The following is a 236,931-nucleotide window of genomic DNA, read 5'->3' as shown; positions in this document are numbered from 1 at the left end:
GGGAGAGAGGTGGGGGGGGGAGAGAGGTGGGGGGGGGAGAGAGGTGGGGGGGGAGAGAGGTGGGGGGGGAGAGAGGTGGGGGGGGAGAGAGGTGGGGGGGGAGAGAGGTGGGGGGGGAGAGAGGTGGGGGGGGAGAGAGGTGGGGGGGGAGAGAGGTGGGGGGGGAGAGAGGTGGGGGGGGAGAGAGGTGGGGGGGGAGAGAGGTGGGGGGGGAGAGAGGTGGGGGGGGAGAGAGGTGGGGGGGGAGAGAGCTGGGGGGGGAGAGAGCTGGGGGGGGGAGAGAGGTGGGGGGGGAGAGAGGTGGGGGGGAGAGAGGTGGGGGGGGAGAGAGGTGGGGGGGAGAGAGAGGTGGGGGGGGAGAGAGGTGGGGGGGGGGGGAGAGAGGTGGGGGGGGGAGAGAGGTGGGGGGGGGGGGAGAGAGGTGGGGGGGGGGGGGAGAGAGGTGGGGGGGGGGGGGGAGAGAGGTGGGGGGGGGGGAGAGAGGTGGGGGGGGGGGGAGAGAGGCGGGGGGGGAGAGAGGCTGGGGGGGAGAGAGAGGTGGGGGGGGGAGAGAGAGGTGGGGGGGGAGAGAGAGGGGGGGAGAGAGAGGTGGGGCGGGGGGGAGAGAGAGGTGGGGCGGGGGAGAGAGAAGGGAGGGGAGAGAAGGGGGAGGGGAGAGAAGGGGGAGGGGAGAGAAGGGGGAGGGGAGAGAAGGGGGAGGGGAGAGAGAGGAGGGGGAGGGGAGAGAGAGGAGGGGGAGGGGAGAGAGAGGAGGGGGAGGGGAGAGAGAGGAGGGGGAGGGGAGAGAGAGGAGGGGGAGGGGAGAGAGAGGAGAGAGAGGAGGGGGAGGGGAGAGAGAGGAGGGGGAGGGGAGAGAGAGGAGGGGGAGGGGAGAGAGAGGAGGGGGAGGGGAGGGAGAGGAGGGGGGGAGGAGGGGAGAGGAGGGGGGGAGGGGAGGAGGGGGGGAGGGGAGGAGGGGAGGGGAGGGGGGGAGGGGAGGGGGGGAGGGGAGGGGGGGAGGGGAGGGGAGGGGGGGAGGGGAGAGGGGGAGGGGAGAGGGGGAGAGGAGGGGAGGGGAGAGGAGGGGAGGGGAGAGGAGGGGAGGGGGGGAGAGGAAGGGAGGGGAGAGGGGGAGAGGGGGGGAGAGGGGGAGAGGAGGGGAGGGGAGAGGGGGGGAGAGGAGGGGAGAGGGGGAGAGGAGGGGAGGAGGGGAGAGGGGGAGAGGAGGGGAGGAGGGGAGAGGGGGAGAGGAGGGGAGGAGGGGAGAGGGGGAGAGGAGGGGAGGGGAGAGGAGGGGAGGGGAGAGGGGGGGAGGGGAGAGGGGGGGAGGGGAGAGGGGGGGAGGGGAGAGGGGGGGAGGGGAGAGGGGGGGAGGGGAGAGGGGGAGAGGGGGAGAGGGGGAGAGGAGGGGAGGGGAGAGGAGGGGAGGGGAGAGGGGGAGAGGAGGGGAGGGGAGAGGGGGAGAGGAGGGGAGGGGAGAGGGGGAGAGGAGGGGAGGGGAGAGGGGGAGAGGAGGGGAGGGGAGAGGGGGAGAGGAGGGGAGGGGAGAGGGGGAGAGGAGGGGAGGGGAGAGGGGGAGAGGAGGGGAGGGGAGAGGGGGAGAGGAGGGGAGGGGAGAGGGGGAGAGGAGGGGAGGGGAGAGGGGGAGAGGAGGGGAGGGGAGAGGGGGAGAGGAGGGGAGGGGAGAGGGGGAGAGGAGGGGAGGGGAGAGGGGGAGAGGAGGGGAGGGGAGAGGGGGAGAGGAGAGGGGGAGAGGAGGGGAGGGGAGAGGGGGAGAGGAGGGGAGGGGGGGAGGGGAGAGGGGGAGGGGAGAGGGGGAGAGGAGGGGAGGGGAGAGGGGGAGAGGAGGGGAGGGGAGAGGGGGAGGGGGAGGGGAGGGGAGAGGGGGAGAGGAGAGGGGGAGAGGAGGGGAGGGGAGGGGAGAGGGGGAGAGGAGGGGAGGGGAGAGGGGGAGAGGAGGGGAGGGGGAGGGGAGGGGAGAGGGGGAGAGGAGGGGAGGGGGGGAGGGGCAGAGAGAGGGGGAGAGGAGGGGAGGGGAGAGGGGGGGAGAAAGGGAGGGGGAGCCAGCAGACCCTCTCCCCTCTGCCGGCGATGGCTCCGCTGAGCTCCGTGCCGCCCCACGCACTGACATGCCGAGCATAGCGCCCCGGTCAGCCCGAGCCCCGCCCTCCCGAGGCCGGGCCTGAGGCGGCTTGAGACGGCCGATTGCGGCTGGCCGGGCCCGGTTGCCTTGGTAACCCTCCTCCCCTCTCCGCCTCCCGATCTCCGGGACCGGGCCTCAGCAGCTTGAGACAGCCGATTGCGGCTGGCAAGCCCGGTTGCCGGGGTAACACTCTCCGCTCCCACCCCGAGCCCCGCCCGCCCCCCCCCCCGAATGAAGCGCGAGGAGCCTTGCAGTGAGCCCAGCCAGCCTTTACCAAGATGGCTGGCCGCTGGTTCGGAATCGGGCCCAACGGGGTGGGGGTGGGGGGGGGCGGGGTGGTGAGGAGCTTGCCACAAAACAATTGCCATGGGTCCAGCATGGCTGGCAACAGACGCCCAGCCTTCGAGGCCTACCTGCAAAAACGGGGAAAGGTAGGAAAATTAATGCGATTAGATAAAAGATTTAGAAAGTAATTAACTTTTTTAAAAACAATGTGTTTTAAAAGCAACTTTTTTTTTTTTTTTTAAAGACGCAGAAAGCGGGAAAAAGAAATGAAAAGTTTGGAATCAAGATGGCGGCGACTCACCTCGGTTCAGAACGATAAGGCCCGCCCACACACGCACTGATTGGTCGACCGTCAGGTCACCGAAGCGTAGGATTGGTCAATCGTCCCGTCACTCGACTCTAGGAGGGCCCGCCCGCGCCAGGAACCCGCCCCCACCACGCAGCGATTGGTCGACCGTCGGGTCGCTCGACCGTACAATTAGCATGGAGTGATGTCGAGGTCGACCAATGAGCAGATAATGAGCAGAATTTTGAATGTTTTTTGGATACCGCGGGCACAATTTTTGTCACACCGAAACGTAAATATGCTTACGATCGTTCTGGAATCGTAAGCTTTCTTTTGATGTAACACACGTGTAGGTACGCTCTATAACTTTTGATTGTATAGCCAGACAGAGAGACAGAAAAAGAGAGAGACATACTGTTTTTATATATATATATATATATATATAGATAGTGGGAGCGGGGGAGATGGTGGCAGGGTAAATAAAGGGAAGAGAAAAGCTAACTACTTTTAAAAATGGAAAGCACACACAAAGAAATTGGAAGTTTCTGCACTGCCCAATGCCAAATTTGTTTGCATTCTGGGCGCAACAAAATGGTATCCAATTATAATCTCACCTGCTCTCTTCTCCCCTCCCCCACAAAACAGATCATTTTCTCTCTTGTGCTGAACACACTGCTCCTGCTAGGATATGATTCCATATGAATTGCTAAGTGGCCATTTTCCCAATTGTGGGCTGTTTGACCGTCAATTGCAATCCTGCATTTACCTTATATCCATTCATAAGCAGGAGTCCAGATAATGATCAACGAAAGACTCAGGTCAATTGTAATGCTCTCACTACTGCCCTTACTGAGATCAGCTAACTTATCACGGAAAAAGTATTCACGTGCTTAGTATCACAGCAGGGAGTGCATTTTACCAATGAACCACTCTGGTGCCAGTTATAGTTTTGGAATGAAGTAGAATATTCTGATCACATTTGGGCCTTATTTTCCAGCAAACTGTTTCATTCTTTAAAGAGCATTGGGAACACTGTACTCTGGAGCTCACTGAGCTGAGTGATAAGAACAGGGGTTTGTGCCTATAATTCTCTCCATGCTGAGACCCCAATCTGAGGCCGGTTGCTGTGGGGAGGTGTGAAGCAAAAGCCAAGTATCTTCTGACAGGGAACCGAAGTAAATAAAAAGTTGTAGCCAGACATTAGGAGAGTCACAAGAACTCTTCCAATTTCCCCAGCCTCCTGATTACCCTTGATACCTTCCGCCACAGATCAGCATCTTAAACACTCTGACACCACGTACCAGTAAACTGTACTGCAAGACTGCACTACCTATAGCTCCATTTCTAAACGATACTAAAAAAAGGAAGATGACAGATACAGAAAATGCAGTGGGTGTGGTTTATATGGACTTTCAAAAAGTAGTTGATAAAGTACCACATCGGAGAGTTATGGTAAAGATAATGGCACTTGGAATTAAGAGGAATGTGGCTATATAGATAGAGATGGTTGGAGGGCAGAAGGCAGATTTCTGATACTGGAAAAACTTTGCAAGCGGTGTTCTACAGTGTCTGTTGAGGCTGATCTTATTTACACTATTTGTAAATGATCTGGAATTGAGGGAACAAAATCAAAATTTGCTGATGATACCGATTTAGGTGATGCAGCAAATTGAGGACTGCAGAGGACATAGATGGCTAGCAGGATGGGCAGAAAGGAGGCAGAAGCCAGTGAATGCACGAAATGTAAAAACACAAGAATTAGAAAGGAAATACATCTTAAATGATAAGATTTTAAATGGCGTAGAGAAGCCGAAAGATCCTGGTGATCAGATACACAAGTCATTAAAAGACCCTAGCCCACAGTTGGAGTATTGCTTACAGTTTTAGGAGCTACATTATAGGAAGGATATAAAAAACAGAAAAAGGTGCAACATTGATGAACTACAATACAGTATTAACAGAGATAAGTTATAGTTATGAAGAGAACCGAGATAAGTTAAGGTTGTCCCCCCATTAAGTAAGAGGTCTTTAGGATTAGTAAGGGTTATGATAAGTAGTGATGGATTGTTTCCATTGGTTGGTGATGTGATAACAAGGGGGCACAAATTAATATAAATCACAAAATAATGAAAAGATTTTTTTTTTTTTTTTTTTACACACAGTTGATTGGACTGTAGAATTCTCACAACAAACCAAATTTGAAGCAGCATCCATAAATTTGTTTAAAATGTAATTTGTTAGTTTCTCAAATATTCAAGTGATGGACAGGAAAGTGGAAAAACATTGGCACAGACTTGATGGACTAAGTGACTGTTCCTGTGCTTATAATATTCTATCAAAGTTAGACCAGACAAGAAATATGAGCGAGTTTTCTTGTACAATTCTTATAAACCCTCTATTAAAATACAATATTCAGATAGTCAAGTATAATCCTTAAACTGCATGGTCAGATTTTATGTACAAAACTGAAGACAAAAGTGATATGAATAGAAGAAAAACAATGTAATGTGGAGAATACAGTTTAAGGTTCCAGTGATTTTTGCAATATCAAATGTTAACTGTGATCACATTTTGTTAAATATGTCAGTGCTGTTGCCTGTTCCAGGTTTCTATTAACATATTAATCAGGTAGTACCGGTCATTTCACAGCAGGGGACCACAAAGTTTAAAGGTACAGATTTAGGAGGGTTTTTTCTTGAAAATAAGTTTAAGATAAAAATTTTCAAAAAGAGTCTATTCATTGCCAGAAAAAAAACATTTGAGTCACAGTCAGTCAGACTAACCATTCTCCAATGACTTTACCACTACAAATTATCTAAACAAAATGTTATTTTCCCACATCAGTATCACTATAAAGAGTGACGCAATACTACTTGTATCCATGGCCACTGGTTTATGGTGACTAAATAAGTCCATTTCAGTTTATCATCACATGCAATTCTGGAATTTTTAACCGGTGTTTTGGGGATCAGATTCCATGGCTTGGTCCATTTAAATCTCATAATAAAGAAATGTGTGCTCAGTAAGCACAGAAGTAAAGTGGCCACTTTGCTTTGAGAGATTGCAAGGGAAAACTTGGCTTACAGCAACGTATGGAATTTTCTTCATCTAATCCTCAACAAAGAAGCTGTAGTTTGTGTTTTGTTAAAAAGCAGATTTTGGACTAAATTATTGTAGCTTCAGGTGAAGGGCAGATATTGGACACCGGTCATGTGTGCACACACTTAAAAATAAACATGCTTGATCTTGTCAAACTTGTCTTCAATTTGATTTAAAACATCTTGTCAAAAAAAAACCACAATTACCAGTAAACCCCGTTAATTTAGGAACCCTGATCACACATTGCATAAGTCTATTTCTGCCACTAAGCTCAAGCATGATCCTTTCAACTAACTTATCTGACTACATATGTGTGATGTGTATTTAATCATTGATATTTCAAAGGGCACCATTATTCTGTACACTCACTGAGAGCCTATGAAATTACATAAAATTTCTCACTTTCATTCGCTTATTATAATGCCAGCAATTTCCTTAATATCAACTCTCGAAGTTAAAGAACACATTTTGGATGGTTATCTCCAATTGGTTAAGTGCCTTCAGATGCCAGCGTTTCGACTCTTCAACAAGTTTTGCACCTGCACATGAATGGAGTTTTCTGCTGACTGACACTGCATCATGCTTTGCTTGGATCGGAGGTATTCTTGGGTTCATATCCATAAAGAAACGTTGCAATTATCACCAGGATGGTCCCGAAGAAAAAGACACTAAAACAGAAAAACACAGATTTACAGATGAAGTTTTCCACCCCAAAAAAGCTTCGAATTAACATGCAACATATCTTACATAAGAACATAAGAAATAGGAGCAGGAGTAGGCCATTCAGCCCAGCGAGCCCAGTTGAGGTAGATTATGCCTGATCTTCGACCTCAACTCCACTTTCCTGCACTATCCCCATATCCCTTAATATCCAAAAATCTATCGATCTCTGTCTTGAATATACTCAATGACTGAGCCTCCACAGCCCTCTGGGGTAGAGAATTCCAAAGATTCACCACCCTTTGAGTGAAGAAATTTCTCCTCATCCCAGTCCTAAATGGCCGACTCCTTATTCTGAGACTGTGACCCCTGGTTCTAGCCTCCCCAGCCAGGGGAAACATCCTCCCTGCATCTACCCTGTCAAGCCCTGAAAGAATTTTGTATGTTTCAAGGAGATCACCCCTCATTTTTCTAAACTCTAGAGAATATAGGCCTGGTCTACTCAATCTCTCCTTATAGGACAATCCCCCCCATCCCAGGAACCAGTCTGATGAACCTTCATTGCACTCCCTCCAAGGCAAGTATATCCCTCTTTGGATAAAGAGACCAAAACTGTACACAATACTCCAGGTGTGTTCTCACCAGGGCCCTATATAATTGCTGTAAGACGTCTTTACTCCGATACTCAAATCCTCTTGTAATAAAGGCCAACATACCATTTGCTTTCCTAATTGCTTGCTGTACCTCCACGTTCACTTTCAGTGATTCATGCACAGGGACACCCAGGTCCCTCTGAACACCAACATTTCCCAATCTCTCACCATTTACTCTGCTTTTCTATTTTTCCTACCAAAGTGGATAACTTCACATTATATTCCATTTGCCATGTTCTTGCCCACTCACTTAGCCTGTCTATATCCCCTTGAAGCCTCTTTGCATCCTCCTCATAACTTAGATTCCCATCTAGCTTTGCATCAGCAGCAAACTTGGATATATTACATTTGGTCCCCTCATCCAAATCATTGATATAGATTGCAAATAGCTGAGGCCCACGCACTGATCCTTGCAGTACCCCACTACAGCCTGCCAACTCAAAAATGACTCGTTTATTCCTACTCCCTGTTTTCTGTCCGTTAACTAATCCTCAATCCATGCTAGTGTATTACCCCCAATCCCATGAGCCCTATCTTAATGCAGCTTTAATGAAGGAATGCAGCTTTAATGAAGGAAAGTTAATTGGACATCTTATTTACTAATATAGGCTTAAAGTTTCATTATGAGACTCTGGGGTGGGAGCAGCTTGTATTTGGCTAACTAGTACACTGAAGTATTTTCCTTGGTTCACCTTATTTAATAACATGCTCATTATATATTTAGGAACAAGAGAAGCCCATAAATTTTTGACTGATTTAAATCCCACCAAACCAATTGTCCACCATATCCTTCAATCCCCTTTCTCTTCAGAAACAGTTAGATGCCTCTTGAAATCAGTTTTTAATTTGAGAAACTAAAATGTAGGGCCAAAGCTCATTGTGCAGGACACCTCTAAGCTTGAAAAGGCAAAAAGGTGAGATTTAATTGAAAAGTAGTGATTAGATGACACAAGATTGGGTTTTAAAAGCCTGATGAAATATACAAGCACAGGAGGAAGCCATTTGGCCCATTATGTCTTTGCCAAATCTTTGCTCGAGCAAGCCAAAACTAATCCCACTACCCCATTCCCCACAGCATTGCATCTTACTCTGCTTCAAATATTTATTCAATTTTCTCTTAAAAGGCAATGGTCTCTGCATCAACATCCGTGGCAAAACATTCCAAGCTCCAACAACCCTGTGTAAAGAAATTTGTCCTAACCTCCTCTTACTCTCAAGTGATAATTTGGAATGGTGACCGTTTCTCACTGACTCCCCAATCACAAGAAATAGTCTTTCCCTGTTCACTAACAAAAATCTAAAAAAAAAACCCTGTTATTGTTCTCTGCTCCAGTGGAAATTGTCCCAGTATCTCAAGTCTCTCCTCATAACTAGATTCCCAACCTGGTGAACTTATGCAGAACAATTTCCTTTGCTTTAATGTCCTTTTTTATAATGGGGAGGGGCTAAAACTGCATACAATAATATAACTGTGGCCTTATAAATTACTTGTTTACTTTTATACTCTGCCCCATTTATAAAATCCAAAACAAAATTCTATTGGCTTTTTATGGCTAAACAACCGACACTTGCACTTACATGAAATTATGCATTTGAACCCCTAGGTGTCTCTGTTCATCCACACCCTTCATTATCTTTGCATTAAATATATTCCCGTGCCTTATTTATTTTTCTCTCAATGTATTACCTCACATTTATCTATATTAAATTGCATCTGCCACATGTCTACCCATTAGATGACCAGCACACATAACGATACAACCTTTATGATTTGTGCTCTGTCTCACTGGTAATGTAATTCAGTACCTTGGGGTCAAGTTTCCGTAAGTTATCTCAGTGAAATCCGGGCAGAATCAGCCGAATCATTGCAAAAGATTGGGGAATTTTTTCTAAACTTAAGTGAGTTATACCCAAAACCACTTATGTTTGCGTTTTTTGTGATCTTTTATGCAGGTAAAATTGCAAGATTCCACCGATTGAGCTAGTTTGGCAAGGCTCTTCAAATTGTGCTCATTTTCTTCGGCGTACAGGCACATTTTAAAAGTTTTTTCATATCAAAACATATTTAATTTATCAACTAGTGTACACCAATGAAAGCGTTAAATGGTTCAGTATAGTTTTTTTAAAAGTTATTTTCAGTGATTTTAAATTAGGTTAGTCAAGGTGGAGGACTGGACTCTGATTAAAAACTTATTTTTTGTGATAAACCCATTTCAGCTGTATTAATAAAACTGCACCAGGTTACTGTTCTTCAAAACATCAAGGAATTTTTTTTAATGGAAAGAGAAAAAAAAACAACCACGTTCTATTACGCAGCCCCATTGCGCTGGTTCATGGAAGATTTTAAGTTTGTGATTATATGCAAATAAATTTTAGCGGAAACTTGAAGCCTAACCTAACCAGCGCAATTTCAAACGCATTTTGGGCGCAATTTCCCAATTGCATCCAAAGCGGAAACTCTACCCCCTTTTTCTTTACTGCAGTTGGACACTGGGTTGACTGGTTCGTAGATCTGTCCACTATAACAACTAATTTTTTTTTGTCAGTCTACTGTAGGACTGTTTTATTTAGCATGTACATTCCTTTCTGTTTGTTCCTTGCTCCTATATTGATTATTATACATTGAACTGCATCTGCCAGCTATCCAAAATATCTAAATACCCTCGTGTGGCCGTATTGCAGCTTGTTATTTCAAACTTGTAGATTTTGCTTATGATAACTTTGTTGAAGTGTGCAATTATATTTTCAATTTCAAAAAAAATTGTCATGTATTTAATAATAAATGCCATGCTGTTCATTAGTCCAATTCCAGGTTTCAATACATCTCTGATCAAAATCATCTCCCCATAGCATCCCATTTTCTCCCTGAACAAAAGGCACTGCATTTACATACAAATTAGGAGCAGGAGTAGGCCACTCGGCCCTTCGAGCCTGCTCCGCCATTCAATAAGATCATGGCTGATCTGATTACTCCACATTCCCACCTACCCCCGATAACTTTTCACCCCCTTGCTTACCAAGAATCTATCTACCTCCGCCTTAAAAATATTCAAAGACTCTGCTTTCACCGCCCTCTGAGAAAGAGAGTTCCAAAGACTCTCGACCCTCTTGAGAAAAAATTTCTCCTCATCTCTGTCTTAAATGGGCGATCCCTTATTTTTAAACAGTGACCCCTAGTTCTAGATTCTCCCACAACAGGAAACATCCTCTCCACATCCACCCTGTCCAGACCCCTCAGGATCTTATATGTTTCAATCAAGTCACCTCTTATTCGTCTAAACTCCAGCGGATACAAACCTAGCCTGTCCAACCTTGCCTCATAAGACAACCCGCCCATTCCAGGTATTAGTCTAGTAAACCTTCTCTGAACTGCTTCCAACACATTTACATCCTTCCTTAAATAAGGAGACCAATACTGTACACAGTACTCCAGATGTGGTCTCACCAATGCCCTGCATAACTGAAGCATAACCTCCCTACTTTTGTATTCAATTCCCCTCACAATAAACGATAACATTCTATTAGCTTTCCGAATTACTTGCTGTACCTGCATAGTATCCTCATGCACTAGGACACCCAGATCCCTCTGCACCTCAGAGCTCTGCAATCTCTCTCCATTTAGATAATATGCTTCTTTTTTATTTTTCCTGCCAAAATGGACTTCACATTTTCCCACATTATACTCCATTTGCCAGATCTTTGCCCACTCACTTAACTTGTCTATATCCCTTTGTAGCCTCCTTATGTCCTCTTCACAATTTACTTTCCTACCTATCTTTGTCTCATCAGCAAATTTAGCAACCATACCTTCAGTCCCTTCATCCAAGTCATTTATATAAATTGTAAAAAGTTGAGGCCCTAGCACTGATCCCTGTGGCACACCACTCGTTACATCTTGCCAATCAGAAAATGACACATTTATGCCTACTCTCCGTTTCCTGTTAGCTAGCCAATCTTCTATCCATGCCAATATGTCACCCTCTACACCATGAGCTTTTATTTTCCACAATAACCTTTGATGTGGCACCTTATCAAATGCCTTCTGGAAATCTAAGTACAGTACATCCACCGGTTCCCCTTTATCCACAGCACATGTTACTTCCTCAAAGAACTCCAATAAATTGGTTAAACATGATTTCCCTTGCACAAAACCATGTTGACTCTGCCTGATTACTTTGAACTTTTCTAAGTACCCTGCTATAACATCTTAATGTTGGCCCAGAAATTCGGGTCTCCACAGGTGAGTACGCACGGGGTACTCACCCGTAGGCCGAATGGAAGTGCCGGTTTTCTGCATGCACTGCGCATACGCGGGAAACCGGCACTTCCGATCCTCTGAACGAAGGGGTTCAGAGGTCGAACGCACGCGCAGGGGAGTCTGCGCGCGCGCTTTGAACTTGGTGTTTTTTTTTAATTAAAAACAGATTTTCCCGGGAGGGTAAGCCTGCAGAATTTACACATTTAAAAAGCAGGCATAAGGCCTGCTTTTTGCAAGGTAAGTGGTCAATTAATTAAAATTAAAACATTTTTTCCACAGGTTTATTATTTTAAAATACTTTAAAAGGTAAGTTTATTTTTAGCCCCGTTAGAATATAAAATTATTTTTTTCAAAAATTTAAATTGTTTAAAATAGTTATTTAATGTAATTTATAGTTTATTTAAAAAGTGTGATTTTTAAAAAAATTATTTGAAGGTTTACTGCTATTTTGGGGCCCGTAGTATTTATAAGTTTTGACAGGTCTTCCTGTCAATCTTATGAATGGGCTTTTCCCTCCTCCAATTGGCTGCCCATGGCTCGTGATCCCAGGGCATGCATCGCACTAACTACGCCCCTGGGACACGCAAGCACAGCACGCCGGCAGCTGGGCCAGGCCCCGGAGCGCAATTCCACGGGGCCCTACAGCTCAACTGTCGGCACGCAAGGTAAGTGCAGGTCGGGGGCTTGCACCCGTGGGAAGCCCCCAACCCGAATTTCTGGGCCGTTAGCTTCTAACATCTTCCCTATGACAGATGTTAAGCTAATTGGCCTGTAGTTTCCTGCTTTCTGCCTCCCTCCCTTTTTGAATAAAGGAGTTACATTCGCTATTTTCCAATCTAATGGAACCTTCCCTGAATCTAGGGAATTTTGGAAAATTAAAACCAACGCATCAACTATCTCATTAGCCACTTCTTTTAAGACCCTAGGATGAAGTCCATCAGGACCCGGGGACTTGTCAGCCCGCAGCTCCAACAATTTGCTCAGTACCATTTCCCTGGTGATTATAATTTTCTTGAGTTCCTCCCTCCCTTCCATTTCCTGATTTACAGCTATTTCTGGGATGTTACTTGTATCCTCTATAGCGAAGACCGATGCAAAATACCTGTTCAATTCAACTGCCATCTCATTTTCCATTATTAATTCCCCAGACTCACTTTTTATAGGACCAACGCTCACTTTGTTAACTTTTCTTTTTAAAATATCTATAGAAACTCTTAGTATCTGTTTTTATATTTCTAGCTAGCTTTCTCTCGTACTCTAATTTTTCTCTCCTTATTAATCTTTGTCATTCTTTGCTGTTTTTTAAATTCTGTCCAATCTTCTGACCTGCCACCCATCTTTGTGCAATTATATGCTTTTTCTTTAAGTTTAATACTATCTTTAACTTTTTTAGTTAACCACAAATGGAATTTTTCTTTCTTTTACAATACACTCAATAATATAAACAAATATGATCAACAAAGAGGTCCCATAACCATTTTCTGGGAATTCCACTGGTCAGTCAACATATTTAAGTTTGGGCAAGTATATATTTTTTAAATCAGCCATTTAAATATAACATTATAGGACAATAGGTTCTGATCACTGTTCTAAGACCTCTGGAACCTGGTAAGTAAATGATGTTTGGAAAAAGTGTGAGATTAGGGGGCACCTGGTATCTGCTCGTCTCATACCAGCTGTATTAGATAAGAGCTCATAGGATAAAGCTGCTTTCGGAAGACATAAAATAAAAATTGGCCCTTAGTGTTATGGGGGATTAAAATACGTGGGGTTACGGAGTTAAGGGGTAGGGCTTGGGTGGGATGGCTGTCGGTGTAGGGACTGGGTGCTAGGGTTTGGATGATCAGCCATGATCTCGTTGAATGGCGGAGCAGGCTTGAAGGGCTGAATGGCCTACTCCTGCTCCTATCTTCTATGTTTCTAATAACTTTTACAGCAGAATTTGGTGACATAACCTAGGACACTTTCAGTAATATAACAATACAAGTGGGAAAAGGCTTTAATAAATAAAACATGATTGGGACAATGAAGGTAACTTCAAATACGTGTCTTTGCGATACCTTTTAGAAACAACATGCCAGACTTATCAAAGTAATTGTTAAAATTTACAAAAACAATGTTGTTAATACTGAATGGCCTTTTAAGACTCCACAAAATAAAGAATTTAAAACCTCTATTGCAGAACATTACTTTCAACTTTACACAGGTGTTTGACAGGTTATTTTGTTTAAAATGAAAATAGAACCAAGTAAAAGGACAAAAACAGCACAAGGAATCAAGAAAACAAATCCTTCCTTCTTCTCAGTACCTGGTGGGCACAAAGTCTTGTAACCAAAAATAAGAGATCAATGTTGAAAGAATAATCGATAAAGATGTGGCGAATCCTTTCAAGATGTTGTCTGCATATTTGATGACCGCTGCTATTACTAGACCGCCAAGAGCCTGGTCAAAAACAATAAAGCAGTATAAATACAAGGGTATTATCAATAAATAATTGTATATTTAGAGTTTTGGTAATCCTTTTTAACCAAATAACTTTATAAAAAAGATTACTACATCTCAATTACAGTCTGACATCACTACCAAAATCAACCAAAGAAATGCACTAAAGCACCTGGTTTTAGTAGCATTGACTTCATAAGTCAGGAATTCATTTTTCTTCCAATTTTAAAATTATATACAGTATTTTGGCAGAACTCATCTATGAATTGTGATCCAGAGCAGCCCTAACACAAGAACTGCTGGTTATGGGTACTGCAGCATTTTCCAGGGTTCCAAGGGGAGTCCAAAATGTTGCTGCCACTGAAGTGAATGGAGTTTATCCGAGTCACACATTGCCTTGCCCTGTAATTGATGCCACTATAGCAGCTTAGGAGAAAAGACCTAAAACAGTAGGTCTCTGAAGCAGCATATTTGATAATATTTTACAGCCGGTGACAACTACATTTACTAAATTCGCCCCCCCCCCCCCCAGACAGTGCTTGTGGGAAATACTTTGAGCACAAAGTATTTCCCATGGACTTTTCTTGTCCTTTAATGTATGAGGAAATGAATACAAAAGGGACAACCTGTGTGTGATTCCAGTCCTACACCAATGTGGTTGCCTTCTGAAGTAGCCTAGCAAGCCATTCAGTTGTATCAGGGCAATTGGGGATAGGCAATAAATGCTGGCTTTGCCAACGAGGCCCACATCCCGAGAACATTATGCTCAAGACCTTATTCTCTATTCACAGTTTAAGTTAAATACCCTGAGCAATGCTCCTGGTCAATCTTTTATTTTTAAAACTGACTTTATGATGGAGGGAAGGTAATTGATGAAACAGCTGAAGATAGTTGGGCCTAGGACATTCCCCTGAGGAACTTCTGCAACAATGATTGGCCTCCAACAACCACAACCATCTTCCTTTGTGCTAGGTATGACTCCAGCCACTGGAGAGTTTTGACCTTGATCCCCATTGACTTCAGTTTTACTAGGGCTCCTGGTGCCACACTCAGTCGAATGCTACTTTGAGATCAAGAGCAGCCACTCTCACCTCACCTCGGGAATTCACCACGTATCCATGAGGTCTGGAGCCGAGTGGTCCTGGCGGAACCCAAACTGAGGGTTAGTGGGCCGGATAGCGCTCTTGAAAACACTTTCCGCCACGTTATTCCCCTGGGCACCAATGGCGAGTTCCAAGGAGCCCTGAATATTGGGTCTTGGACCTCATCGACTTAACTTATTTAAAAAAATTTAGGGTTGATTTTCCCCGGAGGCAGGCGGCGTCTCAAGCGTGGGTAAAGGACACCTCGTTTGTCCTTACCCAATATGGTGGGCGGCGCACTTCCAATTGGAAGTGTGCACACGCTTCCTGCCTGCCATTTTGGGGCCTTAGGAGGCCACTTAGCACCTGAAAAACGGTTACTATGTGGCCCAATTTAACCCCCAAGGAGTTCTGATTAAAGAAATAGGGAAAAACTTTTTTCACTGGACAGCGAACTGGTAACTAAAGGGCATAAATTTAAGATCACAATCAAAAGAATGAGGGGAGAAATGAGGGGAGAAGTTAGGGAAGAAATTTTTTTTTTTTTTTTTATAAACACGAAGGGTTTTTGGGACAAGCAGAAACAATGGTAGAAACCGAATCCATAATAGCTTTAAAAGTGGGTTAATATTTGAAGGAAAATTTAACAAGGGTACAAGGAAAGAGCACGGAAATGGAACTAAATGGACAGCTCCTAGAGAGATCAGCTAAAGGATTGATGGGCCGAAAAGCCTCATTCTGTTCTGCAAAATTCTATGATTCTATGAATTGAAGGAGAGAACCTTATTAGCTGCATTACCACCTGTGGCAGGGGATGCAGTATCTTTCAGTATCACTAGAGGTCGTGTAATGAGTGACAAATAATGGCAATGTGATCAGATTACATTGTGGCGGAGCCACCAAAGGACTCAGATCGTTTGTATATAATTCCTTTAACAACATGTTAGCTACAGCCTGAGTCTGTATCTTTATTTATGCTGTTTAACTGTACAGAGCGTGGTTACTTTAACAGCACGGCTAAAACGTGATGACGTCACGCCGTTCATCACGTGATTCCCCACTGACGGGAAAACGTGATGACGTGAGCCACGAGACTGCCGGAGCAGTCCTCGTGGAGCCTCCGAAGAGAGCAGACCTACATTCGATGTTATCCTGCAGTTTCTTGTTAAAACCTGTTTGTTTCATTAAAGTTAGTTTTGTTTGATTGCCTGAGTAGAACTCAGTCTTTTCGTTAGGAACCCACGTTCCTACAACATTATATTAGAGAGAAGTTAATAAGGTAATACTTCAGGGCATTAAGCATCAAGAGCTGACAATCAGCTGCCAACCTCAACACATTTTTCAACAAAATGAAGACCAACAAAGTTATTTTAAATATAGAGAATAATTAATTTAAAATAGAGCATAGGAAAGGTTAGAAACTGATTAGATTCAGACAAAATTCCTCCTCATTAAGTTTTTACCACCTCTCTGTGCTATTTTCCCTCAACAGTCTCGTGACTCATCCCATTACCTATATTCAAATTAAAATAGTCTGTGTCCTGTACTATTTCACAGCTCATTTTTCAGGTCCCACAGGTTCCAGTCAGCAATTCATAACTAGTTCTTTAAAGAGACTATTCTATGCAAGTGCTAGAACACTGGACAGAAGCAAAAACATTCATATGACTTCCACTTCTGGCCGAATGGAACAAACTGAAAACCTACTCAAAAGGATAGCTACAAGATAAATTCAGATCAATACAAAGTTATTTCAACATTGTAAAATTAATCCGAAGCAACATTTAGAAGAAACCTCAACCTGGTGCTATACCTGGATATTTCTCTTCCTTCCTATCTACTGAGGAGCAAAGCCTACCTCAGACTGGGGTATATTCCTCTTCAGCATTGGACTGTAAACCCTTATTGCACAAGTGTCTTCATGGTTTTCCATCCATTCATTTTAATGGAGGAAAAACTGAGCAGCTTGTGCCCTGTTTTGCAATAAGGGTTTTTGCCTCACCAAGCTTTTACAGCGCTGTGCATGCAGAGGAAAAATCTACCCTTACATTTCAATGTTTACACCTGCATTAAGATTAAATTCATACCTGCAGAATAACAACAATCCAAGTGAATTTGTTGTAACCCTGGAAGACTCCATGTTCTTTTATTCGCTGCCCATCATATACATATACACCCATCATTCCAAAAATGCTTCCAAACAAACCTACAGGAGTCAAAAGAGCATAATATATTAATACAGCATGATATTCCTTTTAATTATTTCCAGCCTCGTGTCTTCATTGCATTACATAATATATATGAGCATAGATTCATCTTTCTTTTCTATTTTCCTGAATAATTTGAATCAATTCAGTGGCAATCATGATCATCCTTTTAGTTATGAATGGAACACTTGGAAGGTCAGGTACAGCTGAATTGATTAAAATTTTTAATTGTGACCAAAGACCAAACTAATATATAGGAGACCATCTGGCTTTTTAAAGCCTTTAAACCATTCTTAGCATGAGCTCATAACTTTCCTTCATGCACATCCCCAATTTAAGTACAGATTGCTTTCATCTATCGCTTCATGAAGTTTATGAAAGGTAAAACCAAACAAAGCCTTTGGTCTAAACATGAACAAACAAGTACAATAAAAACGCTTATGGCCTATTAGATTTAGATATATCATCATGACCAATGCCTTTCTTATTTATTCTATTACCTGTGTAGAAATCGCAGGACCTGGCAAGATGATCCCAGAGCAGGTTGGGTGCATCTACTTTTATTGAAGCAAAATCTTGAGGGTCTGGAGCAAATTTTTATTTTATTGTTCTATTTTAGAAGGCTCATGGCTCACTCCCATGACACATCCATCTTGAAAATAAGTATGACCAAAAACTGTTGTCATATTTTATATTCCAAACATGCACAAGAGGTTGAGAGAGAAGAGAAACAAATGAACGTTTCTTATTTTTTAGTGGGTCAAATTAAATTGCCTCAGGCTTACTCAAAAATATGAACGTTTAATGTATCATATTTTATGTTGAAGATTTTGAAATTAATTCAAATGTAAAAACTGATCTGAATTTTGGCTACTTTCATTTTGTTATGCAATGCCATACAGCCACTATTTTTATTCAAGTGGGAGTTTCAGTACTACTTGAGCTGCCATGATCATTTTTATTTCTTTAATCTGGCCCCGTTTCCCTTTCTCAGACAGATATTACAACTACATTGTTCCCAGCAACTTCAGACATATCTACACAGAAAGGTCTTCCTCATTATACTGCAAGGGAGTGCTATTATAATTGATTGATTAATTTAATTGTAATAACAGTTTTCTTTCTTATTCCTATTATTAAGTAAGTGAGGAATCCACTTTTTTATTAAGTTCCTAAGGCTAAAAGCCTGCAGAACTTTGCTAACAGTGGCAGTCTTCACAAACAGCCTGGTCAAGGCTAAGCAACACAGAGCATTTTGCCTGTTTGAATGAAAGTGAGCTGCAAGAATCACACTGAAATAATTCAGTTACTGCAAATTAATCCCATTGCAATGTAACATAGCAGACCACAATGCAAATATTAAAAACAACATTTTGGTCCATTACTGCTGTTATTTGAAGCCAAATCATTCTTAATATTAACCTATAAATTGCTGCTTACAAACAGTAGCTGAGAACTTTGGGAGGCAAGCAAAAGTACAGCATAGAGCAAAAATTGGAATGGGATATTTATCGTCACCTTTTTAGTTTATTTAAAAACTCGGATTCAAATGTTCAAATTTGCAAAAATAAAATGCAAGGATACCCATTGCTATCAGAAGAACTTGTTCTTTAAAGCAGGGAAGTTTGCTGGTTGGTTCCTTTAGTTTAATATCTAGGAGGGGGTCTATACCATAAAGCTACTTGGGAAAACTACCTACCATTTATTTTCTTGTATATCTTTACAAGATCAACTCAGTTGCCTATTTCAAAAGGCTGAAAAACTCAAGTTTCTCCAGTTTCACATCATAACCAGGTCCTCTGACACTAAAGAGCGTATCTCCTGAACATATCTTTTATGGTTTGAATACCAAAACTGGATACAGTACTCTGGGCGATTTGATACGAACACTGCATAGTTTTAATATAACTTCCTGTGACTTGTACTCTACTGTTTTGGCCAGGATTTTATTGGTTTGTTAATTGCTGCTCTGCAATGATTGGACATGAACAAAGAGTCCATTCATTTATGTTGAAGCTGATAATCTACTTGGATTATCACCAATTATGGAGGGTATGTTGCTCATGTCTGCACTAAAACATTTGGAGGAAGTAATCTTCTAGTATCTTATATAATTCTTATACTTTTGGCTCCATTGCCATCCATTTTCATCTCTTTTGACTGCTCTCTTACTGTTATTAGTACTGAGAGAATTTCTCACTTATGTTTCCTATCTGCAGCTAAAACTGGATAGGTTTTTTTGAATTAGATAGGTTAGGAAAGGGGTTAAATTACACAAGCATTGAACAAGGTTAGATGTCAGGAGGTTTTTCTTTTCACAGTGGGTCAACCACCTTTGGAGCCAGTTGCTGGTTTGTGCAGTTAGTGCACATTTGCTGTAAGCATTCAAAAGGGAGCTGGACGAGTTCCCAACTGTGGCTGACGTTTCAGTATACAAAATTAAGGTGGGGTATTGGGTGGTGTGTTTTCCTGAAACCTGTTTGATTGCCTTTGGGTTAGAGAGGAATGTCTCAGATTTTACCACTGAATTGGCCTAGCATGTTTTCCTCTCGGTTTGCCTCTCCTGTGAAATTATGTGGTTTCTGGTGGGTGGAGTGCAATGATGTTTAGTTGCATTGGGACAGGCTCAATAACCAGCTGGTTGTCTTCTGTCCATCATTTTTATATTTTTGCGTTCATTCTTAGGTTCCTCTTTGTTCCTCTGACTGCCCCATTAGCATGCCTCTGAATGTTCCTCCAAACATCTCAGTGCTCCCCTCACCTGCAGGAGTTGTAGAATTTCCTTTTTCCTCTGTTTCTCTTCTGATTGAAATACATTATCAAATCAGTCACATTTATTCTCTGCTTGCTAATCCTAAATAGGTATTTATCTGCATGCTCAGATTGTGCCTTATATCAGTACAGTTTTGCTGTACATTAGTAGTCATGTATTGTGTTTATCAACTTGGATTCTCAACCACTGAGCATTCCCAATTTTTTCATTTTGATGTTTGACATCGCCCACAAGCACAACATTCCAGTTTTCACATATCCTTCCTATCACTTCATAGACCTGGGGGTCACCATTGACCAGAAACTTAACTGGACCAGCCACATAAATACTGTGGCAACAAGAGGTCAGAGGCTAGGTATTCTGCGGCGAGTGTCTCACCCCCCGACTCCCCCAAAGCCTTTCCACCATCTACAAGGCGCAAGCAAGAAGTGTGATGGAATACTCTCCACTTGCCTGGTGGGTGCAGCTCCAACAACACTCAAGAAGCTAGACACCATCCAGGACAAAGCAGCCCGCTCGATTGGCACCCAATCCACCACCTTAAACATTCACTCCCTCCAGCACTGGCGCACTGTGGCTGCAGTGTGTACCATCTACAAGATGCACTGCAGCAACTCACCAAGGCTTCTTCGGCAGCACCTCCCAAACCCGCGACCTCTACCACCTAGAAGGTCAAGGGCAGCAGGCGCATGGGAACACCACCACCTCCAAGTTCCCCTCCAAGTCACTCACCATCCTGACTTGAAAATATATCGCCGATCCTTCATCGTCGCTGGGTCAAAATCCTGGCACTCCCTACTTAACAGTACTGTGGGAGTACCTTCACCACACGGACTGCAGAAGTTCAAGGCGGCGGCTCACCACCACCTTCTCAAGGGCAATTAGGGATGGGCAATAAATGCTGGCCTTGCCAGTGATGCCCACATCCCATAAATGAATTTAAAAAAAAGTAAAACAGTCGTCTTTCTTATTCCCATTATTAAGCAAGAGAGGAATCCATTTTTATTAAGCGCCAAAGGCTAAAAGCTTGCAGAATGCTGATGACAATGGCAGTCTTCACAAACAGTCTGATCGATGCTAAACAACACATTGAATGCATTTAGATCTGAACTTTCTCAAGTTATGCATGCTTAGGGACTAACTTACCTGTAGTATAGCCATAATAGGTACATTCTATGCTTTGCTTAACCTAAACACCAGCAGCTCCTGTTAGGCCCTTGGCGCATGGATGATATATGTTTTGAGAGCCTGTGGGCTCTTGGTAAAGACTGGTATGAGCTGGCGCAAAGTGCATAAATTTCATGGAATGTATATGAAGTAATGTAATTAGAAAAATATAAAAAGGGCAAGATTGAAATGCAAAGTTAGAAGCAGAAGAGGTTCAGAAAGTTGAGCTCAATGACGAATGTGTGATCTTCTACAGAAAAGCATTGCCGTGTGTTCTGGAGTGTTGTCTGCAAGTATGTTCCTTTAACCCTGAATAAACTTTTAAGTGTTTGACTCCTGCATCTAGAACTCTCATTTCCAGTACATAGACAAGGATTGCAGCCTTAGTCTAGCCCTACATTCCAACCCAGCAGTCTGCAGCATAACCCTAGTGTTAGCTTTGGCCTATGATGTCCAACCAGAGTTGATTATGTAACTTTCCACCTCAACTTCTTTAATCTCCCTGAAATATGAGGATACACCACCTCCAACCTGTCTATTCTATCTTTCCTGAGCTAACAGACAGGAGGAGTCATGTTTTAGATATTCTTATTATAGAATCATAGAATGATAGAACAAAGAATGAGGCCATTCTGCCCATCGTGAAGTCCCTCACCCCTGGTACCGTTCTAGTAAATCTCTTCTGCAAATCTAAGGCCTTGACATCTTTCCTAAAGTGTAGTGCCCAGAATTCGACACAATACTCCAGCTGGGGCCTAACCAGCGTTTTATAAAGGTTTAGCCTGACTTCTGTGCTTTTGTACTCTGCCTCTATTTAAAAAGCCAAGGATCCCATATGTATTTTTTAAACAGCCTTCTCAACTTGTCCTGCCACCTTCAAAGATTTGTGTACATACACATAGATAAGCATTTCCTACAAGTCACATTGTCCATCTTTTATGGTCTTATTTTTCGTAATTTTTCTCAGAGATCTACTTCTATTTGTTTGGTACCATACCATACCACTAGGACAGCAGCATTGCTCTCTGAAATTATACTTACTAGAGTACAAAGCACTATTAATAAAGCCTCAAAAATTCCTACTGCTCTTGCAGGTCATCTTGTCTTTCCATCTGTTTAACTGTGACAATGTCCTTAAACTGCTCATCTACCTCCATCCTTATTTGCATAAATCTAAACACAAGTGCCCAACAGGGCCAATTCAGTGATCCCGACGTAAGTGATCACAAGGCCTGGGATGCATGTCGGCATAGTGATGAATGGGCCTCACCAGATGTTGCAAATGTAGCTCATGAATCTCATGAGTGGGGCTTGTGAAGGACTGTGATGGGGTGGGGTGGGGTTGCGGGGGGGGGGGGGGGGGGGGGGGGGGGGGGCGGGGGAGAAATGCTTTTTAAATGCAAGTTATGTTGTTTGTATCTGAATTCTAACAGGAAGTTTCAAAATGTGAGATTTTATGATCTTGAATGCTAAAATGTACAGTTGCTTTCGCAAAACAGGTCTCTTTGCTGATTGTCAATTTGTGTCTTTTATCCTTTTAAAGCAGCAAAATGGCAGCCAACATGTACTGGGTCAGAGGTATATCCAGGGTCAGATGAGAGGTGCCACCGAGGAGCTACAGTAACACGCACTCAGGTTGAAGACTAGCTGGGAATAGGGGATTGGAAATAAGATGCACCTCTGCCCTGGGTCTGTTCTGTCATGCCAGATCCAAAGCTGCTGTCCTGACCAGTACTGGCATGTCTGGGAGTTGTTCTAAATATGCAGGTCATAAAAAAACAGCAGGGGCAGAAGTTGGCCTCAAGGGGTTCAAGTTAAGAGGGAACAAGGAGCTTGGGCAGCAATGGACAAGGAGCACAAGGATTGGTCCCTGGTAAACACATCACTGATGATACATTAAGTCAGTCAATCAGATGTAACACTAATAACACAACTTTCTAATACATAGATATTTATTTATATATACAGAATATGCCAAGTAATACTGTAATTGTACATTTAAGTTCAATTTTAGGACTACAACTATAGGTCAAAATAGAAATATCAAGATTGTCATATTTTACTCACCTAACTGAATGTTTCTAATCCAAACTGACTGTTTTGTCCCTTTTAAGATTTTCTCAAAGTAAACTCCTGCAAATCCACTGGAAAAACAAGCACTGAGCACTGCTATCAAACCTACAAACTGAGAACCTGCAGAGAGCTCCTGCTTCAATTCCTCCGAGGTGTCCGTTGGCCACTAAAACAGATTAGACAATTTTAGTTTAGCATGCGGAAACAACCCAAGAGTGCTGTGAATGTATCAAGAAACAATATTTTATTCTCATATATTACAGCAAACAAAGGATGAAAAAAGGTGTCAGCTTGGCTCTGTGGTAGCACTCTCACCTCAGTCAGAAGGTTGTGGGTTCAAGCCCTAATGCATGACCTGAGCGCACAATCTAGGCTGACACTTCAATATAATACTGAGAGAGGACTGCATTGCTGGAGGTGCCAACTTTTGGATGAAATGTTAAACAGAGGCCAACTCTTAGATGAGTGTAAAAGTTCTTAAAGAGCAGGGGAGTTCTCCAGGTGTCCTAGCCAACTTTTATCCCTCAACCAAACACCACCAAAAACAGATTGAGTGGTCATTTATCTCGTTGCTCTTTGTAGGATCTTGCGGTGTTCAAATTGGCGGTCACATTTATCTGCAAAATAGTGACTACATCTCAAAAATACTTAATTAGCTGTGAAGTGGTTTGGGAGATCCCGAGGATGTGAAAGGCATTATATAAATGCAAGTTCCTTCTTTAAGTATTAATCCACTTAAAAATTAGAGTTGGAATTGAGGATAAGAAAATGAGAGTTATTGTATAGTTACTCATATCTGCCTTCACTCGAAAAAAAAAGGAAAAATTGTTTGTCGTACATTGGAGTTCCACAAATGGCAGAGAAGGAACTAAATAGCATGCATATAATGAAGGAAAAAGATGCTTTTAAAATAAACTAAATACCTGATCCAAGTAACCTACACCCACAAGTCTTAAAGACGCTTGTGACAATTTTTGTAGATTCCCTAAATTTGGGAAGACATTTGTTTAGAAAGTGGCTGACATAACTTTTAAAAAAGGGTCAAAAGACATGCCCGAAATCTATAGACCAGTAAGATTATCAGTTGTATGGAAAGTATTTGAAACAATTTTGAGAGATCAGTTGGAAAAAAATTAACAGCCAGCATGGATTCAGGAGAGAGAATGCTTAACTAACCTGCTGGAGATTTTCAAAGATATTACTGATGGAAAAATGCATTTGATATTCTGTACTTGAATTTCCATAAAGATTCTGACAAGATTAGATATGTGATTCATAGCCAAGGTAAGGAGACACAGAATAGGAGATAAAGTATTATACTGAATAGATAATTAATGCAAAACAGGAAACAGGGTGGCTATAAAAAGGGAATTTTTGAAATGGGACAGAAGCTATCAGCAGGAAAACCCCGGGTTTGGCCTTGGGCCCATACTATTTTTAACATGCATTAACTCAGCCATCAAAGGAGAAAAGTTTGTGGATATGAAAATAGGAGGCAGTACCCATAATGAACAATGCAACTGGATTGAGATAAGGATCAATAGGTGGCAGATGCAGTTCATGTAAAATAATTAATATGGAAGGACCCTAAAGGGGCATATGTTAAGTGGAACAGTCATGCACTGCTCTGATCAAGATAGATATTTATTAACGATACATTGGATAAATCTATGAAACAATTAGCCCAGTGCTAATCTGCAGTAAAAAATGTTAAAATATTAAGTTGCATTATTAGATAAATAGAGAATAAGCCAAAAATATTGCTGTAGTGCAAGGGATTGATTAGACCCCATTTAACATACTATTTACAATTTAGGTCACATAATCATTGCAAGGATATTATTGTGGTTTAGAGAGTAAACAACAAAGATTATTCCAGGTACGAGTAGTTTGAGATTCAAAATCAGAGAAAAGCTTTAAAAAAAGTTGAGCTAATTTTCTTTATAGAGATTTTGAGGAGATCCAATTGAAGTTTAAGATTGTAAATGGAATCAACAAAATTAGTCCAGGAAAATTATTCACTAAGTTCAAATACAGGGGGAAATCAAAATGGCAATCAGGAAGTTAGGTCTAAGAAACGAAGCTGGCAGGGCTTGTTCAAATACAGTGTCATACGTTGTGACCATCATTCAACAGAGGAATGCCACCTGGCCACTTGGGAACCATTCCAGAATATATAAACCAGACACAGATGCAACATGGAAAAAGGAAACAGTTACAATAAATTGCTGTACTTAGTAAATGATTAATCTTGTTGTAGGCAAAGGTGGCCAGTCCTAAATGCTTAAAACTGTAGGTCAAGTTCACTTCAAGCGGTTTTATTTTATCAATAGCTTGAAATGAAATTGATCTACAGTTGTAAGCGCTAGGAATGACCACCACTGCCTATACCAAGTACAATAAAAGAACTCTTGAACCATGATAGAGTCTAAAAACTGTCTGAAACCAGGAGAGATGGGGAGAAAATCGGAGGAAAATAACCCTAGATACAGAAAGATAAATGATTATTTTCTTGAAAGCATTACAGATTAGGAGAAAATGGAAACAGAAAGAAAATCATTGTATCTTTGAGTTTAAAGTTGTTTTACCTTTAACTGGGCTTCATATAAGCCTATATTGGACAGCGAGGTGACAACAAAAGCATACATGTTTCTATATAAATGCCTTCATCATTGTAATAATAATTCTTATATTAATATATTACATTTGCATGCACTTCCTGTTAACATTTTCCATTATAAATTCCGATGCCCACATTTATAATGGAAACTGACTATGTAAATTTACCACACTATAATTGCACCCTCCCCGTGGAGGTACTGCAATGCCACCATTGGGTGTCAAATTTTTTGTCTTAAAATACTCCTGTGCAGTGCCTTGGGACGTTTTAATACATTAAAGGCGCTATATAAGTACAAGTTGTTGTTGTGTAATTACAGCATGGCAAGTTTACATCGGCAATTGCCACAGTAAATGTAGATGCAAGAATTTATAATGGGAATACAAAAATAAGGACAGAATGTATGACTTCAATGGGGAGACTTGATCACATACATGTGTTCTGGTCTATTTCTCTCCTGGCCTCTAGCCCAGATTCACCTGAAAAATACACTTGATCTTGATCTCCTGTGAATCAGTACAGAATGGGATTCAGTAGAAAACATAAGAAATTGAAAATTCGTTTAAGAAAAAAAAAGGATAAAAATAGTTCTGATGGAATACAGGAGAAAAGGGAAGCTCGTGTCTCTTTTCTACTGATCTGCAGGTTTTCTTGTATTCTGTGATAAGATGGAAGGCAGGAGAGATTGACTGACAAAAGGGATGATGGTGCAAGGCATAGTTCAGCACCTATGGACTAGAATTATACTGTATAAACAGTCTACCTTCATTATATGAGCATGCATTAGAAGAAATAAAAAGTGGTGGATATGTTGGATATCCTGGAGAGATTTATGTTGGACATCTTGGGAAGTTAAGGGTTAACAGCCGGACTTCTGTGCATCTTAAAGCAACAGTTTTGCTGGCTTTCCGATATATACAGGATGACATTGAAGTGTCATAAAAGGAATACATTGTCAGGCTTTCCAAGATATAAACAGATGACACTGAAGTGTCGTGAGAAGGCATTGCTTGCTTTATAAAATGAAAAGTGGTTGTGTAAAGGAATAAGTGTTAGTAATGACATCACCCATGAATGGTTAATGTTTAGTTTATGGGTGATAAACATGGGAAGTGGGTATCCATTAGATACAGATAACAATTAGTCAAAGATACTAGAGAATGTTAGAACATAAGAATTAGGAGCAGGAGTAGGCCATACGACCCCTCGAGCCTGCGCCACCATTCAATAAGATCATGGCTGATCTTCTAACTCAACTCCACTTTCCCGCCCTATCCTCATATCCCTTGATCCCCTTAGTGTCCAAAAATCTATCGATTTCAGGCTTGAATATACTTAAAGACTGAGCATCCACAGCCCTCTGGGGTAGAGAATTTCAAAGATTCACAACCCTTTGAGTGAAGTAATTCCTCCTCATCTCAGTCCTAAATGGCTGAACCCTTATCCTGAGACTATGGCTCCGAGTTCTAATCTCTCCAGCCAGAGGAAACAGCCTCTCAGTATCTACCCTGTCAAGCCCTCCAAGAATTTTATACATTTCAATGAGATCACCTCTCATTCTTCTAAACTCCAGAAAATATAGGCCCATTCTACTCGATCTCTCCTCATCCCATTTAAACGTTATTACATGGCTGCTGAAGATCCATGACATGCACCAATGAGGCCCATAAAGACGAAGAGCTCGGAAACTCCAGCTATACTGGTTTTTAAAATCATAATATATTTGCACCAATGAAAAATGGCTTTATCCTTTCAAAATATTCTTCAATTGAAACTGGTGTGTTGAATTTATTGAAATAATAAATTAAACTCAGCAGTAACGCCCATGTTAATATTAAACACAATCACTTCCATTCATAACAGTATTTTAAGGTCAGGAAGTCTTGTTAAGGGAATGGTTCTGATGTAAACAATTGCAAACTGTTTTCATAGTCCGTTTTCAGAGGATTTGGGAAATTGATACGTCATTTTGAAATTTTCCTTTGTTGTAGTCAAAATATATATATGGTATATAAAGGAGCATGGTTTTCAACAGTTTGTCAGAGTGTACTCGAAAGATAAACTGCTAAATTCACTCTTTACTGTATATCAATCAAGTCTGTTCCATATACTCCATTACGAAGTCTCATGCTTACTCGAAACTCGTGTTGTCGTGAACCAGGAGAAAGAAGTTGCTTAACGCCCCCTCCCCCATCTCACTCCCCCGCCCCCCGCATCTGACTCCCCCGCCCCCTCCCTCCTCCTCCTCCCCTCCCATTCGCTCCCGCCCCCGCCTCCCCCCCCATCTCGCTCCCGCCTCCCCCCATCTCGCTCCCGCCTCCCCCGCTCCCGTTCCCCCTCTCCCCCCATCTCGCTCCCGCCCCCCCTCTCCCGCTTCCCCCCCCCGCTGCCTTGCGCTCCCGTTCCCCCTCTACCCCCCCCCGCATCTCGCTCCCGTTCCCCCTCTCCCCCCCCGTCTCGCTCCCGTTCCCCCTCTCCCCCCCCAACTCGCTCCCGTTCCCCCTCTCCCCCCCGTCTCACTCCCGTTCCCCCTCTCCCCCCCCCAATCTCACTCCCGTTCCCCCTCTCCCCCCCGTCTCGCTCCCGTTCCCCCTCTCCCCCCCCCCCGTCTCGCTCCCGTTCCCCCTCTCCCCCCCCCCGTCTCGCTCCCGTTCCCCCTCTCCCCCCCGTCTCGCTCCCGTTCCCCCTCCCCCCCGTCTCGCTCCCGTTCCCCCTCTCCCCCCCCACAATCTCACTCCCGTTCCCCCTCTCCCCCCCCCAATCTCACTCCCGTTCCCCCTCTCCCCCCCCCAATCTCACTCCCGTTCCCCCTCTCCCCCCCCAATCTCACTCCCGTTCCCCCTCTCCCCCCACCCCCAATCTCACTCCCGTTCCCCCTCTCCCCCCCAATCTCACTCCCGTTCCCCCTCTCCCCCCCCAATCTCACTCCCGTTCCCCCTCTCCCCCCCCAATCTCACTCCCGTTCCCCCTCTCCCCCCCCCACAATCACACTCCAGTTCCCCCTCTCCCCCCACCCCAATCTCGTTCCCGTTCCCCTCTTCCCCCCCCCCCAATCTCGCTCCCGTTCCCCCTCTCCCCCCCAATCTCGCTCCCGTTCCCCCTCTCCCCCCATCTCACTCCCGTTCCCCCTCTCCCCCCCCCAATCTCGCTCCCGTTCCCCCTCTCCCCCCCCCCAATCTCACTCCCGTTCCCCCTCTCCCCCCCCCCCCGTCTCGCTCCCGTTCCCCCTCACCCCCCCATCTCGCTCCCGTTCCCCTCTCCCCCCCCGTCTCGCTCCCGTTCCCCCTCTCCCCCCCGTCTCGCTCCCGTTCCCCTCTCCCCCCCCGTCTCACTCCCGTTCCCCCTCTCCCCCCCCAATCTCGCTCCCGTTCCCCCTCTCCCCCCCCCAATCTCGCTCCCGTTCCCCCTCTCCCCCCCCAATCTCGCTCCCGTTCCCCCTCTCCCCCCCCAATCTCACTCCCGTTCCCTCTCCCCCCCCCAATCTCACTCCCGTTCCCTCTCCCCCCCCCAATCTTACTCCCGTTCCCTCTCCCCCCCCCAATCTCACTCCCGTTCCCCCTCCCCCCCCAATCTCACTCCCGTTCCCCCTCTCCCCCCCCCATCTCACTCCCGTTCCCCCTCTCCCCCCCCCATCTCACTCCCGTTCCCCCTCTCCCCCCCGTCTCGCTCCCGTTCCCCCTCTCCCCCCCCATCTCACTCCCGTTCCCCCTCTCCCCCCCCGTCTCGCTCCCGTTCCCCCTCTCCCCCCCATCTCGCTCCCGTTCCCCCTCTCCCCCCCGTTCCCCCTCTCCCCCCCCCCGTCTCGCTCCCGTTCCCCCTCTCCCCCCCGTCTCACTCCCGTTCCCCCTCTCCCCCCCAATCTCGCTCCCGTTCCCCCTCTTCCCTCCCCCAATCTCGCTCCCGTTCCCCCTCTCCCCCCCCCAATCTCGCTCCCGTTCCCCCTCTCCCCCCCAATCTCGCTCCCATTCCCCCTCTCCCCCGCCAATCTCACTTCCGTTCCCCTCTCCCCCCCAATCTCGCTCCCATTCCCCCTCTCCCCCAATCTCGCTCCCGTTCCCCCTCTCCCCCCAATCTCGCTCCCATTCCCCCTCTCCCCCCCCAAACCCCTCTCCCCCCATCTCTCCCGTTCCCCCTCTCCCCCCCAATCTCGCTCCCATTCCCCCTCCCCCCCCAATCTCGCTCCCATTCCCCCTCTCCCCCGCCAATCTCACTTCCGTTCCCCCTCTCCCCCCCCAATCTCGCTCCCATTCCCCCTCTCCCCCAATCTCGCTCCCGTTCCCCCTCTCCCCCCATCTCGCTCCCGTTCCCCCTCCCCCCCCAATCTCGCTCCCATTCCCCCTCTCCCCCCCAAACCCTCTCCCCCCATCTCTCCCGTTCCCCCTCTCCCCCCCCCAATCTCGCTCCCATTCCCCCTCCCCCCCCAATCTCGCTCCCATTCCCCCTCTCCCCCCCCAATCTCGCTCCCGTTCCCCCTCCCCCCCCACATCTCGCTCCCGTTCCCCCTCTCCCCCCCCACATCTCGCTCCCGTTCCCCCTCTCCCCCACCACATCTCGCTCCCGTTCCCTCTTCCCCCCCCACATCTCGCTCCCATTCCCCCTCTCCCCCCCATCTCGCTCCCGTTCCCCCTCCCCCCCCAATCTCGCTCCCGTTCCCCCTCTTCCCCCCCCCCAATCTCGCTCCCGTTCCCCCTCTCCCCCCATCTCGCTCCCGTTCCCCCTCTCCCCCCCCAATCTCGCTCCCGTTCCCCCTCTCCCCCCCAATCTCGCTCCCGTTCCCCCTCTCCCCCCATCAATCTCACTCCCGTTCCCCCTCTCCCCCCCTCTCCCCCCATCTCGCTCCCGTTCCCCCTCTCCCCCCATCTCGGTCCGTTCCCCCTCTCCCCCCATCTCGCTCCCATTCCCCCTCTCCCCCCCCAATCTCGCTCCCGTTCCCCCTCTCCCCCCCCCATCTCGCTCCCGTTACCCCTCCCCCCCCATCTCACTCCCGTTCCCCCTCTTCCCCCCCCCCAATCTCGCTCCCGTTCCCCCTCTCCCCCCATCTCGCTCCCGTTCCCCCTCTCCCCCCCCAATCTCGCTCCCGTTCCCCCTCTCCCCCCCATCTCGCTCCCGTTCCCCCTCTCCCCCCCCAATCTCGCTCCCGTTCCCCCTCCCCCCCCCAATCTCGCTCCCGTTCCCCCTCTCCCCCCCATCTCGCTCCCGTTCCCCCTCTCCCCCCCAATCTCGCTCCCGTTCCCCCTCTCCCCCCATCTCTCCCGTTCCCCCTCTCCCCCCATCTCGCTCCCATTCCCCCTCCCCCCCATCTCGCTCCCATTCCCCCTCCCCCCCATCTCGCTCCCGTTCCCCCTCTCCCTCTCCCCCCCCCCATCTCGCTCCCGTTACCCCTCCCCCCATCTCACTCCCGTTCCCCCTCTTCCCCCCCCCCAATCTCGCTCCCGTTCCCCCTCTCCCCCCATCTCGCTCCCGTTCCCCCTCTCCCCCCCCAATCTCGCTCCCGTTCCCCCTCTCCCCCCCATCTCGCTCCCGTTCCCCCTCTCCCCCCCCAATCTCGCTCCCGTTCCCCCTCTCCCCCCCCAATCTCGCTCCCGTTCCCCCTCCCCCCCCAATCTCGCTCCCGTTCCCCCTCTCCCCCCCCCATCTCGCTCCCGTTCCCCCTCTCCCCCCCAATCTCGCTCCCGTTCCCCCTCTCCCCCCATCTCTCCCGTTCCCCCTCTCCCCCCATCTCGCTCCCATTCCCCCTCCCCCCCATCTCGCTCCCATTCCCCCTCCCCCCCATCTCGCTCCCGTTCCCCCTCTCCCTCTCCCCCCCCCCATCTCGCTCCCGTTACCCCTCCCCCCATCTCACTCCCGTTCCCCCTCTTCCCCCCCCCCCAATCTCGCTCCCGTTCCCCCTCTCCCCCCATCTCGCTCCCGTTCCCCCTCTCCCCCCCCAATCTCGCTCCCGTTCCCCCTCTCCCCCCCATCTCGCTCCCGTTCCCCCTCTCCCCCCCCAATCTCGCTCCCGTTCCCCCTCTCCCCCCCCAATCTCGCTCCCGTTCCCCCTCCCCCCCCAATCTCGCTCCCGTTCCCCCTCTCCCCCCCCATCTCGCTCCCGTTCCCCCTCTCCCCCCCAATCTCGCTCCCGTTCCCCCTCTCCCCCCATCTCTCCCGTTCCCCCTCTCCCCCCATCTCGCTCCCATTCCCCCTCCCCCCCATCTCGCTCCCATTCCCCTCCCCCCCATCTCGCTCCCGTTCCCCCTCTCCCCCCCCATCTCACTCCCGATCCCCCTCTCCCCCATCGCTCCCGGTCCCCCTCCCCCCCATCTCGCTCCCGTTCCCCCTCTCCCCCCATCTCGCTCCCGTTCCCCCTCTCCCCCCATCTCGCTCCCGTTCCCCCCCCATCTCGCTCCCGTTCCCCCTCTCCCCCCATCTCGCTCCCGTTCCCCCTCTCCCCCCCATCTCGCTCCCGTTCCCCTCTCCCCCCCCATCTCGCTCCCGTTCCCCCTCTCCCCCCCCCCATCTCGCTCCCGTTCCCCCTCTCCCCCCCCATCTCGCTCCCGTTCCCCCTCTCCCCCCCATCGCTCCCGGTCCCCCTCCCCCCTCTCCCCCCCCCCCCCCCATCTCGCTCCCGTTCCCCCTCTCTCCCCCCATCTCGCTCCCGTTCCCCCTCTCCCCCCCCATCTCGCTCCCGTTCCCCCTCTCCCCCCCATCGCTCCCGGTCCCCCTCCCCCCTATCTCGCTCCCGTTCCCCCTCTCCCCCCATCTCGCTCCCGTTCCCCCCCATCTCGCTCCCGTTCCCCCTCTCCCCCCATCTCGCTCCCGTTCCCCCTCTCCCCCCCCCCATCTCGCTCCCGTTCCCCCTCTCCCCCATCTCGCTCCCGTTCCCCCTCTCCCCCATCTCACTCCCGTTCCCCCTCTCCCCCATCTCACTCCCGTTCCCCCTCTCCCCCCATCTCACTCCCGTTCCCCCTCTCCCATCTCGCTCCCGTTCCCCCTCTCCCCCCCCATCTCACTCCCGTTCCCCCTCTCCCCCCATCTCGCTCCCCCTCTCCCATCTCACTCCCGTTCCCCCCCTCTCCCCCCATCTCGCTCCCGTTCCCCCCACTCCCCCCATCTCGCTCCCGTTCCCCCTCTCTCCCCCCCATCTCGCTCCCGTTCCCCCTCTCTCCCCCCATCTCGCTCCCGTTCCCCCTCTCTCCCCCCATCTCGCTCCCGTTCCCCCTCTCCCCCCCCCCCCCCAATCTCGCTCCCGTTCCCCCTCTCCCCCATCTCACTCCCGTTCCCCCTCTCCCCATCTCACTCCCGTTCCCCCTCTCCCCCCATCTCGCTCCCGTTCCCCCTCTCTCCCCCCCATCTCACTCCCGTTCCCCCTCTCCCCCCCCATCTCGCTCCCGTTCCCCCTCACCCCCCATCTCGCTCCCGTTCCCCCTCTCCCCCCATCTCGCTCCCGTTCCCCCTCTCCCCCCCCCATCTCGCTCCCATTCCCCCTCTCCCCCCATATCGCTCCCGTTCCCCCTCTTTGCAATAACACTTTAAACCGGTGCCGGTCAGATTCGGTCCAGTTGAAAGGTCGCACAGCAGTTTTTTTTTGTTTTTTTTTTGTTTGTTTTTTGGAAGAGCAGTGAGTTGTCCCTTCCTAACACTGTTCAATCCCCAATTTTTATTTTCCCATCGTTGGTGGCCCCTTGGCCCCAAGCTCTGTAATTCCCTCCCTGAACCTCTCTGCCTCTCAACCACTTTCTCCTCCTTTAAGATGCCCTTTAAAACCTACCTCTTTGACCAAGCTTTTGGCCACCTATCTCCTTATGTGGCTCAGTATCAAGTTTTGTTTGATAACTCCGCTTAAGCACCTTGGGACGTTTTACATTAAAAGTGCTGTATAAATGCAAGTTAATGTTGGTTGTGAGACCTTGCTGTGTGTAACTTGGCAACTCAGTTTGCCTTCACAACAATGACTACACTTCAAAAGTAATCTCTTGATTGTGAAGTGCCTCGAGAGGTCCTGAGCAGATGAAGGGGGGCGGAAAAAAAAAAAAAATCGATTGCGCCCCCTTTGGGGCGCTACTTTTAGCGCCCTGATAAAGTTAGCACCCGCGCCATAAATTGTGATACATTTTCTGCTTTACCTAGGACTTGCTAATGCTTTACACAATGCACAACTGGATTAGTCAGAGGCCATTCGACCCATCGAGTCCGTGCCAGCTCCCTGTAGAGCAATCCAGTCAGTTCCATTCCCCCGCTCTATCCCCGTAGCCCTGCATGTTTATTTCCCTCACATGCCTATCCATTCTCCCCTTGAACACATTGAGTGTCTCCGCTTCCACCACTTCCATCGGCAGCGAATTCCAGGTCATCACCACTCGCTGCTTAAAAAAGTTTTTCCTCACGTCCCCCCTGTATCTCTTGCCCAAAACCTTAAATCTGTGTCCCCTGGTGCTTGTACCATCAACTAGAGGGAACAGCCTTTCCCCGTCTAGCCTATCCAAACCCGTCATAATCTTGTACACCTCTATAAAATCACCCCTCAACCTCCTTTGCTCTAATGAAAAACAAATCCAGCTTCTCCAACCTGTCCTTGTAGCTAAGATCCCCCATCCCCAGAACCATTCTGGTAAATCTCTTCTGCACCCTCTCAAGGGCCTTCACATCCTTCCTAAACTGTGGTGACCAGAACTGGGCGCAATACTCCAGTTGTGTCCTAACCAGTGCTTTATAAAGGTTCAACATAACTTCTCTACTTTTGTACTCAATACTTCTATTTATGAAGCCCAAGATCCCATATGCTTTGTTAACCACTCTCTCAATATGTCCCGCCACCTTCAAGGACCTATGCACGTTAACTCCCAGGTCCCTCTGTCCCTGCACACTCTTTAAAACTGTGCCATTAAGTGTATATTGCCTCTCCCTGTTCCTGTTCCTTCTGCCAAAATACATCACCTCACACTTCTCTGTATTAAATTCCATCTGCCACTTGTCTGCCCATTCTGCTAGTCTTTCTATGTCCTGTTGCAGTCGATTGATATCATCACTGTTTGCCACACCCCCAAGTTTCATCGGCAAATTTAGAAATTCTACTCTGTATTCCAATATCCAGGTCATTTATATATATCAAAAAAAGCAGTGGCCCCAGCACTGACCCTTGGGGAACACCACTGTCTACCATCCTCCAGCCTGAAAAACAGCCATTTACCACAACTCGCTGTTTTCTCTCCTTAAGCCAATTCCTTATCCAAGTTGCCACTGACCCATCTATTCCATGAGCCTCAATTTTGTTAACCAGCCTTCTATGTGGTACTTTGTCAAACGCCTTCCAAAAATCCATGTAGACAACATCCATTTCATTCCCTTAATCAATCCTGCCTGTTACTTCATCAAAACATTTAATTAGATTAGTCAAACACGATCTTCCTTTTACAAACCCGTGTTGGCTCTCTTTAATTAGCTTAAACTTCTCCAAATGCCCGTTAATAATCAAGGAAAAAAATTGTTTCTAAAATTTTACCCGCCACTGATGTTAAACTGACCGGCCTGTAGTTACTAGGATTGTCCTTGCACCGTTTCTTGAACAATGGTGTCACATTTGCCACTTTCCAATCCTCAGGCACCTGCCCCACATCTAGGGAAGATTGGAAAATTATGGCAAGCCCTCCGCTATCTCCTCCCCCAATTCCCTTGACAATGTGATGCAAGCCATCTGGACCAGGCGACTTGCCCATTCTAGTACATCCTGTCTATCAATTTTCACCCCTTCCATTGCTTCTACCTTTGCCACTTCTACCGATATTTTGTCAGCATCCACCTCCTTAGTAAACACCAATACAAAGTACTCCGTTGTCTTTTGAGCAAAGCTCATTTCAATTGCTCAGCCATTAGAAATTGTTAATTTGAATGTGGGTTTGCACTATTTGGCATCTGTCAGTAATTGAAATCATCTCCCTGTCTGTTTTGAATTTACAAACACAATAGACATTGTCCTCAATTGTGGGTTCACACCAGATAACCTGATTGTGGGCCTCCTGCTACCGATAACAATGAGCTTCTCCAAGAAATATCTCTGACCAAATTTTTTAAAATATAAAACAGCACTATAAATATAGACATTATTTGAGGTTTGATAGAAATCTGCTTCCATTATATTTTAAGACAGGGCTTTTAAAATAAACTTTGGTAGAGAAACAGGTCAGAATACAAGGTTAAAGCAAAGCAAACAGCCATTAGGTCCAACAAGCCCATCCCTTTTTCAAGAGATCAGTCCCACCCAATCTGCTGATATTTTTACTGCATCACTCAATCCATTCTCTCTCCAGAAACGTCTAATTATCTCTTGAATCAAATTATACTGTTATCAACACACATCACCAGAGCAAAGCCATAAAGCTTTGAGGCTCCACCCAGTTCCCATTCTCAGCCACTCAAAATTAGCTGGAATGCCTCCATGAGGGCACTCTTGTATTTATTCCAGCAGACAATGAAGTGCAGCAAGCAGCCTAGCCCATTCTCCCAGCTCTAAATAGGCAAGTGACCCAAGGGACCAGAGTGGGAGAAAGCTTGAAATTAAGTGTCTATGCTGTTCACTTGATCTTAGCATACCCTCGAAAGCCATGCTGTTACGACTAAATCAGTAATTTGTATATTGTGTTATGTCTTTTAAAATTAATATGTAAAATAAAATACAAAACATGAAGTGGTAATGTCACACAAATACATTGAAGCTTGAACTTTTGTTGTGTTGCCAAATGTTTATGTTTCCGAATTCAAATTTTGTAACCAGTTAGAAACTTACATCACAAAGAGGCCTTTTGATCTTATTAACTGAGGGATAAGTAATGCTCATTACACATACCTGAACAAGTGCTACTCCAGCCATTAACGTCAAGAGTGAGAGCCACTGATAAACACCCAGGTTTTTTCCAAGCATAGTCACAGAAAAGAAAGCCGTGGTAAGAACCTTTAGCTGATAAGTAACCTATATAAGGGAAACTACATTATAGCAATGAATTATTTATTTACTTCAACAGTGTATAGAAATCCTATTTACACTTGCATCTCTGTTATTCAAATCTGGCCAGTTGCTTGCCACAGATCATATTTCTGAAGTCCCTATATAGTACACTATAGTCGAAATTGTATACGGCATGAGGTATTCAATCATCTCTATCAATTAATCATCCCTAAAACCCTCAATCCCATCCCTAACTAGACAGGTATCAAACTTTTTAAAGAAAAAGTTAATTGAGACAGCATTAAACTTTTTTGCCGAGAGTCTGTTCAGATATCCAGTACGCTGAGGAAAAACAATCTCCACTACTCTTTCATCTAGTTTGAGATTTGTATTGTGTGCTCAAGTATTCTAGTTCTTCACTTTCATTACCTATGCCTCTCATTTTTCTAAAAACCTGGATTATGTCCCTCCTCAGTCTGTGGCTCTCTTCACAATTTAGAACTGCAAGTGCCAGGATTAACCTCATCAGTCCTCTGAACCGTTGCAATGCTAAATATTGCAGAAATACATTGGCTCCCCGACAACACCTCGATTTTAAAATTCTCATCCTTGTTTTCAAATCCCTCCATGACCCCCGCCCCACCCCATCTCTGTAACTAACTCCAGCCCAACAACGCTCCAAGATCTCTGCGCTCCTCCAATTCTGGCCTCTTGCGCATCCCCAATTTTATTCGCTCCACCACTGGCGGCTGTGCCTTCAGCTGTTGGGGCCTAAGCTCTGGATTTCCCTCCCTAAACATCTCCGACTCTCTATCCTCCTTGAAGACACTCCTTTAAACCTCTTCACCTGTCCTAATATCGTCTTCTGTGGCTCGGTGTCAAATTTTGATTGATAATGCCGTGAAGCGCCTTGGGACATTTTACTGTGCTAAAGGGCTATATAAATGCAAGTTGTTTTTGTTAAATACTCTCCTCCAAGTCATTCACAAATTGCGTAAACAGCACACCTCTAAAATTTCAATAGTTACTGCCCCAGCCAGAGATTTTTCATTTGTTTCCAATTACCAACCTAGTTTTCAATCCAGCTAGCTGGATTGCCATAAATTTTAACCTTCTAAAGACACATTACATATGGAATTTTATCAAATTCCTTCTGAAAATCAAAGCAAATTAATACTCTCATCCATTAAGACATGTCTTCAAATACTTCCAAGAGATTAATAATGCATGGCCTTCTAAAACCCACCCTTCCCAGTTAAAATACACAAAAAAAAGCACAATAGAGGAAAATGATTTAAAGAGGTCTGAAAAACAATACCAAAAGTTACTATTTTACCTGATAAGTTGCTGCATCTAAATTGGACAACGCTACATAAAGGAGGTTATTTTGAAGGGTGTAAATTCCAGAAGGAATGGCAAGTTTTAGTGTGTCCATTGGTTTGTTAATAATTTCATCTTGTAACACTCGATTTAGTGCTTTAAAACTATAACCTAATGAAAAAGGAGGAAAATAACATAAGTAAAAATAGCCTTTCAAAATGTTCAAGCCGAGACATATTTATTTACCTCAAGAATTCCAATTTTTTTCAAACAATTTACTGTTCAGTTTTAAACCTGCAATTTACGGATTATAAAAATGTACAAAACAATTAAATTCATACCAAGAAAATCTAGAAGCAGTATTAAATAAAGGAAAACTAGAAGAAAATTGACTGAAATTCAAATAGCAATTATGTACTTATACAGTAGGTCTCTTGTAGCACTGTTTCAGGGAATTATACAAAAAGCATGTTACAATAGTGTTTTCTATGCACTTTTTCAAATGTCACACACTGTATACTATTTGTAGACTGACTGAGGGGAGCAGAAATGTTTATCCTACAGGGTCCCAGCGATCATGTTATTTTACAGCACAAAAGGAGGCCATTCAGCTTACTGTGCCTGTGGCTGCTCTCAAAGAATTATCCACTTAATTCCATTCCCCTTGCCCTTTCCTCACACCCATTTACATTTATATTAATCAAATTATTTATCCACTTCCATTTTAAAAGCTGTAATGGATTCTGCTATGGTATTCCACATCTTAACAAATCTATATAAAATAAATTGTCCTAATTTTTCACTTTGTTTTTTTGGTGTTCGCAAATTTATGCTCTGTAGCTGACTCATTGACTAGTGAAAATAGTTTTTCCTCGATTTACTTAATCAAAACCTCTCATAAAAAATGTTGGATCAGGTGAAACAATGTTGCAAGTCTAGGGTGCAGCAAAGCAGGACTTTGCATGTACATACAAACAGGCTGGGTTAAAACTTTCAGAAGCTCAGCATTTGTGATTCATATGGAATAGAACCCAGTTTTTCTATTCATTCTGATCTGACCTCCAAATACCAGTATTTGGATAGGCGACAAGACAATTGAATGAAAATGCATACATTTCAACTAGTGGTATAGCAGCATTCACAAAATACATTCTGTTGTTTTATCTTACTTATAAAAGCGAATAAAAAATTACTGCAATTTTAAGCAAGAAAAAATACACCAAATACTAATAGTGTACATACTAGAATCCTTATAGACTAATAAAAGGCATGCTGCAATCTTCATCATCTCAGCAATGACCACAGCAGTTGACGCTAGGTAACGAGGTCCTTCGTCCTTGAATGTCCGTGAGTAACGCATAGTCAATACAAGGCTGGTTGTCTGAAATACTAAGATTCCCAGCGAAATGTATTTCAAATTGAACGACATGTTTCCACTCTCACTTTCCTGGAAAAGTTAAAGTTAAAGATAAACACTAATTCATATCAAAAGAGCATTTTTAGTTTCAGGCTTTATCGCAAATACATAAAGAAAAACCAGCGTTAGAAGTTACAAAATGTATGGAAGAGGAGGAGGAGGAGTTTCCCTAGTAGTAGTCTTAGTGATGTAAAGGAAGGGGATTTAGTCGATCATGCCTTATTACATCCTGTCCCTAAATCCTCAATTTTAGTGGCAGAGACAGCTAGATGTGTGGTTTGGCATTTGGCTATGAACCTCCCATTTTTTTCAATGTATACTTTTAGTCATATTTGAAGCAAGAGGGAATTCAGTGTTCCTTTATCCATGGGACTGCATTAAGATCGAAAATTTCTCCCCATCGACAGCTAAAGGCCAAATCCCACCATTCTGTAATACTTCTTTCACTGTAATTTTCAAACTGACAGTCTACTAAATATGTAATTTAGCCAGATTTGAGACTTATAAAATGATTACCAAGATTTTCAGAACAGTTGTGCAGCAATGCCTTGCCTTCAATGGTCAGTTTATTAGATGGAGAATATGGATGCAAAAACTTTAAGAATTTAAAATTATTTCCCAATTTGTTTGGTAAGAAATTAATTTGAAGCTTATTTAAAATTCATATTTTACTTGGCTATTTCTTTTTATTTTGGGGTTGAGGAATATGGTTTTCCCCTTTTTATTAATTTTTTTGTCTGCGTGGCCTAACACTTTTACAAGCAAGGCAGACAGGCACATGGCCTACCCACAGGCCACTGACACTTTTGCCTCCTATAACAGCAGGGGCCACCCAAGTGTGATTCTCCCATCCAATTTTTCCTCCCCCAAAGAGTAATGAATATTTAGAATAGGTTTCCATCAAAATGTTGTATTTAAGGGGCAATTAGATAAGCACAAGTGCAAAAGGAATAGAAGGATATGCTGATAGGGTGAGATGAAGAGGGGTGGGAGGAGGCTCGTGTGGAGCATAAACACCAGCATAGACTAGTTGAGCCAAATGGTCTGTTTCTGCGCTGTAGATTCTATGTAAAAGCAGTTGATGTGGTATTGATTAGCACCTTCAAAGAGAATCTGGATAAATGTTTGGTTGGAAATGGGTTTGAACATTAAAGGAGTAACAAGATTGAACAATGCACGAGACACAATGTCATCTGTGTTTCTGGTGCAGTATGCCAAGGTCGAATAGTGATAATGTGGGAATAGATTAATGTTCTGGAGTTTAGCTTGGCTACCTGTGGAGATCAGGTGGAACAGTAAATTAAACTTAAAATTAATCGTTTCATTATGTAACATGCTTGGAGATGTTTCAAGTTGAAAAGTGATATAGAAATGCAAGTATTAAAAATAATTTCACACTGTTTTTGCCATTTCTCTCCCTCTTTTTTAAAGACATCAACTTGCTGCTGGGTTCAGTTCCATGGGTACATTCCTCAAGTGGCCATTATTCATTTCTGAGCTATGACAATGAGTGCCAGGCTATTCAACTGCAGGAGGCACCATTGCCAAGCCTTACTAAATGACCACATGTGCAAACATCCAGCCAAGGTCAACCATGTCGAGGAACCCCAGCCAATTTTCTAAACCAAGAGATGAGGTACACGATTTAAATCCAATTTATACTTCCTGGTTTAGACTCTGCGTATCTCAGTGAGGATTCTTCAATCTGATTGATTGAAGAGACACGCTGTTGCTTGTCCTGCTCACAGATCTCCTGTCAAGAGCACAGCGCTGGATCAGACACCTGATGACAGTAAGTCTCCACTCAAAATCCCGCGCAAACTCTGTGGGCAGCTGTCAGCGTAGTGCACAGCAAGCGCCATTCCTTTGCCGCTGACTGTAAAATCCGGGCCACTATCTAGTGTTGGAAATGATTAGAAGGCAAAGACTATATAGATTAAAGTGATGCAAAATGTATCTGACATGCTGGTGTACATTCAGCCAGAAAAAAGTCATCTACTGGTTTACTGCAATATTACTGTTTAACTTCTCTTTAAAATTATATTTTGGAAGACAAACACTTTAACTCAGTTTTTGGGTCTGATTCCACTTCCTGTTTAATTAGTCTGACAAGATACACCCTCTACACTAAGACTTAATCAAACAAATTACCAACATAAAAATTCCAGTTCTGACAAAAGGTCATCGACCTGAAATGTTAACCCTGTTTCTCTCAGATGCTGCCTGACCTGTGTATTTCCAACGTTTTCTGCTTATATTTCAAATTACCAACATAGCTTTTGGATCTTTGCATTACACAGGGTAAACCAAGCTATCACCATTAAGAATCAGCTTCATCAAGAGAATACAATGTACAGTTCAACTAAGCCATATTTGACATCCTTCATAAATCAAGCTGCCATAGTACAAGTCTTTTAAATCACAGCCGATATAACAAAGGCTTAAATAACAATTTTAAAATCAAATTTCAAAAGGTTATATCTGAAACATAAAGATGATTTACATGAACCTGTGTATGTTTTTGTCACAACTAATTAGGAAAAGATCTCAGTAACCAGAGGTTTCGACTACTCACCTGGGAAGATGAGTTAACAAATTACTTTTACTGTGGAAACCATTTTCTTAAGGCAAACATTTATAAAACTTAACCACTATGCTGAAGAACTGTATTTCAAGAATGATTTCCAAAAGAGTTTGTTAATTAGATTTTATAGTGAATACTGCCACCCCCTATAATCTTCTATTAATCTGCACTCAACATATTATTTTGCTGACAAGTCAAGTTATCACTGACAGGAACTTGCCAGATATACTGAGCTCCAATTAGAAAAGAGAACTCCCTATTAATCAAATTAGATTACTGTTGCTACCACAAATGTAAGTGAATTCCAAACAATTTGCTAATGTAAGTCCTCGAACAATAAAAACCAGCAGCAAGGAGCAAAAACCTGCTTAGCCAGTTCAAGACAGTATTGGAAAATAAAATCCAGAAGCTGAATGAGCTCAGAACACGAAAATTGGTGGGGTGGTAAATTGCGAGGAGGAAAGCCTCCGGCTACAGGACGATATAAACGGGTTGGTCAGATGGGCGGAAAAGTGGCAAATGGAATTTAACCCTGAAAAGTGCGAGGTGATGCATTTTGGACGGACAAATAAGGCAAGGGAATACACAATGAGTGGTAGGACCCTAGGAAGTACAGAGGGTCAGAGGGACCTTGGTGTACATGTACATAGATCCCTGAAGGCAGCGGAGCAGGTAGATAAGGTGGTTAAAAAGGCATATGGGATACTTGCCTTCATTAGCCGAGGCATAGAATATAAGAGCAGGGAGGTTATGATGGAGCTGTACAAAACGCTGGTGAGGCCACAGCTGGAGTACTGTGTGCAGTTCTGGTCGCCTCACTATAGGAAGGATGTGATTGCTTTGGAGAGGGTGCAGAGAAGATTCACCAGGATGTTACCTGGGATGGAGCGCCTCAGCTATGAAGAGAGGCTGGACAGGCTGGAGTTGTTTTCCTTGGAGCAGAGAAGGCTGAGGGGGGACCTGATTGAGGTGTACAAAATAATGAGGGGCATAGATAGGGTAAAGAGGAACTTTTCCCCTTAGTGGGGGGGGTCAATAACAAGGGGGCATAGATTCAGGGTAAGGGGCAGGAGATTTAGAGGGGATTTGAGGAGGAACTTTTTCACCCAGAGGGTGGTTGGAATGTGGAACTCAATGCCTGAAAGGGTGGTGGAGGCAGGAACCCTCACAACATTCAAGAAGCATTTGGATGAGCACTTGAAATGCCATTGCATACAAGGCTATGGACCAAATGCTGGAAAATGGGATTAGACTGGACAGGGATGGATGGGCGGCGCAGACACGATGGGCCGAAGGGCCTCTTTCTGTGCTGTAAAACTCTATGACTCTGAGAACAATCGGAGACTGTATACAAACTGCAAATGAGCAAAGGTGAGTAAATAGAGTTGAAATACAGATCAGCTATGATCGCTCAAGGGGCTGAATGGCCTACTCCTGTTCCTATGTTCCTTCTGTTTGGGGATAGTGCGGGAAAGTAGAGTTGAGGTAGAAGATCAGCCATGATCTTATTGAATGGAGGAGCAGGCTCGAAGGACTGAATGGCTTACTCCTGCTCCTATTTCTTATGTTATGTTCCTTCCTGTGACTTGGAAAATGGAGGAATGAAAAGCTGGGGATGGTAGTGCACGGCAGTAGATGGAGCTCGATGTCCTAAATTACCCTACCAGTTCTCTCACTTTCTCTCCCAGACACAACACTCAGTTTCACAACTTCAAATCAGAGGATAAGATTAAACACAGAGTGTGCAACCAGCCTAGCCATCCATCGTCAGGTGTGGTTTGATCCTACAAGAAATATTGTTCCTTCCTCTCCGCAGCCAAATCCTCTTGCTACTCCAGTGTCATTCTGGAGCTCAAAGACAATCCCAAGCTCCTCTTTTCTATCACTAATTACCTCTTTAACTACCACATTGCACATTACATAATAGCATATAACTCTCCTGTCATAATAAAAGAGCACATTCCAACTGATCATGAGCAGAGCTGCAGAAGATTTGTACATATAATAAACTTGTATCGAGCACACATCTGATGGAAGTGCATGGGTGCGGATGCTGGGTAAAGTTGGCTTGGGATTGGTGCTGATGCCCTCCACAGTCAAATGGCCCATTGACACTTACTGCCTGGCCAGCACAAAGAATGGCCACTAGCACATTGCACAATGGAATGGTACCCTACTATGAGTAACTATACCAAGGAGAGGAGAATCAAGGAAAGTAGCAGTGGTGGCTATATCTCTGACACATCTCTCTGTCATACATAATTTGTCCATAACAACTGGAATCCCCATCACACAAAACCCATCTGAAATTTCCAACTCCATCCCCAGGCTACAGTGAGGAAAACTAATTGCAGACAATTTTGTGTGCATCCCAGGTGACTTTTTTCAGAATTGTATAACTTTGTTCCGTTACATCTAGCTATATAGAATTCTGAGTGAAGACGGGAGAAAGCTGCTGAAAACAGCAAGAAGAATTTTTTTTTTTGCGAGACTTGGTCAGTTCGAAGGTATGTGCTGCTTTATGAATGGTAGCTTTGAAAAAATATTTGAGAGATTTGATTGCTTGGTCTACGGTTATTCCTCTCACCATTTTGCTACTTTTGATTTGTCCACACTGGTCAATCGGATACTCGATTGGTAGTTTAACAGATAGCTGTTTATTTGCGTAACTGATTTTTTTTTGTCTTGCGCATGTATGACACTTTCTGGTGAAACACATTTAAAAGAATGAGACACAATACATGCTAAATGGTACAAATTTAAAGGGGGTGCAAAGAGAAACCTGGGGGTGTTTGTGCACAAATCTTTGAAGATGGCAGGACAGTTTAACAAAGCAGTTAATTAAGCATATGGGATCCTGGGCTTTATAAATAGTTACAGAGAGTTCAGAAGCCAGGAAGTTATGCTAAACCTTTATAAAACACTAGTTCGGCCCTAGCTGGAGTGTTGTGTTCAATTCTGGGCACCACACTTTAGGAAAGACATGAAGGCTTTGGAGAGGGTACAGAAGAGATTTACTAGAATGGTTCCACGGATGAGGGATTACAGTTATGGGGGTAGACCGGAGAAGCTGGGTTGTTCTCCTTAGAGCAGAGAAGGCCAAGAGGAGATTTGATAGAGGTGTTTAAAATCAGGAAGGGTTTAGATAGGGTAGGAGAGAAACTGTTTCCAATGGCCGAAGGGTCAATAACCAGAGGGCACAGATTTAACGCGATTGGCAAAAGACCCAGAGGTGACACGAGGAAAAACTTTTTTTATGCAATGAGTGGTTAGGATTTGGAATGCACTGCCTGATAGAGTGGGAATGCAGATTCAATAGCAGCCTTCAAAAAGGGATTTTTAAAAATTTTAATTATTCATTCATAGGATGTGGGCATCGCTGGCAAGACCAGCATTTATTGGCCATCCCTAATTGCCCTCGAGAAGTTGATGGTGAGCCGCCTTCTTGAACTGCTGCAGTGTTTGTGGCATACAGGAAACTTTGTGTTATCCGGAGGCTAAGTGTCCGGCAAGCTCGAGCCACCAGCAAAAATCAGGAGCCGTTTTTTTTTTTTTTTCTTCTCGTGGCTTTTTTTCCCCCCCAACAGTCAGGCTCTGGAAAGTCTCTCTGAAGCTGTTGCTAAGCTACAGAGATGCTTCCAAGGTACGGGCCGACTGTTTAGAAGCTGTTGCTAAGCAACAGTGTTTGTTGTCAGATACGGAGATGAAAAGCTCCGTATGCTTCAACATTAACGCTGGTGTGTCCGGCAGTTTTGAGGGAACGGCAACAGCTCGGTCCCGTCGGTGCCGGATAGCACAAAGTTTCCTGTAGTAGTATACTTCTTTGTATTGGTTTGGTACAACTGAGTGGCTTGCTAGGCCATTTCAGAGGGCAGTTAAGAGTTAACCACATTGCTGTGGGTCTGAAGTCGCATATAGGCCAGACCAGGTAAGGACAGCAGATTTCTTTACCTAAAGGATTTAAGTGAACCAGATGGGTTTTTAATGACAATCCTGTAGTTCTATGGTCACCATTACTGATTTTATTCCAGATTTATTTAATTGAATTTAAATTCCCCAGTTGCCGTGGTAGGATTTGAACTCATGTCTCTGGACCATTAGTCCAGGTCTCTGGATAACTAGTCCATGATGACTAGTCCAGTAACATAACCATAAGTGAATTGGATAAATACTTGAAGGAAAAAAAATTGCAGGGATATGGGGAAAGAACAGGGGAGTGGGACTAACTGGATTGCTCTTCGAAAGAGCTGCTGCAGACTCAATGGGCAGAATGGCGTCCTACTGTGCTGTATTATTTTATGATTCTAAAGAAAAGGTAAGGCTCTACAGATGTACACTAGACAGCAATAGAAATCAGCTGTGAGGCAAATCTATCCATTTGTGCTAAAACCAAGTTACATAATTAGTTTGGAAATTTGTAAAGCGAGTAAATTCACAATAAGCTTTCTTTATTGACTTGAAGTCATGACAATACAACAAGACAAGCAGAATACCCAGCTTACAACAAGTAAACCAACATAAACACAGAAAATGCTGGAAATACTCAGCAGGTCAGGCAGCATCTGTGGAGAGAGAAACAGAGTTAACGTTTCAGGTCGACGACCCTTCGTCTGAACGTAAGCCAACATGATGCACCACCACAGGATTTTTGAAGCAACAAACAAAGCCACGAAGACTATGTACAGATAAAAATGCTACACAGTCTGATAAAACAAGTAAAAACCCATCACAGGTCACATTTTTGACTGTTTGAGAAAGAGAAACATTTTAGATTCTTGCAGCTGGGCAGCAAAATATAACCCTTAACTAGTAATGCAACATACTGTGTGTGTTAGTTAAACCACTTCTGTATGTAGCTTGATTTGCTTTAAATTTATATTTACAATATTAAACGGATTACAATTTTAATCAAAAAATTGTTTCATAGTGCCGCAGTATTTAGACATACTCTTTTGCAAACATACTCGCATTCTGAGAGTCTCACATTACGATATGAACACATAATTTCAATAGCTTAATTAGATATTTAGGTACTACCACAGCAACACAATTGCCGTCATCTCAAGTAAATCCCCTGCAATTTTCTTTCAGGAACTTTGCATGAAGAAAGGCTTTCCAACCAATTACAGTGAAGGGAGCTCCGCATGCCCGTAATGCTTCAATTCTAGTTTATCCTGGATCAATAAGACTGCACATGTACAAGGCGACACAAAGTAAAGACATTTACTAGGTTTATAGTTTTGTTTCCCAAGAATGTTATCTGTCTTTACATTAGCAAGACTGATGTCAGAAAATGATTATAAATGCCATCTACTGCTGTTGTATCTAATTTTCACAGCATCGCGACTTGATTCAGAGCATTTAATATGCAGAAACATAACAGCAAGCATATGATCATTTAAGATTGTCTGGGCAAATATTCAAACAATGGCTGATCCAATACTTAATATAAAGTCCTTGCTCCACAAAGAAGTCAAAACTACCATTTATTCCCTAAGTAACCCCAAAAACCAACACACATTCCTTTTTAAACCCCATTATCTACTCTTGTTCTATAAGCAAGTAACAATCTGACTCTAGATCCAGTCTTCAATGGCTGGTTTCCCTCTGTGGTGCAGCCCTTTAGTGCTTTTTCCTCCGAGCCGCTGGCAGTTCCTAGAGTCGTGATACTGATGTTCACTATCCCACAAAATATTTGTGCTTCCTGTTCTTGGCCTAGCAATCTGTTTAAAATCTTAATTTATTTTAAGTTGCAGCCGACAGATGAAAGGTTAACTTAATTGTGACAGTACAGGCCAAAGGGGTGGCTGGTAAACACAGTGGGTTTTTACCTTTAAAGAAACGAATTCCAGCTGTTCTCCGAGCAGTCGAGTGGACTCACGCCTTTATTATATGATGAAATGTAAGAAACCATTAATTCTCTCATTCGGGATAGAAGCCAGTGCGCACGCGCGCTTCCGCCGCAATGTTCGATGGGGATTGTAGTTTATTCTGCCGATCTGAATTTAAATTTCTGGCCGCAAATCTCTCGGTATTTTACAGGTTGCATTGGTGAGAATGTCCGCACCAGTAGGGAAATCCCACGTTTCACTCTTGTCTCCGCTTACCTGAAAAATCCTTCAAGTGCAATGGCCGCTGATCCCCTGTAGCGAGATTTCCTGATTTATTCTCGCGAGAACATTCATTCATTCATATATAACACACACACACCCCAACCACACACAGAGGAATTGGTCTTAACTGCAGCACTGTGGCTCCAGGCAGTTAGCAAGTTACCTCTATTGCAGATTTTCATAAAGAAATTAATTTGAGATCTTGTCTGCCTGAACAACTTCAATTTATATAGCATAAAAAAATACAAGACTTACAACCTTTCATGACCTCAGGACGTCCCAAAGCGCAATGAAATACTTTAAAACTTGTAATGTAGGAAATGCGGGCAGCCAATTTGCACACAGCAAGGTCCCACAAACAGCAACGTGATAATGAACAGATAATCTGTTTTAATGCTGTTGGTTGAGGGATAAATATTGGCCAGGACACTGGGGAGAACGCCCCTGCTCTTCTTAATAGTGCCATTGGATCTTTTACGTCCACCTGAGAGGGTAGACGGGGCCTCGGTTTAACATCTCATTCGAAAGACTGGACATCCGACATTGCTGCACTCCCTCAGTACTGTATTGGAGTTTCAGCCAAGATTATGTGCTCAAATCTCGAGTGGGGCTTGAACCCCACAAGTCCGGTTCAGTTGCGAGTGTGTTACCACTGAACCATGGCTGACACCTGAATCATATTTGGATCATGCGGTTCTGGACTTTTTTTCTCCCTCGGATTTTGTAACTCCTGTTGGTAATGCCAACACAAGATGCTCTGTAATTATAGCTGTCAGCAGAATTTCAGATACACCAACCTGCCATATTTAATACAGACTTGACAGCATCATTCCCCCTCCCCCAGAATCACAGATGGATAGTAATCAGGAGATTGTCGACAGTCCCCATCCCATACACACGGTAGTGTTTCCAGTACCCTTCCCGCCATGACACAGACTCATTGGCCACTGAAGCCACAGCCTCAAACACACCCATTCACCCAAATCCCAGTCCTGTTGTTTCCTTCTACCTGAATCCCCCACCATCAACATCCTGGGGGTCACCATTGACCAGAAACTTAACTGGACCAGCCACATAAATACTGTGGCTCCCAGAGCAGGTCAGAGGCTGAGTATTCTACAGCGAGTGACTCCGCTCCTGACTCCTCCCTAAAACATTTCCACAAGGCACAAGTCAGGAGTGTGATGGAATACTCTCCACTTGCCTGGACAAGTGCAGCTCCAACAACGCTCAAGAAGCTCGACACCATCCAAGACAAAGCAGTCCCCTTCACTGGCACCCAATCCACCACCTTAAACATTCACTCCCTCCACCACCGGTGCACTGTGGCTGCTGTGTGTACCATCTACAAGATGCACTGCAGAAACTCACTAAGGCTTCTTCGACAGCACCTCCCAAACCCGCCACCACTACCACCTAGAAGGACAAGGGCAGCAGGCACATGGGAACACCGCCACCTGCAAATTCCCCTCCAAGTCACACACCGTCCTGACTTAGCGTTCCTTCATCATCGTTGAGTCAAAACCCTGGAACTCACTCCCTAATAGTACCGTGGGAGTTCCTTAACCACACGGACTGCAGTGGTTCAAGGTGGCGGCTCACCACCTTCTCAAGGGTAGTTAGGGATGGGCAATAAATGCTGGCCTTGCCAGCGACGCCCACATCCCATAATAATTTTTTTAAATTGCAAAATAAGAGGGGGAGGTAAAAACGGAAGGGTCAATAAGAGAAAAGAAAAAAAGTGAAGCTTTGTAAAAGGCAAATTAAAGAAATAGAGAGTGAATGAAACAAATGGAGGAAAAAATAAATGAGAAACAGAAGTGCAGGAGATAGTGCAAACAAGAAACAAGTCAAAGGGACTGACAGAGAAACAGAAGAGCAAGTAAAACAAAAATGGAGCATGGCAAGAGAGGGAAAAAAACAGAAATAGCAGAGGGGGACAAATGGAAATGGAGAGAGAAAAATGTTGGAGCAGAAGAAATGAAAAAGAGGATGGAAATAGTGTGGTTGAACAACACCAAAAGGCACTAAATAGATCGAGTTAGGTGAGATATTTAATCATGATTCTGCCAGATTCAAAACTGATTTAATCATATGTAGCCAATTTGCCAGTTGTGACACACAGATGCAGCCCATTGCTCCAAATGGTTGGATGCCCTGCCATAAAAAAATTGTATCCTTTCCAAATATATGATTGTCTAATTTAAAAACCAAATCCTTTGCTTTCTCTGGCTGTAAATCTTCTTTCCCATCTCTGCAATTGAGGAATGCCTCACCTGCAGGTACTTAAAATTAAAAGATCTTTAGTTGGATATAATATTCTTGTTGAAGGTGCTTGAAAGGTTGGAACATTGCAATAAAAGTATTTCATTATTAATATTCCACTCTCTGCCCCTACTTTAATATATGGGATTTGCTGGCTCTCTTTGATGTCTCCGTGAGTAAACACATCATATGAAATGACATTCAGCCAGACAGAATCAGTCTGATCTGTGCCGAGTTTGCTAATCTTAGCTGGGATCGTACTTGGGATGCGACAATGAGCCACAGCATCCTAGATTAGGAAAGGAAAAGTCATACTCCAGATTGCTGTCCAGTGATCCCTGCTAGAATGTGTTCAGCTATGGTTGTTGGGTATGGAGAGGATCAGGCTGTGATGCCTCTCCAGGATCAAAAATCTTGCTGCCACTCACCATCCAGGGTCATAACCAGAGGTCTGTTGTCATCTACGGAACCATATCACAATATAAATCCTCATCTGCAGGAGACACAAAACTGGTGTTTTAAAACTCAATCAGGCTTCAATCTTCACACTTGAACACAGTTATCAATAAATACTAAGTTTTCTGGTAATGTGCAACAAGTACAAGATATAGAAAATAATGGAAGATAGGAGTTGAATTACAAGTGTCGTAGTGCAATTTTAAGCATAGACGTGTAGAACAAAAGGGACTACACTAACTTAAGTTTGATCCCTCAACTGGTTATTAATATTTAGATTTCAGAGTCAGTTGGCACTCTGTCACTGTCTGTAGGAGTATTATGTAATCCAGAGTGGTACAGATGCTACACCACTGAATTCCAAGTCTAAGCCATGCTGAACCACAAAGTGAAAATAGGCCAGGAGGAAGAGAAGATCAGATGTTAAGTTGTCACTTGACCATTCTTGAAAAACACCTTGTGGCTGGAACAAAAGCAAAATCCTGAAGTGCAAAGCAGCAGGGGACAATCTTCCCCTTCCCCTTCCCAAATTGCTACAGCTGGTGCATGATGCAGCAAGAAAGAGTTTCCTTAAATTCGCTAAAACGGGAGAGTTAACTTAGAAAAAATCAAAACGGTTGCTTGCAGTGTTTTTTTTAAGTAGTATCTCTTGCTTCAGAACGAGTCTCACGTACATAAGGGAGATACCGGAGAGATGCACTGTAAACAAGGATGGCAATATAACAATTCAAGTTTATTACTAACATAGCTGTTTTTTGTTTGCTCAGGAGATAGCTTGGTGGATAAATGCCTCGAGTGGTATAGATCTAGAGGGTTCAAGGTTTGACTGCAGGTCTGGTTGAATTGGCGGATCTTTGGCACGGCAGTGGTGGGGTACTACTAGTGACCGCATTTCACCTTTGCTAAGGAGAGAGAGAAAAATTAGCCAGATTTATTCCTCATTTTTGGTATCTAGTGGGCATTGCTGGAAAGCGCGCATGTGTGTATTCTTGGTGAATGAAGGATCAGGCTTTGCTTTGATACTTCCAATGTTAAATAGCCTACTGAAATTATCAAAGCTCACACGAAGAATGACTGCTTAATCAAAGTAATCGGGACCTCAAGCACTGTACTCCAGCATCAATCACTACCTTCAGAGGAGGGGAGGAAAAAAGGATGTTTTCTCTTACTGGAATCTGGCAATTATTTTTTCTATTACTGCCTTATGTTCATTTGGAAGTATACTGCCTAGTGTGAAACTGAACAGTACAGACGAGGAAGGTCCTAACTTTGATCCTTCATCTCTGCTCAATTAGCTAATGTTGACCACAGTAGTAAGGGTGGTACTACGGATCTCAGTGCCCCTACACTAGGCAAGAAGGAAAAATAGTTCCTGCTCCTAATCACTACTAATGATTTCTGCTGGACAGAATGAGCGAGTGAGGTACTGGAGGACACCTGGTACATTTACTACTGTACCCCAGCATGAATCAGTGGCTTCAGGATAGGAAGGGTAAAAAAAAGTGGGAGAATTTATTTTTAAAATTTCACCATCTACAACATATTTTTTCTACGTCATCCTATAGAAATGTAATTCATAGTAATCCCTGAACATTGGATTGGATCTCTTTCAAAAACTACAGACAAAAACTTCTATTCATTAACCTTTTGGATTTTCTGGAAAACACATTTTAACTCTATTCATCAAAAATGTGTAAAGTCCAGTTTGTGACTAAAATTACCGTCATAAAATGCAAGGCTTTTCAGTCCAGAAATGAATCAATGGAAATCATTATTTAGTTCCTACATGACCAAGTTTACTTGTAATTGCAGCTGCAATTGGTGATCCAGTTCAGATTGCATCATTGAAACTCTGAACACAAATATAACTGTGTTGCTTATGGGAGCCCCTGAAAAAGGTGAGCCGTGTGTTTATGTTCAAAGATGTAGTGAGAGGTATCTGACAATCATCCTTTGAGTTCAATTTGTTTGCTAATCTGCAAAAGTTGTAACGTTAATCAGAGGATAAACTACAAGGAAGAACTCAACTGGCATACAACATTTTCACCCAACACCTCTGGCAGCCTTGTAGGTGGTGTGCACATTTTGTCTTGGATTTGTAATGTCAAGATAGATGAAAACGAATTAATCTTAATAAAATATTAAGTTAAATTGTTTTCTTCGCAATTTAAAAGTTTGTATTTCAAATTTTTAGGGTACTATAATGTTGCACATCTATGTCAACAGTGTTCGATGGATAAAATACTGTGCGTTTCATGCTAGCAATCAGCCAGCCAATAAAGGGTGCTTCGGATGTGGTTTGCAAAGTCTTACACAATATTAATCTAAAAATTAAGATACTTAAATAGGTAATGGAATTAAACGAGAATCCATTTGTAAACCCCCACAGGATAAAAAAAAAATGCTAATATCTTATATTCAAGACTATGTAACAAGAAATTGTCAAACTCTTGTATAAAAGTAAGAATCTAAAAGGAAATTAAGATTTATAATCACCCAAAATTACCTCAATTTATAAATGGAGCGTCATCAAAAAAATATATACTCCTCGTTTCCATTAATATAGCTAAAAAGGCCCAGATCAATATCAAGTGTTAGCAGCCAATTCAATTGTGGGAGATCTCACAGTCAAGGTTCATTCTATTCTCACCTTATATCAACAGATGCATACTTCCAGCAGAGGTTGCTGAAAAGCAATCAGGAACGGGAACCCATGCATGAAAATTCAAAATTGTTAAAAGACAGTCAGCATTGATTGAGGTAATGGAGGCTAAATTTAGGTAACCAGCTAGAGTTTTTCCAAAGACATTACTAAAATGGTAGACAGGAGAAATGCAGGTGATTTTACTTAATTTTCCAACAGAGTTCCACATCCCTGATTATGAGCTAAAATAAAGGAGTCATACAACAACAACTTGTACTTATGTAGCGATGTTAACGTAGTAAAATGGCCCAAGGCATTTCACAGGAGTGTTTTAAGACAAAAAATGACACCAAGCCACATGCGAAAAATTATGGCAGGTGACCAAACGCTTGGTCAAAGAGGTAGGTTTTCCGGAGCGTCTTAAAAGGAGGAAAGAGAGGTCGAGAGGCAGAGAAGTTTAGGCAATGAATTCCAGAGCTTAGGGCCTAGGCAACAGAAGGCACGGCCACTAAAGGTTGAGCGATTATAATCAGAGATTCTCAAGAGGACAGAATTAGAGGAGCACAGATATCTCGGGGGGGGGGGGGCGGCAGGGGGCTGAAGGAGATTATACAGGTAGGGAGGGGCGAGGCCATGGAGGGATTTGAAAATCAGGATGAGAATTCTGAAATCGAGGCGTTGCTTAACCGGGAGCCAATGTAGGTCAGCGAGCACGGGGTGATGGGTGTACGGGACTTGGTGCAAGTTAAGACACAGGCAGCCGAGTTTTGGATGACCTCAAGTTTACGTAGGATAGAATGGGGAGGCCAGCCAGGAGTGCATTGGAATAGTCAAGTCTAGAGGGAACAAAGGCATGGATGAGGGGGTTCAGCAGCAGATGAGCCGAGGCAAGGGCGGAGACGGGCGATGTTACGGAGGTGGAAATAGGCGGTCTTAGTTATGCTGCAGATATGTGATCGGAAGCTCATTTCAGGGTCAAATATGACACCAAGGTTGCGAACAGTGTGGTTCAGCCTCAGACAGATGTTAGGGAGGGCGCTGGAGTCAGTGGCTAGGGAACAGAGTTTGAGGTGGGGACCGAAAACAATGGCTTCGTTCTTCCCAATATTTAACTGGAGAAACTTTCTGCTCATGCAGAACTGGATGGTCGGACAAGCAGGTTGTCAATTTAGAGACCGTGGAGGGGTTGAGAGACGTGGTAGTGAGGTAGAGCTGGGTGTCGTCAGCGTACATGTGGAAACTGACACTGTGTTTTTGGATGATGTCGCCAAGGGGCAACATGTAGATGAGAAATAGGAGGGGGCAAAGGATAGATCCGAGGGGGACACCAGAGGTAACAATGCGGGAGCAGGAAGAGAAGCTGTTGCAGGTGATTCTCTGGCTACGATTAGATAGATAAGAATGGATCCAGGCGAGTGCAGTCCCACCAAGCTGTACAACGGTGGAGAGGCGTTGGAGAAGGATGGAGTGGTCAAATGTGTCAAAGGCTGCAGACAACTCAAGGACGATGAGGAGGATAGTTTACCTTTGTCACAATCACAAAGCATGTCATTTGTGACTTTGATGAGAGCCGTTTCGGTACTGTGGCAAGGGCGGAAACCTGATTGGAAGGATTCAAATATGGAGTTGCGGGAAAGATGGGCACGGATTTGGGAGGGGACAACATGTTCAAGGACTTGAGAGGAAAGGGAGGTTGGAGATGGGGTGGTAGTTTGCAAGGACGGAGAGGTCAAGGGTTGGTTTTTTGAGAGGGGAGAGGACGACAGATTTGAGGGAGAAGGGGACAGTACCGTTAACAAGGTCAGCTAACATGGGAGTCAGAAAAGGAAGTTGGGTGGTCAGCAGTTTGGTGGGAAGAAGGTCGAGGGAGCAGGAAATGGGTCTCATGGACAAGATTAGCGCAGAGAGGTCATGAGGGGAGATCAGAGAGAAACTGGAGAAAGATGCAAGTTCAGGGCTAGGGCAGGGGGGAACCTTAGAGGAAGTTTGGCCCGGTGGGCTAGGGGAAGGAAGGGAAGTGGCAGAAGCAGCTGAACGGATGGTCTCAATCACAGAGGCAAAAAAGTCTGAGTTCCTCACACTTTAAGGAGTCAGTTAGCAGTGGAGAATAGAAGCTGAGGTTTATCTTTGTATTCAAGAATGCTTCTAGAATAGTGAGCAATTTTGGCAGACAAGAGCAGGACCCGATAATGCTTTATGTGGTCCAGCCAGATCTGGTGATGAATGGCTAAACCAGATGTCTGCCATATCCGTTGAAGTCTGCGTCCCTTGGACTTAAGGGAGTGAAGATGAGGGCCACACCAGGGGGAACGGCCAGGGTGAGAGAGAGAGAGTAATTGCTTTAAACGGATTAGGGCATCAAAGGTGGTGGTGAGGGTATGGTTGAACAGATCGGTAGCTGCAGAAATATCGTGGTGAATGGAGGGCCAAAGGCTGGACAGTTGGGATTTCAAAAGTGCAGTTGTAAGAGAGTTGGAGAGTTTTTTCCAGGGGGCGGACACAAAAGGAAGTAGTGTTGGGTGGGTGGTGGAAAGGGGGTGTGGGTGGAGAGCGATACAAGGAAGTGGTCAGAGATGGCCTTTTCTGGGATTGACATGATGGAAGTAGCAAGGACCCAAGAGATGGCAAGGTCAAGGGGGTGGCCTTGAATATGGGTTGGGGAGTTTACATGGAGGGAGAGATTAAGGGAGGATAGGAGGCTAGTGAACTCAGAGGAGAGAGAGCATGATGAATTGAGTTGGAGGTTGAAATCACCGAGGAGGAGAAGACGTTCAGTGCAGAGGCTGAGGGAGGAAAGCAGTGAAGATATCTCGGTAATAACATTTTTATGGTACTTGGGTGGGCAGTAGAGAACAAGAATTTTAAATGAGAAGTGAGAGGGGTGGAATAAGGCGAGATGCTCAAAGGAGGAGAAAGTGCCAGAGGAGTAGGGGGACAGACAGTGTGATTTGGTGATGAGAGCCACACCGCCACCACAGCGGTCTGAGCAGGGCAAGTGGTGGAAGGTATAGCCAGGTGGGGAAGCTTCAATTAAGGATAAGGTGTCATCACCCTCAACCAAGTTTCCGTCAAGGCCATGATATCGATGCAATCATCCACAATAAGCTTATGGATGGCAAGGGCCTTGTTCACAAGTGAACGGACATTCTGGTGGGAAATACGGAGAGGGTCAGTTGTGGCTGCCCCACTACCAGCGTCCACAGGGTCAGCACTGGGGGGTTGAGTTGGATGGGGAGGAAATGGGCAAGATTTGCCCCCAGTGGGCACGCTGGGCGGGAAGGTCGGCGAGAGAGTAGGATGGGACAGTTGGGGTTGCTGCTCGTAAGGCGGCAGCGACGAGTGCCTCGATGGGCCCTTCGTAGGATGCCAAGAGAGGCACAGAGGGAATCTGTGGGCTTATCTAAGAGGGAGTCAAGCCTGGGACGGCGGCAGGAGAGTAGGAAGGTTGAAGAGTAATGAAGGATTGGGGTCGAGATTTGAGAGAGCAGAGTATCTGTGGTAAACCACTGTTATTGTATATTGTTACCTCTGGGTGGCGCTGTGTACCAAGGCATGCCTCAGCTGACTCCGCCCACATGACCAGGTATAATGGTGGGGGTTTCGCCGACTCACTTCCTTCTTGGAACCAGCCACCCACGAGAGGCATGCTCTGTTCTCTAGTTAATAAAAGCCTTTTCATCACCTTCCTGATTCATCGTCTTTTATGGAGTAATTGATAAGCGTATCAGTATCCAAGAGGGGAAGAGATGAAAGGAAGCATGACGACAAGAGAAAGCGGTCAGGGAGGGAATGGGGAGAAAAGGAAACAAGGGGGAAAAAGTGGAAAAGTATTGAATGGCTCGGGTCCGGAGCGGCAGCCAAAGTGCGCACGCGAATGGACACAGGGGAAAAGCTCAGGTTACATAGGCCTGGTTAAATGTAGTAATTAATGGGATACGTATTTCCTGGTAGCAGGGAATAGGTTGGAGACAATAGTAGGGAGACCAGGGTCAAAGTCAGAGATTCCATGGAAAGACAAAGCCGACGTAAGCAGGCTGGGGTCGGCACAGAGCATCGACGAACCGCTGTCCAAAGCAGGCAAGTGATGTCCAGAAGCTATTTGAAGGGTAGAGAGTTCGAGGATGGAGGTTGTTGCCGTAGGAATAAGAGTCGGTAGCGATGCAGAAAGATGATGACGAAACTGACACAAGTTGGAGGTCACTGTAGATCAAAGTGGCGAAGAAAAAGTAAAACCACAAGCCAGCAACCAGCAAAGCAGGGGGATGGGCACCAGCATATAGGAGTAGAAAAGAGGAATAAGGTGCATAAAAGAGTGAGTGTGTTGGATAGTACTAGAGGTGGTAATAGTACCATATTAGATAGGAGCAGACTAAGAAAGACTATGAAAAATTCAAAAATGGGTTTAGAATACATGTACATAAACACACAAAGTATGGTGAATAAGGTTGGTGAGCTACAAGCACAATTAGCTGTGTGGCAATATAATGCGGCAATAACGAAAACGTGACTTAAAAACGGTGAGGACTGGGCATTTAATATTCAAGGGTACGAGGTGTTCAGAAAAGATAGGGAAGGAAAAAGGGGAGGTGGGGTGGCAGTGTTGATTAAGGAAGACATTGTAGTGTTGGAAAGGGAGGATGTTCTTGAGGGGACAAGGACAGAATCCATTTGGTTAGAGTTGAAGAGCAAAAAGGGTACGATCACGCTATAGGGGATATTCTATAGGCCTCCAAATAGTGAGAGGGGTTAGAGGAGCAAATCTGCAGGGAAATCGCAGAGATATGCAAGAGCTATAGAGCGGTGATATTGGGGGACTTCAATTACCCAAATACCGATTGGGATAAAGCTAGAGTAAAGGGAAAGGAGGGGGAGGAATTTCTGAAATGTGTTCAGGAGAATTTCCTTGACCAATATGTTCTTGGCCCAACTAGGAAGGAGGCATTGCTGGATCTGGTGCTGGGGAATGAGGTGGGCCAGGTCGACCAAGTATCTGGGGGAGAACACTTGGGTACGAGTGATCATCGTATCATAAGATTTAGATTAGCAATGGAGAGGAGCATGGAACAATCTAGAGTGGAACTTCTAAACTGGAATAGGGCTAACTTCAACAGTATGCAAAAGGATCTAGCCAGGGTAAAATGGAACCAAAGGCTGACAGGATAATCTGTAACGGAACAATGGGTGATCTTTAAGGCGGAGATGTTGTAAATACAGGCTAGGTACATTCCAACAAGAAGGAAGGGTAAGGGAACCAAAGCAAGGACTCATTGGATGACGAGGGAAGTAGAGAAGATGATGAAACAAAAAGAGGGTGTATGATGCATGTCAGGTGAATTCTTTAAGGGAGAACCAGACCAAATACAATAAGTTGAAAGGGGATGTGAAGATGAAAATAAGATTGGCAAAGATAGAATATGAGAGTAGAAGGGAACCCAAAAATCATCTACCGGTATGTAAACAGTAAGCGAGTAGTAAGAGGCGGGGTGGGACCCATTAGAGACAAAGAAGGTGATATATGCTTAGAGGCACAGGGCAAGGCTAGAATACTCAATGAGTACTTTGTATCAGTGTTTACTAAGGAGGTGGATGCTGACAAAATATCGATAGAAGTGGAAAAGGTAGAAGCAATGGAAGGGGTGAAAATTGATAGACAGGATGTACTAGAAAGGCTGGGTATGCTTAGAGTGGACAAGTTGCCTGGTCCAGATGGCTTGCATCCCAGGTTGCTAAGGGAATTGGGGGAGGAGATAGCGGAAGGGCTCAATGTTTTCAAGGGGAGACTGGATAGGCATTTGAGGGAAATAAACTTGCAGGGCTACGGGGATAGAGCAGGGGAATGGGACTGACTGGATTGCTCTACAGAGAGCCAGCATGGACTCGATGGGCCGAATGGCCTCCTTCTATGCCGTTGATTCCAATTTGACAAAAGAATTTAGCAGCATAAGACTTGAAGCGACTGAAAAGCAGAGTAGAACCTCAGCCACTGTGTCAAACCGTGTAGTCAGCAGAGCAACGAAGTCCTGTTTGCGAAAAATCCAGTGATGGAAGTCAAGTTTCAGCAGAGTTCCGGCAGTTGAAAGAGCTCAGTGAGAACAAAGACACACCCGGGGATGGGCAGTGTACTCTGCAGGGGTAGCTTTAAACTTGTAGTTTGAATAAGAGATAAAGCATAGCACTGGATTTAAAGTTGATTTGGAAAGAAGGCAAATGTAAATGGGAAATTTTCAGTCGAGAAAGTGGTTATGAGTGGTACCTTATGATCAGTCTCAGGACCAGTCGTGTTTTGAGATTTTTGCCTTTTTGTTCTTGGAAGGATTTGGGGTTAATTAATATTGAGATGTTGCTATTAGATTAAATTTGGCCCACAAGGGTTAACTGCGAACAACACAACACAATCTGCAGTAAAATGGAGTTTGAAGCCATAGAGGCAGACAATGCTCCCTTCCTAAGATTAATGCCAGTCAGTTCAAATAAATACTGACTCATAAGTGAAGTTGGACCAATATCAATTTTTGTGCAAGGAGTGGTAGGACAGATATTGTAAATTCACTTACAATTGTATTATAATAATAATCAACTTTATTGTCATTGTTAGTGCACAAGTGCAGTACAAAGAAATGTAGGCTTGCGGCTCCCGAGAGTGTACATTTAGATTAAGACATTTAAACATTCAACATACATTTGGCTTGTAATATATTAACATAAACATAACCATAATAAAGTGCATTGGCAGATGTGCAGGCTTTAGAGTTTATTTGTGGAATTCAGTAGGATGACAGCCCTGGGAAAGAAGCTGTTCCTAAATCTGGTCGTACGGGTGCGAATGCATCTGTAGCGTCTCCCAGATGGCAGGAGGGCGAACAGACTGTGGCTGGGGTGGGTAGGGTCTTTGATGATGGACCGTGACCTCCGTAAACAGCGTTTCTGGTATATGTGCTCTATGGTCGGTAGCCGGGTGCCGGTAATGCGTTGGGCAGTTTTGACTACCCGCTGCAGGGCTTTCCGGTCATAGTAGCTACAGCTGCCATACCATACTGTGATATAGTTTGTCAGGATGCTCTCTATTGTGCAGCGGTAAAAGTTAGAGAGGATCAGGGGTGACAGGTTACATCCCTTCAGCCTCCTTAGGAAATATAGGCGCTGCTGGGCCTTCTTCACCAGAGAGGAGGTATTGAGGGACCAGGAGAGGTCTTCCGTGATGTGGACTCCGAGGAACTTAAAGCTGTCCACCCTTTCCACCACAGCCCCATTGATGTGGATGGGGGTGTGACTTCCGCCTTTAGACTTCCTGAAGTCCACAATGATTTCTTTGGTTTTCTTGATGTTAAAGGCCAGGTCGTTATCGGTGCACCACTTCACGAGATGCTGGACCTCCTCCCTGTAGGCTGACTCATCGTTGTTGGTGATCTGGCCTACTACCGTGGTATCATCCGCAAACTTGATGATGGTGTTGGAACCATGAACAGCCACACAGTCGTGGGTGAAGAGGGAGTAGAGGAGGGGGCTCAGCACACATCCTTGTGGGGCCCCCGCGTTCAGGGTCAGGGAGGGGGGCGCGGGGGAGGTGTGGTTACCTAATTTGACAGACTGGGGTCTGTTTGTTAGGAAGTCCAGGGTCCAGTTGCAGAGGGAAGTGTTCAGGCCAAGAGTGTGGAGTTTGGTGGCCAGCTTGTTGGGGACGAGTGTTGAATGCTGAGCTGTAGTCTATGAACAGCATTCTGATGTAGGTCTCTTTACCATCTAAGTGATTCAGTGCAGAGTGTAGAGCAGTTGTGATTGCATCCTCCGTTGATCTGTTTGCACGATAGGCAAACTGGTGTTGGTCAAGAGAAGCGGGAACACTGGCTTTGATGTGAGCCAGGACCAGTCTCTCGAAACACTTCATTATGATGGGTGAGAGTGCGACAGGTCGATAGTCGTTCAGGCATGTCACAGCCGTTTGTTTTGGCACAGGAATAATGGTAGCGGTCTTGAAGCATGTAGAGACTACTGCCTGGGCCAATGACAGATTGAAGATGGTGGTGAAGACATCAGCCAGCTGATCAGCACATTCCTTGAGTACCCGTCCAGGGATGCTATCCGGTCCAGCAGCCTTTCGTGTGTTCACTCCGCGTAGAACACCCCTTACGTCGGAGGTCGACAGAGTGAGCACCTGGTCTTCCGGGGGTGGCAAGGCTTTGGTAGCTGGCTCCCTGTTGTCCCTGTCGAAGCGAGCGTAGAAGCTGTTAAGCTCCTCCGGAAGGGAGGCATCGCTAACTGGGGGGCTGGTGTTTTTGCTCTTGTAGTCAGTGATGGACTGGATGCCTTGCCACATGCGCCGGGGGTCCGAGTTGTTGTGGAAATGATCCTCCATCCGCAGTGTGTTTCCTTTTGGCAGTCTGGATACCCTTTTTTAGGTTGGTCCTAGCTGCACTGTAAGCTGCCGCGTCGCCAGATTTAAATGCTGCGTCGCGTGCTTTCAACAGCGAGCGGACCTCTCCGTTCATCCAGGGTTTCTGGTTGGGGTATGTCCTGATATTTTTATGGGTCGTGACGACCTCGGCGCAACTGTTAACGTAGAATAGCACTGTGGATGCGTATTCCTCGATGTCATTATGGGCAAACATGCCCCAATCAGTGCGTTCGAAGCAATCCTGAAGCTCCGGAGACTGCCCCCTCTGGCCATACTTTCACTGATCTCACTGATGTTCTCACTCTTTTGATGAGCGGTTTGTATGCCAGGGCTAGAAACAGGGAGAGGTGGTCAGACTTCCCAAGGTGGGGGCAGGGAATGGCCTTATAAGCGTCTACAGTGCTCGTGTAGACTTGATCCAGTGTGTTCTCCCCTCTTGTGGGGCAGGAAACATTCTGGTGGAATTTCGGTAGTACAGTTTTTAGGTTTATGTGATTGAAATCCCCCGCGACGATAAAAGCTCCGTCTGGGTGCGCAGTTTGTTGTTCGCTGATGGCCCTGTAGAGGTCCTTCAGTGCTAGTTTGGCATTAGCGTGTGGTGGGATGTAGACCGCAGTGATGATAACAGCCGTGAATTCCCAAGGCAGGTAGAAGGGTCTGCACCTTACCATGAGGAATTCCAAATCAGCCGAACAGGATCTATCGATTATGTCCGTGTTAGTGCACCAGGCATTGTTAGTGTAAATGCACAAACCGCCTCCCTTGCTCTTACCGGAGTCTGCAGTTCTGTCGGCGCGGAAGACCGTGCGTCCTTCTAGTTGGATGGTGGTGTCAGGGATGCCGTTGTTCAACCAGGTCTCTGTGAAGATCATGGCGCAGCATTCCTTTGTCCTTTTCTGTGAGGAGAGATCAAGTTTGATCTCATCCATTTTATTTTCTAGTGACCTGACGTTGGCCAGGAAAATACTTGGGAGGGAGGGTTTGTGTGGGGCCCTCTTCAGCCTATTTTGGATTCCGGCCCTCTTACCCTGCTTCTGCTTGCGTTCCCTGCGCGGTCTGCGCCGACTTCCGGCTGGGGAAGGACGCCACGCTGGTCCCGGGGGTCAGGCCATGTCGGGAGGCAGATCGATGGCGCCGAGTGTGAGCCGCACGCAGTCGGCCCCGATGTCGAGGAGCGTCTGCCGGCTGTACAGTAGGTCTGCCCTCAATTCCCGTATCAGCAGAGTCCAGAAGAGACTCAGAAAGAGGGTGAAAACGCTCAGTCTCGGGAGAGACAAAGCTGCTGCATCCGTGCGCGCCGCCATTTAAAAAAAAAATTTTTTAAACATTGACCAGTTTGCTGGTTCATAATTGGCCTCATCTCACTTGAATACTTGTCCCTTCCAGGAGAAAGGAGAAATGCACATGCAAGGTTTTCGTATACAGTGCACACAACAAAGCGTCTTATTGTTACAACCCCTCACTCCCCACCCACCAGTCATGCTAGCATATAACTAGATATTAGGCAGTAAAAGTATACGCCTCATTGAAGGGGACACTTAGAGATGACCAGCGATGCTTAATATTTAAAAAATATTTTATGAAAACCAGAAATTTGTAACAAGATCCTTGTTACTTTTAATATTTTTATTGACTTGGACAAAATATATCAAACTTGCAAGATGAAATCAAAATGGAAGGCAGAGCAAATAACGAGTAACATAGCAATAAGAATAATTTAGAGCTTTCAGGCAAGTGATGCAATACGTGGCAAGTGTTGCAATACGTGGCAAGTGTAATTAAATGTGGATAAGTGCAAAATAGGAAGTGTGGAATCAAGGAAGCAGGAAAGAGATCCAGGGATTAGCATGGATAAATTTATGAAACTTGGTCAGTCCAGTGCTTAGATCCAATAAAAGGCCCATACATAAGGTACTTGGTTATATTAGCAGAACAGTAGAGTACACATTAAAAAGGGTAATATTCAGTTAGCAAGAGTTAATCATGCTATTGTGAACTATGTAGTTTTTTGAATTTATTTTGTTTAAATCCTTTGGCCACTAAAAATTGCAGTTACTAAGAAAAAATGGCAGATGAAAACCAATTCCATTAATCATTGAGTGATTTTCAGGAACCACATGGCCAGATTGTGCAATCACATAATGATCTAATTTCACTATAAAACAGCAGATATTTCATCTCACAGGATAACACCTTCAACATCTATCACAGCACCACTTACAGGAGTAACAGTTATTGCAGATACTTGAGTTGTCAATGGAACACACACCTCGTATACCAAATTTAATATATAGATAGTATTGATTGCTAAAAATGCTGCACCCAAGATTTTCTTAGCAGGTTAATTACTATTGAAAAAACAAACTATCAGCTGTACAACATAAGGGAGATGCAACCAACATTCCTAAATTTGTGGCATTTCTAATGTCCAAGATCACCACGCCCCACTCACAATAGAGAGCTTCAACAATGAAATATTCAATTCTGTGCATGCACACAGTAATCCATCCATCTACAGGTGCCATTACAATTTGTCTTTTAATAACTAATTTTCTCTCAATGATTTACTGGTGATTTTCCTTATGATTCAGAATCAACCATTTTGATAATCCACCTTTGGAGGGATCACAGTATAAAGCATGAATTTGCGAGAGGATACCTAACCCTGAACTAAGATCAGTTGCTTTCATAATTTTGAAAACTTCCATGGGGTCAGCTTGAAGTCATGCCCCATTTCTTTAACTTCTTAAAGTAACTGTTGAGACCCGATATTGTTATTGCCCCATGATGCACCCACTCAAGGGCAGTAATAATTTTCCTTAATTTGATCAGATCTATATCAGCACATCATATGAATCTGGTCAGAGGTTTAAAAAAAAGGAAAGGGGGGAAAAAAGAGAGAAGAAATATTTGGCAAGACAGAAGAGAGAGAAAAAAAAAAGAGAGCCCAAGAAAACCAGAAGACTTTTTCAAAAGAACAGGTAGAAAATCAGAACGAGAACTAGCAAATGAAAAAGTAAACTAGGAAAAGTTAAGAGAATGAGAAAGAGGGAAGAAAAAAAAAAGGAAATAATGAGATGACCAAATAATCCATCTTGGTGGTGTTGATTGATAGATAAATATTGGCCAGGGTAGTGGGAGAACTCGCTGGCTCTTCTTCAAATAGTGCCATGGGATCCTTATTTGGGGCAGATGCAGCCTCAGTTAACATCTCCTCCAAAAGACGGTGTTGGATCATCCTTAACCTTTATAATAACAGATTTTGTTTTTGTACCTTTGAATATCATTAGCCTGCATTTGTAGTTGATATTTTTGCCCAGAGTGGTGGATCGGTTAGCTGGTTCAACATCTGGAGAATGCAAAGCATGCACAATTTCCCAAGATTAACCAATAGCATTTAAGCTATTTAAATGATGGAATGACCCTCTTCAATCTCTAACAAAATCTATTTAGTTATCAACATTATTTGAAAAACTAGAGGACAAACTTCAAACGTTTTATTCAGATAAAGTTTATATTTTCCTTTTAAAAAAACAAGGATGTATACGAGAGTGTGCATGCAAGCGAGAGAAACATGACAGATTTTTTACTAAGTAGGTGTTTGAGTTATATTCTTAACTTCAGAAAGCACATACAACTTGAGAGTTGGAGTTCTTTAAAAACAGTTGAATTTTGAAAGCAATCAAAGCCTCTAATTGTCATTTTATCACTTATTTTGTTTATTGTTGGAAAATTAACCATCTGAGAGGAGAGATCTTCCCCTCATCCTAATGTGAATCATTTTGTTTAAAAATAACAAAGACTAAATATCCATGATTATCTGTATTTTTTGATAGAAAGTGTAAACATTCTACTTACTGACTATTATGAGTAAGAGAGAAAAAGAGAGAAGCAGAGACATATACATTTGCAAGTCCAATCAGAAACACCAATTTCAAAGTTTGTAGAGATCTGTTACTTACAAACCGGTGCTTTGTGGCCTTCAGAATAAGTCTAGAATCCTGTTGCACAGATCCATCACCCTCTGAGGCAAGTGAAACTTCCAAACATCCAACCTCATTCCCTACTTTCCACAAGTTCTACGCAATCTCGTCACTTTAAAAGTTCTATCTACATGTTGCCTTTAATAATTTTCAATACTTAGATCAGCTGTCCACTCACTCATGACAAACTACAAAAATCCACCTGGGAGCCAAACACCACACACCTCTCTCTTGTCAAACTTCAGGTTCCCCTCTACATTGATGCCAGAGCAAAGAATCCTTCAGTGCGTTCAAACACCTGCAACCCCACCACAGCTCCATCAATTCAATTCAATTACCTCCATCCCAGTTCTACCCCACACTTCGACGACGAAATGGCACGTCATAATCTTCAGAAACTGCAGCTCCCCATTTCTACACCTACAGCAACACTAACTCACACATGAAGGACATTCACTTAGTCGGACTTACAATAACTACAGGCGATCCACTAGTATATATAAAAAAAACTAAGGCCACTCATTCACAGAATAATGGACAGTGTTATGACAGTCACATATTTTTAGAGTAAGTCCGGAAAATGCTAGAAATATACAACAGATAAGTCACGGCAAGTGAAAGGAAAGATATATTTCGAATGCAGCAGGATTTTATTTCATATTCTGACGAACCTGCTGTGTTTCGCCTGAATTTCCCATTTCTTTCAGATTTCCAACAGTCGTCCGTTCTTTTTTTAAAGAAAAACATTCCAACCTTCTTTTTAGAACGAGAGAAGCGTGGTTGCAAAATCTACCCAAAAAAACCATTCGCTGAAAATCAAAACTGCAACCGTGGAGAAACCCTCGACCATCAGCTCTCAATACCAACCACTTCCGCACTGCTCTGCCTTCTGCTTGGCCACAACTCCCGGCAGTTACAACGACCCGGCTTAGCCGCAACCCGCACGTTGCCATCATGACGCATGCAACGATCTCCCCTATCGGCACCTTCCCGTCTTCGCTTCCCCTATTGGTCATTTCTCAACAAACCATTCCTTATCACGCTTTCGGTTGGCTGTTGGAACTGTCTGTCAACAAACGTCACCGTACTTCCGTTAACCGGAAAGCGGTGGTGGGCGCCATTTTGTGTTTTTTTTAAGTTGGCGAAGAGTACGTGTGTGAAATAGTTTCTTTTTTTTTAAAAATCAAAAAAAAACACATGTTTTAAAATTCTGCGAGTAACCCAGTCGGGCGGTAAGTTATGTGTATTTAAAAATTGTCAACGGTTTTGAAGGCTCGCAGTTCTTTCCCGCGAACAAGCGCGCATTGATGTTCAGAGCTTTTCTCCTGTGAGCGGGAGTGAGCAGCAGCAGCAGCAGCAGCAGCAGCGAGATGGCTAACAAAACGGCCACTGGAAACCACCAGCAACAACAGCAGCAAGCGGGGGGAAGCGCCAAGCCGACCTCCTCCATCAAACAGGGCAACGTGCTCCCGCTGTGGGGCAACGAGAAGACTATGAACCTGAACCCGCTTATCCTCACCAACATCCTTTCCTCGCCCTACTTTAAAGTGCAGCTGTATGAATTGAAAACCTACCACGAGGTCGTGGATGAAATCTACTTCAAGGTAAGAGGCTGGCTGGGAATTTCCAGGTCTCGGCCCCCCTCACTAACAGCCGTTTCGTTTGTGGTAGTAGATTCGGCTCCAGCAGCGGCGCCATGTTTGGTTTCTCCATACGGCCACGATGTGTTCGGCCTTGTGCAATGCCAGGGTGTCTGCAGAAAAAAATAGAAAACTGGCGTCCAGAATGGGCACTCTTAATTTTAAAGGATTGGTTTAAACGCTTCTATTATTCGAAAAGTCTCATTTTATAAGGACAGGTCAGCTGGAGAGTTGTAAGTTTCTCCTTCATTGGCCGTTCCTTGCTTCCAAAGCGGCTGAGATTCTGAAGGAGGTTTGGCAGTTGTGTGTCCCTACCAATCATATTCTATGAGAAGATAAATTTGGTGAAAATATACAGGCCATTCAGTATCTAATAGGGAATAATACATTAATGTTTTGGTTGGAATTATTGCACAGTCTGTCAACCTTGAAATGTATGTATAGAATAGTGTGTATATATAACAAAATAAGCGTATTACTCTTAATGGCTGTTGATAATTCCTGTCAACTTGAGGTTCAGAGAAATATTAATTTCATATACATTGGAGCATTTTTGGAAGCTTCAAAATTAGTTTGCTTGAGCCAACGTTCTTGTTTTGCTCATTGCTTCTATGTTTTGTACTGTTACCGTATTCCGGTGAGGGACTGCATTGGACCCAGTTCTAGTGGAGGGAAGCTTGGGATACCACAGCATGCATTCAGTATAGATTTCCTGTAGCTCTTCAGAAGGGAGCTGGAGGAGATCCTGGGAGAGGACGACATTTGCAGTTACAGAGAGTAAATTGCTGGGTAACTGGAAACAGGATTTGATTGATTGCAGTGGGTAAATAGTGTAGGTGGCTGCACCGTGTTTGGATCGGGCTTAATGGACTTTTTCACACTTTTCTCTTCATATAGAATCATAAAATGACATAGCACAGAAGGAGGCCATTCAGCCCATTGTGCTATGACGGCTCTTTGGAAGAGCTATCCAATTAGTCCCACTCCTTTGCCCTTTCCCCATAGACCTGCAACTTTTCCCCCTTCATGTATTTATCCAAATTTCTTTTGAAAGTTATTATTGAATCTGCTTCCACCAGGCAGTGCATTCCAGATCATAGCAATTCGCTAAAAAAAAAAAATTAATTAAAAATTCTCATCTTGTCTCTGGTTCTTTTGCCAATTACTTTAAATCTTTGTCCCCCTGTTACTGACCCTTCTGCCATTGGAAACATTTCCCCTTCATGATTTTGAACACATCCATTAAATCTTTCCTTAATCTTCTCTGCTCTAATAACAACAACCCCAGCTTCTCTAGTGTCTCCATGTGACTGAACTCCCGCATCTCTGGTGCCATTTAGTAAATCTCTTCTGCACCCTCTCTCAGGCCTTCCTAAAGTGTGGTGCCCAAAATGGACACAATACTCCAGCTGATTTATAAAGGTTTTGCATAACTTCCTTGCTTTTGTACTCCATGCTTCTGTTTATAAAGCCAAGGATCCTGTATGCTTTTTTTAATAGCCGTACCAACTTGTCCTGCCACCTTCAAAGATTTGAGTACGTACTCCCCCTAGATCTCTGTTTTTGCTGCCCCATTAAAATTGTACCCTTTAGTTTATATTGCCTCTTAATCTTCCTACCAAAATGCATCATTTCACACTTCTCTGCATTAAATTGCACCTGCTATATGTAGAATCTCTGTTCTAATTTAATTTCCTCCTTGTGTTTTGAATGTCCCAATGAAATTAATACTCAGTTCTGAGCAGTTTTAGATTTAGAGCCAGGTTAAGTCTGTTTGCAACATTGTTATCATATTTGACTTTAAGCTCATCTTCTGATCCCATATCTTCTCTCACACAGTCTGCTTATTTTCACCTTCATTATAACAATCGCCTCCGCCCATACCTCCGCTCATCTGTTGCCTCTACCCCGTGTTTAGATCCCTTCATGGTCTCACTGATTCCTATCTCCAACCTGCTCCAGTGCTACATTTCTATTCTTCTCTCCCCCCCCCCCCTCCGAGATTCTCAATCCCTCTGACTCTGGCCTCTGGCTTTTTGTGCATCTTCTCTCTGTTTGCTTCACTTATGGCGACCCTGCCTTTAACCATTCGTTCTGGAATTCCCCCTCTAAGCCCCATCTGCTTCTCCATCTCTCCCTCTTCCTTTTAAACCCTCCTCTTTGACCAGGTTTTTGATCACTTTTTAATTATACTTTGTGGTATAACTGAGTGGCTTGCTATGCCAATTCAGAGGGCAGTCAAGTCAACCACATTGCTGTGGGTCTGGAGTCATAGGCCAGACTGGGTAAAGATGGGTTTTTACACCAATCTGATAGTTACATGATCACCATTACTGATGCTAGATTTTTATCCCAGATATATTTAATTAACTGAATTTAAATTCCACAGCTGCCATGGTGGGATTTGAACTCATGTCTCTGGATAATTAGTCCAGGGCTCTGGATTACTAGTCCAGTAATATAACCACTGCTACCGTTCCCTGTTATCTCCATTTGGCTTGGTGTCCAATTTCTCTTTCCCCCCCCCCCCCCCAATGTTTGTGAAACATCTGGGGATGTTTTTCACTTTCAAGGACACTATATAAACAGAAGCTGTCGTTGGTGTAATCAAAACCACTTTCTTTTAGGCTTCAGTATCCAACTAAGGACATTTTCATTCATTAGTCTGATCTGATTTTGAACCCTGATCCCAGAAGTGGAGTTTCTTTTAACATTTTGATTTGTATGCTATGTAGCCTTTTAAAAGGAGTCAGCCATGGCTCAGTAGGCCATGGGTTCAGTCCCCATTCCAAAGACTTGAGCACATAATCTAGGCTGACGCTTCAGTGCAGTACTGAGGGATTGGTAGACTGTCGAGGCACCACCTTTCAGATGAGATGTTAAACCGAGACCCCTCTCAGGTGGACGTAAAAGATCCTATTACACAATTTGAAGAAGAGCAGTGAGTTCTCCTGATGTCCTGGACAACATTTAGCCATCAACCAAAACAGATTATCTAGTCATTTATCTCATTGCTGGTTGTGGGACCTTGCTGTGCATAAAGTGGCTGCCACGTTTCCTTACCACAGTGACTATACTTCAGAAGTATTTAATTGTGAGAAGTGCTTTGGGTAGTCCTGAGGTCATGAAAGGCGTATTAATGGTTTGTTCTTTATAATTGAAATGTGCTGGCCTGGAATACTTATGAAAACAGACTTTTTTGTAAATCCTATTGGTTGCTATGACAGTGTGGTAAACTTATGTCCCACTGCCTCATCGGCTGCCCGTTAAGAACAGTCTACAGCTACATTCTGCTTTAAAATAATTACCCTTTTCCTCCTGCCACCTGAAAGTGCTGACTCATGTTGGGTGCTGACTCTATGCCCACAGGCTTCTGATGCTTTGCTTAATGAACATTCTTCATGTATGAGCTGAGGCAGTAAGACCCTGTAGGCCATTCAATCTTGGATAAGTTACATCCTGGTTTTAAAGCCTGTAATATGGTGTCCCCTGAGGGTTTGATGTTGCTTTATGAGCCAGTATGGCTTTGTTGAGGGCAGGTCATATCTGACTAATCAATTGAATTTTTTTTGAAGGTCACTAAGGTAGACAATGGAGTGTGTATGGATTTTCTCTACATGGACTTCTATCTAGAAATAATTCGATAAAGTTCTATACGAGATTAAAATGAGACTGCATGGAATTGAACGTAGCCTTTTGGCTTTAGTTGGAAATTGGTTGGGAGATAGGAGACAGAGTGTGGATACTCTGATTGGCAGGATGTGACTAGTAGTGTTCCCCAGGTATCTGTTTTGGGCCCTTGACTTTTCACCATATTTATTAATGACTTGGATGGAGAGAGTTGTATATCCAAGTTTACAGATGACACTAAATTTGAAGGGACAGTAAGTAGTGGGAGCAGGAAGTTACAAAAGGACAAACAAATTAAGTGAGTGGGCAAAACTATTGCAGATGAAGTTCAGTGTGGCAAAGTGTGAGGTCAACTACTTTGGACCCAAGAGAGATAACTAAGGGTAGCAGAAATCTGGAATTCTCTCCCAAAAGACTGGATGAGGGGCGATTGAATAGATTGGGCCTATACTCTCTCGAGTTTAGAAGACTGAGAGGTGATCTCATTGAAACATGTACGATTCTGAGGGGGATTGACGGGATAAATGCTGAGAGATTATTTCTCCTGGCTGGAGAGTCTAGAACTAGTGGGGGCATAGTCTCAGGATAAGAGGCTGGCCTTATAAGACTGAGATGAGGAGGAACGTCTTCACTCAGGGTTGTGAATCTTTGGAATTCCCCACCCCAAAGTGGTGTGGATGTGGAGTTGTTGAATATATTCAAGGCTGAGAGAGATAGATTTTTGGACTCCAGAAGAATCGCGGGATAGGGCAGAAAAGTGGAGTGCAGGTCGAAGATCAGCCATGATCTTATTGAATGGCGGAGCAGGCTCGAGGGGCCGTATGGCCGACTCCTCCTAATTCTTGTTACGTTTTTATGAACGATTGGAGCTTTCAAGATTGAGTGATGGATTTCTTTTAGGTAAGAGAATCAATGGATATGGAGCAAAGGTGGGCAAATGGAGTTGAGGTGCAGATCAGCCATGATCTAATTGATTGGCAAAGCAGGCTCGAGGGGCTGAATAGCCTACTCCTTGTTCCTATGTTTCTATGCCAGAACAGAGAGAAGCTATTGGAAAAAATGCATGCCACTGAAAGCTGATTACAAACTTAGAATATAATTGAATTGTTCAGTTGATAACTCCTCAGCTTTACAGTGTGCTAGCTTATATCTTGAATCCCTCCTTTAGATTATAGTTTCAAAACGATCAGGTATTCATTATTGCATATGTTCAAAATATTACTGTCTCTACCCATTTTATTTAAAGATATCTAGATTGAATACTGTGGAAGTGAGGTTAATCTTATTACAGATGATTTTCCTTTCCCACCCTGACTAAGCAGTGGCATTTCAGAAGCAGCCTCAGAAAACCTACTTTTCTCTTTTAAATGTCATGTATTTACTGTTTATATGTTTGGTTATTTTTACTATTTGTAATTAGTAGTGCAATGCAACTTCTTATTTGAAATAGTGTTGGCTCTATTTTCAGAGATGCAGGTAGATGTGTATTGCCTGAGCTCCACAATCAATTCAGTTTTATGTAATGGAGCACTGATTACTGGCATTAGAGTGTCAGTGAAAATTGTAATAATTGAAATGAGCTGCTGATGGTATCAACTCGTGATCATTAATGCAAATGACCTCAGTAGCCACCCAGCCTAAAAAAGACCTTTGATCTTCACAGCAGTTGATCTGCATCCTTATTAATGCAATAGCATGTCTTCCTGGACAGAAGCCACATTTACCCATTTTTACATTGCTGGCCGGATCAGCTCCAATATGTTACTGTATACAAGTGTAGTAAAAGCAAAATAAATGTAAAAATTTTTTTTTAATGCTTTACATCAAATAACTTGAGCTTCAGGTTGGTCTTGAGAATGGATTTTAATTGTAAATATAATTGAGGAAAGAAAAAAGTGTTACAACTCTCCTATAGTCAATCTTGTGCTGCAGAAGCAGCTCTATTGAAAGAAATGGGGGCCATGACTATAGATGGTGTAAAAATGGGGGGCCATGACTATAGATGGTGTAGAAATGGGGGCCATGACTATAGATGGTGTAAAAATGGGGGCCATGACTATAGATGGTGTAGAAATGGGGGCCATGACTATAGATGGTGTAGAAATGGGGGGCCATGACTATAGATGGTGTAGAAATGGGGGCCATGACTATAGATGGTGTAGAAATGGGGGCCATGACTATAGATGGTGTAGAAATGGGGGCCATGACTATAGATGGTGTAGAAATGGGGGCCATGACTATAGATGGTGTAGAAATGGGGGCCATGACTATAGATGGTGTAGAAATGGGGGCCATGACTATAGATGGTGTAGAAATGGGGGCCATGACTATAGATGGTGTAGAAATGGGGGCCATGACTATAGATGGTGTAGAAATGGAGGCCATGACTATAGATGGTGTAGAAATGGGGGCCATGACTATAGATGGTGTAGAAATGGGGGCCATGACTATAGATGGTGTAGAAATGGGGGCCATGACTATAGATGGTGTAGAAATGGAGGCCATGACTATAGATGGTGTAGAAATGGGGGCCATGACTATAGATGGTGTAGAAATGGGGGCCATGACTATAGATGGTGTAGAAATGGGGGCCATGACTATAAATGGTGTAGAAATGGGGGCCATGCCTATAGATGGTGTAGAAATGGGGGCCATGACTATAGATGATGTATAATTAAATAATCAGAACTGCCAGTTTCAGGCAAAACATGCTAGTAGCTTTGTATTCATACTACTTGGGTCAGCTGACTCATAAACCTGTATATTTGAAATCCCCACTGATATTTTTAAAGAACTGTTCAGGTCCACAAGGATCCATTGGTTAGACTGGGGGAATAAAATACTCAGTTTGGTTTACTTGCCTGTAGAACAAGAACAAGTGTTGCAGCTAACTATTTTGTTTGTATCTCTGACCCTGCAGTCTCTCCTGCCTACTGGCTGTTTGTTCAATGGCAACTTGCATTTATTTCACCTTTAATTTATAAAAATAATTGCCAACGTGCTTAACAGAGGCGTAATCAAAAAATGGATGCCAAGTCAAAGAAAGAGATGCTGCTTTCTGCTGCTGGAAGTTCACTTTTTTTTTAAAGTTTTTTAAAATGTAGCCGTGAAAAACTTTGTCAGATCCATTCTGTGAAGAAGTGCTAAGATGACATTTTGATACCAATGAGCTAGAAATCACAACCTGTTTAAATTTTGTAGCCATGAAAAGATTTGACGGTACACGTAATGACCCCTTGGTGGTATATGAGTAAGAACAAAAATTTTATCTGAATCTACATTTTAAATTACAAGCCAGATTTGATCTAAATTGTGCAAACATTAAAAAAAACAACTTTCCAGTACTTCTGCAGCTCGGGGTGGGTGGGAGGGACCAATGTTCCCTTTAAGCTGCATGGCCACACAGCACTCTGAAGATCTCACGCAGCTGGTGAGCCGGCTTTTAAATAGAAACCACGCATGCACGGAATTTTGAATCGCATGCGCAGTTTCTTTATTTAAAGGGGGGGGGGAATTACATGGAACATTGGGTGTAAGGGGCTTTTTTTGGGGCATGGGGAACTGTTGAAATACTACTAGTGCTTGGAGAAATCAACTTATGAGAGAACCTTTAAGGGCCATGCAAAGAGGAAGCAAAATATATACCCAATGATTACATTTGTGACTTTGAACATTTAAGTTCTTGTGCGTGTCTCGAATGTACTCTTAAAATGAAACTTTCTAATGAGATTGACGTGATGAATTTAACATGGCAAATTTTACAGCACTTAGTCAGTGGAATTTGTCTTGAGAAATATTCCACTGATCCATTCCTACTGCTAGCTAATAAACACGAGCTAGAGTTGCTTACAGATATCTTAGAACATCCAAAATTATTTGCTCTGATGGTTGCAAAGTTAGGTTATCTTAAGTTATACTAAAGTTACAAAATCTTTTACTAATGATTTTTTTGAAATTACAGGTTACTCATATTGAACCATGGGAAAAAGGGAGCAGGAAGACTGCAGGCCAGACAGGCATGTGCGGTGGGGTAAGTAGAAGTACGTGCTTTATATTTTTTAAATCTCTCTCATAACTAAATGTTTATCTGTCGGAAATATTCAGCAGGTCAGGCAGCCTCTGTGGAGAGAAACAGTTAGCGTTTCAGGTCGATGACCTTTCATTCGAACTGGAAAAAGTTTGAGATGTAACAGGTTTTAAGCAAGTACAGAGGCAGGGCCTTTCCCTGCCCCTCTACTTGCTTAAAACCTGTAACATCTCAAACTTTTTCTAGTTCTGATGAAAGGTCATTGATCTGAAATGCTAAATCGGTTTCTCTCCCTCTCTTTCCACAGATGCTGCCTGACCTGCTAAGTATTTCCAGCATTTTCTGCTTTTATTTCAGATTTCCAGCATCTGCAGTATTTTGCTTTTATACTAAGGTTTATCTGTCTACTGACTTGGTTGCATACTGTTCTTTTCCCCCTCTTAACCAGAAAGCATCACCAACTTTGTTTGATAACGGCAATTGAGGCCTAACCTAGTCAATACCAGCTCTCAGTTTTTAAATATATGTCTAATGTCTTCGATGCTTCCTAGTGATGTTTTACAAAGCTTCACAGTTTGAGCTGGTTCACATTCAAGAAACCTGAAGTTTGATTTCATCCAGGAGCAGAGATCGTGTGACTGAGTCTCGGAATGCCTCTACTATTGCCCAGTGAGTCCCTTCCCATGCAGAGTCCTATTAAGTCACCAGCTTAGAGCTGTGATAGCAGGCTTCCCCTCCTCAGTCTCTTTTCACACCATCTCTACCGCCATCCCTCACCAGACATTGTCCATTGCCCAAGGGAAAAACTACTGAAGTCAGTGCTTTTTTTAATTCATGTACAGTAACATAAATAACTTTCTAGTGAGTCAAAAAATACAGAAATCTGATAAACCTTACCGAATCACTGAGGAAATGGATAATATAATATAGCATGTAATGTTACAGATTTCTGTAACATTTTTGTGTAACACACTTCTGACATTTGTCATTTGACAGGCAGATTTATTCTAACACACCTGATTTGGTCATTCCTCCTGTGTGATTGACTCCTGCCCTTGATTTTCACTTTCAAGAGTTGCAGCAGACCATGGAGAAGTTAAAACAAACTAAAAATAATTGAACAACTCCAATCTATCTACATATAAATGTAGGAAAGATTTACTTGTAAATGATTATGAAATTTAAGATAATTTACACTTTCTCCTTTCTGCCCTCTTTATTACGCAGAACAATTTTACAAGTGGTGTTTGTCAGCTCCCTCTTATCAGGAACAAAACTTTCACAATATCTAACTTCTTAATTGACCTGTCAATCAGACAGCCAGGGTTCTCCTCTAGTAACAGCAGGGTCATTACCTAAACAAGTGGATATCGTGCAGTTCAAACACAGCCAAAATGCAAGCACTTAATATTCACATGCAATTTGAAATAGGATTTAAAAACAATCCAATTTCTTTTTATTTGTTCATGGGATGTGGGCATCGCTGGCAAGGCCGGTATTTATTGTCCATCCCTAATTGCCCTCGAAGGTGGTGGTGAGCCACCTTCTTGAACAGCTGCAGTCCATGTGGTGAAAGTACTCCCACAGTGCTGTTAGAGAGGGAGTCCCAGGTAATAAACCAGCAACGAAATATTTCCAAGTCAGGATGGTGTGTGACTTGGAGCTGGTGGTGTTCCCATGCGCCTGCTGCCCTTGTCCCTTCTCGGCAGTACAGGGTGCGGGTTTGGGAGGTGCTCGTGAAGAAGCCATGGCGAGTTGCAGCAGTGCATCTTGTAGATGGTGCACACTGAAGCTACGGTGCGCCGGTGGTGGAGGGAGTGAATGTTTAAGGTGGTGGATGGGGTGCTAGTCAAGCCGGCTGCTTTGCCCTGGATGTTGTCGAGCTTCTTGAGTGTTGTTGGAGCTGCACTCTTCCAGGCAAGTGGAGAGTATTCCATCACACTCTTGACCTGTGCCTTGTAGAGAAAAAGTACTTGAGAAACTAATGGGACTAAAAGCCGACAAATCCCCTGGACATGGTGGCCTACATTCTAGTGTTCTAAAAGAGGTGGCTACAGAGATAGTGGATGCATTAGTTGTGATCTTCCAAAATTCTCCAGATTCTAGAATGGTCCCAGTGGATTGGAAGGTAGCAAGTGTAACCCCGCTATTCAAGAAAGGAGGGAGAGAGAAACCGGGAACTACAGGCCAGTCAGTCAGTCAGTCAGTCAGTCAATCAGGGAAAATGCTGGAATCCATTATTAAGCAAGTGGTAATGGCACTTAAATAATCATATGATTAGGCAGAGTCAACATGGTTTTATGAAAGGGAAATAGTGTTTGAAAAGTTTGTTAGCATTTTTTGAGGATGTAACTAGCAGGGTAGATAAAGGAACCAGTGGATGTAGTATATTTAGATCTCCAAAACGCAAGATAAGGGCTGGGGGTAATATTTTAGGATGGATAGAGGATTGGTTAACGGGCAGAAAACAGAGTAGGGATAAACGGGTCATTTTCCGGTTGGCAGGCTGCAACTAGTGGGGTGCTGCAAGGATCAGTGCTTGGGCCTCCATTATTTACAATCTATATTAATGACTTAGATGATGGGACCGAGTGTAATGTAATGAAAGTAAGCTGTGAGGAGGACACAAAGAGCCTGCAAAGGAATATGGACAGGTTAAATGAGTGAGCAATAAGGTGGCAGATGGAGTATAATGTGAGGTTATTCACTTTGGTCGGAAGAATAGGAAAACAGTATATTTTTTAAATGGTGAAAAACTATTAAATGTTGGTGTTTAGAGAGATTTAGGTGTCATTGTACAGGAAACCGAGTTAGCATGCAGGTACAGCAAGCAATTAGGAAGGCAAATGGCATGTTGGCCTTTATTGTAAGGGGGTTGAAGTACAAGAGTAAGAAAGTCTTACTACAATTGTACAGGGCTTTGGTGAGACCTGGAGTACTGTTGCACAGTTTTGGTCTCTATCAGAAAGGACATGCATGCCTTAGAGGCAGTACAACAAAGGTTCACTAGATTGATCCCTGGGATGAGAGGGTTGTCCTATGAGGAGCGATTGAGTAGATTAGGCCTATACTCTCTGGAGTTTAGAAGAATTGAGAGGTGATCTCATTAAAACATGTAAGATTCTGAGAGGGGTTGACAGGGTAGATGCCAAGAGGTTGTTTCCCCTGGCTGGAGAGTCTAGAACTAGGGGGCATAGTCTCAGGATAAGGGGTTGGCCATTTAAGACTGAGATGAGTAATTTCTTCACTCGGAGGGTTGTGAATCTGGAATTTTCTACCCCAAAGGGCTGTGGATGCTGAGTCATTGTGTATATTCAAGGCTGAGATAGATAGATTTTTGGACTCATGGGGAAATCAAGAGATATGGGGATTGGACGGGAAAGTGGAGTTGAGGTTGAAGATCAGCCATGGTCTTATTGAATGGCGGAGCAGGCTCGGAAGGGCTGCATGGCCTATTTCTCCTAATTCTTGTATTCTTTATGTAGATGGTGGAAAGGCTTTGGGGAGTCGTGAGGTGGTCACTCGCTGGAGAATAACCAGCCTCTGACCTGCTCTTGTAGCCACATTATTTATCTTGCTTGTCCAGTTAAGTTTCTGGTCAATGGTGACCCCCCCCCCCCCAGGATATTGATAGTGGGGGATTTGGCGATGGTAGTGCTGTTGAATGTCAAGAAGCAGTGGTTAGACTCTCTTGTTGGAGATGGTCAATGCCTGGCACTTGTGTGGTGTGTATGTTACTTGCCACTTATCAGCCCAATCCTGAATGTTGTGCAGGTCTTGCTGTATATGGGCACAGACTTCTTCATTACCTTAGGAGTTGTGAATGGAATTGAACACCGTGCAATCATCAGCGAACATCCCCACTTCTGACCTTTATGATGGAGGGAAGGTCATCGATAAAACAGCTGAAGATGGTTGGGCTTAGGACACTGCCCTGAGGAACTCCTGCAGCAAAGTCCTGGGGCTGAGATGATTGACCTCCAACAACCACAACCATCTTCCTTTGTGCTAGGTATGACTCCAGCCAGTGGAGAGTTTTCCCTTTATTCCCATTGACTTCAATTTTACTCGGGCTCCTTGATGCCACACTTGGTCAAATGCTGCCTTGATGTCAAGGGTAGTCACTCTCGCCTTGCCTCTGGAATTCAGCTCTCTTTTCCCATGTTTGGACCAAGGCTGTAATGAGGCCTGGAGCTGAGTGGTCCTGGCAGAACCTAAACTGAGCATCGGTGAGCGGTTTATTGGTGAGTAAGTGCCACTTGACAGCACGGTCGATAACGCCTTCCATCGCTTTGCTGATGATTGAGTAGGCTGATGGGGGCGATAATTAGCCGGATTGGATTTTCCTGCTTTTTGTGGACAGGACATACCTGGGCAGTTTTCCACATTGTCGGGTAGATGCCAGTGTTGTAGCTGTACTGGAACAGCTTGGCTAGAGGCGCGGCTAGTTCTGGAGCACAAGTCTTCAGCACGACCGTTGGAATGCCGCCTGGGCCAACAGCCTTTGCTGTATCCAGTGCGCTCAGCTGTTTCTTGATATCACGTGGAATGAATTGAATTGGCTGAAGACTGACTTCTGTGATGTTGGGGACCTTGGGAGGAAGCCTACATGGATCATCCACTCGGTACTTCTCGCTGAAGTTGTTAGCGAATGTGTCAGCCTTGTCTTTTGTACTCTCATCCAATATACCTTTTGGATTGTCTTCTCTTGAAAGCCACTGATTGTTTTTCCCCACACACTTGGGGGAGGGGAACAAAAGAAGTGAGGGGAATCTTCATCATTGAGCTATAATGGAGGATCGTAATAGCCTCATGATGGGTCAGACAAAATCCCCGTGTGAACCTTTGGTCATGTTGGCTTTTAATGCGTTTGCAGTTAATGCTTCCCTGGGAGATTCCACTTGTCCAGTTCTCTCTTTAAAGAAAGAATTTGCATTTATGTAGCACCTTTCAATGTTCCAAAGTGCTTTCAAGCCAATGAAGTACTTGTAAAGTGTAGTCACTTGCAATGTAGGGAAACATGGCAGCTAATTTGTGCAGAGTAAGATCCCACAGCAATGAGATAATGTCCAAGTCACCTGTTTTTAGTGATGTTGGTTGAAGGATAAATATTGGCCAGCACACTGGAGCGAACTCCCCATCTCTTATGGTGACATGGATTTTTTATGTCCACCTGAGGGCAGACAGGGCTTAATGTTTCATTCTAAAGACAGCACTTCCGACACTGCAGCACTACCTGACGTGTCAGCCTAGATTATGTGCTCAAAGTCTCTGGATTGGGGTTTAAAGTCACAAACTTCTGATTTCGAGGTGATGGTGCTACCATTGAGCCAAGGCTGACACCTAGGACTATAGGGCTCCAAACTTGTAGCAAGTTTCAGTAATTTGTTTGAGGTCAATGACTATGTGTAAAGAAAAACTTGCCAGAATTTAACCTAATTCTTTATTTACATACTTTACAATCCTGTCTCCTAGTTTTCCCAACTATATCCATCTCAAACTCAAATAACCTATTCACCTAAACGGAATATAAATTTCATCATTTTAAAAACTCAATCATACCTTCTCTTAAATCTATATTGTTCTCATGAAAATAGCCCCAAATCCAAAGATACCATATCCCCAGCCATATTTGGCAACCAAAACTACACACCATATTTTAAATGTGGCTGTACTTGGGGTCACTACTAAGGTCCCAGTCCAGTAAATTATTTCCCAAACATTGCTTGTATCAACAAACATTTCTGTCTTGCCTCCTTCTATCCTTTGTTTCCTTTTTATGAATCCTAACCACTCGTTGCATAAAAAGGGTTTTCCTCGTGTCGCCTCTGGTTCTTTACTGTACCCTCTGATTATTGACCCTTCAGCCATTGGAAACAGATACTCTTGATTTACTCTAGCCAAACCCTTCATGATTTTAAACACCTATCCAATCTCCTCTTGTCGTTTGCTCTAAGGTGACCAACCCCAGCTTATGCAGTCTATCCATGTAACTGTAATCCCTCATCCTTGGAACCATTCTAGTAAAACTATACCCTCTCCAAAGCCTTCACATCATTCTTGAAGTGTGGTGCCCAGAATTGGATACAGTACTTCAGCTGGGGTCGAACTAGTGTTTTATATAGGTTTAGCATACCTTCCTGGCTTTTGTACTCTATGCCTGCCTGCCTTTATTTATTTATTTATTTATTAATTTATTGATTGATTGATTGATTGATTGATTGATTAATTAATTAATTATAAAGCCCAGCATCCCATATGTTATTAACTGCTTTGTCCTGCCATCTTCAAATATATCTGCACAAACGTCCCCAGGTCTCTGTTCTTGCACCCCCTGTGCCCCTTCTAATTTACTCAAAGTTCATCTTGCTAAACCAGTTATCATTGGAGCCTGTGTGGGCCATTAAGGATCAACATTGGACCAAATTGTTATTGCTCCTCTTTGAATCCGCTGACTTAACTGAATTTCAGATAATTTATTTATATCCGCTGTTTTATTGATGAGCAAGCTGCCATGTTCCTTTCTTGCATGCACTTTTAGTTTGACTGTGTTGCTCCTTACATATTGGTGGATTAGAGCATTTGTTCTGCTGGCATTGGATTCGTGCCTATTTGTCCAGTCAAACTATTACATGCACGCTCCCCCACCCCAAATGGATTCACTTGTGTAAACCATCTTGTTTCCTTTTAATTTGATCTAAATTAGATCTTGCAAGTAGTTGTACTCTGGTCTCTTGTTTAACAAGAGTTGCACAGTTAACACATTTAATCCCAGTTCCAATTAGTTTAGATGCTTCCCAATTGTCTTTTCTCAGCCCAATCTGGTTTAAATACTGCTTATGCCTTCTGAAAAGCTTACCTTCTCCAGAAAGTGTCCTCTAGTTGTCTACAAATGAGATTCTCCTTTTTTGAAAATAAACTTTTTTTAAAAATTGGGTTCTCGTGAATGTAATTTTATTGTGTGTGTATATATTTAAATTTGTTGATTTTTTAGTTATTTTTCTTTAAAGTGGACAGACTAACAAATATAATTTGTACCCATATGTAAAGCCATCAGAGTCCCTTTCATTTGTTGTTCTTAAAGACATTCAACCTGCTATATAAATCAATTACCTTGCCTCCCAGAATACAGGAAACTTTGTGCTATCCGGGACCGAGCTGTTGCCATCCCATCAAAACTGCCGGACAAACCAGCGCTAATGTTGAAACATACGGAGATTTTGAGCTCCGTATCTGGCAACAAACCCTGTTGCTTAGCAACAGCTTCTAAACAGCCGGCCGTACCTTGCAAGCGTCTCTGTAGCTTAGCAACAGCTTCAGCGAGACCTTGCAGAGCCTGACTGGTGGGGGAAAAAAAAGGAAAAAACACCCTAACGAAACGGCTCCTGATTTTTGCTGGTAGCTCAAGCATTCCGGACAGTTAACCTCCGGATAAACCAAAGTTTCCTGTAGGTGTTTGATGTAACTGGTAAGCTGCTGCTTGGTTAAAAAGTACCCTCACTTGACTGGGCCCTCCCAATTCATTCAGTACAGAGAACTCATTAGGGGAAATAAATAGTGAGGAGAGTGAAATGTAACTAAGATGTATGTACAAGAAAAGTGACCGAGGGCATCATCCGAAAATACAGCGCCAGTTTCCACACATACGCTGATGACACCCAGCTCTACCTCACCACCACCCCTCTCGACTACTCCACTGTCACTAAATTGACATCCAGTACTGGAGGAGCAGAAATTTCCTCCCACAACTAAATATTGGGAAGACCGAAGCCATTGTCTTCGGTCCCCACCACAAACTCCGTTCCTTAGCCACCAACTCCATCTCTCTCCCTGACATCTGTCTGAGGCTGAACCAGACAGTTTGCAACCTTGGTGTCATATTTGATCCCAAAATGAGCTTCCGACCACATATCACTAAGACCACCTATTTCCACCTCCGGATTATCGCCCGACTCGACCCCTGCCTCAGCTCATCTGCTGCTGAAACCCTCATCCATGCTATTGTTACCGCTTGAGTAGACTATTCCAATGCACTCTTGGCCAGCCTCCCATGTTCCACCCTCCATAAACTTGAGGTCATCCAAAACTCTGCTGCCCGTGTCCTAACTCACACCAAGTCCCGTTCACCCATCCATCCCTGTGATCGCTGACCTACGTTGGCTCCTGATTAAGCAACAGCTCTTTTTTTAAAATTCTCATCCTTGGTTTTTAAATCCCTCCATGGCTTCGCCCCCCCCCCCCCCCCCCCCCGTGTGTCTCTAATTTCCTCCAGCCCCACAACCCTCCGAGATATCTGCACTCCTATAATTCTGGCCTCTTAAGCATCCCTGATTATAATCGCTAAACCATTGGTGGCTGTGCCTTCTGTTGCCTAGGCCCTAAAAAGGAATTACTTCCCTAAACCTCTCCGCCTCTCTAGCTCTTTTTCCTCTAAGATGCTCCTTAAAACCTACCTCCTTGACCAATATCTCCTTCTGTGGCTCGGTGTCAAATTTTGTTTTATAACGCTCCTGTGAAGAGCCTTGGGATGTTTTACAATGTTGGAGGCACTATATAAATACAAGTTGTTGTTGAAGGCCAGTAAATATTTTAAATCAGCCATCTGCATCCAAAGCTTGTAAATGCCTGTCCAAGGGAAATAACATTAACCCATTTGGAAGCAGTAAAAAATATTTTGGTGTCTTTCAACCCTTTTCCCAAAGTGACTTTGAAGCTAGACCAACCACACGTGCCACACTGAAGTTGTTCTATCTTTTTCTGTTGCTTTTGGCATGGCTGTGGTGTTTCCCTTTGTAGTGCTGTGAGGAGGGGTAAAAGAAATAAGGGAGAAAAACCAAGCCTCAAGAATAGCAGTGTAAATCCTCATACTAACTCCCATAGTCACAGCTCCTTCGGTAGAAAATAGATTCCCTGATTTGTCAAACTCTTGTTATTTATAGCAACAAAGGTGAGTTGGAGTGAATCAAAGAAATAAAGGGATAACTTGCATGAGGGAATATCTCAAATATGGAATCTAATTAAAATCAAGATTGGGAACGTAATAAAAACAGAAAATGCTGGAATTCCTCAGTAGGTCAGGCAGCACCTGTGTAGAGAGAAACAGAGTTAACGTTTCAGGTCGATGACCTTTCGTCAATGTAAATTGCACAGTAGTAGAGTGATCCCTGTATGCTGCTTTTAGAAAAAAAATGACTATAATATTCTGTGCAAGTACTTGTATAAAATTGTGTCTGGGTTTTTATTTCAGGTACGTGGTGTTGGAACGGGAGGCATTGTTTCCACTGCCTTTTGTCTGCTGTACAAGCTGTTTACCCTGAAGTTAACTCGAAAACAAGTGATGGGCCTAATAACACACACTGACTCTCCGTACATCCGGGGTTTAGGATTCATGTATATTCGGTATGTCTGTGCTTTTGTTATACCCAATCATTTAAAATCTAGATACTGTGAAACCTGCTTAAATTCACATTGCTTCACTTTAACCAATCTACCATTAATTCCAGGCATTTGAGACAGGTGATGATGATAGAGAATTAACCCAATAGAACCCAGCCTAGAATACTGATACTCTCTGCCCAAGTTGCAAGAAATTCACTAAGCAGAGATCCAACACGTTATTGCACTACAAGCATTTTTAACAGATGTTTGTCTTGAGATGTCAGTTAGTGGACTGTGCTAAATGTAATACAGTACTAACTGACTACTGTACTTGAAACAACACACTCTGCTGACTGGCACTCTAGACAAGTTTGTGTTTAAAATGCTTGTGGTGTAAGAATCGTTACTGTTGTGAGGGAGTTTCTTGTGACTTTACAAGTGAAGTAGCAGTTCACCAGAAGTGCAAAGGTGGGATCTAGATATTGCAGTCTGAAATTGATGAGTGTGTCAATTTGGGATAATTCAAACTGGTTCTTCTGATTCTTAGCTGAGCTGTCACTCGGGTTGGTCAATGTCTTGGATATAGTGACTAACTCAATTGGCTTTTAGTTTGGAACACTGGGCTGATTAAGGGAAACTTTGCACTTGATATCTTTGGCAATCAGAAGCTAAAAATCTGCACTTTGACAGTATATGCTTTAATTCAGTGTGCAGACTACTATAATGCCAAAACAAATGTGATTTTCAAGTGTGCTGTCAAAGATGCTTTTACACTGAAAAAGTATAGCTGACAATGTGTGCCCCTCTCCTGTTATTTGTTTTATTCATTCCTGGGATGTGGGTGCCCTTGAGAAGGTGGTGGGTGCTTTTATATTTCCTGCATAAGGAACTATGCTGCCTTACTCTGGTAACGGTGGATACTCTCAATTTGGCAATCTCCTGAATATACAAATGAATTTGCCAGCTCTGCTTGTGCCTGGCATCTGATATAGCATGGTTCCAGGTGAGACTGCAAATTGGGAGAGTTGTATCGGGAGATCAATGTAGCCCAGCTCTGCAGAAATCAAAATTGCAATGTAAAATAGTTTTAATATGCACATAAGTGATGTATATTTATGCTGTATATCTGCTGTATATTTATAACATCTTGAATATTTGTAATTTTATTTTGAAGGTACACACAGCCCCCAGCTGACTTATGGGATTGGTATGAACCTTTTTTAGATGATGAAGAGGTATGTTGGCAAGGATTGTGCTTTTCATTGTCTTTGGGCATGGTGGAGGAAGAATTATCATAGGAATTGGTGTTCAAATTAATTTTAGAAAGCCAAGTTTTTCTTTTATAGAATCACAACATATTGTAGGTGTAAGTATTTGTGTGAGGAACAATATTTTAAATTGATTTTCTTATTGCCATGATAATTATGCACAGAGTAATTGTATTTTGTTCACATCATATTGGGTGCTGTGACTTTTGATGAATTGACTAGTCCCATTTAGCATCAAATGTGAGTGGATCCCTAAACTCACTCATCTTCTATCCTGGATTTTGCAAACTTGAATTCGAGGTAATGTAAGGCTGAATGTCAGCTAATGTCTGTTAGAGGCCATCCTGCCCCAATCCAGTTTAAATTTTTACAGGAATAAGAATTGTAGGTTTTCTCTTTCTGCCCCACTTAAATGCAGAACTTTCCAATAATCTGTTTAACAAGTGAAGGAGATCTTGGGTGCTGTTATGTAGTTAATAGTGTAATTAGTTACAAAATATATATACTAAAACCATGTGGGTATAGTTTCCTCCCCTCGTCCCTCCCAGATGTGTACCTTTCACTGATACTTAACATACAAAAAGGGACAGGAAAAGACCACTAAGTCCATTGAACCTGTCCTGGCATGGTGTAACTTGCACACATTGTCACCCTTGGCTCTTTGCACTTCAGCAACCACTCAGACATGGGGAGGAACTGGGAAATTCCTTCAAAAATGAAGGTGATCACGCTAGCTCCAGGCAATCATGGTGACTGGTAACCCAGCTACAATTTGTATATAGAGATGTTTACCACTCTTGGGAATTCGGCCAGCTCCCTATTGAATGCTTACTGCAAATCTGCACTCGCTGCACAGGCCAGCAACTTATCCACGGGTTGACAACTGTACTTCCTCGTAACTAACCTTGACTTGGTGGTAGCACTCTCGCCACTTAGTCAAAAGGTCGTGGGGTTCAAGTCTCATTCCAGAACCATGAACACACAATCTAGGCTGACACTTCAGTGTAGTACTAAGGGAGTGCTGCACAGTTGGAGGTGCCGGCTTTAGAATGAGACGTAAAACTGAGCTCCTGTCTTCCTTCTCGAGTGGATGTAAAAGATCCTATGGCGCTATATGAAGAAGAGCAGAGGCGTTCTCCCCAGTGTCCTGGGCCATGTTCATCCCACAACCAACATCACCAGAACAGATTATCTGGTCATGTATCTCATTGATGTTAGTGGGCCTTTAATGTGCACAATGTGCAACGGTGACTACACTTCAAAAAGTACCCCATTAGATGTAATGCATTTTAAGACTTCCTGAGGTTGTGAAAGACATAATATAAATGCAAGTTCTTTCTTTAACCTAGTGAAAGTTATTTTCTTTAAAGATCACTGTTTTTGTAACTTTATATCCCCATGTCCTCTAACCCATCTAGTTCAAGTAGTTCATCCACGTGGGCAGAATCTAATCCCTTCATTATTTTAAAGACATTGATCGTATCTCCTTGAAATTTACACTTTGCTAATGTAAAAGGCACCAGCTCCCTGGGCCTGTCATAGCTAGTTTAATGGCTCTCAGTTTATTAGTTAAGGAGCCTTCCTGAACTTTTTCTAGGGACTTGATACCGCACCATATGAGGGGTCCGAAACTAGACACAGTACTCTGGATGCAGTCTGGTCACTGCCTTCTACACAGATAGGAATGCATGCTGCACTTGTCAACATTAAAAGACATCTGCCAGGCGCATTTGCTATTGTATCAAGATCCTTCTCTTATTTTCATCAAAGGCCCGTAACACCACATGCATCTTTGTGTCACCTGCAAATTTGTGGATAGTTCCCCCGATGCACTGATTCAGATTATTGATAAAGTTGAAGAGCAATGAGTGTAACTCATCTCTGCAAACTCCACCAGTGGTTGACCCCATGCAGAGCCACTGTCATTAGCAACTACTGGATTATTAACTTCTGGATTTCTCGCAATTTGTTCATAACTATTCAATCATATTTGTTTTGGCTTACGATATTTAGAAAGTACTGATCATAGACCAGATTCAAAGTCTGGTCTGGAGACTGAGTGCTTCATCATTCTAAGTTTTACTTTTTGCCAGAAAAAGCCTAAACGCGGTGAATTCAGATTATTTGCACTGTACGTTAAATTTAAAGTGCACACAGAGATTTGTACTGCCCTTTATATTTTATGTATGCTCATTGTGTTAACTTGATAGGCTACAAAAAATTGAGTGCAGATTACCCAATATGCCACCAAATAGTGGTAAGCATGTTTTCATATGCATGAGATATGTTGGCATATTATAATGCTCATAAATACATTTTTCAAAGAATGATTTCTCAATTTTGTTTCAAGTCCTGGAAAAAGTATGAGATTGTTGTTGGCATTTTTTAGAATTTTGGAGAGTGATTATCAGAGGTGAATGGTGGCACATAAGCAGCAATGATTTATTCAAATCATTTCCCATTCCGAACAATTAAAAACTATGTAAGAGAAACAAAATGGTATGCAAATGCTGCTATGTACAGGAACAAAAATGGAACATGCTATCTTGTTCTGGTGCAATCTCTCTTTTTCCATGAGCATTCTGGAAAAAAAGTTGGGCTTTCTTTGATTTTACTTGTCTCAAGTTTCTATATTTAACATGTGGAAAATGGATTAAGATCTGAACTAAAACGTTTCCTACTTCATGTGTTCAAAACCACTTGCGAGCAGCAGCTGTTCTTTGCTTCTACTTAAAGCTATGATTTTAAAGTCTGGATTTGATTCCTTTTGTAGTAATTTTATTTATAACTATATTAGGAAGCTAGTTTACATAGTTGCACATTAAACCCGTGCTGCTGATGTAACCAGTTAATTTATACGGTTGTATTCTTAAAAATTCAGGACATTTTTTTTGGGAAAGGGCAGAAAGAGATGGTACCGAAGAGACTGTTGATCAGTTTCTAGTAGTGAAGAAGTGCTGAGTACTGCCCATTTTTGTAATCTAAATGTTTCCATGTATATCTAGATAAACGCGCTGATAAGGATATTGAGTTCAGTTGACCTCTATATAATTTAGTGTCTTTGATCGACTTCCACTTTAATGTTGTTTATGTAATTTTCCCATCCCTGCCACAGACCTTTTCAACCATACCTATTCATTGCAACAAAGATATTTGTAATGCATTAAAAATAACAATTTTCATAGGATCATTTTTTTAAATTCTGATTTGATTTTTTTTCTCCAGTTCATCTGTACACAGTGAGTTGGTAGTACTGGACACGCTTTAAGTAGCGTACTTAAGTACACCGTTAGAACACGAAGCTGCCATTCTGCCTGTGATTACATCTGTCTCCATCAAAACTTTAGATTTGAGCCTGAGTTTAATAAAGCTCTGAGACTGCTGGCATTTAAGCTAATTGCCCTGTTTTCTTCTTTAGATCTTCATTGGGCAGCAGGTGAATTTGGAAATGTAGCTGAGCAACACTATTGATTAATGTGTGTGAGTGCAAGCGCTTATTTTATGTTTAGACTGTCTTTTTTGTTTTTCTAGCCTAATAAAATCTGATTTTCCTGTGTGCTTGCACTGTAGGTTGGAAACTGACAATAGCTGACTAACATGTCCTGAGCTGTGAGAGGGCATGGCAAGGAAGCAATCATGCGGTAATGACCCTTTTCCAAAGACAATGGTCATTGTGGACTATGCAGTTTCAAAATATATTATATTGAATGTTAATTGATAATACCTCACTGCTTCATGGCAGTTGGTTTGCTATTGCTTCAAAAAGTTGTCTTAATGTTAAATAGTGTGAGACTCACAACATACAAGAAGAAAATTGCACGGCTTGCCGACAGTTTTCAAATTTAGCTACAACCTTTGTAGCTATATAAGTGTGTTGGTCAATTTGCGTTGCTGGTATACCAAGTAATTTTGTGCTTTAAAAGTGTACTAGGATTTGAAGAGATTTGGCTGTGGGAGGTTTTTTCAAACAGGACAATTAAATGCAGCTTTAGATCAACTATTGAGGGGGTTGGATTATCTCAGTCCTAGGAGAAATGGTACCTATTATTTTACAGATACATGCAAAACATTTGCATAAGCTGTTAGTGGTATTACAAAAGTTTTAATAGGAACAGTCTAATTTTTTAACCATTTTATTACAGGCCTCAACATTAATTTTGGGATAGGCTTGAAAGTTTTGCAGGTAGAACTGCATGTGAAAATGATTAGGTTACATCAAAGGTAGTATTTTTTTAAAACAAAAAGCTGGGGTTCCTCGATTATTTCACATGCTAACACAAATGTGTGAAGGGTAAAAGATCAGTTTTACCAATGGTATGTTTTTATTGTGTTTTTCAGGAACTAGATGTAAAGGCTGGAGGAGGGTGTGTCATGACAATAGGAGAGATGATTCGTTCTTTCCTTACTAAACTGGAATGGTTCTCTACTTTATTTCCAAGAATCCCAGTTCCTGTTCAAAAGAATTTGGACCAATATCTCAAAACTCGACCAAGGAAAATTGCCAAAAAAGATGGGAAGGATAGTATGGAAGAAACAGAGCGTCTTTCAGAACGTAGACACTCGAGGTAATGTATTTGGATTAATTAAATGTCACAACATATATTTAAAATGCTATTTGTAAAGCATTTACAATTTTATAGCAATTTATTGACTTGTCTTTCAGGTCACCAAGAAGATCCCTTAGTCCACGCAAATCTCCTAGGCGATCCAGAAGCAGAAGTCGTCATAGAGAAGGCCATGGATCTTTTGGTTTTGACAAGGAATTAGAAAGAGAAAGAGAACGGCAGAAAAGGGAACGCGAGCAGGTTAAAGACAGAGAGCGAAGCGAGAAGGATAGACATAAATCTAGAAGCACAGACAGAGGCATAGACCGCAGGCGAAGCAGAAGCAGAGACCGACACAGAAGTCGAAGCAGAGATAAAAGGAGTGATAAAAAAGATAGAGATAAAGAGAGGGAGAAGGAAAATGAAAGAAGCAGAAGAAGAGACAAAGATTATGAGAAAGACAAAGAACGGGTAAGTGATAGAGACAAGGAAAGAAATGTTGAAAAAGAACCAGAGAGATCTAGAGACCGGGATAAAAGAAGCCGATCGAAGACAGAAGACAGAAAACGTAAGGAAGAAAGAAGAGAAAAAGATGAAAAGAGACATAAAGATGATAAAAAGGATTCAAAAAAAGATAGAAAGCATAGTAGAAGCAGGAGCAGAGAGAAAAGACATAGAAGCAGTAGTCCTGGCAGAGGTCGTGTCAGCAAACGTAGTAGAAGCAAAAGCAAAGAGAAATCTAAACACCGAAATGAACATAAAGAGAAATCAAACAAAAGAAGCATTAGCAGAGAAAGGACTGACGAGAATGACGGTGAACGGATAAAGAAACAGCGTAGTCATAGCAAAGAGAAAGTTCGCAAGCGCAGTCGAAGCAAAGAACGATCTCACAAACAAAGTCACGATGATGGTAAGGACCATTCAAGCAAACCAAGCCACAGAAGTCTCAGTACAGAACGAGAGAACAAAAGCAATGCAGAAGGGTGGTTGCAAGGCAATACCACTGACGATGACTGAAAAATTACTTAAATCTCTAATTGTACAGTGAATAAATTGTTTTGCTTTTGAACATTTTCTTTTTTTAAAAAAAAATTAATTATGCTATGGCTAGGATAAACACGTCTTCAAATTCCTGTAGCCTGCAGATGATATTTCCTGTTTGTAGGAAGTGCCTTTGGTAACCAGCTGTTCAACTTACCATTGTAATTCAAGACCAACTTTATTCTGTACAATGTAGTTGATACAAGATTTGTTTTTGTTTGAAATAATGTTTTTGCAAGTATACTATGTACATATGTTGAGAGTTTTAATCATTGGCACAACTGCCATGTTGGTTCATTTTGTATGATGGGCAATAAACTGCCAGTACTTAAAACTGTTGTTTTAATACACTGATAGCATTTATGTCTGACATATACATGCCCTGTAGTAGATATCCGTAAGTTCAACAGCATTGTACTGGTTTTTATTTTCTATTTATTTAATATGAGACCATGCAAATCTTTGAGGAAAAAGGTGGATGATGCCATCTTTATTTGGGGGAAATTACAGTACATTGGCAAATACCAAAATTGGTATTTCCATGGCATTCCTGCAAATATTTATGTCGAAGTAGCTAAATTTTAAAAAGAAATCCAGAAGCAGTATTGGTAATATACTAGATTTTAGTGTGTAGATTAGGAAGATACAATCAGCTACTTAACATTAAGGTGTTTTGCTTATGCAGTAAATCCCTTGCAAGGCATACTTTTAAGTCTTGCATTTTTGTCTTGTAGCTTGACTAATAATGACTCGTTCATTTTGTTTAAAAAAGGTTCAGAACATGTTGAGCTTCGTAAGATGACCTGATGTTAATTTTTTTTAGGTTTTAATGGATTAAAAATGGCATTTTCAAGTTTAAAATACATTTTTATAAAGCCAGTGTACATTTTGGTTACAGGAGGAATACATTGATACATTTTAGTGGTTTTTGGCATTATGCTGTGGAAAAATAGGGTTTTAATGGTTGAAGTAATTTGTTCTTGGCCCCTAGGATTCATTTGGGTCTGAGAAAGGTGGTGTTCTGCCTACTTCTGGTATGCCTAAAATTTACATTATGAAATTGGTAAAAGTTTGCTTGGTCTTGTAAAACAAAATTATGATTTTGGAGCTTACATTTTGAAAAATAGTAATTTAAGTTGACCCAATGTAATAACATCAATCAGTGACAACAGAATAAAATAAAGAGCAGGCTTTCAAATTATTCCTGCTCATAAGAGGCATTTGGCAGGATAGTAAAGAATTGCTGGCGTGTTCCTGTCCTGAGGTGATTTTAGTGGCAATACGTCTATAAATATAATGGTACCTAATTGTTTTGGGGACTATTATGTGAATGAGAAACCTCAAAGGCCAAAAATAATAAATGGTCCACATAATACTAATTCCCTAGCCTGTTATATACAGATGCTTTCCCTGATTGCAAAAGGGGAATATTGGTGAGGTGACTTCAAGGTGGGACTGCTATTAGCAATGACCAATGAATGTATAACATCCAAAAATACTACTTAATGTTGCTTGTTCTGATGTGTGATGTACAGTTTATGGAGGCCATTTCAGAAAATGTAAGGGCATAAAGTATATTTTATATGTAAAATTTATTATCCAAACATTGCAATTTGAGAGTATGGTTATAGAATTGGACATTCCAGGTAAATTTTGAGTCATTTCAGAACAGCAGAACTGAACAATAGTGTTGATGGCCAATTCTCATTGGGAACTTTGATTTCAGGTGCCAGTGCTGAAGAAATATATATTCTATACATGGTCTGTAAAGAAATAGCTAATGATTTTCTCCTAGTGAGGGGATGAATGCACAGGCAAGCTGATCTGTTGAAATCTTTACAAACTACTTTAGTCAACTGCTTCAGATGCTGTGTAAGTTTTTCATATTTGGCCAGTCACTGGATTATTGATTGGATTGTGTGTCAGCCATTGATTTTACTTAACAAGTTCATTATCAAAATTATACCATTCGGTAAACTGCTTAACTTGTTAGTGTTTAAGGGTTCAATTTTATTTTGCATTCTCTAACTTCCCAGACATCCACTAATTCACATTTCTCTTCAGATCCAGTATACAATTACATTGTGAGTATAATTATTTATAATCACATATCCATTAATAGGATGTGCCTTTTTTTTAAAACTGCAGCCAGTTTGTGTACATGCCTTCAGTGTTTCTTCCACTGGCTGCAGCAACCCAGTAGTTCATAGCATGAGAAGTACACCTTATAAAAGAAAGCAGTTTTCAGAATGTTAACATTAAGGAACAAATAATCTGTACCATTTGTGAAATGCAGAAAAGGAGAAAGAATCTAATGGCACTTCAAAAGGCTATTTGGAGTGTTTAGTGTATAGTGTCCCTAATGGGTGCTCCATGCATGCAGAAAGTGGCATTGGCCACAAGTAACTGTCCTTGGAGAAAAGTCAAATCAGTGATTTAATGCTACTCCAAAACAGGCCTCAGGTAGAGCTTAAAAAAATTAAATGTAATAGTTGTCTTTTAACTTAACCAAGTATATTGCTTAAACTCCCCAGGGAATCTCGAGAGCAGGGATGTAGCTGCTTCTGTAAATGTAGAAAAAGGAAACGAAGCCATTCATGTCCTGACCCCCACAATTTTCTAATCCCTTAAGCTATGCAGCTGGTCTCACGTGATTATTTTTTTTTCTCTAAATGTAAGATTAGGGCTCCCCGATGTCTGATCTCTAAATGTAAGATTAGGGCCCCTGATGTCTGAACGTAAGTGCTATGCAAGAAACTGCTGTAGATATTTAATAACTCTAAGGTGGTCCATTTTATTTAAGCTATACTTGAAGTTCAACGTTTAAGCAGACCCCACAAGCCAGTAAGGATCTTTAGTATTTCAGCACATGGTTCCAGGTTTAAATTAAATTAAAGCTTTTTTTTATTGCAGGAGCATCTTTTTCATGTGGTACAAGTTCCACCATTCCTTCAAATTCAGAAATGATTTTGCTGCTATAATGCAATTATATAGCTCAGCATTGTTACTTACAGGAGTAGAGGCCAGGTAATTGCTCTACAGGTAGAAAGAGTTCCCTCAAGCTGCTGCTGTGTGCCTCCTCTTGAGACAGGGATGTCAAACTGATTTTATATGGTGGGCTTTATCTGACATCCTGGCACTTGGTGGGGACCACTTTGAGCAGAAATTATTTGGACACAGTGGGGTAGAAATTGGCATGCACTTTGCCTGTTTCTTGGGCACAATGTACACCCATTTCTGGGTGCGAGGTCCTGCACCAAATCTGTGCCGGTGGTATGCCCACCGTCCTATTGGTTCTCATTGTTTTTGGGGGTTCCTAGAGGCTGCCTAATAACGGCATTGAATTAATTTAAATATATGCAAATAAGGGTCCCGTCTTCACAGTACTGCTGCTGGCTCCCACGTAGCCATCCTGCATTTTCCACGTCCAAGGACTTACCTGCAAAGCAGCCGGCCCAAATTTGATCCCCACTGTTTGGCGCGCTGCCTCTGTAGATGCAGCCGGTACCGGAGCTCCCCTCTTATTAACGTGAGGTCCTGGCTACTGTCACGCACTTGAATTTCCACCCCACTATTTCTGCAGGATTCTGCATGTAGTTTTTCAAAAATTCTCTCTGAAAATGGTTTTGATGCAGCTTTTTTTTGGGCAATTACATTGCGCGTCTTAGCAGCATCACTTACGTGGCAAGCATTAGCAAATGCCTCTGAGATCAGAATGTTGTGGATTCAAATCCCACTCGAGACTGCACGTTATTCCAGGTTTACACTTAAGTGCAGTACTGAGAAAGTTCTCCCCAGTGTCTTGGCCACTACTTATCCAGGAAAGTGGAGATGAGGTAGAAGATCAGGCATGATCTTATTGAATGGTGGAGCAGGCTCGAAGGGCCAAATAGTCTACTGCTCCTATTTCTTATGTTAATCTGTTTTTGTGATGCTGGTTATCTGGTCATTATCTCATAGCTATTTGTGGGACCTTGCGCAAATTGGTTGCCGCATTTCCTACAGTACAACTATGACCGACTACATTTCAAAGTACTTAATTGGGTGTAAAGTGCTTTGGGATGTCCTGAGGTTGTGAAAGGTGCTGTATAAATGCATATTATTTTACTCAATTAATTTAGCAAAATAATCCCTGCCATCAGGACAGCAGTCTCCCTCATTCCATTGTTCAGCTGCTGATTGAAAGATACCAAGCGAGAAGCCGACAGAGGAGACCGGCCCTGACCAGGGCAATAGCCCCAGGGTTGTTTGTGGAGATTGTTGCACTAAGTCGAGGGAGTGGGGCTACAGTATGCGGCTGTGCCGTGCGCTGCTCCCCTCCTCTCAGAGCCCAACATGAACGGTGACAGTTGGAGCTTGCAATGTAAAATAAGTGCAATTCCTCAAGCGCAGTGAGATTTCTCAGCCTCCGTCACCTTGTGGAAGCAGTCTTTTTCATTATTTACCCACAGTAAGGTCCCCATGCTTCACTCATCCCTTTATTGGCTGCACCCCTCTGCCACTCCCACTCACCATGTTGCTGCTGCTGCTCCCAGTTTTGCAGGAAATACTGGGCACCATTCCCCAGACCCCTCTTCACCCCAATCTCCCGACACATTCTCAAGTCTTCTCTCCTCCGAGCCCCTATTCCCCAATCTCCCTCAGGCAACTCTCCCCAACTCTCAGTACCCTGTTGCCCCCTCCCTCTATTTCCCCCCCACCCACCCTGTCCCAATCTCCTGACTCCTATTCTCCCCTGGGCAACTCCTTGACTTTCCCCCACCACCAACACCCCTGAGTCCCAATCCCGAGTATGCTATGCTTAAAATTCTTATATAAGGTTAATATTACACTAATTAATCTATTTGCATTTGAGTAGTTTAATGTATGCGTTTGTTTCAATGTCTCACTGAACTGGAAAAACGGCTAGGTTCGGAAGACTGATATTTCTCTGGATGTCCTGGCAGCTGTCGGGCTTTTTTGTTAGAACACTTAATGTAGAGTTTAGCAATATGTTGCTTTGTGATTACTTTCTTCCCTGTATAAATAAACATCTTGTTCACTGTTTTTACTACATTATACAATTTATCATATGTCTTCCCACTATGAGGTATAAAATAAAACATGCAAATGACTGGTGAGTGAGGATGCATGGTTATTGGAAAAGGTGGTAGAGCAACGCATCAATTTTAAGGCTGCAAATCCAGATGTGCTATGGAAGAGATGAATGCTGCTGTTCTGATTATAGTAGTACCATGAGTCCAAGAGCCAGCCTGATACTATTTTGTAGTTTCTGAAAAGGTAATCTTCAACAGCATCTTGAGTGCAGAACACTAAAATTTCTCAAAAGGGGAAAATATATATAAAATGGTTTCCCCACCTATGATTATACAGATGACGAGTGTCATAAACTTGTAATGTATTTGTTTGGGATCTGGAAGACCCATAAAAATGCATATATAACTAAAGCCAAAATAATACTGATCTATATAGTCAAAACAGTAAAATAGATCAGAGAAAACATGCTCATAGTAGTCAGACTGCTGTAAGTACTGTGTCTAGTTCTTCCTGCTGTCCTGGCCAATATATTTATCTCACCAACGCCACTAAAACAGATTATCTGGTCATTATCTCATTGCTGTTTGTGGGACCTTGCTGTACACAAATTGGCTGCTGCATTTCCTACACTAGGAAGGAAGAATGAGGAGAAGCAATATAAACTAAATGGTACAATTTTAAAGGGGGTACAGGAACAGAGAGACCCAGGGGTTTACATACAGAAATCTTTGACAGTGGCAGGACAAGTTGTTGAAAAAGCATTCGGTATCCTTGGCTTTATAAATAGAGTACAGAAGCAAGGAAGTTATGCTAAACCTTTATAAATCACTGGTTAGGCCTCCGCTGCAGTATCGTGTCCAATTCTAGATGCCACACTTTAGGAAGGAAGTCAAGGCCTTGGAGAGGGTGTAGAGGAGATTTACTAGAATGGTACCAGGGATGAAGGACTTTGGTTATGTGGAGAGACTAGAGAAGCTGAGATTGTTCTCCTTGGAGCAGAGAAGGTTAAGAGGCGATTTAACAGGTGTTCAAAATCATGAAGGATTTTGATAGAGTAAATAAGGGGAAACTGTTTCCAGTGGCAGAAAATTAGTAACCAAAGGACGCAGATTTAAGGTAATTGGCAAAAGAGCCAGACGCGAGATGAGAATTTGTTTTGATACATAAGTTATGATCTGAAATGCACTGCCTGAAAGGGTGGTGGAAGCAGATTCAATACTAACTTTCAAAAGGGAATTCGATAAATAGTTGAAGGGGAGAAAATTGCTGGGCTACAGGGACAGAGCAAGGGAGTGGGACTAATTGGATAGCTCTTTCAAAGAGCTGGCTTAGGCACGATGGGCGAATGGCCTCCTGCGCTGTAAGATTCTATGATTACAACAGATTATACTTCATTGGCTGTAAAGTGCTTTGGGATGCCCTGAGGTCATGAAAGGTGCTACATGAATACGAGTCTTTCTACTTAACATCAGGAGTAGGCCCTTCGAGCCTGCTTCGCCATTCAATGAGATCATGGCTGATCTTCTGCCGCTTTCTCTTCTAATTAACAAGGTACAACGACAACTTGTATTTATAAAGTGCCTTAAACATCTCAAGGCGCTTCACAGGAGTAATAAGACAAAAAAATTTGACATCGAGCCACATAAGGAGAAATTAGGGCAGATGACAAAGTTTAGCCAGAGGTAGGTTTTAAGGAGTGTCTTAAAGGAGGAAATAGAGGCTTAGGGGTGGGAATTCCAGAGCTTAGGGCGTAGGCAACAGAAGGCATAGCCACCAATGGTTGAGCGATTATAATCAGGGATGCGCGAGAGCAGAATTAGAAGAGTGCTGATATCTGGAGGGGTGGGGGGATGTTGTGGGGCTGGCGAGGCCTTGAGGGATTTGAAAACCAGGATGAGAATTTTGAAATCAAGGCATTGCTTAATCGGGTGCCAATGTAGGTCAGCGAGCGTGGGGGGGGGGGGGGGGAGAGGGTGTGATGGGTGAACAGCACTTAAAGCGAGTTAGGATATGGGCAGCAGAGTTTTGGATAAGCTGACGCTTAAGGGAGGAAGGCCGGCGAGGAGAGCATTGGAATAGTCAAATCTAGAGATAACAAAGGCCTAGATGAGTGTTTCAGCAGCAGATGAGCTGAGGCAAGGGCGGAGACAGGTGATGTTACGGAGGTGGAAATAGGCAGTCTTGGTTATGCCGCGAATATGTGGTCGGAAGCTCAATTTGTGGTCAAATATGACGCCAAGGTTGCGAACAATGGTTCAACCTCTCTGATGTTAGGGAGAGGGATGGAGTCGGTAGCTAGGGAACGGAGTTTGTGGCAGGCACCGAAAACAATGGCTTCAGCCTTCCAAATATTTAATACGAGACACGTGCAAGAATTCGTTCAAAGAGTCACGAGTCTGATCTCGAATGACATGTCTGAGTTATGAGAAGAATGGAGAAACCTGGGCTTTTCATCCTTAAAGGGAGTTGGCTGAGTGCTATATATTGGGAAAATCTTCATGCTAACGGTGATCAACACATGAAATGAACTTGCAGATAGAGTAGTGGAGGTCAAATCCTTGGAATCATTTAAGAAACAACTAAATGCTGAAAAGGGACTAGTATTTATGAATGGATGTATTAAGGTGCCCTGCCTCATCTGTAATTATCTCGTGATAGTTGACCATTTAGAAAAGGTAAATCTGGAAAATTATTTTAAACTTAATTGCAAGAGCAGGACAAGGAGACACCAGTTCAAACTAGTAAAAAGTAAATTTAGGACTGATATCGGGAAGTTTTTCTTCACAATTTTTGCAGGGCTCCTGGAAAGGGCAGGGGAGTGGGACTAGCTGAGTCTCGGCATAGGCTCGACTTGCCGAATGACCTACTTCCGTGCTATAACCATTCTATGATTCTATAGTGTAATCAATACATGGAACGGAGTAGAGTAGTGGGGACAAAAATCCTGGAATTATTTGAAACAATTGGTTGGTGGGGGTGGGAGGGGAGAGCTTTGAGGATCTTGCTGGATATATGACCTAAGATGAGCTGAATAGCTTTTCTCATCTGTGTTTTATATAATCAGGGATCCATAGCATTTATTAATGTAAATTTTAAATTGAAAGGTTAGTATTTTTCCTTAAATCCTGGAGTTTAAATCTAGACTCTTTAACCACCTAGGAGCTACAGTGTATATATCTTCATGTTGCATTTGAATATGGTGATTAGATTCAGTGGGAAAACTGTTCCTTGTTTGTAATCTTACTCCCTCCCCTCCTTGCCATGTACTTAATCATCCAATCCTTTCTCACTTAATAATTTGGATGCACCTCCTGCCTAGTACTCTTCAGCCTCATAGTTTTCTCCTTACTGGGGCCACATCCTTTGAATTACGCACCCCCCCCCCCCCCCACCCCAACCCCAACCCCAACCCCCGTTCACCTGGTATTATGAGGTCTGAGTTGCCTATCCATTGATTGGCTGAGCTTCATATTCTCTCCATCACCAAGACCGCATACTTTTCCCTGTGTAAAATCACCCGTCTCCACCCTTGCCTCAGCCCATCTGCTGCTGAAACCCTCATCCATGCTTTTGTTACCTCCAGACTCGACTATTCCAATGCTCTCCTAGCCGGCCTTCCATCCTTCATAAACTTAAGCTCATCCAAAACTCTGCCCATATCCTAACTTGCACCAAGTTCGATTCACCCAACACTCCAGTGCTCGTTGACCTACATTGCCCCCAGTCTGAATGCCTTGAATTAAAATTCTCATCCTTGCATTAAAATTCTCATCCTTGCTTTCAAATCCCTCCGTGGCCTCGCCCCTCCCCATCTCTGTAACCTACTCCAGCCCTATAGCCCTTCAAGATCTCTGCATCCTCTAATTCAGGCCTCTTGACATCCCCGATTTTTATTGCTCCACCATTGGTGGCCGTGCCTTCAGTTGCCAAAGCCCTAAACTCTGGAATTCCCTCCATAAACCTCTCTACCCCATCTCCTTTGAGATGCTCCTTAAAACCTATCTTTTTGACCAAGCTTTTGGTCACATGTCCTAATATCTCCAAGTGGCTCGGTGCTCCTGTGAAGTGCCTTAGGATGTTTTAAGGATGCTATATAAATGCAAGTTGTTGAATGCCATAACCGCTAAATGTGTGGGTGTATTAAATATGATTTTCAGCTTTGTCAAATTTCATACTGTTTTATTACTGAGGAAAGGAAAAATTAAATTCAGATTTTCAGTTTACTAAACTACAGTACTTTACTATCCTAGTAGCGGCTTGCTGAAAGGGCCACGTAATTTGAGATTGTTATGGAACTAAAGGTAATTCATCTGTTTAATGTTTACGAAAACCATTTACAAATGGTAAGTAAAATAGAGAGATGAGTTCCCCTATAATTCAGACAAAACTTCAACAGTACTTTTGAAAGGAATATTGTGTAAATTCAAAGATTCTGAAACAATGTTAAAAGTAGATGGAAAATCAACTCTCGTGATTCAATGAATTATAAGGCCACCTGTACCAGTAAGGATCATGTTACAACATGAATCACATGACATTTGTGACTACATTAAAACCAGAAATACTGATGCAATGGTTAAATAAAGTTGGCTGTTTGTATTTGCAGCAATTAAACTTTGTGTCTGAGGAAAGTGCGTTCCAAAACAATTTTTCAATCAACAAAATTGTTCAGAAGAAAAACAACCTGTATTGATATAGTGGCTTTCATGACCTTAGGATGTCTCAAAGTACTTTACAGCCAATGAAGTACTTTTGAAGTGTAATCACTGTTGTAATGTAGGAAACGCAGCAACCAATTTGCACACTGCAATCTCCCACAGTCAGCAATGTGATAATGACCTGGTAATTTGTTTTAAGTGTTCGTTTAGGTATAAATATTGGCCAGGGCACCTGGGAGCACTCCCCTGCGTGTTGAATAGAGCCATGAGATCCTTTACGTCCACCTGAGAGGGCAGACAAGGCCTCGGTTTAATGTCTAATCCGAAAGACGGCACCTCCGACAGTGCAGCACTCCCTCAGTACTGCACTGGAGTGTCTGATTAGCTTTTGTGCTCAAGTCCCTGGAGTAGAGTGGGACTTGACCCCACGACCTTCTGACTCCGACGAGAGTGCTGCCACTTCAAAATAGGACGTTGAGGTAAAGTCTGTAGAGAATTAATTTTTCAACACAACACTTCTTTATCAGGATAACATTCAGTTTGCATATTATAATCAACTTATCACTAAACAAATTTAAATTAGAATTGCTAATCCTTTAGTATGGGTCAGTCTGACCACACCAATGGCACCAACAGCTCTGTTAGCATCAACTATGACAATAACTGGCAAAAAAACATTAACCCATTGTTAAATAGATTCATCCCTCAAAACTCCTGTGTATTCTGTAGCTCTGAAATTGTAGATTGGCGAATTGAGCTTGGCGATCGTTGTGCCTAATTTGAAGTGCTTCCCAAATTCCAGTCATCGATTTTAATGGCTTGAGCACCAGGACTAACTACCCTGAATCAGATGCGTTGCCTTCCATGCCCCATTCTCCAATCTGCTTCTGTCAAGCAGGCCTTTGCCTGGGGAGAAAAGGTTTGTATTTTTCAGTGCTTGGATATATAATCTTGTGACTACAACATTATTTGAATATTGAGGTTGTAAACCACTAAGTTTCACTTTATTGAGTTCAAAGTGTCATTTGAATCTCTTGATCAGATTATTCCCTTTATTTGTTATTTTACACAATCAACCCTTGAATAGATTTATTCCTTATAAATCACTCCCCTTTAGATTACAGCTGTGCAATTAAATGTATAAGTGTGTGATATAGTCCTCTTCTGTATAACAAGTGATTGATCATTGTGTGGTCAATACGCTTTATTTACCAGGATTTCATCTATTTAGACAGTTAAACAGTGGAACCTCCCTTATCTGCCATCAGCGAATACGCGAGAGTTACCACATTTTGATCTTGCATGGACGTATAGCAATAAGCTGGGCACAAGAATGAAAAGTGCAGTACAAATTGAATGTAATCCTTAGGCTGTGAAGTTGATTTATCTAAGGAATATATTGGTAATAGTATTGTACAATGAGGTCACTTTTGCACAAGTCTTTGTCCTGCAAACGTTCTGGCTGATAATTGATAGGAAAACAGTATTGGCATAGATGCTAGAGATTCCACTGGAAGAGAGGGGTAAATTTTGCAATAAGTTATGGCGTGGATCTAGTTCAATCCACCCAGTATGCGGCGTTCCTGCTTGCTACGTCATTCTGTGCCCACATTGAACAACACTCCCCAGGAGGATTTCTACAGGCACTCCGAGAGCGTAAGTGAAAGGAAATATCGGAACTGACTCAATTGAAGGCACAAGCAGGACCTCCAGAACTTCTTCGATAGCAAAATACTGCGGATGCTGGAAATCCGAAATAACAACAAAATGCTGGGAAAACGCAGCAGGCCAGGCACCGTCCGTGGAGAGAGAAATAGTGTCAACGTTTCAGCTTGAAGCCCTTTGTCAGGACTGAGAAAACACAGGAAATGAAACATTAAAAGGCCAGTTTGGGGGCTGGGAAATGGGGATGAAAGAACAAAAGAGAAGTGAAGAGACATTAAGAGGTATTCAAAATGAGACGAGATGGTGATAGGACTAGTAAAGACAAAAGACGGCTCTAGATGAGGTGTGAAATGTGCTAGCAAAATTAGAGCTGCCATGTGGGAGAGGAAAAAAAGGGGGAAGGGCACAAAACAAATGTGGATAAAAAATATATATAAAAATGTAATGGGGGCCGAGGTTATGATCTGAAATTGTTGAACTCTATATTGAGTCCGGAAGGCTGTAAAGTGCTTAATCGGAAGATGGGGTGCTGTTCCTCAAGCTTACGCTGGGTTTCTGTGGAACAATGCAAGAGCCCAAGGACGGTGAGGTCTGAGTGGGAATGTGGCGGTGAATTAAAATGACAGGCGACCGGAAGCGCGGGATCACCCTTACGGACTGAACAAAGGTGTTCCACAAAGCGGTCACCTAATCTGCGTTTGGTCTCCCCAATGTAGAGACCACATCGTGAGCAGCGAATACAGTATACTAGATTGCAAGAAGTACAAGTAAATCGCTGTTTCACCTGGAAGGGGTGTTTGGGGCCCTGGACCATGGGAAGGGGGGGAGGTATAAGGGCTGGTGTTGCAACTACTGCGCTTGCACAGGAAGGTGCCAGGGGAAGGGGTGTTGGAGGTGATAGAGGAATGGACTAGGGCGTCTCGGAGGGAGTGGTCCCTACGGAATGCTGAAAGGGGAGGGGAAGATGCATTTGGTGGTGGGATCACATTGGAGGTGGCGGAGGATGATCCGTTGAATGTGGAGTCTGGTGGGGTGAAAGGTGAGGACAAGGGGAACCCTATCGTGGTTCTGGGAAGGAGGAGCAGGGGTGAGGGCAGAAGTGCGGGAGATAGAATGGACACGGTCGAGGGCCTTGTCAACCACGGTAGAGGGGAATCCTCGGTTGAGGAAAAAGGAAGACATGTCGGAAGCACGGGTGTGGAAAGTGGCATTGTCGGAGCAGATGCGGCGGAGATGGAGAAACTGAGAATGGAATAGAGTCCTTACAGGAGGCGGGGTGGGAGGAAGTGTAGTCCAGGTAGTTGTGGGAGTCAGTGGGCTTGTAGTGAATGTTGGTCAATAACCTATCCCCAGAGATAGAGATGGAGAAGTCGAGGAAGGGAAGGGAAGAGTTGGAGATGGACCAGGTGAAGGAAGGGTGGAAATTGGAGGAGAAGTGAATGAAATTGTCTAGTTCAGGGCGAGAGCAGGAAACGGCACTGATAGTCATCAATGTACCGGAAAAAGAGGTGAGGGAGGGAACCCGAGTAGGACTGGAACAAAGAGCGGAAGCTGAACGCTAAATCTCCGACACCTGCTCCTACCTCCACCTGGACCATGACCCCACTGCCGAACATTAAACCACCATTTCCAAGACACTCACTGACCTCATCTCCTCTGGAGATCTTCCCCCCACGCCCGCCCCCCCCCCCCCCAACCATGGCCACCAACCTCATAGTTCCCCAACCCCACACAGCCCGCTTCTACCTCCTTCCCAAGATCCACAAACAGGACTGCCCTGGTAGACCCATCGTTTCAGCCTGTTTTGCCCCACGGAACTTATCTCTTCCTACCTTGACTTTATCTTTTCTCCCCTTGTCCAGTCTCTTCCCACCTACATTTGCGACTCTTCTGACGCCCTCCGCCACTTTAACAGTTTCCAGTTTCCTGGCCCCAACCGCCTCCTTTTCACCATGGACGTACAATCCCTCGACATCTCCATCCCCCACCAGGATGGCCTGAGGGCGCTCCGCTTTTTCCTTGAACAGAGGCCCAACCAGTCCCCATCCACCACCACCCTCCTCCGCCTGGCTGAACTTGTTCTCATATTGAACAACTTCTCCTTTGACTCCACTCATTTTCTCCAAATTAAAGGTATTGCTATGGGTACCCGCATGGGTTCTAGCTATGCCTGCCTTTTCCTGGGATATGTGGAACACTCTTTGTTCCAGTCCTCCTCAGGTCCCCTCCCTCACCTCTTTTTCCGGTACATTCATGACTGTATTGGTGCTGTTTCCTGCTCTCGCCCTGAACTAGACAATTTAATTCACTTTGCCTTCAATTTCCACCCTTTCCTCACCTTCACATGGTCCATCTCCGACTCTTCCCTTCCCTTCCTCGACTTCTCTGTCTCCATCTCTGGGGATAGGTTATTGACTAACATTCACTACAAGCCCACTGACTCCCACAGCTACCTGGACTACACTTCCTCCCACCCCGCCTCCTGTAAGGGCTCCATTACATTCTCCCAGTTTCTCCGTCTCCGCCACATCTGCTCCGACAATGCCACCTTCCACACCAGTACTTCCGACATGTCTTCCTTTTTCCTCAACCGAGGATTCCCCTCTACCGTGGTTGACACGGCCCTCGACCATGTCCGTTCTATCTCCCGCACTTCTGCCCTCACCCTGCCCCTCCCTCCTGGAACCATAATAGGGTTCCCCTTGTCCTCACCTTTCACCCCACCAGCCTCCACATTCAACGGATCATCCTCCGCCATTTCTGCCACCTCCAACGTGATCCCACCACCAAACGCATCTTCCCCTCCCCTCCCCTTTCAGCATTCTGTAGGGACCGCTCCCTCCGAGACACCCCAGTCTACTCCTCTATCACCCCCAACACCCCTTCCCCTTCGCACGGCACCTTCCCGTGCAAGCGCATAGATGCAACAGCTGCCCTTATACCTCCCCCCTTCCCACTGTCCAGGGCCCCAAACACCCCTTCCAGGTGAAAGTGATTTACTTGTTGTACTTGCAATCTAGTATACTGTATTCGCTGCTCACGATGTAGTCTCCTCTACATTGGGGAGACCAAACACAAATTGGGTGACCGCTTTGTGGAACACCTCCGTTCAGTCCGTAAGGGTGACCCCGAGCTTCCGGTCGCCTGTCATTTTAATTCACCGCCCCATTCCCACTCAGACCTCACCGTCCTCGGGCTCTTGCATTGTTCCACGGAAACCCAGCGTAAACTTGAGGAACAGCACCTCGTCTTCCGATTAGACACTTTATAGCCTTCCGGACTCAGTGTCGAGTTCAACAATTTCAGATCATAACCTCGGCCCCTATTACATTTTTATATATATTTTTTATCCACGCCTTTGTTTTGTGCCCTTCCCCCTTTTTTCTCTCCCACATGGCAGCTGTCTCTCATTTTGCCAGCACATTTCACACCTCATCTAGAGCCGTCTTTTGTCTCTTTACTAGTCCTATCACCATCTCGTCTCGTTTTGAATATCTCTTAATGTCTCTTTTCTTTCATCCCCATTTCCCAGCCCCAAACTGGCCTTTTAATCTGTTTCATTTCCTGTGTTTTCTCAGTTCTGACGAAGGGTTTCGACCTGAAACGTTGACACTCTTTCTCTCTCCCCGGATGTTGCCCTGGCCTGCTGAGTTTTTGCAGCATTTTCTGTTGTTACTCCAGAATTTCTTGCCGGCTTGCGGAGCTGCTCACCATTACAGATTGCAAACTGCAGGTAACATGATGCGCGGCCTCTTGTCCCATGCCGCGTTGTCCGCTAGCTCCAAGATCTCAGCCGTTAGGTAAAGATAAAGTAGCCAGCAAAGGATACAACCAAAACTAGTGGTGTTCTGACAAGGGTTAAAAAGAACATTTTTGGTTACATCATATATAATAAAGACCACTTATTTAGTTTTCACAGAATAATGGATAATCGTGACATCCAATCCTGAAAGCACCACAAAAAACCAGCATACCATTTAATGCAAATATAATTTGACGTATTTAGTCACTAAATCAGTAGTCTTGCTACAAGGCATAAATGCCCCTACTATTATAAAATAGAAAATTGCTGACGTTCCTGTGGCACTGCTCACAGGGTGTTACAGGAGTGGGCCATTTAGCCCCTCAAGCCCCTTCTGCCATTCTTCAGGTTTTGCACATGCAAGTTTCTGTGTCACACAATCACATATCAAGAAAGCCGGTCATTTCTTGCTGGTTTCTTCTGCCCTCAAATTGACTTCAGGCGTCAATTGCCTAAGAGTAATTAGCTTCTAATTGAAATAAAAACAGGAAATGCTGGAAATGCTCAGCAGGTTCCAGCATTTTGTTTTTCTTTCAGATTTCTGGCATCTGCAGTATTTTGCTTTTTGTATTCGCTTCTAATTGAACTCCGGAAGACCACAGCAAGTAGGCCTAGTAGCCTTAAAGGAACACATTGTATCTTGCCTGCAAAATGATGCACTGTATATTACATGATGGAACACTCCTCTCCATATAGAAGATGGGAGCAGGAGTAGGCCATTCGGCCCCTCGAGCCCGCTCCCCCATTTAATGAGATCAGGGCTGATCATCCAAATTCAGTACCTGTCCCTGCTTTCTCCCCATATCCCTTGATCCCTTTACCCTTAAGAAATATATCCAACTCCTTCTTGAATATATTTAATGAATTGGCCTCAACTGCCCTGTGTGGCAGAGAATTCCACAGGTTCACCACTCTCTGGGTGAAGAAATTCCTCCTCATCTCAGTCCTAAATGGCTTACCCCTTATCCTTAGACTGTGACCCCTGGTTCTGGACTCCCCCACCATCGGGAACATCCTTCCTGCATCTAGTCAGTCTGTATTCCTGTTAGAATTTTATAAGTTTCAATGAGATCCCCCCCTCATTCTTCTAAACTCTTGCGAATATAAGCCTAATTGACCCAATCTCTCCTCATATATGTCATTCCTGCCATCCCTGGTATCAGTCTGGTGAATCTTCGCTACACTCTCTCCATGATGAGAACATCCTTCTTCAGATAAGGCGACCAAAACTGCACACAATACCAAGGCCCTGTACAACTGCAGCAAGACATCCTTGCTCCTGTACTCAAATCCTCTTGCTATGAATGCCAACATACCATTTGCCTTCTTAACCGCCTGCTGCACCTGCATGCTTACCTTCACTGACTGGTGCACAAGGACACCCAGGTCTCGTTGCACTTCCCCTTTTCCCAATCTATTGCCGTTCAGATAATCTGACTTCCTGTTTTTGCCACCGAAGTGGATAACCTCGTATTTATCCACATTGGGCAGATGCATAGCAAATGCAGTATAATCACCCAACCTGTCCAAATCGTACTGGAGTTTCTCTGCTATATATATATATATATATATATATATATATATTGTGAATAGCACCGATCCCTGCGGTACCCCACTAGTCACTGCCTGCCACTCGGAAAAAGACCCATTTATTCCAACTCTTTGCTTCCTGTCTGCCAACCAGTTCTCTATCCAAGACAGTACCTTGCCCCCAATCCCATGTGCTTTAACTTTACATGCATAATCTCTTATGCAGGACCTTATCGAAAGCCTTCTGAAAGTCCAAATACACCGCATCTACTGGTTCTCCCTTATCTATTCTACCAGTTACATCCTCAAAAAATTCCAGTAGATTAGTCAAGCATGATTTACCTTTTGTAAATCCATGTTGACTTTGTCCAATCCTGTCACTGTTTTCCAAGTGCTCTGCTATTACATCTTTTATAATGGACTTTAGCATTTTCCCCACTACCGATGTCAGGCTTACCGGTCTATAATTCCCCGTTTTCTCTCTACCACCCTTTTTAAATAGTGGGGTTACATTAGCTATCCTCCAATCCATGGGAACTGTTCCAGAGTCTAGAATTTTGGAAGATGACCAGCAATGCATCTACTATTGCTAGGGCCACTTCCTTAAGTACCCTAGGTTGTAGATTATCAGGCCCTGGGGATTTATCGGCCTTCAATCCCAACAATTTCCCTAAAACCATTGCCCTACAAATACTGATTTTATTCAGTTCCTCCCTCTCATTAGACCCTATGTTCCCCGACATCTCTGGGAGATTATTTGTGTCCTCCTTTGTGAAGACAGAACCAAACTATGTATTTAATTGGTCTGCCACTTCTTTGTTCCCCATTATAAATTCCCCTGATTCTGACTGCAAGGGACCTACGCTTGACTTCACCGATCTTTTTCTCTTCACATATCTATAGAAGCTTTTACAGTCAGTTTTTATGTTCCCTGAAAGCTTACTCCCATAATCTATTTTCCCCCTCTTAATTAATCCCTTTGCTGAATCCTAAACTGCTCCCAATCCTCAAGTTTGCTGCTTTTTCTGGCCAAATTATATGTCCTCTCCTTGGATCTTATGCTATCCCTAATTTCCCTTGTAAGCCACGGTTGAGTCACCTTTTTTGTTTTATTTTTATGCCAAACAGGGATGAGCAAGTTCTGTAGTTCATCCATGCGATCTTTAAATGTTTGCCATTGCCTATCCACCGTCAACCCTTTAAGTAACGTTCCCCAATCCATCCTAGCCAACTCGTGCCTCATACCATTGTAGTTTCCTTTATTTAAATTCAGGACCCTAGTCTCTGAGTCAACTACTTCACTCTCCATTTTAATGAAGAATTCGATCATATTATTATGATCGCTCCTCCCCAAGGGACCTTGCACAACAATATTGCTAATTAATCCTTTCTCATTACATAATACCCAGTCTAAGATGACCTGATCTCTAGTTGGTTCCTCGACATATTGGTCCAGGAAACCATCCCGTATACACTAGGAATTCCTCCTGCACAGTATTGTTACTAATTTGGTTAGCCCAATCTATATGTAGATTAAAGTCACCCATGATAACGGCTGCGCCCTTATTGCACGCGTCTCTAATTTCCTGTTTAATGCCATCCCCAACCTCTGCATTACTGTTTGCGGGTCTGTATATAACTCCCACTAATGTTTTCTGCCCTTTGGTATTTCTCAGCTCTGCCCATACAGATTCCATATCAGAGCTAATATCCTTCCTTACTATTGTGTTAATCTCCTCCTTAACCAGCAATATAAGACTGAGTATCATATGATTTACCATGAGTAATGCTGTGTGAGATACAAAATAATTCAGATGAAAATACATATCAGTCATATATTTAAGCCAGGTGTTACATTTGTTTCTATGTATAACATTCTATTCAAACATCACTTAGAAAAGTACCAGAAAAATATTTTGTGAACTAAACAAAAACAGTTACTAAAATGCTGAGATTTTTAATTTATATGCACCAAATACAGAACCAGTATTTTACAATGAAACCAGTAAAAATACAGTTTTCTTTACAGGCCATGAAGAGTTTGTCATTGAAATAATTGTATTTAGCATCTACAGTGAAATTGCGCACTCTCGTTGTATAGCACAAAGCCCAAATAAAATAATTCTATTTGCTTAATCTTACATTATATAGGTGTGCAGCAGTCAATAATCACGACAGAAACATCACAATAACAAATCATTATCTTAGAAACATGTGTATAGAAAATGTAAAAAAAAATGTCTATTGGATGCTTGCAAATTTCATTAGCACACCTTTTCCCAGGAGTCTTAAAAGCTATAATCATACCACCAGGAGAAAAAACAATCAAGAATGCAAGTTAAGATATTTTTATAATATTCTACATGACTAGTAGTTTACTAGACTTGGCCAGTAAACAGTTACTGTGGCAGATAGATACTTTACTGTAGCTAGCTAACCAAAATGGAATGTGATTTTCACCATGAAGGTGAGATCAGAACTTGGCATTTCCACTTATATTATAGTGTAAAAGTATTTATTACTTTTAGTGGAATTCTTTGCTGACACCATAGCAATATTTTGTGTTCCAACCGAAAGACCAGATATACTGACATTAATCTTTAACAAATTTTACAATGATTTGTTACACCCTCTTTCACTATGACTGTAAAGTACTCTGCATCCTCTTCAGGGAGCCATTTTGCTTGCAATAAGGGAGTATCAGTCCTAATAAATTACTTTTGGAGGTGAAGAAGAGCCTAGGAAAAAAACAGCAAACAATCATTGTTAAACATATTTGTTTATATATCTCTACCCTGAATAGAAATTTTCCCATTTATTTCTGTTAGAATCATAAAACAAAAGGAGAAGGAGGACATTAGGCCCAATGTGTCTCTGCTGGCTTTTTGATAGAGCAATCCAAAACTAATCCCCCTGGCATGATCTCTTCCCATTGCTTTGTATCTTCCTCTGCTTCAAAAATAACACTTTACCCTTAAAAGATGCAGTGGTCTCTGCCTTAACAATTCCCTGTGGCAAAGCATTCCATATTCCCAACAATGCTCTGTGTAAAGGAATATCTCTTAACTCCTCTCCTCACTCCCTTAGTGACAGTTTTAAATTGGTAACTGCTTAGCACAGACACAACTAGAGGAAAAGTATTTCTTTATTCACTCTATCAAAATTCTTTATCATTTTGGAAACCTAAAACTCTCTCTTTGGCCTTCTCTGCTCCAATCTAAATAGTCCCAGTATCTGAAGCCTCTCCTCATAACTATAGTTTCTCATTCTGGCATCACCCTCGTGATTCTATGCTGAATGTTCTCAATGGCTTTAATGCCCTTTTCTATAATATGGTGCCCAAAAACTGCACACGGTACTTTAACTGTGGCCTAAACCAATGTTTTGTAGAAATGTATCATTACTTCTTAATTCTTGTGCAATATGGCCCTAGTTATAAAGCCCAAGATGCTGTTGGCCTTTTATGTGCTTTATCTACCTGCACTTACATTTTCAGGAAATTATGTTTTTGAATCCAGCCCTGTCCATGTATTTCCACTCTGTGTACACTCATTCCTTGCTTTTCATCTCAAAATATATTGTGTCTCACATTATCTACATTAAAGTGCACCTGCCACCTTTCTGCCCATTCTGCTAATTTGTCTGCTTGAAGTCTTAGAATCCTCCTTAGAGGCTCTGTTATCTGCTCTCTAACCTCTTTCAACAGCCTACACTGCGAGCCATCCGGACCTGTTGACTTATCTACCTTGAGCTGTTGTAATTCTTTTAGAACTGATTTCTTTTCTATAATTGCTCCACATCATCCTTTAATACACCTACATTCTCACTTCCAACATCATTTGCAATGCAAAATATTTATTTAATATCTCTGCCATACCTTCATCCTCCACAATTAAACTTTGTTTCATCCCTGAGTAGTCCTACCCTCTCCTTAACTATTCTTTTACTTTTTATATACTTATAAAAGCTCTTCCTATTTTCTTATATATTATGTCAGCATTTTTATTCTTGGAAGTGCTTGTTTCTGACATTTAATGCCAAAAGTGTTCCATTCTCCAGAAGTGAAATTCTTTGTCTTGATGATCAGAAGAGTTCACCAAAAATAGTTTAAAAAGTGCTCTCAATAATTGTTAATGTGAAAACTAACTACCTTGTGCAGCTGCAGTGGGGAAAGGATCATTAGGGGAGTCTCTTTTTCTTCTTGCTGTGATATTGAAATAGAGTTAATAAAACAATTGCACAGAAATGACAGAACAGATCAAACCATTTATAGAGTGGGGCTAGCAAACATATAGGCCGTGGCATGCAAGTGGTTGATAACTATGCAGATTGTCTTTACATGCTGTATATACCTACCATGTAAATTTATCAAGCACATTAAGCAATATGCATTATAGTTTAGGAGACTGGTTCTCAGTAACAACCGACTGTCTACATTTGCACAAACTGACAGAAATGAAGATGATATTAGATGAAAATAATTTGGGATAGGCAGTACAACCTCAGCACATTGGCACATACATTGACCGCGCTTTCGCCGACTGAGGTGGGTCCGGGGCAGCCGGGATCGGTGTCGCGGTTCCAGCCTACTGCAGCCTGCACCCTCCAAGCGATTTTTTGTTGATTGGGCTTGTTAAGCCCGCCCGGCGAAGTTCCTGACCAATTAATAGGAAGCAGGTCTGATAACGTAATTTGATGACGTGTCATCAACTGGTTTCCTTAAAGGGGCCATGTCCAAATTGATCTTAGTTCTGCTGTCCGTATTCTACAGCATTTAGGTGCTGCAAACACTGACAATCACTGCATAAAGGTGCACAGCTGCACCCAGCCTCTCCCATGACTCCCTTCATATGCTTATGGAGGGAGTCACAGATGCAGGGAGGTTCTCTTCCCTTCCCATGGGCGAAAGAGACCTCCCCAGGACACCAACGCAGCCTGGTTGCACATTGCACAGGAGGGCAGAAGCAGGGATGTCGTCAGGACAACCAGGCTGCAGTGGCGCAAGCTTTTCAATGATCTGAGCAGATCATGAAACGTTACTGCAAAGCCACACTCAACCTCATCCTGCTGTGCCACTCATCACATCCCCATTACTCTGCCTTCCCCACCCTACTCCTGCACATCTTTACTCACACCAACTTACTTGCACCTCCACCCATCCCTCTTTATCTACATTATCACTTCCCCATCTCACTAGCCACCCCTCACACTCACCCTCAAACTACTGCAAGCATATGAACTAACAACACACAAGGGTAGGCACCTGGGTGGTTTAGCCAATGTTCATGTGAAGTTTCTGTTAATGTGTTGTCAAACATTGAAATCTATATTTTCAACACTTTATTGGACAGATCTGTGCTCATCTTTGGAAGTGTCTTAGTGGGTTCCAGTGAATGTTGAGACATAACTCGCCCCTCCCCAATTGTGATGAGTGTGAAAGGAATGGCTTGGACATTGTAGGGATGCTTTATGGTGCTGATGTGGGGTGGTGTCAACCTGGCACATCATGTGGCAGCCAGGGTGTACAGTGTCAAGTGAAGTAAATCTGGCCATGGTGATGCCACCGCTGGCCTCCCGGGCAGCAATGTTGTTGGGTGCTGATGTCCTGTGTCCTGTGCAGTATTGGTGGGTGAGGAGGAAGCTGGTGCTGCTGTTATGGCTGGTTGTGGTGCTGCCACGGCTGCTCTTCCTCCGAATCTAACGACCAGTATGAGAGGATGTAAATGGTTCCCATCCTGTTGCTACAGATTTCAGTTGAGGCAAGAATATTGCAAGCGCACACTCAAAGTGGCCTGAAAGTATTCCAATCAAGTAACACTGCAGAAGGGTGTCAGCTTGAACAGTCAGTAGATTTGCAAAATCTTATCCCAAACCTCCAACAACAAAGTTGTTGATTTTGAATGTCAGCCATGTTACAGGAGCGCTTTTAAAGTGCTGCACCAATGACTACAAATCATGTCCTCGAGAAACTCGTCTCCTTGCAGCTGATGTGTTTCTGACAAGATGGGAAACGAGCCAGAAGCACGAAAATGGGAAACCACTAAAAATAGGATTATCAAGGCAGTTAACAGGCTCTTAACTGCCTTAACTACCTGTCCGACCGGTTCCCGTCGGGTCAGTTTGGGAGCGGCTGACCCGACACTCACGAAAATCGCGTGGGGGTGGGATGGAGGCGAGTTGGCAGTCTGAAGCCATTTTTTCCGATTTTCGCTGCCGACCCACCTTCAAACCCGCCTCCTCTGGGCTGTTAAAATCAAACCCTCTGCCTCTGGGAAATCGCCTGACAGCCCGATAATGCATACAAATTGTTAATTCAGATAATTATATGTTGACAAACACTGGTGTATATATAGACTTCATTGAGATATGTAAAATTTGAAAATAGGGAATCACAATTGAGTTGACTTTTGATAATCCTGTAAATTTAGTGGATTTGGTTTCTATAATTCTTACAGATGGTATAAATGACAATTACAAACCATACAGATGAGCAGGAATACTATATTATTATAGTCCTCACTAAAAATAAATTATTATTGCTCTACATACTTTGGTAATAAAATGTAATTGTGTAGTAAGGTAGAGTTTGGGGTTCAAATGCAGCTTGAATACTCAGATCCAAATATTTGGGTTTCTGATGTGTAAAACTTCAAACTAAGTGAGAGAATCTGATGTTTGAATTCAAATTCAGTTTTAGGCCTTCTACATTGCAACCAAGGCCAAATTTTCAATGCTTATCCAAACTCTACAGTCATTATATATCGATTGCATATTAAAAGTCTTGTATATAGAACAGATTTCCTATAAGTTTCACACTTATTTCCTGTAACACTTCAGCCATCACGCTCAGATGTCACATTTTGTTGACTGGCTCAAAGTAGAACAGCAGCAAGTCAGAATTGAAGAGTTTGGGAACGTATGAATTGAAATCAAGGAAAGTAAATTGAGTAGATGAGAGCAAGAAGTTACAAAAGGACATAGACAGATTAAATGAGTGGACAGAACTATGGCAGATAGTGTTTAATATGGGAAGTGTGAGGTCATCCACTTTCAATCCAAGAAAGATAAATTGGAATATTTCATTAAAAGGATTTAAGTGTCCATGTACACAGATAACTATAAGCTAGTGGACAGGTACAAAAAGCAGACAAAAAGGTTACTGGAATGTTGGCCTTTATCTCCAGGGTGTTCGAATACAAAAATTAGGAAGTGATGCTTTAGTTGTAGAGAACCTTGGTCAGATCCCATTCAGTTTTCGGCACCTCACCCAGTAAAGATATATTGGTCTTGGAGAGGCTGCAGTCCAAATCCCCAGAATTATACCAGGGTTGAAAGGATTAAATTGTGAGGACAAGTTGCATGAACTTTGTATTTCCTGGAGTCAAGAAGATTGAGCGGTATTTAAAATGATAAATGGATTTGATAAGGTAGATACAGAGAAACAATGTCCTCTGTTGAAGGAATCGAGAGCAAGGGGGCATAATCTTAAAATTAGAGATAAGTCAGTTAGTAACACTTTTTCATACTTGGTGTTGTGGAAATCTAGAACTCCAGCACAGCGCGCTGCGGTACTGCAGGCCTTCCTCCCATTCTTAAGGGGGAGGGGCTTGCACCAGCACGATCGGAGATCGTGAGTGCCGGCAAAAGAGCCCAGCACCGAGGAGAAGTGCCGGGCTCTCGGAAACAGCCGGCAATGCCACGGGGGGCGATCAGGAGGCCGGGGACGGAGGTGCTGGCAGGCGGCCGCTGGAAAAAAACAGCCGCCCCGCACCTCCACCTTAATTTGCGCCACAGGAAGGCCCCATGAACCGGGCGCTATTTGCGAACGGCGCTACAGAGGCGGTCGCTGCCAAATATCTGGATCGGGGCGGTAGCGGGGCGCTGCGCACACCGATGATGTCATCGGAGGCGGCGCAGCGCAGTGCAACAGGTTAACGCTGCCATTAGTGCCCCAGCACAATATCACGGGAGGCGCGGCCAGTGGCGCTAAAGCCACTGAGTGCCCTCTTTGGTGGCGCAGCCCACTGAATTTCTAGGCCCTTTACTCTCATACTCAAATCCTCTTGTAATAAAGGCCAACATACCATTTGCTTTCTTAATTGCTTGCTGTACCTGCATGTTAACTTTCAGTGATTCATGTACAAGGACACCCAGGTCCCTCTGAACACCAACATTTCCAAATCTCTCACCATTTAAAAAATACTCTGCTTTTCTATTTTTCCTACCAAAGTGGATAACTTCACATTTCTCCACATTATATTCCATTTGCATGTTCTTGCCCACTCACTTAGCCTGTCTATATCCCCTTGCAGCCTCTTTGCATCCTCCTCACAACTTACATTATCACCCAGCTTTTTATCATCAGCAAACTTGGATATATTACATTTGGCCCCCAGTATATTACCCACAATCCCATCAGCTCTAATTTTGTTTAATAACCTCTTGTGTGGCACCTTATCGAATGCCTTCTGAAAATCCAAATACACCACATCCACTGGATCCCCCTTATCTATTATGCTAGTTACAACCTCAAAAAACTCTTAACAGATTCGTCAAACATGATTTCCCTTTCATAAATCCGTGTTGACTCTGCCCAATCCTATTATTATTTTCTAAGTGCCCTGTTACCACGTCCTTAATAATAGATTCTGAAATTTCTAATGTATAAAATAAGGTTTATAATATTTTTAAAAGTCCCTCGAAAGCCTGGGCTTGGATTTAATTATTCTTTCCAGAATTATGACTCTGTTAGTTGAAGGCAGATCCTGCAGTCAAAGCATCTGCACTGTGCACAATTGTCCAGGATAGGTCCATGGCCCAGAAATTCGGGTCGGAGGCTTCCCGCGGGTGCAAGGCTCCGACCTGCACTTACCTAGCGCGCCGGCCGTTGAGCTGTGGGCCTGCGTGGGATTCCGATCCTGGGCCTCCTCCAACTGCCGGCGCGCAGTGCTTGCGTATCCCAGGGGCGCAGTTAGTTCGATGCATCCCCTGGGATCACGTGGGCCATGGAGAGCCAATGGTAGCAGGGAATGCTTCATTCATAAGTTTGACAGGAAGAGCTGTCAAACCTATAAATACTATAAGCCCCAAAACATCACTAAAACTTCAAATAATTTTTTTTTAAATCACATTTTTAAAATAACTATAAATTACATGAAATAACTATTAAACAATAATTTACATTTTTGAAAAATGTAATTACATTTTCTAACGGGGCTAAAAATAAACTTACCTTTCTTCAAAGTATTTAAAAATAATAAACCTGTGGAAAAAATGTTTTAATTTTAATTAATTCACCACTTACCTTGTTAAAAGCAGGCCTTGCACCTGCTTTTTAAAAGTGTAACTGCTGGAGACTTACCCTCCCAGAGAAATCTGCAAAAAAAACGTAAGTTCGATGCACACGCGCTGCCTCTCCGGCGCACGCATTCCACCTGTCAACCCCTTCTTTCAGGGGAACGGAAGTGCCGGTTTCCCATGCATGCGCAGTGCATGCACAAAACCGGCACTTTCATTAGGCCTACGTGTGAGTACCCCATGCGTACTCACGTGTTGGGACCCGAATTTCTGGGCCATTAATGTGTTTGCCAGTCCAATTGTAACATTTTTTCTCTTCAATCTCGAACAGTATATGTTTGATTATTTTAAAATTATTTGAAGAAAAGCTAGGGGACAAATTTCATTAGTTTGATTCAGGTAAAATTCTTTCGCATTTCTTTAAATAAACAAGAATCTGTCTTTGTGTGTGAGGGAGAGAGTGAAAAAGAGAGAAAAACAGAAACCGGTAGAGATCCACTTCAAACATGACAGAAACTATGGCCGGAATTTTTACCTTTGAGTCGGGTCGGGTGCATGCGGGCCGCGTAGTGGGTCAGGAACGCGATGTTCTGAGCAGCGCATTGCTCAGAGTGACTTTAACTGTGATAAATCCATGAAGTGGAACAAGGACTCGAAGAGGCGAGGTAGTAGAATTAACACGAGTACTTTATTAACAACTGGGAAACACATACAGACAGGCCTGCATCCAACATCCTGGCATTCCACCTTTGCTGACCTAACAGGAAGCAAACCCCTAACCTTAACAGGAAGCAAACCCCTGACCTTAGCAGCTGCATTGGCTACAGCACCACCTGGTGGATAACCTTAATCATAACATCCCAGATTACTATATCCCTCCCCCCTTAAGATTTCAGTATGAATTTCTTAACAAACAACCATTCCTAAGGGTCACATAAGAAGTCTCCATTCACCATGTTCCATACTTGACGAATCTAACAGGTCAGTATCAATCTCTCTGGTGGCTTGCGAGTCCTTTGTGAACGTCTGATAGTAAAGTCCCTGCTTGTTTGTGGTGAAGCCACCAGTTGCTCTTGAGCAGTGCTCAGAGTATCTGACTCTGCAACGATGGTTTCCTCTTGACGAATGGGTTCCTGCGGAATTGTCTCTGTCCCTGGTGGTGGCACCACAGATGCACTTGGATAATTGGGGGCAAACCTGTCCTCAGCCATTGCATCTGGAACCTTCATTTCAATTTCCCCTTGTCTGGTAAGTATCTGATCTACATGTCTGCGTATTACCCTACCATCACCCAACATGACCTTGTATGATACGGGACCGGTCACTGAGTCTATGAAGCCAGGAATCCACTTGGGTCCGTAACTGAAATTCCTGGTAAGGACCTCATCTCCTCCTCCAAAACTTCGGCTCTTTGTTCTTTTGTCATGGTTCTCTTTTTGTTTATTTTGTCTGTTTTCCATTTTCCTTTTTAGGTCTGGGTGGATAAGGTCAAGAGTGGAGCGTAGTCTATGACCTAATAACATCTCAGCAGGAGAGAGTCCGGTGGAGGATTCAGGTGTTATTCTGTAGCTGAACAGAACCCGTGACACTTTGGCTGCTAAACTCCCTTCTGCACTTTTTTTCATCATCTCTTTAAATGTTTGTACGGCTCTCTCCGCCAGTCCATTTTGTTATGTTCATTAATAACTAGTCGTTTTCATTATGAACAGCTAGCTTGAGCTAGTCACTTTATTCATGCCATGTGGACTTGGTACAGTATCCATCTTGACTACTGCCTTCTGGGTAGCCTAGTGCATCATGGGTAGTCCACTCTTATATACATACAGCTAAACATACAGCAACATACAGCTCCACCTAGTGTACCATTCTAGAATGACAGGTTACTGATCATTACATCCCCCTTTCTTTGAGGTTAAACAAAATCAATATCAATCAACTTTCCAGAAAAACGATAAAGATGATATCAGTAACACTTGTTAGTGCTCTATAAACATAAACATTTTCACAACAGTCAACACATTTTCAAAGCTTTACTTTATACTCAAAGATTAAGTCTATCAGGCTTTTTTACTTCACGTGTGGATCTTCTCAGCACAGGTAAGTCTGATGTGTTTTCATGAGAGCCTGTATGTGTGTTTGTGTTAGATTGTTCTGGTGGTGATTGACGAGATGCAGTTGTGGCAATGTCATCAATTTGCTCTTGGATAGTTTCTTGTGTTTTTAGGAGGGAACGGCGGTTCCTCCTGAGAATCTGTCCTTCCTCAGTTCTAACAGTGTATGACCTTGGTCCTACTTCCTCAAGAACTGTAGCTTTCCTGTTCCATGCATCTGGATCCTCAATCCTGACAACATCATCCCTTGTCAATGGTTTGAGTTTTGGATGACTTGTCATAGTATGATTTCTGTTTCAGCTTTAACAGTTGAAGTCTCTGTCTCAGTTCCTTACTCTGCTTTTCTTTTGCACAGCAGGGTAGTGTGGTAGACAACTTGTGACCCATTAGGAGTTCAGCAGGTGAAGAACCAGAGTCTAAAGGTGAGGCTCGGTAGCTCAGCAGGGCGAGATAAGGATCAGACTTGCTTTCTGTTGCTTTCTTCAATAGCTGTTTGAGAACTTGAACACCTTTCTCTGCCTTACCATTCGACTGAGCATACAAAGGACTGGATGTGAAATGCTGAAAGTCATACTGTGCTGCAAACTGTTGCCACTCCTTACAGTTGAAGCACGGACCATTGTCGCTAACGGCAATCCTGGGAATTCCATGTCTGGCGAAGATGGATTTAGCATGCATTATGACACTGCTTGCTGTGGTGCTTGAGAGCAGCGCCATCTCAGGATCTCAGGATAGTTAGAATAGTAGTCAATCACGATTAGATATTCTTTACCATTCAAATGAAAAAGGTCCATACCAACCTTTCGCCATGGTGCTGTTGGTAAGTCAGCTACTATCATTGGTTCCTTTGTTTGTTTGTTTTGGTGTTTCTGACATGTCTCACATTCGCCTATCATGTTCTCAATGTCCTTATTTATGCCAGGCCAATAAACAGTGTCTCTTGCTCTCCTTTTGCATTTTTCAATTCCGAGGTGTCCCTCATGAATCCTTTTGAGCATGTCTTGACGTAGAGCCTGTGGAATGACTATTCTGTTCTGTTTTAGTAATAGTCCACTTGTGACACTCAACTCTGACCTGATGTGATAGTACTTTGGACAGGAACCTTTTGGCCAACCATTGTGAATGTTCTCTATTACTGTTTGCAACACTGTATCTTTTACTGTTTCTTCTGCTATTTGCTTTGATTTTGTGTCTGACACGGGCAGCACAGCAGTGACCATACTCACATGAACATCCACGTCTTCCTCAGTAGAGCTCACATGACTCATTGTGGGTGCTCGGGATAGTGCATCTGCTAACACTATGTGTTTGCCTGGTGTGTAGATCAGTTCAAAGTCATATCTTTGCAGCCTCATCATGAGTCGTTGAATCCTTGGAGACATCTCATTCAGATTTTTTTTAATGATGGCAACCAGTGGGCAATGGTCTGTCTCGACTGTAAAGGTGGGAAGTCCATATATGTAGCCATGAAACTTTTCTAGTCCAACTACCAAGCCTAGACATTCCTTTTCAATCTGGGCGTATCGACACTGAGAATCAGTCATAGACCTGGAGGCATAGGCAACAGGCTTCCAATCTTTACCCTCTGCTTGTAGCAAGACCGCGCCTAGGCCATCTTTTGATGCATCCGTTGACACTTTGATTCTCTTTGTTGGGTCAAAGAAGGTGAGTACAGGTGTGGTTGTCAGCACTGTTTTGAGATTCATCCACTCTTGTTCATGTCTTTCTGTCCATGCGAACTCATTTGTTTTATGTAGCAGGTCTCGCAGACAGGCTGTCTTGGCTGACAAGTTAGGAATAAACTTTCCAATGAAGTTTATCATCCCCATGATGCGTAGCACTCCTTTTTTGTCAGTGGGTCGGGGCATGTTGAGTATGGCGTTTACTTTTTCCATATCTGGCTCTATTCCTTTACCGGATAGATTATCTCCTAGGAAAGTGACTTCCTGGATGCCAAACTGACACTTGGCTTTGTTGAGCTTTAGTCCATTCCGGCGTATGCTCTGTAGCACTTTAGTCAGTCTCTCATTGTGTTCTTTCAGTGTGGAGCCCCAGATGATGATGTCATCAACATAGACCCGAACTCCTTCCAGACCTTCAATTATGTGTTCCATCGCTCTATGAAAGATTTCAGATGCAGATATTATTCCGAAAGGCATTCTGAGGAAACAATACCTGCCAAATGTTGTGTTAAAGGTACAGTATTTGGTGCTTTCTTCATCCAGTTTTAGCTGCCAAAATCATTGTGAGGCATCTGGCACCTGACATTTCACTGGTGATTTCTTCTCGCTTGGGAATCTGGTAGTGTTCACGTTTTATGTTTGCATTTAAGTCCTTTGGATCCATGCAGATTCTTGGATCATTGTTCTTTTTCTTTACACATACCATGGAGTTAACCCAGTCTGTTGGCTCTTCGACTTTCCTGATGACTCCTAGTGTGGTCATTCTGTCCAGTTCTTTCTTGAGCCGGTCACGCAGGGGTGCTGGAACTCTCCGTGGAGCATGTACCACTGGCTGAGCATCCTCCTTTAGCTGGATCTTATAAGTGAATGGTAGAACTCAAAATCCTTTGAACACATCCTGGAAATTACTCACTACAGAATCCACTGAGTCATCTGGTCTGCTTATGGCACAGTTTATATGGTAGACTCTCTTGACCAGTTCTAAGTCCTCACAAGCTTTGTCACCTAGTAGTGAATCAAGTCCTTCAGCCACAACAGGAAACATGAGATGATGCACTTTGTCTTTGACTGTCACTTTAAGTCTGCATACACCTAAGCTATCTATTTTCTGTCCATTATAGTTCTTCAGTAGTACTGACTTTTTCTGTATTTTGGGCTTTTCTTTCATATTTTTAATGTCACTCATACTGATTAAGTTTGCTTTTGCCCCAGTGTCTAGTTTCAATGTAACTAATGCTCCATTTACCTGCAGTGGCATCATCCATTTGTCCTCTTTTACTGCATTAACTTTATGTTCAGCATTGTCCATTCCTGAGGGCTGCACATTTTCTGTATCCTTTTTGATATTGTCACATGACACCATTCCTACAGAAAATGTCTCACTTAAATCAGTGTCCTCAATCACATTGACTTGGACTTGTTGCCCTTTCTTTGTTTTTACTTTTGAAAAGCATTGTTTGGCAAAGTGATTATTTCCATTACATTTTGTGCACATTTTTCCAAACGCTGGGCATTGTCGTGACTGGTGTTTGTAACCACAGCGTTTACAATTAAAAATTCCATCCTCCGATTGCTTTGCATTCCTGTTCTGCCCATGTTTCTTCCCCTTGTAGGACACAGCACCGACAGCAGCACAGTCACTCATTACAGTCGCATCATTATTAATTTCACTGAAAGTCTTCGTGTGCTTTTGAGCTAGCTCACTGGCTTGGCATATTTTCACAGCATTTTCCAATGTTAGTTCGGTTTCTCTCAACAGACGTTCCCTGACCTTTTTATCATGAATACCAAACACAATCTGGTCACGAATCATGGATGATTTCAGATCAGAGGAATTACATGTCTGTGCTTTCAGTTTCAGATCGGTCACAAAGCTATCAAAAATCTCATTTTGCTGCTGTGTCCGTGAACGGAACACGTATCTCTCATAGATCTCATTCTTTTTGGGAGAACAATGTGTATCAAATTTCTTTAGCACATCGTCCAGTTTTTCCTCTGTCCTCCTCTTGATTATTAAATACAAATGTATTAAATACCTCTATCACCTGCGGGCCTGCAACCGTGAGCAGTAACGCTATTTTCCTTGCGTCTGGCTTCGTACCGAACCCGATGGCAGCAATGTAGAGTTCGAATTGTTGTTTGAAAGTCCGCCAATTGCAGTCGACATTCCCCGTGAGTTTCAAACCCTCCGGTGGCTTCAAATACTCCATGTCACGTTTCACAATATTCAGCAGATTTTACTAATCCTGGTGCCATTTTATGTTCATTAATAACTAGTCGTTTTCATTATGAACAGCTAGCTTGAGCTAGTCACTTTATTCATGCCATGTGGACTTGGTACAGTATCCATCTTGACTACTGCCTTTTGGGTAGCCTAGTGCATCATGGGTAGTCCACTCTTATATACATACAGCTAAACATACAGCAACATACAGCTCCACCTAGTGTACCATTCTAGAATGACAGGTTACTGATCATTACACATTTGAGGACGGATGATATGGAGCCGAGGTCACCTGCACTATGCCATTTTTCTCGAACTCTTTTGTCTCTGTACTCACAAAACAAGTGGCATTGTCACTTACCATGATCTCCGGTAGCCCTTGATTACTGAAGCTCTGACGCAGGCAGTCTATAGTAGTAGTGGCGGAAGCAGAATTTACAGGGTAAACATCCATCCATTTGGAATGTGCATCAATGATTATGAGGAACATCTTCCCCATGAATGGACCCGCATAATCTAAGTGCAATCTTCTCCATGGTTTATCCGGCCACTCCCAGGGGTGGAGAGGAGCCGCTGCTGGTGCCTTCCGGTGTTCCTGACAAGTGCTGCATGTCTTGACTAGATTTTCTATCTCCTCATCTAGCTTTGGCCACCACAAGTAACTCCTAGCCAAGGCTTTCATACGCGAGACCCCAGGATGACACTGATGTAGTTGCTCTAGGATAGACTGTCGTGCTGGCTGTGGAATAATCACTCGTGCTCCCCACAACACGCAACCATCCTGCACACTCGGCTCTGTTTTCCTGACACTGTAGGGTGTGAAGTCAACCCCTTCCGGATGCTGTGGTCATCCCCTCACCACATATTCTCGAACCCTAGACAGTACTGGATCTTTACCTGTCCATGTTCTTACTTGCTCTGCAGTCACAAGTGCCATGTCAGTGTCCTCCAACATCAACACTCTGTCCTCTGGAGCTGCACGGATAGGTGTGCCTGGCAGTGGAAGACGGCTCAAGGCATCTGCGTTCCCATGGTACTTGCCCGCCTTGTAGACGATGACATACTCATATGCCCTCAACGTCACGGCCCACCTCTGGATGTGGGGTGACACCATCTGTGGAACTGCTTTCATTTCATTGAAAAGAGAGAGGAGGTTTATGATCGGTACATATGGTGAACTTCCTGCCATATATGTACTTGTGGCACCTCTGTAACCCAAACATTACTGCTAACCCCTCTTTGTCTAACTGGGAATAGTTTTTTTCCGCTGGTGTTAGAGTTCGGGACATAAACCCTATTGGTCTTTCAGTTCCATCTTCCATGCAGTGTGAAAGAACTGCTCCCACCCCGTAAGGTGAAGTGTCACAAGAGAGAATGATGTCTTTCTCTGCATTGTAGTGAACCAGCACATCCGACGACAGCATCAGTTTCTTGGACTGTTCAAATGAAACCCACTGCCACTGTGTCTCCTTGCGCAGTAGTTTGTGAAGAGGTGCTAACACAGTTGACAAGTTTGGTAAAAACCTGTTATAATAGTTCAGCAGTCCCAGGTAAGCTTTTAACTCAGCCACATTTGTAGGAGCAGGGGCGTCCTGCAGGGCTTGTACCTTCTCCTTGAGTGGATGGAGCCCGGTGGCATCCACTCTGTGTCCCAGGAACACTGCCTCATTCCCCAGGAAAGTGCACTTACTCCTCTTGAGCCAGAACCCTGCCCTCTCTAATCTCTGTAGTACCTCTCTGAGTGCTCAGATGCTCCTGGTTGGTTCTTCCCATCACCAGAATGTCATCCAGATAGATGGAAACATGTGGAATCCCTTGCAGTACACCTGCGATTGTCCTCTGGAAGATAGATGGACTAGATGAGACACCAAACTGTAAGCGGTTATATGTAAACAAGCCCTTGTGTGTATTTATGGTGACATACTACTTTGATTCGTCATCCAGTGTAATCTGCAAGTAGGCATGGCTCATATCCAACTTTGTGAATTTCTTTCCTCCAGCCAGGTTTGCAAAGAGATCCTCTGTTTTGGGAGTAGGATACTGCTCTAGTTTGGACACCCGATTGACTGTCAATTTATAGTCTTCACAGAGTCTTACCGAATTGTCCGGTTTCAAAACAGGTACTATGGGAGCTGCCCATTCCGAACATTTCACTGGCTCCAGTATGTTCTCTCTCAATAGACGGTCAAGCTCAGCCTCTACCTTTGGCTTCATGGCATAAGGCACAGGTCGTTGTTTAAAAAACCTTGGCGGTGCCTCCTTGTCTACATAAATCTTAGCTGGGGGGGCCATTAAATGTGACAAGTTCCTCCTTGAACACATTCTCATGTTCACTCAACACTTCTTGCAAAGTCAACTGTTTGCCCGCATCTATTTGATGTACTGCTCCCCAGTCTAATTTAAGTTCTTTTATCCAGCCCCGACCTAACAGGTTTAGTCTGGTACCCGATACTATAACTACAGGTAGCTGTTCCACTGTGTCCCTGTGTTGCACAGTTACATTAGCTGCACCTAATGTCGCTACTCGTTCACCTGTATATGTTTTAAGATGCAGGGAGCAAGGCTTTAACTCTGGAACTTTTGCACGATTCCACAATTTTGAGTACTCTGCCTTGTTCATCATTATGGTCACACCGCACCCTGTATCCACTTCAAAGTTCACCTTAGAGTCATTTACTGTCGGTTGCAATGTGATAGGAGCCACTTTTGGAATGTTCTCTAACGTGCTATACATTAGGAACATGTCCCCTTCTTCCTCAGCTTCCCTGCTGATGTGGTGTGATCCATGTTTTTTCACTTCTCTCCCTTGGTTTTGCTTTCCTCCCCCTTTTGGTTTGGCTTCCTCCACAGATGATTTTGCCCTGCATGCCCGTTTTATGTGTCCTTGTTTCCCACACTTGTGGCACTTTTTCTCCAGAAACCGGCATTCACTCGCCAGGTGATCGCCCTTGCATCTATATCATGCCTTCACATGCTCTTGTTGTGGTTTCTGACGCATGTTTAACTTGTACACAACAACCTGACCTGCAACTTGCTTAGCATTAGCCCTGTCTGAACCCTGTATTTCTTTTACATTTCGGTTCGCTGTCGCTATGGCTTGAGCAAGTTCCAATGCTTTTTCATAAGTAAGCCCAGTCTCGGATAATAATCCACGCTGCATTCAGTCGTCCATTATTCTGCAAACTAGCCTATCTCGCAGCATTTCCTTCAGGTTGGTCCCGTAATTGCAATCTTGTGCTAATTTACGCAACACCGCTACATAGTCCATTACGCTCTCTTCCTCTTTTCTGTTCCTTGAATTAAACTTGAACCGCTGTACAATCTCACTAGGCTTAGGATTGAAATGTTCTTTTAGCAAGGCCACTAATTCAACAATTGATTTGTCTCCAGGCTTTTCAGGACTGAGCAGATTCTTCATCAAACTGTAGGTTTGGCTTCCCACTGAACTAAGCAGAATGGCTTTCCTTTTTCCGGCATCATTTATTTCATTTGCTTCGAAAAAATAACCCAACACTTCACAGTATTCCTCCCAGGTTTGTGCTTGAATATCAAAAGCGGAAACCGTTCCTACCGTGGCAGTCATGCTCTCTTCCAACTGGTAGCTAACTTTAGCTCGTGATTTTGTTGTTTAAACGTCCTGGCAGACTTCTCTTCTTAATTCAAGGTCCCTTTTACCTCGTCGCCAAATGTGATAAATCCATGAAGTGGAACAAGGACTCGAAGAGGCGAGGTAGTAGAATTAACACGAGTACTTTATTAACAACTGGGAAACACATACAGACAGGCCTGCATCCAGCATCCTGGCATTCCACCTTTGCTGACCTAACAGAAAGCAAACCCCTGACCTTGGCAACAGCATTGGCTACAGCACCACCTGGCGGATAACCTTAATCATAACGTCCCAGATTACTATATTAACTTAATGGCACCAATTGAGCTATCTATAGTAAAAATACTTAATTGGAGGAAAGTCAATTTCAGTGGGTTGAGAATGGATCTGGCCTGGGTAAATTGGAATTAAAGATTGGCAGGCAAAACTGTAATTGAACAATGGGCTGCCTTTTAAAGAGATGTTTCGGGTACAGCCGAGGTACATTCCCATGAGCAGAAAAGGTAGGGCAACTAAAGTCAGAGCTTCCTGGATGACGAAAGAGATAGAGAGTAAGATGAAGCAGAAAAAGGGGGCGTATGACAGATGTCAGGTTGAGAATACAAGCGAGAAATAGGCTGAATATAAAAAGTTCCGAGGGGAAGTGAAAAAGGAAATAAAAGGGGGAAAGAGAGAGTATGAGAATAGATTGGCAGCTAACATAAAAGGGAATCCAAAAGTCTTCTATAGGCATATAAATAGTAAATGGGTAGTAAGAGGAGGAATGGGGCCGATTAGGGATCAAAATGGAGACCTACGTATGGAAGCAGCGGGCATGGCTGAGGTACTAAATGAGTACTTTGCATCTGTCTTTACCAAGGAAGAAGATGCTGCCAAAGTCATAGTGAAAGAGGAGGTAATTGAGATACTGGATGGGATAAAAATTGATAAGGAGGAGATACTAGAAAGGCTGGCTGTACTTAAAGTAGATAAGTCACCAGGACCAGATGGGATGCATCCTAGGGTGCTGAGGGAAGTAAAGGTGGAAAAAGCAGAGGTACTGGCCATAATCTTCCAATCCTCCTTAGAAATGGGGGTGGTGCCAGAGGACTGGGGAATTGTAAATGTTGCACCCTTGTTCAAAAAAGGGTGTAAGGATAAACCCAGCAACTACAGGCCAGTCAGTTTAACCTCGGTAGTGGGGAAGTTTTTAGAAATGATAATCCGGGACAAAATTAACAGTCACTTGGACAAGTATGGATTAATTATGGAAAGCCAGCACGGATTTGTTAAAGGCAAATCATGTTTAACTAACTTGATTGAGTTTTTTGATGAGGTAACAGAGGGTTGTTGAGGGCAATGTGGTTGATGTGGTGTACATGGACTTCCAAAAGGTGTTTGATAAAGTGCCACATAATAGGCTTGCCTGCAAAGTTGAAGCCCATGGAATAAAAGGGACAGTGGCAGCATGGATACGGAATTGGCTAAGTGACAGGAAACAGAGTAGTGGTGAACGGTTGTTTCTCGGACTGGAGGAAGGTATACAGTGGTGTTCCCCAGGGGTCAGGACTAGGACCACTACCTTTCCTGATATATATTAATGACTTGGACTTGTGTGTACAGGACACAATTTCAAAATTTGCTTATGACACAAAACTTGGAAGTATAGTGAACAGTGAGGAGGATAGTGATAGACTTCAAGAAGACATAGAGAGGCTGGTGGAATGGGCAGACACGTGGCAAATGAAATTTAATGCAGAAAAGTGCGAAGTGATACATTTGGTAAGAAGAACGAGGAAGAGGCAATATAAACTAAGGGTACAATTCTAAAGGGGGTGCATGAACAGAGAAACCTGGGGGTATATGTGCACAAATCGTTGAAGGGCAGGTTGAGAAAGTGGTTAAAAAAGCATACAGGATCCTGGGCTTCATAAACAGAGGCATAGGGCTGGATTTTAATTTGGGGGCGGGCTGGGGTCGTGTAATCCGCATTTCGTGTTATCCACCCGAATCTAAATCGATGTGGGAGATTGATGCGATTTTAACTTAATTGGCCAATTGAGTTCCAACATGTGGGAACCCATGGCAAATGAGTTTTTCCAGTCTGAAAGTCGCCTCCGATGACGTCATCATTGCAGCTGCATTTAAGGTCTGCAACAAGCCTTGCTTCTTCTGCAGACTGCCAACCTTTTGGCCTTTCATGCTACAGGGACCTGGAGGCAGAATGACCAGCGAGACACATAGGTCTGCTCCCAAGTTTGATGACGTTGCCTTGCAGGCTTTAGTTGAGGGAGCAAGAGCTCATAAAGAGGCGCTTTTCCCTTCAGGGAGGAAGACGCCTCCCCAGCAGACCAAGGCTGTGTGGATCCAGGTGGCAGAGGAGGTCAACTCATTATCAGTAACCAGCAGAACCTGGATTCAGTGCAGGAAGAGATTTCATGACCTTCAGCACACTGGAAAAGTGAGTATGAATTTCCCATCACCCTCAATCTGATCCCCATTGCCTTTCCTCACCAGCACTCAGCTTTAGCAATCTTTTCCTCCACATCCCACTTGACACTGACATCCATACACCCTTACCCATTCCCTCTTTCTCTATGGTCACATTCACCTAACTATTCGACTATGCAGCCCTCACACTCCCTATCACTGTGATGCTATGAAAACAACTGACAACACACAGGGAGGGCCCTTGGTCTTGCCACCTCACTCCATCTTTGTCTCCTTCTAAGTATCTATGCTATGGAATCTCTACACTCACTCCTTCATTGTCACTCAACCTCCACTTGTCTCCCTCATTGCAGGAAAAAACAGCTCACAATAAGCGAGAAAGAGCGAGGACAGGAGGAGGGCCATCCTCAGTAGCACACTTCACCCCCTGGGAGGAGGCGGTTCTGGAGATCGTAGGAGTGGAGGAAGATGCGCAAGTGGGGGACGGACAGAGGGGTGCATCACAGCAAGCTGGTGACAAAATAGTTTTCCATCTCTCTCATTGACATTGCATGAGTAACTGATAATGATTCTGAAGCTCTAACAGAAGGACTTATGATCATCTGCAATATGCATTGTGCATGTAACCTTGGCATCACATCTCTGACTCTTTCCTTTACTCCTCCACAGGACCATTGCAAGCACCCATCCCCACTAGCCAGGAGGAAGAGCATGAGCCTCAAGACTCCTCAGAGGAAGCTGCAACCTCTGAGGGCGCAGCGTCAGCAGAATTCAGCGCACCCAGCACCAGCGCAGACACTCACACCTCAGTGGGACCTTCGGGACACAGAGTAGAGTTGTCACCTGGTGTATCACAGCTCACAAGTGAGCATCAGCAGATTGTGGAGTCAGGGACAGCAGTGGAGAGTCCTAGTCAGAGGGCGCAGGACTCTGCCAGCTCGGCTCAGCTGCATGTCGACCCTCTGCCTCTGGGTCCATCCATAAGATCAGCGCTCCTGGAACTCCAGGAACAGATGCAGGAGTCTCTGTCAGGTTTTGGCTCCAGGGTCGCTGTGAGTGTGGAGCGAATGGAGGAGTCCATAGTGAACATGAGCAGAGCCTTTGTGGAGTCATTGGCACATGAACGCATCACCATGGAAACGATGGCAACCTCCATGGAAGTGCTAAGTCGCCAGAGTGTTGAAAACATGGTGAGTATTCAAAATAGACTGACATTTCAGGAGGAGCGATGGTCATCTATTGAACAGAGAAACCAGACCTTCATGGAAGTCCTTCTGAGTAGGACTGCCAGTGCAGATATGGGTCCCCATGGCCCCCCTGATGTGCAGCAAGGTGCTCTCAAGCTACTTGCAAGCACTGAGGGGGACCTGACCCATGAGAGGGAGGCTGGTGGCAGACATCAAGGAAGTGGGGGCTCCTCTCCAAGCGCTCACACTTCCATGCCACTGCAGAGCCCTCGGTCAGAGTCTCCACCCAACTGAGATCGGCGTCTCAACCCCTGCACAGCCGCAGGAGCAGCAGACTGTTGCCGAGCCCTCACAGGTTCGCAACCCCAGAGGACGCCCGCCAAAGGTGTCGAGACAGGAGCAGCAGGAAAGTGAGCAAGGGGCCTCCACATCTGCTGAAGCCACAGGGGAAGCACCACGTAGGAGCACGCATAAGAGGAAGATACTGCACAAATAGTCACAAGGGTAGTCACTTGGGTGAAATTTGATTTTTTCTGTGAAAAAGCCATCAGATGAATAATGTAAATAAAAAGTCTGATGGCTACTGCTGTATTTGTGGCATGTGTCATTTCGCAAATGGGACTTTCACATTGAGGGCTTAGGATTACTTGCAATTGTCAGTATGGTGGTCAAATTGCTAGGAATCCGCTGGTCCTTGGCCATTGTCGATGCTCAGGTAAGAAGCTGCAAGGCAAAAGTGCTTGATTGGCTAGGCTAAGCAAATCTGGCCAAGATGAGTGCGTTCCTTGCATCCCGGGCAGCAATGTTCTCGCGTACTGCTGCCGCTGGTTGATGGGCCTCTGCAAGATGTTCATTTTCGCTCTCCTCCTCCTCCTCATCTGAGAAGGATATGTGACGAGCCACTTAGTCCTCAGGAATCTGCAAGCCACGATGCTGTGCCATGTTGTGAAGTGCACAGCAAACCACAATGATTCTGGAGACCCTGGCTGCTGAGTACTGCAGGGCTCCACCTGATCTATCCAGGCATCTGAAGCGCATCTTCAGCAAACCAATGGTTTGCTCGATTATGGCTCTGGTGGACATGTGGCTGGAGTTGTAGCTCTCCTCAGCCTCGTTGAATGGGCTCCTCAATGGTGTCATTAGTCACGTCTTCAGGCGATAGCCCTTGTCTCCAAGTAGCCATCCATTAAGTTGGTCTGGCAGACTGAATAGCGGAGGCACACTAGACTGGCGCAGTATGAAGGAGTCATGGCAACTGCAAGGGTACTTGGCACCAACATGCAAAATTTCCTTCTTGTGGTCACACACCAGCTGAACGTTAAGGGAGTGGAAGCCCTTGCGGTTGACAAAAATACCTGGATTGCGATGGGGTGCCTTAAGGGCCACGTGTGCAGTCAACGACACCCTGCACCCTTGGAAAGTCTGCCAGATGAGCAAATCCAACCGCACGCGTTGTGACACTTGCTTGATCCTTGGTGAAATGGATGTGATTGTGCGCGATGGCAAAGAGGGCATCAGTTACCTGCCTGATGAAAGTGTGTGCGGCCGCCTGGGAGATGCCGCTGATGTCTGCTACTGATCCCTGGAATGAGCCTGAAGCAAAAAAGTTGAGTGCGGTGGTGACTTTGACGGCCATTGGTAAGGGTTGTCCACCTGGTTCTCTGGCCTGCAGGTCTTGTTGCAGCATTGCGCAGATGTCACCCACTACCTCTCGCGAAAGTCGGAGCCGTCTTTGGCACTGCTGCTCAGACATGTTGAGGTAGCTGACCCTGTGTCTGTAGACCCTGTTTGGGGGTTATCTCCTGCGCCGACAGGCTTCCATGCGCTGGCCCCTTCTGGCCTGTGCAGCTTCAGGTGGGTGAGCAGCAGCTTGGCGCTCCTGTTGTTGCTGCTGATGTTGGTGCTGCTGTTGTTCATGGTTCTGCTGGTGCCGCGGCTGGTCTTCGTCCTCATCTAATATCCAGAAGGGAAGGAAATAAATGGCTCCCATGCTTCTGGTATATGCCTCAGCTGAGGAAGCGCTCAGTGAAGGTGGCGAGAGGGGTTTCCCAGGAGGTCACACTGGAGATGGGTGTCAGGCTCCAAACTTCCACAGCAGTGGTTATGCCTTCTAAAAGTTCCCCTAGACCTGAGACAACAAAGTCCTGCCACCTGCAAATGATGGCTGATCAAATCTCCTCTTTAATGGTTGAGCTGCAGCTGATAGTCAGCAATCCAATTGTGCTCCCGCCAGGTTTCACCGTCGTGTTTCAGAACAGGCGTGTTTCACGTGGGAAAAGGGTTAAAATCGCAAAGGCCTTTCAAAATGGCATTATCGAGGCAATTTAGTGCTTGTTAAAGGCCTTAATGGCTTGTCCCGCCTCTTGGAGGCGGGACGGAGATGGGACCACTAGACACGAATTAATGAAAATTGCTTGGAGGCGGGATGGAGGAAGGGTTGGGCCCGCCCGCCAGTTTTTGCAATTTTAACCCCCCACAGGCCTCCAATCCTGCCTCCACGGCCCAGTGAAAATCCTGCCCATAGAGTACAAAAGCAAGGAAGTTATGATAAACCTTTATAAAACACTGGTTCGGTCTCAACTGGAGTATTGTGTCCAATTCTGGGCACTGCACTTTAGGAAGGATGTGAAGGCCTTAGAGAGGATGTAGAAAAGATTTACAAGAATGGTTACAGGGATGAGGGACTTCAGTTATGTGGATAGACTGGAGAAGCTGGGGTTGTTCTCCTTAGAGCAGAGAAGGTTGAGAGGAGATTTGATAGAGGTGTTCAAAATCATGAGGGGCCTAGACAGAGTAGATAGAGAGAAATTGTTCCCACTGGCAGAAGGGTCGAGAACCAGAGGACACAGATTTAAGGTGATTGGCAGAAGAACCAAAGGTGACATGAGGAAAAACTCTTTTACGCAGCAAGTGGTTATGATCTCAAATTCACTGCGTAAAAGGGTGGTGGAGGCAGATTCAATTGTGGCTTTCAAAAGGGAATTGGATAAGTACCTGAAGGAAAATTTTTTGCAGAGCTACAGGGAAAGGGCGGTGGAGGGGAACTAGCTGAAGTGCTCTTGCAGAGAGCCGGCACAGGCTCGACGGGCTGAATGGCCTCCTTCTGTGCTGTAACCATTCTATGAAAGACTCATGCGCGTTTCCCGGCCCTTTAAATGGTGCGAGTGTGATGACGTCATCGATGACTCGTTTCCAGCATTGATATTTAAAGCAGCCTTGCACACAACTCATTTCAAGGTTGCTAGTGGGGGATGGAACCTGACAAACAAAGGCCACAGTACTCTTATAAAGTTGCAAGGATGGATAGCCAAAGGCTGCACCACACATTTCAGACTCATCGCTGCATACTCTGGTGGAAGCTGTCAGAGCACGCAGGGAGGTCCTCTTTCCAGATAAACACAATACCATGAACAGATTTCTAATATTATTAATACATGATATACTGGGTTTAAAAATCTAAAACCTCAGAGACATAGGCTGTAAACAGAGAACAGGCTTCTGAGATAAAGATCAGTTGATACCAAAGTTGTAAACAAGCTTTGAAATGGGAATTAGTTAAATATACTAAAACAATGAAAGATTGAAGCAAACCATTGGTGCTTCCGAAAGGTCTATGGTTTGCAACGAACACAATGAGAATGCCCAGTTTAAAGTGTTAAGGAGCTAACACGTAAAACAGAAACACAAACATTAAAAGCGGCAAGTGCCTTTGAAAACATGACATCAAGTAAAGAAACACCTGCTGGTCAAATAGTTTTATGTTAAACTTGGATAAAAGGAAACACGATTAAATATGCAACCAATTGAGATAGCTAGAAATGTATGAACCACTCTGGTCGAATTGTCTTTAATTTATAGACATAGTAAATATGATACCAACAAGGACACTTTGAAGATATGACTTCAGTAGATACACCAAGCAATTACAATGTGTTTGTATTGAACTTGGAGCAGTAAGGAGAGTCACAATGTCTGCTAAAAACCAGTAAAGCCAATATTAAGAATTGAATGAAAGAATCTTCGATAAGAATGACATCAAACAAACCATTGCTGTCATTGTTTTTATGATGGTTTTTGGAACACCTAAAGGTAGAGAAATAATTATGCATGCAATAGTTAAATTGATAGTAAGATAGAAAGCATTCAAACAGAGGTATCAATAAAGACAATTAGCTGACATCAGCAGAGAACATCAAAGAAGAAACCACTGCCAAAAGAGTATAAAACATAGACCTTTTTAACAGAAAGGCAGACCTTGCTGAACGGGCAAAGCATTTCTCAACTCTTCAGAGGCATCTCTGTAAGTCTTTAACTATGAGTCTCGGGAAGTCAAAGTGATTGATTTTGGTGGATGTTCTGGATTTAGAAATAAGAAAGAAATAAGAAATGTAACGAAATAAAGATTTGAGAATAAGGATCTCTGAGAAATAAGAAATGTAAGCTAATTGTATTTTCAATTGTTAATGTTGCGACTGATTCAACAGATGTTAACTGAATGTCGGCTCTTAAATAAAACTATATATTTTTAGAATTGTCTCAGAGTAATTCTGTATAAACTCGCGAACCCAAATTCTGTACGCTCTTTTGTAAGGAGTTGCAGAATTCTGGGGTGTATTCCGGACCCTCATAATATCCGGAAGGTTACAGTCTAGTTCAACTTATTAAAAGTACTACCTGGAGGATGGTAATATCTTCAGTTGTTCCTTTCCTTTAGGGAGAGATAGCCAGAACCTTTAGACCCATTTAAGCATCTTATGGAATTCAGCTATCTCCAACTTAAGTTGAGAGTGAACGTCTGGGGAATACACCTGATCTGGGATAGCCCAAAAGGGCTAGGACTGTAATTATTCCTTCATCCTGATGACAGGCAACGGTTACCTCCACAAGAAACAAAAAGAGTCTGGCTGTATATAGCTGAGGAGGTCAGCAGCAGGGATGTGGTGAGGAGGACATGGATACAATGCAGGAAACGCTTCAATGATCTCATGAGGTCCGGAAAGGTGAGTGCAATGCCACATTCACCTTCATCCTGAAGTGCCTGTCAACACATCCCCATCACTCTGCCTTCCCAAGCCTACTCCTTCACATCATTCCTCACACTAATCTACCTTGCACTTCCACCCATCCCTCTCTCTCTATGTACATACTCACAACCCCATCTGACTAACCACCCCTCACACTCACCCTCATCCTAATGCAATCATAGCAAGTAACAGCACAGAAAGAGGCCATTTGGGATTGGGAGGGGGCTCTGGAGATCTCGGGAGATCAAGCGTTGCGGTGGGAGACAGAGAGAGGGGGACATCCCAGCAACCTGGTGACAGAATCACATCTCATAAAGCCACATGGCATACAACAGACGCTCATATGGTGACTGATGTCAGCAGCCAGTGAAATGCATAATGGTAATGTTACCCATTCTTATTATAAGCCTTCTAATTCATCTCTTTACTCTCCCACAGGTCCATCAAATAACCCCCCCCCCCACTCTCCAGCCGGAGGAGGAAGACGACGACTCAGAGGAACCTCCAGTTGCTGAGGGTGCACCATCGCAGACCCAAGTGCACCCAGCACCAGCGCAGATACGCACACATCAGTGGGTCCTTTGCACAATAGAGTAGAGTTGTCACCTGGTGTCTCACAATTCACAAGTGAACAAGAGCAGGTGGTGTTTGCAGGGACAGCAGTGGAGACTCCTTGTTGGATGGCGCAGGATGCTCCAAGCTCTGCTGAGCTGCATGCAGATGCTGAGCCTCCGGGCCATCAAGAGGGTAATTCTGGAGGGGTAGCAACAATTGCATGAGGCTCTGGCATCTTTTGCAGCCGCGATGTCTGCAAATGTGCAGAGAATGGAGGAGTCCATCTCCAACATGAGCACCACCATGTCGCAGGCGATGGCGACGATGTGCTCTTCCATGGAAAGGAAGGCCACCTGCATGGAGCAGCAAATGCGCCACTCACGTGAGCACATGCTAGATGAGGACAACAGATGGCAGACGCTCATGGACCTCCTCTCAAGGAGGGATGTAAACATAGACTTGGGCATTCATCGCTCCACTGCTGTGCAGCAAAATGCTCTCCAGCTCCTTGCTAGCAGGGAAGTGCGGGTGACCCATCAGAGTGATGATGGTGAGAGGGGACATGGAAGTGGGGGCTCTTCTCAAAGCACTCCCACTGCTCCCCTGTTACCTCCCCCTCAGTCAGAGCCCCACATGCTTCCTCGGATCCTGATGGCCGTGTCTGCCCCAGCACTGGTGCAGGAGGAGCAGACTTTGGCGGGGCCATCACAGGCTCCAAAACCCAGAGGACGTCCGCCTGCCTCTACCTCTGCTGAAGCCACAGGGGTTGAACCTCGTGGAAGCACTCGGAAAAGAAAAATGATACACAAGTAGATGCACAAGGGTATGCACATGGGTGTATCAAAAAATGTTAGTGGTAAGTTTCAGTTATTTTGATGACATGCATAAATGTTTTTCTTTGCACCACTTTCAGGTCTTGTTCATTTTGGCCTCAAACCTTGGAAGTGGCTTTGTCACTTGGAGTGAATGGTGAGACTTTACTTAACCTTGAGCATTGGGGCTTTGGGTGAGAGGAATGGATTAGTGGTTATAGGGATGCTTTATGGTGGTGGTGGGGGGGGACTTAGTACAGCATGTGGCAGGCATGTGGCTGCATTGGAGCAAGTTAAGTAAATCTGGCCATGATGAGGCCATCCCAGGCAGCAATGTACGCCGCTGCTGGTGCCATCTGCAGCTCAGGTTCCTCCTCCTCCTCCTCATCTTCCACCTGCTCCTCCTCTGAAGAGGCTGTGTGCTCTGCGCCATGCTCCTCCTGCAGCTCCAATCCTTGCTGCTGCGCTATGTTGTGCAGTGCACAGCAAACAATGACGATTCTGGAGACCCTGGTTGGTGCGTACTGAAGGGCTCCTCCAGAACGTGGTGGAGATGTGGCTCTCATTATAATGCTCCTCAGCTTCAGTACTTGGCCTCCTCAGGGGTGTCATGAGCCACATCTTCAGTGGATAGCCCCTGTCTCCAAGCAGCCAGCTGGTAAGTCTGTTTGGAGGTGCGAAGAGCTGAGGGAGGGTGGACTGGCGCAGCATGAGTCATGACAGCTGCCAGGGAATTTGGCACACACATGCATAATCATCTTTTTATGGTTGCAGACGAGCTGCACATTGAGGGAGTGGAAGCCCTTGTGGTTCACAAACACTCCTGGGTGATGAGGGGGTGCCTTCATGGCCACATGTGTGCAGTTGATGACACCCTGCCCCTGTGGGAAGCCAGCCAGAGCAGCAAAGCCCAGCGCCCGCTCAGTAACACTGGCTCCATCAGTGGCAAAGTTGATATAATTGGCTGACTTGTGAAACGTGGCATCGGTCACCTGGGTGATGCATCTGTGGGCAGCTGACTGTGAGATCCCGCAAATATCTGCAGCAGATTCCTGGAAGGAGCCTGAGGTGAAGAAGTTGAGGGCGCTGGTGACCTTGACAGCCACTGGTAAGGTGTGACCACCCGCTCCTCTGGGCTGCAGCTCTTGCTCCAGCAAGCTACAAATGTCTGCGATGACCTGGCGTGATAGCTTGAGCCTCCTGAAGCACTGCTGCTCCGTCATGTTGAGAAAGCTCATCCTCTACCTATATACCCTGCGTTGGGGGTATCGCCTCCAGTGCACCGCAGCCCTGTGGCGTCCCCCTCTCTCCTGTGGAGCATCAGGTCATTGAGGAGAAGGCTGTTGTTGTGGTTGCTGCTTCTGCTGCTGGTGTTGTTGGTGGTGGGGCTCATCTTGGTCCGATTCAGAGGAGAGACAGTATAAGTGGCACCCATGCTGATGTAGTAGATGGCAGGTAAAGTGGAGATCAGAGAGCCAATTCCTCAATGTTGTGATAGTGAGTAGCAATGAGGTTTCAAAAATGACCTGAAAACTGCAGACACCGAAATCTGTGAACAGAATGGAGTGAGCAAGAGCCTTTCCATGAGGCAAGTAATGAGGTGTAATGTTGGTGTATTTATGTGCTTTTCCCAGCTGCCAATGAATGAACTCGCCAATGACCACTGAGTTTCCATTTCCCCTTCACAGGCGAGGTACCCGACCTCTGTGAAGCCCATGCTCCTGCAGTAAAACTCAAAAGCTGGCGTTAAAATCACTCTTAAGGGTCTCTCAACACGCACTGAATGATTTCAATGCGGTCGCCCGCCTCTGCCGATCGGGTCCACGTCGCGCCTTCAAAGCCGCCCGAGTTAAATGCGCTTGCTATTTCTGGAATTTTTACTGCCAACCTGCCCCCAAACCCGCATGCTCGACAACGGGAAAATTCCGGCCCATGTGTTTATTTTCTGTTCCACCCTCTAAAAGGCATTGAGGAAACTCTTGGGAATGGTGGGGACTCAATGCAACTGGGTCTTCGTCATTTCCAAGGGCTTCTGGCGGTTTTCTACCAGGTTACAATGTGAGACCACTGGAACCTCTGTAGAAGTTCAGGGCCCAGCTACATACCTCCAGTGGGTACATACTACATACCATCTTGTTCTGTATACTTAGCTTTAACAGTTGAAGGGATACACACTCAGAGCGGCGGACCTGCGGGAGACTCGGCGGCGAGGCTATAAAGAGCGGCGGAGCGCAGGTAGGCCTCAGAGCGACGAGAGCGGCGGACCTGCAGGAGACTCGGCGACGAGGCTATAAAGAGCGGCGGAGCGCAGGTAGACCTCAGAGCAGCGGACCTGCGGGAGACCCGGCGGCGAGGCTATAAAGAGCGGTGGAGCGCAGGTAGGCCTCAGAGCGGCGAACCTGCGGGAGACTCGGTGGCGAGGCTATAAAGAGCGGTGGAGCGCAGGTAGGCCTCAGAGCGGCGAAACTGCGGGAGACTCGGTGGCGAGGCTATAAAGAGCGGTGGAGCGCAGGTAGGCCTCAGAGCGGCGAACCTGCGGGAGACTCGGTGGCGAGGCTATAAAGAGCGGCGGAGCGCAGGTAGGCCTGAGCGGCGGACCTGCGGGCGACTCGGCGGCGAGGCTATAAAGAGCGGTGGAGCGCAGGTAGGCATACTAATTTCCAATCTCCGAACTCAGAGGGAAGGAGAGAGTAAAAAGTAATCGAAGTGTGATGTCACCAGAAAGCAGGTAAGTGATTGGTTGGTGACTATTTCTCTCTTTTTAAATTTAAACTCTGTGGTTTATAGTTTTTAAGGTCTCTGTGGTGTAGCGGGGACTGTTGGTAAACCAGGGCCCTTAAATATATCATTTAACTGTAGTGTAATTGGTGGGATTGATTTGATTTAATTTAATTTCAATTAATTAAAGGGTAAGTCATGGCAGGACAGCCCGGTCCCGTGGTATGCTCCTCCTGCGCTATGTGGGAACTCGGGGACACTTCAATATTCAGGAAAGATAGGCAAAAAGGAAAGGGAGGTGGGGCAGCATTGCTGGTTAAAGAAGGGATTAACACAATTGTAAGGAAGGATATTTGCTCTGATGATGTGGAATCTGTATGGGTAGAACTGAGAAATACCAAGGGGCAGAAAACGTTAGTGGGAGTGGTATATAGACCTCCAAACAGTAATGCGGAGGTTGGGGATGGCATTAAAAGTGAAATTAGAGAAGCGTGCAATAAGGGCACAGCAGTCATCATGGGTGACTTTAATCTATATATAGATTGGGCTAATCAAATTAGTAACAATACTGTGGAGGAGGAATTCCTGGAGTGTTTACGGGATGGTTTCCTCGACCAATATGTCGAGGAACCAACCAGAGATCAGGCCAGCTTAGAATGGGTATGATGTAATGAAAAAGGATTAATTAGCAATCTTGTTGTAAGCGGCCCCTTGGGTCGGAGCGATCATAATATGATAGAATTCTTCATTAAGATGGAGAATGAAGTAGTTGACTCAGAGACTAGGGTCCTGAATTTAAATAAAGGAAACTACGATGGTCTGAGGCGCGAATTGGGTAGGATTGATTGGGGAATGTCATTCAAAGGGTTGATGGTGGATAGGCAATGGCAAACATTCAAAGACCGCATGGATGAACTACAGAGTTTGTTCATCCCAGTTTGGCATAAAAATAAAACAAAAAAGGTGACAACCGTGGCTAACAAGGGAAATTAGGGATAGCATAAGGTCCAAGGAGAGGACATATAAATTGGCCAGAAAAAGCAGTAAACCTGAGGAGTGGGAGCAGTTTAGGATTGAACAAATGAGGACAAAGGGATTAATTAAGAAGGGGAAAATAGAATATGAGAGTAAGCTTGCAGGGAACATAAAAACTGACTGTAAAAGCTTTTATAGATATGTGAAGAGAAAAAGATTGGTGAAGTCAAGCATAGGTCCCTTGCAGTCAGAATCAGGTTAATTTATAATGGGGAACAAAGAAATGGCAGACCAATTAAATACATATTTTGGTTCTGTCTTCACAAATGAGGACACAAATAACCTCCCAGAGATGTCGGGGAACATAGGGTCTGATGAAAGGGAGGAACTGAAAGAAATCAGTATTTGTAGGAAAATGGTGTTAGGGAAATTGATGGGATTGAAGGCCGATAAATCCCCAGGGCCTGATAGTCTACATCCTAGGGTACTTAAGGAAGTGGCCCTAGAAATAGTAGATGCATTGCTGATCATCTTCCAACATTCGATGGAATCTGGAACAGTACCCATGGATTGGAGGGTAGCTAATGTTACCCCACTATTCAAAAAAGGTGGTAGAGAGAAAACGGGGAATTACAGACCGGTAAGCCTGACATCGGTAATGGGGAAAATGCTAGAGTCCATTATAAAAGATGTAATAGCAGAGCACTTGGAAAACAGTGACAGGATCGGACAAAGTCAACATGGATTTACAAAAGGTAAACCGTGCTTGACTAATCTACTGGAATTTTTTGAGGATGTAACTGGTGAAATAGATAAGGGAGAACCAGTGGATGTGGTGTATTTGGACTTTCAGAAGGCTTTCGCTAAGGTCCTGCATAAGAGATTAGCATGTAAAGTTAAGGCACATGGGATTGGGGGCAAGGTATTGACTTGGATAGAGAACTGGCTGGCAGACAGAAAGCAAAGAGTTGGAATAAACGGGTCTTTTTCCGGCAGGCAGTGACTAGTGGGGTACCGCAGGGATCGGTCCTTGGACCCCAGCTATTCACAATATATTTTATTGATCTAGACATGGGAACTAGATGTAATATCTTCAAATTTGCAGATGACACAAAGCTGGGTGTGTGTGTGTGCTGTGAGGAGGATGCCGAGGAACTCCAGGATGATTTGGACAGGTTGGGTGATTGGGCAGAAGCATAGCAGATGCAATATAACGTGGATAAATGTGAGGTTATCCACTTAGGTGGCAAAAACAGGAAAGCAGATTATTATCTGAATGGCAATAGATTGGGAGAAGGGGAAGTGCAACGAGACCTGGGTGTCCTTGTGCACCAGTCACTGAAGGTAAACATGCAGGTGCAGCAGGCGGTTAAGAAGGCAAATGGTATGTTGGCCTTTGTAGCGAGAGGGTTTGAGTACAGGAACAAGGATGTCTTGCTGCAGTTGTACAGGGCCTTGGTGAGACCACATCTTGAGTATTGTGTGCAGTTCTGGTCGCCTTATCTGAGGAAGGATGTTCTTGCCATGGAAGGAGTTCAGCGAAGATTCACCAGGCTGATACCTGGGATGGCAGGAATGACGTACGAGAAGAGAGTGGGTCGATTGGGTTTATACTCGCTGGACTTTAGAAGAATGAGAGGGGATCTCATTGAATCTTATAAAATTCTGACAGGACTGGACAGACTAGATGCAGGAAGGATGTTCCCGATGGTCGGGGAGTCCAGAACCAGGGGTCACAGTCTAAGGATAAGGGGTAAGCCATTTAGGACAGAAATGAGGAGGAATTTCTTCACCCAGAGAGTGATGAACCTGTGGAATTCTCTACCACAGAAGGTAGTAGAGGCCAATTCATTAAATATATTCAAGAAGGAGTTGGATATATTTCTTACGGCTAAAGGGATCAAGGGGTATGGGAGAAAGCAGGGACCGGGTACTGAATTAGGATGATCAGCCATGATCGCATTGAACAGCGGAGCAGGCTCAAGGGGCCGAATGGCCTACTCCTATCTTCTATGTTTCGATGAGTGAGTCACATTAAATACATAGGTAAAAGAATAAGTATAATAATAAATGCTACTCATTTACAGTTTTCATAGAATAATAAGCAGAGTTCTATCCCCAAAGCAACGGTTAAACTCACAGAATACTGTGTAATAAAAGTGGAAAGTGACTAATTCAGTCACCATTGATCTTGATGGTGCATTATGTGTTTCATGGCATAACACCCTATTGTTATAAAACAGTACGGTATATCCTCTGGCTTACTATGAAAAATGCCTAGAGAGATCTGCTGGTAGTTATACAACAGGTTTTTTAAATATATGTTAAAATAAACCTTTACTGATTATGACTCATCTTTAGGGCAGGAAAGCTTACCTTGTAGGAAATTGATTTTGCTGGTTTCACTTTCACCGGCAGAATTTAAAGCAACAATTTCAATCATGTCTTTCTGAACATTTGGAGCTTCACAAGCGAATACTGGTGTTCTGCATATCTCGCTCCTTTCTGAATTAGAAACTGCGTACACAATATACTCTGTGGCGTAAATTGACTCCGTCCATGAGATGAACAGTGTGTCATTTTCCAAAGAAACAATAAGGTTGCTTGGAGAGCAAGGAACTGAAACAAAAAAGAGTTATTTAAAATTGCTATATATAATACAAACTACAATGTTTACTTTTTGCATGAGACTTTGGTCCAGTGGTTGATTTACTGCCTGATTTTTGGACAATCGTATGCAGTAAACCATTTTATAATATTTAGCCACAGCACTGTTAATATAGAAACATAGAAGATAGGAGCAGGAGTAGGCCATTCGGCCCCTTGAGCCTGCTCCGCCATTTAATGAGATCATGTTTGATCATCCAAATTCAGTACCCTGTCCCTGCTTTCTCCCCATATCCCTTGATCCCTTTAGCCTTAAGTAATATATCTAACTCCTTCTTGAATATATTTAATGAATTGGCCTCAACTGCCTTCTGTGGTAGAGAATTCCATAGGTTCACCACTCTCTGGGTGAAGAAATTCATCCTCATCTCAGTTGTAAATGACTGAGTGCGAGTCAGCAGAGAGTGCTGTGAGTTTGGGTATGTGTGAGAGTTCTTTAATTGTTATTTCTCTTTAAATCATTCTTGATAAGATTACTTAAGCAGTTTAAGTAAAGGGGAAAAGTTAAATATTTGGGATTCTGTTGGTTTAAGAAGAGTAAAACAAGGTTACACTGCAGTAGGAGTAAATTGGCACAGCAGGCAGTGGAAACCAGTTTTCTAACCAATCAGCAGGGGTGGCTCATTTGGCTGTAAACAAACAAACAGCATAAAAAGACCAGTGCTGGTGCGAGCAAGCACTGAGTGCGAGTCAGCAGAGAGTGCTGTGAGTTTGGGTAAGTGAGAGTTAGGGTAAGTGGGGTCTTAGGTGCTCTTTTCAAACTTTAACTCTGTGGGTTGTAGTAAATAAGGCCTTTCTGGTGCAGAGTGACTGTTGGTAAATCATTTAACTGGTGTAATTAGAGGGATTGATTTAATTTAAATCCAATTAATTAAAGGGGATACTAACATCTAAAATCGGGCAGAGGGTGTCCATAACTAACAATAAAAAAAAGTAATTAATTACATAGAATGGAGCAGATGATGTGTTACTGTTGCGAGATGTGGGAGCCGGTGGACCCCATTGAGGCTCACGGTGATTACGTCTGTGACAAGTGTCTGCTGCTACAGGAACTCCAGCTCAGTGTTGATGAGCTGGAGTCTGAGCTTCAGACACTGCGACACATCAGGGAGGGGGAGAAGTACCTGGACTCTGTGTATCAGGAGGTGGTCACACCTATGAAATTAATTAATTCAGATGTAGCCCATGGTCAGGGACAGGACGGTGTGACTATGAGTGAGGCAGGTACGGGGATCCAGGAGGTAGAGCTGGAGGAGCCGCAGCCCTTGCTCTTGTCCAACAGGTTCGAGGTTCTTACTCCCTGTGGGAACAGGAGCAGAGACTGCAGGGAGGATGAGCAACCTGGCCACAGCACCGTGGAACGGGGGGCCATTCAAGAGGGGGGAGTAAATAGAAATGTTGTAGTGGTAGGGGATAGTATTATTGGGGGGATAGATAGAGTTCTCTGCAGCCGGCAGCAAGAGTCCCGAAGGCTGTGTTGCCTACCCGGTGCCAGGGTTAAGGACATCTCCTCTGGGCTGGAAAGAAACTTGCAGTGGGAGGGGGTGGATGCAGTTGTTGTGGTCCATGTTGGTACAAACGACGTAGATAGGACTAGGAAGCCGGTTCTGTTAAAGGAGCATGAGCAGCTAGGGGTCAAATTAAAAAACAGAACCTCAAGGGTAATAATCTCTGGATTATTACCTGAGCAACGAGCGAATTTGGCTAGGACAAATAAAATTAGAGAGTTAAATGTGTGGCTCAAAGACTGGTGTGGGAGAAATGGATTTTGCTTCCTGGGACACTGGCACCAGTACTGGGGCAGGAGGGAGCTGTTCCGTTGGGACGGGCTTCACTTGGCCAGTGCTGGGACTAGAGTCCTGGCGGATCATATAACTAGAGCTGTAGAGAGGGCTTTAAACTAACTAGTGGGGGGGAGGTTCCTAGAGAGCAAATAATAAAAATGACAACAGAGAAGGTCATAGACTTAGACTTAGGTAGCAGAGGGGAAATTAAAAACCAGAGCATGTCAGGAAGCGGCAGAAGGTATGGAGTAAAAGGTAAAGTAATAAAAAGGGTAAAAGCAGGAACTAAGTGTCACAAAACATATTTGAAAGTTCTCTATCTGAATGCACGTAGCATTCGTTACAAAATAGACGAGTTAATGGCACAAATAACTACATATGGGTATGATCTTGTGGCCATTACAGAAACATGGCTGCAGGGTGACTGCCTGGGAATTAAACATACCAGGTTATTTAACGATCAGGAAGGGGAGGTAGGGTGGCTATGTTAATAAAGGAAGGAATCACTGTAATACAGAGAAATGATATTGGGTCAAAAGATCAGGATAATGAAACAGTTTGGGTGGAGATAAGGAATAAGGGGAAAAAACTAGTGGGCGTAGTCTTTAGGCCTCCGAACAGTTGCAACTCTGTTGGACAGAGTATCAATCAGGAAATAGTTGAGGCTTGTAATAAGGGAACATCTATAATTATGGGGGAATTTAACTATCATATTAATTGGACAAATCAAATTTGGCAGGGCTGCCTTGAGGATGAGTTCATTGAGTGTATTAGGGATGGGTTTCTTGAGCAGTATGTAACTGAACCGACCAGGGGGCAAGCAACCTTAGATCTGGTCCTGTGTAACGAGACAGGATTAATTAAAAATGTCCTAGTAAAGGATCCCCTTGGAATGAGTGACCATAACATGGTTGAATTCCATATTCAATTAGAGGGTGAGAAGGTTGGATCTCAAACAAGCGTGCTAAGCTTGAATAAAGGAGACTATGAAGGTATGAGAGCGGAATTGAGTAGAGTGGATTGGGAAAATAGATTAAAGGGTAAGACGATACATGATCAGTGGTGTACATTTAAGGAGTTATTTTACAACTTCCAAAAAAAATATATTCCACTGAGAAGAAAAGGGTGTAAAAGAAAAGACAGCCATCCGTAGCTAAGTAAAGAAATTTAAGGATAGTATTCGACTAAAAACAAGGGCATATAAGGTAGCCAAATCTAGTGGGAGGATAGAGGATTGGGGAAACTTTAAAAGACAGCAAAAAAATAACAAAAAGATTGATTAAGAAAGGGAAGATAGATTATGAAAGTAAATTAGCAAAAAATATAAAAACAGATAGTAAGAGTTTTTATAGTTATATAAAAAGAAAAAGGGTGGCTAAAGTAAATGTTGGTCCCTTAGAGGATGAGACCGGGAAATTAATGGTGGGAAATATGGAGATGGCAAAAACACTGAATGAATATTTTGTATCAGTCTTTACAGTAGAAGACACTAAGAATATCCCAACACTGGACAAACAGGGGGCTATGGGGGGGAGGAGCTAAACATGATCAAAATCACTAAGGAAGTGGTACTCGGTAAAATAATGGGACTCAAGGCGGATAAATCACCTGGACCTGATGGCTTACATCCTAGGGTCTTGAGGGAAGTGGCGGTAGGGATTGTGGATGCATTGGTAATAATTTTCCAAAACTCCCTGGACTCAGCAAAGGTCCCGGCAGACTGGAAAACTGCTAATGTAACGCCCTTATTTAAAAAGGGCAGTAGACAGAAGGCTGGAAACGATAGACCGGTTAGCCTAACATCTGTGGTAGGTAAAATTTTGGAGTCCATTATTAAGGAGACAGTAACAGGACATTTGGATAATCATAATTTAATAGGACAAAGTCAGCATGGTTTTATGAAGGGGAAGTCATGTTTGACAAATTTGCTGGAGTTCTTTGAGGAAGTAACATATAGGGTGGATAAAGGGGAACCAGTGGACGTAGTGTATTTAGACTTCCAAAAGGCATTTGACAAGGTGCCACACAGAAGATTATTGCTTAAGATAAAAAATCACAGGATTGGGGGTAATATTCTGGCATGGATAGAGGATTGGCTATCTAACAGAAGGCAGAGAGTTGGGATAAATGGTTCATTCTCAGACTGGCAATCAGTAACTAGTGGTGTTCCGCAGTGGTCAGTGCTGGGTCCACAACTCTTTACAATCTATATTAACGATTTGGAGGAGGGGACCGAGTGTAACATATCAAAGTTTGCAGATGATACAAAGATGGGAGGGAAAGTAGTGAGTGAGGAGGACATAAAACCTGCAAGGGGACATAGACAGGCTAAGTAAGTGGGCAGAGATTTGGCAGATGGAATACAATACTGGAAAGTGTGAGGTTATGCACGTTGGCAGGAAAAATTGTAGAGCAAGTTATTATCTTAATGGCAAGAAACTGGAAAGTACTGAAGTACAAAGGGATCTGGGGGTCCTGGTGCACGAATCTCAAAAGGTTAGTATGCAGGTGCAGCAAGTGATTAAGAAGGCCAATGGAATGTTGGCTTTCATTGCTAGGGGGATAGAATATAAAAATAGGGAGGTATTGCTTCAGTTGTACAAGGTATTGGTGAGACCACACCTGGAATACTGCATACAGTTTTGGTGTCCATACTTAAGAAAAGACTTACTTGCTCTCGAGTCAGTACAAAGAAGGTTCACTTGGTTAATCCCGGGGATGAGGGGATGGACATATGAGGAGAGGTTGAGTAGATTGGGACTCTACTCATTCGAGTTCAGAAGAACGAGAGGTGATCTTATTGAAACATATAAGATTGTGAAGGGGTTGGATCGGGTGGATGCGGGGAGGATGTTCCCGATGATGGGTGAAACTAGAACTAGGGGGCATAGTCTTAGAATAAGGGGCTGCTCTTTCAAAACTGAGATGAGGAGGAACTACTTCACTCAGAGGGTGGTAGGTCCATGGAATATGCTGCCCCAAAAAGCTGTAGAAGCTACATCATTACATAAATTTAAAACAGAAATAGACAGTTTCCTAGAAGTAAAGGGAATTAAGGGTTACGGGGAGCGGGCAGGAATTTGGACACGAGTCTAGGTTCGGATCAGACATGGCCCTGTGGGTAGCGGAGCGGACCCAGGGGCCGTGTAGCCTGATCCTGCTCCTATTTCGTGTGTCTAATTCTGTTAGATTTAGGAGATGGTTCTGTGATAGTAGATTGGCGTTTAGGATCAGATCAGCCATGATCTTATTGAATGGCGGAGCAGGCTCGAGGGGCCGATTGGCCTACTCCTGCTCCTATTTCTTATGTTACCCCTTATCCGTAGACTGTGACCCCTGGTTCTGGACTCCCTTGCCATCGGGAACATCCTTCTTGCATCTAGTCTGGTGAATCTTCGCTGCACTCCCTCCAGGGCAAGAACATCCTTCCTCAGATAAGGCGACCAAAACTACACACAATACTCAAGGTGTGGTCTCACCAACGCCGTGTACAACTGCAGCAAGACATCCTTGCTCCTGTACTCGAATCCTCTCGCTATGAAGGCCAACATACCATTTGCCGCCTTAACCGCCTGCTGCACCTGCATGCTTACCTTCAGCGACTGGTGCACAAGGACACCCAGGTCTCATTGCACTTCCCCTTCTCCCAATCTGTTGCCATTCAGATAATAATCTGCCTTCCTGTTTTTGCCACCAAAGTGGATAACCTCGCATTTATCCACATTATACTGCATCTGCCATGCATCTGCTCAATCACCAAACCTGTCCAAATCATACTGGAGTTTCTCGGCATCCTCCTCACAGCACACACGCCCACCCAGCTTTGTGTCATCTGCAAACTTGGAGATATTACATCTAGTTCCCTCGTCTAGATCATTTATATATATTGTGAATAGCTGGGGTCCTAGGACCAATCCCTGCGGTACCCCACTAGTAACTGCCTGCCACTTGGAAAAAGACCCGTTTATTCCAACTCTTTGCTTCCTGTCTGCCAACCAGTTCTCTATCCAAGTCAGTACCTTACCCCCAGTCCCATGTGCTTTAACTTTGCACGCTAATCTCTTATGTGGGACCTTATCGAAAGCCTTCTGAAAGTCCAAATGCACCACATCCACTGGTTCTCCCTTATCTATTTTACCAGTTACATCCTCAAAAAATTCCAGTAGGTTAGTCAAGCATGATTTACCTTTTGTAAATCCATGTTGACTTTGTCTGATCCTGACACTGTTTTCCAAGTGCTCTGCTATTACATCTTTTATAATGGACTCTAGCATTTTCCCCAGTACCGATGTCAGGCTTACCGGTCTATAATTCCCCATTTTCTCTCTACCACCTTTTTTAAATATTTGGGTTATATTAGCTACCCTCCAATCCATGGGAACTGTTCCAGAGTCTATAGAATTTTGGAAGATGACCAGCGATGCATCTACTATTTCTAGGGCCACTTCCTTAAGTACCCTAGGATGTAGATTATCAGGCCCTGGGGATTTATCGGCCTTCAATCCCGTCAATTTCCCTAACACCATTTCCCTACAAATACTGATTTAATTCAGTAGCTCAGTGTTTCATGGCACTTTGTTAATTCAGGGAAGATTGGCTCCTAATTTTCCAATACAAAGTAAGTCACTTATAACAGATTGTTTTGTGCATGGTGTTCTTTCTGGAAAACATCTGTCCGATATTCCAGTGAGCATCAAAATCTGCTGATACAGTTTCACAGTCGGCAGGTTCATTGAGAGCAGCACAAAATTATCATGACATAATAGTAATGGCAGAAATGTGGCTGAAGCTGGGTCAGGATTGGCAATTAAATATAGCTCAAAATAAGATCTTCAGGACGGTTAGGGAAGGAAGAAAGGGAGGAGTGTGATTAATGGGACAAAAAATCATAACGCTAGAGTGGAAGGATTTAAATAGAGTAGTGGTCCAAATAGAATCCTTTTGGATTGAACTAAGGAATAGCAAGGGTAGCAGGCAATTTAATGTGGAGTGTGGTAATGCATTTTGGAAAGAAAAACAAGGAATGGGAATATAGGCAGTGTTGAAGGCTGTGGAGGAACAGAGACCTAGGGGTGGAAATAAATAATTCCTTGGAAGTGCAAATGTAGGTAGATAAAACCATAAAATATGGCAATAGCATCTCTGGATTTTATAAATAAGGATGTAGAGTATAACAACAACAAAAATCATAAATCTGTACAGATAATGGTTAGGCCATAGTTAGAGGACAAAGTGCAGTTCAGAAAGGATCTTAAAGCCATGGAGAACATACAGTGTCAGTTCACTAGGATGATACCAGGGATGAGAAACTATAGTTATGAGGAGAGGCTTAAAATAGTGGGATTATTTCCACTGGAGCAAAGGAGGCTAAGAGGAGATGTAATGGAGATTTTAAAAATTATGAAGGGTCAAATGGGAAAAGACTGTTTCTTCTGATTGGGGAGCCTGTGATGAGGAGTCATTGTGGAAATCTTTGCCACAGGGAATAAATGAGACAAAGACTATTCCATCTTTTAAAGAAAAGAGAAAATAAATATTTGAAGCAGAGGAAGATATAGCATTATGGGGAGTGAGCAGGGTAGTGGGATTAGTTTTGGTTTATTGCAGCAAAGAGCAAATTGTGATGAAGATTGTGAAAGACCACAGGAAGACATAGATAGGTGGCAGATGCAGTTCAATGTACAAAAATGTGAAGTAATACATCTTGGGGCTAAGATTGAGGAAAGAGACGACACCTCAAATGATAAGATTTTAAATGGAGTAGATAAGCAGAGGGACGTTTGTGTGTCGATACACATGCGATTAAAAAGTGGCAACACAAGTAGATAAGGCCATAAAAAGGCAAACAGAAAAATTATTTTGCATCTGAAGGTAAAGAATACAAAAGCATAGAAAATGTTGAACTTCTAAAAGACCTTAGGGCACAGTTGGAATATTGTGTACAATTTTGGGTACTCCATTATTGGAAGGATATGAAGGCAATGGCACAGTCTAGATTCACTAGGATGTTACCAGGGATGAGGGGTTACAATTATGAAGAGAGACTTGTGAAGTTCAGAGTTGGAGCTGACAAAGTTTAGCTCTGGTAGAGGTCTTTTAGATTATGAAGGTCTTTTTTAGTATTTCTGGATTTTTCACTACATTTTCATAGAAATAATAATTTGAATAAAATAGGTACTTTTAATGTTGGGATTTAAGCAAAATGTATTCCTACAAGTTTAAAAAAGGTACCTAGATGAAATGTGGTTAATATGCTAAATGCTATTTGCTCTCTAGAGACTAAACAATAAGCAATTAAATAGCTTGTCTAGGTAACTGAAATACACCTCACACTGTTGAAAAATCCTTTGATCCCTGACTGTGGGAAAAAAAGATTTAAAAAGGGAGACAGGCTTTTTGAAATAGCAAGGCTGCAAAGGCAGTCAAATTTGTTAAAGAGGAAGTTGGGGGGGCTTTCGCTGAGGCGTAGAGTTTAGAAATCCTGGAGGATGACCCCAAAGTCATCTTGTTTAAGTCAAGTAAGACAACCTACTGATGTGGGCTAGTGTGACAGATTCTTTATTTTGTATTATTGCATGACGATAATTTGTACAGATTGAATTAAGTGAGTCCGTTACCTTACTGTCAAATGAAGTAGCTTACTGATTCATATTAGACTTTGTCTCATGAAGTGCTTGCTTTTTTGTGAAAGGCATGCATATTCCGTTCAGATCACAAGAGGATACTATTGTTACATCTCAGTTGCACTATCGTGCAAGTAGAAATAGGGCAGTGTGAGTCAACTCCCATAAAGGTAAGATGCTCAGACCACTTGCAGGAATGACCGACACCACTGTACCCATGAAGGCAATAATGGAAGACCCGTATTTGTAACAGCTACAATAAGGTGAATATTGATAGATTGTTTCCATTGATTACTGAGATGGTAAAAGGGATAAATCTAAAATAATTGTGAAAAGAATTAAAAAGGAGGCAAGATTTTTTTTACACACAAAGGATGGTTAGAATGTGGAATTGTCTGCCACAACCTGATGTCAAAACAAAGTGTCAGCTGTGGCTCAGTGGGTAGCACTCTCACCTCTGAGTCAGAAGGTTGTGGGTTCAAGTCTTGAGACTTGAGCACAAAATCTTGGCTGATATTCCAGTGCAGTACTGAGGAAGTGCTGAATTGTTAAAGATGCTGTTTTTCAGATGAGACGTTAAACCGAGGCCCCATCAGCCCCCTCACGTGAACGTTAAAGATCCCATGGCACTATTTCAAAGAAGAACAGGGGTGTTCTGGCCAATATTTATCCCTCAACCAACACCTAAAATAAGATTATCAGGCCATTATCACATTGCTGTTTGTGGGACCTTGCTGTGCACAAATTGGCTGCCACGTTTCCTACACTACAACAGTGACTACACTTCAAAACTACTACATTGGCTGAAAAGCGCTTTGGGACATCCTGAGGTCGTGAAAGGCGCTATATAAATGCAAGTCTTTCTTTAAATTCTTTAAAAAGGGATTTAGGTATTTGCTTGAAAAGCAGCAATATTGAAGTGTATGGAACAGTCAGGAAAGCACAATTGGATAGGGTGCTTCATAAGGAAAATAAATATTGGTACAGACTTGATGGGACTAATGACCTGTTGATGTGTTATAACATTCTATGGTTCTATTACAGTTACAAAAGGGTATCATTAAATTACTAGACCAAATGATGGGTGTTTATTTTCATGTAACTGAACTTTTTTTTTTAAGTCTAAAGAGTATAGAATGTTAGAAATTAATTCCCAGTGATGGCTAGATTTTACATACTGGAAATTATGTTTTATTTTTCATTCTTTTACTTACCGGTGATACCAGATAAGGGAATGCTTGCGCTGCTGATTCCTGCTGGATTTCTAGCTGTGACAGTAATGTTGTATGTGGCACTGCAAGGAACTGGGAATTGGAAAAACGTTCTGGGTGTCCAATATGAACACAAAGTATACATGGAGAATGGATCCTGTTCAATTTGTCCCTCTATATCTACTTCATAGTCTTCAGCACAGTGACTGCCTTTCCAGAAGACGTCTATGTCTTGTACGCCATTACTGGCAGGGTTTAACGTAGCTTGAATGTCCTCTGGCAGACATGGGACTACACAACAAAAAGGATTAAATAACAGAGTAAAATGAATTAAACAACAGTCAAATTAAGCTAGATTAAAATTGCTCAGACCATTGTTACTTATGTGCCAATTCATATTATGGATTTGTATAAAGCTAACGATAATTAGACCTTTAACGGATAAGCATTTTTTTTGTATTAAAGAGGTAGTTTTTTGGTTTACTATAGAAGATCTCAAGCAAAATGCAATAATTGATGGTGCTAATAGTATATTTACCTGTACCAACTTCGTAAGAACCGTTAAGCATACTTGTGCAAAATCCATTAAAAGCGTAAACAGAAATGTTGTATTTGGTGGCACAACTCAAATGTTGAATGTGACAACTTGTGTTTGTTGTGTCACAATGAAGTAGGTCTTCACCGCTAGCATTTATAAATGCCATATATGATATTGCTGTATCACTGTGACCCCATGACAGTAACATCGAGTTGTTTGCACAGTCCACATCAGCTTCAAGATATTCTGGAGTACATGGTACTAGAAGGTTGAAAAAAGGTTTGTTATTTCCAGAATGTGCTGTACTTGAGGAAAGCAAGGTAGATGTAAATAGTTTTACACCACAAGTCTTAAAGCAGCAGTGGTCAATATTTGTTGAAAGTAATTCTTAGATTAATAATAGTGTACAGGTAGCTAGGAACACGTTGCAATGTGTTAATAAATTAGAGATATATTTTGCTATGAAAGGAGGAAATTAATTCAAAATTTGCTCTCCACATTCAGTTGCCATGAATTAAAATGGTGGCTGGCAGCCATTTTGCTCTTTTCCAATGAGTTATTTGTGAATTCACAAGTGCCAATCGCCAAATATTGGACTATAATATTGCACCTGTTAGTACATTGGATTTGCATTACTCAAATAGTTAATGAGCTGCTTAACAGCCAAAATAAATGGCACAACATTATTGAATTCAGCCGTGGAGTGAGGAACACTTCAATGCATAGTGTTTAGACGAAAAGTTTGTGAGGGTGCGTCTCAGCTGGTAGATCATCACAGCTGGCTGATCAGGTGAGATGTTCTCTTCTGCTTACCCTTTGGTGCTCTGCCTCTTGCAATCTAGGTCTATATTGCTAAATAAAAGTCTAATCAAATGAAATATTAAATACTGTATATACATCTTTCTTTAGTTTTGCCGGCAGAGAGTCGATTGTGGCCATTTGAGTTGGTTGAGGGTTTGCCAGCTAAACAATTGAGCTTGAGTGGGGCCACTGAGTCATACTGCAAGGATGTCATTGATGTGCCTCAATAAATCCGAGACTCGATGTTAGCGAAACAAAACAAGGCTTTTATTAACTTGGAAGGTAACACACAGAGGAGAGGTATCTTCCATCCAGAGGTCTGCCGTACTGGATGTGATGCGGGCTGGGCCAGCTTACATAGGGGCCAGGTATGGGCGGAGCCCTACACACAGTACAATACAATGGTGAGGAAATGGAACTGAGGTAAGGGAAATGAAACTGAAACCAACCACAGTCACAGGCAGAGAATACCAATGAGTGATGAATGGAATATTTCATCACATTCACCCCTTCTATAGATTTAGTCTGTTCGGGGGTTTGATAGGTCCCCGGTGGCCTCCTGGGTCTCTGCCGGGGGTGCCGCCAGGGTTGTTGAAGGGGTAGTTGGTGGGGGTACCATTGGTCGATGTTCTTCCGGGGGTGATGAAAGAGTAGTGGGTGGGTAAGAGTTGTTGTGATCGTTGCTGCTGTTGTCGTGGTTGTTGTCGTTACCGGCTGGGGCGACGTCTTTTATGGACACGGTGTCCTCCCTTCCGTCGGCGTGCCGGACATACGCGTATTGGGGGTTGGCGTGGAGTAGGTGCACTGACTCCACGAGAGGGTCCGTCTTGTGGCCCCTCACATGCCTTCGCACGAATACCGGACCCGGGGTGGAGAGCCATGACGGCATGGATACGCCTGAAGTGGATTTCCGGGGAAAGACAAACATTCGCTCAGGAGACGTGGCATTAGTGGCAGTACACAATAGCGACCGTATCGAATGGAGCACATCTGGGAGGACTTCCTGCCAGCGGGAGATAGGGAGGCCCTTGGTCCTTAGAGCTAGAGTGACTGCTTTCCATACTGTCCCGTTCTCTCGCTCCACTTGACCGTTACCCCGGGGGTTGTAGCTGGTGGTACGGCTTGTGGCGATCCCCCTGGACAGCATGTACTGGCGTAGCTCTTCACTCATGAAGGACGCCCCACTATCCGTATGGATGTAGCTCGGCATACCGAACAGGCAGAACAGGCTGTTGAGGCATTTAATGACCGTGGCGCTGGTCATGTCTGGGCAGGGGAGGGCGAATGGGAAACGGGAGTATTCGTCCACAATGTTCAGGAAGTAAACATTGCAGTCGATGGACAGGAGGGGGCCCTTGAAATCTAAGCTGAGCCGCTCAAAGGGCCATGTAGCTTTGATTAAGTGGGCTCTATCTGGGCGGTAGAACCGAGGCTTGCACTCAGCGCAAGTGCGGCAGTTCCTGGTCAGAGACCGAACTTCCTCAATCGAGTAGGGTAAGTTGCAGGACTTTATGAAGTGGAACAGCCGCGTGACCCCTGGGTGGCAGAGGTCGTTGTGGAGGGTCTGTAGCCGATCCCCGGTGGCGCTGGCACACATCCCTCGTGAGAGGGCGTCGGGGGATTCGTTAAGGGCCCCTGGCCGGTAAATGATGTCATAATCGAAGGTGGAGAGCTCGATCCGCCACCTAAGAATCTTATCATTTTTAATCTTCCCCCTCTGTTTATTATTGAACATAAACGCTACCGACCGCTGGTCGGTAAGTAGGGTGAAGCGTTTGCCGGCTAGGTAGTGGCGCCAGTGGCGCACTGCCTCCACGATGGCTTGGGCCTCCTTTTCCACGGAGGAGTGTCTGATCTCGGGCCCTTGGAGGGTCCTCGAGAAGAAAGCTACGGGCCGCCCCGCCTGGTTGAGGGTGGCCGCCAAGGCAAAGTCAGACGCATCACTTTCCACTTGAAAGGGAGTGTTCTCGTCCACTGCCTGTAGCGTGGCCCGCTCAATATCCCGCTTAATGCTTTTGAAGGCGGCGTGGGCCTCAGCAGGGAGCGGAAAAGAGGATGCTTTCAAGAGGGGGCGGGCTTTGTCGGAGTAGTTGGGGACCCATTGGGAATAATAAGAAAATAACCCCAGGCACCTTTTCAGGGCTTTGGGAGTGTTGGGCAGGGGCAGCTCCCGTAGGGGGCGCAATCGGTCAGGGTCTGGTCCGATTTCCCCATTCTCCACCACGCTGCCTAGTATGCAGAGGCGCATGGTGTTGTAAACGCACTTGTCCTCGTTGTAGGTGAGGTTGAGTTTTTGTGCGGTTTTCAGGAACCTCTCGAGGTTCGAGTCGTGATCCTGCTGGTTGTGGCCGCAGATGGTGACGTTGTCGAGGTAGGGGAAGGTTGCCTGCAAGTGGTGGTCATCGACCATGCGGTCCATCTCCCTCTGGAAGACCGAGACCCCATTCGTCACCCCAAAGGGGACTCTGAGGAATTGGTAGAGGCGTCCGTTCGCCTCGAAGGCGGTGTACGGGCAGTCCTCTGGTCTGATAGGAAGCTGGTGGTACGCTGACTTGAGGTCGATGGTGGAGAACACCCGGTATTGGGCGATTTGGTTCACCATTTCTGATATGCGGGGTAGCGGGTAGGCGTCTAGTAGGGTGTACCTGTTGATCGTTTGGCTATAGTCGATCACCATCCGTTTCTTCTCGCTACCCCTTACCACTACCACTTGGGCGCGCCACGGGCTGTTGCTGCGTTCAATAATGCGCTCTTTCAGGAGCCTGTCTACCTCGGTCGCGATAAACCGCCTGTCCTCCCAGCTGTACCTCCTGCTTTTGGTCGCTATTGGCCGGCAGTTAGGGGTAAGGTTCGCGAATAGCGAAGGCGGCTTTACCTTCAGGGTAGCCAGACCGCACACTGTGAGGGGCGGCTGGGACCCACCGTAATTGAGCGTGATGCTTTGGTGGTAGCACTGGAAATTCAGGCCCAAGATCACACTCGCACATAGATTCTTCATGATTAGTACTTTAAAATTATCGTATACAGTTCCGTTAACAGACAATTGTACCGTGCAGTAACCCATAATGGTCGATGTCTGGGTTTTATCAGCCATAGAGATGGTACCCCGAGTAGGGACCACCTTTAGGGAGAGTTGTTGTGCCAGTTCAGGGTGGATAAAACTCTCCGTGCTTCCATTGTCAATTAAACATTTAACCCCGCACCCGTTTACCTCGATGTCCACCATTGATTTGGATAGCGGGTGCGGCCTGGTCTGGTCCACTGTGACCGATGCCACTGTAGGGCCCTGATCGAGACAAGATGGCGTCCACGCTGTCTGCTCACAAGATGGCGGACCCCACGAGGTCGGGCAGGATGGCGTCCAAGATGGCCGCTCCCACGGCGCACACGTGGCGGTGGCGGGTTTTCCGGCGGGGTTCCCTCTGCACACCTTCCCGAAGTGCCCCTTCTTACCGCACTTAAAGCAGGTGGTGCCTTTCGCCGGGCACGGGTTTCTGGTGTGCTTCAGCTGCCCGCAGAAGTAGCAGTTGGGTCCCCGACGCGTCGCGGCTGTCGTAGGGCTTCTGGGGGGAGAGCGGGGCCCTGACGGTGTCGGGCTGCCGGGCGGGGAAGATGCCTTCCAAGATGGCGGCGCCCTTGGTGCACACGTGGCGGCGTGGACGGCGTGGGCTGAAGAGTAGGCGTCCGAGTTTCTCTGGGCCACATCCCGGGATCGTGCTGTGTCCGCAGCCTGTTTCAGGTCCAATCCCGTTTTTTCCAGCAGTCTCTGCCGGATGTAAGTGGAGCTGAGGCCTGTGATAAAGGCATCGTGAACAAGCTCGTCAGTGTACACTGCGGCTTTTACATCTTGGCACTTGCAGTCTTTGCCAAGCGTTTTCAGGGTGCCTAGGAACTCCTCCACCGATTCCCCAGGTCGCTGTGCGCGAGTAGCGAGCAGATGCCTAGCATACACCTCATTCGTAGGCTGCTGGTAATGCGCCTTTAAGATGTCGCAGGTGGCCGGGTACGTGTCGGCGTCTTGGATGAGGGGGTAAACCCGGTGGCTTACCCAATTCCGCGTTTCATACTCGCAGCGTCCGTAGTGTCTTTGACGGCTGCGGAATTGTCCAGGAAGAATTCCATACACATAAACCAGTGTCCGAAGCGTGCCGATGCGTCCGAAGCATGTTGGTCCAAATCCAAACGTTCGGGTTTCAAGAGTTGATCCATTGTGTTGAAAATTAAGTCAATAAAATTGATGTGCCTCAATAAATCCGAGACTCGATGTTAGCGAAACAAAACAAGGCTTTTATTGACTTAGAAGGTAACACACAGGAGAGGTATCTTCCATCCAGAGGTCTGCCGTACTGGATGTGATGCAGGCTGGGCCAGCTTACATAGGGGCCAGGTATGGGCGGAGCCCTACACACAGTACAATACAATGGTGAGGAAACGGAACTGTGGTAAGGGAAATGAAACTGAAACCAACCACAGTCACAGGCAGAGAATACCAATGAGTGATGAATGGAATATTTCATCACAGTCTTAACCTAGACCTTGAACAAGTTCATCACAATCGTAAAAAGGCTCTTAAGATTTTCTTCCAAATATTTTTCATACTGCCATTACACACACGCCAGGCCATCAGAAAAATTTAAACTATTAAGGAAAGAAAAAAGAATTGTCTTTCCAAATTTAGTCACAATATTTTTTCTGCAAACTACACACACACACACACACACACACACACACACACACACACACACACACACAGGCAACCCGCAACCACGCAATTAATCTTTCATCCTGTCATATGACCAGAACAAATCCAAATAGCAAATGGGTATATAATCATTAAAGAAAAAACAGCAGGCTTGGATATTGTGCTGAAAAAATTGCAATAGCAATACGATCGCTGGGCTCAGATGACTTTGCAATTCCCTAAAGCCTCAAGTTTGTTCTTTACAAAGTCATGAGAATGTCTTGTTTCTGCTATAGTTTGTCACCTATTACAGACAGCCAATATTCTGGTTCTGAAATGGATTCCTTAAAATAACAAATTTGTATATTGGATATACACATCTGTAATGTGTTTGTATGCACTATAGCCAGGACCATCAGTAATATATCACAAGTATTAGATGCAGTAAAATATCACTTAAACAATGACATAATCTTTGTGTTCTCCATTGAAATATGTGATAAAGATTCCACCCATGGAAGTAAATGGATTTTTTTGTCGTGTGATATAAAAAAGACAACAAAGTCTAGGTTAACAGCCTAAACAGAACAATACTGTATAGATAGAACTAGTTACCTCCTTGAAAACTCTTTGCTGCACTTTCTGAACTGTTGCATATCTCATTAACAGCTACAACTGTTACATTGTATGACTGTCCACACTGCAGGTCAAATATTTCACAGCTTGTATCTGTTGCAGTGCACGAGCGTGTATCACTGTCAATTCCCATTGCAGTTGCAATATAGAAATCGCTCCCATTGCTCGGCTCCCATGATACTATTGCAGTATTAGTATCGCAGTCCACGTAAGCAGAAATATTCTCTGAAGTGCATGGTCCTGTAATTATTTTGGGGAGGAGGTAAGTTTATACATTATTCAGCACAACATTCTTATAGAAATTAGCACTCTGATTGTATTGTGATGTTTAAAACATCTTCTAATAATCTTTTTAGTTCAAATTAACTTATTTTAAGAACAAAAAATAAACTTTGAACACAAGCACATTATTCATATCTTGCTGTTACAGTAATATTAAATACCTGACTACACCTTAGCTCTTAGTGTACCATTTGCATTTGTTGCATTGCATTGCATTGCATGAATATTAATCTTCCCCACTTCCCTTACTTAACACCTGTAACACCAGCTGTTACGGTATCATAGTCCAGATTGGATGTTAACGGTTTGTAGTGAACATAGCATTGTTGGAGAATAAAAGAACAATAAAATTACCTGTTTGAATGCTAAATTGTGCACTTTCTGAACTGTTGCATATCTCATTAACAGCCATTATTGTTATGTTGTATGACTGTCCACAGTGCAGGTCAAACATTTCGCAGGTGGTCCCCACTGCATTGCATGTGTGTACATGTCCATCAATTGCTTCGGCAGTAGCAACGTAAAAATCAGTCCCATCACTCGGCTCCCATAATACTAATGCAGCATTGTTATCACAGTCCACATGAGCAGCGATGCTCTCTGGGGTACATGGTGCTATAATTTATAAAGGAAAGCAACTTTCAGCTTGGTACAAATAAGATTGCAACCGAAATTAGCACTTTAATATCACTGTGCTATTTAAAATACCTTACTGTAATTGTAAAGTCCGCGCCTCAATAATACACGGACTTCGGGAGAACAGTTTAACAGGTACTTTACTGAACGGAGGGTAAGATCAGACTGAAATACAGAAGCCTGCTAGGGCCTTTTATACAGGGGTGGTCACTGCCGGTACTGCAGTCTAAAACCAGTTCTTCCCTTAAAGGTACATACACAACAATTCCTCCCCTTTTAGATAAACAGTACATAACATTCATTTAACAACTAAATAATAACTAATTACAATTACAATTTTCTGGGTACTATATACATCAACTGAAATAATCATTTATAAGTTCAGTCTTTGAGGAGGCTTCCTGATCCTGACTGGATAGCGCCTTTCTCGAGTATCCTGTTCTTGCGGCGGAGTTGATTCTGGTTCATTGTCATTGGTTGGTTCGTCAGCTTCCAATACCATTGCTTCTGAGGTAGACGCAATCTGTATTTCGGGTTGATTACCAGGTGCACCTGCTCGTGGTATGGGTTTGGCTTGTTCCTGTGACTCTAGAATCTGGTCAGCATGGCGTCTCATGATGCTCTCTCCAATGTCCACTGTGTACATTAGTGGTCCCTGCTATGTGCATATCGTTCCTGGCTGCCATTTTTCTGTTCGGTAGTCGCGGGCCAAGACTGGTTGCCCAATCTTGAAGCTCCTGGTTGGCTTCTCATTTATGTGCTGGAATTGCTTATCCTCAACATCTCGTCTTATGTTTGGTTTGAGCAAATCCAGGCGACATCTTAGCCTTCGGTTGAAGAACATTACGGCTGGAGCTTGGTTGGTGACTGCATGTGTCGCATTCCGGTAAGCAAACAAGAAATTATCCACCTTGTGTTGTAGTGGTATGTCGTCATTATACATTGCCTTTATGGCCTTTTTAAAGGTCTGAACAAACCTCTCAGCCAATCCATTTGTGGCTGGATGATATGGGGCAGATGTGTAATGTTTCACCCCATTATTCCTCAGAAACCTCCGGAAATCCTCAGACACAAACTGTGGCCCAATGTCGGAGCAAATCTGTTCTGGCAACCCATTCCTGGCGAAGATGGTCCTTAGGACTGCAATAGTTTTCTCCGTGGTGGTAGAGGACATTTTAATGACCTCTGGCCATTTCGAATGGGCGTCCACAACGATTAGAAACATTGAGTCCATAAATGGACCAGCAAAATCAATGTGTACCCATTGCCATGGAGATGAGGGCCACTCCCATGGATGTAGCGGGGCCTGTGGTGGAGCGTTTTGGACCTTCTGGCATCTTATGCATCTCTTGGTCATATCCTCGATTTCTTTATCGATTCCCGGCCACCACACAAACGCCCTGGCTAGGCTCTTCATTTTTACCCCTCCCAGATGACCCTCATGAAGCTCATTGAGCACTCTATCTCTCAACTTGGTTGGAATTACCACTCGGGATCCACACATCAAGGTCCCCCGGCACACTGACAGCTGTTCTCTCCTTGGCGAGAATGCTGGCAACAGTGAGTCGCCATATGCTGGCCATCCCTTCACCGTCAAATCATAGACCCGAGAGTGTGTTGGGTCATTTCGGGTTTCCTTCTCTATACTTGAGTTTGTAACAGGCAAACATTCGACTATGGTCGCATGCAATATCTCAACAGGGTCCACTGCAGGTGCTTCTTCTACCGTAGGCAACGGTAGGCGCGACAGCCCATCAGCGTTTCCATGCTGTTTCGTACCCTTGTACTCTATGTCGTACTGATGTGCCCCTAGAAAAAGTGACCATCTTTGCAGCCGTTGCGCCGTCATCACCGGAACGCCCTTCTTTGGGTTAAAAATGGAGACCAGGGGCTGATGATCAGTCAGTAGGGTGAATTTCTGCCCGTGCAGATAGTGATTGAACTTCTTCACCCCCCACACCAGGCTGAGGGCCTCCCTGTCAATCTGGGCGTAGTTACGCTCGGCTGAGGTTAACGAGCGCGACGCAAAGGCTATTGGCCTCTCTGAACCGTCAAGGAATTTGTGTGACAGCACTGCTCCAATGCTGTAGGGTGACGCATCACATGCCAACCGAATCGGTAGTGTTGGGTTGTAGTGGGCCAATACTTCTTTTGAAGTGATTAGGCATTTACATTCCTGAAAGGCACGCTTACACTCATCACTCCATTTCCATGTTACTCCAGTTTGCAGCAGGGCGTTCAGTGGGTGCAGAATTGTAGATAAATTCGGCAAGAACTTATGGTAGTAGTTCACCAACCCGAGGAACAACCTCAGTTGCGACACATTTTCCGGTGCTGGAGCCTTGACTACAGCCTCAATCTTGTCCGGCGACTTATGCAACCCTTCCTCATCAATCATGTGGCCACAATACGAGATTTGTCTCCTGAAGAACTCGCATTTGGGGCGGTTGGCTCGTAGCCCATATTCCTGTAATCTCGTGAGCACCTGCTCCAGGTTGGCAAGGTGTTCACTTTCATTTTCGCCCGTAACCAGGATGTCGTCCAAATAACACTGGGTCCCCGGGATCCCTTGCAGGACTTGTTCCATCGCCCTCTGCCAAATAGCCGGGGCTGATGCTACCCTGAATACCAGTCGATTGTACTGGTAAAGGCCTTTGTGAGTGTTTATCGTGAGGTATTTCCTAGCTGCTTCTTCCACCTCCATTTGTAGATACGCTTGGGCCAGATCAATCTTTGTAAAACGTTTCCCTCCAGATAGTGAGGCGAAAATGTCTTCTATCCGTGGAAGTGGATATTGTACTGTGTGCAGGACTGGGTTCACAGTCACCTTGAAGTCCCCACAGATGCGAACCTTCTTCAGCTCCCCAGGCGTGCTGCTCAATGCTTTCTTCATTACAGGAACAATGGGTGTGGCCCACTCGCTCCAGTCCACCTTGGACAGCACACCCGAATGCTCCAGACTCTCCAGTCCAGCTTCAACGGCTGGGCGGATCGCGTATGGCACCGGTCTGGCCTTAAAAATTTTTGGGTTTGCGTTATCTTCGATCTTTATCGTTGCCTTTACTCCTTTTTAGAGTCCCAAGTCCTTGTTGGAACACCTCTTCCGCGTCAGTTAGAATTTGTGACAGACGTCCAGGTGCGACGTCATCATCCTTTTTGTCAGTCACAGTTAGCGCCTGAATGGAATGCCAATCCAATTGTATTTTTCGGATCCATTCACGTCCCAATAATGGTGGTCCTCCATCTTGTAGTATATACATATATAGTTTGTGTTTCCTTGCCGTTATGTTTAACTGGCACCCTTATTTTTCCTCTGGGGTAGACCTTTTGCCCCGTGTATGTCTTCAATACAATGGACGTGTCCTTTAAGGGTATGTGTGAGAATAGCCGCTCATAGTCTCGTCGATTCATGACAGTTAGGGCTGATCCTGTATCTAATTCCATCTTTACTTGGGACCCTGCTATCATGAGGGTGACCCACATAGTTCGGTGATTCTCCTTTGCGATCACGTTGTGTAACTTTAGACAACTTAGTCTCCTGCTCCCGGAGTCGTTATCACTCTCCTGATCTTCCGAACTACCGTCTGTCATTTTGTTTACTTTCTTGTACTTTTCCTTAGTAGTTCTTGTAGTGTTGGTTTTCTTTCCCGACTTGCAGACTCTTGCTATATGTCCCATTTTTCCCCATTGCCTGCATACTTTGTCCTTAAACCAGCAGTCCTTCTACTCATGGGTTGTTCTGCCGCAGCGATAGCACTTTTCTGCTCCATACACCATTTCGTTAGCACTGTATTCTTGTGGTTTCTGTTGTACTTCCGCAGCTCCCCGTGCTGCTGCTTTGTAGGATACTGCCACGCTGAAAGCCTGTTCTAGCGTCAGGTCCTTTTTCGAAAGTAGTCGTTTCTGGGTTCCTTCACTCTGGAGCCCGCAGACAAACTTATCCCGTAAGGTGTCTGCCAGTCCTGCTCCGAACTGGCAGTGCTTCGATAACTTGCGTAGTTCCGTAAGATAGTCAGCATTGCTCTCATCTTTGTGCTGGTTTCTTTTATGGAACTTGAATCTTTCTGCTATCAGCAGCGGTGTAGGGTTTAGGTGTTCCTATAAGATATTAACAATCTCCTCAAAACTTTTCTCCATTGGTTTAGCTGGGGTAATTAAATTCCGCAATAGGCCGTACGTACTCGCGCCCATCAAATTCAATAATACCGACACTCTATTTCCATCGGCCACCTCATTTGCCTTGCAGTACACTTCAATTCTTTCCACATACGTGGTCCAGTCTTCTACCTCATTGTCGAAAGCAGTGATACTGCCACTTTTCGGCATCTTGGGTGATTTAAAATGGCGCCTCCCGTGCTTTTTCTTCTTCCCCAATGGAATAAAATGGCGCCTCCCGCGCTTTTCCTCCTTCCCCAATGGGATAAAATGGCGCCTCCCGCGCTTTTCCTCCTTCCCCTTGCCACGCTGCTCCTAGCGCTCTACAGGGTAATGGCGGCGACCCGCGGCTTCGGCGCGTCTCACTTTCCGTCCCCCCGTTTATTTTCTCTCCGCTGCCTGGTTCTTGAGCACCGACCGCGCCCTGTGCGCTCCACCCTCTCTCTTTTTTTTCTTTTCCCGGCGACGCTGTGCGGCCCATTTTGTAGAGCCGCTCGATCGAGCTCGAGCCCGCCACAGTCCGGAAGGGTCAGCGCACTACCTGCTACCAGCACGATTTGCTGGAACACCTTAACTAGGGAGCCAAGCTCAGCTCTCCACAGCCTCTCCCGCAATTCTCCGAACACCGATGAATCCTTGGGCGGTTGCCCACGGTCGACGCCCGTTGCTCAGACTTCGACCTCCAAGAAACCTCCTCTCAGGGTGAGATCCCTGTGAGATGATGCAACACTGCAGGTGAGTTCGAACTTACTCGTCCCCACTGTAAAGTCCGTAATATGTCCGTGTGTAATTGAGACACGGACTGCAGGAGTTGGTTATAACAGGTCTTTACTGAGTGGAGACAAACAGGAACTAACTATGCAAAGTTACTACACAGGCTTATATACAGAGGTGGTCACTACTGGTACTGCAGTATACAGGGGCTGCAGAATACAGTTCCTTCTGCAAAGTACATACACTACAATTCCTCCCCTTTTAGCTAAACAGTACATAACATTCGATTAATAATTAAATAACATTTACAATTACAGTTGTCATATACATTAGCTGAAGTTAAGCAATTATAAGTTCAGTCTTTGAGGAGGCTTCCTGATTCTGTCTGGATAACGCCTCTTTGGGGTATCAGGTTCTTCTGGCAGAGTTGATTCGGAATCAACGTCGTTGTTGGGTTCGTCTGCTTCCAATATTCCCGATTCTGAGGTAGATGCAATTGGTACTTCGGTTTCATCACCAGGTGTATCGGATCATGGTGTGGAATTGACGTTTTCCAGTGACTCTAGAATCTGGTCAGCATGGCGTCTTACAATGCTCTCTCCAACGTCCACGGTATACATTAGAGGTCCTTGCCTTGTGCAGATCGTTCCTGGCTGCCATTTCTCTGTGCGGTAGTCCCGGGCCAAAACTGGTTGACCTATCTTAAAACTCCTGGTCGGCCTTTCATTCATATTCTGAAACTGCCTGTTCTCCACATCTCTTCTGATGTTTGGCTTAACCAAATCCAAGCGGCATCGTAGTCTTCGATTGAAGAACATCATGGCTGGAGTTTGGTTGGTAACCGCATGTGTCGCATTCCGGTCGGCAAACAAGAAGTTATCCACCTTGTGTTGTAGGGGTATGTCTTCATTACACATTGCCTTGATAGCCTTCTTGAATGTTTGAACGAACCTCTCAGCCAATCCATTGGTGGCTGGATGATATGGGGCGGATGTGTAATGCTTAACACCATTGTTCTTTAAGAACCTCTGGAACTCTTCAGACACAAACTGTGGTCCGTTGTCAGAGCAAATCTGTTCAGGCAGCCCATTTCTGGCGAATATGGTTCGTAAGACTGTGATAGTTTTTTCTGTGGTGGTTGAGGACATTTTTATTACCTCTGGCCACTTTGTGCATCCACCGCAATTAAAAACATTGAGTCCATAAATGGACCAGCAAAATCAATGTGCACCCTTTGCCATGGAGATGAGGGCCACTCCCATGGATGTAGAGGGGCTTGTGGTGGGGCGTTTTGGACCTTCTGGCATCGTATACAGCTCTTGGTCATCTCTTCGATTTCTCTATCGATTCCCGGCCACCACACAAACGCTCTGGCTAAATTCTTCATTTTTACCCCTCCCAGATGACCCTCATGAAGCTCATTGAGCACGCTATCCTTCAATTTGGGTGGAATTACTACTCTGGATCCACACACCAAGGTTCCTCTGCACACTGACAGCTGTTCTCTTCTCGGCGAGAATGCTGGCAACAGTGGTTCGCCATGTGCTGGCCATCTCTTCACCATTAAATCATAGACCCTGGAGAGTGTCGGGTCATTTCGTGTTTCCTTTTCTATGTTTGCATTCGTCACAGGTAGACATTCGACTATGGTCGAGTGGAATATCTCCACTGGATCCATTGCAGGTGCTTCTTCCACCATCGGCAACGGTAGGCGCGACAATCCATCAGCATTCCCATGCTGTTTAGTTCCTTTGTACTCGATGTCATATTGGTGTGCCCCTAGGAAAAGGGACCACCTCTGTAGCCGTTGTGCTGTCATTATCGGGACGCCCTTCTGAGGGTTGAAAATGGAGACAAGAGGTTGATGATCAGTTAGTAGAGTAAATTTCTGACCGTGCAGGTAGTGATTGAACTTCTTCACCCCCCCCCACACCAGGCTGAGGGCCTCTGTCAATCTGGGCATAGTTACGCTCGGCTGAAGTTAACGAGCGTGACGCAAAAGCTATCGGCCTCTCAGAACCATCAAGGAACTTATGTGACAGTACCGCTCCAATGCCGTAGGGAGACGCATCACACGCCAGTCTTATCGGTAGTGATGGGTTGTAGTGAGCCAATACTTCTTTTGAAGTGATCAGGCCTTTACAATTCTGAAAGGCCCGCTTACATTCATCGCTCCATTTCCATGCTACTCCAGTTTGTAGCAGGGCGTTCAGTGGGTGCAGAATTGTGGACAAATTCGGCAAAAACTTATGGTAGTAATTCACCAATCCAAGGAATGACCTCAGTTGCGACACATTTTCAGGTGCTGGAGCCTTAACTACCGCTTCAATTTTGTCAGGGGACTTATGTAACCCCTCTTCATCAATCACGTGGCCACAATACGATATTTGTTTCTGAAAAAACTCGCACTTGGGGCGATTGGCTCGTAGCCCATGTTCTCTTAGTCTAGTGAGCACCTGCTCTAGGTTGGCAAGGTATTCACTGTCATTTTCACCTGTCACTAGAATGTCATCCAAGTAACACTGAGTCCCCGGAATCCCTTGCAGGACTTGTTCCATCGCTCTTTGCCATATAGCTGGAGCTGATGCTACTCCGAATACCAGTCGATTATACTGGTAAAGACCTTTGTGAGTGTTTATCGTGAGATATTTCCTGGAGGATTCTTCAACCTCCATCTGCAAATATGCTTGTGCTAGGTCAATTTTTGTAAAACGTTTCCCTCCAGCTAGTGAGGCGAAAATATCTTCTATCCTCGGAAGAGGATATTGTACTGTGTGAAGGACTGGGTTCACCGTCACCTTCAAGTCCCCACAGATGCGAACCTTCCTTGGCTCCTCAGACTTATTGTTTAACGTTTTCTTTATGACAGGAACGATGGGTGTCGCCCACTCGCTCCAGTCTACCTTAGATAACACGCCTGCATTCTCCAGCTCTGCCTCAACGGCTGGGCGAATTGCATATGGTACCGGTCTTGCTTTGAAAAAGTTGGGAATTGCATTCTCTTCTATTTTTATCGAGGCGGTTACGCCTTTAAGAGTTACCAGTTCTTGTTGAAATACCTCTTTGGCGTTAGCTAAGATTTTTGACAATCGTCCAGGTGTGACGTCGTCATCCTTTTTACCAGCCACCGTCAGTGCCTGAATGGAGTGCCAGTCTAACCTTATCTTTCTGATCCATTCACGTCCCAATAATGGTGGTCCACCATCTTGCAGTATGTACAGATACAATTTCTGTATTTCCTTGCCGTTGTATTCGACAGGCACCCTTATTTTCCCTCTGGGGTATACTTTTTGCCCCGTATACGTCTTCAAGACAATGGATGTCTCTTTCAAGGGTATGTGTGAGAATAGCCGCTCGTAGTCTCGTCGATTCATGACGGTCAGAGCTGATCCTGTATCCAATTCCATTTTGACTTGGGACCCTGCTATCGTGAGGGTGACCCAAATGGTTCGGTGATCCTCTTTTGCGATTACGTTGTGAAGTTTGAGACAGCTTAGTCTCTTGTTCCCGGATTCACTATCGCTCATCTGGTCTTCGGAACTACTGTCTGTCATCTTTTGTACTTTCCTGTACTGTTCCTTAGTAGCCTTTTTGTTGTCGTTAGTCTTCTTCCCAGACCTGCAAACTCGTGCAATGTGTCCCATCTTTCCGCATTGCCTGCATATTTTGTCCTTGGACCAGCAGTCCTTCTGGTCATGGGTTGTTCTGCCACAGCGATAACATTTTGCAAATCCCCGTGTCATTTCGTGGGTGCCGTATTCCTGTGGCTTTTGCTGTATTTCCGCAGCTCCCCTTGCTGCTGCTTCGTACGATACTGCCACGCTGAAAGCCTTATCTAGCGTCAGCTCTTTCTCTGAGAGTAACCTCTTCTGGGTTCCTTCACGCAGGAGTCCACAGACAAATTTGTCCCGTAGAGTATCTGTCAGTCCTGCTCCGAACTGGCAGTGCTTTGATAGCTTGCGTAGTTCTGTAAGGTAATCAGCATTGCTCTCATCTTTATGCTGATTTCTCCTGTGGAATTTAAATCTTTCTGCTATCAGCAGCGGTGTAGGATTTAGGTGTTCCTGTAGGATATCAACAATTTCGTTAAAACTCTTCACCATCGGTTTGGCTGGAGTAATCAGATTCCGCAATAGGCCATACGTTCTTGCGCCCATTAAGTTTAGTAGTACCGATGCCTTTTTCTCATCGGCTACTTCGTTTGCCTCGCAATATACTTCGACTCTTTCCACATACGTGGTCCAGTCTTCTATTGCATTATCGAAGGCAGTGATATTGCCAGTCTTTGGCATCTTGGAAATCTAAGATGGCGCCTCCCGTGCTTTGCCTTCTTCCCCGATTTAACAAAATGGCACCTCCCGCGCTTTCCGTCTTCTCCGCCGCTGCTAGCGCTGTTGCTGCCGTTTTATGCCTTGATGGCGATGCCCTATGGTCTTCGCGCACTTCCCCCCCGCGCTGCTGCTAACGCCGCTCTCCGCGGTTCCCGTGGCAAACTGCAGCTCCTCGTGGCTTTCTGCGCTTCTAATTTCTTTTATCTTCCCCGTCATCGGAGCAACCCTACGGGACACTATCCTCCCTCTTCTCGGGTCTGTACGCTGCCCGGCTTCGTAGCACCGGCCGCGCTCTGTGTGCTCCACCCTCTCTCTCTCTCTCTCTCTCTCTCTCCTCTTCCCGATAACGCTGCTCGGCCCCGTTGAAAAGCCACCCGATCGAGCTCTAGCCCGCCGCAGCCCAGGAAGGATCAGTGTACTACCTGCCACCAGCCCGATTAGCTGTAACACCATCGACAGAATAACCAAGCCCCGCTCTCGACAGCCTCTCCTGCAAATCTTCAACTCCGATGAATCAGAGGCGGTTGCCCACGGTCGACGCCCGTTTCTTCTGTTTGTTTGTTTTTTTTTTCTTCCTTCTGGCCTCGACCTCTGGCAACTTCACTTCAGGGATGGATTCCCATGAGGTGGTGCAGACTGTAGGTATGTTCGGATCTGCTCGTCGCCAGTATTATGTCCATGTGTAATTGAGACACGGACTGCAGGAGTTGGTTATAACAGGTCTTTACTGAGTGGAGACAAACAGGAACTAACTATGCAAAGTTACTACACAGGCTTATATACAGGGGTGGTCATTACTGGTACTGCAGTATACAGGGGCTGCAGAATATAGTTCCTTCTGCAAAGTACATACACTACAGTCCGCGCCTCAATAATACACGGACTTCGGGAGAACAGTTTAACAGGTACTTTAACGTCAGACTGAAATACAGAAGCCTGCTAGGGCTTTTTATACAGGGGTGGTCACTGCCGCTACTGCAGTCTAAAACCAGTTCTTCCCTTAAAGGTACATACACAACAGTAATCACAGCTAGAAATGACCCATTTAGAGAATAAAAGGATGACTTCAGATACTAGTACATTTTTCACAGAACTGGCAGTTAGACAAAGGTCTGTTAATGATAACTAAAATGGATATTAGAAGACTGTAATAGAAATTAATATTATGGGAACGGTAGCACAGTGGTTATGTTACTCGACTAGTAATGATCCAGAGATGTGAGTTCGAATCCCACTACAGCAGCTGGAGAATTTAAATTTAGTTAATTAAATAAATCTGGATTAAAATGCTAGTAATGACGACCATGAAACTGTTGGATTGTCGTAAAAAGCCATCTGGTTCACTAATGTCCTTTAGGGAAGGAAATCTACCGTCCATACCTGGTCTGGCCTATATGTGACTCCAGACCCACAGCAATGTGGTTGACTCTTAACTGCCCTCTGAAATGGCCCAGCAAGTCACTCAGTTGTAACAACAACTAAAAACTAAAAACAATAATAAGAATAAAACTGGACAGACCACCCGGCATCGACCTTGGCACCGGCTTCGGACACGACCATGGCACATCCAGGCCAGTAGACCCTGCAAAGTCCTCCTCCCAAACATCTGGGGACTTGTGCCAAAATTGGGAGAGCTGTCCCACAGACTATTCAAGCAACAGCCTGACATAGTCATACTCATAGAATCATAACTTTCAGCCAATGTCCTTGACTCCGCCATCACCAGAGGTGGCGGTACAGTGGTATACAGTCGGGAGGGAGTGGCCCTGGGAGTCCATGAAGTCTCATGGTTTCAGGTCAAGCATGGGCAAGGAAACCTCCTGCTGATTACCACCTACTGCCCTCCCTCAGCTGATGAATCAGTACTTTTCCATGTTGAATACTACTTGGAAGAAGCACTGAGGGTAGCAAGGGCACAGAAGGTACTCTGGGTGGGAGACTTCAATGTCCATCACCAAGAGTGGCTCGGTAGCACCATTACTGACCAAGCTGGCCGAGTCTTGAAGGACATAGCTGCCAGATAGGACTGCAGCAGGTGGCGAGAGAACCAACACGAGGGAAAAACCTACTTGACCTCGTCCTCACCAATCTAGCTGTCACAGATGCATCTGTCAGTGACAGCATTGGTAGCAGTGATCACCGCTCGGTCCTTGTGGAGACAAAGTTCCGTCTTCACACTGAGGACACCTTCCATCGCGTTGTGTGGCACTAACACCGTGCTAAATGGGATAGATTCAGAACCGCTTTAACAGCTCAAAACTGGGCATCCATGAGGCGCTGTGGGCCATCAGCAGCAGCAGAATTGTATTCCACCAAAATCTGTAACATCATGGCCTGGCATATCCCTCACTCTACCATTACCATCAAGTCAGGGGACCAACCCTGGTTCATTGAGGAGTGCAGAAGAGCATGCCAGGAGCAGCACCAGGCGTACCTAAAAATGAGGTGCCAACCTGGGGATCTGCAACACAGAACTATATGCTTGCTAAACAGGGGAAGCAACATGCGAAAAACAGAGCTGAGCGATTCCACAATCAACGGATCAGATCAAAGCTCTGCAGTCCTGCCATACCCAGTTGGGAATGGTGGTGGATTATTAAAAAATAACGGGAGGAGGCTCCATGAATATCCCATGCTCAATGATGGTGGAGCCCAGCACGTGAGTGCAAAACACAAGGCAGAAGGGCCGAGTGGATGATCCACATCAGTCTCCTCCTGAGGTCCCCATCATCACAGAAGCCAGTCTTCAGCCAATTTGATTCATTCCACGTGATATCAAGAAATGGCTGAGCGCACTGGATACAGCAAAGGCTATGGGCCCCAACAACATTCCTGCTATCGTGCTGAAGACTTGTGCTCCAATACCGTTACAACACTGGCATCTACACGACAATGTGGAAAACTGCCCAGGTATGTCTTGTCCACAAAAAGCAGGACAAATCTACTCCGGCCAATTACTACCCCATTAGTCTACTCTCAATCATCAGCAAGGTGATGGAAGGTGTCGTCGACAGAGCTATCAAGCGGCACTTACGCACCAATAACCTGCTCTCCGATGCTCAGTTTGGGTTCCGCCAGGACCACTCGGCTTCAGACCCCATTACAGCCTTGGTCCAAACAGGGACAAAGGAGCTGAATTCCAGAGGTGAGGTGACAGTGACTGCCCTTGACATCAAGGCAGCATTTGACCGAGTGTGGCATCAAGGAGCCCTAGTAAAACTGAAGTCAATGGGAATCAGGGGGAAAACTCTCCACTGGCTGGAGTCATACCTAGCACAAAGGAAGATGGTTGTGGTTGTTGGAAGCCAATCATCTCAGCCCCAGGACATCGCTGCAGGAGTTCCTCAGGGCAGTGTCCTAGTCCCAATCATCTTCAGTGGCTTCATCAATGACCTTCCCTCCAACATAAGGTCAGAAGTGGGGATGTTCGCTGATGACTGCACAGTGTTCAGTTCCATTTGCAACTCCTCAGATAATGAAGCAGTCCATGCCCGAATGCAGCAAGACATGAACGACATTCAGGCTTGGGCTGATAAGTGGCAGGTAACATTCGCGCCACACAAGTGCCAGGCAATGACTATCTCAAACATGCTAGAGTTTAACCACCGCCCCATTACATTCAACGGCATTAGCATCGCTGAATACCCCACCATCAACAACCTGGGGTCACCATTGACCAGAAACTTAACTGGACCAGCCACATAAATACTGTGGTTACAAGAGCAGGCCAGAGGCTGGGTATTCTGCGGCAAATGTCTCACCTCCCAACTCCCCAAAGGCCTTTCCACCATCTACAAGGCACAAATCAGGAGTGTGATAGAATACGCTCCACTTGCCTGGATGAGAGCAGCTCCAACAACACTCAAGAAGCTCAACACCATCCAGAACAAAGCTGCCCTCTTGATTGGCACCTCATCCACCATCTTAAACATTCAATCCTTCCACCACTGGCACACCATGGCTGCAGTGTGTACCATCTACAAGATGCACTGCAGCAACTTGCCAAGGCTTCTTCGGCAGCACCTCCCAAACCCACGACCTCTACCACCTAGAAGGACAAGAGCAGCAGGCACATGGGAATACCATCACCTGCAAGTTCTACACCATCCTGACTTGGAAATATATTGCTGTTTTGCAAGATAAGGGAGTGAAGGGTTATGGGGCGCAGGCAGGGAAGTGGCTTTGAGCCCAAGATCAGCCATTATCTTATTGAATAGTGGAGCAGGCTCGAGGGGCCAAGTGGCCTATTCCTGCTCCTATTTCTTATGTTCTTATGTTCCTTCATCGTCGCTGGGTCAAAATCCTGGAACTCCGTCCCTAACAGCACAGTGGGAGTACCTTTACCACACGGACTGCAGCAGTTCAAGAGGGTGGCTCACCACCACCTTCTCAAGGGCAATTAGGGATGGGCAATAAATGCTGGCCTTGCCAGCGACACCCACATCCCAGGAACCAATAAAAAAAATGTAGATTAAAGAGATTCAACAAAATTACTTGAGCTGTTGGAGGTTGACTGAGTGATAAACTGACACCAGAGACTTGAGCACAAAATATCTGGGCTGACACTCCAGTGTCGGAGGTGCCATCTTTCGGATGAGACATTAAACCGAGCCCCCGACTGCTCTCTCAAGTGGATGTAAAAGATCCCATGGCACTATTTTGAAGAAGTGCAGGGGAATGATCCCCGGTGTCCTGGCTAATATTTATCCCTCAATCAACATAACAAGAACAGATTATCTGGTCACTATCGCATTGCTGTTTATGGGAGCTTGCTGTGCGCAATTGGCTGCTGTGTTTCCTGCATTACAACAGTCTTCAGAAAGTACTTCATTGGCTGTAAAGCGCTTTGGGACGTCCTGAGGTCATGAAAGGCGCTATAGAAATGCAAGGCTTTCTTTATTTTGATACCATGAGTTTGCTGAGATGAGATAAAAGTAGTTTGGCTTGATCTGGAGTTTAGTGCTGGGACAGAGTAGACCTGAATCTGCATGGCCAGCGCAAGTAAATGAGAAAACTAATTCTAGAATTAGGTCGTTTACATAGCACAGTGGTTAAAGATGGCAGGATCAGGAGCTAGTCCAGTGATGTGCGCAGCATACGTGACACGGCATTCCTGTGGCACATTAGTCATGAGACGTGCACACGGAAGGGTTGGGTTGCTTGAGCGGAAAAAACACTGAGTTTGAGGATCAGCTGCCTATACTTAGTAACGTATGTGAGAAGAAACAGTATCTGGAATACACATTATAGAGTAATAGGCCCTACAGATTGAAAGGATTAGTAAAGTAGGTGGCAGGGGTGGTGGGAGTGGATAACTACCCACATGAGGAGCAAGAAGCAAATTGTTATGTGACCCCCGAACAATTAAGGTATATGGGGATATGGCAGGAAAGTGGAGTTGATGTAGAAGTTCAGCCATGATCGCAATGAATGGCAGAGCATGCACGAGGGGCCCTATGGCCTCCTCCTATTTCTTATAAGATAAGAGCAACGGTACAGGAAGACTCTGTTGGCCTGAATAACCGTGTTGTCCAATAGGTATACAGTTCTCTACACCATTGCTGAATCTCTACTAGCCATAGAGGCCTAGAGTCATAACAGCACAGAAGGAGGCCATTCGGCCCATCCAGTCCGTACCAGCTCTCTGTAGAGCAATCCAGTCAGTTCCATTCCCCCGCTCTATCCCCGTAGCCCTGCAAGTTTAGTTCCCTCAGGTGCCTGTCCAGTCTCCCCTTGAAAACATTGAGTGTCTTCGCTTCCACCACTTCCGTCGGCAGCAAATTCCAGGTCATCGCCACTCGCTGCGTAAAAAAGTTTTCCCTCACATCCCCCCTGTATATCTTGCCCAAAACCTTAAATTTGTGTCCCCTAGTCCTTGTACCATCAACTAGTGGGAACAGCCTTTCCTCGTCTAGCCTATCCAAATCCATCATAATCTTGTACACCTCTATCAAATCACCCCTCAACCTCCTTTGCTCTAATGAAAACAAATCCAGCTTCTCCAACCTAACTAAGATCCCCGATCCCCGGAACCATTCTGGTAAATCTCCTCTGCAGCCTCTCAAGGGCCTTCACATCCTTCTTAAAGTGTTGTGACCAGAACCCATTGTTCCGTTACAGTTTTTCCTGTCAGTCTTTGGTTCCATTTTACCCTGGCTAGATCCTTTCGCATCCCATTGAAGTTAGCCCTATTCCAGTTTAGAAGTTCCACTCTAGATTGTTCCTTGCTCCTTTCCATTGCTAATCTAAATCTTATGATATGATGATCATTCGAACCCAAGTTTTCTCCCACAAACACTTGGTCGACCTGGCCCACCTCATTTCCCAGCACCAGATCCAACAATGCCTCCTTCCTAGTTGGGCCAAGAACACATTGGTCAAGGAAATACTCCTGAACACATTTCCGAAATTCCTCCCTCTCCTTTCCCTTTACCCTAGCATTATCCCAATCGATATTTGGGTAATTTTAGTAATCTGGGATGTTATGATTAAGGTTATCCACCAGGTGGTGTTGTAGCCAATGTTGCTGCTAAGGTCAGAGGTTTGCTTCCTGTTAAGGTCAGAGGTTTGCTTCCTGTCAAGGTCAGCAAAGGTGAAATGCCAGGATGCAGGCATGATGTTTGTTACTCTGTTTGTTAATAAAGTACTCGTGTTAATTCTACGATATCGGCTCTTCGCGTCCTTGTCTCACTACATGGATTTATCACATTTGGCGACAAGGTAACTAAGGACCCTGGATAAAGAAGAAAAGTCTGCCAGGACGTTTAAACAACAAAATTACGAGCTACGGTTAGCTACGAGCTGGAAGAGAGCATAGCTGCCACGGTAGGAACGGTTTCCGCTTTTGATAGTCAAGCACAAACCTGGGAGGAATACTGTGAAGTATTGGGTTATTTTTTCGAAGCAAATGAAATAAATGATGCCGTTAAAAGGAAAGCCATTCTGCTTAGTTCAGTGGGAAGCCAAACCTACAGTTTGATGAAGAATCTGCTCAGTCCTGAAAAGCCTGGAGACAAATCATTTGTTGAATTAGTGGCTTTGCTAAAAGAACATTTCAACCCTAAGCCTAGTGAGATTGTACAGCGGTTCAAGTTTAATACAAGGAACAGGAACGAGGAAGAGAGCGTAATGGACTATGTAGTGGTTGCGTAAATTAGCACAAGATTGCAATTATGGGAACAACCTGGAGGAAATGCTGTGAGATAGGCTAGTTTGCGGAATTATGGCTGACTGAATGCAGTGTAGATTATTATCCGAGACTGGGCTTACTTATGAAAAAGCATTGGAACTTGCTCAAGCCATAGAGACAGCGAACCGAGATGGAAAAGAAATACAGGGTTCAGACAGAGCTAATGCTACGCAAGTTGCAGGTCAGGTTGTTGTGCACAAGTTGAACATGCGTCAGAAACCACAATGTGAGCATGTGAAGGCATGTTATAGATGCAAGGGCGGTCACCTGGCGAGTGAATGCCGGTTTCTGTAGGAACAGTGCTACAACTGTGGGAAACAAGGACACATAAAATGAGCTTGCAGGGCGAAATCACCTGTGGAGGAATCCAAACCAAAAGGGGGAGGACAGCAAAACCAAGGGAGAGAAGTGAAAAAACATGGAGCATTCCAAAAGTGGCTCCTATCACATTGCAACTGACAGTAAATGACACTAAGGTGAACTTTGAAGTGGATACAGGGTGCGGTGTGACCATAATGAACAAGGCAGAGTACTCAAAATTGTGGAATCGTGCAAAAGTTCCAGAGTTAAAGCCTTGCTCCCTGCATCTTAAAACATATACAGGTGAACGAGTAGCGACATTAGGTACAGCTAAGATAACTGTGCAACACAGGGACACAGTGGAACAGCTACCTGTAGTTATAGTATCGGGTACCGGACCAAACCTGTTAGGTCGGGGCTGGATAAAAGAACTTAAATTAGACTGGGGAGCAGTACATCAAATAGATGCAGGCAAACAGTTGACTTTGCAAGAAGTGTTGAGTGAACATGAGAATGTGTTCAAGGAGGAACTTGGCACATTTAATGGCCCCCCAGCTAAGATTTATATAGACAAGGAGGCACCGTCAAGGTTTTTTAAACAATGACCTGTGCCTTATGCCATGAAGCCAAAGGTAGAGGCTGAGCTTGACCGTTTACTGAGAGAGAACATACTGGAGCCAGTGAAATGTTCGGAATGGGCCCATAGTACCTGTTTTAAAACCGGACAATTCGGTAAGACTCTGTGGAGACTATAAATTGACAGTCAATCGGGTGTCCAAACTAGAGCAGTATCCGATTCCCAAAACAGAGGATCTCTTTGTTAATTTCTTTCCTCCAGCCAGGTTTGCAAAGTTGAATATGAGTCATGCCTACTTGCAGATTACACTGGATGACGAATCAAAGAAGTATGTCACCATAAATACACACAAGGGCTTGTTTACATATAACCGCTTACCGTTTGGTGTCTCATCTAGTCCAGCTATCTTCCAGAGGACAATCGAAGGTGTACTGCAAGGGATTCCACGTTTCCATCTATCTGGATGACATTCTGGTGACGGGAAGAACCGACCAGGAGCATCTGAGCACTGTGAGAGAGGTACTACAAAGATTGGAGAGGGCAGGGTTCCGGCTCAAGAGGAGTAAGTGCACTTTCCTGGGGAATGAGGCAGTGTTCCTGGGACACAGAGTGGACGCCACCGGGCTCCATCCACTCAAGGAGAAGGTACAAGCACTGCAGGACGCCCCTGCTCCTACAAATGTGGCTGAGTTAAAAGCTTACCTGGGACTGCTGAACTATTATAACAGGTTTTTACCAAACTTGTCAACTGTGTTAGCACCTCTTCACAAACTACTGCGCAAGGAGGCACAGTGGCAGTGGGGAGAGGAGCAGGGGGTTTCATTTGAACAGTCCAAGAAACTGATGCTGTCGTCGGATGTGCTGGTTCACTACAATGCAGAGAAAGACATCATTCTCTCTTGTGACGCTTCACCTTACGGGGTGGGGGCAGTTCTTTCACACTGCATGGAAGATGGAACTGAAAGACCAACAGGGTTTATGTCCCGAACTCTAACACCAGCGGAAAAAAACTATTCCCAGTTAGACAAAGAGGGGTTAGCAGTAATGTTTGGATTACAGAGGTTCCACAAGTACATATATGGCAGGAAGTTCACCATATGTACCGATCATAAACCTCTCATCTCTTTTCAATGAAATGAAAGCAGTTCCACAGATGGTGTCACCCCAGATCCAGAGGTGGGCCGTGACGTTGAGGGCATATGAGTATGTCATCGTCTACAAGGCGGGCAAGTACTATGGGAACGCAGATGCCTTGAGCCGTCTTCCACTGCCAGGCACACCTATCCGTGCAGCTCCAGAGGACAGAGTGTTGATGTTGGAGGACACTGACACAGCACTTGTGACTGCAGAGCAAGTAAGAACATGGACAGGTAAAGATCCAGTACTGTCTAGAGTTCGAGAATATGTGGTGAGGGGATGGCCACAGCATCTGGAAGGGGCTGACTTCACACCCTACAGTGTCAGGAAAACAGAGCTGAGTGTGCAGGATGGTTGCGTGTTGTGGGGAGCACGAGTGATTATTCCACAGCCAGCACGACAGTCTATCCTAGAGCAACTACATCAGTGTCATCCTGGGGTCTCGCGTATGAAAGCCTTGGCTAGGAGTTACTTGTGGTGGCCAAAGCTAGATGAGGAGATAGAAAATCTAGTCAAGACATGCAGCACTTGTCAGGAACACCGGAAGGCACCAGCAGCGGCTCCTCTCCACCCCTGGGAGTGGCCGGATAAACCATGGAGAAGATTGCACTTAGATTATGCGGGTCCATTCATGGGGAAGATGTTCCTCATAATCATTGATGCACATTCCTGTAAATTCTGCTTCCGCCACTACTACTATAGACTGCCTGCGTCAGAGCTTCAGTAATCAAGGGCTACCGGAGATCGTGGTAAGTGACAATGCCACTTGTTTTGTGAGTACAGAGACAAAAGAGTTCTTGAGAAAAAATAGCATAGTGCAGGTGACCTCGGCCCCATATCATCCGTCCTCAAATGGACTTGCGGAGAGAGCCGTACAAACATTTAAAGAGATGATGAAAAAAAGTGCAGAAGGGAGTTTAGCAGCCAAAGTGTCACGGGTTCTGTTCAGCTACAGAATAACACCTCAATCCACCACAGGACTCTCTCCTACTGAGATGTTATTAGGTCGTAGACTACGCTCCACTCTTGACCTTGTCCACCCAGACCTAAAAAGGAAAATGGAAAACAGAAAAAACAAACAAAAAGAGAACCATTCGAGACTCGTCAGATACTGACACAGTCCGTGTCCATATGCAGCAAGACCTGGACAACATTCAGACTTGGGCTGACAAGTGGCAAGTAACATTCGCACCACACAAGTGCCAGGCAATGACCATCTCCAACAAGCGAGACTCTAACCATCTCCCCTTGACATTCAATGGCATTACCATCGCTGAATCCCCCACTATCAACATCCTGGGGGTTACCATTGATCAGAAACTGAACTGGACCAGCCATATAAATACTGTGGCTACAAGAGCAGGCCAGAGGCTGGGAATTCTGCGGCGAGTGTCTCACCTCCTGACTCCCCAAAGCCTTTCCACCATCTACAAGGCACAAGTCAGGAGTGTGATGGAATACTCTCCACTTGCCTGGATGAGCAGCTCCAACAACACTCAAGAAGCTCGACACCATTCAGGATAAAGCAGCCTGCTTGATTGGCACTCCATCCACCTTCAACATTCACTCCCTCCACCACCGGCGCACTGTGGCTGCAGTGTGTACCATCTACAAGATGCACTGCAGCAACTCGCCAAAGCTCCTTCAACAGCACCTTCCAAACCCGCGACCTCTACCACTTAGAAGGACAAGGGCAGCAGACGCATGGGAACATCACCACCTGCAAGTTCCCCTCCAAGCCACACACCATCCTGACTTGGACCTGTATCGCCGTTCCTTCACTGTCGCTGGGCCAAAATCCTGGAACTCCCTTCCTAACAGCATTGTGGGTGTACCTACACCATATGGACTGCAGCGGTTCAAGAAGGCGGCTCACCACCATCTTCTCAAGGGCAATTAGGGATGGGCACTAAATGCAGGCCTAGCCAGCCAGCGACGCCCACATCCCATCAATAAAAAAAACCAAAAGAACAAAGAGCCGAAGTTTTGGAGAAGGAGATGCGGTCCTTGCCAGGAATTTCAGTTATGGACCCAAGTGGATTCCTGGCTTCATAGACTCATACAAGGACATGTTGGGTGATGGTAGGGTAGTACGCAGACATGTAGATCAGATACTTACCAGACAAGGGGAAATTGAAATGAAGGTTCCAGATGCAATGGCTGAGGACAGGGTTGCCCCCAGTTATCCAAGTGCATCTGTGGTGCCACCACCAAGGACAGAGACAATTCCACAGGAACCCATTCATCAAGAGGAAACCATCATTGCAGAGTCAGATACTCTGAGCACTGCTCAGGAGCAGCTGGTGGCTTCACCACAAACAAGCAGGGACTTTACTGTCAGACGTTCACAAAGGACTCACAAGCCGCCAGAGAGATTGATACTGACCTGTTAGATTTGTCAAGTATGGAACATAGTGAATGGAGACTTCTTATGTGACCCTTAGGAATGGTTGTTTGTTAAGAAATTCATACTGAAATCTTAAGGGGGGAGGGATATAGTAATCTGGGATGTTATGATTAAGGTTATCCACCAGGTGGTGCTGTAGCCAATGCTGCTGCTAAGGTCAGGGGTTGCTTCCTGTTAAGGTCAGGGGTTAGCTTCCTGCTAAGGCCAGCAAAGGTGCAATGCCTGGAAGCAGGCCTGCCTGGTTGTCTCGCAGTTGTTCAATAAAGTACTCGTCTTAATCCTCATACCTCGCCTCTTCGAGTTCCTTGTCTCACTACATGGATTTATCTTATGTTCTATTAAAAAGACACACTATCCAGGTTTTTAGAATGCTGAGAGTAATGGATAATGTAGAGATACTGGGCACTGAGCTGCAGAACATCATTTCAAAATTAACGAGTCTGAAGCAAGACTTCAGATTAAAAGGAATTTCCCCCTCCCCAGAGTAGTGAGCGCATGGGTTAGACTGGCTAATAAAGTAGCTTGTGTTGTTATAATTAATACCTTTTGAGACAGTACGGATCAACTTGTGGCTGGGAATGGGATTGAATAATCGTGGAGTAAACAGAGATGACAATAATGGAATGAGGTGTGAAACATGATGGTTCCTGAACTCGAACCATCAAAGTGTCATGTCAAGAAATACAATTCTAGAGTATGTGATCCAGGTTGTAGGATTAGAAAGGCATTCTGGTGTTCTAGCTTGAATTTCGTTGGGACTTGGGAGAAACTTTGGAGAATCTTTGCACAGGAGGTTAAATTGGTTGGGTGCAGAAGATGTTACACTGTGGAGGAAACGGGCTTGTTGAGGTTAAATGGCCTTTTCTGTTTCCACCTTTCCCATATTCTCAAGTTTCTCTTTGGCATGTGATACTGCCTCACTATTGTGTGGGAGGAGCAGAAGTTCACAGCCCAAATAGCAACACATGGCAGTGTTAATAGAAGAAACAAAACTAAATAGCAAAATGGAAGGTCTGATGTACACTGTTTCTATTTTGACTTGGAAAGTGTGTGAAAAAACAAATGTCACCTCTGGTTTCAGATGACTTTATAACTACTCAGGCTTTGTCTTTGTTACCTATAAAATCACGAGAATCCTTTGATTCTGCTACAAGATTGTAGCCAATATTCCCTTTAAGCTGCGTGGCCACGCAGTGCTCTGCAGCTCCTGCGTAGCTGGCTCACTAGCTTTTAAATAGGAAAAACCGCGGATGTGCAGTATTTTGAACGGGCCGCGCACTCAAAATAAAATTAAAGGGAACATTGATTGTAATCTAGTTGAAGCCGCTGATATTCATTTTCTTGCAACTATACAGATCTGCAAATTGAATATGCACAGCTATAACACATCAAGTATATGTATGCATTATAGCCAAGACTATAAATAATAACACACAATTATATGCAATAAAATACCACTAACAAAATTTCGCATAGCATTTACTGTATATAAAGTAGATCTGCATGATTGTTAAAAATATTTCAAGGATTCTAAGTATGGAAACAATAGACTGCTTCCTGTATCGCAAATCACTCTAGGTGAACAGCAGCTTAAACAGAATAATCTAGGTAGAACTCATTACCTGTCTGGACACTCATCGCTGCACTTTCTGAACTGTTACATATCTCATTAACAGCTACTATTGTTATGTTGTATGGCTGTCCACAGTGTAGATCAAAGATTTTGCAGGTTGTCTCCACTGCACTGCAGGAGTGTGTATGGCTGTCACTTCCTTCTGCAGTTGCAATGTAGAAATTGCTCCCATCCTTCCACTCCCATGATACTAATGCACCATAGCTGCTACAATCAACATTCACAGCAACAGTCTGCGGGATGCACGGTCCTACAGATTAAAAAGGAAAATAGGTTTTAGTTTGGCACCAATAAAGCTGCTACAGTAATTAGCAATGTAATAGTACTATGTCATTGTAATGGTATGTTATCGTCATAGTACTGTTATTGTAATGGTACTGTGTTATTTTCGTGGTGATGTGTTGTAATTTCACTATGTTACTGTAATGATACTATGTTATAGAAACATAGAAGATAGGAGCAGGAGTAGGCCATTCGGCCCCTCGAGCCTGCTCCGCCATTCAATGCGATCATGGCTGATCATCCAAATTCAGTACCCTGTCCCTGCTTTCTCCCCATATCGCTTGATCTCTTTAGCCATAAGAAATATATCCAACCCCTTCTTGAATATATTTAATGAATTGGTCTCAACTGCCTTCTGTGGTAGAGAATTCCACAGGTTCACCACTCTCTGGGTGAAGAAATTCCTCCTCATCTCTGTCCTAAATGGCTTACCCCTTATCCTTAGACTGAGACCCATGGTTCTGGACTCCCCGACCATCGGGAGCATCCTTCCTGCATCTAGTCTGTCTAGTCCTGTTAGAATTTTATAAGTTTCAATGAGAACCCCTCTCATTCTTCTAAACTCCAACGAGTACAAGCCCAATCGACCCAATCTCTCCTCATATGTCATTCCTGCCGTCCCAGGTATCAGCCTGGAGAATCTTCGCTGCACTCCTTCCATGGCAAGAACATCCTTCCTCAGATAAGGCGACCAAAACTGCACACAATACTCAAGATCTGGTCTCACCAAGGCCCTGTACAACTGCAGCAAGACATCCTTGTTCCTGTACTCAAACCCTCTCGCTACGAAGGCCAACATACCATTTGCCTTCTTAACCGCCTGCTGCACCTGCATGCTTACCTTCAGCGACTGGTGCACAAGGACGCCCAGGTTTCGTTGCACTTCCCCTTCTCCCAATCTATTGCCATGCAGATAATAATCTGCCTTCTTGTTTTTGACACATAAGTGGATAACCTCGCATTTATCCACGTTATATTGCATCTGCCATGCTTCTGCCCAATCACCCAACCTGTCCAAATCATACGGGAGTTTCTCGGCATCCTCCTCACAGCACACACGCCCACCCAGCTTTGTGTCATCTGCAAACTTGGAGATATTACATCTAGTTCCCTCGTCCAGATCATTAATATATATTGTGAATAGCTGGGGTCCAAAGACTGATCCCTGCGGTACCCCACTAGTCACTGCCTGCCACTCGGAAAAACAGCCGTTTATTCCAACTCTTTGCTTTCTGTCTGCCAACCAGTTCTCTATCCAAGTCAATACCTTGCCCCCAATCTCATGTGCCTTAACTTTACACGCTAATCTCTTATGCGGGACCTTATCGAAAGCCTTTTGAAAGTCCAAATACACCACGTCCGCTGGTTCTCCCTTATCTATTTTACCAGTTACATCCTCAAAAAATTCCAGTAGATTAGTCAAGCACGATTTACCTTTTGTAAATCCATGTTGACTTTGTCTGATCCGGTCACTGTTTTCCAAGTGCTCTGCTATTACATCTTTTATAATGGACTCTAGCATTTTCCCCACTACCGATGTCAGGCTTACTGGTCTGTAATTCCCCGTTTTCTCTCTACCACCTTTTTTGAACAGTGGGGTAATATTACCTACGCGCCAAACCATGGCTACTGTTCCAGAGTCTATAGAATTTTGGAAGATGACCAGCAATGCGTCTACTATTTCTAGGGCCACTTTCTTAAGTACCCTAGGATGTAGATTATCAGACCCTGGTGATTTATCGGTGTTCAATCCTATCAATTTTTCTAACACCATTTCCCTACAAATACTGATTTCTATCAGTTCCTCCCTTTCATTAGACCCTATGTTCCCCGACATCTCTGGGAGGTTATTTGTGTCCTCCTTTGTGAAGACAGAACCAAAGTATGTATTTAATTGGACTGCCATTTCTTTGCTCCCCATTATAAATTCCCCTGATTCTGACTGCAAGGGACCTACGCTTGACTTCACCAATCTTTTTCTCTTCACATATCTATAAAAGCTTTTATAGTCAGTTTTTATGTTCCCTGCAAGCTTACTCTCATACTCTATTTTCCCCCTCTTAATTAATCTCTTTGTCCTCCTTTGTTGAAGCCTAAACTGCTCCCAATCCTCAGGTTTACTGCTTTTTCTGGCCAATTTATATGTCCTCTCCTTGGATCTTATGTTATCCCTAATTTCCCTTGTTAGGCACAGTTGAGTCACCTTTTTTGTTTTATTTTTATGCCAAACTGGGATGAACAAATTCTGTAGTTCATCCATGCGATCTTTGAATGTTTGCCATTGCCTATCCACCGTCAACCCTTTGAGTAACATTCCCCAATCAATACTACCCAACTCCCGCCTCATACCATCGTAGTTTCCTTTATTTAAATTCAGGACCCTAGTCTCTGAGTCAACTACTTCACTCTCCATCTTAATGAAGAATTCTATCATATTATGATCGCTCCGACCCAAGGGGCCGCTTACAACAAGATTGCTAATTAATCCTTTCTCATTACATAATACCCAGTCTAAGATGGCCTGATCTCTAGTTGGTTCCTCGACATATTGGTCCAGGAAACCATCCCGTAAACACTCCAGGAATTCCTCCTCCACAGTATTGTTACTAATTTGGTCAGCCCAATCTATATGTAGATTAAAGTTACCCATGATAACTGCTGTGCCCTTATTGCACGCTTCTCTAATTTCACTTTTAATGCCATCCCCGACCTCTGCATTACTGTTTGGAGGTCTATATACCACTCCCACTAATGTTTTCTGCCCCTTAGTATTTCTCAGTTCTACCCATACAGATTCCACATCATCAGAGCTAATATCCTTCCTTAGAATTGTGTTAATCCCCTCTTTAACCAGCAATGCTACCCCACCTCCTTTTCCTTTTTGCCTGTCTTTCCTGAATATTGAATACCCCTGAATGTTGAGTTCCCAGCCTTGGCCACCCTGGAGCCATATTTCTGTAATCCCAATCATATCATATTCGTTTACCTCTATTTGCGCAGCTAATTCATCCACCTTAATACGAATGCTCCTCGCATTAAGACACAAAGCCTTCAGGCTTGTTTTTTTAACACTCTTAGATCTTTTAGAATTATTATTTACTGTGGCCATGTTTGATTTAAACCCTTGATTTCTCTGTCTGCCACTTTTGTTTTTCTCCTTCCTGTCTTTTGCTTTTATCCTTGTTTCCCTTTCCTCTGTCTCCCCACTCAGGTTCCCAATCCCCTGCCATTATAGTTTAAACCCTCCCCCAGAGCACTAGCAAACACTCCCCCAGGTCATCAGTCCCAGCCCTGCCCAGGTGCAAACCATCCGTTTTGTACTAGTCCCACCTCCCTCAGAACCGGTTCCAATGTCCCAGGAATTTGAATCCCTCCCCCTTGCACCATTCCTCTAGCCACGTATTCATCTGGAATATCCTTCTATTTCTGCTCTGACTAGCACGTGGCACTGGTAGCAATCCTGAGATTACTACCTTTGAGGTCCTATTTTTTACTTTACCTCCTAAGTCCCTATATTCAGCTTTTAGGACCTCATCCCAGTTTTTACCTATATCGTTACCTATATGTACCACGACAACTAGCTGTTCACCCTCCCCTTCCAAAATATTCTGCAGCCGCTCTGAGACATCCTTGAGCCTTGCACCAGGGAGGCAACACACCATCCTGGAGTCTCGTTTGTGGCCGCAGAAATGCCTATCTATTCCCCTTACAATAGAATCCCCTATCACTATAGCTCTCCCACTCTTTTTCCTCCCGTCCTGTGCAGCAGGAACATAGAAACATAGAAGATAGGAGCAGGATTAGGCTATTCGGCCCCTCGAGCCTGCTCCGCCATTCAACGAGATCATGGCTAATCATCCAAACTCAGTACCCTGTCCCTGCCTTCTCCCCATATCCCTTGATCCCTTTAGCCTTAAGAAATATATCTAACTCCTCCTTGAATATATTTAATGAATTGGCCTCAACTGACTTCTGTGGTAGAGAATTCCACAGGTTCACCACTCTCTGGGTGAAGAAATTCCTCCTCATCTCTGTCCTAAATGGCTTACCCCTTATCTTTAGACTGTGACCCCTGGTTCTGGACTCCCCGACCATCGGGAACATCCTTCCTGCATCTAGTCTGTCTAGTCCTGTTAGAATTTTATAAGTTTCATTGAGATCCCCTCTCATTCTTCTAAACTCCAGCGAGTATAAGCCTAGTCGACCCAATCTCTCCTCATACGTCATTCCTGCCATCCCAGGTCAGTCTGGTGAATCTTCGCTGCACTCCCTCCATGGCAAGACCATCCTTCTGTCACGGTCCCAGCTGCGCTTCCCTCTGCTGGCCGCCTGAGGGCGGTTTTGGAGGCTTCGGTGCGCTGCTGCCGTGCCTTTGGGCCCCTCTCCTCACTTGTTTCTCGAGTATTTGTTCTCATCAGAGTAATTAGGCTAGTTAATAAAGCTGTTTGGTCCTGTCCCTGTCGTGTCCTCTTTTAATTGGACCAAGTAAATTCAACAAATATGTCCCTGTCTTGTCTCTGTGCCTCTGGCCTCACCTGTGTGTTATTAAAGTATTTGTCTCCTGTGTCTCATTTGAATAATTGTGTCACATGACCAATTTGGCCTGTATTTAAGCTTCCTGTTTCCTGTCCTCTGTGCTCAGTCCTGGGTTCGCCTGCCTGCAAGTAACAGCTCTTGCTGTGTCTCACAGAAACCACAGAAACCCCACAGTGCAGATAGGGGCCATTTCGGCCCATCGAGCCTGCACCGACACATATCCCACCCGATCCCCGTAACCCCTACACCAACACATATCCCACCCTATCCCCGTAACCCCACGTATTTAATCCCCCTAACACTAAGGGTCAATTTATCATAGCCAATCAACCTAACCTGCACATCTTTGGACTGTGGGAGGAAACCGGAGCACCCGGAGGAAACCCACGCAAACACGGGGAGAATGTGCAAACTCCACACAGACAGTCACCCGAGGCCGGATTCGAACCCGGGTCCCTGGCGCTGTGAGGCAACAGTGCTAACCACTATGCCACCGTGCTGCCTCCTGTGTTCTCGAGTCTCAAGTGAATCATCTCTCGAGTGTTACCCTGTCTCTGTGTTCTTGAGTCTCAAGTGAATCACCTCTCGAGTGTTACCCGGTCTCAAGTCCCTGGATTGGTTTCCTGCGCTTAGGGCCAATACCGTAACCGTAACAAAATGGCCCCGTGAATGCACGGCCCCGTGACACCTTCCTCCGATAAGGCGACCAAAACTGCACACAATACTCAAGGTGTGGTCTCACCAAGGCCCTGTACAACTGCAGCAAGACATCCTTGTTCCTGTACTCAAACCCTCTCGCTACGAAGGCCAACATACCATTTGCCTTCTTAACCGCCTGCTGCACCTGCATGCTTACCTTCAGCGACTGGTGCACAAGGACGCCCAGGTTTCGTTGCACTTCCCCTTCTCCCAATCTATTGCCATGCAGATAATAATCTGCCTTCTTGTTTTTGACACATAAGTGGATAACCTCGCATTTATCCACGTTATATTGCATCTGCCATGCTTCTGCCCAATCACCCAACCTGTCCAAATCATACGGGAGTTTCTCAGCATCCTCCTCACAGCACACATGCCCACCCAGCTTTGTGTCATCTGCAAACTTGGAGATATTACATCTAGTTCTCTCGTCTAGATCATTAATATATATTGTGAATAGCTGGGGTCCTAGGACCGATCCCTGCAGTACCCCACTAGTCATTGCCTGCCACTCGGAAAAAGACCCGTTTATTCCAACTCTTTGCTTCCTGTCTGCCAACCAGTTCTCTGTCCAAGTCAGTACCTTGCCTCCAATCCCTTGTGCTTTAACTTTACACGCTAATCTCTTATGCGGGACCTTATCGAAAGCCTTCTGAAAGTCCAAATACACCACATCCACTGGTTCTCCCTTATCTATTCTACCAGTTACATCCTCAAAAAATTCCAGTAGATTAGTCAAGAACGATTTACCTTTTGTAAATCCATGTTGACTTTGTCCGATCTTGCCGCTGTTTTCCAAGTGCTCTGCTATCACATCTTTTAAAATGGACTCTAGCATTTTCCCCACTACCGATGTCAGGCTTACCGGTTTATAATTCCCCGTTTTCTCTCTACCACCTTTTTTGAATAGTGAGGTAACATTAGCTACCCTCCAATCCATGGGAACTGTTCCAGAGTCTATAGAATTTTGGAAGATGACCAGCAATGCATCTACTCTTTCTAGGGCCACTTCCTTAAGTATCTTAGGATGTAGATTATCAGGCCATGGGGATTTTTCGGCCTTCAATCCCGTCAATTTCCCTAACACCATTTCCCTACAAATACTGATTTCATTCAGTTCCTCCCTCTCATTAGGCCCTATGTTCCCCGACATCTCTGGGAGGTTATTTGTGTTGTCCTTTGTGAAGACAGAACCAAAGTATGTATTTAATTGGTGTGCCATTTCTTTGTTCCCCATTATAAATTCCCCTGATTCTGACTGCAAGGGACCTACGCTTGACTTCACCAATCTTTTTCTCTTCACATATCTATAAAAGCTTTTATAGTCAGTTTTTATGTTCCCTGCAAGCTTACTCTCATACTCTATTTTCCCCCTCTTAATTAATCTCTTTGTCCTCCTTTGCTGAATCCTAAACTGCTCCCAATCCTCAGGTTTGCTGCTTTTTCTGGCCAATTCATATGTCCTTTCCTTGGATCTTATGCTATCCCTAATTTCGCTTGTTAGCCACGGTTGAGTCACCTTTTTTGTTTTATTTTTAAACCAAGCAGGGATGAACAAATTCAGTAGTTCATCCATGCTATCTTTAAATGTTTGCCATTGCCTATCCACCGTCAACCCTTTAAGTAACGTTCCCCAATCCATCCTACCCAACTCGCGCCTCATACCATCGTATTGTATACTACTATGTTGTTCGAAACATCCTTCAGTGATCTCAGTTAAAAAATAGCTTTTTGAAGATTTAAAGGAGAACTTCATAGATTAAAATATTTTTATGGGATGTCAGGAATCATAGAAAGGTCTAAAACAAAAATGAGTATCAGATAAGATGAGAGGCGAATAGAAAGGGAGATTACAGATAGCACGAGAGATATGAAGAAATCTTTTAGTTATGTGCACAGCAGGGCCAGACAGGACTGTTACGGGGTTGGTGGTGTAGGCACATAATAAAGGATCGCAAAATGGCAGAGGTGTAAGGTGAACTCTTTAATGAGTCTGCACAAAGACTACTTGATTGAATTCTTTTAGCTCAGAAATCTATAATGTACAGAGGGACCAGTAAAGCTGATGTTCTGAAGGAATTATAGGGGAGATTTTTCCACTTTGGTGCTTCCAGCACACATCAGGCCTTCATATTGGGAACGTACGCATGCCCAACTTAATTTTAATAGACAGTAAGTCAAGGGATGGGAGTGTACAATTTCCTGAAGTGGAAAATCTCACTTGAATCTTATACAAGGCACCTGGCGCAGTCCATGTTATTAACAGAGACATTTAGTTTGCATGTTTAAAAGTTATGGTCAGCCTGATGTAGAATGGATTCCACGTCTATGAAAATCTAAAATGACTAATATAAATAGCTACCTAGCCACTTAAGTTTTCTTTTGACGTGTGTACATTAGAGGGTAGATTCAGTGGGGTGGGACGAGGGTTGGAGATCAAATTACAATACCCTAGTGCTGTGCTCCTTTTGACTGTGCAATTATTGAATGTACCCATACATTCTGTACTTTAAACAGCTAGCGTGAAAGGCAGGCACTGAAGGGCTAAGAGTCTAGAAGAGGTGCATTCACCATCTCAATGGTATTGCATGGGGTCTTCTGTGTGTTCTAATCTTGAAGAAAAAATGTGACGATTAACCAAATTGTTTTGATCAATAATTCTATTGGAATTTGACATACTAAAAACACAGGAAAGTGAATAGAAAATTAAAACATTCATAGTGTATCCATTAATTAACAAAAATAAATACTGTAAACGTAGTGCTGCATTAATTCTATACCATAACAGCCTTAACAGGTGACTGCCTAACTGGAGTCTCATCCACATGTAGAAACAAAATCTTTCTTCAAAATACAATTGGCTTACGTATGTAGTTTGCAGGATTATTCCAACAGTAAGTGAGTGATAGCAGTGATTCTAGTCTGTCCGTCACTCATCAGCTAGTGGCACTGACTAAAACAAAAGCATGTTTTGTCATTATCTGCCAGCATTGACCTCCAACCTATTATTGCTAACATTTTGCCAAAATTTACGTCAGTTTCTATGGCAAGCTGCTCAATGGGAATTTACGACCAAAATTTCAGCGGAGCTCATTTCCCCATGCTGAAAAATCGGAGCAAAACAAGTACAAGTGCAGTGCCACTAATAGGGGTAAAAGTTAGAGTATAAAATGACATGGGCTGCCTTCTACCATGGTGCCTCACTCTCCGAGCCTCTTGCCTCTGCTGCACCTCTTCCTCTTAAATTATTATGTAGGACAGGGCTATAGCCATTGAGAAAGCCATTCCAACAACATAGTCCATCAGAAGGGTCATCTTTAGACACCTTTTTATACATTTTCTTTACAGTTGACTTCCTCCATTCTTCTCATGAAGCCCGAAAGATGTCCACTAGGATGTGAGTGAGTTCAATATTCACTTCCTTAAGTACCCAGCTGTGCAGTCCATATTATGTGACCCAGTATTCCATAATTTTTGTCTATCACTAAAATGTAATGTTTGCCCAGGTGGGTACCCCTAATAATAAAATTTCTCATTTCTTTTGGTGAGGGGGTGTAGATATAGAATTTGGGAAAATATTGCCGCTCCTAACCAAGCAACTTTGAAAAATGTTAGTTCCATTATCCAGAACCTTTTAGAACACCAAACACTGCTCCCACTGGATCACTGGAAACATTTTGGATTAAAGAGGATACAAAAACATAATGTATTCCTATTGCTGAGGTGTCAGACCAAAGATATCAGACATAACGAATTACTCCAGCTGTGGATTCTCTAATATGAGTTCAACAATTTAACCTGCACCGTGTACAGAGACCCATTTAACAAGAGCATAATGAACAACATAAAAAACACACATTTAAATGAGATACCTGCATGTACATTCACCACTGCATTCTGGGGACTTTTGCAGATGTTGTCTGTTGCCAGAACCGAGATTGTATAATATTCACCACACTGCAGGTGTGGGATTTGAGCCTTTGTCTCGCTTGTGTTGAATAAAGCTGTGACTCTTTGACTATCTCGAGCGGTCACAGTGTATAACTTTGCCCCATCGGTGTCATCCCACGAGAAGGATACCGCATTTGAATCACAGTTCAGCTCAGCTGTTAGATTCTCAGGAATGCACGGTGCTAGATAGAAAATACAAATGTGTATCAATCCTCTCTCTGTTCTGTAAATGTGATAACAAATAAATGTAAAACTATTTCCATAGTGTGTATTATTTAAGTATTAATAGCCTTACCGGTTTGAATTTGGGCAGAAGTACTTGAAATTCCATTCCGGCTATAACTCAATGTTGTTACAGTTATGTTATAAGACTGTCCACAGTGTAAATCCAGCATTTCATAGCGAGTCTCTGTTGTGTTGTGCGAGTGTGTATGTCCATCACTGCCTTCTGCAGTTACATCGTATGACATCGCTCCAGCAGTCCGTCCCCATGACACTACTACTCGATTAGAGTTACAGTCCACGTTCACAATGATTTCATCTGGGGCGCACGGTGCTGTAGAAAAGGAAATATAAACATTAATATCCACTGGGTTCACGAGAGAAAACGTTTTGTTCAAATGGTCTTTGCCAACATCTCATAGATCTTAAATAACCTCAATAACGCAGTCACCTTTATATTCTACAATGTGACTACTCAATCCAGATGTTATGTATTGGGGCCAACAAATTGCAGCTCAGGACTCTGGGTCACTATGGTCTGTACCCAGCTTGACTGCTAGGTCTACAAATGTTTTCTCTGAATGTTGAATCTTTGTATCAATGATCTCAGATGGGCACAGAAGGTTGCTGATCCCAAAATCCTTAATTTTATTGCTGGTATCCACAGTGATCAGCGAAGGTTGCTGTGGTGCAGGCTGAGCGGGGATGAAATGAGTGGACCATGGGGCTGCACTGCTGCCACTGTCTACAGGAGCATCCATTGAAGGATGGCAGCTCCAGGGCAGCAGGCTGGCACATGTGCTGTTCATTTCGGTTGGTAGGACAGAGGTTCTGTGTCCCTGTTTAGTTTTGGCTTAGATCCTTGGTAAAGTAGGCACTTGTGAATGATGGCCAATTGAGTGGTTGTAACAGACAGGTCTCTCTCTTTATTATACAAGGCAACAGTATTTTGCAGAGCATTCCAATTCTCATTACCTCTGCCTAGTTCACCATTGAGGTCTATTTTAACCCTACCCACCTGTGGGTAACTTGGTGGATGGGCAGTTTAAAATGGACAGATCAGAAAGTTGTAGGACTCAGCCGATAGGTCAGTGTAGTACTGAGACAGTGCTGGTTGTCCATGTGCTATCTTTGCAATAACACTTTAAACCGGTGCCCGTCAGATTTGGTCTAGTTGAAAGGTCGCACAACACTTTTTTCTGAAGAGCAGCGAGTTGTCCCTTACTAACACTGTCAAAACTGATTAACTTGTCATTTAATTTAATGGCAAAATCTCTGTTCTCCTTCAGTTCTGGCCTCTTGCTAATCCCCGATTTTTATTTTCCCATCGTTGGTGGCTGTGCCTTCAGCTGCCTAGGCCTCAAGCTCTGTAATTCCCTCCCTCAATCTCGCCGCCCCTCTACCTCTTTCTCCTCCTTTAAGACGCCCTTTAAAACCTAACTCTTTGACCAAGCTTTTGGTCACATATCCTAATATGTCCTTATGTGTCTCAGTGTCAAGTTTTGTTTGATAACTCCACTTAAGCACCTTGGGGCGTTTGACATTAAAAGTGCGATATAAATGCAAGTTATTGTTGGTTGTGAGACCTTGCTGTGTGTAACTTGTCAATTAAGTTTGCCTACACTACAGTGACTACACTTCAAAAGTAATCTCTTGATTGTGAAGTGCCTTGAGATGTCCTGAGAAGATGAAGGGGTAAAAATTTGGTCGCTACTTTCAGCAACCCGAAAAAGTTAGTGCCCCTGCGCAGTAAATTGAGCGGTAGCGCTCCAAGCAGGAGGCGGGGTGCTACTGGAAGTGATCCCCCTCCTCCCTGGGGAGCTACCATTCAATATCGTGGTGCTACGTAGCGCCGCGGTATTACAGGCCTCCCTCCCCTGATTAAGGGGGAGGGGCCGAGTGCAGCACGCACCAGGGCACTGCTGGACCACCGGGGAGCGGGGTGCCGGGAAAACAGCCTGGCACTCAAGAGGCGTTCTGGGCTGACCGATGGCGACCGGCCCCCAGCATGAAGGAGCGCAAGGGGGCAGGTACTGGCAGGTGGCCCAAAAAAAATGGCTGCCCGGCACCTGCCCTTCAACTTGCACTGCCGTAGCTGCAACATCACCACCCTCACCCTGTCAGACATAACGTCCGGCAGTAGGTCAGGGGGCGCAACTGAAGTTTGCGGCCAGGGCGCGAGCGGGGCGCTGCGCACGGCGATGATGTAATCGCCGGAGGCTCAGCGCCACAGGGCGCTACTGGCTACCACCACCGCTAACCTCCCGTTGAATTCCGCTGGAGGAGTTAGTGGCGCCGTGCGCAGGGCTAGTGGCTTTGCGCCCTGTTAGGGCACTAACGGGAGGCACAAAGCAACCCAATTTTCCCCCCGAAATGTGTTATATAAAGGCAAGTTCTTTCTTTCTATATTACCTGTCTGAATTTCATAACTGGAGCCTTGGATGCTGCTGCAGTTTTCACCAAATGCGAGTACAGAGATGCTGTATATTTGGCTGCAGTGAAGATCTGGGATCAGACAGTTTGTTTCAGACGTGGTACAGGCGGCTGTGTGTCCATCACTGCCCTCTGCTGTTGCAGTGTACGACACTGTGCGATTACTCGGCTCCCATGTTACAAAGGCAGTGAGAGCGTCACAATCCGCTTGTACATTCTGAGGGGGGCATGGTACTTTAGGGGAGGAGGAAAGAGAAATAAGATGTCATGAATTAGTGATACCAAACTCAGAAAATCTACTCTTACTGAAGAGATTCCCAATAGTTGTGCAGTAAATAGATTCTCATTCAGAGACACTGAATTCAACACGGACTGTAATTTCTAATTGGGCCTTTTGTTTGCAAGGCTCTAGTGGAAGGAAGGGGAACACTTCTTCCATTCTACAAAGAAAGCCTTGTGGTCGCTAATGTAAAGTGTTAATGTTAGTAGCTGGATAGAAACCCAAAGCATTCGAACTCTTTGCTGAATGAGGTCACCACAGTAGGGAAATCAAGTGTCATCATAACCTCCCAAATTACCAATGTGACCTTCCTGGACCTCAAACCTCCAAACAATACTTGCTACTGCGCCAGTGTAACATTTCCCACACATCACAAACTTCTTTAGAAATTTTACCTGTTTCAGTTTCAAAAATGGAAGTGTTTATACTCTGACAATAACCATCTATCGCTTTTACAGTTATCAAATATGTTTGACTGCAGTGCAGGTCCATGAAATCACAGCTTGTCTTTGTTGTGTTACACAGTGCTACGTGTCCATCTTGACCTTCTGCTGTTGTAAGGTACCACAGCGCACCATCACCCTTCTCCCATGTCACTGATGTAATCTTGGTGTCACAGCTTAGATTGGTGGAAATATACTGGGGTGCACATGGGGCTGCAAAATATAGAAAGACAAACTGTCTGACAGGAATTATCTATAATCCAAAATGTTCAAAACAAGAAGTCACTGTAATTATATTTGTGCTTCTGAACAATAATTTACTTTTATATATTTTTTTAATAAATAAAATCCTCTAATGTATTTGACAGCACCTGTTGGATTAACTACTGGGGAAAATCTCAGCTCTTTTTGTAGTGTATGTACCTTTAAGAGAGAACTACTTTTACAGCTCCTGTATACTGTAGTACCGGCAGTGACCACACCTGTATATAAGCCTTGAGCAGGCATCTGTACTGTTAGTCTTTAGACTACCCTCCTCCAGTAAACACCTGTTGATTGTTAATTTGCAGCCTCCGTCTAGTTATTGAAGAACACCATACTTTAAGATTCACGGATTCAACAGTGGCGACGAGGTCGATTCGAATCTACCTGCAACTCTGCATTTCCTTCCAACGATTTGCTCCGGGAGGACGGTGGAAGAAAGTCGAGGCCAGAAGCACGGGCGTCGACCACGAGCAACCGCCCAGTCATCTGGCAAAGAGTGAACATCGCAGGGGAGGCTTTTGAGAGCTGGGCTTGGTTCTCCAGCCACGACGATCCAGCAACAGACTGGCAACAGGTACAGCGCAGACCCTTCCCGGACAGCGGCGGCTGGAGCCGACCGACGGCACAGAAAAGGCTGAGCAGCGTCGACGGGGTAAGAGAGAGGGTAAAGCGCACAGGGCGCAGCCGGGGGTTGAAGACCGAGCGGCGTCGACGGAAAACAAAAAGAGAGAGAGGGTAAAGTACAGCCGGGGTTCAGGACCGAGCGGCGGCAACGAGAGAGGCGCACAGGAGAACGCGCAGAGCGCAGCCAGGGCTCAAGGGCTGAGCAGCGTCCGCGGGGAAAGAAAGGAATCGCGGGAGACGCCATTTGAGCCGCGGAGAAGAAGGGAGAGCGCGGGAGATGCCATTTTTGAAGCCGCAGCGGAGAAGAAGGGCGAGCGCGGGAAGAAAGGAAAGCGCGGGAGACGCCATTTTGAGCCAGTGGAGAAGAAGGGAGAGCGCGGGAGACGCCATTTTAGACTAACCACACCCAGGGATGCCGAAGAGTGGCAGTGTCACAGCGTTCGACAATGAAATCGAAGATTGACATATGTGGAACGCATTGAGGTGTACTGCAAGGCGAATGAAGTGCCAGATGCCAGGAAAGCACTGGTTTTGTTGAATTCCATGGGTGCAAAAACGTATGGCTTACTGCGAAACCTAATAACCCCAGAGAAGCCAGTGGATAAGGATTTCGAAAGCATAGTGGAAATCCTACAGGACCACTTAAACCCCACACCACTGCTGATAGCAGAAAGATTTAAGTTCCACAAAAGGAACCAGCATAAAGATGAAAGTAATGCTGAGTATTTAACGGAACTGCGCAAGCTATCAAAACACTGCCAGTTTGGAATGGGACTAGCAGATACGTTAAGGGACAAGTTTCTGTGTGGGCTCCAAAGTGAAGGAACCCAGAAACGGCTTCTATCAGAAAAGGATCTTACGCTGGACAAGGCTTTCAGCATGGCAGTATCACATGAAGCAGCCGCATGGGGCGCTGCAGAGATACAACGGAGACCCCAAGAATATGGCACCAATGAAATGTCATACGGAGCAGGGAAGTGTTATCGCTGCGGCAGAACAACACACGACCAGAAGGATTGTTGGTTCAAGGACCAAGTGTGCAGACAGTGTGGAAAAGCAGGACACATAGCAAGAGTCTGCAGGTCAGGGAAGAAAACCAGCAGCAAGAAATCTCCACAGGAGAAGTACAAAAAGGTACATAAGGTGATGGACAGTAGTTCAGATGAACAGAAAAGTGATACAGACTCCGGAAGCAAGGAGCTGGGTTGTCTGAAACTACATAAGGTAATCAAAATGGAGGATCACCAGACTATCTGGGTCACGCTCAAGATAGACGGAGTCCAAGTGAAAATGGAATTGGACACAGGATCAGCCCTAACAGTCATAAACCGAAGGGACTACAAGCGGCTATTCTCACATATACCCTTGAAAGCTACAGAGATTGTCTTGAAGACGTACACGGGGCAAAAAGTCTACCCCAAAGGAAAAATAAGGGTGAACGTGATATACAAAGGCCAGGAAATACCAAAAATGGACCTATATGTATTGCCAGATGGAGGACCACCACTACTAGGACGTGAATGGATCCGGAAGATACAATTAGATTGGCATTCCATACAGGCACTGAAGGTTGAGGCCAAAAAGGATGATGACGTCACACCTGGACGACTGTCAAAAATGCTAACTGACGCACAAGAAGTGTTCCAGGAGGGACTCGGAACACTAAAAGGCATAACAGCGACGATCAAAATAGAGGAAAATGCAAGCCCAACGTTTTTTAAGGCCAGACCGGTGCCTTATGCGATCCGACCAGCCGTCGAAGCAGAGCTGGAAGGTTTGGAACGTTCAGGAGTACTGTCCAAAGTGGACTGGAGCGAGTGGGCTACACCCATTGTTCCTGTAATGAAGAGGTCGTTGAGTAATACGCCTGGGGAACCAAAGAAGGTCCGCATCCGTGGGGATTTTAAGGTGACAGTGAACCCAGTCCTTCACACGGTAAAATATCTGCTTCCACGGATTGAAGATATTTTCGCCTCGCTATCTGGAGGAAAACGCTTCACTAAGATTGATCTGGCCCAGGCGTACCTGCAAATGGAGGTAGAAGAAGCCTCGAAACAATACCTCACGATCAACACTCACAAAGGTCTCTACCAATACAACCGGCTGGTGTTCGGGGTAGCATCGGCTCCGGCTATTTGGCAAAGGGCAATGGATCAAGTCCTGCAAGGGATTCCAGGGACCCAGTGTTATTTGGACGACATCCTGGTCATGGGCGAAAATGACAGTGATCACCTCGCCAACCTGGAGAAGGTGCTCACTAGATTGAAGGAATATGGGCTATGAGCTAATCGCCACAAGTGCGAGTTTTTCCAGAAGCAGGTCTCGTATTGTGGCCACGTTATTGATGAAGAGGGGTTACATAAGTCCCCTGAAAAGATTGAGGCAGTAGTCAAGGCTCCAGCACTGGAAAATGTGTCACAACTGAGGTAATTCCTCGGGCTGGTGAACTACTACCATAAGTTCTTACCAAATTTGTCTACAGTATTACACCCACTGAACACCCTACTGCAAACAGGGGTACCATGGAAGTGGAATGACGAATGTAAACAAGCTTTCCAGAAGTGCAAAGAATTGATCTCATCAAAAGAGGTGTTGGCCCATTTCAACCCAGCACTACCAATTCGGTTGGCGTGTGATGCACCACCCCATGGTATTGGAGCGGTGCTGTCGCACAAATTCCCAGACGGGTTGGAGAGGCCAGTAGCCTTTGCGTCTCGGTCACGAACCTCAGCCGAGCGCAACTATGCCCAGATTGACAGGGAGGCCCTCAGCCTAGTATGGGGAGTAAAAAAATTCAACCACTATCTGCATGGGCAGAAGTTCACCTTGCTGACTGACCACCAACCACTTGTCTCCATCTTTAATCCAAAGAAGGGCATTCCAGTGATGACTGCACAACGGCTACAAAGATGGTCCCTTTTTCTAGGGGCGAACCAATATGAAATAGAGTATAAGGGCACGAAACAGCATGGAAACGCTGATGGGCTATCATGCCTGCCACTACCTACTGTGGAGGAAGCACCCGCAGTGGACCCTGTCGAAATATTTTATTCGTCGATAATTGAACGCTTGCCAGTAACTAACGCGGATATAGAGAAGGAGACCCGAAATGATCCGACACTGTCTCAGGTATATGATTTGACGGTGAAGGGATGGCCAACACATGGCGACTCACTGTTGCCAGCATTCTCATCCAGAAGAGAACAGCTGTCAGTATGCCAGGGGACAGTGATGTGTGGATCCCGTGTGGTAATTCCACCCAAGTTAAGGGAGAGAGTGCTCAATGAGCTTCACGAAGGCCATCTGGGAGGGGTGAAAATGAAAAGCCTTGCTAGGGCTTATGTGTGGTGGCCGGGGATCGATCAGCAAATCGAGGACCTGACAAAGAGCTGCTCAGGATGCCAGAAGGTCCAAAATGCACCACCACATGCCCCTCTACACCCATGGGAGTGGCCCTCCTCTCCATGGCAACAGGTGCATATTGATTTTGCTGGTCCATTCATGGACTCAATGTTCTTAATAGCAGTGGATGCGCACTCGAAATGGCCTGAGGTGATAAAAATGTCCTCCACCACTACGGAGAAAACGATTGCAGTCCTATGGACCATATTTGCCAGGAACGGCTTGCCAGAGCAGATTTGCTCTGATAACGGACCACAGTTTGTGTCCGAAGAGTTCCGGAAATTTATGAGAAGGAATGGGGTAAGGCATTACACATCCGCCCCGCATCATCCAGCCACAAATGGATTGGCTGAGAGGTTCGTACAAACCTTTAAAAAGGCAGTGAGGGCCATGTGCGATGATGACATTCCACTACAGCATAAGGTGGACAATTTCCTGTTAGCCTACTGAAATGCGACACATGCAGTTACCAACCAGACCCCGGCCATGATGTTCTTTAACCGAAGGTTGAGATCTCGTCCGGATTTGCTCAGACCAAATGTGCGAAGAAATGTTGAGGATAAGCAATTCCAGCACATCAATGAGAAGCCGACAAGGAGCTTCAATGTAGGACAACCAGTCTTGGCCCGCGACTACCGAACAGAGAAATGGCAACCTGGAACGATATGCACACGGCAGGGACCACTAATGTACACAGTGGATGTCGGGGAGAACATTGTGAGACGCTATGTCGACCAGATCCTAGCGTCACAGGAACGACTCAACCCCATGTCTCGCGTACCTGGGGATGAACCCGACATACCGGTAGCATCTACCCCAGAAACAGTAGCAGCGGAAACTGATGAACTAACCAACGACAGGGGGCCAGAATCGCCTCCGCACCTAGAACAAGACACTCAGGAAAGGCGCTATCCAGAAAGGATCAGGAAGCCACCCCAAAGACTGAATCTATAAATGGACTATTTCAGTTAAATGTGCATGTTAAAGTGTTAACTGTTATTTGAATGTTATGGTACTGTTAATCTAAAAGGGGAGGAATTGTAGTGTATGTACCTTTAAGAGAGAACTACTTTTACAGCTCCTGTATACTGTAGTACCGGCAGTGACCACACCTGTATATAAGCCTTGAGCATGCCTCTGTACTGTTAGTCTTTAGACTACCCTCCTCCAGTAAACACCTGTTGATTGTTAATTTGCACCCTCTGTCTAGTTATTGAAGAACACCATACTTTAAGATTCACGGATTCAACACTTTTGAAAACAGGAATTTCTCTTTTGAAAATAAATGTTTCACGCAAATATGGCACTGGATTCATTGAGAATTACACTAAATATCTCGACAGCCATCCTTGTGTAGAAAGATCGAGGCAGAATTTCACCAGTCATTATTTGCACTTTAATAATGTGACTTGTGTGGTTAGACTTTTGGTATTTACATTATTTCTCTGCACTCAAACTCAATGACACATGGAAAATAGCTGATAGAATAGGCCAAATATTCCTCAAGGTCCACTTATTTTGTTGACTGTCAACTGCACTCATAAATTTATATATCTTGTTGTGGCTCTACTTACACTGCAAACAAATGTAAATATCTTTGGAGTTTAGTGCAGATTTTTATGCAGTGTAATTCAAAATAACAAATTTGCCACTTCTAACTTGTAGCTCAATTCCTGTTCAGTTGCTAAATCCCCTGTCCCAATGCAGTGTTTAGGGATATTTTACTGTGTGGAAGGTTCTCTGTAAGTGAAATTGTCATGACAAATTGGTTGTGCCTGTTTTGAACCATCCTATTCTATACAAGAGACTTACCAGTACTGAAGTCAAAGTTAGAGCTTTGTGAAGAGTCACATATACCATCCAGTGCTGTTAGAGTTAAATTATACATCTGTCCACAGTGTAGATATTTTATTTGACACTCTCTGTTGGCTGTATCACATGATACCATGTGCCCATCACTTCCTTCTGCTGTTGCAGAGTAAGACACTGCACCTTTAGTGTGGGTCCACGACACAGCCGCATCGTTTGTGTTACAGTCCAGCTGGACATCGAGATTCTGCGGGATGCACGATACTGAAAAGAGCAAAAAGACCAGATGAAGAGCACTTGTCCAGCAGCTGCTAAACTGTATGGCATTGTTTTGTAACTGAAATCTTCATGCAAATCTATTTTGAGAGTTTTTCTGGAGAACAGTGTTTTGGACAGTGCAGAAATCAGGGTTAGTGAGATTGATGCAGAAATTAGAGATACGGGATATCGCATTTCTCTTTAGTTACCTGTTTTCATTGTGACGGAAGGACTTTCAGCAGTGTCACATGCGTCATCGTGTGCATGAACTGTGACAGTGTAGGTCTCTCCACAGTGCAGGTCAGTGATATCACACAATGTATCATTAGCACTGCATTGTTGCACATTGCTTCCTCTTGCAGTCGCAGTGTATGATATTGCCCCTTCACTTAGCTCCCATGAGACTGACACATAGCCAGCATCACAGTCCATGTGAGCATCAACATTCTGTGGGACACATGGTACTGCAAGAAGAAAATTCATAAACATCAACCAGTGGAAAAACACTGAGCCACATAACTGTCTGTAAGATACAAAAATGACCAAATTCCAACCAATGTGTGTATGTTTTAAAATTTCTTATTCTAAATTCTTGTCTAGGATTACCTGTTTTAATTGTAAAAGCAGAGCTTTGTGAGCTGTTACATTGCATGCGGATTGCCTGTACAGTTATATAGTAGTTCAATCCACAATCCACATCCGAGACCTCGCATTCAGTGTCTGTTGCATTGCAGGAGGCCCAATGGCCATGGCTTCCTTCTGCTGTTACAAGGTATGACTCTGTACCATTACTGGGATCCCAAAACACTGACACAATCTTACTTTCACAGTTCATGTGAGCTACCACATTCTGTGGGATACAAGGCACTGCAGAAAAGAGAAAGCACAGAATGCAATCCTTAAACTGTTGTAGATTTAATGCTGCATATACATGACTAAAAGCTGTATGATATGAAATCTTACCAACAGAACAACAACTATTTATATTTTTATAGTGTCTTTAAAATACAAGAATAGTCACAAGTTGGTTCACAGAGGCGTAAAGAAAAGATAATACCGAGCCAAAGGAGGAGTAATTGGGCCGGGTGACCAAAATCTTGGTCAATGAAATCAGTTTTATGGAGGTTTCTAAAGGAGGACTGGGTGACTGGAAGGGAAGAAGAAAGGAGAAAAGGGCCCAACAGTCAAAAGGAAAAGGGAGATAAAAGTAATGGGCTCAGGTTTGAATCGGTAGCCAAATTGTGCACACAAATGGATACATAGGGAATTTGGGTTACATAGGCAAGGCAGGGATTAGAAGAGATATGACCTGGGCTTAAACTGGGCTCCTTCACCCTTATTCCAGGTGACTTGGAACTGATGGATGAAAAATTGTTACATTCAGTATACTCGGTACAGTAATCTTACAATAAAATGCCATAATATCTGATTAACCAACTCTCAGACTCAAGCCTTTGGTTTAGTAATAGGATTCCTGCCTCCGACTCAGAGTGATGAATTTTTCCAACCTCGGCGGGTCCGTGGCAGGCGATGTCCGTGGTGTGTGGGGACCTCTCATCCGTCTCGATCCCGGCCTCCAACAAGATTTTCCATTGATGGGGCTTGTTAAGCCTGCCCTGCGAGGCTCCCAGCCAATTAATAGGAAGCGGGTCTGATGACGTCATTATATGACGCATCACCAGCTGGTTTCCTTAAAGGGGCCATGTCCACATTCATTTTGACAGTTGTGTTGTCAGTGTTCTACAGCATTGAGGTGCTGCAAACACGGACAAGCACTGCACAGAGGCGCACGGCTGCACCCAGGCTCACCCATTACTCCCTCCATATGCTTATGGAAGGGGTCACAGCATGCAAGGAGATTCTCTTCCCTTCCAATAGGCGGAAGAGACCTCCCCAGGAGACCAACGCAGCCTGGTTGCACATTGCACAGGAGGGCAAAAGCAGGGATGTCATCAGGAGGACCAGGCTGCAGTGGCGCAAACCTTTCAATGATCTCAGTAGATCACAAAAGGTTACTGGAAAGCCACACTCAACCTCATTCTGCTGTGCCACTCATCACATCCCCATCACTCTGCCTTCCCTAGCCCACGCCTGCACATCCTTACTCACAGCAACTTAACTTGCACCTCCACCCATCCCTCTCTATCTACATTATCACTTCCCCATCTCACTAACCACCCATCATCCTTGTCCAATCATGCCAACTAACAACACATAAGGGTAGGCAGTTGCGTGTTATCGCCAATGTACATGTAAAGTTTCTGTTAATGTGTTGTCAAACATTGAAATCTTTCTTTTCAACACTTTGCCTTCTTGGACAGATCTGTGTGCACTTTTGGAAGTCGCTTAGTGAGTTGCAATGAATGGTGATACATAACAGTACCCCCCAAATGGTGACAAGTGAGAAAGAAATGGATTGGACATTGTCGGGGGTCATCATGTGGCAGCCAGGGTGTACAGCGTCAAGTGAAGTAAATTTGCCATGGTGTGGCCATCCCTGGCCTCCCAGGCAGTAATGTGCACGGGTGCTGTTGCCCTGTGTCCTGTGCAGCATCAGGTGATTGCGGAGAAGATTGGTGCTGTTGTTGGTGCTACTGCTGTGCCTGGTGATGTTGGCGTTGGGGCTGATCGTGGTGGGATTCTGAGGACCAACGTGAGATTTTTTCAAGGGCACCGATGTTGATGGAATAGATAATAGCTGAAGTTGAGATGACAGAAACAATCTGTCAATGGAGAGAGCTTGCTCCAAGGAGGTGACACTGGATAGAGTTAGCTCCAAACACTTCAAACCTCCATAAAGCTGAAAAATGTATACCAAATCCTGAAGCCTCCAGCTGCTAAGATTGGAAATTGAACAGCTGTGAAATGGTAGCTTTTATACCACTTTTGCAGCTGTCAACTATTCACAGCAATGGAGAGTCATTGAGAACCCGACACACTTACCTAATGTGATCCCCGAGTGCCGGGAACCTTACAAAAAACATGGAAAATTTGTTAGGACCTGGTAAAATGCTGCTTAATTACCTTTAAGCAGCTTCTTAAGTATCTCAATTGCCTGTCCCGCCGCTTAGTGCTGGGTCTGCAAACCGCAGGCAGAACAGGCACCTGGGAAATTAACAAGGAGGCGGGTTCAGAGCGGACTTCCCCCCACCCCACCCCAAATCATATGGGTTCTGAGGGCCCATAACACCCTCCTGCAATGGCCTAACCTCCCTGGTTGGTATAACAATGCTTATGGCAATGGAAGGAGCACTCGCCTTGCGGCCTGCTAGACTGTTAATCAGTCTGCGAATCCTCCACTACTTCATTCGATTGTTCAGGGGAAACAATATACGAAAGCAACAACATCCAACTCTCAGCTCACAGCTGAAAAGCCTCAACAACCTCTACAAACATTAAAGCAATCCAGAAAGGAAGGCCCACAAATTGAAAGAGTGGATCAAGGCATTGCTTCTGAGTGTGTCCTGATTCCCAGATGTTTACTTGGGTAAAGGCATCAATCCTTGTTACATGCTGCTGATTTCCTGATGGTTTCACGCTTTAATATGAACTATACAACATGTGTCAGAGGCACTTTGATCAGTATCTGATAGGATTAACTGATGGATAGTTGGGTTTGTAATAAAGATTAACTGTAGCAATTATTAATGTACAAAATGTGAGATGGAGTTTATTAATATATAGTTTAGTAACGCTATGTCAATTCAAAATTTTCCTGTCTTTTAGGGACATTATCCTGTTTATTTTCATAAAAAGAGAACCAATGTTTTACCTGTTTGAATTTCAAAAGCTGGACTTGGTAAACTGGTACAATTCTCATCCATTGCTAATATAGTTATACTGTACATCTGGCCACAGGGGAGATCTATGATCTTACAGCTTGTTTCTGATGCATTGCAGGAATACCTGTCTCCTTCCATTCCTTCTGCAATTGCGATGTAGAATACAGCGCCATCACTCTGCGCCCACTGTACTGACACTGTGTGTGTTGCACAGTGCAAAGAAGCACTTACATTCTGGGGACTGCAAGGGGCTGAAGATATCGGAGAAACAAGATGGATAAAGGCACAATCAGCTTTTTACTTCAATTCAAGAATATGCATATACAAATTGCATTTAAAAAGGTTAAAATAAAGTCTACTATGTAAATCATCTGCTGCTTTGTTAACATGGAAAGGAACTATGTGTAGGATTGAGAGTACACACTTAACGTGGCGACGTTCCAGAGCCACGTCATGATTCAAAACGTGACGCGGGCAGGAGGAAGCAGCTGATTGGGTGAGTACTTATACTACTCTATAGTTTGACAGTTAAGGTTCATAGTTTATAAAGTTTAGAAGGTCTTAATTTTGTGGTTATAATTTCTAAGGTCTCTGTTGTGTAGCGGGGAGTGCTAGGAAACAAGGGCCCTTGAGTATATCATTTAATTGTAGTGTAATTGGTGGTATTGATTAAATTTAAATAAATTAAAGGGTAAGTCATGGCAGCAAAGCTCGGCCCCGTGGCATGCTCCTCCTGCACTATGTGGGAAATCAGGGACACTTCCTGTGTCCTTGACGAGCATGTGTGCAGGAAGTGTATCCAGCTGCAGCTACTGGCAGACCGCATTGCGGCACTGGAGCTGCGAATGGATACATACTGGAGCATTCGCGATGCTGAGGACGTCGTGGATATCACGTTTAATCAGTTGGTCACACCGCAGGTAAAGGCTGCACAGGCAGGAAGGGAATGGTTGACTGCCAGGCAGAGTAGTAGGCACAGGCAGGTAGTGCAGGGGTCCCCTGTGGCCATCCCTATCTCAAACAGATATACTGCTTTGGATATTATTGGGGAGGATGGCTTATCGGGGGAAGGCAGCAGCAACCAACTTCCTGGCACCATGGGTGGTTCTGCTGCACGGGACGGGAGGAAAAAGAGCAGGAGATCTATAGTGAGAGGGGATTCAATTGTAAGGGGAATAGATAGGCGTTTCTGCAGCCGCAAACGAGACTCCAGGATGGTATGTTGCCTCCCTGGTGCAAGGGTCAAGGATGTCTCGGAGCGACTGCAGGGCATTCTGGAGGGGGAGGGTGAACAGCCAGATGTTGTGGTGCATATAGGTACCAACAATATAGGTAAAAAATGGGATGAGGTCCCAAAAGCTGAATATAGGGACTTAGGGGGTAAATTAAAAAATAGGACCTCAAAGTTAGTAATCTCAGGATTGCTACCAGTGCCACATGCTTGTCAGAGTAGAAATAGGAGGATACTTCAGATGAATACGTGGCTGGAAGAATGGTGCAAGGGGGAGGGATTCAAATTCCTGGGACATTGGAACCGGTTCTGGGGGAGGTGGGACCAGTACAAACTGGACAGTTTACAGCTGGGCAGGACAGGGACCGATGTCCTAGGGGGAGTGTTTGCTAGTGCTGTTGGGGAGGGTTTAAACTAAAATGGCAGGGGGTTGGGAACCTGTGCAGCGAGACAGAGGAAAGGGAAGCAAGGATAGAAGCAAAAGACAGGAAGGAGAAAAGCAAAAGTGGAAGTCAGAGAAACCAAGGGTGTAAATCAAACATGGCCGCAGTAAACAATTATTCTAAAAGGTCTAAGAGTGTTAAAAAAACAAGCCGGAAGGTTTTGTGTCTTAATGCGAGGAGCATTCGTAATAAGGTGGATGAATTAGCAGCACAAATAGATGTAAACGGATATGATATAATTGGGATTACGGAGACATGGCTCCAGGGTGACCAAGGCTGGGAATTCAACATCCAGGGGTATTCAATATTAAAGAAGGACAGGCAAAAAGGAAAAGGCAGTGGGGTAGCATTGCTGGTTAAAGAGGAGATTAACACAATAGTAAGGAAGGATATTGGCTCTGATGATGTGGAATCTGTATGGATAGAGCTGAGAAATACCATGGGGCAGAAAACGTTAATGGGAGTTGTATACAGAACCACAAACAGTAATGCTGAGGTTGGGGATGGCATTAAACGGGAAATTAGAGATGCGTGCAATAACGGCACAACAGTTATCATGGGTGACTTTAATCTACATATAGATTGGTCTAACCAAATTAGTAACAATACTGTGGATGAGGAATTCCTAGAGTGTATACGGGATGGTTTCCTCGATCAATATGTCGAGGATCCAACTAGAGATCAGGCCATCTTAGAGTGGGTATTATGTAATGAGAAAGGATTAAATAGCAATCTTGTTGTGCGATGCCCTTTGGGGAGGAGCAATCATAATATGATAGAATTCTTCATTAAGATGGAGAGTGAAGTAGTTGATTCAGAGACTTGGGTATTGAATTTAAATAAAGGAAACCACAATGGTATGAGGCACGAGTTGGCTAGGATGGATTGGGGTATGTTACTTAAAGGGTTGATGGTGAATAGGCAATGGCAAACATTTAAAGATCGCATGGATGAACTATAGAATTTGTTCATCCCTGTTTGGCATAAAAATAAACAAAAATGGTGACTCAACATTGGCTAACAAGGGAAATTAGGGATAGCATAAGATCCAAGGAAAGGACATATAAATTGGCCAGAAAAAGCAGTAAACTTGAGGATTGGGAGCAGTTTTGGATTCAGCAAAGGAGGACAAAGGGATTAATTAAGAGGGGGAAAATAGAGTATGAAAGTAAGCTTCCAGGGAACATAAAACATGACTGTAAAAGCTTCTACAGATATGTGAAGAGAAAAAGATTGGTAAAGTCAAGTCCCTTGCAGTCAAAATCAGGGGAATTTATAATGGGGAACAAAGACATGGCAGACCAATTAAATACATATTTTGGTTCTGTCTTCACAAAAGAGGACACAAAGAAACTCCCAGACATGTCGGGAACATAGGGTCTAATGAGAGGGAGGAACTGAATGAAATCAGTATTTGTAGGGAAATGGTGTTAGGGAAATTGACGGGATTGAAGGCCGATAAATCCCCAGGTCCTGATAATCTACATCCTAGGGTACTTAAGGAAGTGGCCCTAGCAAATAGGAAACGCATTGCTGGTCATCTTCCAAAATTCTATAGACTCTGGAACAGTTGCCATGGATTGGAGGGTAGCTAATGTAACCCCACTATTTAAAAAACGTGGTAGAGAAAAAAATGGGGAATTATAGACCAGTAAGCCTGACATCGGTAGTGCGGAAAATCCTAAAGTCCATTATAAAATATCTAATAGCAGAGCACTTAGAAAACAGTGACAGGATCGGACAAAGTCAACATGGATTTACAAAAGGTAAATCATGCTTGACTAATCTACTGGAATTTTTTGAGGATGTAACTGGTAGAATAGATAAGGGAGAACCAGTGGATGTGGTGTATTTGGACTTTCAGAAGGCTTTCGATAAGGTCCCGCATAAGAAACTAGTGTGCAAATTTAAAGCACATGGGATTGGGGGTAAGGTACTGACTTGGATAGAAAACTGGTTGGCAGACAGAAAGCAAAGAGTTGGAAATAATGGGTCTTTTTCCGAGTGGAAGGCAGTGACTAGTGGGGTATCGCAGGGATCGGTGCTAGGACCCCAGTTATTCACAATATATATTAATGATCCAGACGAGGGAACTAGATGTAATATCTCCAAGTTTGCAGACGACACAAAGCTGGGTGGGCGTGTGTGCTGTGAGGAGGATGCAGAGAAACTCCAGTGCGATTTGGACAGGTTGGGCGATTGGGCAGATGAATGGCAGATGCAGTATAATGTGGATAAATGCGAGGTTATCCACTTTGGTGGCAAAAACAAAAAGGCAGATTATTATCTGAATGGCAATAGATTGGGAAAAGGGGAAGTGCAACGAGACCTGGGTGTCCTTGTGCACCAGTCGCTGAAGGTAAGCATGCAGGTGCAGCAGGCGGTTAAGAAGGCAAATGGTATGCTGGCCTTCATAGCGAGAGGATTTGAGTACAGGAGCAAGGATGTCTTGCTGCAGTTGTACAGGGCCTTGGTGAGACCACACCTTGAGTATTGTGTGCAGTTTTGGTCGTCTTATCTGAGGAAGGATGTTTTGCCATGGAGGGAGTGCAGCGAAGATTCACCAGGATGATACCTGGGATGGCAGGAATAACGTATGAAGAGAAATTGGGTCGATTAGACTTATATTCGCTAGAGTTTAGAAGAATGAGAGGGGATCTCATTGAAACTTATAAAATTCTAACAGGACTAGACAGACTGGATGCAGGAAGGCTGTTCCCAATGGCGGCGGAGTCCAGCACCAAGGGTCACAGTCTAAGGATAAGGGGTAAGCCATTTAGGACAGAGATGAGGAGGAATTTCTTCACCCAGAGAGTGGTGAATCTGTGGAATTCTCTACCACAGAAGACAGTTGAGGCCAATTCATTAAATATATTCAAGAAGGAGTTAGATATATTTCTTAAGACGAAGGGGATCAAGGGATATGGGGAAAAAGCTGGGACAGGATACTGAATTTTGATCAGCCATGATCGCATTGAATGGCGGAGCAGGCTCGAGGGGCCGAATGGCCTACTCCTGCTCCTATCTTCTATGTTTCTATGTTTCTATATTGAATTTTCTGGATAAAGAGAGAGAGCTCGATGTTACTGATCCTTTTTGCACAGTAGTATAAGTCTATACACTGCAGTACTGTACTGGTTAATAAAACATGCTGGCATATTACTTTTTTTGGACTATATGGAGTATCTGTCAGTAAAATAAGGAGTTACCTGTTTGAATTTCAACTACTGAACTCTGAGATTGGTTGCATGTGCTGTCAGATGCTATGACATATACAGAGTATAACTGGCCACAGAGTAACATGGGCGTTCTACATGATGTTTCTGATGTGCTGCACAACGTGATGTTCCCATCGGGTCCGTCAGCAATGGCAGTGTACAACAGTGCACCTTTACTAGAGTCCCACGACACCAAAGCTGTATTTAGGTTACAATCCAGTCTTACATCTACATTCTGTGGGTTGCAAGGGACTGAAAAGAGATTGAAAATTGAAATGGAATTAACCATCAGTGTAAGTTCAAATAAATAAACGGATGGATGAATTTATTAAATAATCAATAATTGCATTGGAACTTGTCACTCTAAAAACACAGGAAAGTGCATAGAAAATTAAAGCATACAGAGTGTCTCCATTAACTCACACAAATGAACACTGTAAATGCAGAGCTCTACTAATTCTGTGTCGTAACTGTCTGAACAAGTGACTATCTAACTGGAGTCACAACCACAAGAACAAACTATAATGCTCTCCAAAGTGCGTCAAACACGTCATTTGCACAATTATTCCGAACAGTAAGCTTTTGCCAAGGTGGACTTGGCTACCTCTCTCTGCAGATGTTGGGGTGCTGATGTGGGTGGAAGAGCACAGAACCGCTCTTGGGCAGTCTGATCTGATCTGACTGGCAAACTTTCATTTGTCCCCTTCTTCAAGCAGACATGTCAGCTGGTGGCAAATCCTCTGTTGTCCATGAAGGGAATCCCAGGCAAAATAAATAAATAACTGCACCTGGCACAAAGGCTCATGAAAGCCTAAATGTGAGCTGGAAACAAAATTTAAAAAAAGAAACTGCAAGAAAGTCCTTTAAAACACCAAGTCCACTTACCTTTACAGTGTATGGGCCTTTTAAATGCCCTCTCACCTGCAGGTCCAGCTGGGCCTTGTGCCTGCCAGCTTTCACTGCATGCGCTGGAGATTTGTCGCACATAGGCCTGAAAATAGTGCCGAGCCTTTCCCCATTCCTGTGTATATGATAATAAAGCTCCCACCTGCTTCAGGCTTCAGCTTTAGATGCCCGCCCCACACCCAATGATAAGATCGTGGAGAGATTAAACAAGGGGAGCTCCGGTGGAACTAATTTCTGCTGAAATATCCTCACTTTTACACCTTGACCACTAGCAACCAAATTCGAGGCGATTCCCCTCGCCCCACATTTAAATACTGCCTTTGAACCTAAAAACAATGTATTCCTATAGCATTGCTAGACAAAAGATGTCAGCAATAGAAAGAGTAATTTCAGCTGTGGACTCTAACACAAGTTATACAATTTATTTTGCACCGTCCAGAGATCCATTTAACAAGAGCATAATTAATGTCAAAAAACACACACATTTAAATATATCCAAGAGTATCAATAAAAAACATGAAAAAAACCCACAACATTTAAGCACTGCCTGTGGAACGCAAGACTTCATTTGTTAAGATGTCACAAAAGACTTTATGGAAATGAGCGATACCTGCATGTACATTCACCACTGTACTCTGGGGACTTTTGCAGATGTTGTCTGTTGCCAGAATGGAGATTGTATAATATTCACCACACTGCAGGTGTGGGATTTGAGCCTTTGTCTCGCTTGTGTTGAATAAAGCGGTGACTCTTTGACTATCTCGAGCAGTCACAGTGTATAACTTTGCCCCATCGGTGTCATCCCACGAGAAGGATACCGCATTCGAATCACAGTTCAGCTCAGCTGTTAGATTCTCAGGAATGCACGGTGCTGGATAGAAAATACAAATATGTATCAATCCTCTCACTGTCCTGTAAATGTGATAACAAATAAATGTAAAACTATTTCCATAGTGCGTATTATTTAAGGATTAATAGCCGTACTGGTTTGGATTTGGGCAGAAGTACTTGAAATTCCATTCCGGCTATAACTCACTGTTGTTACAGTTATGTTATAAGACTGTCCACAGTGTAAACCCAGCATTTCATAGCGAGTCTCTGTTGTGTTGTGCGAGTGTGTATGTCCATCACTGCCTTCTGCAGTTACATCGTATGACATCGCTCCAGCAGTCCTTCCCCATGACACTACCACTCGATTAGAGTTACAGTCCACGTTCACAATGATTTCATCTGGGGCACACGGTGCTGTAGAAAAGGAAATATAAACGTTAATATCCAATGTGTTTATGTGAGAAAACATTTTGGTCAAATGGTCTTTGCCAACATCTCATAGAACTTAAATAACCTCAATAATGCAGTCACCTTTATATTCCACAATGTGACTGCTCAATCCAGATGTTATGTATTAGGGCCAACAAATTGCAGCTCAGGACTCTGGGTCACTATGGTCTGTACCCAGCTTGACTGCTAGGTCTACAAATGTTTTCTCTGAATGTTGAATCTTTGTATCAATGATCTCAGATGGGCACAGAAGGTTGCTGATCCCCAAATCCTTAGTTTATTGCTGGTATCCACAGTGACCAGCGAAGGTTGCCGTGGTGCAAGCTGAGTTGGGATGAAATGAGTGGAGCATGGGGACTGCACTGCTGCCACTGTCTACAGGAGCATCCACAGAAGGATGGCAGCTCCAGGGGAGCATGCTGGCACATGTGCTGTTCATTTAAGGTTGGCAGGACAGAGGTTCTGTGTCCTGGTTTAGTTTTGGCTCAAACCCTTGGTAATGTAGGCACTTGTGAATGATGGCCAATTGGACCAGTCGAGTGTATGGGTGTAATAGGCAGATCCCTCTCTTTATACTAATATAAGGCATTATTTTGTAAGTCCTTCTAATGCTCATTACCTCTGGCTATTTCACGAATAGAGAACCCATATAAAACAGCCCTTGAATGCCCCTTTCACTCCATGCTTTTTGTATGTCCCAAATATAGCATTATAGAGTTGTTCCCAGTGAGGAATCCGGGCCGGTGGCCAATGGAAACCCCGCCAATCCATTTTGAGCAAGGCGCCTTATTTGCATTGGGCTCAGGGGTTCCAGCGAGCGACCCTGGGCAGCTCACCGGCTCCAGGCCACTGCAATGTCTGGGCCGGAGGAATGTGGAGGGACCCTGATTTCCAGAGGGGGTTGGGGGGAGAGCCAATAGCGGCAGAGGCTCACACTGGGTTTGGTTCCTACTCCCCCCACAAAAACAAAAAGGAACTCACCTTCGGGATCCTCTTTAGCCGGACAATTCCCTGATGCTGGTCGGAGTGAGCATGACGCACACTTCACCCGGCTCAGTCCAGAAATGGAAGCCGAGGTCCTAAGTACATAGGTCCCAAATCAACATTTTAAATGGGCCATCGCATGACTCTGGGCCTCTTCGAACGGCCAGATATAGTCCCGGGGTAACATTGCCACGGCCACAGCAACTGCAGCAACGGGGTGGTAGGTCATTTCCCACCAATTTCAGGGCATTTGTGCCCTGCTTCCATGTAAACATGGCTGATAGGTCAATTCAGTACTGAGGCAGCGCTGGTTGTTCATCTGCTGTCTTTCCAATGAGACGTTCATCCAGGGTCATATGTACTCTGGTTGAAAGGTCCCGCAGCACTTTTTTGAAGAAGAGTCAACCTCACCAGCATTATCCCTTAACCAAGAATGTCAAAACAGATTAACTTGTCATTCAACAGTGTCTGTTTTGAGAGCTTGCTGAGTAAATTGGCTGCTCAGTTTGCCTCCAGTACAATGACTACACTTCAAAAGTAATCTCTTGATTGTGAAGTGCCTTGAGGTGTCCTGAGGAGATGAAATGTGTTATATTGTAGGAATGTCTAATTCCTATCAAAAGACTGAGGTCGACTCAGGCGATCAATCAAAAGATGTTTAATGTAAAACCAACTGAGTTTAACAAACAAATGCACGAGAACTATGAATACAGGTTTAGCCAGTTCGGAGGCTCCACGAGGACTGCTAGGGTGGTCCCGTGGACGGCGTCGTGACGTCATCACATTTTCCCCGCCATTGGAGGATCACGTGATTAACGTCATGACGTCATCGCGTTTGCCCGCGCTCTTAAAGGGACTGCGTTCTGTACATGCAAACAGTATATACAAAGATGCAGGTTCAGGCTGTAGCTGACAGATTGTTAAAGGGAATTATGTACAGTTGTTCAGAGTCCCTTAGTGGCTCTGCCACATGCGCCCCCCCAGAATTGTCTTTAAAGGAAAAAGTCAAACGGCGAGGAGGCCTGACAAGCCTGTCAGAGCAACTTCTGTACTCCTGAAGTGGAAGCTGCTGGACGGCGGGCAGGCTATCAGGTGGTTGCGCTTGTCCTGGCATGGCAACTGTGGGTGGTCGACCACGTCCTGGCGGCTGTGCGGTCTCGACAGGATGGTCAAGGTCCAAGTGTGCCGGTTTCAAATGGTCCACCGAAATGTGGTCCGGTTTACCCCCGATATCCACTGAGAAGCTTTTGTCTCCTGCCTCTAGCACGCGGAAAGGACCAGTGTAAGGGGCCTTGAGCGGATCCCGATGAGCGTCGTGGTGGATGAACACATATTCGGCGTTCTTCAGCTTTGCTGGGACGTGTGAGCTCTGAAAGCCGTGCTGCGACGTTGGTACTGGTGTGAAACACCTGGCTGCCTCCTGGTGGCTGATGAGTTGGTCGGATGTGGACCATGGCTCTGTTGGAGTCGGAAGGAAATCCCCTGGTACGCATAGCGGCTGGCCATAGACGAGCTCTGCCGAGGACGAGCGAAGATCTTCCTTGGGTGCCGTGCGAAGACCCAACAGGACCCATGGTAGCCTGTCCGCCCATCCAGCGCCTTGGAGGCTGGCCCTCAGTGTGGCTTTGAGCAACCTGTGAAATCGTTCGCACAGGCCGTTCGCCTGTGGATGGTAGGCTGTGGTGCGATGTAGCTTGATGCCGAGCCCCTGAGCCACTGCGTTCCAGAGCTCAGAGGAAAACTGCGGTCCACGATCAGAAGAGATGTCCGCAGGTACCCCGAAACGGGCGACCCAGGAGGAGATGAACGCCCTGGCTACATCTGCCGAAGTGATGGCTGACAAGGGAACTGCCTCTGGCCATCTAGTGGTGCGGCCTACCATCGTTAGGATATGTGTAAACCCATGGGGAGGTGGAAGTGGCCCCACCAGGTCCACATTCACGTGATCGAACCGTCTCTCCGGAACAGCGAAGGTGGCCAATGGAGCTTTGATGTGATGCTGCACCTTGGCCTTTTGGCAGACCACGCAGGTGTTGGCCCAGTCGCGGACATCCATATGCATGCCCCGCCAAACGAACTTGTACGACATCAGCCTTTGCGAGGCCTTCATTCCAGGGTGTGACAACCCGTGTATGGCGTCAAACACTTTGCGGCGCCAGGCAACCGGCACGATAGGGCGAGGATCTCCTACGGAGATGTCACAAAGTAGCGTGGTGCCTGCGGCATGGAATTTGACGTCGGCCACTTGGAGGCTAGAGGGGCTGGTTCAGTAAGCCTGCACCTCCGGATCCGAGGCTTGATCTGCGGCCATGAGTGCATAGTCGATGCCAAGCTGGACTGCATGAACGGTCGCGCGGGAGAGGCAATCTGCCACCAGGTTGTCTTTACCGGCCACGTGCTGAATATCTGTAGTGAATTCCGAGATAAACGTTAGCTGACGTTGTTGTCGGGCTGACCACGGTTCGGCGGTCTTGGCCATAGCGAAAGTTAGTGGCTTATGGTCCACAAAAGCAGTGAAAGGACGTCCTTCCAACAAAAACCGGAAATGGCGGATGGCCAGAAAAAGAGCCAGCAACTCCCGGTCGAAGGTACTGTACGCTCGCTCGTTCCACCGTAGTTGACGGCTGAAAAACGCCAGCGGTTGCCACGTTCCGTTCACCCACTGTTCCTGTACTGCACCGATGGCGTAGTCTGACGTGTCGGTGGTGAGGGCGATGGTGGCTCCTGGCAGCGGGTGCGACAGCATGGTCGCATTGGCCAAGGCGCTTTTGGTGTCAGCGAAAGCACGGTCCATGTCGACTGTCCAGCTTACCGGATCCTTGCCAGACTTGCCCTTGAAGGCCTCGTATAGGGGTTGCATGAGCAGTGCTGCCTTAGGCACAAAACGGTGGTAAAAGTTTACCATTCCGAGGAATTCTTGCAGGGCCTTAATATTCTGTGGGCGTGGAAAAGATGTTACTGCCTCCACCTTCGTTTGCAAAGGAACTGCTCCTTCCGAGGTGATGCGATGCCCCAGGAAATCAATTCGTTGCAGGCCGAACTGGCACTTGGCCGGGTTGATGATCAGGCCATGTTGGCTGAGGTGCCGGAAAAGGGTGCGTAAATGACAGATGTGCTGCTCCTTGTTAGGGCTGGCGATGAGAATATCGTCCAAGTAGACGAATATGAACTGGAGGTCCCGAAGTACGGAGTCCATCAGGCGCTGGAAAGCCTGGGCAGTGTTCTTCAGTCCAAACGGCATCCGCAGAAATTCAAAAAGGCCGAATGGGGTGATGACTGCAGTTTTCAGGACGTCTTGCAGGTGCACGGGGACCTGGTGGTAGCCACGGACAAGGTCAACTTTGGAAAAAATGGTAGTTCCTGCCAAATGGGCAGAGAAATCCAGGATATGAGGGATCGGGTACCGATCAGGAGTAGTGGCGTCGTTTAGGCGTCGGTAGTCGCCGCATGGCCGCCATCCGCTGCCAGGCTTCGGGACAACATGGAGAGGCGAGGACCAGGGACTATTCAACTGGCGAATAATCCCTAAATGTTCCATTGTGGCGAACTCCGTTTCGCGGCCGCGAGCTTGCCAGGTTCGAGGCGCCGGGCCCGTGCGTAGACCGGGGGGCCAGTAGTGGTGATGTGGTGTTTGACTCCATGTTTTGTGGCCATGGAGGAGAAGGTGGGTCTGGTCAGGTCTGGGAAATCGCCTAGCAGGCGAGTGAACTCATCCGAAGTCGGGAAAGCACACGAGACGGTGCACGACATGGCATTACTGCGGTGGCAAGGGATAGAGTGAAACGTGGCCGCATTGATTAACCGTCGGTTCCTTACATCGACCAGGAGACTGTTGGCGCACCAGAAATCCACACCGAGGATGGCTTGAGAGACCTTGGCCGTAACAAAGTCCCAGTAAAACCGCTGGCCGCCGAAGCACACCTGGACCCGCCGTCTGCCGAAGATCCGAATAGCCCTGCCATTAACCGCCTCGAGGGAGAGGCTGTGCCTCCCAGCCTGTACATCCAGAGCTGACGCGGGTAGGATGCTACACTGCGCCCCGGAGTCACATAGGAATCACCGACCGGAGAGGGAGTCGGTGATAAACAGGAGCTTGCCTGAATTTCCGATTGCCATCGCAGCCGCGGGGCACCCGTTAGACCCGTTCCTCTTTTGGCAGAGTTGCTGTTGTTGTTTTTTTGTTTTGGGCGAGAAGCTGCAGGGAGGGCAGCAACATCTTGCTTTCGCGCCAAAACGGGCGTGGTAGAAGCACAACCCCGTGGGTTGAGGAGCCGGGGCAGCGTCTGTGGGGGGTGGGCGCCTCATGGCAGCGCAGTCCTGCTGCGTCACCGCGAAAATCTTGTCCGTTTCGGCAGCAAGCGCTGCGCAGTCTGTGACTTCGGACCTGGCCAGGGCAGCTTGTACTTGCTCCGGTAACTGACTGAGGAATAGCTCCCTAAAGAGGAAGCATTCCGGTTCGGCGCCAAGGAGCGTGAGCATTTGGCTCATGAGCTCAGACGGCTTGGAGTCCCTGAGGCCGGGCATAGCGAGCAGTCGGCGGGCGCATTCCAACTTCGTGAGCCCGAAGACCTGTAACAACCGTGCCTTGAGTGTTTCATACTTGCGGTCGTCCGGGGGGTCCTCAAGCAGGCTGACGATCCGCGAGGCGGTGGAGCTGCCGAGTGCGGAGACCACGTAGAAGTAACGGGTCTGATCGCAACGATGTTCTGTAGTGCAAACTGGGCTTCAACCTGGATGAACCACGAGGTTGCTTGTTGCTCCCAGAATTGCGGTAGCTGCAATGTAACGGCGTTTGTTTCCATGCTTCGTTCCTTCTGCGAAAATCGTTCGCAAAAGTCGGGGTCACCAATGTAGGAATGTCTAATTCCTATCAAAAGACTGAGGTCGACTCAGGCGATCAATCAAAAGATGTTTAATGTAAAACCAACTGAGTTTAACAAATGCACGAGAACTACGAATACAGGTCTAGTCAGTTCGGAGGCTCCACGAGGACTGCTAGGGCGGTCCCGTGGACGGCGTCATGACGTCATCACGTTTTTCCCGCCGTTGGAGGATCATGTGATTAACGTCATCGCGTTTGCCCGCGCTCTTAAAGGGACCGCGCTCTGTACATGCAAACAGTATATACAAAGATACAGGTTCAGGCTGTAGCTGACAGATTGTTAAAGGGAATTATGTACAGTTGTTCAGAGTCCCTTAGTGGCTCTGCCACAATATAAAGGCAAGTTCTTTCTTTCTATATTACCTGTCTGAATTTCATAACTGGAGCCTTGGATGCTGCTGCAGTTTTCACCAAATGCGAGTACAGAGATGCTGTATATTTGGCTGCAGTGAAGATCTGGGATCAGACAGTTTGTTTCAGACGTGGTACAGGCGGCTGTGTGTCCATCACTGCCCTCTGCTGTTGCAGTGTACGACACTGTGCGATTACTCGGCTCCCATGTTACAAAGGCAGTGAGAGCGTCACAATCCGCTTGTACATTCTGAGGGGGGCATGGTACTTTAGGGGAGGAGGAAAGAGAAATAAGATGTCATGAATTAGTGATACCAAACTCAGAAAATCTACTCTTACTGAAGAGATTCCCAATAGCCGTGCAGTAAATAGATTCCCATTCAGAGACACTGAATTCAACATGGACTGTAATTTTTGATTGGGCCCTTACTCCACGGGTGGATTGGGAAAATCACCAGTTCAAGGAGGAAGTGCACCTGAAAGTATATTCTGTTCCCGGTACCGTTTGTCAGTAGAGTATTATAAATCAATTGAATTGTCCAACCTTAGTGAACATTTAGTGATCGGAAGATGTCTTTCATTTATACAAATAGAAAATACTGCAGATGCTGGAAATCTGAAATAAAAACAGAAAATGCTGGAGATACTCAGCGGGTCAGGCAGCATCTGTGAAGAGAGAAACAGAGTTAACGTTTCAGGTCGATGACCTTTTGTCAGAACTGGAAAAAAGCAGGAAATGGAACAGATTTTTAAGCAAGTGCAGGGGCTGGGAAAGGGAGGGGATGAAAGAACAAAAGGGAATGTCTATGATCAGATAGAAGGCAGGAGCGGTTAAGAGACATTTAATGGCCCAGAAATTCGGGTTTCCACGGGTGAGCAAGCACGGGGTACTCACCCGTAGGCCCAATGGAAGTGCCGGTTTCCTGCATGCACTGCGCATGTGCGGGAAACCGGCACTTCCGTTCCCCTGAAAGCAGGGGTTCAGAGGTCGAACGCGTGCGCAGGAGAGGCTGCGCATGCGTATCGAACTTAATTTTATTTTTACAGGTTTTCCCGGGAAGGTAAGCCTGCAGAAGTTAGAAATGTAAAAAGCAGGCATAAGGCCTGCTTTTTACAAGGTAAGTGGTGAATTAATTAAAATTAATACATTTTTTCCACAGGTTTATTATTTTTAAACACTTTAAAGCAAGGTAAGTTTATTTTTAGCCCCGTTAGAAAATAAAATTATTTTTTTCAAATAGTTAAATTATTGTTTAAAATAGTTATTTCATGTAATTTATAGTTTATTTAAAAAATGTGATTTAAAAATTTTTTATTTGAAGACTTAGTGATGTTTTCTAAGAGGAAGGGGCCCGTAGTATTTCTAAGTTTGACAGCACTTCCTGTCAGACTTATGAATGGAGCATTGGCTCTCCATGGCCCACGTGATCCCAGGGGACGCATCGAACTAACTGCGCCCCTGGGATACGCAAGCACTGCGCGCCGGCAGCTGGACCAGGCCCCGGATCTGAATTCCACGGGGGCCCACAGCTCAACAGCCGGCGCGCAAGGTAAGTGCTAATTGGGAGCTTGCACCCGCGGGAAGCCCCCAACCCGAATTTCTGGGTCATTAAGAGATATTCAAGGCAAAAGGAGATGGTAATGGGAGAGGTTAAGAAACAAAGGATGGCTCTAGATTAAGTGTGAATTGCGCTGGCAGAATGAAAGACAGCTGCCATGTGGGAGAGAAGAAAGTCACAGACAAAAAGTATGGATGAAAAATATATATATGATAGGGGCCGATGTTACGATCTGAATTTGCTGAACTCTATGTTGAGTCCAGAAGGCTGTAAAGTGCCTAATCGAAAGATGAGGTGCTGTTCCTCGAGCTTCCGCTGAGCTTCAGTGGAACAATACAAAAGGCCGAGGACGGTGAAGTCTGAGTGGAAGTGGTGCGAAGAATTAAAGTGACAGGCGACCGGAAACTCGGGCTCCCCCTTACGGACTGAACGGTCACCCAATCTGCGTTTGGTCTCCCCAGTGTAGAGGAGACCACATCGTGAGCAGCGAATACAGTATACTAAATTGCAAGAAGTACAAGTAAATCGCTGTTTCACCTGGAAGGGGTGTTTGGGGCCCTGGACAGTGGGAAGGGGGGAGTTATAAGGGCATGTGTTACATCTCCTGCGCTTGCATGGGAAGGTGCCGGGCGAAGGGGAAGGGGTGTTGGGGGTGATAGAGGAGTGGGCCAGGGTATTGCGGAGGGAGTGGTTCCTTCGGAATGCTGAAACGGGAGGAGAGGGGAAGATGCGTTTGGTGGTGAGATCACACTGGATGTGGCGGAAATGGCGGAGGATGATCCGTTGAATGTGGAAGCTGGAGGGGTGAAAGGTGAGGACAAGGGGAACTCTATCATGGTTCTGGGAGGGAGGGGCAAAAGTGCTGGAGATAGAACGGACACGGTCAAGGGCCGTGTCAAGCACAGTAGAAGGGAATCCTCGGTTGAGGAAAAAGGAAGACATTCGGAAGCACTGGTATGGAAGGTGGCATTATCAGAGCAGATGCGGCGGAGACGGAGAACTGGGAGAATGGAATAGAGTCCTTACAGGAAGCAGGGTGGGAGGAAGTGTAGTCCAGGTAGCTGTGGGAGCAGTGGGCCTGTAGTGAATGTTTGTCAATAACCTATCCCCAGAGATGGAAACGGAGAAGTCGAGGAAGGGAAGGGAAGAATCAGAGATGGACCATGTCTTTAAATAAAGGAAACTACTATGATGAGGCGTGAGTTGGCTAGGATAGATTGGGGAACGTTACTTAAAGGGTTGATGGTGGATAGGCAATGGCAAACATTTAAAGATCGCATGAACTACAGAATTTGTTCATCCCTGTTTGGCATAAAAATAAAACAAAAAAGGTAACTCAACCATGGCTAACAAGGGAAATTAGGGATAGCATAAGATCCAAGGAGAGAACAATTAAATTGGCCAGAAAAAGCAGCAAACCTGAGGATTGGGAGCAGTTTAGGATTCAGCAAAGGAGGACCAAGGGATTAATTAAGAGGAGGAAAATAGAGTATGAGAGTAAGCTTGCAGGGAACATAAAAACTGACTGTAAAAGCTTCTATAGATATGTGAAGAGAAAAAGATTGGTGAAGTCAAGTGTGGGTCCCTTGCAGTCAGAATCAGGGGAATTTATAATGGGGAACAAAGAAATGGCTGACCAATTAAATACATACTTTGGTTCTTTCTTCACAAAGGAGGACACAAATAACCTCCCAGAGATGTCGGGGAACATAGGATCGAATGAGAGGGAGGAACTGAATAAAATCAGTATTTGTAGGGAAATGGTGTTAGGGAAATTGACGGGATTGAAGGCCGATAAATCACCAGGGCCTGATAATCTACATCCTAGGGTACTTAAGGAAGTGGCCCGAGCAATAGTAGGTGCATTGCTGGTCATCTTCCAAAATTCTATAGACTTTGGAACAGTTCCCATGGATTGGAGGGTAGCTAATGTAACCCCACTATTTTAAAAAGGTGGTAGAGAGAAAATGGGGAATTATAGACCTGACATCGGTAGTGGGGAAAATGCTAGAGTCCATTATAAAAGATGTAATAGCAGAGCATTTGGAAAACAGTGACAGGATTGGACAAAGTCAACATGGTCTTACAAATGGTAAATTATGCTTGACTAATCTACTGGAATTTTTTGAGGATGTAACTGGTAGAATAGATAAGGGAGAACCAGTGGATGTGGTGTATTTGGACTTTCAGAAGGCTTTCAATAAGGTCCCGCATAAGAGATTAGCGTGCAAAGTTAAAGCACATGGGATTGGGGGGTAAGGTACTGACTTGGATAGAGAACTGGTTGGCAGACAGAAAGCAAAGAGTTGGAATAAACGGGTCTTTTTCCGAGTGGCAGGCAGTGACTAGTGGGGTACTATAGGGATCGGTGCTAGGACCCCAGCTATTCACAATATACATTCATGATCTAGACGAGGGAACTAGATGTAATATCTCCAAGTTTGCAGACGACACAAAGCTGGGTGGGCGTGTGTGCTGTGAGGAGGATGCAGAGAAACTCCAGTATGATTTGGACAGGTTGGGTGATTGGGCAGATGCATGGCAGATGCAGTATAATGTGAATAAATGTGAGGTTATCCACTTTGGTGGCAAAAACAGGAAGACAGATTATCTGAATGGCAATAGATTGGGAAAAGGGGAAGTGCAACGGGACCTGGGTGTCCTTGTGCACCAGTCGCTGAAGGTAAGCATGCAGGTGCAGCAGGCGGTTAAGAAGGCAAATGGTATGTTGGCCTTCATAGCGAGAGGATTCGAGTACAGGAGTAAGGATGTCTTGCTGCAGTTGTACAGGGCCTTGGTGAGGCCACACCTTGAGTATTGTGTGCAGTTTTGGTTGCCTTATCTGAGGAAGGATGTTCTTGCCATGGAGGGAGTGCAGCGAAGATGCACCAGACTGATATGGCAGGAATAATGTATGAAGAGAGATTGGGTCGATTAGGCTTATATTTGCGAGAGTTTAGAAGAAGGAGAAGGGATCTCATTGAAACTTATAAAATTCTAACAGGACTAGACAGACTAGATGCAGGAAGGATGTTTCTGATGGTGGGGGAGTCCAGAACCAGGGGTCACAGTCTAAGGATAAAGGGTAAGCCATTTAGGACTGAGATGGGGAGGAATTTCTTCACCCAGAGAGTGGTGAACCTGTGGAATTCTTTACCACAGAAGGCAGTTGAGGCCAATTCATTAAATATATTCAAGAAGGAGTTAGATATATTTCTTAAGGCTGTAACGATCAAAGGATATGGGGAGAAAGCAGGGACAGGGTACTGAATTTGGATGATCAGCCATGATCTCATTAAATAGCGGAACAGGCTCGAGGGGCTGAATGGCCTATTCCTGCTCCTATCTTCCATGTTTCTATGTGAAGGTGAGGGAAGGGTGGAAATTGGAAGCAAAGTGAATGAAATTATCTAGTTCAGGGCGAGAGCAGCAAACGCACCGATACAGTCATCAATGTACCGGAAAAAGAGGTGAGGAAGGGGACCTGAGTAGGACTGGAACAAAGAGTGTTCCACATATCCCACGAAAAGGCAGGCACAGCTAAGACCCATGCGGGTTCCCATAGCAACACCTTAGATTTGGAGGAAGTGAGTGGAGTCAAAGGAGAAGTTGATCAATATGAGAACAAGTTCAGCCAGGCGGAGGAGGGTGGTGGTGGATGGGGACTGGTCGGGCCTCTGTTCAAGGAAGAAGCGGAGCACCCTCAGGCCATCCTGGTGGGGGATGGAGGTGTAGAGGGATTGTATGTCCATAGTGAAAAGGAGGCGGTTGGTGCCTGGAAATTGGAAACTGTTAAAGTGGCGGAGGGCGTTGGAAGAGTCGCGGATGTAGGTGGTAAGAGACTGGACAAGGGCAGTAAAAATAGAGTTGAGATAGGAAGAGATAAGTTCCGTGGGACAAGAACAGGCTGAAACGATGGGTCTACCAGGGCAGTCCTGTTTATGGATCTTGGGAAGGAGGCAGAAGTGGGCTGTGCGGGGTTGCGGAACTCTGAGGTTGGCGGCCGTGGGGGGAAGATCTCCAGAGGAGATGAGGTCAGTGATAGTGTTGGAAAGGTGGTTTGATGTTGGGTAGTGAGGTCCTGACCTGCTGAGTATCTCCAGCATTTTCTGTTTTTATGTCTTTCATTTATTTTGATTGATGTGTGTGACACAGGTTAGGTGTTCATTTTGTAACCATATTATTTTAAACTGAAAATATTTATGACATATCACAAAGATAATATTACATATAAGAGAGGGTGTTGGTTCCAACAACCTCATCCTTCCGTAGAAACCTACGGTTCCTCCCATCAGAGTATTTAACTGTCTCCTGAATGTCTTCATGATCCTTCCTAGAGGATCATTGCAGATATTGATTACTCTTTGGGTGAAGAAGTGCTTCTTGACAGCAGTCTTGAACTTGCCTTTCATTCATTCCTAACTACGTCCCTTTGTCCTGCTGTTGTAATTTAACTGAAAATAATGCATCCATTTACCTTTTATATGCCATTTCACATCTTCGATATATCTACAAGGCCTATCTCATTCACCACTTTTTGATATGAAAAGGCCCCACGTTCTTTCACAATAGACAATGGGTTGTTTTTCCCGCCCTGGTGGAAGAGCTTCTAGAACTGGATGGTGCCAGCTGCTCTGCATGACATCACAATGGGGAGCTGGACTGATTGGATGAAGTGAGCCCAGTTCACGAATATCATTTACATAAGCTCCCTGCACCACCCGTCCTTTCACCGCACTGCAGGAGGAGTCACGCCAGCACCCTGCTGCTCAGAATGAAAGGGATGCAAAGCTTAAAAGGCAAGTAGTTGCATATGGGGGTAAAAAAATGATTGAGCCTTTTTAAATGCTCAAAATGCTTTCAACAAGTTTTCAGCTTTTTGCAAAAAGGGGGAAAGGAAAACAGAAGGTCAGAAAGGCCAGTAAGGAGGCAGGAAGTGGAATCTGTGGGCAAGTGGTAGAGTGGCATTGCCCCATATCACCTGCTTGGTGGCTGTCAAACTAATGGGGAGCGCTGCCTTGTTGCACCTCCAAGGTCCCATCACCAGAGGATGGCAGGAGGCAGTGGCCAGCAGGTGCTGGCCAGAAAGAGCAGTCCATCAGCATTGCCAAGGGTCCAGAACAAGGCAGCACCACACAGCATCCTGCATCCCCCTGACTAAAATCTGCAAGCAGCAATACAGCTAGAAACATTCCAGAGGATGCAATTAATGAGCATGAGGAGTTGCATTGGTTGAGGCAGAGTGTAGAGGTGAGAAGAAGCAATTGATGGTAGCCCAGGAACAACATGGCAGCACAGCCTCTGAAAAGCTTTTAAAGCAATGTCATTGCTAAATTTGCAGCCGAACCAGCCGGGCATACAGAACTCCACAGCTAATTTCGAAGTCCATGCTTCTGATTGTGAGGCTCCGGACCGGGACTGGTACATTGCAAAACCTCCACTCATATTGGATCGGAGAAGCAATGAGGCATTTCTTTATTTGGGCTGTATTAATTGTTCTGTGATAGCACAAGAGTGACGCTGTGACTTCACAGACTACCAATGTGACCTTCCTGGACCTCCAAACAGTACTTGCTACTGCGCCAGTGTAACATTTCCCACACAGCACAAACTTCCTTAGAAATTTTACCTGTTTCAGTTTCAAAAATGGAAGTGTTTATACTCTGACAATAACCATCCATCGCTTTTACAGTTATCAAATATGTTTGACTGCAGTGCAGGTCCATGAAATCACAGCTTGTCTTTGTTGTGTTACACAGTGCTACGTGTCCGTCTTGACCTTCTGCTGTTGTAAGGTACCACAGCGCACCATCACCCTTCTCCCATGTCACTGATGTAATCTTGGTGTCACAGCTTAGATTGGTGGAAATATACTGGGGTGCACATGGGGCTGCAAAATATAGAAAGACAAACTGGCTGACAGGAAATATCTATAATCCAAAATGTTCAAAATCAGAAGTCACTAATTATTTTGTGCATCTAAACAAGAATTAAGTTACTTTTATATTTTCTTTATATAAATAAAATCCTGTAACATATTTGACTGCACCTGTTGGAATAGTCACCAGATAAAATCCGGACTCTTTTTAAAACAGAAAGTTTCTCTTTTGAAAAAAAATGGCTTAGTTTCACTCAAAGATAGCACTGGTTTCATTGAAAATTATATTTAAAGCTCTGTAACCATCCTAGTGTATTAAGATCAAGGCTGACTTTCACTATTCAGTGTTTGAAATTTACTAATACAAAAGCAAAATACTGTGGATGCTGGAAATCTGAAATTTTTGAACTTTACTAATTGACATGTGTTTGAGGTTACACTTTCGGCTGTTGTATTTACAGTACTCTCATACTGGATGACACATAAAATGTAGCTGTTAACTTGTTAACTGTCCACTCCTGCTCACTGCACTCATAAATATCTGTTGTCGTGGAACTACTTACACTGCAACCCAATCTAAATACCTTTGGGGTTAGTGCAGATTTTTTGTACCATGTAATACAAATTTGCCGGCAACTTTCTTGAGGGTTCTCCCGATCGGTCATCGTAACTTCGGGGAATGATCAGTGGAAACCTCTGATAGACCCTGTGTAAGAGCTTTCTGTTGAATTTATGCCAATGTTACACCGACCAATAGGGAGAACCCCTGAGTAAATTTAGGACGATTATCCTGGTGGATGAATTCATTAAATTTGAAGGCCAGCACGATGGGGAGGAAATTAGATCCATTGTTTATAAAGGAGAATGACATTCATGTTTGATGCACCTTTCCAACATTTGTTTCCAAAGACATGACATTACAGAATCAATCGTAGCAAAAACTCAGTACATGACCACTTCAATGAAAATGCATCACAGCCAGGCAATTTTATTTAGACAGCAGCCCCCTAAGAAGCATATAATCAACTTCACCACCACCTGCCGAAAGGGCATCCTGCGCTCCATCCTACAAAGCTTCATCTCGCACAGAACTCCTGTCATCCCTCTCCTCCAATGTCTCCCCATCCAAAAAAAGCATTTCCTGCATTACATCAGTGACTACACTTCAAAAATACTTCATTGGCTGGAAAGTGCTTTGGGATGTCCTGAGGCCATGACAGTCGCTATATAAATGACAGTCTCTCTTTTTGATTTTAAATCCCACTATGGTCTCACTACATCCTACTTCAGGAAACATCTCTAGTTCTTTATCCCAGTTTTCAGCCCCTGCTCTTCTGATTCTGGATTACTTTGTCTTACCCTCCCACCACTTCCCACCCCCACCCACTTGTTCCACACGACCATTGGCGAACGAGCCTTCAGCCATCATGGACTTGCCTGTGTGGAATCCACTTTCCAAACACCATTGACTTGTTACCTCTCTACCTATCTTCAAAAGGCTCCTTAAAACTTACCTCTTAGATACTGCCTTCAGTCACGACTTCACCCAATACCTGTTCAGTATCCATATCCCCTGTCCCAATGAAGTGTCCTGGGATATTTGACTATGTGGAATGTTCTTCCTATATGAAACTGTCGTGGCAAATTGGTTGTGCCCATTTTGAACCATCCTATTCTATACAAGAGACTTACCAGTACTGAAGTCAAAGTTAGAGCTTTGTGAAGAGTCACATATACCATCTAGTGCTGTTAGAGTTAAATTATACATCTGTCCACAGTGTAGATCGTTTATTTGACACTCTCTGTTGGCTGTATCACACGATACCATGTGCCCATCACTTCCTTCTGCTGTTGCAGAGTAAGACACTGCACCTTTAGTGTGGGTCCACGACACAGCAGCATCGTTTGTGTTACAGTCCAGCTGGACATCGAGATTCTGCGGGATGCACGATACTGAAAAGAGCAAAAAGACGAATGAAGAGCACTTGTCCAGCAGCTGCTAAACTGTATGGAATTGTTTTCTAACTGAAATCTTCATGCAGTTGTATTTGAGAGTTTTTCTGGAGAACAGTGTTTTGAACAGTGCAGAAATCAGGGTTAGTGAGATTGATACAGAAATTAGTGATACGGGAAATCGCATTTCTCTTTAGTTACCTGTTTTCATTGTGATGGAAGGACTTTCAGCAGTGTCACATGCGTCATCGTGTGCATGAACTGTGACAGTGTAGGTCTCTCCACAGTGCAGGTCAGTGATATCACACAATGTATCATTAGCACTGCATTGTTGCACATTGCTTCCTTCTGCAGTCGCAGTGTATGATATTGCCCCTTCACTTAGCTCCCATGAGACTGACACATAGCCAGCATCACAGTCCATGTGAGCATCAACATTCTGTGGGACACATGGTACTGCAAAGAGAAAATTCATAAACATCAACCAGTGGAAAAATACTGAGCCACATAACTGTCTGTAAGATATAAAAATGACCAAATTCCAACTACTTTGTGTATATTTTAGAATTTCTTATTCTAAATTCTTGTCTAGGATTACCTGTTTTAATTGTAAAAGCAGAGCTTTGTGAGCTGTTACATTGCATGCGGATTGCCTGTACAGTTATATAGTAGTTCAGTCCACAATCCACATCCGAGACCTCGCATTCAGTGTCTGTTGCATTGCAGGAGGCCCAATGGCCATGGCTTCCTTCTGCTGTTACAAGGTATGACTCTGTGCCATTACTGGGATCCCAAAACACTGACACAATCTTACTTTCACAGTTCATGTGAGCTACCACATTCTGTGGGATACAAGGCACTGCAGAAAGGAGGAAGCACAGAATGCAATCCTTAAACTGTTGTAGATTTAATGCTGCATATACATGACTAAAAGCTGTATGATATGAAATCTTACCAACAGAACAACAACTATTTACATTTTTATAGTGCCTTTAAAATACAAGAATAGTCACAAGTTGGTTCACAGAGGCGTAAAGAAAAGATAATACCGAGCCAAAGGAGGAGTAATTGGGCCGGGTTGGTCAATGAAATAAGTTTTATGGAGGTTTCTAAAGGAGGACTGGGTGACTGGAAGGGAAGAAGAAAGGAGAAAAGGGCCCAACAGTCAAAAGAAAAAGGGAGATAAAAGTAATGGGCTCAGGTTTGAATCGGTAGCCAAATTGTGCACACAAATGGATACATAGGGAATTTGGGTTACATAGGCAAGGCAGGGATTAGAAGAGATATGTCCTGGGCTTAAACTGGGCTCCTTCACCCTCATTCCAGGTGACTTGGAACTGATGGATGAAAAATTGTTACATTCAGTATACTCGGCACAGTAATCTTACAATAAAATGCCACTATATCTGATTAACCAACTCTCAGACTCAAGCCTTAAGTTTAGTAATAGGATTCCTGTCTCCGACTCAGTGATAAATTTTTCCAACCTCAGTGGGTCCATGGCAGGCGATGTCCGTGGTGTGTGGGGACCTCTCATCTGTCTCGATCCCAGCCTGCAACAAGATTTTCCATTGATGGGGCTTGTTAAGCCTGCCCTGCGAGGCTCCCAGCCAATTAATAGGAAGCAGGTCTGATGACGTCATTATATGACTCGTCACCAGCTGGTTCCTTAAAGTGGCCATGTCCACATTCATTTTGACAGTTGTGTTGTCCGTGTTCTACAGCATTGAGGTGCTGCAAACATGAACAGGCACTGCAGAGAGGCACACGGCTGCACCCAGGCTCACCCATTTTTCCCTCCATATGCTTATGGACGGGGTCATAGCATGCAGGGAGGTTCTCTTCCCTTCCAATAGGCGGAAGAGACCTCCCCAGGAGACCAATGCAGCCTGGTTGCACATTGCACAGGAGGGCAAAAGCAGGGATGTCATCAGGAGGATCAGGATGCAGTGGCACAAACCTTTCAATGATCTCAGTAGATCACAGAACGTTACTGGAAAGCCACACTAAACCTCATTCTGCTGTGCTACTCATCATATCCCCATCAATCTGCCTTCCCTACCCTACTCCTGCACATCCTTACTCACACCAACTTACCTTGCACCTCCACCCATCCCTCTCTATCTACATTATCACTTCCCCAAATCACTAACCAGCCCTCACACTGACCCTCACCCTTGTCCAATCATGCCAACTAACAACACACAAGGGTAGGCAGTTGGGTGTTTTCACCAATGTTGATGTAGAGTTTCTGTTAATCTGTTGTCAAACATTGAAATCTTTATTTTCAACACTTTGCCTTCTTGGACAGATATGTGTGCACTTTGGGAAGTGGCTTAGTGCGTTGCAATGAATGGTGAGACATAACAGTACCCCCCAAATGGTGACGAGTGAGAAAGGAATGGATTGGACATTGTCGGGGCGCATCATGTGGCAGCCAGGGGGTACAGCGTCAAGTGAAGTAAATCTGGCCATGGTGTGGCCATCCCTGGCCTCCCAGGCAGCAATGTGCTTGGGTGCTGATGCCCTGTGTCCTGTGCAGCATCAGGTGATTGCGGAGAAGATTGGTGCTGCTGTTGGTGCTGCTGCAGTGCCTGGTGATGCTGGTGTGCCTGGTGACGTTGGTGTTGGGGCTGATCGTGGTGGGATTCTGAGGACCAAGGTGAGATTTTTTCAAGGGCACCGATGTTGATGGAATAGATGGTAGCTGAAGTTGAAATGATAGAAGCGATCTGTCAATGGAGAGAGCTTGCTCCAAGGAGGTGACACTGGATAGAGAGTTTGCTCCAAACACTTCAAACCTCCATAAAGCTGAAAAATGTATGCCAAATCCTGAAGGATCCAGCTTCTAAGATTGTAAATTGAACAGCTGTGAAATGCTAGCTTTTATACCACTTTTGTAACTGTCAACTATTCAGAGCAATGGAGAGTCATTGAGAACCCGACACACTTACCTGATGTGATCCCTGAGTGCCGGGAACCTCGCAAAAAACATGGAAAAATCGTTAGGACCTGGTAAAATGCTGCTTAATTACCTTTAAGCAGCTTCTTAAGTATCTCAATTGCTTGACCCGGCGCTTAGTGCCGGGTCTGCAAACCGCAGGCAGAACAGGCACCTGGGAAATTAACAAGGAGGTGGGTTCAGAGCGGACTTCCGCCCCGCTGTCAATCACTGCTATTGACAGCGGACCCGCCTCTGAACCCGCTCTCTGAGCGCCAGCAAAATTCAGCCCAGAAGGTGCAGGTTTGGTACCCTGCTCCAGGCAATCCTGCCGAGTGGAGATTGGAGCTCCTGATCTGAATTCTAGGTTAACATCCAGCAGGATACTTGCATCCAGTGGGTGTGGGTGGCCCCCACCTCCCCCACATCATATGGGTTCTGCGGGCACATAAAACCCTCCCTGCAATGGCCTAACCTGTCTATTGGTTGGTATAACATTGCTTATGGCAATGGAAGGAGCACTCAGCTTGCAGCCTGCTAGACTGTTAATCAGTCTGCGAATCCTCGACTATTTCATTCGATTGTCCAGGGGAAACAATATATATCTAACTCCTTCTTGAATATAATTAATGAATTGGCCTCAACTGCCTTCTCTGCTAGAGAATTCCACAGGTTCACCACTCTCTGGGTGAAGAAATTCCACCTCATCTCAGTCCTAAATGGCTTACCCCTTATCCTTAGAATGTGACCCCTGGTTCTGGATTCCCCGCCATCAGGAACATCCTTCCTGCATCTAGTCTGTCTAGTCCTGTTAGAATTTTATAAGTTTCAATGAGATGCCCTCTCATTCTTCTAAACTCTAGCGAATATAAGCCTAATCAACCCAATTTCTCTTCATACATCATTCCTGCCATCCCAGGTATCATTCTGGTGAATCTTCGCTGCACTCCCTCCATGGCAAAACATCCTTCTTCAGATAAGGCGACTAAAACTGCACACAATACTCAAGGTGTGGCCTCACCAAGGCCCTGTACAACTGCAGCAAGACATCCTTGCTCCTGTACTCGAATCGTCTCGCTATGAAGGCCAACATACCATTTGCCATCTTAACCGCCTGCTGCACCTGCATGCTTACCTTCAGCGACTGATGCACAAGGACACCCAGGTCTCGTTGTACTTCCCCTTTTCCCAATCTATTGTTGTTCAGATAATAATCTGTCTTCCTGTTTTTGCCACCAAAGTGGATTACCTTGCATTTATCCACATTATACTGCATCTGCCATGCATCTGGCCAATCACCCAACCTGTCCAAATCATACTGGAGTTTCTCTGCAGCTTCCTCACAGCACACACGCCCACACAGCTTTGTGTCATCTGCAAACTTGGAGATATTACATCTAGTTCCCTCGTCTAGATCATTAATATATATTGTGAATAGCTGGGGTCCTAGGACCGATCCCTGCAGTACCTCACTAGTCACTGCCTGCCACTCGGAAAAAGACCTGTTTATTCCAACTCTTTGCTTCCTGTCTGCCAACCAGTTCTCTATCCAAGTCAGTACCTTACCCACAATCCCATGTGCTTTAACTTTGCACGCCAATCTCTTATGCGGGACTTTATCAAAAGCCTTCTGAAAGTCCAAATACACCACATCCACTGGTTCTCCTTTATCTATACTACCAGTTCCATCCTCAAAAAATTCCAGTAGATTAGTCAAACATGATTTACCTTTTGTTAATCCACGTTGACTTTGTCCGATCCTGTCACTGTTTTCCAAGTGCTCTGCTATTACATCTTTTATAATGGAATCTAGCATTTCCCCCACTACTGATGTCAGGCTACAATTCCCCGTTTTCTCTCTACCACCTTTTTTAAATATTGGGGTTACATTAGCTACCCTCCAATCCATGGGAACTGTTCCAGAGTCTATAGAATTTTGGAAGATGACCAGCAATGCATCTACTATTTCTAGGGCCACTTCCTTAAGTACCCTAGGATGTAGATTATCAGGCCCTGGGGATTTATCGGCCTTCAATGCCGTCAATTTCCCTAACACCATTTCCCTACAAATACTGATTTCATTCAATTCCTCCCTCTCATTAGACCCTATGTTCCCTGACATCTCTGGAAGGTTATTTGTGTCCTCCTTTGTGAAGATAGAACCAAAGTATGAATTTAATTGGTCAGCCATTTCTTTGTTCCCCATTATAAATTCCCCTGAATTTGACTGCAAGGGAGCTATGCTTGACTTCACCAATCTTTTTCTCTTCACATATCTATAGAAGCTTTTACAGTCAGTTTTTATGTTCCTGTTGTGTATTTTGAATGTGTATTAGAATTGTCCCACATGGGATACCGTAGTGGTGATTTGCAATGCACTATGGGAAATGTAGTGCATTGAGGGAAGAAGCACATTGTAAATAAAATGGCCGTTAACTAAACTCTCCACCCCGGAGTCCTTCTTAATTGTTATATAGGTAAGGGTATAAAACCCCTTGAGACACAACAAAACTGGCGACGAGGACGATGGACTTGCGCATCACTTTGCACTGGAATCGGCGATGTTTAAAGTAAGAAGTTCCCTGTCTTTTCTTAATGGCGCGCCCGCAGTTTAGTGCTGATGCAATCGCCTTGTAAAGGTGGCGGTTCGTGTGTTACACAAATAAGAAAGGGGAGAGTAACGATACAGTGAAATGAAGTGGAAGAAAAGGACTGTAAAAAAAATTTTAAAAGTGGAGGAAAAGAACTGTAAAGATTAAAAAAAATAACAAAATGGCTATGCTAACCGGAGCGTTTGGACCATTTGATGAAACGGCGGAGCAATGGAGTGCTTATACAGAGCGTTTCGGATTTTTCGTGACTGCAAATGGCATTAAAGATGACGTGAAAGTGGCGATGTTCCTCAGTGTGATCAGAGCAAAAACATTTGGCTTGTTACGGAATTTGATACACCCGGATAAGCCCGGCGCTAAGACATATGATCAGATTGTGGAAGTTTTGGAAACACATTTCACACCCAAGCTGCTGCTGATTGCCGAGAGGTTCAGGTTTCACAAACAAAACCAAGGGGAGGGTGAGTCCATAGCCGAATATGTTGCAGTGCTAAAGAAGCTAACTGAGCATTGTGAGTTTGGTGAAACTCTAAATGACACTGTCTGTGATAGGTTTGTGTGTGGATTAAGATGTGAAGCAACACAGAAGCGCTTGCTCACGACTGACAAACTGACGCTTAAATCAGCAGTGGAGCTCACTGTGTCTATGGAGTTAGCAGCTAAAGATGCACAGCTGTTGGGGGCTGCAACAAGAGTGCACAGGGTAGCAGCTACACTGGATAAGCATGCAAGGGGCGCCAGAGAGTGTTACAGATGTGGAAGGTCAGGTCATCAGCCATCTGACTGCTGCTGTAAAGACCTGACCTGTCGGAAATGTGAAGAGAAAGGACACATTGAACGTGTGTGTAAAGGGAAAAGCAAACAATCCTACACAGAGACACACAAAAACAAGGAAACATATCCAACTGGCGTTCTAAAAAGAAAAACCTACACATGGTGAAACAAGAACAGGAAGACAGTGACACAGACTCTGATGGGGAGCTGAATCTCCATGTGTTAACGGTGAATGGAGGCTCATCAGGCTATGGAGTCACTCCACTACTAGAGGGAATACCGGTCAAAATGGAGCTGGATACAGGGGCCGCTGTCTCCTTGATTTCAGAGAAGCTATTCAAAGAAAAACTGAACCACCTATCACTGACGCCGGCCAAGCGCATCTTAAAGACCTACACTGGGGAAACAGTCCCAATGCTGGGTAAGACGGAGGTCAAGGTGGAGCTTAATGGACAAACCGTGATGCTGCCAGTTTACGTGGTCAAGGGTGACTATCCATCCCTGATGGACAGGCCATGGTTGGAGAAAATTCATCTGGATTGGAAAAAAGTGAATGCGGTGTCAGTCGAAGAGGCGGGGCTAGCGGCAGTGTTAACAAAGCATGCGGCTGTCATTGACGGAGAATTGGGGAGTATGAAGGGGATTACGGTCAAACTCAAGGTGAAGCCTGACAGCCAGCCATGATTCCTGAAGGCCAGGAACGTTCCCTACACCCTCAGACCAAAGGTGGAGGCTGACCTGGAGCATCTGGTCAAGATAGGGGTCCTGGTGCCGGTTTCGCACAGTGAGTGGGCCACGCCCGTGGTACCAGTGATGAAGAGTGATGGCGCGGTTCACTTATGTGGAGATTTCAAAGTAACAGTGAATCCTGTGCTCTCAGCTGAACAGTACCCCCTCCCCATCATTGAAGATCTTTTCGCGGGTCTAGCAGGCTGTCAGAAGTTTAGCAAGATTGATCTATGCCAAGCCTACTTGCAGATGCATGTAGAAGAGGACTCACAGAAGTACCTCACCATCACCACCCACAAGGGCCTCTACAGGTACTGCCGCCTACCCTTTGGTATAACGTCAGCACCAGCATTGTTTCAGCGGGCTATGGACCAGATCTTAAGCGGCATTCCAGGGGTACAATGTTATCTCGACGATATCCTCGTCACAGGAAAGGACGACAACGAGCATCTGCAGAACCTGACGAAGACACTGGGAAGACTTGAAGAATATGGCTTACGCGTTCGCAAGGACAAATGCGAATCTTTCAAGCCATCAGTGGAGTACCTAGGCCATGTCATCGATGTGGACGGCCTACACACAGCACCGTCGAAAATGAAAGCCATTGCCGACGCTCCTGCACCTACAAATGTCGGCCAGCTGCGGTCATTCTTAGGTCTCCTAAACTATTATTCCACAGCTGGCATCACTGTTGAAGCCATTACATGAGTTGCTGTGTCAGGGCAAGGCCTGGGCGTGGATGAAGGAGTGCGAAGCTTTATTCAAGAAAGCCAAAGCAGCTTTGACTGACCCCAGAGTGTTGACGCACTTTGACCCGTTGTTGCAGATTCAGCTGGCCTGTGACGCGTCGCCTTATGGCGTCGGCGCGGTCGTGTCCCACATCTTTCCCTCAGGTGAAGAGAAGCCGATTGCATTCGCGTCAAGGTCCCTGAGCAAGGCGGAGGTGAAATACCCGCAGATCGAAAAAGAGGCTTTGGGCATCATCTTTGGAATCAAAAAGTTCCATCACTACTTGTTCGGAAGGAAATTCACCTTGCTGACGGATCATCGTCCTCTGACATCGATCTTTGGTCCACACACAGGAATACCCTCCCTGGCAGCGTGCAGGATGCAGCGCTGGGCGCTGATGTTAAGCGCTCACAATTACAACATCAAATACCGGAGGTCAGCAGCACATGGCAATGCAGACGGATTGTCAAGACTTCCGCTGCCTGTGCCCTCTGAAGGCTGTGAGCAGA

General features: G+C 44.6%; 3 protein-coding genes across 6 annotated transcripts; 1 reads left to right on the top strand and 2 right to left on the bottom strand.

Annotated features, from left to right (window-relative positions):
- Nucleotides 1-5,132: 5,132 nt before the first annotated feature.
- Nucleotides 5,133-66,940, bottom strand: LOC147121907 (UDP-N-acetylglucosamine transporter-like). Of its 2 annotated transcripts, none has more exons than XM_085982447.1 (8): nt 66,491-66,940; nt 39,208-39,412; nt 37,982-38,136; nt 36,547-36,669; nt 23,102-23,273; nt 16,975-17,093; nt 13,672-13,805; nt 5,133-6,460 (listed from the first exon to the last, which is right to left on the bottom strand). In XM_085982447.1, exons 1-8 carry the CDS (start codon nt 66,833-66,835, stop codon nt 6,370-6,372), a joined length of 1,344 nt encoding a protein of 447 aa, XP_085838573.1. In that variant the 5' UTR covers nt 66,836-66,940; the 3' UTR covers nt 5,133-6,369. The 2 variants fall into 2 exon arrangements, with proteins under 2 accessions (XP_085838573.1, XP_085838574.1); XM_085982448.1 differs by lacking the exon at nt 66,491-66,940 and adding an exon at nt 47,798-47,886.
- A 34-nt stretch (nt 66,941-66,974) lies between these two features.
- prpf38b (pre-mRNA processing factor 38B) lies at nt 66,975-96,393 on the top strand. Its single transcript, XM_085982446.1, has 6 exons — nt 66,975-67,423; nt 75,051-75,119; nt 84,364-84,515; nt 85,669-85,729; nt 90,101-90,327; nt 90,426-96,393. Exons 1-6 carry the CDS (start codon nt 67,190-67,192, stop codon nt 91,321-91,323), a joined length of 1,641 nt encoding a protein of 546 aa, XP_085838572.1. The 5' UTR covers nt 66,975-67,189; the 3' UTR covers nt 91,324-96,393.
- A 13,524-nt stretch (nt 96,394-109,917) lies between these two features.
- On the bottom strand, nt 109,918-229,487 carry LOC147121905 (fibronectin-like). Of its 3 annotated transcripts, XM_085982443.1 has the most exons (24): nt 229,236-229,487; nt 228,839-229,093; nt 228,377-228,637; nt 226,436-226,696; nt 219,260-219,514; nt 212,734-212,994; nt 212,360-212,620; nt 210,835-211,095; nt 205,942-206,202; nt 202,776-203,036; nt 202,379-202,633; nt 201,915-202,175; nt 195,765-196,025; nt 195,069-195,323; nt 192,730-192,990; nt 192,356-192,616; nt 182,956-183,216; nt 160,242-160,502; nt 159,585-159,845; nt 153,488-153,748; nt 152,953-153,240; nt 143,041-143,283; nt 112,190-112,243; nt 109,918-110,777 (listed from the first exon to the last, which is right to left on the bottom strand). In XM_085982443.1, the coding sequence occupies exons 1-24, from the start codon at nt 229,462-229,464 to the stop codon at nt 110,746-110,748; spliced, it is 5,781 nt and encodes a 1,926-aa protein (XP_085838569.1). In that variant the 5' UTR covers nt 229,465-229,487; the 3' UTR covers nt 109,918-110,745. The 3 variants fall into 3 exon arrangements, with proteins under 3 accessions (XP_085838569.1, XP_085838570.1, XP_085838571.1); XM_085982444.1 differs by lacking the exon at nt 112,190-112,243; XM_085982445.1 differs by lacking the exon at nt 195,765-196,025.
- Nucleotides 229,488-236,931: the final 7,444 nt, after the last annotated feature.

The sequence above is a fragment of the Somniosus microcephalus genome, chromosome 3 (genome assembly GCF_052327205.1).
Source record: "Somniosus microcephalus isolate GS21.2 chromosome 3, FLI_Smic_1.0, whole genome shotgun sequence".
NCBI lineage: Eukaryota > Metazoa > Chordata > Chondrichthyes > Squaliformes > Somniosidae > Somniosus > Somniosus microcephalus.
This window is presented reverse-complemented; position numbering and strand designations above follow the sequence as displayed.

What these genes read in the sequence shown, in the direction of transcription:
- prpf38b (XM_085982446.1), top strand. Translation starts at nt 67,190, where the DNA reads ATGGCTAACAAAACGGCCACTGGAAACCACCAGCAACAACAGCAGCAA. An exon ending in CTTTTTTAGATGATGAAGAG is followed by an intron (nt 85,730 to 90,100) that starts GTATGTTGGCAA and finishes TGTGTTTTTCAG; the next exon opens with GAACTAGATGTAAAGGCTGG. An exon ending in TCAGAACGTAGACACTCGAG is followed by an intron (nt 90,328 to 90,425) that starts GTAATGTATTTG and finishes CTTGTCTTTCAG; the next exon opens with GTCACCAAGAAGATCCCTTA.
- LOC147121907 (XM_085982447.1), bottom strand. Translation starts at nt 66,835, where the DNA reads ATGACCAATAGGGGAAGCGAAGACGGGAAGGTGCCGATAGGGGAGATC. An exon ending in TAGATGCAGCAACTTATCAG is followed by an intron (nt 36,670 to 37,981) that starts GTAAAATAGTAA and finishes TCCCTTATATAG; the next exon opens with GTTACTTATCAGCTAAAGGT. An exon ending in CTGGAGTAGCACTTGTTCAG is followed by an intron (nt 23,274 to 36,546) that starts GTATGTGTAATG and finishes AATCTGTTTTAG; the next exon opens with TGGCCAACGGACACCTCGGA.
- LOC147121905 (XM_085982443.1), bottom strand. Translation starts at nt 229,464, where the DNA reads ATGAACTGTGAAAGTAAGATTGTGTCAGTGTTTTGGGATCCCAGTAAT. An exon ending in CATTTTTGAAACTGAAACAG is followed by an intron (nt 219,515 to 226,435) that starts GTAAAATTTCTA and finishes CCTCCCCTAAAG; the next exon opens with TACCATGCCCCCCTCAGAAT. An exon ending in CATTTTTGAAACTGAAACAG is followed by an intron (nt 195,324 to 195,764) that starts GTAAAATTTCTA and finishes CCTCCCCTAAAG; the next exon opens with TACCATGCCCCCCTCAGAAT.